Genomic DNA, 288358 nt, shown 5'->3' with positions numbered 1-288358 from the left:
CATTATTTGCATCTTATGTCATTCACATTAGCTAAAATTCTTCTCCCTTTAAAATATTATCATACGAACCAAAATATAATGATCCTTGGCTTTCTATTTGTTTAGATTGTAAGGATCAACCTAGTTTGCAATCCACAGAGGAAAGAACAAATCAGTCATCTTCTCAGACAAGAAGCACATGGATCTGAAATATTTATAACATGCAGGTCAAACATAAATGCACTTGAGGGTGATTGTAGACATGCAATTAGTACGACACACAGCTTCATGGTATATAGTAAAAGCAGCAGCTTCAAATCACATAAAGCTCTCTAACTAAATAGACACCTTCCAAAAGTTGCTGAAATGCTTCAGAATGTCTCTCACGAACAGTGATCACAGTGATGGCTTTAAAGAACTGCCATGTCCCTTCACAGAAGTGAGGGGCTGGCTCATTTTTCCCAACTGGTTGTAAGCCTCTAGTTTCCCTTTAGAAAAAATTATAGAAATCAAAAAATGTGAAAGAGAGATTACTAAGAATCCCAGGAACCTAGCTGAGCACAGTGGCTCATGTCTGTAATCCCAACACTTTTGGAGGCTGAGGTGGGAGAAAAATTGCTTCAGTCCAGGAGTTTTAGACCAGCCTGGTCAACACAGTGAAACTACATTGTCTCCAAAAAAAAAAGAAAAAGAAAAAGAATTCCAGGAATCCAATCAGAAATGTACCATTAGGATCCTTGAGCCACTAGTGATGTGAAGATATTGACAAATTGACAGATCATGTGCATTACCTCACTTTACCCCTTTGGATGACTTAACAGAGGCACTTTCTCAGAGATATTGAGAACTGACCAGGATTGCTGAATCTCTTTCCTTCACAGGGAGTTTTAAAGAACAGAACCTTCCCAGTTTTCTAACCTTCACAACCCTGCTTCCTACTCAAACGGATGATGATGAAGACCTAAATGTCTTTCAGCCAGTGCTATTACTACTATTGCTACAGAGACGGCTCAAGAAACCTTCTGTGTGGTGGGTCATATACCTTTAGCACTCTTATTCTGTTCAAGGTGTCTATTAATTTTCCTTGTATCTTTCTTATATTTTGAATAATTTATCCTGGGCTTTAGCTTTTATGTGCTCTATCTCAGATTCTTTTTGTCATGCACAGATAAAATGCTTACATTTTCCTACCCTCAGTTAATAGATCTGGCTACTTGGCTGTAAAGCACATTCAGTTTTCTATCTGGAAACATCAAGAGGTGAGACATTAATATCTCTGCAGTCTACTCAACCACCTTCTTCCCTGTGGTGGATGCCTATTATGTCGATTTAGCTCAGCTGGGACTACAGTTCCAGAATTCTCTTCCTTGCACAGCAGACCTGGATCAGAACAGAAATGTGGTTTAAGATTTAGAAGGCAGGAATGAAGCAATCATATTTTTTTATGATCTGAAGGTTGCTGCAGGCTGGGCGTGGTGCCTCACACCTGTAATCCCAGCACTTTGGGAGGCCAAGGCAGGCAGATAACTTGAGGTCGGGAGTTTGAGACCAGCCTGGCCAAAATGGCGAAACTGCATCTCTACTAAAAATAGAAAAATTAGCCGGGTGTGGTGGCGTGCGCCTGTAATCCCGGCCACTCAGGAGACTTAGGCAGGAAAATCACTTGAACCTGGGAGGCAGAGGTTGCAGTGAGCCAAGATTGTGCCACTACACTCCAGCCTGGGTGACAGAGTGAGACTGTCTCAAAAAAAAAAAAAAAAAAACAGCAACAACAAGATTGCAGCAGGCACAGTGTGCTGTTGCTGCCCACACATGTTATCACTGCTCTAGCTGCTCTACTGGCTGGCAAGGGGTAGTAGCTTGGCCCGCAGCTCCTCCAGCTCCCACCAGGTCTCCTCTGTCAGCTTCTATGATTCCAGGGTGAAGGGCATCACTCTCCAAAGGAGAGGCCGCCAGCTTCCCCTGCAAGTCACCTGCATCAGAGAAGTTGTAGGATTGCAGGGAGGTAAGAGTCCAATATGAGGCCAGCCCATCCTCATGGTTCCGCCTCACCCTCACATGCTCCAGTTTGTCTGTGCTTCCCCTGCTTCATACCTATCTTTCCTTCCTGATGACCTGCCCTGCTGACTTCAAGCTCCAGTATCAGAGGAAGAAGTAATAGCTTCACAGAGATGGGTTAGCCAGCTCCTACTTATTGCATATGGTTAAATCCCTCATTACTGAACCATCCCTAGTGATTTTGCTTCTCTGATAAAACCCTGAAGGATACACTAACTTTACTTGGTTGGGTACATTTTGGCAAATGAAGGAAAAATGATTTAGGCTACCACTGTTAAGGTCAAGATTAATTGTTCCTTAGCCTCACCGAGATGGGAAATCTCCAATCACATTCAAACATTTCTGGTTGGGTCAAACACCTGGAATTTGAACCAATAGTATCATCAGCTTCCATCCTGGTGCTCAGAGCAGTTTAAAGTTTTCTGAGCAACCTAGCTTTAGGTTCTCTGACATGAACAGCCCCAGGATGGGCTAACGGAGCACTGAGTGGCCAGGGTATAACCTTGATCTTTGGGAGTGCCCTGCTGCCAGTCTTCCACCAAAGCGGGGAAGCTCAGGAGACAGAGTCACTCTGACCTGCCCAATCAGCCTCCCCACCACGTTATAAGACATGTGAAGAGGCCTCCTCGGGGAAATAGTAATATCGCTGGGTGGACAAGCAGTGAGAATTTACTTGAATCTTCTACATGGGTGGGTCTGTTGATTTTAAAGGATATGTTTTAAATTATGAGAGTTGCCCAGAAGCCACAAAACTACATTTTCCTTACATGCAGCATATGTAGGGAGCTGATGAGGTCTCAAAAGCACTTCAGGAAGTTTTCAGTATTGTTCTGATGGCTGAACTTTCCTAAAGATAATGGCTTAAAAAAATTAGAGTTTCTTTTGGATTAAACTTAGATATACCAGTCATAACTTGTACAGGATCTTGAATAACCCCAAATCTAGACAAATAAGAGAAGTTTCCAAACACAGCTGCTTGACAATGAAGATTGCCAATGTTCTTGCTATGGGGAGAAGGAAATGATATTTTCAGAAATCTGTTTTCTTTCCTCCAGAGTTTGTTTTTCACTTAATCCAAGAATGAAGACTTAATGTTTTGTTAACTCTAAATATCCATCCCTGAAGTAATTTTGGGGCAATCTTACTGCCTTAATCATCCTTACACCTTGGCTAAATTATGCTGGACTCTGCATAAGTTCAACCAAATAGAGTAATATGAATCTAGCTGGGCCTACAGGTGATCAATGACATGGTCCTGCCAGGAAAATGTCATAGAAATGGAAACCAAAGGTAACCCAAATAAAGGAGATCACATATTTTGATATAATCTCCCACATTCAAGTTTGTCAGTATGGATCGTTAGAGCCTTGGGTTTTTCCAGGTCGCTCTAGCCTGAGGATACACATGGGCTCAGGCATGTGGGGCTGTTAGGGTGTTCACGTTATGTCACCTCTTCTTTATCCATCTGAGCTCAACAACAATTAAGAGTTAGACAGAGGTGTCAGATAAGTGAAAATCAAAATTATCATCTTTAGTACTAAGAATGGCTTAGTAATAAAGACAGATTACTTGTACAACAACAGGAGACTTATCCATATTATCCCCAGTCACAAGCACAGCTGGACAACCTCAGTTTTCACCCGTAAGGTCAAGGTCTGCCCCGCTGAGCTTCCTGTATGATCAGAAACAGATGAGTCAGAAGATCCCAAAGGAGAGGAGGGAGAAGGGGAACGAGGTTAGCATACCCAGCTCCTCCCTCCCAAATCCCCCATCAGAGAAGTCACTCCTCCTCCCATGGGGAGAAGGGAGAAAGGGGTGGGGAGAGAGGCCGCAGTGCTGCTCTAGGGTGGCTCCTCCACGTGACACTGCTCTCCTTCCTGGGCTCTGTGGCTGCCTCCTGCCAGACTCTTAACACAGCTCTGGAGCTCTAGAGCCTTTAAGGAATTAAAAGTGGCTGAATGATCTTTAGCAAAGCAGGATAGTATGTTTCTACTCTTTGGCTCCTATGTTTTCACGGCAGCATTTTGCTAACAGAACCCCAATTCTGCTCAGGCTAAATATTAAACATAAAATGTTTAGCAAAGTACCAAGCCAAATATTTTCTTTCCCAGCCTCTCTTGCACCAAGGGATGGCCATATGACACAATTTGAACAATGAGACATAAACATAAGTCTCCTGAGTTTTCCTGTGAAATATTTTGATTTCTAGATTTTAAGAAAAAGATGGTAGTGTCCTCCCTTCACACTCCCTTCTTCCTGCCTTGGTTTGGAAATGATGGAGTTATGGCAATCTTACAATCAGGAGAAGTCAAAGATGAAGGCAAAAACTGGCTCATTAAGAATAGTGCAGCAGATATATTGAAAGAGACTAGATGCCTGGTGACACTTCGCTCAGCTGAGCTAAATGAACATCAGCCTACTTTTGGGATTCCTTGTCATGTAGGACAACAAAAACAAAATAGAAAGATATTTGTATAAGACACTCTGAGATGGGTTTTCTGTTACTTACAGATATTCACCACCTGAACTGCTAACAACATTGTTTCCCCAAGCAGCTTCAGGGGAGCCCTTCCTAAAGCAGTAACGAATGAAGGAGGCTGCTTACCCTCTCTCTCCCCACAAACCCCAGCCAGCCAACTCTGGTAGTCACAAGAATGAAACATGCTGCGGACATTTCACCCCATCTTGTCATCATCTAATCACAGTGTGGAGCAGAACCTATTCCTTCAGTCTTACCACTAACTTGCTATTTAAGTTCTACTCTTACTGTGTATACTAGACTAACCATTTCATCGATAGTAACTACAGAGCCCATTCTCCTGGCTTTCTTTTTTAACCCAAGAGTCAGCTGACTTGCTACATCATCCACCATTTGGAAAAAACAGGATAAGTGAGAATTGTGTCTCTAATAAAGAGTCCATTTATAACAAGCTATTTTGTCACCAACTTCTCCAGCTTTTAGGCAATCAATTCCCCTCTCAGCAAATTCAATAACTCGTTATCATCTTCAAAACCAGATTTGTAGTAAGTAGAGACAGAGGCTGAATTGAAGAGACTCCCAATACTAAATCGATAAAGAAATCACATTCTCACCACTAAGGTAGTGCATCCTCAAATCCCAGAGAGCTCTATCTTACATAATTTAGTAGTATTCTATGTTAATGAAAGAAAGTCAGAGGATGTAGGGAAAGAGAAAAACAACTACCATATCATACCTTAATTGGCTGCTTCCTGAGACACACAAACAAATGTTTATCAGCCAAAGAAGATTACAAGCCAAAGAAGGTGTCTGGATTTTTGCTTTATTTTAATGAGAAATATTAAATACTGTTTTTTTTTTACTAAGAAACATTAACAGATCTAGGGAACTTTGCAACAAGTAACCACTAACTGGGTTATCTGTTTTTCACTTCCTTCTATAAAAATATAACATTCTTTTAAATGAATCTGTATATTTATTATAAGGTTTCCTGTCGCTTTGTGGTTTCTATATACTTGCATAACTCTGTGTGTCAATGATTCTTATTTTATCAATTAAAATGCATTAAGCTGCAAGTAACAGAAAAACCTATCAAAGGGTTCAAACCACAAGAGCTTTTTTTGTGTGTTTAGCTATCAAGAAGTCTTGAGGCAGTCTGTCCTTGAGGTTGTTTAATGACTCGGTGATGTCATAAAGTACTAAATTTCTTTCTATCATTCCACCCTGCCTTCCCCAAAGAGTTGGTGATGTTGCAAGATGATTGTCACAGCTCTCAGAAGCAATCCTCATAAGCAAAAAGGCAGAGCAAGGTTGGACATGGTGGCTTAGGCCTGTAATCGCAGCACTTTGGGAGGCTGAGATGGGAGAAGTGCTTGAGGCCAGGAGTTCAAGACCAGCCTGAGCAACATAGTGAGACCCTCCCTTCTCTATCTTTAGAAGAAAAAAAGGTAGAGCAAAAAGACAAAGACAAAATGGATTCTCTTCATGGGTCTCACTAATTTAGTGAAGAAACTTTTTTGCTGCAGCATTCCAACAGACTTCCCTTTGAATTTCACTGGCCAGGAACATATCACATGGCAACCACTGGCTGCAAACAGGGCTGGGAAATTTACTATGGCATTTTCAACCTTTCTGTAGAAAAAGGAAGGGGGCTGGGAACACTTGCTAAGTAGGCCACAAACATTGTCTGCAAGAGGATAAGCTTTCAGAGATCAGCAATTGCATATTTTTATTTGCTGTCTGTTTCCTTTTGTAGTAAAACAATATATAAAAAACAATAATAGCAGTAAATATACTCAAATAGTACTTTGAAAAAAAATCACCCATAATTTTGTCCCATTGCAATGATTTTTTGTGTTTGTATTATCTTCCATTCACTGTCCATAGTCCATATTCATAAATATTTTACCTATTTATAATTTAATTTTGTATTCTTTTTCATTTAATACTACATCATAATCATTTTTTCTGTTGTCCATAATTACAATTTTAATGAAAAATAATTTTTCACGGAGATTTTAATGTCACAGTTTACTTAGCCATTTCACTATTATTGAACTCATAGGTGATTCTCCATTTTTTGGCTAAAATAGATTATACTATAATATTACCTTTGTGTGTGCAAAGCTTTTCAGCTAGTAGATTATTTTAAGGGTAAAAAAGGTTATAAATATTTTTGTAACATAAAGTGTTATACTCTCATACAATCATAATGACTGTTGTAGTTTAAAATTTTACTAGCAACATAGATATAATACATACTTTATATATATAATAACTTACATAAATTATATATATACACACTTTTGCAAATTTAATCAGAACCTCACCAACATAATGATACTTCAGATGCTTTTTTTTCTGATTCATCAACTATAAAATGTTACTTTATATTTTATTTCTGACCTTTTCCTTTTTCCTGGTGGGAAGACCAGGTAACTAGTCCAGCCAGGGTGAATCTTATAGGACCATAGCTGGGGCAAGATAGTTTCTTACCTAAAGCTAAGTTAAACCAAAATGCTATAGTTATTATCTTTGAAGGGTATATGTAAAAGAGATTTGGGCTGATTTTTATTTTCCTCCTTGTTTTTTTCTAATCGGAAAATGAATTGGACTACTTAGGTAATGAGTATAATGCAAATGCTACTTAGGTAATGAGTATAATGCAAATGCTGCTTAGGTAATGAGTATAATGCAAATACTACTTAGGTAATGAGTATAATGCAGCATTTGCATTATACTCATTACCTAATAGCATTTGCTATTTTTCTGTTAATGAGCTGAACTCTGGTATAGGTGTGTAAGCTGAAGAGGAGGGTCCAGGCAGTTCATCCAAACATGGAGAGCCAGGGAGCTGAGCCGGAATCCAGGGAGGTAAGGCCAAGGCTCACGGTGTCCACGGAGACCAGAGCAAGGAACAGCACATCCGAGTGGGCGAGGGTTCCTGTGCGCTCCTGAAGCAAGGCAGGAGACAGACCAGACCATTAAAAGGCCCAGGGAAGAACAGATTGTTTCTTTGATTGCTGTGAAGGCATTTCCTTGCTGTTCTTATTCATCTTGAGTAAATTATCTAGACACATTCTATAACATGCCTTTGTCATTATAATATCGACTTATTCATTCATTTCACAAATATTTAGCAAGAACATCTCATGTGCCAAGTACTGCTGTAAGCACTGGGAAGCAGCATTAAAGAAAAAAGACAAAAGTCCCTAACCAGAGAGGAAGGTTACTTGTTATAAAAAAATAAAAAGGGGCCGGGCATGGTGGCTCACGCCTGTAATCCCAGCACTTTGGGAGGTTGAGGTGGGTGGATCACTTGAGGTCAGGAGTTCGAGACCAGCCTGGCCAACATGGTAAAACCCTGTCTCTACTAAAAATACAAAAATTAGGGAAAGGAAGGAAGGAAGGAAGCCAGTTCCCACAGGATCTCACAGGCCATGCTAAGAACTAGGGATTGTTACGTTCTCAGTATGAGCAAATGTAGTTGGGTTAGTAATGACTTACACTTTATTTATGTATGTATTTATTTATTTTTGAGACACAGTCTCACTCTGTCACTCTGTTGCCCAGGCTGGAGTGCAGTGGTGCGATCTCAGCTCACTGCAACCTCCATCTCCTGGGTTCAAGCGATTCTCCCGCCTCAGCCTCCCGAGTAGCTGGGATTACAGGTGCCCACCACCATGCCCGGCTAATTTTTGTATTTTTAGTACAGACAGGATTTCACCATGTTGATCAGGCTGGTCTCAAACTCCTGATCTCAAGTGATCCTCTCACCTCAGCCTCCCAAAGTGCTAGGATTACAGGTATGAGCCATTGTGCCAGGTCAATTTACCCCTTAAAGGAATCACAAGTTGCTGTTTGGAGAACAGATTCGTTGGGAGGAGGGATGTTGTGTAGGAAGCAAGAGTGAAAGCTAAGAGACCAATTGGAAGTTGCTGTAATAGCCTAAGTGAGGAATGCTAGAGGTTTGGACTAAGATGGAGGCAATGGAACTGGTGAACAATAGTCAGATTCTGAATCATTTTTAAACATAGAGATGACAGAATTTGCTGATAGATTAAGTGTGGCATGAAAGAGAACAGGAGGCAGCATGAAAGAGAACAGGAGGCAGCCACAATGAATCCTAGGTTTTTGGCCTGAACAGCTAGGTTGTGAATCAGTAATGCCTTTTACCATGTTTTAGAACACTGGAGGAGGAGGAGAAGGAGGTTTGGAGGAGAAAATCAAAAGTTCGCATATCTTAAGTTTGAGATTGATACCCAAGTGAAGATGTTGAGTTGGCAATTGAATATATTTGTTTGGAGTTGAAGAAAACCAAAATATTTCACCCCAAAATACATGGTCCAAGCCCCTATTCTTTCTGTAAACCTCAAGCTGGTATATAATCTTCTGAATCCCATAGGAGGTTCGGGAGTAATTACTCTGTGGTTCTCTCACATGTACATTAATAAATTTGTAGCCATTTATCCTATTAATCTGCCTTTTATCAGTTGATTTTTCAGCAAACCTTCAGGGAGTGAAGGGGAATTTTTTTTTTTTTTTTTGGCCCCTACAGAGTTCAGAGCAGAGACCTGGAGGGGAGATTTAATTTTAGAATCACCAACATATAAAGCCACAAGCCTGGATAAGATCACCAAGGCAGTGAGTGTAGGTGGAGAAGAGAAAAGGCTCTTCAACAAGCAGAGGTTGGGGAGGTGAGGAGAGTTCAGTAAGTAGCAGTGGCTGGAGAGATGGGAAGAGAATCAGATGAGTTTGGGGTTCCGGAAGCCCTGCCAGGAAATTGTTTCAAGAATTGCTTCAATTAACTATGTCAAATGCTGCTGAAAAGTCTAGTAAGATAAAGACTAAGAATTGATCTGTAGTTATGCTCTGGAGCTTGGTAAACTCCCAAATGCCTCAAGTAGATAAAAAGCCATGAAAAAGCAAACCCAGCAATCGTCTCTCCCTGTGCTATTCCAAAGTGATATCGACAGGATAGATTTGTCTTTATGTAAATAAGGATTCGTTGGCTGGTACCTGGAAATTCTAAAATTTGTTGTCATTCCTTGTTTGAGATGTAGGTTATTGTACTTGGGCATGCCTGAGGTTGCTTTTCAGATTAAATGGATAATAAATGCAAAGTGTAAGGCACAGGGTCCAGTGTAGTGTAGATGTTGGCGGCGTTAGCTATAATTGTAACTCGACAGTATTGAGTCTTGCTTCATTTTTAGCTCTCATTTTAGGCTGTTGCTTAGCAGTGTTCCAAAGATAAGCACTAAGTTTTCTGGAAATGATTGAAAGTAATCACAGCATCTTAGAGCTGAAAGGACTGTAGAAGTTAATTACTCTGTTCTCTTCAGTTGGCAGATAACAGAGATCCAGCAATATTAGATGACTTTCTGAAGGTTATCTACCACATTAGTGGAGGGACTCAGACTAGAGCATGGGTGTCCCAGTGCTGAGTCCTTTAAAATTAGTTGTAGTAGAGCTCACAATTGGAGAATTGGGCATTCCATGACAAGGGACTTTTTTCAGATGACTGAAGCTTATTCCTTTTAACCACCAAAACTTAATAACGACCATGATCACTTTTTTTTTTTTCCAGACAGGATCTCACTCTGTCTCCCAGGCTGGGATGCAGTGGCATGAACATAGCTCACTGCCGCCTTGACCTCCTAGGCTCAAGAAATCCTCCTGCATCAGCCTCCTGTGTAGTTGGGATCACAGGCGTGCACCAGCATGCCCAGCTAATTTTTTTATTTTTTGTTGAGACAGGGTCTCACTTTGTTGCCCAGGCTTGTCTTGAACTCCTGGGCTCAAGCAATCCTCCCACCTCTGCCTCACAAAGTGCTGGGATTACAGGCATGGCCCATTATCACTTTTGATTAAAGTCCTCTACTGCTTTTGATTAAAACATGTCTATACAATGAAGTCATTCTAATCTAGAGGGTTTGAAGTCCTCATAGTCAGTTTTTCTTGTTACTTTCTTTACCAGTTGCTTTAAGGTTTGAGTAATCCCTTTGACTTGTAAAGCAAATGACAACTTAATTTGATTGTGTTACTATATTATCAAATTGATCCTTTGATATTTTTTGAAAAGACAGAAATCCAAGAACAGCAACAAGCATGTGATTCTGCCTCTAAGAGCATCCACAATTTTAAGTATACATTTATTTATATTATACATGCATATAGAACTATAAGTGTATTATTATGGAGATCTCAGTACACAACACAGACCTGCAACTCATGAAGAAATTAATCTTAAATTAGTCAGTATTACCTTTCCTTCAGTGTGTCAGAGTACATATGGAGCTTTATATATATATATATATGTAATGAAATAATTTTTGTCTGTATAGCATTTTTTCATAGATAAATTCTGAACATCATTAAACTCCTAAATACTGCATGAGAAATGAGAGATCAGATATTATTATTCCTATTCTAGAAATACAAAACTAACGTCCCCAAATATTAGATATGCACAGGGGACCTATACAAAGAGGAACAAAGCCCCTTTCTCTCTTCTGCTTCTCATCAGTCAATCTTTGAGTCTCATCCAAGAGTCTGAATTTAGCCTTCAGTATTTTCAGCTGTTCCAGGAATAGACCCTGCCAGAAAACAAAGCCCACTGATTCCTGGTGCTCACAAATCCACCCTCGACTCTTCCCATCACTAGTGACCACAGGCTCCGCCTCTGCCTTCTCTAAGGTCATATGATCTCCGTTGCTACAACAACCGAGAATCCATCACATTTTGCTCTGGGGTAGCTCTTAAGTGTAAATTGCTAGTCACACTCTATCCAGTCTTACTAGATCAACTGAGCTGTGCACGTCCAGAGAATGGGGGAGCAAGAAACAGGCCAGAAAAAGTTTCCTTCCTTCCCTATCTTGATTTTGGTGCCTTTGATTAATGATAGATGTTGTTGGATGCTGGGTATGTGGTATGTCCTAAAGGAACAGCTGACATCTGGATGATTACAGGATGGTTGGGAGGATTAAAATTAAAGGAAGTAATTATTGTGACGTGCTTAGCAAAGGGCAAAGGATCTTACTGAAAGGAAATGTTCACTAAATGTTCGTGGTGTGATTATTAGTATTTGTAGGTTCGTTGGTAAAATTTGGGAAGAGCTAATAATCATAGTTGTGGTTTATTTAATTTATAAATAAATTAAATTTATTTATTAAATTATACTTACATCTCATGATAAGCTTACAAGGTGATTATAATTTTCCTCATTCCACACATGAGAATGTAGCAGACTTGGGATGTGACAAAGGTTTCTCTGACTTTACCAAGCTTGTTCATTCATTTATTCATTCACTCGACAAATACCCACCAAGTTCCTGTGTACTAGGCACTGAGCTAGGCAGAGGTGAAAAAGACAGACGTGGTCCCTGCTTTCATGAGATTTAGAGTCTAAGGAGGGGTACAGGCAGGTGAGACCCAAATGTCATCATGTTCCAAGGTCAGCCCCCATTCTTTTTTGTTTTTTGTTTTTTGTTTTTTTTTGAGACGGAATTTCTCTCTTGTTGCCCAGGCTAGAGTGCAATGGTGCGATCTCAGCTCACCTCAACCTCCACCTCCCGGATTCAAGCTATTCTCCTGCCTCAGCCTCCCGAGTAGCTGGGATTACAGGTATGCACCACCACGCCCGGCTAATTTTTTTTCATATTTTTAGTAGAGACGGGGTTTCTCCATGTTAGTCAGACTGGTCTCAAACTCCTGACCTCAGGTGATCCACCCGCCTTGGCCTCCCAAAGTGCTAGGATTACAGACGTGAACCACTGTGCCCAGCCTGGCCCCCATTCTTGCCCTGACACTTTGAATGCAAACCTCTTAAAATAAATCCACTCATATTAGGCAAATAAGAAAAGCTATTTCACTGAAGAATGCATAGGGAAAACCTCAGGAGGTACAGAGTTTACACTCCACAACACATAGCTCTCCTCTCCCCGTAAGCATCTTTGTCGGCTGCATCACCTCAATCCTTAAACTCCTCACCCCACCCTACTCTACCCTCAGTCTCTCAGCCCAGGTAGAGGCTACTGGCCCAGGATTGTCCCTTTCACTCCATGACTCTCCCCTCTGTATGCCAGACAACTTCAGCCTTACATCTGAACTCTCAAAAGGGACCTCCCATTAGCCAGATACCCCCTCCTTAGAAGATGACCACCGAATTATAAAGAAACTATTTTTTTCTTCTTGTTCCATAAGTAAACAGGCAGTCCTACTGTGCTGAAAAGATACAAGGAAGGACTTCAAATCTGGACGTAGGGCAACAGGGCAGGTGTCCTGGAAAAAGTGATATCTAAACTATGCTAGGGAGTATAGTTGTCTCCTCAACATCCATTGTTCAACTCTTGGTAACTATTCCAATTTGGTGGTGGAGGTAGGAGTAGGGGATATGCATACCTTCTACATGACGCCTACCTGCTTTGGGGAGAGGCAATGCCGTGGCTCTTAGCACAAGCCTAAGCTAAATGGTATCCTTTCATACCCCTAGGCATACTTATTGGGTCAGGGGTGAGTAAGGACCTAATCTGGGCAATGAGACTGAAAGAGACGTTTGTGGGAAAAGGGGAGGCAGAATGGGGGAAGGGACAGTCTAGGAAAGAAACAATTTCTTTCAATGAACACAAATAAACAAGAGTGCCAGCGTCGCTACCGCTCGCCATCTGATCACCACGTGGACCACCAGCCTCAGCAGGAAGGCTATGCTGCCCAACAGAGTAAGAAGCTGAAGAGAAACTGAACTCTTCCTGACCTGGTAGAGCTGCTGAACCAACCCTGGTAATGTGAGCCTTTCTTATCTAAGGCAATAGAGTTTCAGTTGACTGTTACTTGCAATCAAATCCAACGTAACTGATACAGGTGAGATCTGATCAACAAGTGGCCAACAACCTTGAGAAGGGCATAGGCAAGTCTCAGATCTACAACTTAAAGAAGTTGTTGATTTAAATGAAGCAGTTTGATTTTCAAGAAAATCATAAAATACAGGACAAGTCCTACATACCCTTAATTACCAGCTAGATAATACAACAAGAAAAGATACTGATTTATAGTCACACACATACACACACACACCATATCACAAATTTCCAAACTTAATTTTTAATTTTTTAATTTTTCTTCTTCTTCTTCTTCTTATTTGAGATGGAGTCTCACTCTGTCACCCAGGCTGGAGTGCAGTTGTGTGATCTCGGCTCACTGCAACCTCTGCCTCCCAGGTTTGAGTGATTCTCCTGCCTCAGCCTCCCGAGTAGCTGGGATTACAGGCACATGCCACATGCCCAGCTAATTTTTGTATTTTTAGTAAAGACGGGTTTCACCATGCTGGCCAGACTAGTCTCGAACTCCTCACCTCAGGCGATCCGCCCACCTCGACCTCTCAAAGTGCTGGGATTCCAGCTGTGAGCCACCATGCCTGGCCAGATTTCCAAACTTAAAATGGCTAGGAACTATGTGATGTGACTTTTAAAAAGAAAACCTTCAAAACTTTGTTAGAACATTTAAAAGATGATTCAGGTAAGTGGAGAAACAGAGCCAATTCCAAGATAAAAAGACTTAATAACACTAAAATGTCTATATGACCAATAGAATTAAATTTGGATTAAATTGATTTTATAGATTTAATACTATTCTGATCTAAAGCCTAGTAAGTATTTTTTTTTAATGGAGTTTTGCTCTTATCTCACAAGCTGGAGTGCAATGGCATGATCTAGGCTCACTGCAACCTCCACCTTCTGGGTTCAAGCAATTCTCCTACCTCAGCCAGTAGCTGGGATTATAGGCACTTGCCACCAGGCCCAGCTAATTTTTGTATTTTTAGTAGAGACGGGGTTTCGCCATGTTGGCCAAGCTGGTCTTGAACTCCTGACCTCAAGTGATCTGCCAGCCTTGGCCTCCCAAAGTGCTGGGATTACAGGTGTGAGCCACTGTGCCCAGCCTAAAACCTAATAAGTATTTTTAATTCCACAAAATTATCCTAAAATGTACGTATGAAAATAATAAGAATACCCTCAACAGGGAGTATAAAAAAGACACAGAAAATTTCTACCAATATCAGCTATTAAAACTTGCTATATAATAAAATAAGAATTAAAATAATGCACTAACTAGATCACAGATTAATGGAACCAAATGAAGAGACTAAAAAGGCCTAATAATTTACAATAGCATTTTTGTGAAATAAAGTTTAACTATAAATAATTAAATGTATATACACACTTAAAATATATCTATCAAAAATAGCTTTTGAAAACAGCAGGAGGGAAGGAAAGTGTGTACAGACACGCCTAGTTGTCTGACTAAATGGCCTTTCCCAAACGCCTTCTCTCCTGCTGTTTTTGTTATAGAAAGAGAAGTATGAAATACTTTCCCAGCCACCATTGCGCTAGGTGTGACCTTATAACACAGTTCTGGCTAATAAGACATAAGAGGCCTGGGCACGGTGGCTCATGCCTGTAATCCCAGCACTTCGGGAGGCCGAGACAGATGGATCACCTGAGGTCAGGAGTTCGAGACCAGCCTGGCCAACATGGTGAAACCCCGTCTCTACTAAAAATACAAAAAAAAATAATCTGGGTGTGGTGGTACATGCCTGTAATCACAACTACTTGGGAGACTGAGGTAAGAGAATTAGTTCAACCTGGGAGTCGGAGGTTACAGTGAGCTGAGCTCTCGCCACTGCACTCTAGCCTGGGCGACAGAGTAAGATTCTGTCTCAAAAAAAAAAAGAAAAAAAAAAAAAGACATAAGAGAAAGTCTGCTGGTAGGTTTGGGAGAAAATGTTTGTTTTCCTGATAAAAAGACGTGGCTCTTACTGCCCTTCCTTCCTGCTTTTAATGTAGAGGCTCAGCAGCCATCTTGGAATCACGAAGAGGTAGCATGAGAGAAGGGGCCAGAGAATTCCAGTCTCCAGCACCCACATCACAGAGACACCGAAATGCTGCCAACCCTACCAACTGTGACTTCCTATAAAGTGAGAAGAAAAGGCCCCTATTTGTTTAAGCCACTGTTAGTTGGATTTTGTACTTGCTATCAAATAATGTAACTGATACAAGTTTTATTTCATAAGAGGTTTTGGAATTTGTGATAGCAATTTAAAAAATAACTAAGTACTTAATATACCCTAAGTGGATTGAGTTAACTTTTTATGTTGAAAAAAAGAACAGAACATTGAATAAAATATTTAGCACATCTGTGAGGAAGAACTCTTTCTTGAAACTTTATAAGGAATTGTAAAGAAAGAGATAGGTACACACACGTATACATTTTAAACTTCTGTACAATGTAAAAAAGCAAAAACAGAAGAAAACAAAATATAAAATATGAAAAATATATATCAAATACGATAGACTATAGGATCATAAATAAAATATACAAGGAGCTTATTCAAATGTATTAGCTATATTTCATCATCCTGATAAATGGGCAAAGACTATGAACAAGCAATTCCCCCAAGGAGAAACAGAAACAGTAAATAAACACCTGAGAAAATGTTCAGCCCTAGTAGTAATCAAAGAAATGCAAATTAGAGCAACCTTGAAATATCATTTGACACCTATTAAATTAGCATTTTGAAAAATGATGGGTTGGCAAGGTGACAGTGATATTGGCGCACTCATCCATTTCAGGTGGCACTACAAATTGGTACCACTTTTGAGAAAGCAATATGGCAAGCATGGAGAAACATCCATGCTCTTTGGCCCAGCAATTCCAGTTCTTGCAATTGGCACTAAGGATAGTAATTCAACAGAAGCAAAGGGACAGACTCCACACTGTTCTTCAGAGCCTCAGCAATTCAATTAAATCCAATTAACATATGTTTTACACCTTCCATCTGTCAAGCAAAGGCAACAGGGAATCAGAAATTAATAAGACACCGTATCTGACCTCAGGGGGCTCACAGTCTGGCAAAGGAGCCAGGTGGGTAAATACATTACAAAACAGTGCTGTAAGTCCAGCAGTGGAAACATAGATGAAGTCAGAAGAGCTTGATTTTCATGATGAAGCAGGTAAGGTAAGTAAGCAGAGAGCTGGCAGAGTTGAGAAAAGATTATGAAGGAGACCATGTAAAACTAAGGGGAAAAAGGCACCAAGAATTAAAATAGCGAAAAATTTAACTATAGATTCACAGTAGTATGGGAATATAAATTCCAGAGAAGGTTTGTGAAAAACCAAGATTTGCGGCAGAGTGAAAAGAGAGCTCTATTGCCCTTCTTTGACATCTATAACAGCAGCAAAAAAAGGAATATTCCTAAATGACCAACATTGGAGATATCTCTTTGTGAATTGTGGTACACAGTGGACCATAATTCCACTATAAGAATGAAAATTATGAAAACATGTGACACTTAAAAATGTTTATGAAATGCAGGCATGATACCTGGGGGAGAGCAGCTGGTCCTGACAGCACTTAGCATTGCTCCAAAATTCACCATTCCTTCTTTGTTATTGTCACATTTCTTTTATTTAAATGTAATTAACACACTATAAAATTCACACATTGAAAGCACACAAGTCAGTGGTTTTAATATATTCACGAAGTTGTGAAACTATCACCTCCATCTAATTCCAGAATATTTTCATCAACCCAAAAAGAAATCCGTTAGCAGTCATTCCCCATTCCTTCCAGCCTTTGACAACTACAAACCTACCTCTTGTCTCTAGAGAACTACCTCTTCTTCCCCTTCTCTGCCCTAATCCCTGCTGTCTTCCTGAGCCTGGGTAAGCAGGGGCCATGCCCTCTCTAATGCTCTGGCCCCGCACAGGGACACTAGCCCTCCCCAGAGTACAACAGACGGAAGGCCAGTAAACACCATTCTATTAAAAGTTCAGACATACAAATGGGAATTCAACACTGTCATGCAAAACTAAGGAATCTGCCTTACAGAACACGTAGCTCACTCTGTGAGACCCACCCCTTCTAATTTAGTCCCTTCCTTCCTGAGGTGAGTACCACCTTAGCACCCACCTCCAGCTTCCCTCCCTGACATTTAGAGCCAAGACCACAGGACCAGTGGAACCGGTGTGAGGAGAGAGTGGGGCAGGGCCAGGAAGCACCCCTTCCTCTGCTAATGCACGCAAAGGAAGTCTGGTGCTGCCTTTAATTTTTCCACTAAGGAACTTGGAGGAGGCATTGTGTGGTGGCTGGGTCTCCGGCTGCTTTCACCAAGCTTATTATCTGTTTTCCTCACCAGCCTTATCTCCTGCAGGACGCTGTTTTGTTCTTTTTCCAGGGACATTCAGCTTAAGTGTAAAAGCTATGGTTCTCTGTGGAAATGAGCACAGATTATTTTCCTTGCAATTTGTATAGGCCACATTTTCCTGACCAGCTAGGGAGGACACTGCACATTTGATGGTGATGTTTGATCTTTTTGTTTTATGTGCCATGGTGCATTCTCTCTGGTAGCCTCAGAAGTTACAAGACCTTGCCTCACTCTTCAGGAACAAACTACAGCAATGATTCATCTCTCTGTATTTCCCAGCCTCCTGATAAACTGCTAAGTGAAGATGGGGAGGAGCTATCACATCGCGCTGATAGAATAGACACAGAGGGGACTTGGTGATGTGTTAGGAGAAGCACTGACCAGAAGTCAGGGTATCTGGGTTTGGGTTTAACCTCCTTGGTTCTCAGTCCTCTCATGGATAAAGTGAGAGTTGGAATAGAAAGAGGTCACAGCAGGTCCTTCTAGATTTCATTCCATAGTTTCTCTAAATTAGTAAGGTGAAAATAAGGTCTCACTATTTAGGAGATTCTGGTCTCAGGATCCTTGAGGGAAGAGAAAGAAAAGGGAGGAAAAGGAAAAGGGACAAGAGGAGATGAGAAAGCATAGAAGGGAAGGAAGGGGAGAAGAGTTGGGGACACAGGAAGAGAAGTGGGGATCCAAGGAGGGAGGGGAGGGAAATGGAGGGGATAAGAGGAGAAGAAAAAGAAGGGAAGGAGACAGGAGAGGAGGGGAATAGAGGAAAGGAAACAGAAGTAGGAGGGTCCAGGAGAAGAGACGAATGGCAAATTAGTAAGACTTCTTTAGAAAGAAGATGGGAAGTTCACAGGTTCTACAGACTGGGAAAAAAATTATAAATAAATAAATAAATAACAAAGAAAGAAGATGCGAAGAACAGAACTAACGTTTCTTTTTTTTCTTCTTTTTTTTCTTTTGAGACAGAGTCTTTCTCTGTCATCCAGGCTAAACTGCAGTGGCATGATCACAGCTCACAGCCTCAACCTCCCAGGCCCAAGCAATCCTCCTGCCTCATCCTCCCGAGTAGCTGGGACAACAGGTATGTGCCACCATGCCTGGCTAATTTTTTAAATTTTTGGTAGAGATCTTGTTATGTTGCCCAGGCTAGAACTAACATTTCTGATGTCCTACTAGATGTCAATTCTCAAAATACTTTGAAGGTAGATAACAATATTGTTCTTTTACCAACAAGGAAATGATTCCCCTTCCCTGCTTCTGAATGAACATTATGTTCTCCCTCAAGTGATTTTGGTGCAGTTGGGCAGGTTTTAACATAAGCTGGGCTAAGTGATTTGCTCCAAGTATTAACACTAGTTAATCATGATGCTGAAACTCAGACTCAGGCCTGTCTAGCCCGGAGACCTGTGTTCTTTTCACTCTACTAAGCTGAGAAAAGAAAACACAAAGAAAAGTGAGGAAGGGTTTCATAGTGGATACCTCTCCATGCATTTAATCAAAAATAGGCCAAGAAACTCTCTTAATGAAATCCACCCTCCAAAAAAAAAGAGAGAAAAGTAGTCTGAGTTAAGTAAAACCAATTCAGCTCAAGGGAACAGAGTCGAGATAGTCTCACAGGCATTTCCAGGACAGTAGACCTTTTCCATAATGAACACTGCTCCCTCTACAATGATGCAGCAGTAACTCTCACTGCCTTACTCTTTAATAGTGATCTAGATTTAACAAGAATGCCTTGCAGCTTATAGCATATTTGCAATCTTTAAAGCACTTTCACATTCGTGATTCCTTTTGACCTCTAATAACAATAATAATAATAGTATTAATAATTTAGGAACTGAAACAAAGATTTTAGAGTCAGACCTCAGTTTAATCACCACTCTTGCCACTTAGCTCTGTAACCTTAGACTGGTTAAGAAGAGCCTCAGTCTTCTCTCCTGTAAGATGGGGATAATAAAAATGCCTACCCCCTAGGGTTGTAATGAGTATCCAAAGAGATAGAACATGTTAAGTGTTGCCCAGCACATAGTCGTGTTCCAGAAATGTTAACCACTATTATTTAAATATATATAAAAAACACATATATGTCAGAAAAATTATCTGACATTTGAAAATAGGAAGAAAATATTGCTGATTATTGGGTCTTCTTTCAGTGCAGTATTGAGCTTAATTTTCTACTGACTTTACACTCCATAGGTGCAGAGGTTAACTTAAAAATTTTTGTCTAGTAAAGATGCAAATAGTTTCTGTGAAACAGAGCCAATAAGCACAAAGACTAGTTTACTGTCCTGTTGGTCACCAATCAGTTTTAACTCATCAATCTTATAACATTTTTAAATTAAATTTTACACACACATAATCTCAAATGCTTTTTGAATCAGTTTTAACATCTTAACGTTCACCTCAATAAATACAATCTTTGACATGCATTCATATTCTATTTTCCTGAGAGATATGATTTTACCCTTTTGAAAATTACACTTAATAACATGGAACCAACCTAAATGCCCTATCGGTGAAAGACTGGATAAAGAAAATGTGGTACATATACACCATGGAATAATATGCAGCCATAAGAAGGAATGAGATCATGTCCTTTGCAGGGACATGGATGAAGCTGGAAGCCATCATCCTCAGCAAACTAACACAGGAACAGGAAACCAAACACTATATGTTCTCACTCATAAGTGGGAGTTGAACATTGAGAACATATGGACACAGGGAGGGGAATAACACACACTGGGGCCTGTTGGTGGGTGGGGGGTGAGGGGAGGGAACTTAGAGGTCAATAGGTGCAGCAAACCACCATGGCACATGTATACCTATGTAACAAACCTGCACATTCTGCACGTGTATCCCTTTTTTTTAAAAAAAGAAATAAAGAAAAAAAATAAAGAAAAGAAAATTACACTTAACATTAGACAGCTAATATGGGTAGGCCTGCCCCATTTAGTAGAGGGACTGAAACACAAAGAGATTTTTGACTTGTCAAGAGCTAGAAGCAGAATTCAGTTATTTCAAATTCTAGTCCAATATCTTTGTTCTATCTTATGCCTCTGACCAAACAATACCCAAAAATACAATAACAACAATAAAGAATGTAATCCGGAAGGATATAAGGCAGTACTCTTCTGGCAGGCTTGAACAGTCTCCAGGCTGTCTTCACAGCCATCATTCAAAGAGGAATGTGAGAAACATCGTTTGAAGCTGATTTCCAAATGTTCTGCTTCTCTAAATGCATTTTTCAAACCCTTAGAGGAAAGGGGGACCCTCTTTAAAAACAGCAATGATCTAAAAAAGGGGTGAGGTAGGGAATCTGGTAGTTCACTAACCTGGTTAATAGGATATCAAAACTATTCTATGTAAAATCAATTAAATCCATTAATACATTGATTAGGTAGATGGAAACTGAGTTACATCTACCTTGGAATTTAAGCGGACCAGGGTCTCTAAAAACTTACTATTCTCTTTTCTCGGCATGAGAGGAAAGTAAGATTTCAGAATTGAAAGAGTAATTAAGAGGGAGCCCTGTGTCCAGGGACTGAACTCACTGTTACGCTCTGGATGGAACATGTGCTCAGAGCCCAGTGGCCCAAGCTGTTGTAGAAGACGGCAAAAGCAGCCAGCAGAGCTCTGAGCCCACCACGCGCATGGAGGGTGGAACCAGGGATAGTTTAAAGTAAGCAGTGCCTGAATCGTGTGAAAGGAGCCACCTTTACACTTATTATCACTGCAGGCTTATGAAAATCATAACATAAATGAAAGGTTTTTTGTATTGAAAAAATTCCACCTACATTGTGCTTTGGCCCCTCATTTTTCAAATACTTTCATCTCTAAATTCCCCGGGTTTCCTCCGGTGTCTCCAGCTGCTCCTCTGCTGATTGCTCGTCCACGATTCCTCAATGTCTGAGTGTCTGATTCAGACATTTCTTGGCCCTGTCTTTTTCCCTACTAGCTGGTTTAAATGTCATCCATATGCCGATGTTTTCTAAATTTTATCTGCAGCCTCAACCTCTTGCCTGAACTCAGAACTAATATATCCAGTTGCATATGTAAAATCTTCTCTTGAATGTCAAAGATCAACTTAAACTTAATATGTTCAAAACAGAATTTGTGATTTTGTTCCCTCCCTCCACACTCTTATCCCTGCAAAGGCCAAGTTCTACCTTAGGGTCTTTGCACAGTCTCTGGGCCTGGAACACTCTTCCGCCAGTCATTTCATGGACAGCTCCTCTTGGTCATTCAGGTCTCAGTTCAAACATCACTTCCTTCTTAGCTGTCCCTGGCCCCCATCTGAAGTGGCCCATCCCTTTCCCACGGCCACCACCAGTTATTCTGGTAATTATGCACATAAACTGGAAATTTCTCCATAACCTCAGATTTATTACAATACGGAATTCTGTGGCTTAAGTGTTTACCTATTTATTATTAACCTCCCTGCCCTTCCCCCACAGCTCTACCCCCCAATGCATAGAAAATGAGCCTCGAGGGGAACTGGGACTCATCTGTCTTAGTCATTGCTGTTTCTCCAACACACAAGCACTCAGCAGATTTTTACTGAGTGCATATTTGCATATGTGAATGCATCTCTGGGGGTCTGTTTTCCTACAAAACCTGAAGGTAATTATCACAGAAAGCATGCATGGTAACTGGGAAGGATGAATATACTAATTCCAGCATGACCTTGAATTTTTAAATTGATTTGGAGAATAGTAAATGCCATTGGTCCAGAGATTCTTCCTTCCAGTGGGTTTGCTGTCTGGGTGACTCCAGGAGTGAAGCTGCAGACCTTCCCAGTGAGTGTTACAGTTCTTAAAGGTGGCCAGTCTGGAATTGTTTGTTCCTCCTGGGGGGTTCGTGGTCTCACTGACTTCAGTAATGAAGCCGCAGACCCTCGCGGTGAGTGTTACAGCTCATAAAGGTAGTGCAAACCCAAAGAGTGAGCAGCAGCAAGATTTATTGTAAAGAACGAAAGAACAAAGCTATCACGCGGGTAGCTGCTGCTGTCTACAGGTGGCCAGCTTTTATTGCCTTATTTGGCCCCGCCCACATCCTGCTGATTGGTGCATTTTACAGAGTGCTGATTGGTCCATTTTACAGAGTGCTGATTGGTCCATTTTACAGAGTGCTGATTGGTCCATTTTACAGAGTGCTGATTGGTGCATTTTTACAGAGTGCTGATTGGTGCATTTACAATCCTTTAGCTAGACACAGAGCACTGATTGGTGCATTTTTACAGAGTGCTGATTGGTGCATTTACAATCCTCTAGCTAGACACAGAGTGCTGATTGGTGCGTCTTTGTAGAGTGCTGATTGGTGCATTTACAATCCTTTAGCTAGACACAAAAGTTCTTCAAGTCCCCACCAGACCCAGAAGCCCAGCTGGCTTCACCTCTCAAAAAGATACAAAGAACAGAGACAATTGAAAAAAAATGTTTAATCTACCGGGGAAACTAAGAAACAAAACCAAAGGAGGCAGATGATATCAAGCATTATTCACATTTACTGCTGAACCAATGTATTCAGGAATAACACCCACATGAGAGGAGAATATATATTGAAAATGGAAATGTGAATAATTTCCTTAAATGACTTACTTCATTTGCAAAGAGGAAAATCTGCTCCCAGAGAATATGCAAAATGCAAGCAACAGTGATGGTAAACAAAGTTTTAAAGGGAGGAGGAGATGAAGATTCTGGGCCATAGGGGCATTCACCAGAAAGCATCTAAAAGAAGTAGAGGTGGCTGGAACCTGTGTCACAGCCCATTAGATGCCATTTTAAGAGATTAATAATTCAGGTCCCAGGTAGCACGGGGTGACTGCAGTCATACATATAAGCAAATAACAATAAGGACTAAGTGGTCTTTCCATTGACTTATTGGTTCCTGGATGGCAGTAAACAGGGTCTTCAGTGTCTGGCTCACTAGATAAACAAGAGTAATAAGAGGAATCATACTGGTCCCAATTTGGAACTCCAGCTCTGCAGAGGGCATCCACACCCACCTCAAGTCAAAAAGTAAGAAAACTCAATTAGCAGCTGTTCTCCCTCCGCCCCCTTCTGAGGAGGGAAGGGAGTGGAGTTTTCTCCCACACACTTTCTAAGCCATGGGGGAGTCTCCCGAGCTTCTGAACAGCAGTCAGGAAACAAGGCTGTTCAGGAAGCTGGTACTGTGAACCACAAGTCCTCTGAAGAGCTTCAGTGGAAAATAATACTAGCGGATAGATTTAAATTCCTCATACAACCAGAGCTGTTCTTTGTACTTCTAATAGATGTTATAATTTTTTACATAAATACTGTACAATGTCTGCGAGTTAAAATCAGATTCAAAACCTAATCTTTTGATGCAGTAAGCAGTCAAATCTTTTCCTGGTTCTCAGGACAAGCGAAGGAAGTCAGTATGAAATTTCCCTTACCAGAGAATATCTGCTCAACATGTTCTTCCTGGAAACACCTTGAAAATAAAATGGCTCCCAGACCCTCCAGTTTCCCTTGGTTGGGGAAGTCAGAGCCGATCATGGGCTTAAATCTTGTGTGTTATTGGGGATATATCACCTAGCCGAAGAAAATAGACCTAATGACCCTGATTTCTCTGAATTTTCATAAAGAGATTGCAAAGACTTCAGACATTTTTGCCTCAAGACTCAGCTGAACTCATATTAGTCTTGCATTTATAGGGAGAACCTCTGCCAAGAGGTAAGGACAGCAGGAGAGAGGAGTTGGGAGACCTGGATTCAGTAGTGCCTGTACCAGGAGGCAGCCGCGTGCTGACTGTGATCATGCCATGTCACTTAACTTCTCTGAACTTTAATTTTCTTAGCTGGATAATTAGAATATCTATGATCTTTATAGTCTTCTATAGATCCAAAAGAGTATGATTTGATGTGTATAACTAAGTCTGGGTGGCTGGACAGAAAGTTTGAATAGGTCAATTGCCCAACAATAGACTGGTTATATCATTCAGTTGTTGAAATGACCAAAATAACCAGGTTTTTTTAAAAAGCAAAAACAAAAACAAAAAACCCTGGCTAGCTATTTTCAGCAACCTTAACTACTTACTGGCTTGACTACGAAACAGTCCTTTTGATTGCTTAAAATTAAAAATAGTTAAAATAGCTTTTAAAAAATAAGAATAACCACCCTTTGATCAATTGAACATTTCAACAACTGATCAATTGATCTCTGTCACCTAATCTGGCCTTATTTATGAGTGTCTTGAGACACATATCCCACAGGGTTACTCTACAAACTCTTCTCCCTTAGTGTCTACAGCACAACTTTTCGCTGCCTCCTGGATACTTTTTCTTGTTCTATTTACAACTCCTCTTTCTCTGTCCATTCCCTAAATATTTGTTCCTTGGCGTTCCCTCTCAGATGTTTTCCTCTCTCGCTGTATCTGCCCTCCTCGGATGATTTCACCCTCACCTACAATGGTGTGCTGGCAAATGTTTAACAAGCAGCGTTTCCAGGGTGAAGAAAAGCCCTGACTTGTAGTGTTTGCTGATTTCTGTGGTGTAAATACTCTCATTGTGGCCAATATCCGGCTCCCAGTCATTGTGGAGTTGGGAAGAGAGGCATATAACTGACCCTTAACAGCTGAATTAACTAGCTGTAGCACACCACTGCATCCCTGACTTCTAAGACCACCCACATGCTGATCCACTGACCTTTCTCTCTCTCTCTCTCCCTCACTGCAGACTCATATCCACTTGAATGTCACACTTCCACAACATCACCAAGGGTAAAATAGACACACGATCTTCCTGTAAGCTTTTCCCTGCATTCCCTGTTTACCAAGGTAACTGTGGACAAGAGTGAGTGACCCAGCTTTTGGAAAATTTTGACTTCTTTTGAGCTATTTTAGACTATTTTGTGATTGCATCTTTTGAGCGATGGAACAAGACTACCTGCTGGTAAATAGGGATGGAGTTTTTTTCTGCAGAGAAATAGATGTTTCTGCTGTCAATCATCCTGTGAAGTGGTTTCTCTGGGACAAGGAATGGGAGGTGAGAAGCGATTTCAACTGGGGGAGAGAAAGTTCTAGCGCCTAAGACCAGCTGAGTCTGAGTGACATGGAGAAGCCTAGAGTCATTCTACTGGCAGAGTAGCTACTGCTGTCCCATGAACGCAGTGAACAGTAATAGCAGGTATCTAATAGAGCAGCAACATGGAGGCCAAAAAGTCAAGGCAAAAAAAGGGGCCAATTTCTAGAGATGCCAAACTGAGACAGCACTTGTGGACCTGGTCAGTTTTTAGAGGGCATATCCTATTTCCAAGGCTGGAGTGGTGATCCACAGGTGGTGGTCACCCTCAACTGGCTGATCCTGCAGGGTAAGAATCTCAGAAGGGTTTCAACAGCAACAGCAGCACCAGCAGCAGCAAGATGAGAAAGCTAGAGAAGAAGAACCCAATGGAACTTGTCTGTAGCTCAAATGAGAGGCATTCTAAGACACTCTCAGAAATAACTGATGGGACAGTGACAGTAGCTGATTTCTAGTAGTGCAGGCTCTATAGTATAATAATTTAGTTATACCAAGGAAGAATATGTTACAGTCACAGGCTAGAGAGGCCAGAGTATTCCCTTGCATTACATTTATTTCCATCTATATTAGGTCATCTACCCAGATGCCTAAACCCCAAAACTAAGAGTCATTTTGTCTTCTCTGAGGTACCACATACAATCAGTCACAAAGGCCTGCCAGTTCTATCTCCCAACTTTTTCTTGAATCCATCAGAATGTAGGCATGAAGAGAAAAGATGCTCTCATACTTACAGTCATCCCCTCATTTCAGGCCCTTGTCTTTTCTCACTTGGATTTCTCTGAGAGCTTCCCAACTAGTCTCCCTGACTTCCATCTTGCTCCCTCCAGTCAGTCCATCAACTGCATTGCTGCAGAGGGATCTTCAAACAAAAACCTGTTCAAGTTACTCCTTTGTTAAAGTCCTTCAGGATAAAACCCAGACTCCTTGGGGTGGCCTATGAGGTCCTTCATGGTCTGCCTATCACCTTTCTTTCTAGGCTCATCCCACACTCCCCTCCTGCGTCCTGTGCATAGAGTCCTCTAGATAGGGGAGGATGCATTGACCATTTTTCCTACCTTCTTTGCCACCCTCATGACGTGGTTTTAAATGCTCATGCTTTTCTCCCATTATACACTCTCTTCTGGTTTTCCTCTGACATCTCTGGTTGTTCCTTCTCATCATCTTCTTCCTCTGCTCATACTTTAAGTGTTGATTTTCTCCAGAGTTCTCTTCTCAGCCCTCTATTCTGTCTTCCTGGAAAAGGTCAGTTGTTCCTGGGGCTTCTGTTTCCAGCTAATGCTGAGTTTTCTTAAATCTTTGCCTCTAGATCAGACTGCTCTTCTCAACACCTCCACAGAATGCTCTTAGCTATCTTAAACTCCGTATGTCTGAAGTTTATTAGACTCCTACCTCCAGATGTATTCTCCCTCCTATATCCTCTATCTCAGTTTATGTCTCTGTTTGAAAGTTGGAGCAATTACCTATTGCTGCCTGACAAACCACCCCTAATCAGTAGCTTAATACAACAGCCATTTATTATTGCTCACAAGCCTATAGGTCAATGGGGCATTTCTGCTGACCTCAGCCAGACTCAGCTGATCTTGACTGGGCTTTCTCACATGTCTGGAACCTCTGCTGGGACAACTGGGATGACTGGGTCCATATGGTCTCTTATCCTCCAACAGGCTAGCCTAGGTTTATTCACATGGCAGATGGACAGAGTTCCAAGAGAGAAAATGGAAACCATTCAAGGCCTCTTGGGGCAGAGGATCATAATTAAAACACCATATCATTTCCACTGCATCCTCTTGGCCAGAAGTCACAAAGTCTGCCCAGGTTCAAGGGATGGAGAAATATACACCACCTCTTAATGGAAGTAGATGCAAAGTCACATTTTAAGGAGTGTGGATAGAGAGAGGGGCAGAGAAATGTGATCCTTTTTGCAATCTGCCACAGAAGTAATCCTAGATATCTCCACAGTGATAATGTGGTGGTGATGGTGATGATGGTGATGGTGGCAGCTAATGTTTACCAAGTACCTAGCACATATCCTGCACTGAATAATGTCAAGGGAAAGGTAGATTCTGCATTGTGTTTACAGTTATGTATTAAAATCACTTATTTTCTTTATATTGGTTTCCGTTGAGGCCCTCTTTTGGCTTACAGACAGCTATCTTATTACTCTGTCCTCATGTGGCCCTTCCTCTGTACGTGTGCAAAAAGAGAGCGATCTCTGGTGTCTCTTCCTCTTCTTACAAGAACACCAGTCCTAGTGGATAAGAGCTCCACCCTTATGACCTCATTAACCTTAATTGCCTCTTTAAAGGCCCTGTCTCCAAATACAGTCACTTTTGGGATTAGGTCTTCGTGATTAGGGCATGGGGTGGGGATAGACACAATTCAGTCTGTAACAACTGAGTTACAAGTCCCTCCTTGTAACAAACACTAGAATGGCTAAAATGAATTTAAAAACCAACATCATATGTTGGAAACTGGAACAACTGGAATTCTCATACACTGATGCTGGGACTTTAGTCCAATCACTTTGTAAAAACTGTTGAGCTGAATCCAATAAGGCTGAATATATGCCTAGCCTTTGCGATTCTACTCGTAGATATTTTATCCAAAGGAAATGCAAACGTATACACACCAAAAGACATACACAAGAATATTCACCACAGTACGATTCATAATAGCCTTAAATAGGAAAGAATTCAAATGTTGATACATAATGGGAGGAATAAATAAGTTACAGATATCCATACAACAGGATATCATACAACCATGAGACTGAACACACTATGGTTAAAGCTCACAAACATCATGCTGACTGACAGAAGCCAGACACAAAAGAGTACATACTTTAAACTTTCACTTAAATAATATTCAATAACAGGCAAAACAAATCCATGGTGTTAGAAGTCAGGCCAGTGGTCAGCCTTGGAGAGGGAAGTGGTGGCTGGAAGGAGACAACAGGGGGCTTCCAGGATGCTGGGTGTGTTATGATCTGGCTTCTGGCTACACAGCTATGTTCAGCTCATGAAAATTTATCAAGCTGAATACTTATATGTGCATGTTTCTGCATATATTTTACACTTCAATAAAAAATTTTCTTTAAAAATTTTTCTGAAAACTCCACATCATCCTAGAATAAAGTCCCAAAACTTCAGCAAGGCCTGAGGCTTTATGACCTGGCCCCAGGCCGACCTTTCCAGTCCCATCCCTACCACTCCTGGCCTAACCTCCAGCCAAAACAAGTCATCACCCATATCCACAGTCCATCGTGCTCTTTCATGCTTTCCACTTCATTTGCTTGGTTAACTCTGTTTTCAACTTTAAAAGTCAACTCAGGCTTTATTCTCCATCAGGAAGTTTTCCTTCACCCCACCCAACCCGGGCTGAGTTACAAGTCCCTCCTACGTCCTCCCTTAACATTTTATGTGTACTTATTACCCTTAGTACGTTGCACTATCATTTTTGGTTTATGAATCCATCTTTGCTGCTGGACTGTGAGTGTGATGAGGGCAAGAATTGTGTCCTTTGTCTCTGTATATGCAGCATCTAGTGCAGTGCCTAGGACACAGCAAATGCACAATGAAAAACAGATGAATGAATAAACGGATTAATGGACTTTAGTTTACAGTCTTGATTTTGGTACACAAAATTCTTCTTCAGTCATTCTAGCAAGAAAAAGTGTTTTTTTTTTACATTGAAACTTCATCTGGCAGCACAGATTATACCATGCCCAAAATTTAGGTTGCAATGAGTGCTTTGTTCTTCATGAACATTAATACCAGAGAAACCAAATGCACATTTGTTAAAATAAGTAATAACAATATTGCCCATTCCCTAAAGACTGTCAGACTGTACAAAATAATTGCATTCCTCTGGAATACGGGTGAAGTGTTAATGTTCTTGGTTGGCTGGAGAATCAACAAATTCCTCTAACATCTAGATTGGCGATGTTTCTAGGTGTATCTGCCAGAAATTCCTCAGATATCCTCGTCTAAGATTTATGGACTGAGAGGTTTATGATATTTCAGAGGGTAGAATCGGCTATTGTTTTACATATTAGCCAAGTCAAGTAAATGCAGTGAAAGCTGTGATTGGTCTCTGGGTCTAAAAAGTGAAACAGGCTGACAATAGCCATATTCTATGCAAGATCCAAACAGGCTTCAGCCAGGCAAAATGCAAAGTAGTGATCATAACTACTTCTTGGCAATGTTTATTCTTACTTCTGATTTTGGGCTTTCAGTACGGCTCTGTAACAGAATGCCAAAAAGGTTTTAATGGTAGGAGGTAGGATGATAAAGCTATTGCCATGATGATGATTCTTGGTAAATAAGGGTGCACTATGTGCCACAGAACAAGCACAGATATGAAACTTGACCTCAGACTGCTTATCAACCAAAAAGTTAGGGCAAAGGTAAAACAGTAGCGCTATAACTTTTAAACATACGTATAATCTGGGTATTGAACTGGGTATAGTAGGCCCACCTTCAGAGCCTTTGCTCACTCCCACCTCGCTGAGGACACTTCTCACTCACTCTACCCCAAGAACAGCCCCTGCAGGCTTGTTTCTAAGGGCCCTGACTTCACCCAGCTGCTTGATCCACAGCTAATTGGACCAGACAGGGCACATGACTCAAGGTAAGCCAATCAGATTCTCTCAGTTTGGAATTGAGCCGCACATGGTCCGAAGGAGAGAACCTGCCGGGCTATCTGGGCAGCCATTTGGGGTGAAAGAGTGAAGCAGAGAAAAGTGGTCAGCAGGGAGAAAGTAGAGGCACAGGAAACCACCGTGGTGTAATAGCAGGGTGGCAGGAAGAGAGATCAGTTCCTGACAGCTTTCCTGTTTCTGATTCCAGTCCCTTTGGGGACATCTGATACGTTCTCTGGCCAGCTCTGGCCTCCTTTTTATGTTTATGCTGGTGTGGGTGGTTTTCCGAGGTCCCAGGCCTAGGACAGACATGCTCTGGTGTTCAGGTAGGAGGACTGTCTTCAATTCTTGGTGTCATGTCGTCGGAGGGGAGGGCTTAGACTACGGGAGGCCTCCTCGCACTGCAGCAACTGGCATCCACGGCCCGGGGATGGCTGGAGTTTTAGCTCTAATGCTGGGGACTTGGGAGATGTTGGTTAGTGGGGGTGTTAATTTGGTTCTTTTAAAAAGGAAGCATGACACTGTGAGTGATGACATTTGAACGTCAACAATACAACATTAAGCCTGTGGAAAGTTTTAATTATGATAGCTAACACAGGAAATTGCATTTATCTATGGAAACTAAATTTAGAAGCCTGGACAGATTGACAGGATCCCTCCTAAGTCCATGTAAACAGCCCTTGCCAGGTGCTAGGAAGTAACAGCAGTAGCAGGGGCTGGCTAGTCAGGGCGATCTTCAAAAGTCCTATCTTCCAGGTTAGGGGGGAATGAACAATTTCTGAAAGAACCCCATTTTCAAGGCTGTTCCTATTCTCTCCCTGCTTTGTGTCCATAAACAAGGAAAGGGTGCGGTCATGACTTGGATTTGTTCTGAGCGGTGTTTGTGTATCCAAGGCCAGAGGCAGGACCCAGTGGGAAAGGGAAGTGTGGGAATGAGTGAGGGGAAATCTCTAGGGCTCCTTCCCCTCCTCACCCTCCATCATCCCCCTCTAAGGGAACTCCCTTAGGGTTCCCTCCTTCCCACGGTGTTCCCTCTACCCACTTCAAATCTCAGTGACATGAAAACTGGGGGCATCAGAGGCAAGGGAGTGACAGGAACAGTGGCTTTGTATAGCAAGGACATTGGAGTTGGCCAGAGGTGGGTAAAGCCGTGGCACTATCACCAGCACCATTCTCTGACCCAGACAAGAGGGTCCTCTGCCCTGGGCTATGACATCTAAAGGCCCCTGGCCCTCCTCAAGGCTCACTCCACCTTGTGAAGTGAAGAGTCCACCAGAGCCCATATATACCCCTCAAGACCGTGTTCCAGGTCCTGAGACTCCAGAATTCCCTGTGCAAGCAGCCCTGCGCCTGTTTCCAGGGCCTGTAAGGGCCTCTTCCAGGGTCTGTCCTCTCAAGGATGTGTATGCCCTAGAGTTCAGGGTGCCCTAGGGATAGCTGTTTGCAGACAGGATGAAGAAGGGGTGGACGGCACACACTGGAGTATCCATATTTGAATTTCAAAGGTGGGAAGAGAAGGGCACCAGGTCAGGGGCTACAGTCTGATTCTCCATGGTATACTGCCTCTTTCTGGCTCAGACCAAGGAGTCTGAACATTCTAAATTTGAATCTGGGCTTCCTGGTTGTTATGAAGGTTTATTTGTCAAAGTAGGAGGAGAGAACATGTCTGTTAGCCTGATATATAAGTTTTGCATATTTATTCAAATGGAATATGAACAAATATTCCATTTATTCACAGAATTTGAACAAATAATCCATTTATTCATGGAATATTTGGGGAGCTTGGGGCAAGAGTACAAATAGGCTTTAACATTTGGGGAGCTTGGGGCAAGAGTACAAATAGAAGCTATTTGTAGCCCCAGGCTCCCCAAATGGTAGAGGCCGGCCATGCCATCACTTCAACACTGTTTGACTTTAGTTAAGTACTTTAGGCCTCTGATACTCAGTTTCCTCATCTGCAAAACAAGGACACTAACAGTAATAGTTATTGTGAGAAATTAAAGTGTAATAAGTTGTAATTATTGTTGTGTGCCCTTGGGTAAGTTACTTAATCTCCCTAGTACCTCAGTTTTCTCATCTGTCAAATGGAAGGATAGTAGTATACCTATCTCTAAGGGTTGTTATCTATTAATATATGTAAGAGCCTTTGAACAGTGTCTGGCACATAGTAAATACTATGGAAATGTTCGTTGTTGTTATTGTCCGATATCCATGGCCACTACTGCCACCTGGCTGATTGGATTAAAGGAAACAGCATATGCAGCATGTAGGTCACAGCGAGGCACACCTCTGCCACATTTCTGAGCTTATTTGAGATTTGTCTCATACTCCAGACTCATCCTGTGATTACAAAACCCCTACCAGACTTCTTAGGAAGGATAGAGTCTGTTCCTGCTTCCAACTGTGACTGTGTCTTTAGCCAAGTGTAATCTGATGAATACAAACTAAGAGTTCTGTCCTGGGTTAACCCTCATTCTTGTCTGTAAAAGGCTTTCAGATCCACTCAGAAAGGTGCAAAACAAATCTTACATCTCTGGGCAGAGACATGGTGGTGGCAGAGAGCAAGGAACGGGGGAGGGATGTTGGCCCATCTCCTGAGAGCCACTGATTGCCACTCCTCACTGTGGAAGAGCTTCTGCAGCCCTGAGCATTGGCAGGCTCTCAGGGCTGGGCTGGGTTTAGGAATTAACTTGAAGTGTTAATTTTGTAAATATCTAGACAGGGTTGATCCTCCGCAAGAGGAGAGTTGATCACACAGAAAGACCTAAAAGCCTTAGAGAGCTACAAAAGTGTTTCCCAACTGCAAGCCCCATTGATTTCTACTACACGACACAACCTCTGTGGATCAGCAGCTCTTTCCTTTGCTCAGCAACTGAACAGCCCATTCCCTATTTGTTTCAACTTTGCAGGGGATCACCAATGGGGAGCTGATATACTAAAGCTCTCCATGGGAATGAAAGTTAAGAAGGGTACCAGGGAGGCCATTGGCACACAGGTGAGCATCAAGCCCCCTGACTCCCACCTTCCATAGCATCCTCTTCTCAAGGACCCATTGCAGGCAGGTTCTCCTTGTGTCCCCGTGCCCTATGGACACATTTTATTTTAGGAATATTCTCCTCCTTATTCACATTAGGGCACCAGTAAGAGGAGCATGCAGTATTATATCTCTCTCAAATATTTTTATTTTGAAAATGCTGAAGAAAGCCCTAAGCCAAAGAAAATTAGAATCTACCTGTGCGATTTCAGACAACAGTCAGAAGCTGGAGAGGATTTTTGTCAGGGTGTGGTCCTGAGGAATGACAGGCCCTTTACAAAGTCCCTCTCATCCTAGAATCCATTTATTCCACCTAAATGTTTTCTTCCAATGCTTTCATGTATGATGTTAGGGATGTGCATGTTCATAGGCTTCACTGCGGTTTGGGGCCAGCTACATAGCCATTCCCTGGGGCCCATGACCAGTGACCACTAAATCCCTGTGCCATGGTTTCCATCAAAGTTTTTGCTTCAGAGTTCTCTTTTCCTCGTGGCCAAAGCTCCAAGGCCTTTGGACAGTCATAAAATGGCGCCCTGACCACCTTTTATTTGCATTTTGTGGTTTTGACCACATATGTGCACTCATATACCATAGGAATGGGATTATTTTTACATGTAGAAAAATGCTAGAGTGAGGAAAAGCAGCACCACAGTGTTGCCAATGAGGGTACACCTGCTTTGATTGGCTTGAGCTGTGCCTTTGTTTTTAAGGTCATATTTGATGCAGGACATAAATATATAAGTTGCTTTGTATGCTTTACTGAACAAGCCCAGAAATAAGTTATAAACATCCTTGTGACTTTTTTTTTTTTTTTTCTGAGACAAGGTCTCCGTCTGTAACCCGGGCTGGAGTGCAGTGGCGCGAACACGGCTCACTGCAGCCTCGACCTCCTGGTATGGGATCTCATCATGTTGCCCAGCCTGGTCTCCAATTCCTGGACTCCTCCCACTTTGGCCTCCCAAAGTGCTGGGATTATAGTTGTACGCCACTGCACCCACCCATGACATTTCTTAAAGAAAGTAGTTGTTATGTGTGACTGGTAACCATTTTTTCAAGAGTTAAACATCTGAGCTATCTAAATTCCACTGCAAAGTATGAAAAGCAAATTAAGTAATCATGACACAATCACTCAAATCAGAAGAATGAGGAGTGCAGTATTTTTTTTTTTTTTTAAACGGGTGTGGGTAGGGAAACATCAAACCTGATGGTCAAAATTCAGCCAAAATCTCCAGCCATTGAAAGTTTTTAGGAGATCAGTGATACCCCATAGGGATGATTGGTTGGGATGATTATCCTTGTGGTACAATCAAATTAACAGGTATTTGGTTGCCAACTGTTTGCTGGCTAGGACAGAGTGAGTACGGAAGTCTGGGGTGTGGGGAGGGCATTCTAAGTATGTGCTCTGGGTGTGTCCATGAAGCAGAACTGTTTTTCTCAACTTTCTGTTCATGAAGCCTGGTTGGTTGGACAGCTGCTGAGGGGCTGAACCAAAGGGTATGACAGTCAATATGTTTCATCTATGAGACCTAATTTCAGTGACTGTTTCAGTGGTATAAGAAGCCATATTCTATGCCAGCTCTCCTCTGCTCAGAAGAAAACAGAGATATTGTTAGTTTATTTCCCATGAAGGAAAAGTTTTGATTCCACCCTGAATGTACCTTTGTTTGTTTGTGGAGCCATTTCTCGTTTTCTCTTATCAAAATATTTCAGCTGTAGCTTAACAAATTGAGAGGGTATAGGAGCTTCTGTCCCAACCAAGTCAGATGAGCATGCTTAATCACAGCTTTGAAGCAGATCCACTATGTTAGCGAATAGAACACTTTTTTAAAAAAGGGAAAAATATTTTTATTCCATTGAGTATCTTTGATTGGAAAAAAATGCACATGGAATGAATAGCAAGGAAGAAGCAAAGTTAATATAGCTCTATTATGTAACAACCAAAACAGTTGCCATGTAACATTTCTATGTTTCCTTTTATAAATAACATACATGGTGTTTTTTCTTTGAATATGCATTTATAACTGAGTTCAGCAGCAGCCAAGCCTTAAAGCCCTAAGAGAGGTAATTGATTTCAGCCCTTTTAAAGAGATTTTACATATCTCTGCTCAGTGCCATTATGTGTTGATTTCATAGTTTAACAGTTACAGAGTGTATCTATTTCTCTAATTCCCATTTAGTGTCTGTGTGCATATATTTCTCTATTTCCTATTTCTTCGCTATGTTGGGGGCTCAGGGTGGACAGTTTACTTTTACCCTCAAGGACCACCTGTACATGTGAAATCAAATTCTGAGAAAATATATTCTAGCTTCTCCAAAGCAACATATGAAAATGTTTTATTATTGGAAACTGAATATATTCCAGTTTTCTAGCAAATATAGCTTTGGGAGCTCGAAAGTTGAGGACTTTTTTCCTCCTGTTTCTTTCTATAGAGCAGTCAATAGTATTGAACAAGAAAAAGCTGCATGACTTTTAGACCAGAGGAGTGAGGACAGTACTTAGAGGAGGTAAGAGAGTTCATCACGTGTTCTACATTGAGCTGACAGCAATGTACCTAGTGCATCCAATTAACTAATCTTTAATTTTTTTACCAGGCACACAGCCAACACGTCCAGTTAACCAGGATAAATGATTTAAAAGAGCTTTGTAAAAATGCTGAACATAATTTGCCATCACCAAATATAGGAATCTCTGAAGCCAACTGTCTTGCTCATATGAAATGCAATGACAAGATCCAAATTGTGAGAAAAGGAATCCAACTTGGTTGGAACAGGAAAGAAACAAAAACAAAGAATCTCTGGCCCAGAGTCATTTCTGTTTGGAAAAATTTCTGAAGATTAAACTTAGGCCCTGAGTGCACCTAACAGTGCAATCTGCAGGCTGCCAATGCGTAGCCGTGGAACTAAATCCAGCAGCTCAAGGTGAGAGAAAATTAAGTGGATAGAGTCTACCTCCTTAAGATACTCTTCTTATCAGAGCTTCCTGAGACCTTCCAGAGTGATGAGTTCCAAATTACGTACAGCCATAGGAAAATAAATATTTGGCCAGCTGTAGACATTGGATTTACTTATCTGTAGCCTATTTCTAGCTTCAGAACAATTTCTACTTCTACCTTATAATCCACCACAGCCCAGGAGTTTAAGGATCTTTTATTAAAGTATCTTCACGTAGTTTATTTTTTGAAAGAAAAATTACCACTAAGAAAATATTTTTAAAAAATACTCTCCAATTATACATAGTGTACATGTGTATGTGTATAAATACATAACATATATTTTACTCTCACATACAGGTTAAAATCAAGTCAGTGCCCTGGTCTACTCCCTATGTGGAAAGTTCAGAGAGAAGGGTCTGAACATGGCTTTTTCCTAAGTTTGTTATATTCCTTGGAACATGTTTCACAGGATGTTACTTAGGGCTCCAAATGGCTGGGCAAAATAATCATTACACATACAGAAAAGAAATTACTAATTTCTTTAATATAAAAATGTATCTGACAAATCAATAAGGAAAGATAACTCTATAGGAAAATAGGCAAAGGAAATATCCAGGCAGTTCAGGAAAAGGAACAAAAAGCAGGAAATCAACATATGAAAACATACTCCACCTTGCTTGTAGTTTAAAAATTCAAATTCAAATGATGATGAGATAGAAATTTTCACTTCCAGTTGGTACAGATTTTTTTTTTTTTTTTTTTTTTTAAGACAGAGTCTCCCTCAGTCACCCAGGCTGGAGTGCAGCAGTCTAGGATCTTGGTTTACTGCAACCTCCATCTCCCAGGTTCAAGCAATTCTCCTGCCTCAGCCTCCTGAGTAGCTGCGACTATAGGCACCCCCCACCATGGCCAGCTAATTTTTGTATATTTTTAGTAGAGACGGGGTTTCAGCATGTTGGCCAGGGTGGTCTGGAGCTCCTGACTTCAGGTGATCCACCCACCTGGGCCTCCCAAAGTGCTGGGATTACAGGTGTGAGCCATCACACTCAGCCAGATTTTTGAAAGAGGTAAAACCAGGATAAGATATGAGAAAACAGTCGTTTTCATACATTGTTCATAAGTGTATAAATTGATATAATGTTTTGTGTTGGCAATGTTGCAATACTTACTAAAATTGAACCCCACATTTTACTTCTACTAATGTAATCTATAGAAAACATTCCCCTAAGTACACAAAGACAAATGTACATGAATGATGTACATAGTTCCTAATAGCTAAACACTGGAAACAAATCTCTGAAAAGAATTTGGTAGATCTATATGTACTTACACAGAAAGAGTTCCAAGATACAGCAACACGTAAAAAGAGCAAGTTATAAAAATGATTTAGAAAATGATTCAATTTTTGTTATATGCAGAGGAAAAAAAATCTAGTGTCATATATACTAAAATACAAATACTAGCTATTTCTGGGGGTTGGCATTTTGGAGTACCTTCCATTTCTATCTCTTGTATTTCTGTAATATTTGATCATATACTAAGGGTAAAATAAAAACAATTTAAAAAATAACAGTATGAACATCACTTACATAGCTTTCTTGCCAACCCCCAGAAATAGCTAGATTAGATTCAGGATCATGTTAAATCTGAAGCTAAACATGAGGAAACAACAATCAGATAAATCCAGATTGTGTGAGATGCTACAAGATAACTAACCTGGACTCCTAAAATGTGTCAATGTCATGAAAAACAAAGAGTCATGGAGACTGTTCTAGATTCAAACAACTAAAGAGACCTGACAATTAAACACAATATGTGATATCTGACTGGATTCTAAATTTACACACACATGAAAAAACATTATAAAGGATCTTCATGGAACACAACTGCATGGGTGACTCTACATGACAGAATAGTATTTCTAGGATCATATTTTGGGAAATGCTGGGATAGAAAATGTCCCTTTAACTGAAGCTTATTGTGCCCCTTCATGCTAGATGTTCCTATATATATTTTTTCTTATTTAATCCTGGTAATTTACAGAAGAAGATGATGATTTTCTATCAAATTTAAACTCTAATTATTACTCTGATTTTTGAGAGATGCCAATATATTCATTTCTAGAACATCTTACCTGGCTTATAGATTTTTCAATTAGTGCTTAGATACCAACTGTAATTTATTATCAAGTTGGGGAATTTCTGAGCTGTAGGGGATCTTAGAGGAATTGTGGGATCAACCCTTATCATTTTACAGATGAGCAAAGGAACTCCGATGGGCTATGTGACTTACACACATTCAATTAGGAGAACTGGCTTTGGAAAACTAGCCTCCAAATTCAGTAGTCTTACCATAAAGCTATTATGATTTACTCAGCCCTTGCTGAATGCCAGCAGTGGACAAGGCATCATAACGGCCTGCCCTAAGACACCCTTCTGCCAGAAAGAAGCTCAACACTTGAGGAGGAATTGCATGACAATCTTCAGCGAGCAAGAGTATCCAACTCCCCGCACTTTTAATCACGCAGGCAGTCTGCCGAGTCCACGTTGCACCAAGGCATGCCCTTTGCCTGACTTTTTTGTTACATAAGAAAGCACTAGGAGTTCGAGCCAATACTCTTTTTTCTTTAAAAAGAAAAAATACAAAAGACAAAGCAAACTGACTGCTTATGGAAGATGGATCACAAAAGAGTCCTAAGTCCTTTCCTTATGCTCCTAATAAACGTTTCCCTCACAACATATTCCCAGTAGGCCTCAATCCATCTGGTAGACTGATGGGGGAGATTAAATCATTTGTTCTTTATAAAATGTGTGTAACACTTTCTCAACTACACTAAGACTCCAGATTTATACAACCCTCATTTTATATCTCCCTCTGAGAATAACCTCCTCATTTACAGGATTTAAAGAAGTCAAAAGCCCTTCTCCCTAAAACAATTTTCTTGACTGGCTTATACCCATTCTTTTTTTAGATGGAGTCTGTCTCTGTTGCCCAGGCTGGAGTGCAGTGGTGCAGTCTCAGCTCACTGCAACTTCTGCCTCCCAGGCTCAAGCAATTCTCCTGCCTCAGTCTCCTGAGCAGCTGGGACTGCAGGCAAGTGCCACCACAGCTGGCTAATTTTTGTATTTTTAGCTCTACTAAAAATTTCACTATGTTGGCCAGGCTGGTCTTGAACTCCTGACCTCAGGTAATCGGTCTGCCTCAGCCTCCCAAAACGCTGTGATTACAGGCATAAGCCACCATGCCTGGCCTTATACCCACTCTTTAGGAGGCCAATGGAATGCCCCCCCAGTGATGATGGTGAAAGGGTGACTTCCCTTGTTGAGGGGGTAGGACAGGCACAGGGCTCTTGAGAGTACAGAGAGCCACAAAGGTGACCAAGACCAAGGTTTGTAGAGGTAAGTCCAAGTCTAAATAGCTGGAAAAGCACATGCAACCTCAAATCTGGAGACTACCAAGATTGTGGTTGTGAATCAAGGATTTGGAATTGAATGGAAATGGGTTGGCTGCACAGACAGGTCAGGGCCAGGCAAGACTGTCTTGGAAAATACACCCAGATTCTAGCTGGCATGTGTTGTTTGCCATGTGTGGCTGGCAGGGTCTTGTGTCTTGAATTGGCTGGCGTGGCCAGGATCAGGTGGGACCAGAAGAGCCACTGCACGATTAGTGAACTACTGTTGAGATCTCTAGGGCCTGAGTTAGGGTCTGGAGTAAAAACTGGATCCCCACATTCAGGGGTTCAACAGGGTGCGAAGTCAAAGGTAAACCCATTGTTGGTCTAATAATCAAATTTGACAAATCAAAAGAGGAGTAAGAATCCAAGCATGAAGCCACGGAGAGCAGGCAGCCCAGGCAGCCGACCTTAGAAGTGTGTAGTGCAGGGCTGGGGTGGAGAGGGGTTGGGAGGATGCCAGGCCCAAAGAGTAGATGCTACAGCCACTTTTCATTGTGTTCCTGCTGTTCCGAATGGGGACGTATCTGTGTCATTAAAATACCACTGGACATTTGTTTACTCTGTTTCTTTGCAATTAACTGAGAGTATGAAGTAGAAAGGAGAAGTTTGCTTATGGGGAGAGTATGTTTGTGTTGATAGGAAGTCCTATGGGAGCCCTTCAATGGCAAAAAGGAGACAGTATAGGATGGGCCTTAACTGAATGCTAAGTGATATGTTACAGGCTGCAAGTGACTCAGAGTTAACAGAAAAAAAGAGATCCATTGGTTGTGGGGGATGGCAGGATATGTCAAAAAGGAAAGAAATTTCTATCAAAAAAAAAAGTGGAACTTGAGCTGAGCCTTAAAAGGAGGAGAAGATTTGAAGAAATGGGGAGGGCATCCTAAGCTTTGGGAACAGCATGAACAAAGGTATACAGACAGGAATACTTAAGGCCAGTTTAGGAAACAGTAAATTAAAAAACATATGGATGATTGACAGCATTTTCCATTTTTAAAATGACTTATTCAGACTGTATCCTGAGCAAGAACAATTTCCTGTAGTTTATAAATAGGCCCCAGTTATTTTAGTAGAACTGTAACACTGGTGATCATTCATGAAATGTTCCATGGAGACTTCAGTTTTCCAAGGGCCAGGAGAAAATGTATAAATGCATAAGAAATGGTCCAGAACATGAAACACCATCAGTAAAACCTAATACAAGGTTGCTGCAGAAACTTTTTTTTCCTAATAAGGTGCTTGTCTCCTTCTCCCTTCTTCCCTCCTAGATTTGTTCCAGATTTACTATGCAAAATGCCTAAGGTTTTTGAAAGAACTAGAATAGAAATTGGGAAATAAAGAAATAGGCACAAGAGATGATGTCATTTGTTTAAGCTCACAGGGAAGGCAGTGCCAGGGTTACAATTCAGGGTGCCCATCTCAAGTTTCCTTTAACTGATGATCTTGAACACAGAATTCTACTCGCCTTCATAAGCTAAGAAGCCATCAGCATTGTACAGAATTCCAATTCCCTCAGTTCCTATGATGAGAACCTTCTCACCAGTCTGGTATGTTTCATAGGTTGGGGATCCCAGTTGCCTATACTTGAGAAACATTCCAATGTATTTGTACATGTTATATGGTGTACAAAAGAAAGAAAATACTTACATTGGTAGTTATGTAGTTAATTAGGTTAACCTAATCAAGTTAACTTATATTTTGTTTGCAATCAACATCATTCTCAATTTTCCTGTACAATACTGGTTTTTTTTGTTTGAGATGGAGTCTCGCTCTGTCACCCAGGCTGGAGTGCAATGGTGCAATCTTGGCTCACTGCAAGCTCCGCCTCTTGGGTTCACGCCATTCTCCTGCCTCAGCCTCCCAAGTAGCTAGGACAACAGGTGCCCGCCACCATGCCTGGCTAATTTTATGTATTTTTAGTAGAGACGGGGTTTCACTGTGTTAGCCAGGATGGTCTCCATCTCCTGACCTCGTGATCCGCCCACCTTGGCCTCCCAAAGTGCCTGGATTACAGGCGTGAGCCACCGCTCCCGGCCACAATACTGTTCTATTTTCCAATCTGTCTGGTAGCATTTGCATCACAATATAGTGTTCATTTTGGCCTAAGAGAGATTATGAATGAACAAATCTATGTTATTTGTATTTTTCATTTGGGTTCCACTAACTATAGACTTAGGTCAAAAATGAACCCATGATTATCCTAACTATTCTACCTCTCAGTCTTAATTCAGTTGGTAAAAGAGGGAGCCTGAACTTTGCTCACAGCTTTGAGTGATTAAAATTAAATTTCAGTAGCAGCAGAAGCAAACTACCTTATTACAAAAACTTTCCTAGGAAAAATACCTAACAGTCAATCCTATCTTATATCTGAAGAGATCACCATTCAGTATCTCCAAAACTATGAAATAACACTACTAACTAGTGATTTTACATGTTTTGCAAGCATCTGGAGTTATATGTAAGCCTTTACCGAGATCCCAGCTCTCTAAATAAAAATGGATGTTAAGCATCACTCTCATCCTTGCAATGAAGTCATTTTATGGTGTCATAAAACCACCAACAACAGCATTTCTGACAATTCCAATAATCCTCCCAAGCACCTCAAAATTCTTAAAATACTGAAATTGAAAAGGAAACTCTACCCAACTTATCAAATGCAATAACAAATGTGCACAAAAATGTCATTTAGTAGGCAGAATTTGCAGCCAAAGAATATTATTTTCATACGGTGTTTAAGATTTGCAGAGTTCCTTTTTAGTGACAAAGGTCGTATTTGGTTCAGCCATGCCACATGTGTAAGTTTAACATTTCGTGAGGATTTTCAGAGGAAGAGTGTGAAGGTATTCTTTTTGGCCAGACTCTCTTTTATAGTGATATGATAGCAACATTGGATTGTATATTAAACCACCAGCTAATTAGAAATTAGGTACACAGCCTAAGAAACCTAAGAAAGCATGTCCTATCTATATTTTTTGGTTCTCAACATCCCAACATCTTTATCTCAGGGTATAAAAGAACTAGAATAGAAATTGGGAGATTTTTACATTAGACATAAAATTGGAGTTGAGTGCAATGTGTGCCGTATAGTCCCAGCTACTAGAAAGACTGAGGTGGGAGTATCACTCGAGGCCAGGAGTTAGTTCAAGTCCAACCTGGACAATCTAGTGAGACCTCATCTCTGAAAAAAAAAAAGGAAATCAAGTTTTTTCATTTTGATACCAAAAAAAAGAAAAGAAAAAACCCAAATGAATATGAACACACCAAGAGAAAACAAAAAATACCACTTTTCTCAGATGTGGAAGTTTAGATGCTTCCGTGCAGCCCTCAGGAAGTAAGATTCAACAGCCTTTCTGAATTTTAGCATTATGTATCTGTGAAGAGTGGCAACAGACACAGGTGATCAGGAAATACACCTTTCGCTTCTCTAGTATGGCCTCTTTAGGCCTTCCCAAACTGATAGCCCTCTCAGCACGATTTCCGTTGAATGTGACACGCAAAGGATTTGGGAGGAGTGGGAGACGAAATTTAGTTTTGGAAATGTGAGATGCTACATCAACCTCTCGGTTGATTTATGAAGCACAATAGCATATTAAAGTACCTGAAGGCCTAACTTGGTTATCTTAGCATTTCCCAAGCTGAGTTGACCACAAAACCGCATCCCCCACTAGGCTGGGCACGAGTATTCCATGGGCTACTTTGGGAAAACACTGTCTGTGCAAGAGCACCGGCTTTTGATCAGACACAGGGTACGCAACGCTTTCTTTACCACTTAAGAGCTTTGAGGCTTTCGGCAAGTTACTTACCTCCTCTGAACCCTAGTTCTCTCATCTGAATTCTGTGGGAAATAACATCTATCACACATGATCTTTTGAAAACATACTATGTACTTAATAAATGTTTATCCCCTTCTTTGTTTTTACAACTCATGGTAGGAGAAACCTTTTTGTGTCTCCACATGAATTCCAAGATCCTCTCAAATATGATCATTTTCTTTCTCCAGTCTCATCTCCCGGTAAACTGGAGAAGCGTTAATAGTATTTTAGATTCAGACTTCCTAAAATGTAACCTTACTAGCTGTGTGCCTTATGACCTAAGAAAATTCCTTCCCTCTCTGTGCCTCAGAGTCCCCACCTGTAAAATGCGGGATAATAATGGTACCTACATCGTGGGGTTGTGAAGATTAAAGAGTAACATTGAAGAAGCACTCAGAGTAACACTTGGCATTAGGTAAGTGATCAATAATCTCATTGAAGTTACTAGTATTCTTATCTTCTAATCACATATTATGTACCAATCATACTCGACTCCTTGCTTCCCAAAGATGCCTGATGTTTTCACATGTCCACGTCTTTGCTCTCGCTGGTCTCTTCATTTGGAATAATCTTCTTCCACGTTTTCTACTTGGTGAAATCCTATCCACCCTCCAAGGCCCATCTTGAATGCTACCTTCTCTACGCAGCCTTTCCAGATTTCCTCTAACCAAGCCTCTTCCCCCTTAAAAGAATCCCCTCTAGGCCTCGTGGCTCTCTCTTGACTCTTACCATATTCTACTTTGTATCTAATGAGTTTTATGCTCCTGGAGGAGCCAGTGGTATTTATATACCCTCCCCATACCCCAGCACCCAGCAATGTGATCCAGCAAGAACAATGTCAGCCTGGGAACCAGGAAGCCTGGGCTCTGGACCCAGGCCAACCACTCTGCAACTTGGGGAAGTCACTTCACAGGAGCGTTGGTTTCCTCTTATTTAAACCAGTGAGTTGGAATAGACCAGCTCTAAAGCCACTTCCATCTCTACCCTGTGAAAGTTTAATATATACTCCGTGGGCAGCCATATACATGCCTATGGAATTTTGAGCGACTGGAAGGAACAAGGTTTGAGCGCAGAAATAACTGTTCAGAAACCCTTGATTGCTCTGTTTGTGAAAGCAGAAAACTGAAACAACCCAAATAAAATGTGGCATATGATGGAATACTATGCAGCTGTAATTTAAAAAAGGAAGCATATCATGTGCTGATAAGGAAACATCCCAAGGGTGATTAAGTAAAAGGAACAAGGGGCAGATTAATATTTGTAGTACGCTGTCTGTTGTGTTAAAAAAAAAAAAAAAAAAAAAAAGGAGAGAAATGGCCAGGTGCGGTGGCTCACGCCCGTAATCCCAGCACTTTGGGAGGCGGAGGCAGGCAGATCACTTGAGATCAGGAGTTTGAGACCAGCCTGGCCAACAAGGTGAAACCCCGTCTCTAGTAAAAATACAAACATTAGGCTGGGCACGGTGGCTTACACCTGTAATGCCAGCACTTTGGGAGGCCCAGGTGGGCGGATCATGAGGTTAGGAGTTCAAGACCAGCCTGGCCAACACGGCGACACCCTGTCGCTACTAAAAATACAAAATTAGCCTGTATTTTGTATTTTGTATTGGTGGCGAGTGCCTGTAGTCCCAGCTACTTGGGAGGAGAATCGCTTGAACCCAGGAGTCGGAGGTTGCAGTGAGCTGATATTGTGCCATTGCACTCCTGTCACTCTGGCGACAAGAGCAAGAGTCCATCTCAAAATAAAAAAAATAAAAAAAATAAAACATTAGCTGGGCGTGGTGGCATGTGCCTGTAGTCCCAGCTACTCTGGGACCGAGTAGCTGGGGCTGAGGCAGGAGAATTGCTTGAGCCTGGGAGGCGGAGGTTGCAGTGAGCCGAGATTACTCCAGCTTGGGTGACAGAGTGAGACTCCGTCTCAAAAAAAAAAGAAATAACAGGAATTATATATATTTGATTTTCTTTATATATATACCTAAAGAAACATGGGCAGGCACCCTGGAAGAGAAGTACACAAGAATATTTAAAACACACTTACTTATGGGGAATGGGGGTGGGTTGTGAGATGGATGGGGACAGGGCGAGAGTGAGACTTTCAATTCATTCCTTTTAATATCATTTACATTTTAAAATAATAAGTACTGCCTATTTAAAGAAAAAAAGCTAAAATCAAAAGAGAAACCTCTGATTGCAACAATGAGTGTTTTTAACAAAACAGATGTTTATCTTACTTGTTTCTTTTCTCCTTCCAGTGGGGCTAGGGAAGAACTAAGGAATGATTTACTAATTTTTTGATGTAATTTTGTACTGGCTATGAATTCCTGTAACAAACTTGTCATTGGAAAAGTGAGACTTGGACACTTCAGGTATCTCTGGAGTTTTCTTCTCAAGCCAGCTACATTGATCTCCAGTTCATGCTACCTGATTCAGATGGCTTAGAAACTGGAGGCTTCCATCCATCCGGGATGTAGCTGGTGATCATGTGAGAGGCCGGGGTGGCAGTAGCAGCACCTCTATCCTCTCTGGAGGATCTGGGAGAATTCAGTTGGCGAGAAGGCAAGTGGAACCCAGTAAATTCTCAAATTAACAGAAGAACAACTGGAGAAGGCTCTGATTCCTCTCTTAAGTATGGCTAAAGATAGTAGGGCCTGCACTCCAATAGCTAAGAGATAATTCATAGAATGCTTCCAGATAACTTTTCTAGCCTTCCCATAGAATCTACCACTCAGAAAGCATAAGTCTGCCCACCAAATTAGTAAAATTCCAAGTTCTTCTCAAATTCAGTTAACCTGCACCATAAGAAACTTAGGACCTATAAATATTTTTATTCCTTCTGTAGTGTCCCATCACAATTTGAAATCCAGTGTATGATTTTCTCAGCCTGCTTTGGTCCAAGGTCCTCTTTGGAGAGAATCCTGAAAGTGTAAATGACTTGCAGCTGAACCAGGCCCCTACTTCCCGGGTATGTACTGCATTAAACCCCACACCCCTGCTTGGCCTTGCCTGGGAAGGCTTCAGAAGAGCTCTTCAAAGCAGACCTCATCAAAACAAACACCCCTACCTCTACCCCCATCTCCTGTGCCCTTCAGAAAACAAACAACAATACATCTCTGTTCACCAAAAACAAGGAGAATTTTCTGTTTAAAGTATTTTTTTCTTATTCCCTATTGGCAGCACTTATTAAGGAACGGATGACTTTCAAGTTGAGTGAACTCTGTTTGAAACATAAGCACATAAGAATCCAGGTGCTTAAAACTTTTTCAAACTTAGGTACATCCTTACAGCCTTCATATAAAAAAAATCTTTTTAATGTTTTATTAAAACCTCTGTCAGTTTAAAAGAAAGGATATCTTTGACCACAGATTTTGAGTAATTACGTTTACATTGAAAGCTAGTAAGCAAAATGTGTAAGATGTTACTTCCCTTTCAAACTTTTGGAAACAGCTTTGGTGTTAGATGAACCTGGGTTTGAATTCTGTTTTCCTTACTTCCTAGCTGTAAGATCTCAAGCAGCTGACCTAACCTCTCTGCGCCTCAACTTCTTCATCAGTAAAATGAGGATAAGAATAGTTCATAGTAGCCAGACATGGTGGCTCATGCCTGTAATCCCAGCATTTTGGGAGGCCGAGGTGGGCGAATCACTTGAGGTCAGGAGTTCAAGAGCAGCCTGGCCAACATGGCAAAACCCCAACTCTACTAAAAATACAAAAAAAATTAGCTGGGTGTGGTGGCGCACACCTGTAGTCCCAGCTACTTGGGAGGCTGAGGCAGAAGAACTGTTTGAACCCAGGAGGCGGAGTTGCAGTGAGCCAAGATCACATCACTGCACTCCAGCCTTGGCAACAGAACAAAAATTAAAAACAAAAACAAACAAACAAAAAAACAGAATAGTACATAGCACATATATAGTTATGAGGATTAAATGAATACATGAAACTCCTTAACAAAGTGCCTATGTATGCATATATGTAGTAAAAATAATAATGTTCAAACAATAAAAAATTATTATATCTTATTAGCTAAAATTTAGCAAATGTTTCTTCATTTTTATGAAGGTCTCCAATTTCAGACTTAAAAGGCTTTTCTTTAAAATCAAACTCTTGCTTACGCTAACTCATGAGTAAAAGAAAGAACCCAAGAGAAGAAATCAGCCTGCAATCCATGAGGAATGAGCAAGGAAAGAATTCCATGCTTCCATGACAAATGTTCAGATAGTCCTAATGTTTTTTTATTATCTCTAGTGATCCTCTGAGAGTGAGATGTCTCACTTATGCCATGTATCTATACCCACGCAGCATTTGAGGGTATAGGATGGGAAATGAGATTACCCCAATGTCAGAAGTATGGCTTAGGGGGCAAAGTGGCCAGAATGTAAGAACTCAATCCAGACAGAAGAGTTTCTCCTCAAATAAACTACATGGTAAACCTCTCTGTCTGACTTCTGTGGGGAAGTGATTTTTCTCTCTGTTTCTTACCAATAAGCCTATTGATTTCTGCAGTTTCTTGAATGAATTCTAGGTATGAACCTAACCCACTTCTGGAATTTTTTTTCTTTTTTCCAGACAGAGTTTTGCTCTTGTTGCCCAGGCTGGAGTGCAATGGCATGATCTCGGCTCACTGCAAGCTCCACCTCCCAGGTTCAAGCAATGCTCCTGCCTCAGCCTCCTGAGTAGCTGGGATTATAGGCATATGCCACCACACCCAGCTAATTTTGTATTTTTAGTAGAGATGGGGTTTCACCATGTTGTTCAGGCTGGTCTCGAACTCCTGACCTCAGGTGATCCACCCGCTTCAGCCTCCCAAAGTGCTGGAATTATAGGGGTGAGCCATCATGCCTGGCCTGGAATTCTTTACATAGGCCAGCAAATGATGTCAAATGTGTGGTAGGGGAGAAGCTGGTGATTTATCTTGAGGCAATGGCACTCTGTCATTATCAAGGATTTATTTGGACTTCCAAAAGAATACCATCAGGCATGAAAATATTAGCCATGCCTATCTTCTGTTATAAAAAAAGGCATCTTGAGTTGCCATTCACAGATACCAAGGCCACTGTGATGGGGGCACTATGGGAAGCCTGGAGGTTGAAAACTTGACCTTGTTTTGGAGTGCTTACTTTGTGGCATTTTCCAAATTCTGGTTGCCTTCAGTTTTCTTGAGTCTAAAGCATTAAGGATGCCAATTACTAAAGACCTCATTGACAAAGTCTAGAACAACATTGTGCAACAGGAATACAATGTGAGGCACATATGTAATTTAAATTTCTTTAGAGACAGGTGCAATGGTGTGCACCTGTAGTCCCTGCTACTTGGGAGGCTGAGGTGGGAGGATCATTGCTTGAGCCCAGAAGTTCAAGTCTAGTCTTGACAACATAGTGAGACTAGTTTCAAAAAAAATTTTTTCCCCAATAGCCACATTTAAAAAAAGGTAAAATAATTTTAAAAATAGATTTTATTTAACCCATTAAATAAAATACAGAAAGATTAATTGCAACATATCAATATTTTTTAAGTTGAGATATGTTGCATTTCTTTTTTTTTTTTAACTAAGCTCCTGGAATTTGGAATGTATGTAGATTTCATAAAATGTACAGTTAAAACAAGCAGATTCAAATATCCAAATTGTTCCAAACATACTTAAAAGTTTTTCAGTAACTGAAGCAATAATAAAATTTTAAATCTTAATTTTAATTAAAGTCAAGTAAAATGAAAAATTCAGTTCCTCTGTCACTCTAGCCACATTTTAAGTGATGAACAGCAACGTGTGGCTATGGAAAATAACTGGTGGAGGCTGGGCATGGTGGCTCACGCCTGTAATCCCAGCACTTTGGGAGGCTGAGGTGGGTGGATCACCTAAGGTGAGGAGTTCGAGACCAGCCTGGCCAACATGGTGAAACTCCATCTCTACTAAAAATACAAAAAATTAGCTGGGCATGGTGGCGGGTGCCTGTAATCTCAGCTACTTGGGAGGCTGAGGCAGGAGAATCGCTTGAACCCGGAAGGCAGAGGTTGCAGTGAGCCGAGACCGCACCATTGCACTCCAGCCTGAGCAACAAGAGCTAAACTCCGTCTCAAAAAAAAAAAAGAGAAAATAGCTGGTGGCTACTGTATTGCACAGGGTAGTTTGAGGCGATGAAGAAAAACTGCACATTGTCACATGGAGAGTCATCACACTCTGAGATTTTTCCCTTCATTCTTAAATGCTACTTGCCAAAGGGAGATTTCAAAAACTTTTTTTTTCTTAATTTCTAGTTGGGCTCCAACAGTAAAGGCTCAGAATCCTTCTTATATTTCTGTGGTGGGATAATTAACATCAAGCTCCTTGAAAACATGCAGGTGGAATAGTTCATATCTGAGAGATGAATTGTAATAAATCCTTTCTCAAGAGGCACATAGAGGAAAATCTTACAGAACATGCAGGAGCCCATTTACCTGATATGACTAGTACTTCATTGGTCATTGATAAATGATGGTAAATGAGAAATTAATAAAAAACAATTTTTACTTTTGAATTACATTTCTTAAAAGATTAAGGTGATAGGCACATAACATAAAATTAACCATTTTAAAGTGAACATTTCAGTGGCATTTCATGTGTACTATGTTGTGCAACCATCACCTCTAGTTCTAAAACATTTTCATTACCTCAAAAGAGAAGCCATATTGGCCAGGCGCAGTGGCTCACGCCTGTAATCCCAGCACTTTGGGAGGCTGAGGCGGGCCAATCACTTGCGGTCGTGAGTTGGAGACCAGCCTGGCCAACATGTGAAACCCTGTCTCTACTAAAGATAGAAAAATTAGCTGGGCATGGTGGCACATGCCTGTAATCCCAGCTGCTCGAATCTCGAGCAGCTGGGATTACACGAGGGGTAGCACGAGAATCTCTTGAATCTGGGAGGTGAAGGTTGCAGTGAGCCAAGATCATGCTACTGCACTCCAGCCTGGGCGACAGTGCAAGACTCTGTCTCAAAAAAAAAAAAAAAAAAAAAAAGCCATATCCATGAAGCAGTAGACCCCATTCCCCCACTCCCCACCCACCCTAGCTCCTGGCAGCCACAATCTGCTTTCTATCTCTAAGGATTTACCTATTCTGGGTAAATAAAATCATATGTGACCTTTTGAATCAGACTTCTTTCATTTAGCATAATGTTTTCAAGGTTTACCCACACTGTAACATGTATCAGTACTTCATTCCCTTTTGTGGCTGAATAATGTTCCATTGTGTAGCTGTACAACATTTTCATTATCTATTCATCAGGTGATGGACATTTGGGTTGTTTCCACCTTTTGGCTATTGTGAATAGTGCTCCTATGAACATTAGTGTACAGGTATCTATTTGAGAACCTGTTTTCCATTCTTTTGGGCATATACCTAGAAATGGAATTGCTGTGTCCCACGGTAATTCTATGTTCTTCTTTTTGACAGACTGCCAAACTTTTCTGCAGCAGCTGCACATTTTACATTCCCACCAACAATGTACAAGTCTCTCAATTTCTCCACATTCTCACCAATGCTTGCTATTTTCCATCTTTTAAATAAAATTAAAGCCATCCTAGTGAATGCGAAGTGGTATCTCAAAGTGGTTTGGATTTGCATTTTTCTAATGACTAAAAATGTTGAGCATTTGCTGTGCAGAAGAGCTAAACAGACAACCTACAGAATGGAAGAAACTATTTGCAATCTGTGCATCTGACAAAGGTCTAAAATCTAGCGTCTATCAGGAACTTAAACAAATTTACAAGAAAATAAGATAATATCTGATAAAGCCCATTAAAAAGTGGGAAAAGGACATGAACAGACACTTTTCAAAAGAAGACATACATGTGGCCAACAAGCATGTGAAAAAAAGTTCAATATCACTGATTATTAGAGAAATGCAAATCAAAACCACAATGAGATACCATCTCACACCATTCAGAATGGCTATTATTAAAAAGTCAAAAAATAACAGGTGCTGGAGAGATTGCAGAGAAAGAGGAACACTTTTACACTGTTGGTGGGGGTGTAAATTAGTTCAACCATTGTGGAAAGTAGTGTGGTGATTCCTCAAAGAGCTAAAAACAGAATGACCATTCAACCCAGCAATCCCATCACTGGGTATATAACCAAAGGAATATAAATCATTCTATCATAAAGACACATGCACATGTATGCTCACTGAAGCACTATTAATAATAGCCAAGACATGGAATCAACCTAAATGTCCATCAATGGTAGACTGGATAAAGAGAATGTAATACATATACACTATGGAATACCATGCAGCCACATAAGAACAAGATAATGTCCTTTGCAGAAACATGGATGGAGCTGGAGGCTGTCATCCTTAGCAAATTAATACAAGAACAGAAAACCAAATAGCGCATGTACTCACTTATAAGAAGGAGGTAAATGATGACAACACACAGACACAAACAGGGGAACAACAGACACTGGGGCCTACTCTAGGGTGGAGGTTGGGAGGAGGGAAGAGAATCAGAAAAAATGACTATTGAGTATTAGGCTTAGTACCTGGGTGATGAAATAATATGTATAACAAACTCCTGTGGCACAAGTTTACCTGTTTACAAACCTACATATGTACTCCAAACCCACAATAAAAGTTAAAAAAAAAAAAAACCAACAGAATTTTCTGAATGGTTAAAAAAAGTAACATGCACAACATAAAACTTACCATTTTAACCATTTTCATACAATTTAGTGGCATTATGTACATGCACATCGTTGTGCAACCATCACCACCATCCATCTCTAGAACTTTCTTCATCTTGCAAAATAGGGTTATGTTTAGTAATTCATATGCAATGTCCAGGTATGCAGCTCTGATATGCCAGCTCCTAAGATATCTCTGGCACTTAACTAGCTGTGAGAAGTTGGGCAACTCATTTGACCATTTGGTCATCCACAGAATGGGGTTAATATTTACCCCACAGAACTGGCAAAAGGACAAAATAAGATAATATTTGATAAAGCATTTTAAAAACTGGAAAACATTTTATGGTTGCTACTTATAATCATTATTATTATTAACATAGAAAATGTGAAGATCTTTTATAGAAAGCTGAGACCATTTATTGTGATCATTTTATAAATATTGTTATACATTTAGATTACCATCTATTCAGATTTATCATTACACATATCTTTTACTTTTTTATTGATTGATTATATCTAGAATAGAATACTAGATATAATCTACTAGAATGGAAGATCCATGAAAGCAATAATTTTTTAAAATTATTTTACCGATTGCTCTATTTCAGAGCCGAGAAGAATATAAGGCATATCCATCTCTTGAATAATGAAAGAATAAATTACTTTATAGAAGAGTAAATATGTTATTAGTGCTTTAAAAATATTCATTCATAATGATAGTTTACATATAAGTCTTTAGGTTTTCCCAGTGCAAAATTAATACATGTGAATTCCCAAATGAAATATATTTTAAATACAAGGAAATTTCCCAGACTAGTTCAGGGTTAAAAGGAAGCAAGTTTAGGAGTAAATAGGAATTTTAAAAATATATGCAAGTTTTCAAAATATGTTCTGATTTTAAAGTTTTGGGCTATTATCAGTACAATAAAAGATCGGTTCAATTAGGTTAATATAACCAAGGAAATACTTAGAGTATCATTCTCTTTTCTAAATAAAACAGGTTGTAGTAGACAATACTGTTTATCAGTATCTTTTTATTTTATTTTATTTTATTTTTTGAGACAGAGTCTCACTCTGTCACCCAGGCTGGAATGCAGTGGCGTGATCTCGGCTCACTGCAACCGCTGCCTTCCAGGTTCAAGCGATTCTCCTGCCTCAGCCTCCAGAGTACCTAGGACTATAGGCGCGTCTCACCATGCCTGGCTAATTTTTGTATTTTTAGTAGAGATGGGGTTTCGCCATGTTGGCCAGGCTGGTCTCGAACTCCTGACCTCAGGTGATCCACCCACTTCAGCCTCCCAAAATGCTGGGATTACAGGCATGAGCCACTGTGCCCAGCCTTCCCCTACATTCTGAATGGAAAGTTAAAATGAAAATTTTATCTGTAAAAATTTTGTAATAAAGTATTTTGATAGGAGATAAAGCCATATGCAATCACATGGTTTTAAAAATGGAGAGTAGTACGTTACAAACATGATATTGAAGACTTCTAGGTTCCTTTAAATCAACCCTGATTCTAATATGAGAAGAAACTTAAAGCCGCTTCTGAGATACGTGGGAATAATCCTTCTGAGCTGTTATCACTGACTAAGACTTTTTATCTTTTTTAGATTTTGCCTTCCATAAAGATGTCTTTCCAGTTGTACTATCTTTTCTTTGAATTGTTACTTCTTTTTGGTCGTTGGTACACTGAGTTCTCTGGGGGTGATTTTTTGCACCTAAGGGTAAGAATTCAAAATTGTGAGGCAGGTATTTACAGTAGAACTCTGAATCCTTATCTTTCACATTTTTGGAATAATTACTGGGGCTTTACTAGAGTACCTTGCTAAGGTGTGTGTGGCTTTTTTTTTTTTTAAGGAAATTAAAAAACAACGTAAGTGTGAGTGGAATGGGGTAAGGGAGGTGAATCATCCATCAAATGAAAATTTATTTAAGTACCATTGTCTGTGATAAAGGACTTATTTAAGAGTCACCATTTCAGAATAACACTGGAAGAATTAATTTAAATGGATGCACTTCCCAATATTGTTACTGTTTTCTTTGGTATTTCATTAACATAGTGGGTAGGGAGGTGCTGGGGTCCATGGTAAAAAATAAATAAGTGAAAGGCAAACAACTTTGCTTTCTAGTGGATTTCCCTTATTACCTAATGAGGGCAGCAGCTTACAAGTTGATTCTGTTCAACAAATATTTTTTTAGTACCTCCTAAGTGCCTGCTATATGTACAGAATGAAGAAAGAGCCCTACCTTTAAGAGAGTTTACGGTCTGGTTGTGTTGATTCACCTTCTGAGAAAAAATGTTATTTGCTTTCCTCAATTTTTTTCCTATCTATCAAAAGTAAACATAGGTTCAAACATTCAAACCTATGAAGGCCTAAAAGGAAGAATCATCTTCAGTTTGCTGTGACAATTTCATTGAGTTTTATTTTTAAATATTCATTTAAAAATACATACAAACATATAAACCCATCAGGCCAGGTTCTAGTGATCTGAGATATAAGCATGATCCAAACTACTTGACTGCCTTGTATTTTTGTTTTGTTTTAATCCAGGTGATCAGGGCTGTATGGGGAAAAAGCCCTGGGGCTTTTTCAAACAGGAAGGGCCCTCCTCCCTCTGAATGCCCGCAGTGCCGCCTTGTGCACCTTACAGAACAAGGAGAAAGTCAGTTTCTTCAAACTGTTTTCTAAAGATCGTTTCCATTCGTGGTCCTGGTGATTCCACCATCTTTTCTTCACAACAGTGACGGTTCTGGAATTTCTACACAGTCTGAGGGGCTGACGGGGTAGACCAGGTGACTGGGAAGGGGCAGTGGCACATGACAAAAATTCGAGGAAACGTCCAGTTTCCGTTTCAGGGAATGCGCACAGGGGAAAAAGCAAGTCCCCACGCCATCACAGGGCCCTCCACCGCGGCTGGACGACCCCTCTCTCGGGAGTGACTGGGGCAGGGCACCTGGCCTCAGGTTCGAGCGGAGCCTGCGCTGAGAGGCAGGAGTTGGATGAACCACTTGTAGGGTCTGCTCCCAGCTACCCGAAGCGAAAGGGTGGGCGAAAAAGCATTTGCAAAAGAATACATTAACCTCACCAAGGAACGACCCCCACCACCCATCCTCCAGCGCCCAAGGTTTCCCACGAAGAGGTCGCCGTCACCCTTCTCCAAGTTGGGCAGAACCTATAAGGCATCATCACCTGCATCTCAAACCAACCAAGCAAGTGACGCTCCAAAACCTCCCTAAATACCCTCTCTCCCCAGCATTCCGAACGCAACATCAAGGGCGAAAAGAGGCTGCACAAATCACGTAGAAAATTAGACCGCCTCTTTCCATGGCGATAATCGAATTAGCCTCAAATTAAACGTGAAATTGGCCCTCTCCGGCTGTGGGGACAAAGCCCCTATTGTCCTGCTCGGGTAGCGGCAGCAGCAGTGCCCACCCCGCCCAGGCCAGCCTGGTCGGTCCCCACCGCTGGGAGGATGAGGTCCGGGCTGGGCCCGGGAAGAGCCTCAGCTGGAGAGGACGTGGACGCGCCCGAGGCTCGGCTCCCCGGGCGGCTGCGGGGCTCGGGGCAGGAGGAGAGGGCGGGCGAGAGTGGGGAGGGAGGAGTGCGGAGGGCGGAGGGCTTGCGGGAGGGAGCCCGGGAGTGCGCTTGTGTGTCTGTGTGTGTGTGCGCGCGCGCCCGCCCCGCGCGCTCCTCTCCCCGCCCCTCGCCCCCTCCCTGCGAGCGCCCTCCTCTCCTCCTCCCCCCGCCCCCCGCGCTCCCGCCCAGCCCCCGGAATCAGTGCAGCTGTTGCCGTGCAGGCTGCGGATTCCTCCAGTCCCTCCCTCGGCCGCCTCTCCTCCCGGAGCGAGCGCGCAGCCCTGCGCAGCAGCGCCCACTGGTCCCGTCCTGTGAGCCCCGGCCCCAGCCGCGGACAGACCCGCGGAGTCGCCTCCCGGCCCACCCGCCCGGCCGCCGAGGAGCGGGAGGAGGACGGGACCCCGGCGCCCCCACCCCATCCCCGGGAGGTAGGTAGGGGGCCCGAGGCAGGGAGATGCCAACTCACTGGGGCTGCCTCCCGGGCGGGCTCCGCGGCGGCGGACGGGCGGGAGGAGGGGCGCGGGCCCAGGGCCGGAGGACGCCGCTGCCCGTCTGCCCTACGCCCGGGGAGCCGCGTGGGGGCAGGGAGGCTGCAGAGCCCGGGCGGGGGCGGCGTGGGGAGCCCGGGTCGCGGGTGCTCATTGGTACTCGGATGATGCGGGACGAGGGGCGGCAGGCTCTGCGGTGAGGCGGCAGCAGACCCGCCGTGCGCACAGCTGCTGTCCGGCCCCAGCCCCGGCGCGGCGCGGCGCGGCGATTCCTCCTTCCTGCCTCCGCCGCCGCCTCCCTGCAGCCGGGCGCCGCGGCCCCTGACGTGGAGGCCGCTGGCGCGGAGGTGGGTGCGGAGCGGACAGCCGGAGGGTCTATTTTCAGGTGCCCTCCCTGTGGCCCCGCGGGTGGGGAGCGGGGGCGGCGGTGACAGGGCCGGGCTCTGCGCGTAGCGGTGCAGGGGATGCGGCCAGGCGTGGTCCCGGCTGCACAGCGCTGCAGCTGAGCCGGAGGCGGCGGCCCCGCGCCCCCACCCCCGCCCCATCCCCGCGCTCGCTACCCTCCTGCGCCCGCCCCCCGCCCCCCCCGCCCTTTCTGCCGTCCCCACTCTCCCAGGGCTGGGCGTGAGCCGCCTCCGGGCGCCGAGCCGCCGCTGCGCCCGCCCTTCAGCTCCTGCCACCCTCTCTTCAACAGGTTTGTCTCAGCGCGGGGACCCTCCGGGCCTGTTTTGGGTAGGTGGGCTGGCTCGTCATCACCCCCCACACCACGCCCACGGCCCTCTTTTAGGGGGCGCCTTCTCTTTGTTTTTGTGATAGGAAAGGTGCCAACTGCTGCCATCAGATGGGGAGGGGGTGGGGATCAGAACGCAAACCTCTGTCCATTATTTTTCCAGTCGAAAGCCAGGCCAGATAGTAAGTGAGGACAGGGTGCGTGTGGAGGTGCTTCGGCGTAGGAGAAAATTGAATTCGGTGGGGTTTATTTGGGCGGGGATGTGCTTTTTTGGCAAGATGGATGGCTCACGGTGCCCTCGCCGTGATGCAGCACAATGCAGCAGTATCGCAGCTTCCTTGGTTCTCGCTGGCGGGGCTTGGCACGGCCGCTCGGCGCCTGCGGCCCCCGCCCGGCCCCACCCAGGCCCGGGGCTGCCCTTGGCCGAGGCCTGGAGTTGCTGTTACTTTGTCCTGCAGCTTCTGCTGGATGTGGCGTCAGGAGGACCAGGTCAGCTAGATGTGAGCAGGGGAGAGTCTTTTCTTTTGGGATGATCCCTCCTGCACCTCTTGTTGGGCTGCGCTCTGCCGGAGGGGCGCCCTGCAGCACCAGTGCAGGCAGAGGGGAGCCGGCCTGCGGATGCGGATCGGAATCTGATCTGCGACCAGGGGACCTGAGCCATAGGGAGGGGTTGCTGGAAGGACTGGGTCCAGTGGTGTGCGGAGGCAATGTTGCAGTGTGGGGAGTCGCAGCATTTTTCTGTGGATCATCCATAATCTGTAACCACAACCCAGCTATGCATTAATTTCTTTCTGCGTGAAAAGTTGGTGTTTATTAATTGGACCTTCACAACTGTGACATTACAGTGCCTCGTCTGTCTTTGGTTAATACTAAGTATGCATTTTTTCTGTAGGAAACCATTTTTAAATGAAATGATTAATGTATTTTAGTTTTTATGTCACTAAGACATTTATAAGTATATTAAAATTCAGTAGGTTGTTTTAAAAGGAATTTGTATGTTTTTTAATGGATAGTAAATGATTCCTTTAGCCTGTATTTGTTTTGTTTTCGTCGTTTGCTTTTTCTAAGTCAAGTACAGTTGCATTATTTGGATGCTTTATTAAGGATTATTAGGTGTATGAGTGTCATGATTGGAGGGTAAATTGGTATTCAGATTTTATTGATTTCAGATAGCCGAGTTAAGTGTCCAGGCATAACTAATGGGATTATGGCAGTAACAGACTGCATTTGTTTTTGTTTATATGTATTTTTTGTATACATATTTTTCACAGCTGTGACTGGGGAGAGGGTGGAGAAGGGCAGACCACCAAGGCCTCTTGACTGGCATCTAGTCAGAAGGAGATGGTTCCCAGTGTTCTCATGTTTAGTCTCGGCCAGGACACAGGGAATTTCCCTTCTAAATGCCATCTCTATAATTCATTTATTCAGTGTGGGATGGCAAATGGGATATATTTCAAATGTCAACCCAGGCTCTCCTAAAATGTGTAGGTGAAAAAGGAAATTTCAGTATGCTAGTTGGAAGGGAAGGTCAGTGTTTGCAAGCGAAGGGCGTGCCTGCTTGTATTTTTAAATATTTCTAATGAATCCGAGTTAGTGGCATTTGATTTCATGTGGCTCTGCAGAATAGAACTGCATGTACATTGTGTGGTGTATGTGCATTATTTTGAGTTTCTCTAATAGAGAGCCATTAAAATATGGGACTTTTTGTGCTGGTTGTATAAAATCGTGTTGCGTACAGATTTTTATGAATGTTCCCTTGGATCATCCAGACGTTTTGGATTTACTTTGTTGTAAGAAATATCCTGTGTTGATGTCACAGGAGATTTAGCTGTTCTGACTTACACACCAGGTGCAGAATTCTGTTGGGTTAAGCTCTTTGTAACTCTGTCATTGCTAGAGTGACCAAAACCTTCATCTGAGAGAAGTATTGGGCAGGGAAGGGACTGCTGTCACTAGGTCGTCTCCCACAGTTGAGGTTTTCTGTGAAGAACTTCTCTTGGGCAAGACTAGTAACAACTATCTGTGATGTTGTAGAGCAAATGAGAAGACCTCCCTCTACTTGTGACACATCCTGAGCAGAGGCTTGGCATTGGCAGAGTTTCCTGGAAGGGTTTGTAGAGTGGTTGCTTTGTCTTGATGTTTGAATGTATGACTTTACGTGTGGAAGTACTATTTTGACGTGGAAGGATTTTAGTACTGCTAAACATAGACATGGTTAGTGGAAATCATTCAGTGTGGATTTTGTCGAAATAATTTTAAGTTTTTCTTTTTAATAGCATATTCTTATAGAACATTTTAAAGCCTAATTTTTTTTACGTGCAATGACGTGATGCTCCTTTAATTATGTTGCACCGTAACTAGTATCTTCATTATAATTGGGCTTTATTTAATGGTAGCCCTAGTTTCTTTCACTGCATTATTGGGAATGCAAACCATTCTTTCATAAGGAAGGGGCTAACTACCCCTGTTAGGAGAGTGAACTTTGTAGGTCTGTGGAAGTGAGTAAAGCATCTCATGGGTTTTTCTTGTAAGTTTTCAGTCTTTGCTTTTTCTCAGGGCATCTTTTCTTTGCAAAAGACCTAGTTTAGTACTCTGATTTTTCTGGTAGCACTTGTAATTATATTTAAATTTTTATTGTGTGGGAATAACATCAATTTTTTTTCTACTCAGTGGTTAAAGGAAATTACACCAATTAGATATACCTGTGTTTCTATTTTTAAACATCTCTGGAGAAGGCATTTTCATAATGTTCTTTGCTATCATAGTGAGGTTCACAGACCTTCAACATTAGAATCGCCTGGAAGCTTGTTACAAATGCAGATTCTTAGGCTCCACTCTGAACTCAGCCAATCGGAATCAGCATTTTAACAAGACCTTTGAGTTGTATGCACATTAAATGAAGAAACTCTATTCTGTTCCTTCAGCAAAGGGACCTCAATATCAAAAGTTTCCTTCTTGAATTTTCCTTTCTTTTGCTGAAGTATCAGCACATTTTTTTTTCTTGATGGTGGTGACAAAAGTGAGGCTCTCACTGTAAATTATTTGTTTAATACAAAATTATTTTATAAAGCTGTTCTTTAATTCTTGGTGGAAGAGTCCTATATACCATGGTTTATTTAGATTAATCAGTGTTTTAGGTTGTTTTGTAAAACACCTCTAAAGTTGAAAAACAGTTTTTTTCCCCTCTGGAAGAAGAAGGCATTGGTTTTGAGACATCCGAGCTGGAGCCTAGGAAGCTAACCCCTGAGCAAAGGGTCCCCTCTGCTCCCTCTGCTCTGGCATCTTGATGTCTGTCATCTGATATAGTCGATGTCCTGCCCTCTCGTCCAGTCTTTTCTTAGAGTTCTTTTTTGAATCAACTAATTGGTAGGTACAAAATAATGTTCCTAAAATATATGTTAAAGAATCGTAAACCAGCTGGGTACAGTGGCTTATGCTTGTAATCCCAGCACTTTGGGATGCCGAGAGGGGTGGATCACTTGAGGTCAGGAGTTCAAGACCAGCCTGGCCAACATGGTGAAACCCCATCTCTACTAAAAATACAAAAATTATCTGGGCATGGTGGCAGGCACCTGTAATTCCTAGCTACTCGGGAGGCTGAGGCAACAGAATCAGTTGAACTGGGGAGGCAGAGGTTGCAGTGAGCCGAGATCGCGCCACTGCATTCCAACCTGGGTGACAGAACAAGACTCTGTCTCAAAAAAATAAAAAGAATCATAAACCAATGGACACTCAGGCAGCCACCAGCTAGTTCAGGAAGAGCCTTATACATTCAGAACCCACCTCCATCATCCCATCTGAAACAACCCCTATCCTTGATTTTGTGCTTATCATTCCCTTCTCTATGGTTTATCCTTTTTAAAAAAATCTTGATTGTATATGATTTTGAACTTTATATCAACAAAATTATACTTTATGTATTCTTCTGACTCACATATTTAGATTAACATTCTATTCCCAAGGTTTATCCATTTCATGGCTGTATTTCATTCAGTTTCACCTGCTGTATACTATTCTACCGTGATTTATTTATTCTTTGAACTCTAGATGGAGATTTGGATTGATTCCAGTTTTTTTGCTATTGTGAAAGGGTTGCTGTGAGTGGTTTTTGTACACGGCTCTTGGTACATATGTGGAGGCACACACACCCATTTGCTGTCTCTAGGGAGTGAAATTTTCTGGATCACAGGGCATGTGCATCATCAGCCTTAGTAGAGAATGTAGAACTGTTTTTTACAAAGTGATTATGTTGATCGTGTTCCCACTAGCCATAAGTGTTACATTTGTTCCACAGCCTTGCCAATGCTTCACATACCAGGCTTGAAAATCTTGTCCAGTGAAACGTTATCTCACTGTGATTTTTATTTACAATTTCTCTGATTATTGAGGTTGAATGTCTGTTTACGTTATTAACCATTTGGGTTCTTCCTTTTGTGAAGTACCTGTTCAGTCTTTTACCCATTTATCTTATTGATTTGTAGTTCTGTATGTAGATTACTACTAATCCTTTGTGGATTACATGTCTTGCGACAGTTACTTCTCAGCTTGTGTTTTTTTTCTTAACTCGAATTTGTGATTTCTTTTGATGATCAGTTATTTGTAATTTAGCAGAGTCATAATCAGTATTTTGTCCTTTAAAGTTTGTGAGGATAATTTTGTTATTGCAGAAAAGTTTTTCTTTGTTTGGAAAGAGCATTCGTTTTGGAGTCAAACAGGTTGTGGGCCCAAATCCTCATGGTGTTATATATAGCCTTATGGCTACCGCTGGGTACTGGCCTTGAGCTAGTTACTCAAGACCACAGTTTCCTCATTGGAAAAATCAAAATAATATTAGTTTCTCTTAGTTATGAGACAGCAGTGTACAGTTCCAGGCACATAGTACGTATTTAGTTGATAACAGTTCTTTCCTTTCTATTGGGACTGCCTAAGCACTATGACCCATTGATCCCTTTTGGTATACTTTGCAAAAACTACCTAAAACTTTTATATCAGGAGAGCTATTAAATGGCTTATTCTAACTTTTATTTTTTAAAAGACTGCATTACCAGTGGCATTTATATATTGATTAATACAGTCTGAAGAGACCACTTACTAGAAACCCTTATCAGTTTAGGTTCCGGTTCTTGAAAGTAATGTAATTACATTTATTTGTACACAGTTCTTTTGACCATTAAGCATTTATAGTATTAATGATCTCCCTTTGCTGCTACTCTGAGATTACTTTGTAATATTGTTTTTTATTTAATGAATAATTATTGGATACATTATCTTGCCAGGACTTGAAGTTGTTATGGTTTTGTGGACTGGTTTACAGTTGAATAAGTATTAGTTCCTGAATCAAAGGACTGTATACTCTTAGTATATGGAATATATTTTATGTACTATACACAGAAGGTAGAATACCTTTTACAGGCTGGATGTGTGACTTTGGCAAACCTTTAACCCTCTGGTCTCAGATCTAATTTTATAAAATGGAAGACTTAGATGAAATCATAGTGGGGGTTAAAACATGGCACATGGCATCACTCCCTTCTGTTCCTGGCAGACGTCGAAAATCAGTAATGGTACTCTTTTTCCACTGAGCTGAGATAGTTTCAGTCATATTCTCGACATAGTGTTCTAGGCAGTAACTACCACTCGATTAAATCTGGCATTCCGTTTTTAAGCTCCTGTACACTTCTAAATTCTGTGATTATAAGATCCGTGAGAAACTCATCACCTTGGCAGTGTTCAGAATACAGTGAGACAGGAAGAAACTAGAAGCAAGGAGACAGGAGAGAGGTGACTGGGGGTCCGGAAGTAAAGGGAGCAAGTTACAGTGGTGGCCAAGGGAACAAGGAGAGGAGAAATTGGAAAATGGTTGTGAAGGCCCAATCCTATGCCAAGCTATTTGTAGGGTGAATGGATGGCAGGATGGATGGGAGGTGGACCTAGTGGGTGAGGAGCTAAGCTAAGGTGATAAAGATTTCAAATTTGAATAATGACAATGAGCATGTTTGGTGATGATGACAAATAGACAAGTCAAGTGCATGATTGGATATTTGATTGGGAAGAGTATCAGTTTTGCTTTAAACATGTTTGAGTTTGAGGTTCCAGCACAACCTTCAGTGGAGCTGGAGAGAGGTCGTGGCTAGAGAGGCTGATGGGAGGCTTTGGATGGAGGGGCCCTGGGCCCCAAGCTTCAGGCTCTTTAGTTACATAGCCCACCCACCTCGCTCACAGGCTAAGTGACCTTGGGCAAACTGCCTAGACTTCTTTGTGTCACTCAACATCTTCATCTGTAAAATAGTCGTAATGAGAGTACCTACCACATAGGATTATTAAAGCCAAATGAGGTAATTCAGCGCTCATCACAATAAATTTTAATGATTATAAAATGTGGAATTTTTGCTTAGTTTGACTTAATATTATGCTTTCTTTCAAATAAGCAGTTTGATTTGTTTAGAAAAGGTACATTCTAGCAAGTAACAGTCATTTAGATAAATAATGCTAAGTTCCGTCTATATTAAACATGTTCCTATACATCATGTCAAAATAATAGGAAAGGAAAATCTGATTTATATATATGTATTTTTTAAACAAACAATAAAATGCTAAAGCCTTAGTAGCTAAGGAAAGGATATGAGCAGATAGTTTATAAAAGAAGAAATCAAGGAGGTTGATAACTGTTAAGTTCAAACTCACCAGTGTATGAAATACAGACTAAAATAATCAATTAATTTTTCCATTTAATGGATAGATATTATGCTCTGGGCTGCTGTGAGATGGGAGCTCTGCATCACCTGTTGAGAGCATATTTTGATTAATACAAACTTAGGGGAAAACAGTTGGGTTATATATATGTAACAGAAGCCTTAAATGCTTATACCTCTTGAACTGAAATCTCACATGTAGCTTGGTAACCTAAAAAAACAATTAAAATTAAAGACAAGTTTTTAAACAAGGATTTTCTTGGCAACATTAATAGAGAAAAGGGGAAATGTTTTTTAATGGAACATAATCAAATAAATTATGGCGCAGCTGTAGGGTGGAGTTCAATGTAGTGCTTAAAATAATGGTTTGGAAGAATATTACTGAGATGGGAAGATGCCGATAATACAGGGGTTAGTGGAAATATCTGGATGCAAAACTGTATAGTGTACTATAATCCTAGTTTTACTGTATTAAGTAAAAGACTGGAAGGAAATGCATTAAAATGTTCATGGTTTGCTTTGGATGGTAGGTTGATGGGTGATTTCCTCTCTTGTATGAAAGGAAATTCCCATGACTTAATGTTTCTCTTTTTGAGTTTTGAAATATTTCACGGTAGAGAAGAATACAGTAAATAATATAATAGATGACCATGAGGACCATTTCTTTTGGTTTGTTTGAGGAATTTTTTTTGTTTTATTTTGTTTTCTTTTGTTTTGTTTGAGACAGAGTCTTATTCTGTTGCCCAGGCTGGAGTGCAGTGGCACGAACATGGCTCACTGCAGCCTTGACCTCCTGGGTTCAAGCAGTCCTCCTGCCTCAGCCTCCCAAGTAGTTGCAGGCGTGTACCACTACACAGGGCTAATCTTTAAAACTTAAATTTTTTTATAGAGATGAGGTTTCACCGTGTTGCCCAGGCTGGTCTTGAACTCCTGAGCTCAAGTGATCTGCCTGCCTTGGCCTCCCAAAGTGTTGGGATTACAAATGTGAGCCACCGTGCCCAGCCTTGGGCGCCATTTTTTAATAATCAAAAAAGCAATCAACACTTTAAAAATTCTAATTTTTAAAAAGGAAAGAAAAAAGTAAATCTGTCCAATTGTAGATCATTATTAAGAAATAGTTTTAAATCCAGCGATTGTTATATCTGTCCTTCTTTGCAGTTTTCTAAGAGCAATGATACAATGTGTAAGTTAGCATCTTAAGGGTATAGGTGTGAGATAAATTAGTGTATTCAAATGTATTAATTCTCTACACTAACCTAGGCAGCTTAAAAAGAGCAGAGGACCAGGGTTCTTTGGTATTTCCAATCTCCACACTTGAGTGCAGAGCAGTGGAACTCCATGACGTGCATGTTCTCACTCGTGGAAAACTAAACACTGCTACTGGAGCTAGTTTGTAACCATTAGACCATCATGTTTCAGTGGAATTGCTCAGAAATGAAGATAAAATTCCAAGTGAACATTTTAAAATAAAAATCACTTCAGATTTAGATTTACTTTCAGTGAATGGTATCTCAGCATCTGGGAATATTGTAGGCTAAGATTGAGAGGAACTAATTTTAATATTCTTCCTTTTTTTGTATGAAAAATTCCTGTGCAATGTTACATTTTTGTATATATACATGTATGATGCATACATATCATGTTTATCTCATGTATATCTCACACACATGGAAGAGAGGTGTGTGTGTTTGATTGAGTAATCTCTACACGAAGGGAGACACATATTTTAAAACATTTTAAATGGGGAATTTTATAGAGACAGTATTTTGAAAATGAGTCCTATGAATGAGTCAAGTTGTCCTTAGCCAGTGGAGGAAATGTTTGGGAGGGAATAGTACTTCCTGTTTTATGGTCCAAGTCTCTAAGTGTGTTGGTACTTTGTAAAATGTAGCTTACAAAAATTAATGAATTTCCATTAATTTTGTATTTTTTCTGCCATCAGCTTTAACTGAGTGGTTGTTTGAAGAAGCTTTCAGGATTAATTGTGCTTTGACATATGAAAATAAGATGTTATCAAGATTGCTTTAAAACTGACCCTTGTTTATAGGAGTCATACTTCCATTCTTAAGAAACTCTCAACTGTGAGGGTAAACATCTGAGTGATTTTTAGAACCATTTTAATATCTCTGCTCTAGAATCGAGAATGCCCTGTTAGTTCTGATCTTTAATATACAATTTGAAGCCACAAGTTAGGCAGTAAAATATGTATTAGAACATAACTATAGATTTTTACCCAAAAGATCAATTAGTATGAAATTTAGAATGATATATAAGTAAAACAGAATTTATTCCTTTGAGGTATGTATTTGTGTAATTAAGTATGTTTATTCTTAGAAAGTTCATGAGCCTATTAACGTTGGTTATCTTGGGTAATGGAATTGCAGAAGATTTCATCTCTGTATATTTCTTTTCTCCGTATTTTCTAAGTTTTGGGAAGTAATAAATTCTTGCTCTTTATCAAAAATATCCTAACACTTCAGACCAAACCTCATTTTAGCTGGATACAAACTAATCAAATGATTAATCAGCTAAATATACTTTCTGCTGTTCAATTTTTTTCTACCAAACTTACAGAAAAGCAGTATAATAATGAAGATGTAAAGAACACTGAAATTTTTTAAAGATCTTTTCATTCCTTGTTTAAATGTTCATTTTTGTTACAGCCTTGGCAGTTCATTACTTCTGCAGAGTGTGGGAAAAGCTGTAGGAACTGGCCACGAGAGCGCCTGACAGAAACATTGTCCAGGAGCAATCAGCCACTAATGGCCACTGCCTTTGGCTCTGGGTGAAGTTTCGTTTCCCTACAGTACTCTTGGGTGGCTGTTTCAGGGATACATTTTGTTCTAGTGTGTTTGCCTCAAGGCCAAATATAAATGTTGAAGGGCTGTACATTTTTCTGGAATGTTCTTTACCAGCTGTAAAGTCTTGGGCTGGGATAGGGATAGGGCATTTTTTGAGGGGTGGTGGGGGGCTTTTTTCTCTTTATCTTATTTACTTGAATGGGAAGGAAAACCTAGATTCTTCCTTAAAACAATGTTATTTATTTTGATCTGTGATGTTTAAACATTTTCCACGGCATTTTGAAACCTGTAAACATAGGAGTGCTTTTTTGTTGTTGTTGTTGGAGACAAAGTCTTGCTCTTATCCCCCAGGCTGGAGTGCAATTGCACATTCTCGGCTCACTGCAACCTCCGCCTCCTGGGTTCAAGCGATTCTCCTGCCTCAGCCTCCCGAGTAGCTGGCGCCTGCCACCATGCCCAGCTAATTTTTGTATTTTTAGTAGAGACGGGTTTCACCATGTTGGCCAGACTGGTCTCGAACTCCTGACCTCAAGTGATCCACCCTCCTTGGCCTCCCAAAGTTCTGGGATTACAGGCGTGAGCCACCGCGCCTGGCCAGGAGTGTTTTTATGGTGATTACAATAGTTTTAAAAATTAAAATATTCTTTCTGTTTTTACCACTTTAGAATCCCTGATTTTTTTTTTACAATGTCTGCTAATACACATAGTATATGTGGTTTTTTGAATGGCTTATGAAGAATATATACCATCATAAAGGCATAAGTTAATTAAAATCATCATAACAAAAATACAAAAGTATTTTTAAGATATCTTTTTATTGCTGAAATAATAGATGTTTATTTTAGATCATATGGAAACTAAAGATGAATACAAAGAAGAAAATTAAAATCACTAGATACTACCTGACCCCAGAAACATACATTTAATATTTTAGTGTTTCTCGGCCGGGTGCGGTGGCTCACGCCTCTAATCCCAGCACTTTGGGCGGCTGAGGCAGGCAGATCATGAGGTCAGGAGTTTGAGACAAGCCTGGCCAACATAGTGAAACCTTGTCTCTACTAAAAATGCAAAAATTGGCTGGGTGTGGTGGTGGGCTCCTCTAGTCCCAGCTACTTCAGAGGCTGAGTCAGGAGAATCGCTTGAACCCAGGAGGCGGAGGTTGCAGTGAGCTGAGACCGCACCATTGCACTCCAGCCTGGGTGACAGAGTGAGACTCCGTCTCAAAAAAATATATATATATACACACACATATATATATATATACACATATATATATATTTATTTATTTTAGTGTTTCTCTTTTAAGCCTTTTTTTCCTCTGTGCATGTTTCTTCATCTCACAAATATATATTAAGGGCCAATCCTCAAATCTTAGACTGAAGATGTAGAGTTTTGACAGTCTGTATAATGACATGATGATGTTCAGCACTCTTGCAGCTTATGCATGTTGAATGGCAAAACATAAAATCTAATGACTCGTCTATAGTTAAAGCTATAGCATGAACACTGTTGCCCTGAGCTGTTTTAGGGGTGAGATGTTAAAGAAAAATGGAAAGGAAGAAAGAATTCAAAAAGTCGTTTATTATAGCTGTTTCTCTTTTCTGAATAATGTCTTTTTACAATGGAAAAATACCAGAAATTAAGTTCTCATTAGATAATGTGCTTTCTGTTTTGTTCTGAAGGGAATTCCCATCACAGTTGCATTAATTCCCCTGAGAGACATCTCCATATGCTTCGGACAGCATCTGATTTTACTTTTGTCTTCTGATTTCAGAGTCTTTGAAACAGCTATCCCATAATGTGTCGCAGTGGAATGGATGTGGTTATTATAATCTTGGTTTTAAGTGTAATAAATTTTACTGGGCTAGGTTTGGTTGTAACTGATGAAAGCATATACTAGAGCTCAGCTTTCTTGAGGTCTTTGTATTAGCTGGATTCTTTAAAATTCTATCTTGGGATTTAGGATCTGTTTCAAGAAGAAAAAGTGTTATTTATATTTGATTATGCAAGCCAGTTCTTTAAGCCTTTAGGACATCAGATGGATGGAGGTGACTTGCCGGCCTTTGTTGCCTTTAACTCTAGTATTCGGCTTCTTTCTGAGGAAGGTGCCAAAACGGCTTCCACATCTGCTGAAGGAAAAGAGGGAGTGGGAAGAGGGGAGAAATATTTCATTGGAAGATAAAAAAAGCTCTTTCCAGCAATTTCCTTTAGAAACTTGGGGGTTGCTGTTAGTCTCGTTTGGGTAATGGGCCCCAAGGAAAAGTGACAAATGGCCTTCTTCTGGGGTTTAAACACTGAAGGTCAGTGTTGGCCCTTTTCACAGTTAAGAGGGAAGAATCTGAGCTGGGCTAGATGGACTTTCTCCAATTAAGGGATTCTTCTGAAACTCCTAACCTGATGGGAATCATTTTGTTTGCAGGTGGCCAAAGCCCATCAAGGGAAATGCTTGATGGTTACTGTGCCTGAACTGCCTGAAGCCTGGTGTAGGAGTCTCAACTTGATTTTGAGGCAGCTGCAAATGTTAGGTCTTGACACTTGGGATGGCAACAAGACCAGGCAGTGCCCAGAGTGGTCCCAGTGGCCTAGGTTAGAGGAGGTTAGGGGGCTGGAATGTGGCCTTAGCCAGTCCTCTGAGCAGATGAGAATACCTGTCACTATTTTGGGAGATGAGCTGTGGTCAGAGATATCAGTCAGTGACTTCTCTGAGAGGGACCTGGTCCTTCTCACAGCAAGGTTGACAAGTCTGTGCTGCCAGTTGTCCCTAAATACCCAATTTATCTCCTGGGGTGGAGTTGGGGAAGTGCCTCTAGCCTGGAGCAAAGAGATTTGCCTGCCATTTCGGAAGGAAAGAAACCAGCACACATCCTGTGTTTCATTCTCTGTTTTAAAGGTAGGTTTTTGTCTGTTTGCTTGTTTTTAAATCAACACCCATGGCTAAAGGAAATCCCGAGTTTCCCTGATAATCAGGATGATTTCTTATTTTGAAAGGCCTATTTTGCCTTCGAAGTGTGTGTTTCTGACATAGGTTTCATCCTAGTTCTAGAAATCTTGCTTAATTCATAAAAGGTAAAAGTTTAATTAGAGAGAAGGCTGATGTATCGTCTTGTTTCAAAGGGAGACTATTCTTGTCTGTCAGTTGAATTTTTTATGTATATTTTTCTGGCTGTGAAGAAATATTTTATTGGTATATGTGTACATGCATTTTTTATTCTTAATTGTAGTATGTATTTCCACTGGACTACACTCTTGTTAGAGGAAACTTCGTTCACGTGAAATAAACCTATCTTTAGTGAGTCATACTTGAGAACCGCTTCTCAGTCTCCTCAACTTTTAAAGTCAGTGGTATTTCATGTAAAGAGTGTATTGGTAGCTGGCCTATCTCTGGAATGTTGTGCAGCTGTGCAGAGCGTGAGTCTCAAATGTGCTAATTAAATATGTTTTTTAGCAAGAATGGAATGTAGCAGCATTTGAATGGCTTCAAAAAACATTCCATTTTGTTTCTGAAGAGGGCTTTTTTCATTTTTGCCAAATATTAAAAATTAGAGAGTACACTGACTTTTAGAGGATGCGTTGCTATGTTAAATTGTTCTGTTCTCCAGAACAGGGTGGCATGTGCCTGTAATCCTAGCCACTTGAGAGGCTGACGTGGGAGGATCGCTTGAGCCCAGGGCTTCAAGACTAGCCTGGGCAGAGTAGAAAGAACCTGTCTCAAACCCCACACTGTTCTTTTCGCAGAGTTAATGGGGCTCATTAAATACTGAGATTATCCTTTAGAACAAGCTTGTCCAACCTACGGCCTTTGAATGTGGCCCAACACAAATTTGTAAACTTTCTTAAAATATTATGAGATATTTTTTGTGATATTTATAGCTCATTAGCTATCATTAGTGTTTTATTTTATGTGTAGCCCAAGACACCACTTCTTCTTCCAGTGTGGCCCAGGGAAGCCAAAAGATTAGACACCCCTGCTTTAGAATGTACTCAATTAATAATCTTCAAAATGTAGGGATTAGCTGGGGTGGCTCATGCCTATAATCCCAGTACTTTTGGAGGCCAAGGTGGGAAAATTGCATGAGCCCAGGAGTTTGAGACCAGCTTGGGCGACATGGTGAGACCTGGTCTCTACAAAAACAAACAAAAAGAACAGAATGTAGGCAGTGGTGGCATGACTAAGGTTCTAAGGTTTACCATCTTTAGTTGATCTTGATCATTTCCCTTGGTATCAGTTCTCCTTCCTTCCTTGGTGAGTGCTTAACCTTTCTTTGGGCAGTAAGGCATGACATTTCTCCCCAGGTTGGGCAGTTTTCTGATACATGTTTTTTGGCTGAGTGTGAGTTGTATCTTTTGGACTAAGCTCCATTCATTCAGATGGTGGTCTGATTTTTTTTTTTTCAGGTCAGGCATTGTGGAAAGTGACCTGATGGGAATAAATGGCAGGTTGGTTGTGTAATGCGGCAACATCTTACTTGGTTGTGTTTAGAGATAAGTAGGACGTGATTCCAGCAAGGCTGTGCATCAAATGTTGAAATGTGTTGGAGAACTGCCAAGAGGTTGGGAGCAAGCTGTGTGACAAGCACTAATGCAGCCTTGGCCTGCCTTAAAATAGCTGCAGGTTAATAAATATCTTGAAACTTGGCATTTCTTTTGAGCAAAATTGCTCCTCTGAAGGTGTTACCAAGAGATGCTTTCCTCTTCTATATTGATGTTTATTTTTTTTGCTGTTCCAACTGTCTTAAAACATCTTATGAGCATATGAAGAAGATAATTCTCTATAACATCTTATTTTGAATGATTTTACCGGACTAATTATTAGCACATTATCCGAAACTTCACTTGTAGTTCTTCTGCCCTGCTCACCCAACTCACTGCAGAATATATAGTCTTTGTAGTTTGAATAAAAACTGGGGCCCTGAAGATTTTTTTTTTTTTTTTTTTTTTGAGACTGAGTCTCGCTCTGTCACCCAGGCCAGAGTGCAGTGGTGTGATCTCAGCTCACTACAAGCTCCACCTCCCGGGTTCACACCCTTCTCCTGCCTCAGCCTCCTGAGTAGCTGGGACTACAGGCACCCACCATCATGCCCGGCTAATTTTTTGTATTTTTGGTAGAGACGGGGTTTCACCATGTTAGCCAGGATGGTCTCGATCTCTGGACCCCGTAATCCGCCTGCCTGGGCCTCCCAAAGTGCTGGGATTACAGGCATGAGCCACTGCGCCTGGCCTGAAGATTTTTTTTTAAAGTCCTATATTTTATATGTTTGATAGGCTTTTGGAAAGGAATTATTGATGTTTGAACACTAACACATTAGAGAGGCAGAGTCAGAGGCATTGGTTACTTTCCTGTGGAATCTTGTCTTAGCTGATTCACTTTTAGACTTCTTAGTAAGTTCATTGGTAGTTTGTCTGCAGTACTTAGTTCTTGTTTGTAATTAATTTACTGTCTAACTGTAGTGTCTCAATTTTTTTCAATAGAAAGGCTTGTTTTTTAAGTTAGAGTGGTAAAAACGGGGGATTGGGAGTGGTCTTTGGAATGGGTCCTATACAGGCTTGAGCCTGATGGTGATGTGATCAAGGTTGCAGGGGGTGTGGGTACCTGGGTGGGGCTGGGGCTGCCTGTGGGACTAATCTAAACAGCCAGTTAGTTTAGGTGCTCTGAAGATGACATTTTTTAAAATGCAGTATTTGGGTTAATGAGTGGAAGTAAACTAAGAATTTCCAGGATTTATATGTTAAATAGCAGATGAAAACAGTGAGTTATATGTTAAATAGTAGATGGAAACAGTGAGTTAACTTTATTTTGAGAGGCTTAAATACAAACCAAGTTTCTATACTAAAGGATTTCCTAAAAGATGATATTAACAGGTATGTTAATTATCCCATAACTTAAAGTCCTTTAGACGTTTAGATTGAGACTAATTGTGATAATTTCATAGCTCTGTAGCGTATCCTGAAAATGGCTTTGTTTCTTTTGTTTCACTGTCTTCATATGTGTAAGTCTTGAATTTTGCTTTGTCACTTTCCGTATTTTACATGTATTTTAGAGGTCCTCTCCTTGTATAGAAACATTATTTCTGGTTTTATGTAAGTGCCTTGTACAGAGATTTATAATTTTTAATTACTGTACTTTTTGGTCAATAGAATTGAGGTTATTTGGGGTATGTTTTTAGAATATATTAAAAACCATATTTTGTGTTTTTATAACATAGAAAAATATTTCTTGGAAAATGCGTGTGTGGGCAGCTTCTTTTAGATGTATTGATCTTTTCACTTTTAGATGGCAAATGAATTCTATATGGCATTGTTGACATGTTGGAAAATTTCTTTATTGAGCCTATGACTTCTAAAGTATCGAAATTCTGTTTTTGCTTTTCCCTTTTATTGGACATCTCCAGTTTTTTGTTTTGTTTTGTTTTTTAAACATACACACACACGCACACACACACATACACACACATCCTTGGATAACTGAACTGGTAAATTGACTTGAGGAGAGGTGAACTACAGGCCACCATTTCCTTTTTACTTAGCATACCATTATCTGGTCCCCTCATGTGAAAATATATTTTGGATAGTTTTCACCTCCCACCATCTATTAATTTAGAGTGTGCCTTCCTTTAACCTTGCAGGAGAATTCAGTCATTCATTATACGATAAGCAGGCAAAAAGTTAAATACTCAGATGTTCCTCTTCTGGATTATTGTCTAAATTAGAAAAACATTCATTTTAAATTTTACACATGCATATGGGATGTTATCTCTCCTCGTCTGTATGCCTTGTACTGGCACAAGCTTATAGGACTAGGAACAAATAAGCTTAGCATTTAAAATATTCCAGACATAAAAAATCTATGGAATTTGCTTATATCTACTGGGGGATGCACAGTCAGACAGACCTAGGGTTTTAATTGGCTCCTTCTGCAGTGTGAAGGCAGATGGAAACATTGGAGTCTGCTGCAGATGGCAGCGGGGTGGACAGGTGAGGCCCACATGGAAGTTCATACCACTGGTAGGTGGAGTAATGAGTTGGTGTATGAAATGCTAGCCATTTTAGATGTTTCTACAGCTGTTGTTGGCTAGCTGAAAATAAATTGAACTTGTTGAACTGTTAAGTTTTGCTGTCTGAATAGGCTTAGATAAAATAGTGCTTCAGATGCCTATAAAGATGTCTATTATAACATTACTATGATTTTTTTAAGTGGTGATAACCTAAATGTCCATCATTGGTAAGTTACAGGGTGGACTATATATTCTGGAGGCAATACAGTGTGTAGTTAAAAGTGCTGACCGTGGATCTGTGGTGCCTGGGTCTAAAACCTGATTTCACCATGGGCCCACTTTGTGACCCTGAGCAAGTCATTAACCCTTCTCAGTCTCAGTTTCCTCATCAGTAAGATCAGGATAATCATAGTACAGACCATATAGGGTTGGTTGGATTAAATAAGTTATAGGTAAAGCAGTTAGACTAGTGCCTGGAAATATGTATTATTTATTTACTATATTAATAAAAACTTCAATATTATTATGGAAAACCTTCTAATAACATGGGAAGGTTTTTAACATAGGGAGAAAAAGCAGAACACAAGATTATATAAATGGAATTACCGTAACTATGTAGAAAAATATACGAAAGAGATAAGGAAATACTACAAATATTAAGGTTTTTGTGGGAGGGGAGAGTGGATGAGATTCCTTGTGATTTTTGCTTTGTCTCAGAGCTGTTTTGTATTTTCTGCTGTTCTACAGTAAGCGTATGTTACTTCTATAATTTGAAAAAGTAAACTTTGTTTTGAAAAGTGGAGGTAGGCTGGGCGCAGTGGCTCATGCCTGTAATCCCAGCACTTTGGGAGGCCGCGGCGGGTAGATTGCCTTCAGGTCAGGAGTTCGAGACCAACCTGGCCACATGGTGAAAATACAAAAACACAAAAAATTATAAAAATACAAAATATAAAATTATAAAAATACAAAAAATTAGCTGGGCGTGGTGGCACGTGCCTATAATCCCAGCTACTCAGGAGGTCGAAGCAGGAGAACCACTTGAGCCTGGGAGGCAGAGGTTGCAGTGAGCTGAGATTGCGCCACTGCACTCCAGCCTGGGTGACAAGAGCGAAACTCCATCTCAAAACAGAAAAAGAAAAGTGGAGGTATCCTTTGCAGACAGTTAGTTTGTCAATTATAAGAACAGCTTCTTCTTTAAAAGCTTAGGGCCTTCGTTTGGCAACAGTTTGTCTCCTTTTGATTCTATAATACTTTCACATTCGTACAGAAACTAATGGGAAATGCTGGATTAGACCACATTATCTATGCTGTTGTCTATGTTTAGAAACTTTTAATGATGACAGATATGCAGTCCCTTCTCTTTGTGGTCACATGGGAGAATTACTCTTGCCTGCTCCCCTTACATTTTGGTGGCATGTTTGACTAGTTCTGAGGAATGGCCTGTGTCCAGCCTGCAGCCAGAGTCCTTGAGTGAGAATGGCAGAGCCTCCTGCTACCATGTGACAGGCATGTAACATGAGTGGTAAACATGCTTCTGTGAGTTTGAGCCACAGAAAGGCATTCTTACGGAGTGCTTTGGAGTAATGAAACTCAAAACTATTTTTTAAATTCATCGTTTGGTATTTTCCACTAATTCAAACTGATTGTGTAGTGAAAAGAATACAGCCATCGGTAAGGCACATGACTGTTATTAACAGTATGAATTTAGACAAATGATGTAATAGAGTTTTAGTTTTCTTGTGTCAAAGGCCTCACCTCCACAAACTACAAACAAAACTTCTGATGTTTCAAATTAGTCCATACCAGAGTGTTTAGTTTTAACTCACTGCTCTTTAGTGCTTGAAATGAGATTCTTTAGACCAAAGTGGCCTTCTTAAAGGTTCATTCTTGTTGTATGCTTATTCCACATTTCTCTATATATTTATTTTGTCACTTCTGGTCACTATATGTAGGTTTATTTAAGAAAAATTCGCTTCCATAGTTTATCAGGCAGGTTAGGCTGGTGCTGCAGTAACAAAGATCTCCAGAATCTCAGTGGCTCAAACTCAGAGATGCGTATTTTCCACTCATGTTACTTGTCTGTCACATAGTGGCAGGGTGCTCTGTGCCATCCTCACTCAAGGACTGTGGGCTGATGGGCTAGACACAGGCCATTGATGAGAATAATCAAATGCCCCGCCCAAATGCTAGGGTAGCAGGTAAGAGTAATCCTCACATGTAGCCACAAAGAGAAGAGACTGGGTATGTGTGATCATTAAAAGTTTCTAACTAAACATAGGTAACAGAGTAGGTAATATTGTCGAATCCAGCATTTCCCATCAGCTTCTTTGAAGCACCAGTTTTGCAGTATGTTAACATGTGCTGTTTATAAAGGGCATCTCCTGGTCAAGTAAATCTGGAGAATGCTGGGCTTAGTAACATGTACTAGGCCTCTTTAGTGAAGGACGTCTCAGAGCTGTTGTATCGTAACAGGCATTCTGGAGGTGGAGAGTAACATATGATGTTTCCCAAACTTACCTGACCTTTGAATTATTTTCTTACTTTTCATAGCCTCCCTTGGATGCAGGGTTTTGTTGAATATGCTTTGGGGTACCCTAATTTGTCTAATTTGTTCTCATACAAAGCAAGTTATTTGGAATTGCATTTTAATTAATACTAGCATTGGGAAGAAGCTTTGTTTTTATTGTTTGTTAAAAGAGTTGACTATTTGGAGAGAGATTTCTTCTATTGCAAATCAAATTGCAGGCAGTGTTTTTAAAAATTAGTTATTACTGGTTGCATGCCTGTGTTGAATCCATAGGACTTTTTCTTCATTTAGTTGCCTTTGTGTTCTAAACTTACCATTGAAAAGAGAAAGGTAAATAAACTTTGACCACATATCTTAGTGGTTATAAAAAAATTAAATTGGTTTGGACAGATGGTCCAAACACACCAAGTTTTTTTTTTTATTGGCTTCAGTGTTTTTCTTGGTTCTCTTTGACTTTCTATAACAAGTTTTCTAGAAGTTTTGAAATGAGATACTACTGAAATGAGGGCTCTGACAACAGAGAGATAACTTTTGTCAAGAGGTATGAAATATTTCTCTACCAGAAGACTTTGGATTTAAACACAGCATTTGTTGCCAGGGATTTTATGCCTGGGTGTGTAACAAATCTTAGTATGGAAGTTTACACTTAAATGTGACTGTAAACTTCATGTAATAAACTTTAGGTAAGAAGGAGCGCCCCCCCCACCCCCGTTTTGTAACTGTACATGGGTAAAACTTTATAAAGAGTAAACTCTCTAACTCCGCAGACTTTTGGATTTGTGGCATTACCTTTTTTTTTTTAATTAATGAATTCTCTTTCTATTAGAAATCATGTGAAATCCAGGCCAAGAATTCTTTTTTCATTTTCTGTTTTGTTGGCTTTTTTCCTTTGTGATTAAACAGGTGTGAAGGACAATTGCTGTTTCGTGACAGGAAACACACTTTTAAAGCTGTCAGTTACCTCACAGCCCCATCCTACCTTTTTCCTGCTGCCATTAGGGTTAAGACTGACTAGTAGGCTGGGCGCAGTGGCTCATGCCTGTAATCCCAGCACTTTGGGAGGCTGAGGTGGGCGGATCACGAGGTCAGGAGTTTGAGACCAGCCTGGCCAATATGGTGAAACCCCGTCTCTACTAAAAATACAAAAATTAGCTGGTATGGTGGCAGGTGCCTGTTATCCCAGCTACTCGGGAGGCTGAGGCAGGAGAATAGCTTGAACTCGGGAGGCAGAGGTTGCAGTGAGCCAAGATCATGCCACTGCACTCCAGCCTGGGTGACAGAGGCAGATTCCGTCTCAGAAAAAAAAAAAAGACTGGTAGTAGACTTTGCTTTTTAAAGGTGACTTGGGAGGATTTGAGGCAGAGAAAACCTTTTTCAGAGCCACAGTTCCCAGTCTTATCTTTTTTGTTGATACTAGTATCGTTGTGGAAAAAGCATTCATGACCCATCACAAAAACATAACATTAAAAAAACATTTTTCACATGGTCTGAGGCTGGCAGGAATCAGGCTTAATGTATCCAGGGATATGACAAACATGGGAACCTGCACCAATCGCCACAGAGCTGCTTGATCCTGGTCCCAGGGCCCTTGTCTGTGGCAGGTTTTCCCCGGGGAAGATATTTTACTCTCTTATGAGAACACTCATGTTTCATGTCCTCAGATGCTTGTGTCAGGTTCCAGTGATGGTAGCCTTGGAGTAAGTCTGCCTTTGAGAGAGGATTGTTTTTTTTCTCACTCTTCAAGGACCTGTAGTGGGTCCCCTGATGGGCCACCCTCTGGACCAGCTCAAATGTTGGGGAGTTTCGTGGAAGAGCAGTGTTTTCACATTACAGGGTGCAGCTCACAGTCAGAAAGATTGTAGAGGATCATAGAATTGGAAGTTTTGGGTCTGGGCTGAACCCTATAGATCTTAGTACATCCACATGATTGTATCAAAGAAGAGTCCAGAGCTCAAAGAGGCTAGATGCAGTCACACAGCTTCACACAAGAGTAAGGGCTGAAACTATCGCTGTTAACAGATATGTGGAAATACTTGGTGTCCTTGCAACTATTTCCAGTGTGCTGAACCTTGAAAGGCATCTTACTTCTGCTTATTGGAACCACTTGGGATGCATTTTAAAATTATATAAATGAAGTAAGCCTACAAGTTTATGCTCATGTTTACTGTTTTCGTGTTGTCAAACTATTAATAGCATGAATGGTTAAACGTTTGCTGGGAAAATAGAAAGTGTTCTGAAAATACACAATACCAAAGATAAAAAAAGATGTATGTATGTATATGTGAGTGTGTGTGTATATATCTGTGTGTGTGTGTATATATATATATATATATATGTTTTATTATATATGGAAAGCCCATTGTGTATGGAACTAAAAGCCAGAACCTACTGCATGTCCACCTTTGTTTTAATAAAAATAACAGACAACTGAGTGTCCTGGCTGCCTGGCCAGGCTGAAGGAAGGTAAAGGTTGTTTTAAAATAGAAAAAGATCTGGTTAAATATTTGACCAGATACTTTGATAAGTTGAAATGTTTAAACATTTTCAGGCCCATGGATGTCAGTGAAGGCTGACTGCAGAGTCTTCTCTGCCTGCAGATGACTTGTGCTATGTATAGCAATGATTTAAAGGCAAATAAAGTATAATTACAGAAAACATGACCCTTACCAACCACCTCCCCCGCCCCAGTTGGTTTGTAACCATGTAAGAAATCTAAGGTATGATTGGTAAAATTAAAAAAATAAATCCCATTGTTCCAATCCTCTTCTGTGGAAGGTAGGACTTGGGAGGGAGTATTTTACAGTGGTTAGGTTCTGTTTCTTGGAGCCACACTGCCTGGTTGGAACCTTGCCTCTGCTGGTTACTGACTGTGGTCTTTGGTAGGTGAACACATAATTTATTATCCAAACTAGGTAATTTATGAGAGTGAAAGGAGACACTTGTAATAGTTGTACCAGTACAGCAGGCAGAAACTAGGAAGGTCTGAGGCAAACCAGGTAACATGGTCACTCTAGTCTTAACCAAGTTACCTAATCTTGGTGTCTTGGTTTCTTCACATTGTGAAATGGACATGACTAACTTCCTAGGGTGTTAAGATTAAATGCAATAAAACATGTAAAGTTTTGCAATGTTGTTTGGCGCATAACTATTCAATAGTTGTAGCTATTTAAAAAATTATTTAGGATACTTAATTCATGTAATAACCATTTAAGTGTTCAGTTCGCTTTCTATTGTCTTTATATTATTTCTCCCGAGCAAATTTTGCTTTTTTTTTTTCTTCCCCAAGAGGCAAGGTCTCACTGTGTTGCCCAGGCTGGCCTCTAACTCCTACACTCAAGTAATCTTCCTGCTTCAGCCTTCCGAGCAAACTTTGCTTTTAATAACATTAATATTTACTAATGGCTTATTCCATTTATGGCACCTGCTCAAACTTAATTTCTTGCTATATCTGAGCCCTTTCCTTAGATAAAGGCTCAGAAAGTAAAATTGACTTTTACTTTTTCAGCTACCTGTATACCTGGTACTTAATTATATAATTAGCACCTGTGGCCCAGAGATGGGTGCTGGGTATTGGGGCACTCATTTATCAGGTTGTGTCTAATTAGCATCTGCACTGGAGAGCACCTTTTGAACAGCTGGCGCTGAGATATAGAATGGTTGGGAGGTTGAGTGGGTGGGGAGTGGCAAAGCCCAACCTCTTCTGCCTCTTTTAAAAGTTGGATTTTTCCCAGTGTAGTGATATGCAGGGTTGCCAGATTTAGGAAAAACAAAATCAAACAAAAAAAGAAGCCAGAATGCCTGGTTAAATTTTAATTTCAGATGAACAACACATCGTTTTTTAGTGTAAGTATGTCTTATGCAGTATTTGAGACATACTTATCCTAAAAATTCACTGTTTATCTGAAATTCAGCTTTAACTTGATGTCCAGTATTTATCTGGCAATACTAGTTTTGTAATCTGAAAGAATTTTTATTCTATCCAGTATAACCCACATTCAGATGTATATGAAACGTGTAGTCCAGATCCTTTTATAAGCATTGTGTTAATTTTTTTAAAAATCCATGTTGTCTACCCTCCACTGGAATGGATGGTTGAGAAGTCATCACTGAGTTGCTGCCGCTGGTTCCCACAAAGGCCAAGATGAAAACGAATTCAGTCTGGCTTGCCACAGCAGCAGGGATTACACTTGCTCTTTGAGAACTTATTGGCTGTGAATGTGGATGAACTTAAGCCAGCTCTTTCTCCTTGCAGGGGAGTCCATTAGTTAAGGTGACTTATTAAAGCCCTGGCCAACTCTAGGAGTTCTCGGTTTTACAATTGAATTACTTCAGTAATATTAAATAATTTGGGGAGGGGGTTAATCTTGGGTCATTTATATTTCACTTGTCAATGTAGAGGGAGCTACTTTTATTGTCATTAAGAGTGACATTCAGCCTGGTGCCATGGTGAGCACCTGTGGTCTTAGCTACTTGGGAAGCTGAGTTGGGAGGATCACTTGAGCCCAGGAGTTTGAGGCCAGCCTGGCAACAAACAAAATCCACATCTCTAAGTAATAATAATGATGATGATAATAAAATCCTAGAAATGAAGAACAGGTTTGGAAAAAAAAAGTAACCTTCAAATACTCTTCCCATTAGAATCTCTCTTGCTGTTTTTGATTTTCAGCAGTACTGCCCAGAAAGTGCTGTTGAGCTTTTTGCCCCAGCTTTGGAACTCTATGAGCAGTCAACCCTGAAGGGCATGGCATGCCTTTGGGAAATGCTGATTGGAAGATTAGAGGCTGCAGAAACCTGAGTGTCTGTCTCTGTGTGTGTGTGTGTTTTTGTTTGTTTGTTTGTTTTCCAAACTCTGGATATGATGCCTCTGTTAAACCAAGTCCCTGAGGAAAAGCTTCACCAGATTAGTGATACACCTGGTGAAATTAGTGATGGCAAGTAAAGGTTGAGATTTGTACCTGCTGGACAAGAGTGAGCCAGAGCAAATGGATTTTGGACCAATACCGGCTTTTTAATTGCTGCCATTTAAAGAGTTTAATGTCCCCAGTGAAAAAGCACAGGTTTCAGATAATCTTTTGAAGAAAAATGCGTAGTAGTAAGAGCTTAAGTAAGTTAGGCGCAGAGAGTGTGTGGATGGGTTAGCCAAGGGAAGGAATCCAATTAAAGCTGTTTGTTCAAAGTACTAGATTTGGAGGTGTATTTTATTGTTAACTGGTGACTTTCCAGAAAATGAATTATTTGTATATAAAGATTGATGCTAGCCAGGCTTTATATACTGACAGTTATTTGTAAAACCTCTTTCCTTCCTCCTTTTACCTTCTTTTCTGAGCTGTCTCTTTTCCTCCGCATGGCTTCTTTTATAAAGCAGCCCATTTTTTGGACATGGTTTTGCTATTGATGAGCCTGAGGTTTGGCATAGTGCCACAGGATTGCATGATGCGTGGAATATTTGGCCTCATTATTTACATGGCTTAGTTTTTGGTGTTTGAAGTGTCTGGTCGGATGGGGATTGACTATTAATGGTAGACATTTTCACATTTTGGAGCACTGATCCTCAATCTTGGCAGCGCATTGGCATCCCCTGAGGAGACTTAAAAAAATGCAGGTGTCAGCCGGGCATGGTGGCTCATGCCTGAAATTCCAGTGCTTTGGGAGGCTGAGGAGGGAGGATCACTTGAGTCCAGAAGTTCAAGACCAGCTTGGGCAACATAGCAAGACCTCGTCTCTACAGCAGGAAAAAAGAAAAAATTAGAAACAATTAGAAAAAAATGCAGATGTCTGGGTCCCACTTCCAGAGAATCTGATTGAATTGTCTGGGGTACAGAATGGGCACCAGGACTTGCAAGAGGTCCTCAGGTGATTGTAACATAAGCCAAGTATGCATGTTATCCTCTGGCCTCCCCTCAAAATTATGTCTCTGGCCTGTGCTGTCCAGTAGGGAGCCATGAGCACCAGGAAGTTACTTATGTTTACATGAATTAAAATGAAGTAAACGGAAACTTCATTTCCTCAGTCACACTAGCCACATTTCGAATGCTCAGTAGCCACACATGGCTCATGGCTGCCTATTGGATAGTATAGATATAGAACATTTCCATCACAGCAGACAGTTTCATTGGGCAGCCTAGATCTAGGATGTCAACAAAACATGGGAGGAGCACGAACATTTAAGAAGCCTGACACAGGAAGGGCAGGCTTGGAATAAGTAATCCCACAGGACTTGGCAGTACTGAGTTACTCCATACATTTTTAAGCAACCTTTTTCTCAATGGTCTTTTGGCACCAGAAGCCCCACAGCAGTTGGTGCAATGGATTATGTGTCACATCTTACAGAAAGGCCCCGTTTAAAGCAGGCTGGCCTGAAAGGGTGTGGTGAGGACTGGGGGCAGGCAAATATGACCCTGAGGAGGCCAGGCCAGGGAAGAGAGAATGCAGCTTTATTCTTTCAGAGCCGAGGAATGCCCTGGAAGGGAACCGAAGCCTGAGTATTGGGGTTAAACTAGGTGAGAGGAGATTTTTATCTCTTCTGCTGGAGAAAGACCTGCCTCAATAGTTTGCCTCTGCTGGCTCATCTCTAGTGTGTGGGAAACAAGGACAGTGCTAGCACATATTTCCTGTGAAATAAACTCCCATTGTGGGCCCCCATGTTCTTGGAGCGCTGGGCACCACGGGGTTGAGAATGGAATCAATTATGTTCCATGTTTGTTCAGACATAGCACATAAGATCCAAGGAAGGTAGTGTCACGGAAAAGCAAGGGTTAGAGGAAACATGAAGTATACCAAAGGATTCGGATTTTCTATCCGTTGCTTCCCTCAGCAGGACCTTTTTGGAGATTGTTCCTCCTGCAGGCGTGAGAAACCCTCACGTGGAGAGGCTGTCTGGAAGCCCGCAGTCTGGTCTGTACCATCCAGGCTCTTTGCTATGCCTTCCTGTCTCCTGCATTTTGCTGGACATTAGCACCTCCCCAGGAGCAGATTTCTGTTGCTTTCTGTGAGCCCATTATAAAGAAAATGCCAAGTGTTCCTGGGCAGGGGAAGCAGGTAGGAAGAACTCTGAGAATACATGGATCAAAGGCACTTGGGTGATTGAGGGGTGTGACCCCCAGTGGCTTCACAGGAGCTGTGAGTCATTTCAAAGAGTTTCTCCTGTTTTGACATTGTCTGCTGTTAAACCAGTGTGAAGTGTAAGTGCCTGTTGCAGACCTTATTCCCTTCTTGCTTTGTTCCGCTGGTCAGGTTAGTGTTCTTGACGGGGTTGTATCCAAATATCTGTATTGGGGCTGGGCATGGTAGCTCATGCCTGTAATCCCAGCACTTTGGGGGGCTGAGGCAGTCAGATCACCTGAGCCCAGGGGTTCGAGACCAGCCTGGGAAACGTGGTGAAACTCCGTCTCTACAAAAAATACAAAAATTGTCTGGGCATGGTGGTATGTGCCTATGCCTTGGGAGGCTGAGGTGGGAGGATTTCTTGAGCTCAGGAGGCAGAGGTTGCAGTGAGCTGTGATTGCACCACTGCACTCCATCCTGGGGGACAGAGTGAGACCCTGTCTCAAAAACAAAACAAAACCAAATATGTGTATTGGCAAGTGATAACTGCATGGTATTAACTGCCTTTCTCTGAGAAATAAATGATCGGGGCCCTCCTAGGACTTTTATATGCTTAGGAATTGTGTTTATTTTCCTCTCATTCACTTCACTCCTGCTTTTGACTGCCAGAAGAGGCCTGCTCCTTCCTTTCCCATTGTCAGTAGATTTTAGACTTTTTGTTAATACTCATCTGCTATTTTTAATTATGTTTCACACTTTTATTTTGCCATTTTCTATATTCTCTTTCCTCAAGCTCAGAGAGCAGGGTAGGAAATGTTAACTTCTCCTAAGAACAGGAATATGGGAAGCTGGAAAGCCCAAAAAGAATGCTAAGAGGAATAATAGGAAAGCCAGCGTTGATGACAAGTGTCTTCTGTAATTGCCATCCTGGTAACTCTTCAGGGTGCCACTATTCCTCTATGCTTATGGATGTTTGAGGCCTTTTATAGGATAGAATTTTAAAGGACAAATAGAGAAGTGGTAACTCCTGGGAGTAGTTCATTGGTTTTCCCTTCATGCTTTTGCCTATACCCGGCTTGGCGTGGTTGTGGTTTCGGAGACGAGCTCCCAGAAAGGCGCAATGTGGCTCATTCCAGGCCTCAAGCACCAGAATATGTTCAGCTTCAAAAATGACAAGTTTGATAAGAGTGTTCAGACCAAGAAAATTAATGCAAAACTTCCTGATATAGTATGTCAGCGCTATAAAGAAGTTCTTGAGTGTCGTGTAAAATACAAAAAATACGAACCATTATCAAGCCTAACAAATGTGTTAAATGTTTATAAAAGACAGTGAAGGATTCTTATCACACAATGTGTAGACCATGCGCCTATGAACTTGAAGTTTGCACAAAATGTGGAAGGAAATAAGACATTGTTATTCTGTTCAGTAAGGAACCAGAAAAAACAAAATATTGAAGACAATCTAAGTTCCAACCATAGAAGCTGCGGAAGAAATGAAGAAAGGGATGATAATTTAGATTTTGATGTTGATTTAGAAGACACAGGAGGAAGCCGGGTGTGGTGGCAAGAGCCTTGCGGGGGTCTTCTGATGCTTGTATTGAAAAAACTGCTTTTGCTTTGTAACAAGCAAACGTTAAGTGTCGGTACTTTTGCTCTGATTCGTTTACTTGAGATCATTTATCAAACGGCACTGAGGACCAGTTTTTGAGGCTAGCAATATAATAATGTCATCTTATTTTTATATGAGCTAGTTCTTATATAACCATCAATTCTGAATCTGGTTTACTTTGGTATTAGGTAATATATCATACACAATTTACATTGTTCATGTATAAAATTTGTCTGTTTTTCTATAGTTTTTTCTGATTTCCTCATTAGGATTTCTTTTTTTTTTTTTTTTTTTGCTGCTTTTTAACTTTTTCAAAAATCAGCACAATTTTTTCCTTTGAAATTAAATAGATTACGTGGTTTCCAACATTTAATTATGTCTATCATCAGAAAAAGTTTTCACGTAATGAAATTAAGCAATATTATATTAATGGAAAACATTATTCTCAGGACTAATTACTGCGCACCTTTGATGTGTACTTGTTTGCATTTACTGTATGCATGACATACTACTGTACAATGAATTGCAGTGCAGAGTAATGATGATCCAATAAATGTAGATCTATTTTGCATATTTGCACAACTTAAGAAATACCAACATCGTTTTCTCTGAGAAGCCTTCCCTGATTTTCAGCCTAGATCCAATTCCTCTGACATGTGTTCACAAAGCTGCATACTTTTCCTTCACAGTATTATCTAATGTCACATTTCTTCGTTAATAATTATTAATGTCAGTCGTCCCGCTAGACTAGAGTACCATTGCTTTTCTAGTGTTACAATAAATGAATAAATGAATCAGTGAAGTCATGTATCATTAGGATTTCACAGTATCTTTTATGAAATACTCAAAGTCAAAAGTTGGTCAGAACTTCACATTCTTAAATTGACTTTTAATATAGCGATATTAATTCACTTGATGGTCTCCTCCTGCGTCTTTTTTTTTTTTTTTTGAGACGGAGTCTCGCTCTGTCACCCAGGCTGGAGTGCGGTGGCACGATCTCAGCTCACTGCAAGCTCCGCCTCCCGGGTTCACGCCATTCTCCTGCCTCAGCCTCCCAAGTAGCTGGGACTATAGGCGCCTGCCACCACACCTGGCTAATTTTTTGTATTTTTGGTAGAGACGGGGTTTCACTGTGTTAGCCAGGATAGTCTTGATCTCCTGAGCTCATGATCCGCCCACCTCGGCCTCCCAAAGTGCTGGGATTACAGGTGTGAGCCACTGCGCCCGGCCTATCATATCCTTTTTGAATAAGAATTTCTAGTCACTAGGTCCAGGAGTCTGTATTTTGAAATTCCTAGGTGATTTTGGTGAGCATCCATGTTTGAGACCCACTGGCCTTACCCTCATGCCTCAATTTTCAAATGAGGAAACTGAAGACTAGGGCGGGAAAGTGATTTCCTTTCAATTAAAGGCAGCCAGTGGTAAGACGAGACCAAGGACCTTTCTAAGGTCCCTTGCACCCATGAGAGTCAGTGACTCTGTTTTCACCTTGGACTGCCGTGATGTCTGACTCATACTGTAGTCTTCTTCCTAAAATCCTCTTCTTTTTATTTTTTATTTTTGGCAGTGTTTTGAATTCTGCTCTAGTTTCATTCGGTGAGTGCTATTTCTTGCTTCATTATAAAAGGTGGTGTGTCACAGGTCCTGTGTGGTCACACAGGCTAAGTGTAAGCTTTGAGAATGATCTCTCGGACCCTTTTCCTCAGATTTAAGTGTTGTGCATTATCTCATCCTGGTGGCTTCTTTGTGATTTAGTTTCCCCTCCTCCCTTCACCATAAAAAAAGTCTTATCTCCTGATGTATTTTTGGCTGCAGAATAACTCCAGATGGTACATTTTGTGTAGGGAAAAAAAAAACAGAATTTTTCACACTCTTCTGTGAATTATTTTTTGACTTTCAATTATAATGAAGTTATTAATCTTACAAAGGCTCGCTTTGCAAAGAGACTAATCTGAATAAACTTGCTTGTATACAGTAAGTGCCATGGCAAAAATTAAGAGTACAGTTATTATCAGAGACTAAAATAACAATTTAATTTTCTAGAAATAGAAAATTAAGAAAAATAACTTCTAATGCTGGGATTTGACATTGAGAAATGAGTGACAAAAATGGGACCAAATAAAATGCTGTAATTGGCCAGACATGGTAGCTCATGCCTGTAATCCCAGCACTTGGGGAGGCTGAGGTGGGAGGATCACTTCAGCTCAGGAGTTCAAGACTAGCCTAGGCAAAACCTCGTCTGTATTTAAAAAAAAAAAAAAAAAAAAAAGCCAGGCATGGTGTCACGTGCCTACAGTCCCAGCTACTCAGGAGGTAGAGGCAGGAGGATCGCCTGAGCCCAGGAAGTTGAGGCTATAGTGAGCCATGATCATGCCACTGTGCTCCAACCTGGGCAACAGAGCAAGACCCTGTCTCAAAAAAAAGAAAATGGTATAACTGAAAGTACCTTGAAAAAATATGGCAATATGCAGATGCAAGTTGCTGATTTTTAGAATCATAATTCTAAGCCAGGTGTGGTGGCTCACACCTGTAATCCCAGCACTTTGGGAGGCTGAAGTGGGTGGATCACTTAAGGCCAGGAGTTTGAGACCAGCCTGGCCAACATGGTGAAACCCCGTCTCTAATAAAAATACAAAAATTAACCAGGCATGGTGGTGTGCATCTGTAATCTCTGTTCTTGGAAGGCTGAGGCATGAGAATCACTTGAACCTGAGAGATGGAGGTTGCAGTGAGCTGAGATCGTGCCACTGCACTCCAGCCTGGGTGACAGAAGGCACCCTGTCTCAAAAAAAAACCCAAAAATCATAATTCTGATTTGAGAGCTGATGACAGTTGCAGATGATTAAGAGCTTTTACAAAGAGCGTGCATACATTTAGCAATCTCTAATTGGGAATGTTTTGGGAAACACTCCTGAGAATGTAGGTTATTTATAGAAGATGTCCTTTACTTTGATATAATCTTCCTACTGTGGTTTTTATCAGTTGGATTTTTCTGGATCAACGAGAAGACCTATGAGCCTAAAATATTTGTAATTCTAGCTGTGTTTCCATAAGAACATGAGAGAACCTCAGCATGAGAGAACATGAGAGAACCAGCATCTTGCTGGTCTCACAGAACACCCCAAAAATCTGTTCAGTTTTGCTGGAGTGATGACAGAGAATGGAAAACAAGTTTATGAAGTGTTTTTTTTTTTTGAGGCGGAGTTTCACTTGTCACCCAGGCTGGAGTGCAATCTCAGCTCGCTGCAACCTCCACCTCCCAGGTTCAAGCGATTCTCTTCTTTCAGCCTCCTGAGTAACTGGGATTACAGCTGCGTGCCACCATGCTCTGCTAACTTTTGTATTTTTAGTAGAGACGGGGTTTCACCATGTTGGCCAGGCTGGTCCAAACTCCTGACCTCAGGTGATCCGCTCGCTTCGACCTCCCAAAGTGCTGGGAGTACAGGCAAGAGCCACAGCACCTGACCTATTTATGAAGATTTTATAAACAGATTTCTAAATTCAGAAAGCATTTAAGGGATCCCCTCTGGTGGCACTTTAATTCAGGTGGGGTCCACAAAATAGGAAAATATTTGCTAGGAAATTTGAACAATCTTGAAATCACTGAAAATGGTGATGCGATTCTCCAGAAATTTCTGATTGGGAATAAGTACTTTGAAATAATTGGCTATCTTATTAATCTGCTGTTCCTGAATTTCCCCTTAGTAGTGGACATGCTTTATTGCATTATGTTGGATAACCATCTTAGTAGCAAAGATGGGCTTGGGCTTTAGTCTGGTCAATAGGCATCTTATTAGGTAGATGCCAGATGGGAGGGATGGGGATGGCTTAGTGAAGAAGGATGAGGCTGGAGGTGACTCTTGAAGAATGATTATTGTTAGCTGGAAAGATTAAGGTGTGGGAGAGTCCCACGCAGGGGAACAGCATGCAGAAAGCCAGGGAGAGAGAAAACTGTGTGTTTTGAGGACCTCTTCTGCTGTGGCTGGAATAAAGAGGGCTGTGTTGAAGAGTGAAGGGAGCTGAGGCCAGGCAAAAACTCTTGCATGCCTTGAAAGGAGGTTTTACCCAAAAGACAAGTGAGGAGGGTGGTGAAACATTTTAGTCAAGCTTGTGTGTTCTTCAAAGCTCGTTTGAGCTCCAGCATGGAAGAGGATGGATTTCAGTTGGGCAAAATTCAGAGCAGGGAAACCAGTCAGGAAGTTTGGCAATAATTCCGTCAAGAAACTCTAAGGGACCTTACTAAGGTCAAGGTTAGACTTTGTAAATTTTTGGGTCCAGAAAAACTGTTAATAAGCTTGACTGACAGGAAGATTCCCCTGGCATCATAGCCTGTCACTCTGAGGATTTACCTTCTTTTTCACATAGTAATAGATTGTGAAAAGTCTCCAAAACCATACTCAAGGGTTGAAGGTCACCACATTTTCTCTTTCGATCATTCCACACTTAGGTAGAAAAAAATTTCATTACCAGCTAGATAATAGGATTTGAGCTGTTGTGGTTGACATTCTTGATGAAGGACTGATCAGAAATTCTTGGTCATCTTATGTAAGAATAACTTCTTGGAGTAAATATGTTCCTGAAGAGCTGCCATTTAAAGTAAACTTTTGAATATCATATCTTAAATGCTTTGTAATCATGAACATTTAAATTCTGTGGTTCAAGTAATCATTTTTAAGTAATTTACTTCTAATTTCTCTCTCTCTCTCTTTTTTTTTTTTTTTTTTTTTTTGGAGTCAAGGCTGTCACCCAGGCTGGAGTGCAGTGGTGCAAACACAATTCACTGCAGTCTCAACCTCCTGGGCTCAAGCAGTCCTGCCTCAGCCTCTTGGTGTAGCTGGGACCACAGATGCATGCTGCCATACCCAGCTAACTTTTCTTTTCTTTTTTTTTTTTTTTTTTTGGTAGAGACGAGGTCTCGCCATGTTGCCCAGGCTGGTCTTGAAGTTCTAGGCTCAGGCAGTCCTCCACCTCGCCTCCCGAAGTGCTGGGATTACACAGTCATGAGCCACTGCACCCAGTTTGTTTCTCTCTTTTTTAAATCCAGATTTTTCTGTTAGGCTTTGCAAATAGGCCCTTAAAGAAACAGACAGCATGGCTGGTAAACAAATTTTGTTCTTTAGATGTTTCCAGAGAAATAATGTGGTATTTTAAGAGCTTTTAACAAAAGACCTCAAGATAATTATTTTTAGGATATACCATAATTTAAAAAATAACTTCTGAGTATGAGAATAATACATTAAAGAATATTACTGTAATCCTAGAGCTAAGCCATGCTATAATTCTGGTCCAGTGTATGGTTTGCGCTCACATATACACTCACATTTTTATACCCTTTGTTTTTATGGGTTGTATTCATGCTAAAAAATTGTTTTGAAAACACTTTTTATGGCTGTATAAAGTAGGTGTACCCTATTTCTAAAGTAGGTGTGCCCTATTACCGGACATTTAGTTTGTCTGCAGTTTTTTTTTTTTTTTGCTACTATAGAAAAGCACAGTGATGAGCATCACTGCATTCATATTTTTATCTGAAGTTACCTTTTCCCTTAGATCCCTGAAAGTGGATTTGCTGGGTCTAAGGAGTTTTACTTAACACCTGTTTCAAAGGCTGTGTCATTCCTGTGACCTCACTGCAGGTGGTGGACCTTCTGCCCTTTGCACCGGCTGACTGACTGCTGTGGTAGATGCCTTCGAACTTAGGCAGGCTAGTAACATTTTATATGAGGTTTGGTTTTTACTGAAAAGGTTTGCTTCTGGAACATTTATGTAAGTTACAGCAGTCTTCATGCTGAGGACACATGGACATGTCTCTTATGTCTCAAGCAAAGATACCCCCAGCCTGATGTAGAAATGTAATTGACTACTGAGTGGATTTCCTTTCATGTGGAATGGAATGAGATTTATTGGCTTGTATAAACTAGAGCAGAAAAGTTAATAGAAATAATAAAAGCTGTCAGATTCTGTTTAGCTCTATTATGCTATTACACTCAGATCCTTTAAAAACTGTGTTTAGAAAATTGTTGTGCAGTTTAATATGTCTGCAGAATATTGAATACAGTGTCCATCAGAAAATCTAATCCTTTTTTAAAGTTTAGATAGAACTAAATAACATATGTGTTTTTTTTTTTTTTTTTTGAGACAGTGTCTCACTCTGTTGCCCAGACTGAAATGCAGTAGCACAATCACAGCTCACTGCAACCTCCGCTTCCTGGGTTCAAGGGATTCTCCCATCTCAGCCTGCTGCATATCTGGGACCACAGGCACACACCACCACGCCCAGCTGATTTTTGCATGTTTTGTAGAGATGGGGTTTCGCCATGTTGCCCAGGCTGGTCTCAAACTCCTGGACTTCAGTAATCCTCCCACCTCAGCCTCCGGAAGTGTTGGAATTACAGGCATGAGCCACCGCACCCGGCCTAAGGAGCATATCTTGATGTTTCTAGTTTTCTTATAATTTCCTTCTGTGTTCTGGATTGCTCTTACATATATATTCTATAAATTGTGTGTTTTGTGTTTTCTTCTTTGGGGGGTTGGGGAAGACAGAGTCTAACTCTGTCACCCAGGCTGGAGTGCAGTGGCGTGATCTCAGCTCAATGCAACCTCCCCCTCTCAGATTCAAGTGATTCTTGTGCCTCAGCAGAGTAGCTGGGACTACAGGTGTGTATCACCACGCCTGGCTGATTTTTGTATTTTTAGTAGAGACAAGGTTTTGACATGTTGGCCAGGCTAGTCTTGAACTCCTCGCCTCAAGTGATCCACCTGCCTTGGCCTCCCAAAGTGTTGGGATTACAGGCATGAGCCACCACACCTGGCCTTATTTTTATGTTTCCTGAATTTAGGTTAAAATTGAAGAAGAGGGTCCAAGACTAAGTGCCAATGTAGATATTTGCAGGTGAAATTGCTTTTCTATCTGTAGCCCATGTTGTATTACTTAATAGCCTCTTAAACAGGAGACCCCTGATACCTTACATTTAAATGTGAGTGATGATAGGGTGTCTATCAAAGACACAGAAGTTAATATAACTTCCCCAAAGTCACGTGAGTGGGTTACTGTCTTTACTTGGAGCACATGCAAAGAAAGGGTCCTCCTTCAACACTCGAAGATAATCACAGCGTCATGCTCTTTCTCATAAATGCCACTGTAGAGAGTACAGAGAAAAATGCAATTAATGGTGCTACCCAAATCCTGAAAAGAATGAGGTACGGTGTAGGAATTGGACAGCAGACAGAGTGCAAGTTTTTACATAACTGTGATTAATACAGACATGACTTACTTGAGAAGCTTCAAATGTGAATATTGTATTTTAAAAATTACAGAGGATGATTATTCACATTATAAAGTGACTCATCATCCCTTTTAAAAAGGACTTATCTTCCTTTTAAGAGGATATTCCCCTGGTGCATTTGAGTCCTTGTCTGCTCATTGTTTTAAACAACTTGCAGTTTCTTTAACAAATTACAGTATGATCTGTGATATTACCCAGACATTCAATTCCGAGGTATTTAACTAGAGGTACCTAGGAATGAAATGAAAACACATATTCATACAAAAAAAAATACACAAATGTTTATAGCAGCTTTATTTATAGTAACCCCAGACTGGAAACAACCTACATGTCCATCATGGGTGAATGGATAAACAAACTGTTGTAGCCATTTAATGGTATACTATTCAGCAATAAAAACAAACTATTGGTATATGTAGCAACATCAGGGAATCTGAGAATAATTATACTGGGTAAGTAGCCAGACAAAAAAAGGGTTCTAACTGTATGATTCCATTTATATAGAAATTACAAACTAATCTGTAGCGACAGAAAGCAGATCCATGGTCGTCTGGGGGTGGAGGATAAGGGTAAGTGAGGATGGGCCAGGAGGCATGGACTCCAAAGAGGCATGGGAAACTTTGGAGTGATGGGTATGCTCATTTTGTTGATGGCAATGATGGTTTCATAGGTATATACATAGGTCAAAACTTAAACCAAATTGTGTAATATGCACATTGTATGTCAGTTATACCTGAATAAAGCTGCTTTTCTAAAAAAAAAAAAAAAGAAAAAGAATGTCCTGAGATAAGTTCTGTCTTCCCTTGTCTGCCAATTGCACCATTCTTTATATCTCATCCAGCTTGCTTACAGTCAAGAACAGGGGCAGTAGTGGGCTGACAGGTGTAGTGCAGTGTGTGGAATGCTTGCTGTGACAGGTGTGGGCACAGAAGGTACAATGAAGACCCCCTGGAGGAGGTGAGCTTGAGGCGAGTGTAGAGAGGGCATCTCAGCGGCGAGTCTGAGAATCATAGGAGGTTGCAGGTGTGTGGCAGAGGTTGGTGTGGAGGAAAGCAGGGACCATACATTTGAAGCATTGTTTTGAAAGCGTTGGACATCACTGATGGGTGGTAAGCAGGGGACAGACAAAATCAACTTAGGGCTTTGCCCACTCTGGGAAGATGAGGAGGCAGGAATCCCAGGTTCAGAGTTCAAGGAACCCTTATGTGATGCCACCCCCTCAAATCTGTTTAAATCATATTAGGAGAACCTTGTTGTCCAAGAGGGCTCTGTCTTGCCAGACAGTTCTGCTTTGTCCAGGAAACTGCACACTACATTGGAATCCCACCTATACAAATACTTAAGATTTTTCATTTCAAAAATAAAGTGTGCTATGTAGAAACTAAGGAAAATACACTTAAGAAACATAAGAACATTTAGATTGCCTTTAATCCCACCACCCAGTGCTAAGTACTTTTAACATTTTGCTGTATATTGTTTCAGATATATGTATGTTTTAAAACAAAATTAGAATCATAATTTGCATGTGTTTTTACCTGTATTTCCTCTGAGCATTATTCCATGTTTTATGTAGACATAAAATATCATTGTTTTTATTTGATGCATGAGAGTCTACATATTATGTGTATGGTGATTTATTTAACTAATAACCTCTTTTGGGGATTTTTTTGGTTGTATAATTTTGTTTAAAAATTCTGGGAAAACCATAATTATTAAAAAGCAAGTAAATCAAAGAATGTAGTTAATTTTTTTAGTAACAGGTACAGTTTCTTAATTCATATTAAAGAAAAATAGCCTTGGTCTAGTAGACATTTTAACTAAATGAAGGGAGGATGGTCCCCTTCTAGAAGTACACATGGGCTTATACAGTAGTTCTTTGTTACCCAGTGATAATTATTTCATCTGTGCTATTCACAAAAAGTAACCATCTATGGGAACTCTGTTGTTCCCAAAGGAAGATTTACTCCCCATATCAGAAATATGTTAAAAAAGTATAAATAGGCCAGGCACGATGGCTCACGCCTGTAATCTTAGCACTTTGGGAGGCCGAGGCAGGGTGGATTGCCTAAGCTCAGGAGTTCGAGACCAGCCTGGGCAACACAGCGAAACTCCGTCTCTACTAAAATACAAAAAATTAGCCAGGCATGTTGGCGGGCGCCTATAATCCCAGCTACTCGGGAGGCTGAGGCTGGAGAATTGCTAGAACCCGGGAGGCGGAGGTTGCAGTGAGCCGAGATTGCGCCACTGCACTCCAGCCTGGGCGACAGAGTGAGACTCCGTGTCTTTAAAAAAAAAAAAAAAAAAAAAAAAAAGTATGAATAACAGTAACAGCTAACTTTTTTTTGGAATGCTTTTATCTTCATATTATTAGAAGCATTTCACATGTATTAACCTATTTAATCATCAAAACAGTTCTAGATGTAAGTTCAGTTATTTTTCTGTTTAACAGATACATAGAAGCACAGAATGTTAGTAACTTACCCAAATAAATGATCAACTTACATGAAAACATATCCATCATCACTAGTAAGCAGACTTGCAAATGATAATAACAAGCTATCGCTTTAGAGACCTGCAGTGATCTTAGAAACTTAATACTTGACGCTGATTAAGGTAGAAGGAAACAGGCCCTCTGTACAAGGTTGATGGGAGGGTCCACTTCTGTAGGGCAGTTGGTTTCCTTCTAGAAAATTTATCCTATGAAGATAATTGGACAAGGTTATAATGATATTACTGTGCTCGTGGAAGTATTGAGAATAGTGAACAACTATGTGTCCTGTAATAGGGACTTGGTTAAATAAATTTTGGTACATCCATATGGTAGAACACCATGCAGCTATTACATATGATGATATGGGCATATGTTGATGGAAGTCGTTGCTCAGGAAATTGTAAATGGAGATAAACAGACAGCATGGAACATGAAGATCCGAAATCTGCTTCTGGCTGTTGGTCTGGGGCCCCCACCAGGAAACCAGCACACCTGGCTTCCTTTTTTTTTTTTTTACCATAAGACCAGAGAAACCCTAGAGTTGCAGTGAGGAACTGTCTTGGGTTCTCTGAAAATGAGCATCATGAAAAATACCTAGCTTAAAAGAAGAGAAGGAATTAATACATTTTGTTACAGGTATTATATTGGCTTCATTTAACAAATGCAGAAACAATTTTATAACTGGAACATTTAGCCACTGCAAAAACTATGAATTAGTTTTTTGGTTTTTTTCAAGTTTTCCACTAAGCTCACTTGAGTACTTTCTTCCTTCTTCCTTTGAGACTCTAACCACCAGGGAGTCACCTCTTTATTGATCTACCACTTGATGCCAGGAATTTCCTTTCTTCTACCATACTTTACCTATGTTTGATGAAACATTTGAATTCAGATGTTACTGTGAACAGTGACTTGGGTGTGTTAACCTTCTTAGGTTTTTAAACTTTGAACAACTGCCTTTCCTCAAAGGCGAAACTAACTTGTTTGGGAATTGCAGAAATCATAACTCCCCAAGGACAGCTCACCCTCAGTCCTCCAAGCCATAGAATTTAAAGGCTGCCTTGATGCCACCAAAAACCTCTGCTCCTTTTGTTACAGAAAGAACATTGTGTGGTGTACTTCCTACGTTTTGAAAAATATCTGCAAATATTTTGGGAACTGAATTTTGGGAAGGGCTACCCTCTGGCTGAACTCTGCTTACAAAATCCATGAAAACAGGGTTCCAGCTTTGCACAGCAGGACAGGTGCAAGTGTGCGCCAATAACCTCACAGCCAGAGACCATCTCTACAAACATCCTGCCAGGAGAAGAGTAGAGAATAACAAAGGAAAAAAACAAGCCCTCCAGTTGGCATTCTTGTTGAGGAAGTCCATCAAGAATCAAGTTCCTGTCAACTTGTTTCTGTATTCTTTTGCTTAAAGAATCACATTAGAAAGTCCCAATCTGAAAAAAACTTTCTGTTATATTTCTTAGGTTGGGGATACATACAGCATGGAGTTGGAACTTCAGTCTCTGGAGCCAAACCCAGATTGAAAGGCAGCAAGAGAGTAGCAGCTAAGAGCTTAGACTAAGTGCTTCCACTGGGTGGAGCATGACCAGTGCATTCACAGGACGAGAATGTTTGGTAGACTGGCTGCTGGCCATGTGTGTGGCTTCTGAGCACATGTGGCTGGTGTGAATTTTAAATTTTATTTAATTTAAATTAAATTTAAATAGCTACACATGGCTTGTGATGACTGTGTTAGACAGCATGGGATAGACTTAGAAGCTAGACTACTTGGGTCCAAATTCCAACTTCACTATCATTTACCTCTGTGATCTTGGACAATGTTCCAAACCTGAGCGCTTTGTGCCACAGTTTCCTCATTTGTAAAGTGATAAAAGGATAATAGTGCCTACCTCAAAAAAGGTTATTTTGAGGATTAAATGAGTTAATATTTGTAAAGGGCTTAGACTTGGGCCCATAGTAAAAGCTATATCAGTGTTTCCTAAATAACGCAACTATATATACATCCCTAAAGTGAAAAATTGAAGCTAGATCCATACTATATTTTCTTTCAAGAAGCTCCCATGCATCCATTGTCAATGCATTTTTCTTAAAGACCTCTTAAATATTGGGGAAAGCAGAAAAGTCATTTATTTGATAAATATGTCTGGAGCCCGTACTTTATGCCAAGTGCTGTGTTGGGTGCTGGAGATACATGTGGTGGTGCATAGAGACTTGGTTCATCCTAATAAAAGGGTAACAGTCCCGCAGTGTTTTCACCTAGTGGTTAAGGAACTTTAGAATACGAAGGGACTTTAAAAGTAGGGTAAAGGTGTAGATGTAGACGGAGAAACCCGGAGAGACTTTGCATTTGCACCTAGTCAGCTGGCTGGGACTTCGCCCTTCACCTCCTGTTGGCTCATGCTTTTCCCTTTGCACCTGTGGAGCACAGGTGTGTCCTGAGGCCCTCACCACCCATGCAGAAGCCTTCAGGTAGGGTTAACATTTGCCCACTTCTGGAAGGGATCGATCTTTTAGTTCTCAGATGACAGTGATAATTCTTGGCCTATTTTGACTCAATAGTGGCAATATTAGTAGTTTTTTTGTATTTGTTTTAATTTTTTTCTCCTTATTTAAGGAAAAGTTGGAAACTAATGTTGGTTCCTCCATTTTTTTGTTTGTTTAAACTTTGCTGGTTCATGAGATTGAAAAGTCTGTGCTTAGACCGTACCACCCGATGCAGTTTGTGTAAGCCTTAAAAAATAAATATTTCTGCCCCAACATTCATGTAGTACTAAAAGTGAGAGACTTTTGAACCATAACTGATTTGACAAGAAATGGACATAATGGAGGAAGGTGACTGGTTGTTTGCCTGTTGATTTGCTTTCAGCACTTGCTAAAACGTGGAGCCAAGGGGAGAGAATCCACCAGGTTGCTTTACATATGAAAAATATTAAAATGTCAGCACGGCCCAGCCACTGACATAAGAAAAACCGTTTCACAGTTAAGTCTCTAAATAATGTCCTAAAAACACAACATTTGTAATTATCTAATTAATAAAGGATAGAGGTAATAGAAGTAATATGGAAGGCATTTTCTGGTAGATAAAGCTTCAGAAACCTTCACATCTGCACATGATTACGAAGCCCCTGTTATTACTTTGCTTTCCCCCTTCCTTTAGCCCATGTTTCTCACTGTGAACTAATAGTACATAATAATAAAACCCTGGATGTCAGCCAACACAGAGTTTTGGCTAACTTTTCCAGTGTTTGTTAAAGTTGAAAAAGCATTGCAGCTGTTATGCTGGGTACTTTCCAATGGAGGATGTTTTTTTCCAGATGAAGGCGCAAATGGTAATTGAAATGTAATCAGTATTTTTGGCATCTTGGAATTATAATTCTTTTTACTTTTGTAATGTTAATTGTTCATTTCTTAGGATTTGTTTTGTGTTTTTCTCTGATCTGTAATCTACTAAAAGTGAGAGAATGAACAAATGTTTTAGGCTGTTTTTCATTCTTTGAAAGAAAAATGGCAAGTAGTCACATTTGTTAGGTGATGGCTTATTTTAAATAACCACAAAATTTATGTTTGAGATATTTTATTGTAAGACTCATGTTTCAGGCAACAGAAAACAGAAAATCTAAATCTCAAATACAAAAAAATTTTAGAGATGAATGGAAACTTCTAGATCACTTGGATAGGCTGAAGAAGACTCAGTGGGCTTCAGGTGTTCCCAGGACCAGGCTGCTGGAGATGTCCCTTTCTTTGAGAGATTTGTTCTGTTTTTTTTTTTCATCTTGCTCCACCGCGCTAAGGAGGGGTGGGGTGTGGCTGCTGATGGTTTTATTGGTATTTGAGGTTTCTAACGTTTTTTGTTTAAGCTAGAAAGAGCTCTAGCTCATTAGTAGTTCTCAATCCTTGGCTGGATATTTTATTTTTTGTTTTGTTCTGTTTTGAGACAGGGTCTGGCTCTGTTGCCCAGGCTGGAGTGCAGTGGCGCAATCATGGCTCACTGTAACCTCTGCCTCCCAGGCTCAAGGGATCCACCTACCTCAGCCTCCTGTAGTAGCTGCGACTACAGATAGATGCCACCACGCCCAGCTAATTTTTGTATAAATGGGGTTTTGCCATGTTACCCAAGGTGGTCTCAAACTCCTAGGCTCAAGGGATCTGCCTGCCTTGGCTTCCCAAAGTGTTGGGATTATAGGTGTGAGTCACTGCATTTGGCCGGCTGCACATTTTAAAGATCTTGATGCTCACTCATACCTGAGCCAGCGTAATTAAATCACAGTATCCACACAGGTGACAGTGATGTGCAGCCAAGAACACTGTTCCTGTCCAGTCGTCTCTTTATAGATGGGGAAATTGAGGCCCTGAGTAGCCAGATGACTTGTCCACAGTCCTCTGCTGGGACTGACCCAAATAAGGAATGGCTGATTTCTGGAAGGAATGTCAGATTCTCTGATTACAGATCTCTCATGATCTTCTCTCGGGGCTTGTGGACTGTCCTGTCAACAGTCAGGCTAGGCAGCTGCAGAGAGCAGGACTCTGGGGTCCCCAGTGAAGAGGAAGCAAGGAGTCCTCATCTTCCTGTCCCCTTTACCCAAGTAGAAATTGCCCTTCCTTATCCCACATGAGCTACCAGAGGCATGATAAACTGCCTCCGGGGCTTTTTGGCTCTTTGGCTCTTTTTTTTCTTTTTCTTTTTTTAAATTCCTTTAGAAACAAATAGGTTTGTAATTAGTTAAATGAGAATGGCAAATTTCAGACCAGTTGCTATATATTACAAAGGAACTTCTTGAATAGCTGGTCACCTCTGCATATTGTAGAAACCTTCCTTCTCCCTTTTAGGGAACACTACACATTATTTAGGTACAGTGTTAGGGATAACTGATCATTTCTAATGCTGTGTATATCCATTAAGGATAATTTAAACCAATTAAATGCTAACCTGGCTGGATAGCCAGGTGTAGGTTTGTGGCATCCAGAAAGAGGAGGAGATGGAGTTGGTGGATTCTGAATTGGTCAGTTCCAGCTCTTCGTGTTTTGGAGGCTTTGTCTCGTTACTTGCTCACCTTTCTGCTCAGTGCTCCTTGACATGGCGGGTCAGGTTGATGGGAGGTGGTACCTGGATGCCCTTTGCTGGCACTGGGCACTACACCGGAGAGTTACCACCCCTGCCTGGGGATGGAGCCTCTCTGGGGAGAGGACAGCGCAAAGGTGGGGGACCGGGGAGTTGTGAGAAGTGGAAGCTAGAGTATGGAGCAACTAGTGTGTGTAGAGACTTTGTGAGAAAAGCTTGATCACGTTTTGGTAAGTATTTGCAGCTCCCTGAAAATTTTTGTTGGGAGGTGATCATTAGCATCTTCTAGAATATTTGGTAGGAAAATATTTGCACTACACTAAAGCCAAGACTAGATTAAGGAGCTTCGGTTCATTTCCAGACCTGTCCTGACAGCATCACTCTACAAATGTTAATCTCTGAGAGAGAGAGTATGTGTATTTTTCTTTTCTGGATGTCAGTCATATAATTCACTCACTCCTTCCCCAAACACACTGGCCTTTGAAATGACACCCTACCCCTGCCAAGAGTGAGACTGTGGTTCTGATCGGGGAGCTGGTGAGTTTCTGCTTTCTAGCCCCAAAGGCCTCACCCTTGCTCTCATCTGGAAGCTGATGGGAAGGTTTGTTAGTCTTCTCAGGAGCCAGTCACAGGACCTCAGGAATGTAGTCTGTAGTGGGCAGCTGGCATCAATTTAGTGCTGTGGGGATGGCCAGGCTGTCAGAGTGGTCGCACTTTACCTGCACCCCCCCAACCCCACCCTCTGTGAAGGGTTGGTTTACGTCGGGGATGGCTGCTCCTCACATAACTGTGTATTTCTGGCAACAGAGGAAGATACCTTATGCCATTTAGAGGAAGAGAAATAAATATTCACTTCAGAGAATACACTTTGAAGCGGGGCTGTGTGTGCATGGGTGACAGCTCCCTGCCTACTTTTCCTGCCAGGTTCTTGTACATCAGGAAAGATTAATGGGCTTCCCTTGAAGTCAGACAGAGATGTGTTCATGGAAAATCTAAGTGCCGAACCAAGGGCAAACTCTGGCCTTCCTGGGGGTTTTTTTGTTGTTGTTTCTCCTTTTAGAATGGACAGTGAAAGCAAGGTGAAGGGCTTCGTCATTCTTCTTTTGTAAAGCCTGTTGAGCAGGAACCTTCTGGAGCTTCTAGATGGAGGTTCCTGGGGATTGTGTGAGTGGTGAGCAGTCTGGTTGAAGAGGGCCAGTGTTTGTTGGCTTTGCCCTCATTAAGTGTCAGGAATGAGCTCTGCACGGACTCAGAGAGCTAACAGATCAGCTAGGGTACCTCAGAGAAGAACGCACTCAAGGCTACTGCCATGTTCCCTCTGTGGTTATGAGGAAAGGAGAGCTGCCTGTGTGGCCTGGGAGCTTCCCTGGCATAGTAGTCACATTGGATTTTACAACTGGGTACATTCTTAGCCTTCAGTTTGGTGATCCCTGTATTTAAAAAGAAAATCATTTTGTTGCGTGGAGCTTAATCTGCTGAGCTTATTTTTGGTCATCCATTCTCACCTGCCCCATGACACTGGTCACTGGTGTCTCCATGCGGATATATTATGCTTAGCTTTTTTGCATGCTCCACATGGAGATATGAACACAATTCTCATGGGAACTTGGCCCATCTTTCAGCACACTATGTAAGCCAGTGGCTGCCTTCCTGTTCATGGAGGACTAAGCATAGTGTGGGGATCTCATTGCTCATCTGGTTAGTGGCTTTGCAGTCAGAGCAAGCTGAGGGAACAGTGCCCCCTACCTGTCTGTCCTCCTGCAGGCCCAGTGTGGGAACAAGATGCTCTTCAGAGAAATCTCTTTGACACTGGCTGTCTCACCCAGCACCTACACTCTTGAGAATCTGAGGGCCTTAGCAGAATTTAAAAGTGTCCAAGGATTAGAAATGAGAAGTCTCCATGAGCATGAAAGCCACCATCCTTGTAGGTCATTATTTTGATCCATGTTCTCATCACTGGTTTCACAAACAGGCCTTTCCTTTCTAGTCTTTGAACACATCAACTCTTCTCGAGTAACACAGCAATATTAAAAACATAAACCCATTGCCAAAAAGCAAAACCAACCCACTTCTGGCTGAGAAACTGCTAAATACATAACTATTCATCCCTCAGTAGCTGAGTGTGGTTGCAATGAATGGCTTTCCCATATTTTCTTGGTGCTTCTAAATGTATTAGTTCACTTCTGGGGGGAATATTTTGGTGCTGTCATAATCTATATATAGAAAATGTTAAGGACATTTCCAGGAACTGCATTAAAACAGCCATGACAAACCATATTCTGCAGCCTTCAGGTGTAGTATTTTGATTGCTTGGTTTGGTTTATCACCAACTCCTCTTCTGAGTATCCCCCACACTATATTAGGGATTTGTTACAATACGACTAATGCTGAATATGTGTGCATTGATTTTTAAGTGCACTAGGTGGGACTGACTTGTTCAAATCTCCTCCATTAAAGCAAATGTCTGATTAGGAGAAAAGTAAGGGAGTAATTTATTAGGAAAACTACTTTCTGAGGTGCTGCCACCTCCCCTCCTTCCAACTTGAAGAGGCAGAGAGGTTTGTGTAAACAAAGGTCTTGCAAGGCACATCTGTTTTACATTCTGATGTTCTATGACTTTCTTAAATAAAAACCTTTTGGATTTTCATATCTATTTAGGTAGTGAGGAATATTTCCTCCTTTTTCGGTGAATAAAATCCTAGACTTAATGATATTCCTCGGGTGACTGAGAAGTCATACCAGCATAAGCAGTACAGCTGGTCCCCTGTATCCATGGGTTCTGCATCTGTGAATTCAACCAACCATGAATAGAAAATATTTGGGAAAAAAAAATCCACAAAGTTCCAAAAAGCAGAAGCTTGATTTGCTGCTTACTGAGAACTGCATTGAATCCATGTGAATAAGGTGATGTGTAGGCATTGTATTGGGAATTATAAGTAATCTCTAGGTGATTTAAAGTATTTGAGAGGATGTGTGTAGGTTATATACAAATACTACACCATTTTATATAAGGGACCTGAGCATCCATGGATTTTGGTATTCATAAGAGGTCCTGGAACCAATTGCCCATGGGTAGTGAGGGATGACTGTATTTTCTAATTAAAAGGTTTTTTTTTAAATAAGCAAATGTTTTACTTGGTACTTTATAATATTGTAAAAAGCGTAAAATTCCCAAACAAAATAATTGGTTTAGTGATAAATATTTCCAGAGGTGTACTTAAAATGAATGTTTTCATCAGAATGCAGAAGCTGTTTTGAGAACTTTTTGCTCATTATTTTCAATGGGGTTGTGAAATCCAGTGAAAACGTGTATAAATGTTTGTAGAAGAATACTTTATTTATAAAGAGAGTGCAAATATTTTGTTAATATGACAACACCCCAAACAAAGAATGGTTACAATTAAAGTAATAGTGATTCAGTTAAACATAGGGATGGAAAAGCCATTATTTTGAAATATGTTCTGAGCTTCATTGAAGAGAGAGTGTCTTACACACCTTGGGAACCAAGTTTTGCATATTATAGTATTACTGCATTGTATTTGATCACAAGAATGGTGTGAATACTTGGTGGTTAAACAAATTTTAGATGCCTGTTAGTTGGATGAGATCTTGGAATACATGCATCCCAGCTTCCCACACAGTACTCAGTTCTTTCTGTAGCTATCCTGTTGAATATATGGAGAGTACAGTATACTTTCAGGCAAGATAGTCATTTAACGGGTCATTATTTAAACATTGTTTCAGTGTGTGCTGTGAAACAACAACAAGAAATCAAATACCTCTCTGCTCTCTGTGTTTTTGGAGCACTCTAGTTGTTAGAAAGTACTTCCTAACCCCTAGCCACTGTGAAGTTGTTGCTCCCCGCCTGCTGGGAAATCTCTGCCAGCTCTACCAGGAGGGCTCCTGAAGCTGCCTGCAGATACCTGCCAGGTTTCTCTCCTGGACTTTTCCCCAGGGGTCCTAGCTCCTAGGCTGGGTCTCCTAGGTGTCTTACAGCCTGGCTGCCCCTTCTGGACACTCTTGGCTTGGTCAGTACCTGGGGTGATTTAACCTGGCGTCTAACAATGAAGCTTCCTTTAGTTGTATCTTCTGCTGTTGCTTCACATTGAGCTTGCCACATTTTCCTTGAATTGCTGTCAGTTTTTATCTCTTCTAACCTTGGGAACTTTATTTTTAAAAATCTGGGCCAGGCGCGGTGGCTCACGCCTGTGATCCCAGCACTTTGGGAGACTGAGGCAGGCGGATCTCGAGGTCAGGAGATCGAGACCATCCTGGCAAACACTGTGAAACCCCATCTCTACTAAAAAAACAAAAAATTAGCTGGGCGAGGTGACGGGTGCCTGTAGTCCCAGCTACTTGGGAGGCTGAGGCAGGAGAATGGCGTGAACCCAGCAGGGGGAGCTTGCAGTGAGCCAAGATTGCGCCACTGCCCTCCAGCCTGGGCGACAGAGTGAGACTCCGTCTCAAAATAAATAAATAAATAAATTAATTAATTAATTAATAAAATCTGAATGCAAGACTGTATGTGTGCTTGAACAATTTGAATCCTCTCTCGGCCCTGGGACCTTCCCCGTGCTACATGTGCTTTCGGAGGGAGTGAGGAAAGGGCTGACCAGGCCACGGACCTGTCGCAGAGCCGGCACCCTTGAGCATGGCTGCTCACACAGCAATGAAAATTTGTCTTAGAAATTTGAAGTTGCTTTTGAAGCTTTTTGGTCAGTGAGAGAACTTAAAAATTCTCATGTAAATATAATTTTAAAAATATAGATGACTCAGTCTACAAGAGCTTATCTGTTTGTTTTTTTTTTCTACTTACAGTTTACATTTGGAAAAATTTACCACTTGATGAACTGACTGATTTTTTCTTCTTGATAGTAGCGGAATTGGTAGGGAAAGTGCTTCTAATCCTCTTCGAAGCTGAGAAAATTTTAAGTATAAACTTTATTCATTAAACATTTGTATATTGTCCTCTGTGAGCTAGACACTATATTTAGGGATACATTGATGAAAAACAGAGAAATACCCAATAGTTCTTGGAGAGTACAGTATACTTTCAGGCAAGATAGTCATTTGATAAATAATTACACAGGGAATTATTTAAACACCATCGTAGTGCATGCTGTGAAAAAAAACAACAACAAACCAGTAGGAACATAGAACAGGAGAGGCCCTGGGCTGGGACTAGGGGTTTCAGAAGTCTCTCCAGAGAAAGTAAAGTTTAGGTTGATCTGGTTCTTTTTTTTTTTTTTTTTTTTTTTTTGAGCAACAAGGCTGTTTATTTCACCTGGGTGCAGGCGGGTTGAGTCCGAAAAACGAGTCAGCAAAGGGTGGTGGGATTATCATTAGTTCTTATAGGTTTTGGGATAGGCGGTGGAGTTGAGAGCAATGTTTTGGGGACAGGGGGTGGATCTCACAAAGTACATTCTCAAGGGTAGGGAGATTATAAAGAACCTTCTTAAGGGTGGCGGAGATTACAAAGTACATTAATCAGTTAGGGTGGGGCAGAAACAAATCACAATGGTGGAATGTTATCAGTTAAGGCTATTTTCACTTCTTTTGTGGATCTTCAGTTGCTTCAGGCCATCTGGATGTATACGTGCAGGTCACTGGGGATACGATGGCTTAGCTTGGGCTCAGAGGCCTGACATTCCTGTCTTCTTATATTAATAAGAAAAATAAAATAGTGGTAAAGTGTTGGGGTGGCGAAAATTTTTGGGGGTGGTATGGATAGATAATGGGCAATGTTTCTCAGGGCTGATTTGAGGAGGATTGGGTGACGTGGAAACCTAGAGTGGGAGAGATGAAGCTGAAGGAAGATTTTGTGGTAAGGGGTGATAATTGTGGGGTTGTTAGAAGAACCGTTTGTCATGCACCAGCATGGCACATGTATACATATGTAACTTACCTGCACATTGCGCACATGTACCATAAAATCTAAAGTATAATAATAATAATAATAATAATAATAATAAAAGAAAAAAAAAAGAAAATACTGAGCTATTACTGAAAAAAAAAAAAAAAAAGAAGAACCATTTGTCGTATAGAATGATTGATGATGGCCTGGATATGGTTTTGGATTAATTGAGAAACTAAATGGAAGACACAAGGTCTGAATAAGAGAAGGAGAAAAACAGGTATTAAAGGACTAAGAATTGGGAGGACCCAGGACATCTAATTAGAGTGTCCAAGGGGGTCCAAGGGGGGTTAGTGTAATTACTTGCTTGGTTGGCAAGCTTTTAGGCTCTATCTTTGAGTTTTTTTTTAATGTTGTCATATACCAGGCCAGATTGATTTGGGTTAAAAACAGCACTCTTCATTTAAAAATATAGATTCCCCCTTTTTTTTTTAGCAGTAAGTCGAGACCTTTGTGATTTTGGAGGAGAGAGAAATGCAAAGCCAGCAATTGTTTGTTAAAGAAGGATTAGAAACGGCTAGGAGAGAGTAACTGAGATTGATAGTGTGGTAGAGATAGCTGGGGAGAGGTAGAGGGTGGCATAAGAACGGGAACGAGAATAAGAGTAAGTATAAAAGTAAAGAATAGGACTTCATCAGGGTGAAAGTATTGGAGCGTACTTTGCCACTGAAGATCTTCTGTCCACTTAAAGAGAGACTTAAGGGTTGCAGTTTGAGGTAAAACCAGGTGCCACTGAATACCAACAGCCTGAGAAACTCCTTGGGTGATTTGACTAGTAAAGGCCGGTCCGTTACCGGACTGTATAGAGGTAGGAAGGCCAAACCGAGGAATTATGTCTGACAGAAGGGAATAAATGACCACGGTGGCCTTCTTAGACCGTGTGGGAAAGGCCTCTACCCATCCAGTGAAAGTGTCTACCCAGACCAAGAGGTATTTTAGTTTCCTGACACGAGGCATGTGAGTAAAGTCAATTTGCCAGTCCTGGGAGGGGCAAATCCCCGAGCTTGATGTGTGGGGAAGGGAGGGGGCCTGAGAAATTCTTGAGGAGTAGTAGAATAGCAGATGGAACACTGAGAAATGATTTCCTTAAGGATAGATTTCCACGATGGAAAGGAAATGAGAGGTTCTAAGAGGTGGGCTAGTGGCTTGTAACCTACATGGAAGAGCTTATGAAATGACAAATAGAATGAGCCTGTGAGACTGGAAGGAGATATTTTCTTTGGTCCAAGAACCATTTGCTTTGTGTAGGAAGAGATGGGTGGAAGTTTCAGTGAGGGAGCAGGTGGGAGTGGCCAGATGAGAAGGAGAAAAACTGCCGTGAGGGATAGAAGTTGGAACGCTAGCTGCTTTTTTAGCTATCTTATCAGCATACAGTTGTCCGGAGCAATGGGATCTGAAGCCTTTTGATGGCCTTTGCAGGGAATGACTCCGGCTTTCTTTGGAAGTAAAGAGGCCTTGAGAAGAGTTCTTATTAAAGTGGCATTATTGATGGAGGACTCTTGCATAGTGAGGAAACTTCTTTCTGCCTATATAATAGCATGGTGGTGCAGGATAAGGAAGGCATGTTTAGAGTCAGTATAAATATTGATGCGTAGTCCCTTTGCAAGAGTGAGGGCTCAAGTTAAGGCAATGAGTTCAGCTTGCTGAGAGGTAATGGAGGAGGGCAGAGCGGTAGCCTCAATGATAGATGTGGAAGATACTGTAGCATAGCCTGCCTTTGCTGGTGAGTGGCAATTAGACCTGGTGGAACTGCCATCAATAAACCAAGTGTGATAAGGTTGAGGAACAGGAAAGAAGGAAACATGGAGAAATGGAGTGAATGTCATGTGGATCCGAGAGATACAATCATGGGGGTCAGATGTGGTATCCGGAATAATGTGGGAGGCCAGATTGAAGTCCAGGCCAGGAACAATGGTAACTGTGGGAGACTCAACGAAGAGTGAGTACAGCTGAAGGAGCCGGGAAGCAGAAAGTATATGCGTCAGGTGTGAGGAAGAAAATAGATTTTGGAAGTTATGAAAACTGTAGAGAGTGAGTTGAGCATAGTTTGTGATTTTGAGGGCCTTTATAACTGTTAGGGCAGCGGCAGCTGCTGCACGGGGACATGATGGCCAGCCTAAAACAGTAAGGTGAAGTTGTTGATCTGGTTCTCATTTATCCATTGTCCTTATCTTTAAAATCACAAGATATTGAGAGTTAGCAGTGCCATTGCTAATGAGATTAGAAAGCCTTCATTAATTACGGGATCCTTGGATTGAGATTGGAGTTTAATGGCACAGAAGGCAGCTTTAGGGTTCACTTGGTGAATTAATCTGCTCAGGCTGCCATAACAGAATGCCACAGACTATATGGATTAAACAACAGAAATCTATTTTCTCACTGTTCTGCAGGGTAGAAGTCCAAGATCAAGGATCTGTCAGTTGATTTCTGATGAGGCTTCTCTTCCTGGCTTGCAGATGGCTGCCGCCTCACTGTGTCCCCACCTGGCCTTTTCTTTGTGCAAATGGGTGGGTGCAGGGGAACCGCAGTGTCTCTTTGTTCCTTTCTTTCTTTCTTTTTTTTTTTTTTTTTAAATGATAAGGGTTCTCACTCTGTCACCCAGGCTAGAGTGCAGTGGCATGGTCTCTGCTCACTGCAGCCTCCGCCTCCGAGGCTCAAGTGATTCTCCTGCCTCAGCCTCCCAAGTAGCTGGGATTACAGGCACCCACCACTGCGCCCGGCTAATTTTTGTATTTTTATTTGAGAAAGGGTTTCACCATGTTGGCCAGGCTGGTCTCAACCTCGTGACCTCAGGTGATCCGCCCACCTCAGCCTCCCAAAGTGCTGGGATTATAGGCATGAGCCACTGTGCCTGGCCATTCTTTGTTCCTTTTCTAATAACTACACCAGTCCTATTGGATTAGGGCCCTACCATTATGACCGCACTTAACCTAAATTACCTCCCTACAGGCTCTGTCTCCGAATACAATCACATTAGGGGTTACTCCTACAACATGTGAATTTGGAAGGTGAGCACAATTTGGTCCATAACACTCAGGCTCCACTAAAAATCCAGTTACTGCTGGTGCCCAGCCGCTGATACTTCTCTCTGTGCAGAGTCATAGAATACTAACAGAATTTAGTTCCCTCCAAATGTTCCAAATTGCCCTGACATCCGGTTCATTCTTCTGTGGTGCTGGTTTTGACAACAGAAGCAACTGCTTTGAAAGCATTTTGAGATAGGAAAAACAAAGTGCATATTATGTTGCAGATATTTTGGGAAATAGAAAACTTGTTTATTAGTAACATATTTCAAGGAGATGAAGTTATGGACTTGATTTTGGTCAAGTAAGTAGTTGTAAAGTGCACTTTCAAAAGTCACATCACTAGGGAGATTTTAAAGAAATTCAGAGTGGTCTGGATGCCCTGATCTTTCTTCTAAGTTTTTTCCCCCTACTGGGAGAATGCAGAAACTTGCTGATTCCTTTTGCTCTTATACCTGATTGAAGACTTCACCAGCTAAGATCTTATTTTCATTTTGCAGTCATTTGAGCAATAGTAGGAGCCAGATAAGTTTGAATTACAAGCCCATGCAGCTTTGGACAGGCTATGCATTTATCCTGTGACTTTCTGGAAAGTGTGGTGAGGTATCCCCAGCCTGGGTGTTGGGCTGATTGGCTCAGTTGGATTAGGGTCTGGCCCCACAGTAGACATACTTAACATACTTAACTTATGGCTGTCACCTATGATAAATGCACTGTAAATCAGAGATCTCCTTTGTGGTTCTAAACTTATGGCAATATTATAGGCACCATGGCTCATTTTTCTTGTATACTCATGAGGAGAGCCAAAGTGAATCCACATTTACTTTAACTGACTTTTGTTACCAAGCTTGATATTGAGTACCTTTGAAAATAAGCTTTTAAGCAGTCATGTGTAGGCCTCTAATGGATTCCAGACTGTGTAGACTGTATTGTTAAACAATATTTTGTTTTTTAAAAATTTTTTTTTCAGATTGATCAGGTTTAAACACATTTTAGTAATAGAGCAGTGGTCTCCAACCTTTTTGGCACCAGGGACTGATTTCGTGGAAGACAGTTTTTCCACTGACGGGTTGTGGGGATGGTTTCAGGATGATTGAAGCACATTACTTTTATTGTGCACTTTATTATTATTACATTGTAATATATAATGAAATAATTCTGGCCAGACATGGTGGCTCACCCTTGTAATCTCAGCACTTAGGGAGGCCAAAGTGGGCGAATCACCTGAGGTCAGGAGTTCGAGACCAGCCTGACCAACATGGTGAAACCCCGTCTCTACTAAAAATACAAAAATTAGCCAGGTGTGGTGGTGGTGCATGTCTGCAATCCCAGCTAGGGATTGCAGAGGCTGAGGCAGGAGAACCTCTTGAACCCAAGAGGTGGAGGTTGCAGTGAGTCAAGATCATGCCACTGCACTCCAGCCTGGGCGACAGAGCTAGACTCCATCTCAAAAAATAATAATAGTAATAATAATAATTCTACAACTCACCATGATATAGAATCAGTGGGAGCCCTGAGCTTGTTTTCCTCCAATTAGATGGTCCCATCGGCAGGGGTGATAGGAGACACTGAGAGATCATCTGGCATTAGATTCTTATAAGGAGAGCACAATCCTGATCCCTCTCATGTGCAGTTCACAGTAGGGTTTGCGCTCCTATGAGGCTGTAATGCCACCATGAATCTGACAGGAGGCAGAGCTCAGATGGTAGGTATATGCAAACTATGGGGAACAGCTGTACCTCACTTGCTTGTCTGCTGCTCACCTTCTGCTGTGTGGCCTGGGGGTTGGGGACCCCTCTAACAGAGGTTTGATCATGTTAAAATGATAATTATTTGAATGTTTTTTCTAGGATTGATGTTCTCTTCCTTTCAAGTATCATAGGCCAATCTTTACTCATTTTGTTTATTTGAAAGGTTATGGATCTCTGAGTAAGTCTGGGAAATATTTACCAAGCATACAAAGGGGAAAGGCTTGTTGCTGCAGTGTTAATGCAAGTGATGGTAGTTATTTGAACAGCTCTTTGAGAACATTTAATAAAGTGTAAATCTCTGGAAATCTGGGTCACCATGACAGGGTAGGATTTAGGGTATTTTACAAAGAGAAATGATCTTAAAATCGTGTGTATTTAAAATAAATATGTTAAAAGGCAAATACTGGTGAGATTGTGAAATTAGTGATTACTGCAATCCTATCCAAATATGACCCCTCATGTTTTGTGACAGTTGAAAATAAATTTATAATTTTATAACTTACAAATTTATAACCTTCTCTGAATAAATCTGAGTAAAGAGAAGGTTGTTCCTGTGTAACAATGAGAATTTTACTGGGATCCAAAGTACATACTATTTAGGTAGGAAGAAGCACTGTGTTTTAGAGTTAGATTACTCTGCTGCAACACAGCTCCTACCATCTGTGTAGCATTTCACAATTGTTTTTGAGCACCTGCTATGGCTTAGGTGCCATGCTGGTAACTAATGGTTTAAAGATGAACAGAATAGGCTGGGCGCGGTGGCTTATGCATGTAATCCCAGACTTTGGGAGACTGAGACGGGCAGATCACTTGAGCGCAGGAGACTAGCCTAGGCAACATGGTGAAACCCTGGCTCTACAGAAGATACAAAAATTAGCCAGGCGTGGTGGTGTGTGCCAGTGGTCCCAGCTACTGGGGAGGCTGAGGCCCTGGAGGCAGAGGTTGCAGTGAGCCAACACTGCACCACTGCACTCCAGCCTGGGCAACAGAGTGAATCCCTGTCTCAAAACAAGCAAGCAAACAAAGAAACCACACTAGAACAGAACAGAGAGGATTGCTGGCCCTTGCAGAGCTCGTGGTGGTGGGGGGAGGTATATGTGTCTCACATATCGCTTAGTATAGTGTTGCTTTTCAGTGCAGTTTTACATATTTGTTTCATTTCATTCTCTTCCAGGTTATTGAGATAATGCATTTCCACTTGATAGATTTGCAGAGGATTTTGGCATTGGGTTGCTCTAGGAGAAGTCAGATTACAAATAAAAAGTGCTTTATTGCTCCTGTGTTGTTCAGGCACGTATGATGCTAACTTAGGAAATTTCACAACGAATAAGGCAGTGAAATGCCAAACTCACTGAAATTCAGGATTGGTATTTTGGCAGCAGCACCATTAGAACTATACTCTAATGTAATTTAAAACTATTTGGAAGTGAATGTAAGACCAAACTGTTATTTTTGGTGGCTTAGAAACCCCACATTAGCCATAAGACCATGGTGCTAGGTCTGTATTGAGTTAATAGTTTCTATTTTTAAAAATAATTTAGTCAACCAGAAGACATCAGTTAATTTCAATTTTAATAGCTCTTCTCTGCATGTGGAACAGAAACAAGGATGGCTGTGAACTGCCATGTATATGAGAATAGCTGTGTATTTATTTGGTAGGACTCAAAAAATATTTTAGTTGGTTCAAGTTAGGTGATTTCGAGGTTTGTAAATGAACATTGGAAAAATTAACCTTTCTCTGTAGATCTATCTACTTTCAACATTCAGCTGATTTTTCAAAATATTAGGACTTACAAAATTATATTTAGATTTTAGAGAGTATTATATGTAAGCGGAGAAGAAGTAAGTTACTTTAAAATTTTAATGTACGAGTAGTAAAGAAGGATAAATTTCTGTGCAGCAGATAAAGAATTTTCTTATCAGGGACTCACATAATAAATCCATTTGTAATATCACTGTTCCTTGTGCAGTTTGCTCTGTAAAATGGAGGAAGGTGGGGGGGGGGTGCCATGTTTCTGTCTCATACTGTTGTTTGTTATAGAGTGTATTCATGGTTATACTGTATAATAATGATAATAAGTTCTTAAACCATGGTGATGAGATCTTTTTGGCAGAATGTTTTAAAATAAACAGTGTATTTCCCATGAGTGAAATCTTTAAAAACAATTAATTTCCATTATAGTAAGGGTGAATTTTGCTCCTTCGAAGAGTATAGAGCCTGGTTGAATTTGCCCATTAAGAAAAAAAAAATGTGTCTATTGGACTGTGTTGTTTATAAAGCTAGAATCACCTTCCAGTGGTGTCTTCCATCCTTGTAGGAAAGAGGTTTATCTCTGAATTTTGAGAATGGAGGTTCATAATGGGCATTTTAGCATTTGAATGTTGTAGGAAGAAGATGGCTAAATCTTCACTGCTCCCCTGAAGTACACACATTAGTTCTGGTGGGGAGTAGCCACTCTGAGATTTTATATCAGAGACATAATGAATGGGATCCATGATATGTGAAATTCTAATTCTTTAGTACAGAGAAATGTGCTCTTCATCTTTCTGTCTTCTGAGGCTTTTTTCAAGTGTTTGAAACCGCCATTGCAAAACTCTAACTGAGACAGTGAAAGAGATCTGTACTAACCAATTCCATCTTGCTTCTAACCTCCAAGCAGTCCTTGCTCTTTCCTGGGCTTAGGCCAAACTAACTTTGAGAGGAAATTAGTTTGTAGTTTAAAACAAAGATGATAACAAAACCCCCTTCTTGCCTGGGGACTAGATTGCCTTTGCAGGACTAACAAATTAACCACAACATTAGAAAATATGGTTTAGGAGTCATGCTGCGGGAGGCTGCAAGATTCTAACCTCCCCAAATGGCTCCTGGGAATAACATCACTGTTGCAAAACCTAAGATGAGCACCTGTGACATTTTGCAGACCCTGTCCTCGATGGATCATTTGGCACCACCCAGATGGATAAACTGGCTTATCTGGTCTTGTGGCCCCCACCCAGGACTGACTCAATGCAAGAGGACAGCTTCAACTCCGTATTCATCTCCACCCCTACCAATCAGAACTGCCAACTCAGTGGCCCCCTCCCCACCAAATTATCCTTAAAAACTCCAGTCCCCAAATTTTTGGGGAGACTGTTTTAAGTAATAACAAAACTCTGGTCTGCTGCACAGCCAGCTCTGTGTGAATAACTTTATTCAATTCCCCTGTCTTGATAAATAGGCTCTGTCTAGACAGTGGGTGAGGTGAAACTGTTGGGTGGTTACTTCTTCATTAAAGGAGATAAGCATTTTTTTCTTTAGCTTGGATAGTGTTTTTCATCATTTTTTTCATTATTCCCATCCCTTAATAGGAATTTTTAGATTATTTATTTATTTATTTATTTTTGTGACAGGGTCTTGCTCTGTCCCCCAGGCTGTAGTGCTTTGGCATGATCACAGCTTACTGCAGCCTTGGCCTCCCAGGCTCAAGTGATCCTCCCATTTGAAGATGAGTGGCTGGGACTACAGGCATGTGTTACCACACTTGACTAATTTTTAATTTTTTTGTAGAGACGGGCTCACTTTGTTGCCCGGGCTGGTCTCCAACTCATGGCCTCAAATGATCCTCCTGCCTGGGCCTCCCAAAGCGCTGGGATTGCAGATGTGAGCCCCCTCGCCCAGTGTGACATTTTTTTTCTCCTAATTGCCCACCCATGAAATTTTCATGCCATACATACATTATGTATCTATGCTTATATGAAAAAGAATACAATTTTTTGCCTCATCCCCAAAATGAATTTTCATTCCTTGTGGGGGCAATATCACCCCCATTGTGTATGTACAAGGAGACCTGGCTGGGTGGGTAACTGGCCTAGGCGTAATTAGACTTTGGAGGTCATTCATTTCCTTATTTATTTAAGAACCTTGAGTCTTTTTGATATTTTTCTGACATAGACCACTATTAAAGGGTTCTTGCCTTAGAGGGTAGGCCAATTTGTTCATTTAAAGCATGGGCTTTGGAGTCATACCCACTTGGTTCAAGTCCTCTTGGTTTCTTCATTTTTTTGCTGTGCCACCACCAGCAAAACTTTAGTTTATTCACCTCTAAAATAGGGCTAATAATAGTATCTACTTCAAAAGGTTGCTGAGGAGGATGGAATGAGAAAGCAAATAAAGCACTGCGCCCCAGAAAGAGTAAGCCATCCTCCCAAAATGTAATTTTTAGCTGTGTTAGGGTTTAGAGTCATCACCTCTGCATTTTAAAGATTAGATTGTGTTCTTATGGTACAAGATTCAATTTTGATAACGATATTATGATAAAAGCATCATAGCTGTGTGACTTGATTGAGTTGTTTAACGCTTGGGGCCCCAGTTTGCATATTTTTGTTAATTATGATGGAAAATACAAAATAAGTGGACTAAAATGTCAAATATGGTAGTAATCCTAATAAATGCAAATGGATTATGCATGCTGACTAAATGACAGACGCTCTTGGGTTAGATTGAAACAAAGAGAGGCATACCTAAGACAAAGTGACTCTAGAAGTGTGAACTCAAAATGTCTGAGACAGGTCTCAGTCAATTTAGAAAGTTTATTTTGTCAAGGTTAGGGACATACCAGTGACATAACCTCAGGAGGTCCTGATAACATGTGCCCAAGGTGGTCAGGGTACAGCTTGCTTTTATACATTTTAGGGAGACACAATACATCAATCAGTACATGTAAGATTTACATTGGTTTGACCTGGAAGGGCAGGATAGGGGCAGCCTTCCAGGTCATAGGTAGATTTAAATTTTTTCTGATGGCAATTGGTCGAAAGAGTCATTATCAGTAGAAAGGAATGTCTGGCTTATGATAAGGGGTTGTGGAGACCTAGGTTTTATCATGCAGTTGAGGCCTCCAAGTAGCAGGCTTCAGAGAGAATAGAGTTTGAGTATTTCTTATCCCACTTAAGGTCTGAGTTGATGTTAATGCTGGAGGGGGGATAGTGAGGCATGTCCGACCTCCCCTCTTCCATCATGGCCTGAAAGAGATTTTCAGGCAACTCCAGGATGCCCTTGGCCAAGAGGGCCCATTCAGATGGTTGGGGGCCTTAGAATTTTATTTTTAGTTTACAGAAGGTTTGAAATAATGGATACCAGGCAAATATTACTGTCAATCAAAATAGAGTTCATATGTTAATAGGGATAAAACAATATTTCATAATGTTAACAGCTCATCTAGAAGATAAAATAATTATGATCTTGTAACATACTCAGGGAATGAGAAAGAAAATCTGATAATCATAGTGGGAAATATTACTATACTCTGTCATTGATAAACAAAAGTTAGTACAGCTATAGATTATTTGAAGTCCAAAATACTTTATTAACAAGAGTTTAGTAATTTAATAATTATTAATAGGTCTCAGAGAACCTTTCCCTCTCAGGATGATCTGATTTTGTGAATTTTGGCTGAACTGTATACAGCTCTATCGTGCTTTTTTTTTTTTTTTCTTTTGAGACAGAGTCTCGCTCTGCCACCCAGGCTGGAGTGTAGTAGCGCTATCTCAGCTCACTGCAACCTCCATCTCCCAGGTTCAAGCAATTCTCCTGCCTCAGCCTCCTGAGTAGCTGGGTTTATAGGCGCCCTCCACCACGCCCGGCTAATTTTTGTATTTTTAGTAGAGACAGGGTTTCACCATGTTAGCCAGGCTGGTCTCAAACTCCTGACCTCATGATCTGCCCGCCTCGGCCTCCCAAAGTGCTGGGATTACAGGCGTGAGCCACTGCGCCTGGCATTGTTTTTTTTTTTAAACAGTGGATGTGTTCCTATAAAGCTGCAGTACACTGGCTTGTTTTAAAAGTGAAGGCTACTTTAATAACGGACATTATATGCTTGTGACTTTTCTTGTGTTGTTAATTATCATGCTGTGACTTTTCATGTGTGTCTTTGTATTTATGAGCAGAGAACTCTGAATGTTTGGGATGCAATCTCGGTCCTTTTTTGGCATTAGCCCCATGTACCTGAGTAATAATAGGTCAGACAGGTTATTAAGAAACAGTGGTTTCTTGCATGTTCTCACTCATAGGTGGGAATTGAACAATGAGGACACTTGGACACAGGGTGGGGAACATCACACACCGGGACCTGTCATGGGGTGGGGAGATGGGGGAGGGATAGCATTAGGAGAAATGCCTAAAGTAAATGACGAGGTAATGGGTGCAGCAAACCAACACGGCACGTGTATACATATGTAACAAACCTGCACATTGTGCACATGTCCACTAGAACCTAAAGTATAATTAAAAAAAAAAAAAAAAGAAACAGTGGTTTCTTGTAGATACTCCTTTTTGGCAACTGAACAGTTGAGATAGTTGAAGCAAAATTCTCAGACACGCAATTTGCAGTTTGGTGCCTTCAGAGTCCTTAGAAGGCCTTTTTAAAGATAGCATACCAGCATCCGGTGTACAGTTTTTCAAGTCTTTTTTGAATAAAGTGGGAGTGTTTTAAGTGTTTGCAGAACATTTGGGTCTGTGAATTCTGCCAAAGTAATTGTTACATAGTTTTCTTCCTCGAAAAGGACTGGCAAACATTGGTCACCTTCTTCATTTTATTTAATTTATTTGAGCCTTTAATTAAGATTGGGTATTAAGAAAGTGTGTGTATATGGGTGTGTGCATATGTGTAGTGCCAATGAAAATTCCATGTATTCTGTTTGTTGCTTTACTCTCTGAAATCTGAGTAGTTCAGACAAAAAATAATTTTTTTACAAGGGTAAAAACTAAATTAAAAAGGGAAATCTAAATTTTATTATGTGTATGGAGAGGCACCTTATTAAATATTCACTCGTTCATTAGCAGCCTATTTTAAAAAATGTGACTTCCTTGAAAGCAGAGTGTCTACCAGATCTATGTAAGTCAGAAGAGTATATGTTTCAGGCGTTGTGACTGATGGAGATAGTACCAGAGTGGCAGCTCCAATTGACTTTGCCCCTGTGCTCTCACCTCCCAATCCTCCCTCTGCCACCCGTCCAGGCAGCCCATTTAGAAACAAATAATTAGCAAGCACTTAATGTTACCAGGCACCCTGCTAGGAGTTATAAAGACAGAATGATGGGATCATGACCTCAAGAGGCCATGGCTTATTGATGGTAAGTAAACAGAAGGTTTGTAATTATGAAGCAGTCTTTTAATGATAGGTCAGCGGTGCATAAGGTGTCGGAGGGAGTGCATGTGGGCACTATCTAAGGTTGTCTAAATCAGACCAGGTGGTGGTGGTGGTGAGTGATTTGAGGAGGTTCCTGGCTGTAGTGATACCTGAGCTAGAATTTGCAGGAAGAGTAAAGAGCTGTTCCAGGTGATGGGTTTGGAACTGAGACAAGAACATGATTCTTCTCTCTCAGGAGTTGCAAGAGCTTAGGACACGGATAGTGGGACCAGGCTAGAGAGATGGGCAAGATCCTCATAGAGAATCTCATTTTCTCTCCTAAGGCTTCTTGGCATTATTCTGAAGGCATTGGGAGCCACTTGGTAGATTTTAGTTTTTAGGGGCATGAAATGACTGGAGTTACATTTTAGCACGGTCCCTCTGGTAGCATTGTAGGGGAATGGATTAGGGATTACAATGAGAGATGAGGAGCTGAAATGAGAAACTCCTGCTGGAACTAACTCATGAGATTTTCAGGAGGTACAAGTTACCTTAGGGCCACCCTGTGGAGGGAGAGGGAGAAATGAAAGGTGACTGCGAAGGTTTCTGATTGGGGCGGCTGGGAGAAGTGGGGATGCCATTCAGCGAGGGAGTGGTGGAGGAGATGCAGGGCATAGAGGTCGGGGCTGTGAGTTCGGTGTTCGACAGGCGGAGTTAGTGATTGTTAGGAGACACCTGCACCTTGCTGTCCAGGGAGCAGCTGTCAGCACCGGGTAACCAGAAAAGACAGAGAAGTGGATGATGTCACCAAGAAAGATTTTGTAGAGTAACAGAAGAGGATGGTGGAAAGTAGCCTGGGGATTATTGTTTCTTCATAAAACAAAAACCTGCAAGTTTATCTGATAACCTGTGCGACTTAGAAAATAAATGTGGTATCTTGGAAAGTAAGAGAACAGGTAAAGTATTTTCCCTCTGGGCTGTTCCAGGTACTGACTTTACAAATTTTAATCAATATAGAGGAGAACTAACAGAATACTTTCAAAGCCTGGCATGGTAACATTCCAGTTTCTTTCCTAATGGTTATGACCTGTGGTAGCTCATGCTAGAGTTGTAGAAACCTCTTTACCTCAAAGGTTCAGGATAATAATTTCCACATCCATTTCTGCCTTGGTCCACCTGTTTGAAGAAATGAATTTAGTGTCTGCTTATTGAAGCAGAAAATAATAAAGCATCTGGAATTTCTATGCATCTTATGGAAAATTCCAGTTTATAGGATGTAGGATTAAAGAAGAGTAATTTGAGGGGGAGGATCTTGGCTTTTCTACATATTACTTTTTATACACACACACCCCCCCACACCCTACCCCATCCCTCCCCCACCCACAATGGAGAAGAGCGGGGAAAGCAGATAGGCACTTTCCTATCTTTTCAAAACCTAGTCACAAAGAACATGGACATTACCCTTGTCACACGCAGGGTATTACTGTTCTTATTCATTCAAAAGTTGTTTAACGAGCTCCTACGTGGTGATCAAGTCCAGCGGAATCCAGGCCCTCGCTCTGCTATTAGAGGGATGAGGGCCTTTCTCTTCAAGGGGAGATTCCCTTTCCTTGTGTCAGCCTTACATAGTCCTTTCCGGGTTTCCTAATGGTGGAACCACCAGGCAGAGTTCCAAGATGGCCAAGCCTTCCTCCCTTCTCTTCCTAACCTTCCCACAGCTATTTAAGAAGTACAGAGGACTTCACAGCCCATGGGAGGCATGGCCAATAGCACCTTGAGAAAACCCAGCCCTTTTTAGATAACCTGCTGGGACACCTGTACGTGTGATATAAACTGTCCTCACAGCTGGCCCAGTCCCATATGGAAGTGGGTTAGAGGATAATGATGTTTGTAGCATGCTGGAGTTCGGAGTCTCCATGCCATGGGCACACTCTTCCATACTGTTGCCCTGACTCTGACTTCTTCACCCTCACGTCACTCCCTTGCTGCTGTTGAGTGCCTAGAAGGGACCTTTCCATGATGGCTATGGTGGGAGCGAGGGATGTTTTGCCTTGAAATTGCCTTGAAAATAAAATAATGGGTTCTATCACTGTAAATACTCAGCTTTCTTTGGACAAAGGACATTGTCTTTGGACAAATGGAGAATGTTGAAGAAAAAAGATGTCTCAACTATCAAATTCTGGACACTTGAGTGAAACGGTTGAATAAAAAGAACTCAGAGCATTGCTTTTTTTTTTTTTTTTGAGACGAGTCTCACTCTGTTGTTTGGGCTGGAGTGCGGTGGCGCGTTCATGGCTCACTGCAGCCTTGACCTCTTGGGCTCAAGTGATCCTCCCACCTCAGCCTCCCAAGTAGCTGGGACTACAGGCACGTGCCACCATGCCCGGCTAATTTTTGTAGAGACAGTGAAGAGGGTGGGGAGGGTGTCTCACCATCTTACCCAGGCTGGTCTCAAACTCCTGGGCTCAAGTGATCTGGCCACTGTGGCCTCCCAAATTGTTGCGATTACAGGTGTGAGCCACTGTGCTTGGCATTTATTTATTTATTTATTTTGTACACAGACTAGTGGATAATTTGGATACTTTGACTTCCCATTCACCTGTTTTTTGTTTTTTTCTTTTGAGACAGTCTGGCTCTGTCACCCAGGGTGGAGAGCAGTGGCACAATTATGGTTCACTGCAACCTCCACCTCCCTGGCTTGAGTGGTCCTCCTACCTCAGCCTCCCAAGTAGCTGGAACCGCAGGGGCATGCCACCACAGCTGGCTATTTTTTTTTTTTATTTTTGTGGAGATGGGGTTCTCACTGTGTTGTCCAGTCTGGTCTTCAACGCCTGGGCTCAAGTGATCTGCCTGCCTTGGCCTCCCAAAGTGCTGGGATTACAGGCATGAGCCACCACTCCTGGCCTAACCTTTCCGTTTTAAGGAACAATAACAGTGTTTTTAAGGAACACCATTAAGAAAGAACATTAGGGAAAAAAGTGCTTTAGTTCTCTGAGTGACTTATTTTAAGCTTAAGACAAGAATTATCACTTACTTATTAAGTAATCTGTGGGCTGGGTAAGGTAGGCTCACACCTGTAATCCCAGGACTTTGTGAGGCCAAGGCAAGCAGGTCACCCAAGTTCAGGAGTTTGAGACTAGCCTGGCCAACATGGTGAAGCCCTATTTCTAAAAATACAAAAATTAGCCAGGCATGGTGGTGCACACCTGTAATTCCAGCTAATCAGGAGGGTGAGGCAGGAGAATTGCTTGAACCTGGGAGGTGGAGGTTGTAGTAAGCTGAGATTGTGCCACTGCACTCCAGCCTGGGCGACAGAGCGAGACTCTGTCTCAAAAAAAAAAAAAAAAAAAAAGAAATCTGTGGAAAGCAGTTGTTGGTTCAGTGATAGAAAGAGAGATTCGCAGGTGGGGGCAGGGCAGGGGCCAGGCTGTGCTTCTGCAGGAGTAGGGTGCGGTGGATGTTGCAGCGCAGGTATAGCTGTCCTGGAGGTTTCTTCTCTTTGGTCAGCAGGTGGCACCAAACAGCTAAAACTTATCTGGGTAGAGGCATGCCTTGCTTGGGTTTCACCTTGGGTTGGGTTGGATTAAATTTTACTTTCTTTACTTTCAGAATTTCGGATTAATAGCACTTTCACATTTTCTCCCTAGTGATAGAATCCTCCAAGGTTGAACTTTATAAAAGTCTTTGATATTGATAATAGTCATGAAAGTTAACTATATTCAAGGTCAGATGATTGCATGACAATATTAATTTTCATTTTCTGGAAGGGTTTATGACTTTGAATGTTAAATGCCACTGTAAGATCATTCAATGGAATATACTTACTGGATTAGGTTTCTGAAGTTTTTGTGTTTTTATGAAATCCCATAAATAAATTGCTAATGTAGGTGTGAAAATTAATATACCCGTGAATATACTTAATTGAGACTGAGTATGTCTATCTGATGAGAATCCAGGATTTTACTGCCATTCAGGATTTTTCTATTAGAGCAGAGATTGGTGACAGTTTGAGTCACAGATGTTGTGGCTCAGTTGTAATGTGGATTCAGTGCTTCTTCCTCAGAAACATGTGGGGTGTGTTGGCGGTGCTCTTGGATAGCATGTGAGAAAACAGCCATGACAAAAGAGCAGGCAGTTGTGTGCTGGTACCACCCAAGAGCCTACTGTTTATTTAAGGTGCAGTTAATTTGTTTCAGCTTATTTACTATAGAAACTTGGTTGCATGTGGCATGTGTGGTTATGTGCTGGAACTTTTAAAAAGCTGCATTTCAAGCACGATAAATGTTTCTTTTCTGCATATATGGGTTTGTTTATTTTTTGTGTGGTGGCATATGTGAGGGGGAAGAATCATCTCTTGAATGATCCTTCTGTGTTGCTGAGTGGTGTCTGGTTTGGTTAGCACGCAGGCTGTCGTGAGGAGGCCTGCTGACTCTGGCCTAGGTGGACATCTTGGTGCACATTAAACAAGGCTTTCACTAAATGAGCATCCAGCTACAAAAACCTGACAATAAATTTGTGAGTTTTAAGATGTTGATAATGGCCAGGCATGGTGGCTCACGCCTGTAATCCCAGCACTTTGGGAGGCCAAGGTGGGCGGATCACAAGGTCTAGGAGTTCGAGACCAGCCGCGCCAATATGGTGAAACCCCATCTCTACCAAAAATAAAAAAATTAGCTGGGCATGGTGGCTCGCGCCTGTAGTCCCAGCTACTCGGGAGGCTGAGGCAGAAGAATTGCTTGAACCCAGGAGGCGGAGGTTGCAGTGAGCCAAGATGGTGCCACTGCACTCCAGCCTGGGTGACACAGCAAAACTCCATCTCAAAAAAAAAAAAAATGTTGATAATTTATCTTTTTTCTTGGGATATCTTCATAGCACTTTAAAAGGGGAGTTGTCTTTTCCCTCCTTTCTTCTTACATTTGCAGATTAACAACTTTCTTAGTAGATAGCTTCATATGCCTGACTGAGCCTGTTTCCCAACAGTGAAATTTAAAATATGCAGGAATTTAACCACATTTAACCACACCCATAGGCATCAGGCATAGCACTAGCTCAGTTTCGCAATGTTTCGTGTCTAGTCAGTCCTTCACCAGGTCCTGTCAGTTTTCCCTCCAAAGCACATCCACCTCTAAGCACATCCACCTCTTAACCATCCCCGCTTCTCCACCCAGAGCTGCACCGCCATCATTTCTGGAGTAACCTCCCAAGTGGCCCCTGCTTCCATTATTGCTGCCTAGAATCTGTTTTCCACACAGCCCTGGGAAGAATATTTTACAAGTGCACTCAAGGGTGGTGTCGGTTATTAGCTTAGAATCCTGCAGTTGCTTCCCGCCACACTTGGGCTTGCCCACCTCCCTCCCCAACCTTGTCTCCGAGTCTCTCCCGCTGCCCACTAGACTCAGCCACACTGAACTTGCCGTTCCTCCCGCATGCTATGCTGCTTCCTTTGCCTGAAACACTATTCTTCTTGATCTGTGCATGACTCATTCCTCTTGACATTGAGTTCTCAGTTTCAGGACCCACTCGAGAGGCCTTCCCTGATCACCAGATCTAAAAATAGTCACTCCCTCTATCACATGACTGTGCTGTCATTTTTTTCTTTAAACTATCTTGCCTTTTCTTTTGTGCCTTTTGTCCAGCTCCTACCACTAGAATATAAGCTTCCCTAGAGCCAGCTCCTTATTGTGTTCGTTTTTATCCCTAGCATCTGGTCCAGCGCAGAGTACATAGTAAGTCTTCATTGTATTTTGGTTCAATGAGTGAATAATAGCTATATTGAAGGGAGAAGCTATGTTTAAAGCTCATCAGTTCAGGATAAAGAATAGCAAGCGTATATTGAGCATCTACTGTGCACTGGTACTGTCCTTGGTTGCCATACACTTACATCTTAATTTTTTTTTCTTATTGGAGTTTTGCTCTTGTTGCCCAGGTTAGAGTGCAATGGCATGATGTCGGCTCAACCAAAACCTCCGGCTCCTGGGTTCAAGCAATTTTCCTGCCTCGGCCTCCCAAGTAACTGGGATTATAGGCACGCGCCACCACGCCTGGCTAATTTTTTATTTTTAGTATTGATGGGGATTCTCCATGTTGGTCAGGCTGGACTGGAACTCCCGACCTCAGGTGATCCGCCCACCTCAGCCTCCCAAAGTGCTGGGATTAGAGGCGTGAGCCACTGTGCCTGGCCTTACATCTTAATCTTCAGCATCAGTTTTCTAATATGTAAGTGAGATGTTTAGATAAAATGATCTGCTAGTTCTTTTATATAACATTTTATGAATTTCCAGGAGAAGCTTAAAGATTATAATTTATAGTGATACACAATAGGAATAAATGAGTTCATTCAGAAGCCCCACGTAGGTGTTGATCTACCTCCGATAACATTTCTTTTTTTTTTCTTTTTGAGACGGAGTCTCGCTCTGTTGCCCAGGCAGGAGTTCAGTGGCACGATCTCGGCTCACTACAACCTCTGCCTCCCAGATTCAAGCAATTCTCCCTGCCTCAGCCACCCAAGTAGCTGGGATTACAGGCATGTGCCACCACACCCAGCTAATTTTTGTATTTTTAGTAGAGACGGGTTTTCACCTTGTTGTCCAGGCTGGTCTCGAACTCCTGACCTCAGGTGATCTGCCCACCTCGGCCTCCTAAAGTGCTGGAATTACAGGCGTGAGCCACTGCACCTGGTCCTCCGATAACATTTTTAAATTGCAGAGTTTAAACTTTAGAAAGAAGGAATAAACCCACCATTTTGGGGGTATCCATCATCTCATTCAGTCCTCTCAACAACCTCTGAAGTATCTTCCCTCTTTAATGGTTGGGGAAACTGAGGCTTAGAGATAGTAAGTAACTTGGCTAAGGTCACACACCTATTATGAGACAGTGCTAAAACCTGAAACCAGCATTGCTGCAGAAGACCTATTCTTGGCAAGCACTGTTTTATTTTCTACTCACTCTTATCCCAGTTGGTTCCGTGGGGACTGTATACACTTTAGACGTCTAAATGTTTTTCCTTTTCTTTCTCATAGAACTCTAAGAAGGAGCTGATGTGGAGGAGCAGCTGAGACAGTTCAAGATGACGACCACAGTAGCCACAGACTATGACAACATTGAGATCCAGCAGCAGTACAGTGATGTCAACAACCGCTGGGATGTCGATGACTGGGACAATGAGAACAGCTCTGCGCGGCTTTTTGAGCGGTCCCGCATCAAGGCTCTGGCAGGTGAGTCCTTCACGCCTGTCACAGAGGCCCAGGATGCCTAAAATCAGGATGCCCCTTAAAATCATCCACCCTGTTCCCATGACGCTATCGTGTTCGAAGGTTGTCTCACTTCTCTTTAAATGTGTCCTTGAGAGCCAGCTGACCATTTTGTAAGGTAGTCAGTTCCATATTTGGAGAGCTGTCAACTCGAATGGCCAAAATCATTCAGAGCACAGAGTGTTATTTATAGCAATTCAAGAACAGCTGCCCTAAGTTTGTAAGAATTCTTTTATTTTTGACAACTCTTACATTTCAAAATATCAAAGCATACTATTCCTTATACTCAAAAATATACAAATTAACCTGTGTACTTAGTGCCTGTGATACATTAACTGGCCTGACCTGTACCAAGATGGGTTAGTATCACACGCAAGGATTTTACATCTGAAAAGCAATAGCTCAATCTGGTGAAGGCACATTTAATACAGTAACAGGTAAGTTTGCCATTGGTCCATCAGTTCGTGGAACATGTCCTTACTTTGTGATTTCTCATTCCCTTGTTGCTGGTGAACACCTAGAGCACACTTTCTCCATGGCCCCAGTGAGGGTGAGGAGTGTTTTACCCTAAAATTGCCCTGAAAATCAGGAAAGTGTTCTGTGGCTCTGAAAACTCAGCTGTACTGAATATATGTAAACCAAGTATCAAAACAGAGTTTATTCAAGGTCCTGTGTCTGTGCTTTGAGATTTCAAATGAAATTTCAGATGAAATTTATTCCAAATGATTTTTTTCTAATATCTTTAATTGTGATAAGTAAATCAAAGTCATGACTTGAGAAGTTAAGTTTACTGTTAATTCTAACTATATAACTCATGTTTTTGTTGCCTTTATAGTGGAATCTGATTATGAAGCATGCATCATTTAGAGTCGTCTTGATTGTGGACAAAGGAAACCTAACCCAGAGTGGTTTAAGTGACAAAGAGGATTTATTGGTCACACAGCAGGCAAATTCAGTCTTTAAGCAAGACTTACTCCTGGACTTAAATGGTGTGACCAGGATCTAGTTTCTTTCTCTCTACTCTGGCTTTATTTTCCAGGGCAAGCTCTGTTCACAAGCAGGCTCCATCCTGTAGTCCCAAGATGGCTGCCCCAGGTCCCAGGCCCCCTTGGACTATGGACATCCAGCAGAAAAGAGGATGCTTTTCTGCTTACCATGGCCCGGATATATCAGTCTCACTGGCGTGATTGATCATGACTTGGATCATGTGCTTCTCCCGCTGGAGGTGGAGAATCTCATGTGCTGTTAACTTCTAAACAGGATGCACCCCTTAGAGGGAAAGTTTGGTCAGTCTCAACCAAACAAGTTGGCTAGAAAAATTGGAATATAACAGAAAAGAGGAAAAGGAGAGTGGATGTTGGAGGTACAGCTAACAATGTGCTACAGAAAAACTGTTCAGCTGCTTTAGGATAATTTGTCTCTTGAGTGGTGTTGATTTAAAGATCTTTCTTGAGCTGGCCTGAATGAATGATTAATCAGTCCCTCTAGAATTGGGGCTTCATTATCATTCATTAACATGGAACTCTATGGAAATCATGACCCTGGCTCGTGCTAGTAAAGTGATTTATATTTTAATCTCTCACCTCTTTTTCTTGAATTTTCATTTGAGTCTTTAGGCCAGTATGCTAGTGATGGCCAGTTACCTTTGATCATGAGTGTTTTACTTTCTGATTCCAGGCTATGTATTATCTCCTTTCTAAAGGACCATTTTGTTTGCAAACTACAGAACAGTTCCTTGTTCTTTGCATGTGGTCTTTCCTACAGTTTGAGAGGAGAGCCTCCAGCTGTTCTTAGTATCCATCATTTGTCTTAACCTTTCTAGGATGTTTATCTAGAAAGTTATTGAGTTTATCCCTCAATAACTGTAGTCATAATAATAGCAAGCACTCAATATGGTACTTATACTGTGTGCCAGGCACTGTGGGTAATGCCTGCATATATTAACAGTTAATCCCATAACAATCATATGAGAGAGATTATTACTGTCTACATTGTATAGATGACAAAACAGGTTCCAGAGAGATGAAGAAGCTTGCCCAAGGTCATACTGCTGCTAAGTGGCTGAAGGCATACTAACTCTGCAGTGTATACTCTTTCAATATTCAGTAAAGTAAAAAAAAAAAAGATGTAAAGCTCATTGGCAGAGAGCATTGCTAGTGAGGTAATTCAAACATGTTAAAAAGATCTTTGGAATTCTCAGGAATGCAACCTGTGGTCTGGAAGAAACCATGAGGAACCATGGCTAGTTATTGAAAAGGAAAGATGCTGCTTCCAGGTTAAATGATATTGGGTGGGGGGGTGGGAATTGCATTCAGTGAATTTACAAGATACCAGGAAACCCATCTGTTGGAGGAAGGTAATGAAGGAAATTATCTTATCCTACTTATTCTTTTACTTCCTTATTCTGTGGGACAGAAAAATCTCTTGAGTCCTCTAAAAAACTATATGCTGATAGCAGGAGTTACAGAACAATCCAGTAGTGTCTGGAATAGAATAATGGTTTGAAAAGTAGAGGGCTTGTTAAAGCACGGGATGCTGGGCCCACCCCCAAAGTTTCTGATTCAGTAGGCCTTGAGTGGGGATGATAATTTACGTATCCAACAGGCCAGATGATGCTCTGGCTTGGTGATCACATTTTGTGACTGATGCAGAGTACTCATGGTCATCCGGTCCCCTTCCTTCAGTGTTTAAGACCACTTCATCTGGACCAAGCTAAAGTCTAGGAAGAAATAAAGTTTCAAACCCAACAGAGTTACCTCAAAGATACACTTGAGACCCTTTTCAGAAGATGGCACCGAAAGTGAAGAAGGAAACTCCTGGCCCGCCTAAAAGCCGAAGCCAAAGCGAAGGCTTTAAAGGCCTAGAAGGCAGTGTTGAAAGGTGTCCACAGCCACAAAAAAAAGAAGATCCACATGTGACCCACCTTCCAGCGGCCCAAGACACTGAGACTCTGGAGGCAGCCCAGATATCCTCGGAAGACCACCCCCAGGAGAAACAAGCTTAACCACTATGCTATCATCAAGTTTCTACTGACCACTGAGTTTGCCATGAAGAAGATAGAAGACAACAACACACTTGTGTTCATTGTGGATGTTAAAGCCAACAAGCACCAGACCCAACAGGCTGTGAAGAAGCTCTGTGACATTGATATGGCCAAGGTCAACACCCTGATTCGGCCTGATGGAGAGAAGAAGGCATATGTTCCACTGGCTCCTGATTATGATGCTTTGGATGTTGCCAACAAAATTGGGATCATCCAAACTGAGTCCAGCTGGCTAATTCTAAATATACATACCTCTTTTCACCAAAAAAAAAAAAAAAAAAAAAAAAAAAAAAAAAAGATCTGCTTGATGTGGAAGTGGTGTGGAAGGCTAACCACTTGACTTTGAGGAAAGGGAGATCTCTTCCTGTCCCTTATAGGGGAGTGATACAGTGATACGCCCAACAGGAGGGAGTGCTGTTTTGGGGTTTCTGCTGAACATGCATGTTCTAAAGCAAGACATTTTGCTTAGAGCCATAAAAATGTACATATCACATTTCCTGTGTCCCTCTAGGGCTTTCGGTAGATAACAATCTAATCTAGGCTTCAGTCTGAATTCTGAGGCAGATCTACAAAAGATGCAGGAATTCATCTTTTAATGGTGCGGTTCATCTTGTACTGATAGTGGAACCACCACCTGTGCCCTTTACTAAGCTGCTTTCAAGGTTTATGTATCTAAAGAAATAGGGTGAGGTAAACTACTTGTTACTAATTCTCACCCAGTTGACAAATACTTCCTTTTATTAGGTTGTTATCTGTGAATTGTAAAAAACTTTTTTTTTTTCTGAGATGGAGTCTGGCTCTGTCGCCTAGGCTGGAGTGCAGTGGCGCGATCTCGGCTCACTGCAAGCTCTGCCTCCCGGGTTCACGCCATTCTCCTGCCTCAGCCTCCCAAGTAGCTGGGACTACAGGTGCCTGCCACCACCTCAGCTAATTTTTTATATTTTTAGTAGAGACGGGGTTTCACCGTGTTGTCCAGGATGGTCTTGATCTCCTGACCCTCATGATCCACCTGCCTCGGCCTCCCAAAGTGCTGAGATTACAGGCATGAGCCACTGTGCCCGGCCTAAAAAACATTTTAAAAATAACTTTTACTTTACGTGTCTTCATCTTATTCACCCTCAGGAATTGCTTTTAATTCAATGCAGTATAATAAGAAATATATTTGGTCTTTGTTCTGGGTTCCTGGCATAGAGCTCCTAAAACCAATGGAGTCTGCTGAGTGATGGGAGTGTCTTTTGTTATCCATAAGGTGTCCCTTTTCTGACACCTGAGTTTGTGCTAATTCCATGACTTTGGGTGGGGATAGTCTCCCATCCCTAGCTAGCCTCAGGATGATGCTGTGCACCCAAGACTGAGCGATTGGAGAATTGGAACCTTCAGCATCATCCACTCATCTGTGGGGAGGTTGTGTGGGTAAGGTGGGGTGCCCTGAGAGGACATGGAAGCCCCACCTCACCCCAGTACCTTGCCCTGTGCACTTTTCCATTTGGCCGTTCCTGAGTTGTAACCTTTATAATAAATTGGTAAACATAAAGGGGAAAGTGTTTTCCTGAGTTCTGTGAGTTGTTCTAGCATATTGTTGAACCTCAGGGGGTTCTTGGGAACCCCTGAATTTATAGCCTGCAGCCTGGGACTTGGAACTGGCATCTGATATGGGGGCAGTCTTGTGGGACCAAGCCCTTTATCCTATGGGATTTAACAATAATGACAGGTAGAGGTGTCAGAATTGAATTGAATTGTAGCATACCCAGTTGGTACTGGGGAATCAGACTACTAAGATATTTCACAGGGGAGATAGCATCTCTGGTATAGTATGCAGCATTGTCAGCTGGTTTTCTTGTTTGTTTAGAGATGGGGTCTTTCTGTGTTGCTCAGGCTAGAGTACAGTGGTAGAATCATAGCTCACTACATCCTTGAATTTCTGATCTCCAGTGATCCTCCTGCCTCAGCCTCTCGAGTAGCTGGGACTATAAGTGTGTGCCACAAAGCCTGGCTATATCAGTTTTTTTTGTTTTTTTGTTTTTTAATGTAGAAATCAGGCCTGTGATCACTTGTCGAGTACCAGCTTATCATTACAAAAATGAGTCGGCCTGCAATCAGTCATTTCCACTGCCTAGTTCTTTCGTTTTCCTTAAACTCTGCTGCTTGAAAGTCAGTCTGATTCATATCTTAGTCACTCATCGCCACCCCCAGCTCCTTAGTAGCCAGAAACATCAGCCTGATGATCAGGAGGAAATACAGAGAACTTGACCCGGAGCACCTGGCAGGATTGAAAGCAACAGCTTTTTCTCTAAGTAGAGAAAAGCTTCATCTGAAAGCTTCCCCCTCATGCAAGTTGAGTGATAAGAAACCTCAACTCTTCAGCTTGTAAAAATTTAAGACTTAGATGTGTTTTAAGAAAATAATTAGAATTGCTGGGCACAGTGGCTCACGTTTGTAATCTCAACACTTTGGGAGGCCGAGGCTGGTGGATCATGAGGTCAGGCATTCAAAACCAGCCTGGCCAACGTAGTGGCCATCTCTGCTAAAAATACAAAAAATTAGCCGGGCGTGGTGGCGGGCGCCTATAACCCCAGCTAGTTGGGAGGCTGAGACAGGAGAAACGGTTGAACCTGGGAGGCGGAGGTTGCAGTGAGCCGAGATCGCACCACTGCACTCCAGCCCAGGCGACAGTACGAGACTCCGTCTCAAAAATAATAATAATAATAATAATTAGAATTAACATTGACTATTGTCATATACTCCAAAATTTTGTTTATATCCAAAAATATTTATAGATACCCAAAATATATTAACATGCAATCCTCATGAAAAGTTATTAATGAGACGCTTTACATTTTTTATACTACGTCTTTGAAATATACTTCTTTTGTATATGTAACAGACTGGCAAGATATATACTTATTCCTAAAGTGGAATGTGGAGTGAAAACATGGTAGATGGTACTTCCCCACTTCTGAGGTGTTACTGTTTACAGTTTGGAAGGAAGCTGAGGAGAGCATTGGTCAATCCTGTTAACTAGCACAGTGAAGTGGTTTTTATGTTTTCTGTAAATGATTGCCTGCATCCCGTGATTGCAGGCCCACTTTCCTGACCTCTGACCAGTTGCCTTGGTATCATGGAACATGCGGTGATTCAAACTAAGCTGGACTTTTTGGAAACCAGCATTTTATTTGAAGTAAAAAGAATACAGTTACACAATTTTTTAAAGACTATGTCTTCCCCTAATTTGTGTTGATTGTACTGTGAGACAAGAAAAGTGCATTTCTGCTTGAGGTGCAGAAACAAAACTAGCACAGATTTCTTTCCTTCTTAACTATCTCTCGGATAGAAGATTCATTCTTAACATAGACCTTATCATTATAGGATTTTTTTTTTTCTTTTCTTGTTGAAACTTTTACTTTTTCACTTAAAGGAAGCATTTGACAGTCGCTTCTTTTTAGCATATCTGAATTGCCAGCCCAGGGCCATTATTAAGTCAAATAAGGGTTACCTGACAGTCAATCTGATAACCAAGACGGCTGCTAAGTGACTAACAGGGAGCCTCTGCAGTGTGTATCCGCTGGACAAAGGGATGATTCACATACCAGGCGGGATGGAGCGAGATGGCGCAAGATTTCATCACAGTGCTCAGGATGGCATGCAATTTAAAACGTATGAATTGCCTATTTCTGCAGTTTTTCATTTCATATTTCCAGACCATGGTTGACTGAAGGTAACTGAACCATGGAAAGTGAAATCCAGGCTAAAGGGGACTAGTGTGTGTGTGTGTGTGTGTGTAAACCATTTGACTTCTAGTGAACGAACAGAGCCAACCTCTTGCTGAATATGTAAAGAAATCTATAAAACATGGCCTAGAATGATCTAATTAGGAGGAGGAAACCTATTTACATGAGACTATGTATGTATACAAGTGCCGGGAAGTTAGTATAGGCAATGATTGCTGTAGTAAGATGGAGTTTCGCTCTTGTCAACCAGGCTGTAGTGCAATGGCGCGATCTTGGCTCACTGCAACTTCCGCCTCCTGGGTCCAAATGATTCTCCTGCCTCAGCCTCCCGAGTAGCCGGGACTACAGGCGCCCGCCACCACACCTGGCTAATTTTTGTAATTTTAGTAAAGACGGGGTTTCACCATGTTGGCCAGGCTGGTCTCAAACTCCTGACCCCCTAGGCCTCCCAAAGTGCTGGGATTACAGGCGTGAGCCTCCACGCCCGGCCTGCTATAGTAATTTAGAGGGAAAGGATCTCTCTCTCTCTCACACACACACACACACACACACACACACACACACACACACCAGTCATTTTAAGGGGTAGGGTCTAGTAACCTAAAGAGCACTGGAACTTGGAGAGAGGAGTCTGGGACCTGAGCCTTGTCGTGGCTGCTTCATTTTCCACTGCAGCAAAATTGAAGAGGCTAGGCTGCAGGGTCTCTGAGGACACCTTTCCTTTAAACAGAAAGTCTGCTTTGGGCTGCTCAAGATAGTATATGCCATCTCACGCCTGGACTCATTGTCTAAATCATGTTAGGGCTCTTCTTTTTCACACACCTAACATTCTGTTCAGAGGTGACACTTTCCTGCCCCAAGGGATAGAGAACAGCTTCTTGCATGGTGGAATGGGCTTTTACAGAGAGGATTAACAGGGATTTAATAGCTACCCATTATTTTTCTCATCTACTCTTCGGGCTGTATCCCTAAATTATGCATTATTTGGGACTGTTTGTGAAAGAGGTGTGGTCCCTAGCACACAGTAACTATACTACCATTGTTTGTGAAATCTGAATCTGAAAGAGCATTTTATATCCAAGTTGTTCATGAAAGCTATTGAGAGAAAGTCTGTTGAGGACTTTGCACATAGTCCTAGATTATACCCTCAATTTATTTTTCACATATAAATGGCTTCCATAGTTTTCTCACATAGGGGTGGAAGAGTCTTTGCTTTACTTTTTTAGGTGTAGTTTTCCTCTGGTTCCTTCTCCCTCCTCTGTCTCTTCACCACTATAGACCCAGTTTCTCCCCTGCTTCTGAAATCAGCTTGGATTCCTGCTCCTGTTGTACCTCAGACTCTCTTCTCACCTCAGCAATGGCTGAAATCTCACAGTCGCTGAGGTGAGTGATCCAGGCATGAGAGAACACGCAGATGGAAGCCTCGTGCTCCCAGAGTTTCTGACTATTCACCATGTACTCATCCCCCTTCCTGGCCCAGCCCCTATTCCTGCCCCTCACTCTTTGAGAGCCCAGGTTCTCCTTCCTCAGTCACCTCAGAGAACCTCTCTTGATCCTCATTCCCCTTTTTGTCTCCTGTTCCACCCCTAGCCTTTGTCTGAACTCCTCATTCTCTTGCACTCCACCAGAATTCTTTCCCTAAGTCAGTCACTTACTTTTGAGGCGCTCCGTTCTTCTGTGAAAAATCTCATAGAACTGAGAGTTGATTTATGACTGAATTTAAGGAATACAATTGCTCTTTATCTGGGGACTGCGTGTGTAAGCAAAAGGGGAAAAATGTATGTGACCTTTCTGCCTTCTTGTCCTTTTCCTGGCTCTGTCTGCATACATGTTCTCTTTCACACACACATATCAGCTTTATTGCAGTACAATGTACATAACATAACATATACCCCCTTTAAAGTACACCATTCAGCAGTTTTTAAAATATACTCAGTTATGTGACAATTACCACTAATTCCAGAGTATTTTTATTACTTCCCAAAGAAATCCCATGTACATTAGCAGTTACTTCCCATTTTCCTTTCCCCCAGCCCCAGGCAACTACTAGTCTACATTCAGACCCTATGGATTTGCCTGTTCTGGACATTTCCTAAAAATTGAGTCATGTAATCTGTGGCGTTTTTGTGTCTAACTTCTTTCACTTAACAAAACATTTTCAAGTTTCATCCATGCTGTAGCATGTATCGGTACCTTATTTCTGTGTCTGTTCTCTTAGATAAGTAATAGTGGTAGATGAGAGAGAAAGAGCGGAAAATACTCTGTAAAAGCTACCAGTACCATAGCGCTGTGATTTTTATTTGGTGGTTGCCTGGAAACAGATGGCAGATCTGTTGTAGGCATCAGAAACTACTGTAGCCCAGATGCAGTGGCTCACACCTGTAATCCCAGCCGAGGCAAGTGGATCACCTGAGATCAGGAGTTCAAGACCAGCCTGGCCAACATGGTAAAAACCCATCTCTACTAAAAATACAAAATTAGCCGGATGAGGTGGTGCACACCTGTTACATGTGAGTAACCACCTACTCAGGAGGCTGAGACAGGAGAATCACTTGAACCCGGAAGGCGGAAGTTGCAGTGAACCGAGATTGCACCATTGCACTCCAGCCTGGCTGGGTGACAAGAGCAAGACTCAGTCTCAAAAATAGAGTAAGTACTGTAGACTTAGGAAGTTTTTCATTTCCCCAAATGTGGTCATCATAAAGGCCTATTGGTGGGTGTTTGGTGTCTCAGATGGTTCTATTTGTTGCCGTTATTAAATTCACTTACACAGTTAACCCCTTTGCCAGTTTTCTACCAAAGTGGACCTGTGAGAAAGTACTATCATAGGATGATAAAAGGTAGAAATTTAATTTATATATAAGGCACTTGTAAAGTTCTGTGTACTTTAAAAATAAAACATGTCCCATGATAAAAGCAAACTCAAAATGACACAAAGTATATTTTTAAATTTAACAATGCAACGCAGCTCTCTAGAATTTTATTTAATCTCCATCTTCAGTGATACCATTCAATTTAATTTTCTAATTAGGAGAGAAAATTGGTGCTAGGTAGATGTTAAATAGTTTCTTAAGTTGCATTTGATTTTTGATACCAAGTCAATTAAAGAAGATAGTTTTGATTATTAAGCCGTAAATTCACCAGTAGTTTGACATGATCATATTCAATAGTAGTCCACTGGAGAGGGGTCCAGGTAACAGCAGAGCTAAATATTTGGTCTGTGTCTAATGATTGACTTCTCTGAAAAAAATCATGCTTAGAAAATTATTTTTGGTTAGGTCCTTCTGGTTGTAAGGAATACAGATTCACTTGAGTTCTCTGAACAACAAAGATGTGTGTGGTGGATATGGGGTAAAAGAAGGAGAGTCCGGGAGCTGTGGTTCATGCCTATTATCCCAGCACTTTGGGAGGCTGAGGTGGGAGGATTGTTTCAGTCCAGGAGTTCAAGACCAGCCTGGCCAACATAGTGAGACCTTATGTCTCTGAAAAGTAAAAAAAAATTAGCTGAACGCAGTGGCGCACACCTGTAGTCCCAGCTACTTGTGAGGCTGAGGTGAGAGGATTGCTTCAGCCCAGGAGGCTGAGGCTACAGTGAGCCGTGATTGTGCCACTGCACTTCAGACTGGGTGACAGAACAAGACCCTGTCTTTAAAAAATAAATACATACATACAAGAGAGTTATTACAAAGTTTCATGCAAACGAGCCCTGAAAAATCTATGTGACAGTGGCTGCTGTGGACCTGGAGGCATTATTTATATTTCCGATGGGCCATGCGCCTCATTCATTGGAACCCTCTACTTAGTATCTGCTCCTCCTTGACTCAGCTCACATGTGGCTTTGGCATACTGTCATTCCAACCCCAGCTCTTGCCTATCCTTTGTCTTTTGTCCTCATTGCTAAATGACTGAATATCCTTGTTTCCTGTAGTTCAAATGTCTGTAAGGTTGGGTACAGAGATGGGGTTTTGATTGACCCGGAAGATCCTTTTATACCAGATCATGGCCAACCGGATACTTAGAATGGATACCTTCAGAAGAGGTGTCCCCAGACATTGGTGAGGAGCTGGAAGCCATATGTACAGAACACATCAGCTCCATCCATCCATAGCTTAGAGGCATCTGACTGGCAGTTGGAGGATACTGTTCGCATGCCTAATGCAGAAGAATTGTGGCGGGGTGGAGGAAGGCATTTTATATTAGGACTTTTGGGGAAAGAGACTGGAGTATCTTGGATGATCAAGGGAAGGGCTAAATAGCCAATCTGAAGAAAGGGTGAAGGGCCCCTAGGACAACAGAAATTAAGGCTTTTCATCTCTCCATCTCTTGTTGTTAGTGACCTTGTGTAAGTGGGCTTCTGTCTCTGCCCCTTGTAGGTAGTCTTCTAGATGACAGGAAACATGGCTGCCATCTGCTCCTGGGCTTCACTCTCTACCACCTTCCATTTTTTCTGGTTCCAGTTGGAAATACTAGGGGTGTTTGGGAGAAAGGCTGTACTTTACCAGGCTTTACTCAGATGTCTAGAGCAGTGAACTGGAGTATGGAGTGTGGAGGGACATAAGAGCATGGCAGCTCTCCCTGGAACCACATGGAGCTGTTTCCCCCAAAGGGGAAAGGTTGCTGGGAAGATGACAATAAGTAACAATGAATGTTTACAACACATTTTCAGATAGACTGATGTTCTTGATTCAGAGATAAAGACATTTTATAAAATGCAAGGTGATGTTTACCATTGGTTGGTTACTTAAAAAAAAAGGAGCCCAATAATGGACAGTTTCATTTAAGATTTTTGAATAAATAAAATTAACAAAGAGAAACAAACATTAGCGTCTCAGTCTTAGGATATGCCTTTAACGTGGTGTTTCATTTGCATTGAAGTTATTGTCTTGTGAATATGTGTGGTTGATAAGTTGGAAACAGTCTATCCCAAGCTTGCATCTTTAGATTCTCAAGAACCAAGCATCACTCTTAGAGCATGACAGGTGCTTAGTACTAGAGTGCCATTCTAGATTCTTTAGCAGTACAGTGACATAAGTACTCTATTAACACGTTCCTTACTCACATGTAACCTCTTTTGGGGAAATAGACAATGTGTATAAAACAAGCAATGAATTAATATGAAAGTGTTGTGATACTTCCTGAAAACCTGAATCTTCGCCTTTTCATCCTCTGGTTGAGAAATACATCTGTTTTCTACAATTCTTATTTCTTCTGTATTTTTATTAGTTAATCTTCAAGGGAATTTGCAGAGCTCTGAATTTTGACCTTTTTGCTGCAAGCCTGTGCATTTTCAGAACTCTCAGATAGTGACATCATTGACTGATGGGTACCTGTTATTGGGTGAGGCTGATAAGATTTTTGCCATTCGGGTTTAAATTTCTGCAGACACCTTAGACTTTTTGAACATGTATGTGAAGTCGCCTTATTAGTCACAAGATTGTGTCTTTAGGCATCCTAAGAAACAGATGGACTGAAGTCGGAGATGCTGGGCCATTTGCAGGGTCTCAGCCCTTCCCTGTGTTACATGTTTACCTATTGGTTCACTCTAAGTTTGCAGGAAACCCAAGCTCTCCCCACTGCCTCCACTCTGAGCTCCAGCCCTGGCCGGGAGCCCTCTTGCCTGTATGGTTCACAGTAACCTTTCCTCTTCAAGAAACTTCCTTGGCCCTTGCTATTCTGTACCCCATGTTCTCTGTGTCTTATTAGTGTCGTGTGTACTCAGGTGGGTGTATCCATAGTCTCCCTCCAGCTGATGACTAAATTCCTTGAAGACAGTGACAATGGTACCATTTGTTTCCACATTCCCTGCAGCACCTCACCTAAGTCTGAATGCACCTCTGCTTTTTATTGAGTGCTTGTCAGACTGAAGAACTCATTCATGGTCAGAGCTATTAATTATCACTTTCATCTGGGGAAAATTTCCTCCTAATTTTTGTGACACCTATTAAAGAGTTCTTTGTGTTTAATAATTTTACACTAAAATGCATTATAAAATAATGTATTACATTGTACATTACAATGCATGCATTGCAAAAAAAAGTTCAAACACTACAGAAGTGGACAATAAATGTTTCTCTTTCCCCAAAGCCTTTCCCATCTTTCTCCCTAAAGATAATTCCTTTTAAAAGTTTGATGTGTATCTTTTGAGATATTTTCTGGGTACTTTTTTTTTGAGACAGGGTCTTGCTCTGTCACCCAGACTGGAGTGCAGTGGTGCGATTTTGGCTCATTGCAACCTCCACCTTCCGTACTCAAGTCATCCTCCCACCTCAGCCTCACAAGTAGCTGGGACTACAGGCACACACCACCATGCCCAGCTAATTTTTATATATGTTTGGTGGAGACGAATTTTGGCCATGTTGTCCAGGCTGGTCTTGAACTCCTGGGCTCAAGAAATCAGCCCACCTCAGCTTTCCAGAGTGCTGGGATGATAGGTGTGAGCCACTGTGCGTGGACTCTGTGTACATTATTGAAAACATTATTATGAGCTGAATGTTTGTGCCCTCCCACTCAAATTCATATGGTGAAATCTTAACCCACAACATGAGGGTGTTAGGAGGTGGGGTCTTTGGCGGGTAATTAGGTCATGAAAGTGGATCCCTCATGAATGGGATTCGTGTCCATATAAAGTAGACATGGGAAATGATCTTTCTCTCTACGATGTGAGAATCTGAGAGGATGGCTGTCTGTAAACCAGGAAGAGGTCCTTCACCAAGAACCCAACCATGCTGGCACCCTGACTTCCAGCCTCCAGAACTGTGAGAGAGAAATGGTTGTTTAATCTCCCAGTCTGTGGTATTCTGTTTTAGCAGTCTGAACTAAGACAAATTTTTCTTTTCTAGTAATAAACAGAAGTAAGACCAGCTGATTGATGGAATCCTGGAGTTTAGTCTTTCTCCTACCAGAATATTTGTCTTAGATTTTCATTCTGGCAGTGTCTGTATGATGTTAACGTGCTGCAATGTTAACTTGGTAGAGATGGTTTGGGAAATTTAAGGCATTGTTTGCTAGCTTAGTAGAAGCCATTACACAATGACTCAGACGTCCTTTACTGTGGGTTTGGCCCCTGCCTCCTTTTGTGCTCCAGGTATCTCACCCTAGGGTTTTTACCCTTTTTGGTTAAAAGAACTAAAGCTAAAGATTTCTTTAGTTTTCTCTTCCTTCCTTAGGTCACTGGAATGTTTCTGGAGCTCTTCCACCTTTGCCTCTTTACCTTCCATGTTCCTTGGATATCAGGGGCGCTCAGTAGAGGGCATCTCTAAAGAAACTGTCTCCCCAAGGTTGGCCTGCAGTTTGCCTGTGTTTTTCTCTGTCATCATTAGCCTGGAGTAGATGTTAGCAGTTGAAGTTTGAGAATTTCATGGTTAATTTTTCCAAATGTTGGCCACAGTTTTCCTGGAGAACTGTATTGTGACAAGGACATATAGAGTATTAGGTGACTATAGTGACCAAGCAAGATAGGGAATGGAATGTTAAAATTGTAGTAGTTTACATGTAGATTACCTCTATTTTGCTGCAACAGGCCAAAGGCCATTGATATGCCCCTCACTGTAGAGCACAAGTGGAGGAGAATGTTATCGTCGTTTTAACTGATGTGTAATTTAAGCCTTTTTTCCTGTGGTTAATAACAACAAAAACAATCTAGTAACTTCCTAAATCCACGGCACCAGCAGCATGTTATTTAGCCAGTGTGGCTCTCTGGTTAGCTTTTACCTTTTTCTCTAGCCAGGGACGTGTATTTGACAGTTCCATGGATTGACAGTCCCATAGCTGTTTTATATGCTGATTTTGGAGAAGTAAGCCTACAGACCAAATCTATTAGCCCCATTATATGTCTCTACTATGAACATACACACTTTCATACCTAGGACTGCAGAGGATTAGTGTGTGCTTCCAGCGTTTGCCCTGGGCCCCTATACACACTGTCCATGGAATTATACTCATTGTCTCCAAGCATTTGAAGGAAGGCCAGTGTTAGTATGGATGCTTGTAAATAATGTAGAGGCATTCAAGACTACCTTGAGAAATACAGGATGGAGAAGAGGCGAGGCTGGAGGATGCACTTGATACTAATGCGAAACCTAAAACCCCTCACACTGAATTAACAGGTGTTCCCGTGCAGCTTTGTTTGTGCATTCATTTAATCAGTCGTAATCTTCAGGCATCCCCACATGTGGATTTTCTTTTTAACTCCCTCACATTCAGGGAGGCATTTTAATTGACACATGCAACACAATTATTGTCCAAACTGAATTTTATGATGGGGGATGATGTTTCTATGTTTTAAAAAACTCAATGGATGACTTCAGAGTACTCATGGAGATGTAACCTATAACTGACTTGTGATTTTGAAAGAAATAATTTTCAACCATTTCAGTAAGGAATATATTTTATATGGCAATATAGTACACATAAATGTATGTATATCTGAGAATATATACGTATGTATGTATATGTATACATGTGTAAATGTATGTTTATGGGTGTATTTGTGTGTATCCACACACATTTAAATTTCACAAAGTAATGTTTACGTGTACCACATGAGATGCTCTGATACTTTCTATTCTATTCCATTTTTTAAAATGCTAGCATTGATCTATTAATTCAATTGTATTACATGGTGTTGGAATATCCTGTGGTAGTTAGGTACATTTCAAAGTACACCTAAGTGATCTCTTTATTTTTAAGCTTTATTAGAATGAGTGCTTATTGATTTTGTTTCATTCATTTATTAGTGAATGAATGAGTAAAATATTTGAGTACTTACTATGTGCCAGGCACTGTGATCAGTGGTAGAAATACAGTTAGGTGATTAAGTGAAAACAAGTCTGTGGTCAGCGGAAAAGATTTTCAGTTTTCACAGAGGAGAGTTGTTGTCAGTAGATGAAAGGGATTTCAGACCAAGCAAGCAGTGCCATGAATGGCCTGAACATGCCTGGCTGTGTCGAGATGCCACGAGAAAAGCTGCAGAAGGAGCTCAAGGTAGGACTATAGGAGTGGACAAGGAGTGCCATGGTGCCAAAGAGTTTAGCCTTTATCCTGTAGGCCAGTGGTTTCCAGAATCTAGCTCAGGAGAATTTTTATTTTCAAATAGAAAACGGTTTGTTAATCTCAATATGTAAGACTACCAACTTGGAGTTACGCTAGAAGCGGCAGAGGACCCTCCCCTAGATTTCCACCCCCGGGGGCTCGAGGCCCTTGTGACTGCCCCTGAGAACCACTGACATGGAATTTGTCTCAGAAGGATCCCTCTGGGGACACTGTGAAGGAAGGCACAGGGAGAAGGGAAATTGGAGGGAGGAACGCCATTTTAGGGGACTGTTGTGTTCTTCCAGGGAAGAAACAAGGCCCTGAAGCTGAGATTGTGGCTGAGGGCTTGAGAAAGCAGGGCCTTTTCAACTGTTGAATTAGACTTCCTAGGACATGCTCTCCAAGGGGATGGGAAAGGGAAGAGGAAGGAAGAGGAATTTGGTTTGGGTTCTATGAAGCCTCTGGATATTGGATGCTTGGGATAGATGAGGGTCGTGAGGTATTTTGGTCACAAATCTGCAGGGTTTCCCCCCTCTATCGTGTGGCCTCTAGTTTTTAGGATTATGTTTTTCTTAGCTCATATTTGTCTGTATTCTGTCCGGCCTTTGGAAACTGTATGGGCCCTGAGGCTCTCTCAGTCTGCTTGTCTGAATACACTTTGGAGGTCCTCCCACAGCTGGAGCACCTGAATGTTCCTGGGTTTAGATTCAGCTATCCAGGACTGTCCATCTCGGGGCTGATGCTGAGGAAGGAAGGATGGCTTCAGAGGCCTGGAGTCCCACATGAGGTCCCTGCTCTGTCGCCTACTAGCTATGCGATGGTAGGCAAGTGACTCCTTTAGGATGAGGATAATATCCACCTTATGGGATTGTTGCAGGAACTTAAAATAATGTGGAAGATTCCTAGCTCGGTGTCTGCACACAGTGGGCATGCATGTGAAGTGTTAATTATAACATTTCATTATGGAAATAAATCTTTTGAAGGGCGGGCTCCTATTTCCTCCCTGCAAAGGGGCCTTCCATATTGAGAAATATTGCATTCGTGCAAGGGAAGATGAGGAGAAGCCAAGGAGGCGGCAGGAACTTTCAAAGGGCACGTGTTCTGATGGCCTGACGACACTGGGGACCTGTGGCTTTGTTTGCTGTGAAGTTTAGAGGGCATTTGTGACTCTCAGTCCTTCTCCTGGGAAGCAGGAAAAGCACTGAAAAACACTTTTTTTTTTAATTTAAAAAATTAATATGGTCTTTGCATTTGTATCTTCTCTCACTGTACTTTCCTGTTTCAGATTTGCACTCAATGCACATTAAAATGATCCTGCATAATCCTAAATATTTATTGAGAGAATGATTTAATGGAAAAATACAATAAAAATATTTTAAACTTTTGAGAAATTGGTCCCCCCTCCCACCCCCCAAAAAATGACTGAGGATGGAGGGAGAGACAGATGGGAGTGGGAGATGCATGTTCTTTGGAGGGAGAGAGACATGGTCAGTGTAGAACAATCCAAGTCAGACAGGCTGGCTCTTACCGGAAGAGGGTGTCCTTCGTGGGGGTTATTTAGCTTTAGTGCTCTGTTGCTCTTTGTTGAGACAGCTGTAGTTTGGTATAAGGGGATAATAAAGAAGAAATATTACTAAATTTCCAGGAGGATTATTTATAATACTTAAAATGTGTGTATCACTTTCATCTTGGAGAACATTATAGAACATTACTATAATACTAATAGAAGTCTTTGGAAAGCATTATATCCCGTGTTACAGATTTCCGTCTGAGATTTTGTGAATCAGGTTGTTGTTTACCCCAGCTTGCTCTAGTGGTAATATAAATCAGAGGCTTCTGGGTTCCAGGCAGTAATTGAAAGCTTCTGATGCCTATCTTTGACCTGCCTTTTCCAACCTTCTTGGAAATTGCCTTCCTTCACATAAGTATTTGTAGGGCTCTGAATACTCTTTAATTAATGGGGGGAAGATCTTGTACCTCTCCCTACAATTACTCCATATTAGAAAATTATGAGTAAGACTTTGAGATACCTCAGGTATCTCATTTGTGACATCAGAGTGGTTATTGAACTTATTAAACCTTTCCCCGAAGAGCCAGACCTTGCCTAAACTTAACAAAAAGGTTTAGAGTTGAAAATCAGATACTTTTACAGGGTCATTTTTGTCTGTTTGTTTCTGACTGTCAAGCACAAGAGATACACATGACCAATTTAAAACAGGAGGCCTAAGTGACCTATTAAAAAATGTCAAACATTTATTTGTACTAAATACTACATCAAAAAGATATGGCAATATGAATAAGATACAGAGATATAAAATATATCCTAGATAGGATTTTTGGTAGGCTATACAAACAAACTTGAACAAAGTTTTAAAAAGGAGTAAACTTTTTTTTTTAATTTTTATTTTTTATTATACTTTAAGTTCTAGGGTACATATGTACAACATGCAGGTTTGTTACATAGGTATACATGTGCCATATTGGTTTGCTGCACCCACCAACTCATCATTTACATTAGATATTTCTCCTAATACTATCCATCCACCAGCCCCCGACTCCCCAGTAGGCCCCGGGGTGTGAGGTTCCCCGCCCTGTGTCCATGTGTTCTCATTGTTCAACTCCCACCTATGAGTGAGAACATGCGGTGTTTGGTTTTCTGTCCTTGTGATAGTTTGCTTAGAATGATGGTTTCCAGCTTCATCCATGTTCCTGCAAAGGACATGAACTCATCCTTTTTTATGGCTGCATAGTATTCCATGGTGTATATGTGCCGCATTTTCTTTATCCAGTCTATCATTAATGGGCATTTGGGTTGGTTCCAAGTCTTTGCTATTGTGAACAGTCACACAATAAACATACGTGTGCATGTGTCTTTATAGTAGAATGATTTATAATCCTTTGGGTATATACCCAGTATACCGTTGGTGGGAGTGTAAATTAGTTCAAGCATTGTGGAAGACAGTGTGGCAATTCCTCAAGGATCTAGAACTAGAAATACCATTTGACCCAGCAATCCCATTACTGGGTATATACAAAAAGGAGTAAACTTTTATTTAAGGAAGGATGAAGTTAAATAAGCAAAGGTACCCGGAGACCCCACTAAGTGATAGATACTAGCTGAATGCTTTATTTAACATGCCTACTATTCTATTGCTAACCTACCATTAGAAAAAGCTGGCAGATGGACATTAAAATCCAGCAAAACTATTTTTAGGTAACAAAGCTTTTTGATGGCATGTACAAAAATGGATTCAGATGGTGGTGAGTGGGGGGCATTGTCAGTACCGTTACGCAATCAGGAGCTCTGGGAGTCCACTGGGCTTCTCTAGCTCGACTTTAGAGAACTCCATCCAGCCTCTCTGTCTCAGTGTCCTTATCTGAAAAACAAGGGGGTGGGCTGGATGGATTCTGAGGGCCCTCAGACCTCTAAGATTATGTATATGCTCTTAGGGAGTTAGCATGCTAACGGGCTGTTGCTACCAAGGTAAGTTTTGGCATTTTTTTCCTGGTGGTTTCTGTGTACACAGTGAGACACAGAGTGTGTATTGGTACAGGGATGATAGCAACCTTTGTCCTTCTCCAGGAAATAATGCCCTGTGACTCTGACTCAAGACCTAGTCTCTTGTTAATTTTTGTTAATGTTTTATGCTTGATGAGTCAGAAATGCAGGCTCTTGGAGAGTGTTATTAACAAGAACTAGTGTAACTTTGATTATAATCACTACAAATTACAGACCTCTTTTCTGTGTAATGATTTTTGCCATTTGCCCTTCCGTGATCTCTAATAGGCCAACTACAAGGACAATTTTTTGATCAGTAAAAACCTTGGTCTGTTGCTTCATAAGCCCTTATTATGGCAAAATTATTCATAACAGCAAACTATGTATGTACCCACATTGACAGAATATCAGTGTTCTTTAGCTGGCTGGGCAAGTCTAAGTGTTTCAGGATAGTTGATGATGGGGGCATCACAAAACCTTCCAAGTAAGAAAAAGTTATCTGATATATGTTAAAGTGATCTGTATACATGTAGGCATTCTCCTGTATATGTGCATACACACACTCCTAAGTTGTGTAAATGTGTACCTGCCTGCTTGAATATGATGCATTGCTACTATTTCTAAACTACCAATTTATTTCCCCTGTGTTTCGAGGACTCAATCTCAACGATGCTGACTGAAAAATAGTTTTTGAACAATTTCATGAAGGTTGGGTTTGTCGAGATCATGAGGTCCGACTCTAGTGACAGCTCTGTGGGAAATGGATAAACTCTGATAAACTCTATCGCACTGCACACAAATGTGAGGCTGGGAGGCAGTAAGTAATTTATGAGGCCTTTTGTTGTAAAAATGAGAGTTGGCAGGATTCCGAGTAAATATCTTTTTTCCTAAAGGTGGAAGATAGGACTTGGAGAGATCAATGTGTTGGTTGACAGCATTTGAGAATGTTTGGTTTGAGCTTCAGCGTCATAGGTGGGGAACATGTGGCTTTAGATCTGCTGTTTCTTCCCCTGCCCAGTGGTGCATTCCTTGTCTTTACTGAAGTATGTTTTTAAATTCATTTTTAACTGTGGTAAAAAAAAAAAAAACACATAACGTAAGGTTTACCACGTTAACCATTTTTAAATGTAACTTCAGTAGAGTTAACTATGTTCATATTGTTGTGCAGTCAGATCTCTAGACCCTTTTCATTTTGAAAAACTGAAACTCTACACCCATTAAACAATAACTCACCACGTTCCCCTTCCCCCAGCTCCTGGCAACCACCATTCTACTTTCTCTTTCCATGAGTTTAACTACTCAACATACTGCATGTAAGTGGAATCATGTAATATTTGTTTTTTTCTAACTGGCTTATTTCATTTAACATGATGTCCTCAAGCTTCATCCATGTTATAGCATATGGCAGAATTTTCTTCTTTTTAAGTAATATTCAATTATATGTATATGCCACATTTTGTTTATCCATTCATCCATTGATGGACATTAGAGTTGCTTTCACCTCTTGCTATTGCGAATGATACTGCAATGAACATAGGAATGCAAGTGTCTCTTTGAGATCCTGCTTTCAATTCTTTTGGATATATATCCAGAAGGGGAATGGCTGGACCATATGGTAGTTATATTTTTAATTTTTTGCAGAACCTCCATACTATTTCCCACAGCAGTTGCACCGTTTACATTCCTACCAACAGCGTACAAGGGTTCCAATTTCTCCATATCCTTTACTAAAGCTTTTAGAATGTTATTCAAAATACGGTATAATGGAAAAAAGGCACCAACATGGTCTCAAATTGTGTTTTTCTTGGTAGATGGTAATTAAAAAGCGTAATGGTGATTAAGGTATTGGTGATAAAAATAGTAATGAAAAGAGGTGAGTGGAGAGGTAGTTATAGGTGAGCTTGGCAGGTATTAGAAAAGAGCTTAGTCTTTCTCTTCTTTCTCTTCATTCTTCACCTGTCATTAAAATTCTAGTTGTGGCCAGGCGCGGTGGCTCACACCTGTAATCCCAGCACTTTCGGAGGCCGAGGCGGGCAGATCACGAGGTCAGGAGATCGAGACCATCCTAGCTAACACGGTGAAACCCCATCTCTACTAAAAATACAATTAGCCAGGTGTGGTGGTGGGCGCCTATAGTTCCAGCTACTTGGGAGGCTGAGGCAGGAGAATGGAGTGAACCCAGGAGGCGGAGCTTGCAGTGAGCCAAGATCATGCCGCTGCACTCCAGCCAGGGCAACAGAGCGAGACTCCATCTCAAAATAAATAAAATAATTCTGGTTGTGATGAATAAACCCATTTGTCATGTATTTTTTTTTAAATGCCTCCCGAGTAGGCTATTCCTCAGGACACCATAAGAATAATAAAGGAAAGATCAATGTATAAAACTGAGAAAAAGGATTTTTAAGCAACAAAGTTTGCTGAGGCCAACTTTGTGTATGGTTCTACACTGAGCTGGAACAATGAGATGGAAGCTGTGCTTGTACCACATCCTGGGCTGTCATTCTCTCTGAGCTGGTGCAAGTTGGACATCAGAGAACATAAAAAAATATCACTCATCTAGCCCTCAGGACAGGCCTTTTGGCTCCATCTTTGTGTTGGATGCTGGAAGGCAGTGGGGAAAGGACATTAAGGTGAGTTTTCCCTGATTCCAAGCCTTGGGCCCACTTCATTGACTGGCATGAGAAATGCACGCTACTTCCTTTGTGCTTAGCTTCCTCTTCCTTAAGGTTTGCTCTAGAAATGGCAGCAGGAATTCAGAAGGCCTGCTTTCTAATCTCCAGCATGCCAGTAGCTTGCTTTGTAACTGTGGGCACACGGCTCTGTGCCTCATTTCTCATTTTTCTTACTATAAATGAGATGGGTTGGCTTAGATAGAGGAATTTTTAAAAGGAACTTCTGACACCTGTTAGGGACTTTCAGCTATCATCTTCTGACTGTGAAAGATTAAGGTATGGATGAGGGGGTGTTACCTAGGCTGGCATAGGCTCTGTGATTCACCATATGGTGCTACCTCCCTCACAGAGTCCTTCTTTTCATCAGTGTTCAGCTTTCAAAAATGGCTAAATGATTTTTAACTGTTCATTAAAGATACTGGGCTGGGGGTATAGGGTGAAGGTTCTGTAAGACTTGCATTTGGCCGGGCACAGTGGCTCACGCCTGTAATACCAGCACTTTGGGAGGCCAAGAAGGGTGGATCACTTGAGGTCAGAAGCCTGGCCAATGTGGTGAAACCCCATCTGTACTAAAAATACAAAATTAGCTGGTGTGGTGGTGCGCGCCTGTAATCCCAGCTACTCGAAAAGCTGAGGCAGGAGAATTGCTTGAACCCTGGAAGCAGAGGTTGCAGTGAGCCAAGATTGTGCCATTGCACTCCAGCCTGGGCAATAAGAGTGAAACTCTGTCTCAAAAAAAAAAAAAAAAGACTTGTATCTGTCCTAAAACAGTTTATATTTTCCAAGAGCATTATGTCCTCCATGCTGCAGCATATGACAGGATTTCCTTGCTTTTAAGTAAGATTTTTTGTATGTATATACCAGTTTTTAGAGATTTTCTATTTCAGATCCTTTGGTTTTAGGGAAAACATTGGAAAAGCCAAGCTAATGGCTCATGGTCACATAGCCAGTCAGTGTTAAAAGCTGAGAATGGAGTGTTCCCTTCACTTCTCTTGAGTCTGTGTCTGGTGCACTTTCCATTATTTTAATTAAGCAGATAAGACTGGTACACAAGAAGAGATAAGCAGTGCTCTCATAGAGTGTATGATATGTGCTGGACGAGGGAGGCTGACAGTGCTGGTGTAGAGTTTCTAAGAAGGAGCCATCATCCCAGCTGGGTAACCTGGGAAGCCTTCCTAGAGGAGGGAAGGCTTTGAGCTGAGCTTGAAGGATGAATGGACTTGGGACTAAAAGGTGAGGGGAGGGCCAAGAGCAGAGGCATGGAAAGCCCAAGACAGGTGGGGCACTGATCAGTTTGGGTGTAGCAGAGGGGACAGTTAGGAGGAAGAGATGGGGACAGACATTTATTGAGCATCTGTCTTGTGTCGGGCACAGTATCTGGTCTTTGTCCGTGCCATCTCAGTAGCCTGAGCATGGGAATGCCATCCTGGTCGTGGCACTTGTTTGAGGACATCACTTTCTCCCTACCCCTTGGGACTTATCTTCCTTACAGTAAAAGTCAGGTGTACTTTGATCCTGCCAGAAATTACCTGGTTTAAAATGGGGAGATAAAGAAAAGAGGGAAGGGTGTTTTATGGTGTCTGTAAAGAAGGTCTCAGAGGTAGCTATAGTATTTATTTTACAGTAAGTCTGGAGCCTGCCTCCTACTTACGAGGCAGCTGGCAGGCCTTGGCACTCCTGAGTGACTGGGCTGTCCATGAATTATTCAGGGCCTGTGCCCAGTGAGTGGCTGCCTAGCAAAGTCCTATGGCAGGGAGGCTGTGCTATCTCAGTGAGAGACTAGCAGAAGCTCAGGTGCTGAGGAGGAAGAAATGACTGCACCCTTAAAATATTTCACATTTTAACACACCAGGGCTGCACATGTTGTTCCATATCCCTGCAACTGGGTAATCGGTACCTATTTTTCAAAGAGCAAGAAACACACCCCACACCCCCAGTTACGCTACCTACACTCTCATGTTAGAATGGCACATGTCAGCAGGGATTTGGTTAGAAGCAACATTAAAATTGCACAGATAAGATGGAATAGGAACAGAGAGTGTTTGTGTGGAAGAAGTCCTGCTCTGATATTTTGTCAGCCAAGTAGAAAAATGTAGTTGTTGCTTAATTTAGAATGGTACTTACTGTAACTATCAATAGCTGTTACTGTCACTAACCTGTCATTTGTTACATATTACACCCTTGTGTTTATGTATGCATGTGTCCTAGTGTGTCTGATTTCCTCAGCTAGGTTGAAAGTCCCTGCAGAGAAGAAATCACTTCTCACCATGTCATGGGTCCCTCCAATAGTCTATGCCCATGGATGGGGCTGAGAACGTGTCAGATGAGTTGACTTGGGCTCTCTGTAGGGGGAGGAGTATGTCTTGACAATGAAATTTGCATGCCCCCCACTTTTCTCTTTTCTCTTCCCTCTCCAAGTCCCTGCCCTACCTGCCCTTTTCACCTTTTCTTTTCACAGCTCCTGGAAAAGGTAATATGGGTGTGAATATACTTGAGGGCAGGACCCGGAGACCTATTTTCACAAAGAATAGATTTTTATTTATTCCTTACCCATTTCTTTTTCATGAGCTTTGCTACCCAGGGAACAGTATCTTCTCACTGCCCCATATCACTCTTGTAAAACTCTGGCCTGGATGGCTCTGAACACCTGTGTGTGTCAGCTGTTTCCCTCGATGTTGGAGGTGAAAAGCAGAACCAAGAACTCTGGGCAAGAGCAGGCCTGGCCCCAACTGCATTCCTCAGATGTTCTTTTCCTTTAAACCACTCTACCTGCAACAGAGGAGCCCAGCCCTGGCTCTGGCTGCTGTTACATTCACAGGCATAGCACCACCTGTTTGCCAAAGCCAGGGCCTCTGGACCGGGGCATTCTTTTGTCTGTGCAGGGAAGCTTTGCATGTGTAGATAACAGACACGGTAAGAATGCAGGGATAAGGTTTGGCTGGGGTAGAAGATTCAGTAAACTACATCACTTCCCCAGGACCTTGGCTGCTTGTTTCCAGTGTAACTTGCTGTTTTTCCCCCTCAGCAGTGATCTCAGGTGTTTTGTATTCAGCTCTGATATGACCAGTTAGGCAAGAAACAGGGAAAGGGTATAAATGGAAACCAGCTTTGCCGTGGTATTTCAGATTCGGTTGTATACTTAGATGGTTTTATGGGTGTGGCGGGAATGGGGGGAAGGTGTAAAGAGAGGGAGAAAGAACCATCCATATCTTTCACAGAACAGAGATAGTAATTGCTATGGATAGAAAAATATCTTTTGTCCTCTCTTTAATTGTTTTTTCTAGTTATTTTGAGTCCTGAAGTATCAAATCTGATAGCCCCACCTCAAATAAACATTGGCTTTTCTAAAATATAGGACTTCTGTAACTTGTTTCATAGTAAGTATTGTGTTCTGGTTATCTCTGAGGTGTCACTGCTATAAAATGTGATACTGAGTATGCCTTTCCCAGTGCATAATGGGCTGAGTTAAAGAGAAGGGAAGGGAGGGTGTCAGTATATCCCAGAGGGAGGACTGGTCCTGCCAGTGAGAAATGCCCTTCGCCAAAAATCCAGAGGGGTGGTCACCCTTGTTCCCAGCCTAAGGTCTGTGATTCCACATGAAACGCAAGATCGTGCAGCTGATAGCTTCCTTGGTGAAGAGATAGCCAAAAGTGGGATAGAATTCATTTTTGAAATTTCTTCTGTGAGGAAATAAAGCCTAGCAATTATAGCCATGAGGACTGTACTATAATAGTATCTTTGTAGACATGTATCTCACTTAATTTATAAATTAATTGAGATAATTTATAAATTATCTCAACCTCTGTGAGGTTGGTCCCATTATTATGCCAACTTTTTAGGCACAGAGAACAGAACCAAGGTTAAAAAGTGGCAGAGCCAGCTTCTTAGGTCCCAGTTCTGCTTTTTTTTTTTTTTTTGAGATGGAGTCTCGCTGTCACCCAGGCTGGAGTGCAGTGGTGCGATCTCAGCTCACTGCACCCTCAACCTCCCAGATTCAAGCTATTCTCCTGCCTCAGCCTCCTGAGCAGCTGGGATTACAGGCGCCCGCCACCACACCTGGCTAATTTTTGTATTTTCAATAGAGACTGGATTTCACCATGTTGGTCAGGCTGGTCTCCACCTCCTGACCTTGTGATCCGCCTGCCTTGGCCTCCCAAAGTGCTGGGATTACAGGCGTGAGCCACCACGCCTGGCCCGAGGTCTGCTTTTAACCACCTTTTCTCCTGTAGCTTCACATGTCCAAGCCCTGATTCAAATGCTTACATGGGCGGTACTCTGTAAGTTGAGAAGTGGTCTCACCCATGGTTTTCTAAGAGTAGTGTGAGTTGTGAGGGGAGGGGAAGTGCTCCTGACTGCTTCCAGCTGCCCAGGCCATGGGTCTTGAGTGGGAGGTGCCATTGGGGAGAAAGGAGATGTTCTAAAGAGGTGGCAGGCAGGTAGCAATGGCATAGAAATACCAGTGTCAAATGTGCTATGCCAGTAGGGCTTTTGAAAATTGTTCTTTTGGTGGGAAAATTATTCTTTTTTGCTGGATTTCATTGTGGTATGCTTGGTTAGTTGGTTGAGTTTTCTGGTAAGTGGGGAAATTTCCATTGAAAAAGGGCTAGGTTTTTAACAGAGGCAGATTTTAGGGAGAAAAGAAGGTGGCAACTAGTAGTTAGGGAGTGGGAGGCTCTTTGGGCGTTAGTGGAAAGAAAAGAATGATCTCAGTTAAGGATTCAAGAGTGGGAGAGGTGGGCAAGAGGTTCCTAGGAAGGGAGTGGGTGGGCCAGAGAGGTAAGACAGAAAGAGAACTAGAGAGATGAGACAGAAACATAATATAGACCAGTGCCTAGTGCAGCATAAATGCAGTGGCATGGTTTGGAGCCGCTTCTCTATCTGGCCACGCTAATGGAAGAGGATTATTTTAGCATTATTTTGGTTTCCTATAAAGAAATGCTTAGGAGAAATTGGCTGTGGTCATCCAGTGCCAAGGGACTTGACACCGATGAAGAATGAAAGACAGATGTGGAGATGGCAGTAGAAAGCAGCAGAGAATTTGGCAAAACACATCCTGTATGAAACTTTGTTGTTTTCTGTCCCTCCCTGTTCCCATCACTTCTTTCCCAGCTCTCGGATTGGTTTTTCAAATCCCAAGGTTGAATGTGTACAAATCCCATCACATTCTGTCATTTTGGACATCCTCTCCCAGACATACTGAGTCTTAATAGTGTCTGGATGTTCAGGAAATGAACATCTAAAGTTTACCCACTCAAGCTTGCTGTAATGCAGGAAAAGCATTCATCTTTCTTTCCCCTCAAGACTGTGTAAAGCCTCTTAGAACAAACAGAGGCTTAGTCTTACCTTGCCACATGCTAAGTCATACAGAATCTTAGTGTACAGGTCCACCAAGTATGAGAAGAGGAACAAAACCAAACAAGACCTAATAAAACCCACTCAGAACCACAGAACCCTCCAAGCAGCAAGCTCTAGGTGAACTAGCAGAGCATGTGCCTAATCCTGACTCAAAACTAAATGTTGTAGAGGTTCATGTAGAGACCTGCTTGGGTTTTAGGTTAATCTTGATACCACTTATCGAGTTCTGTGATTTTTCAGAAAACCTTAGAAACCTATAGTAAGCTGGATATACTCTGAGCATATGGGAGAAACAGCAGAGGTGGGGAGATGGGGAGCACACTGACTTGGTGGATCTGGGGTCCCTGTGTTGGTTGTGCCACTCACCAGCTGGGGCCCTGGGCAAGGCACTGTATTTCTGTGAGCCTCAGTTACCTTGGTTGCAAAATGGTGACCACACCTGCCTCACAGGGTTAGTCACTTGAGAAAATATATGTGGAAGCATTCTGTAAGCTACCAAGTGTGATGGTTCTGGTTATTACAGCCATTCAGTTTATGTGGAGATTGATGATAACTGGGACTGCAGTTAGAAGTGGGACCTAAGCAGGGTGAACCCAAATCACTAATACATTTAATACTAAACATTCCAGAAGGAATTTTTTATGACCATAGATTCTAAGCTGTTTGGTTTATAGACAAAGATTGAGAGGCCCAGAGAACATCAGAAACATGCTCAAGATTACATAGCTCCTTGGTACTCAGAAATTAGGGTAAGCCTGAGTCCCTGACTCTGGGCTTGAGTCTTTCCACCAGACCACAGCACTTTTGATTTGTTCCATCCATACCTTTGAGCCATCTTCCCACTGGCCTTTTCCTACCTATGCCAACTTAGGGCTGAAACCTGCGCACAGAGGACATACTCAGTTGGGCCCTGCCTTGGAACATCGTCCCCTGAGTCTGATAACCCTCATTCACTAGTCTCATCTTCATAGCTTCTTCCTCATTCTCCTCCTCCTCCTTCTCCTTCTCCTTTCTCCTTATTTTCTAACTCCCTGTAACCTAGCTTTTGCTTTTATTAACCCAATTGACCTGCTAATTGGCACACCGAATGCCTTTTCTCTAAGTTTTATTTTTTAGTTTGTTTGTTTTGCAACACTTAAGACCATCTACCCTCTTTCCTCTTTGAGTCTCTCTCCTTAGATTTTCATTCTGCAACTCCCTGGCATCTCCACTGGTTTTTCTTCTTCCTTCCAAACCCAGGCCTTCCCCAGGGCTCCATGCTTAGCCCCTTGCCTCTTACCTCCTTTCCTAGATTTAACCCCACAACTATCTCAAATCCCACCTCTGCACTCAGGACTGTATCTTCAGTTTTGAGCTCTAGTTCCACATCCCTGACTGCTCCAGACATGTCACCCTGAGTATTGCAGGTAACTCAGATTCCACCTGTCTAGAAGGAAATGTGCACTTGTCCCCTGCACCCCTCTAGCCGGATCTAAAACCCTGAGAGAGTCTTCTTTGTCCCTTTCCTTTGATCCTCCCACATACAGTTAGTTACCAAAGTCCTTTGGATTAATTTTTACGTCAGCCCATTCTTTTTCATTTGATTGCTCCTTTGACCTGGACTATTGCACTAACCACCCAGTTGACCTTGCTGCCTTCATTTCCTCTCCTTTCTGCCCATTCTTACATATAGCACGTCCAGATTAATCATCTCTAGAGTCCAGCCCACACCCTCTACTCCCCTGGCTCAAAAGCCTCCAGTGGCTCCAGACCAGGCTTAGTTCTAACTTGCTTTTCGGGGCTTTCCTCCCAGCTTGACGGTTCCTTATCCTCCAGCCAAACTGCAGCACTTGCTGGTGCTGTTTCCTGGGCATCCATGCTTTTACTGTGCCGCTTGAGAGCAGGCTTCTCCCGTGTTCCAGCCTGTTGATGTCTACCTGTGTTTCAAGGTTTGATCAAAATGCCAGTCCCTCCTAGAGTTCTTCCCACCTACCTTCCTCCAAAAGGCAGATGTGTCCTCCTTGTCCTCTGAATTCTTACAGCTGTCCTCCCCTGGCCCTTACTGTATTCTTTTGGTACTTTACTGTTTGCACATTTGTCCCATTTCCTTTGGCTAGCAACATTCCTGGTCACTTTTGAATCTTCTAAAACACCTGGCAGTGTGCCTTGCACACATTAAATACTGTAAATACAGACCAGTAAACACTGAAGAAATAAAGAATGAATACCTCTGGCCTTCCTTTACCTCCTCCCCACTGCTGAACTGGAGGAGGTCAGATGGGCTATCAGGGATCTGTCTTATTCTTCCCTGGTCCCATCACACCAAATGGATTCCCATTTCTTACTTCTTATCCTTGTGGGGTTATTAAACCCTTCCCCAGTGTCCAAACCTTTCCAATACTTACATGTGTTCACTCTGCCTGGTTCTTTCAGTGTTGGCTTCGCAGGATTGAGTGTGGCTACGTTCATCCCAGCTCTACTGCCATCATATTATGTGCAACCTGGTTAATTAAAAAGTATTTCATGTACTACCCCATACTAGAGGGAGCTGAAAGGGAGATACTGAGTGGTGGTGACTCCCTTTCTTCCTTAAGTGGCCCAATGATTAAAACGTTATAAGTTGGCAAAGCACTTTGTAATCTCATTTTCAGTGCCATAGCTGGACACTTAGAGACTTACCGTTTCACCAGTATACTTAGTTGTGAAGAAGGGCTTGTTAAAAAGATCTTCATTGAGACGGTTCCCAATTCAACTTCTCTTTTGTAGTCTTGATGTGGTATGTGTGTGTGTGGGGGCAGGAGGTGATGAAAGGAGGGGTGCATTTTGAAGAATATACTCTTAATTTTGAAAGTATGATAATTTTTAGAACATTTCCACATCATCTCCTCAGTGACCCTGTGGAGGTGGGCATTAATTATTACTCAGTCTGACAGCTGAGGTTTAGAAAGAATCCAGGGTTTCTTCTAAGGTCATAGGGTAATTAGGAGGCTTGGCCAGGACTAGCAACTCAGGTCTTAGGAATCCTAGTCAAGTGCTTTTTACAAGACCAAGTGTTTTGTAATGCCCTGCCTAGGCTCCCATCAGCATTGTGAATTGGCAGCACTTAGGGGCTTTAAAAAATGTTCTACATCTTAGATGATAAGAAATGTTGTCTTCTCCTTCAGGTTGGGCCTGGCTTTCAAAAGCCAAAAGTTGACATGTGGAAGTATTAAAAACCTAGTTATGTGGCTGGAAGGAGTTGGGGGTTGTTCAGCGTTGAGCAGTTAGCGAGGCTCTGGGTTTAATTCTAAGCCTGGACAGGATGCAGTTACTTCAATTACAAGTGCCCTGGGGACTGAGGTGAACCTGGGGTGGGGGACCACGTCTTTACTACAGATTGGAATCCCTGAGGAATGAAATTACCTTCTTCAGTGAGTATTGCTGTAGGGCTCCAAACTGGAAATGCCAAAAGTGTAATTTGTTGTCTGCCTGTTTAGGTAGTGAGGAAAAAGGGGGGACAGGAGGGTGGAGAGAGGGGGGAGATCTAGAGTCAATTTCCCAAGAATAAATTTTGATCATTCTCTTTTCTGTGTGGAAGATTTCATTTTTGGTTGAGATTGGTGGGAGAAGAAGCTGGGAAGGAGAGATTTAAAATTTTGGAGAACCACAAGTTTAGAGGCCTTGTTTTACAAATCAGAGTAGGAATTTAAGGGTAGTTTCGGTTCCCTCATCTCCCCACCGGATCATAAACAACTCCAGGTCAGGGATCTCGGCGGTGTTTACCTGTGTACCTTTTTCCCACAATGCCTTGCAAATCGGTGCTCCCATAAATCTTCCTTGCGTCGAATTCCTATCATAGGCCAGTGTTACTCCAGGAAACCACCGCCTTCATATCGCCTGATGGCAGCGTAAGTCAGCCGAGATTCTTCACTGAGCCCGAACTTACACCTCCCCTGGCTGTGGCGCTGCACAGCGCCCTGAGAGTGACTTTGTCTGACTTCTTCCCGGTGGCTCGCCGGGCCGCCGCCGCCGCGTGGTTGGCGCCAGCGCACTGGGGCAGTCGCGCGTGCCCAGGTGCGGGCCGCGTTACCTCCGCAGACGCTGGAGAGTGAATGAGCCGCGCGGGCCCGGGACCCTTGGGGCTCTTCACTCTCCCGGCCGTCCCGTGGGCGCGCTCGCCTTTTCAAGTGATAGTAATCGGAGACTTTTCCGTTACATGAGGCTCAACAAAAGATTGTAATTCCAGCAGCTCTGTTTGGGAAGGCACCACCGCGGCTCGGGCCGGCGGCGAGTCCAGGGCGCGGCCCGGGGTCGGCGGCTGCCGGGCGGCTGGGGCGACCGCGGACCGTGCGGGACCGGTAGGGGGCCGCGGGCCGGCCGGGCTCCCCCGCGCCCCTCCTCGTGGTACAGCCTGCGTTTCTTCTACAATGCTGTTATGCTAATCAGGTGACATCACCGCCCAGCACACGGCGAGTGGCTCCTGATAAAATTACAAACCGGAGGCCGCCGCGGGCAGCCGGGAGGAGGTGTGCGCTCTGCGCCCGCGAGCTCCCGGGCTCGGCAACCGTGGCATGCTTAGGATTGGCCATATTTAAAAGTTCTGAAGTAGAACCTGCGCCTTCTCGCTGCTTCTCCCTCCTTCTCAGTAATTTATTTCGAGCTTCCACGCAAGGGCCACGGAAGGAGGGAAAGCAAGAAATTAGATGCCTGTGTGGTAACTCCTCGCGGAGCTAAGGTGGACTCTCCTGCAGCCAACTTCCCATCAGATCACCCTGCTGGACTTGCAGACCGGAATGGGGCTCGCCTAAGGAGCCGAGCGCTGCGGAGGCTGCTGCGTGTTGGATGGGCGTGGGAGGGGGCTGGAGCGGGATTTCCAGGGCGCAGTCCGCCGGGGCTTTACGCCGGGCATAATGGAATTGCAGAGGACGTCTAGTATCTCCGGGCCGCTGTCGCCGGCGTACACGGGGCAGGTGCCTTACAACTATAACCAGCTGGAAGGCAGATTCAAGCAGCTGCAAGGTAAGCCCCCTCCCAAAGGCCGGGCCTGTCCTGGGGCCGTGCCAACGGGGGTTCTTGGAGGCTTTATTTGTGTAATATGGTACGAGACCCTAATGAAGACGGGCGGCTTCACAGCTCGACCCCAGACCCTGTGGTTGGCTGCGGGCACCCCATTCACGACTTAGGGAAGGCAGTTGCTCATACTCCACTCCAGAAGAGCTACCATTTGGAGTCCCTCTCTCTCCAGCACCCTTTTGGCTTTCTAGGTTGTCAGATAACTGCTGCACACACATTTTCTTTACTTTTAGCTAACTTTACATCCTAGTAGATCAGTGCTTATAGACTTACTAGTATGCAGGTATTTGATTCCGGGTCGCCTCTGGCTCCCAGCCCCCAGCCTCTTACCTCTGGGAAGCTTTAAAGGTGTAAAGTGCCGTACTCAGACCCAGTCCTGCAGAACAATAGCAAAGGGGAGGAGGGAGTGGTCTTTTTGTTCCTAAGCCTTAGGTAAATTACGGTTTTTTATTTAGAAGCTTAATTTTAATTTTTCTGATGTGTTGGGAAGAGCCTTCCCATCTATTTAGTGGGCTATATAATTTCTAATGAAAGCCAGTTATTGTCATTTCAACGCTATGGGTTGGATTAGTTGGATCAATTACAGGTTTCTTGGAGTCTGTTTAAGGCTCAAACAATTGAATGAGTCCAATATTTTACTGAACATATTTTTAGGGAGAGCAGGAGCCTGTGTGTGCACCAGTGTGCTGTTTTCCCTGCGGCCCCTGCAGCCCTCAGCTGTCCCTGCCCAGCCAGCAGGCCCTGGCCAGCAGTGTCTCAGGGCTTATACGTGAAAAAAGGTTCCTAACTGAAAACAGAACTCCTTCCGTTTGGAAGCCCCTGGAGTCAGTAGTAGGCTAGGAATGGCTCTAGCACTGTAAAAAAAGTAGTATTTGAGGACTGTGTGTTTCTTATTTTAACCTCAGTGCTGCAAATGTGGTTCCTGTGAGGAGGAGGAAGGAAGGAAGCCGCTCAGCCCTAGAATGTTTTCATTGGGAAGAGGGGGGAGGATGTCTTTCATTCATTGGTTTATTTGTCTTGTGAAATAGTTGACAGTAATGACACTTTTCTGGAAAACGAGGCAGAACAGGACGTGATTTTAAACACTTGCTGGGCTGTGCCGCATTCCTCTGGCAGTTAGCTCAGAGGAAGCTCCCTTCGCTCTGGGGAACGGCTCTGTGTCTCTTCGGTTCATTTCTTTTGAGCTGTTCGGCAGTCAAATTTGCTTTTTTGAAAACTTAAGCTGGGGGCGCTTGCAAGTAGTAAATAGAGGAATTGGGGTGGGGGGGCGTTCATTATCTAGGTCTGTTAGGGGCCTCACGGTTTTCGGGTCGGAGAATCCACTGCGTGCTCCTCCTCTTCCCCTGGCCCGGACTCCCAGCTTCATTGTGTCATCCCGCCTAGGGGAAAGCACCCACCGGGATCGTCAGCCCACTCCCCCGCCAGCCCAGCCTGGAAGTCTCAGAAAAAAAGCAAAACTAGGAGAAAATAGAAGGTGTGAGGGAGGAGTGCACCCCTAGGCCCACCCATAACAAAAGGCTGTTATTCTGAAAGGGCTGAGGAAGGTTGTAAAACTGCTCGCAGAGAAGGGTGGAGCCTACACACAGGAAATGTCTTAACTGTCCTCTCTGGACAACGTAAAGTTTAAATTTAAAAAAAATCATGTGCCCCTGATATTTTACCTCATACGCTGTTTCTCAAGGAAATCCCTTCGAAAGGGGTAAGCTTCGTGTTTTGTGTGGTAGCTTTAAAAATAATTTTTTTTAGTGTGACCCTTGTCTCCTAATTTAGCTCCAGTGACTTTCTTATTTTTAAATATTGTGGTTTAGGAGTTGCACAAGTTTAGTGTTGGTATTTCTGTAACAGAAAACCACCCATGTTGAGGAATTGAGAAAGGGTGAATTAACTTTCAGGTATGGTGGACCTCAGGAGAATTACACATATTTGTCAGCATCCTTCAGAACACATGAACCGATTGCATTTTAAACAATCCTAGGAGAATTTTGATTAAACACACACACACACAAAACCTTTCTGTAATTCCCATCCCTGGTTTTGTATTTTGTTTGGTATTTGTAGTTCTGATTATCACATATTTTTGATAACATATAATTTCTATCTGCTGATTTAATTTTGTACATTCCTGCAAGGGTGCCTTTTTTTACTCTTCTGGGTATAATCTTTCCTAGCACAGAATCTCTGAATGTTGGCACAATGCTCCTCTGAAGCTGTATTGGGTTTTTTGTTTTTGTTTTAAGAGACACGGTCTCACTCTGTTGCCCAGGCTATAGTGCAGTGGCACAATCACGACTCACAGCAGCCTTGAAGTCCTGGCTCAAGCCATCCTCCCACCTCAGCCTCCCAAGTAGCTGGGACTATACCATGTCTGGCTAATTTTTAAATTTTTTGTAGAGACAGAGTCTCATGTTGCTCAGGCTGGTGTTGAACTCCTGGCCTCAAATGATCCTCCCACCTTCACTTCCCCAAGTGTTGGGATCACAGATGTGAGCTACCTTGCCAGTCATGTATTGGGTTTTTAATGCCTCTGAAATGAATTTATTTATGTATTGTCTGTGCCTGATAGTGCTATGATTTTTCTGGAGTTGTTTCTGCATTTTGGCTGGTTTCAAGTTACTTTCCACATTGGGTCCTAAAAATTTCAGGAGGTGTGCCATAGAATGAGATTTGGAGTTCTGGCTAAGGAGAATATAATTTTAAAATGAGTCTGGTCTATTTAGATAAAATGGTTTGTAGCGATTTATAGCTTATAAATTTATAGAGATATTATAAATTTATAGTTTAAATATCGTTATATATTTATATATAAATGTAAATCGAGTTATATATTTATATATAAATATAAATAGTTATATATAGTTTAAAATAAAAAGGATAGTCATAAATGTATAGTTTATAGAGATTTATGGTTTGTAGAGATTTATGGTTCAGTAAATAAGTGTGATTAAAAAAAAAACCTCATTGAGATACAAGAGCGATGGCTTTATCACACGAAGGCTCCTGGCATAAGAAGACAAGCACTTCAACCTCTGATGGCTTTAGCATTCACCACCAACACTCAACACACACACACACACACCCACACCCCTTCCTCTTTTTCTTTTTCAGATTTTCACCTGCAAAATTACCACTTTCCTCAGAATCAGTTCATGTATCATATAAAGTTGTATTTGATGTTTTTTCTCTATTAAATAAAAGAGGAATGTTGAAATACAGCAAAACCCAATCTCCCATATTTAGAGAATTGTGTAGTAACAGAGGTGCAGGTTCATGATAACCATCTCTCCACTTCACATCAGCCAGCTTAACTCCTCATGAGAGAAGACTCATCATGCCACTTTCCCCCTCAGAAAAACAGTTGCTTGTGCCATTGTGTAAATGAAGTTCCAGACTGTAGCTTGGCCTTCAAAGATTCTCCTTAAAATGGCCCCACTCCACTTACTTCTTATTCTAACATATTCCATTCAAACCTGGTAGGCAGGCCTACAGCTTTTTATAAAACCCATCCCTGGGTTTCACGCTTATCTTCTACGTTTTGCGTCAAATGCCTACTCTTCCATTTAATCTATAGAAATGCTTACTTTTCTTTTTTCTTTTTTCTTTTTTTTTGAGGCAAGGTCTGCCTCTGTTGCTCAGGCTGGAGTGCAGTGGTGTCATCTTGGCTTACTGCAACCTCTGCCTCCCAGGCTCAAGTGATCTTCCCACCTCAGTCTCCCCAGTAGCTGGGACTACAGGCACTTGCCACCAAACCCTGCTTTGTGTGTGTGTGTGTGTGTGTATGTGTGTGTTTTGTAGAGACAGGGTTTCACCATGTTGCCCAAACTGGTCTTGAACTCATGAGCTCAAGTGTTGGTCTGCCTCGGCCTCCCAAAATGCTGGGATCACAGGTGTGAGCCACTGCGCCCGGCCTAGAAATGCTTACCATTTTTAAAGATTATGCCTGCATTCCAGTTATTCCATAAAGTTTCTTCTTTCTTGTCAGAGTTACTGGGAAAAAAGATTTTGTTGAGTGCTTACCATGTACCAGTCAGAACTTTCTATATGGAATTTTGTCTGGTCTTTATAACATACCTGTGAAGTTTTACAGGTGAGAAGATAGAAGCAAATAACTTGTCCAAGTTCACAGGCATTGTTGAGTTTAGGCTGCAAGCTGTTCTGTAACTTTCTCCTTTCAGACTTCTAGATGTTCATATTTATATATATATTTTCTTTTAAATGAAAGAGTGACAATGTGAAATGCCCACCCTAACCTGGTTCCGTCTCCTGCCTACCTGTCCCCTAGAGGATTGATTCTATTGGCTCTGGCTGTGAGGTTGTAATGAAGACAGGATCTAGTTAAAAAGCATCAAAATGAACTTTTTCTGTCTGCTTTGCAGCCAGATGCTGACACTCCACATCTGATCCTTCTGGAGAAGGTGCATTCTCTAGCTATTCTGGCTCAGTGCGTTTGCACCAGGAGAGGTATAAAGTGCTCTGTCTTCCTTGGGACATAGAGATTAAAGAATTTCAGGTCATGAAATGCATTACTGCCAAGTTTATTACGTATTGAGAATTGTCTCGTTGAATTTCTTAATTTTTTAAATTTCTTAACTCTTAGAAAAAGTGAAGTGCTGATTTTATACCTTTGAATCATGAAGAAAATTTATTCTTTTTTTTTTTTTTTGAGACGGGGTCTCGCCCTGTTGCTCAGGCTGGAGTACAGTGGCGTGATCTCCGCTCACTGCAACCTCTGTCTCACGGGTTCAAGCGATTCTCCTGCCTCAGCCTCCTGAGTAGCTGGGATTACAGGCATGCACCACCACACCCCGGCTAATTTTTTTGTATTTTTAGTAGAGACGGGGTTTCAGCATGTTGGTCAGGCTGGTCTCGAACTCCTGACCGCCTGATCTGCCCACCTCAGCCTCCCAAAGTGCTGGGATTACAGGCGTGAGCCACCGTGCCCGGCCATTTTGTTCTAAAGTTTTTAGTAACTCTAGTTTGTTATGCTACCTAAATGTTTGTCTTACTTTCTTAAACCGAGAGAAAGAAGATTGCTGGGCTTACAACCATTTGTCATGAAGAAAATTTGCTCTTAAGTTCTTAAATTTAAAGTAATATCTTTCAAGTATTTCCCATTGTGTCACTGAAAAGAATTAATGACATATGGTTATTTGTGGGGAAGGGGAATAAGAGGAGACAGGATTTATATAAGAACATTTTGGGGTCTGATGAAAGCATAAAAGATTGGCTTTTTGGTCTGGATACCTGCCAATACTGCAGTTTTTATAAACTCAGACAACTTGGTTGAATGTCTTCCCCCAAAAGAAATAAAAATTCCTTTTACCAGTTTACTAGACTTTCAGCTCAAAATTTAAGTTTCCTACAGATTTGTGAATTAGAATCCCTTTTGGATGGTCTAGTAATAATAATTGTTAATGACCATAGCACTTAACTTTGATATAGATCATCTTGTTTAATTAATTAAATGAGATTATTCACAGTACACAGTATGGGATCTAATACTTAGTAAATTATAAATAAACGTGTTTCCTTAGTAATAATAATCCTGTGAGGGTAGATATCCTTTTTTTTTTTTTAAGACAGAGTCTCACTCTGTTGCCCAGGCTGGAGTGCAGCAGCATGATCTCGACTCACTGCAACCTCTGCCTCCCGGGTTCAAGCGATTCTCCTGCCTCAGTCTCCTGAGTAGCTGGGATTACAGCCACCTGCCACCATGCCCAGCTAATTTTTGCGTTTTTAGTAGAGATGGGGTTTCGCCATATTGGCCAGGCTGGTGTCGAACTCCTGACCTTGTGATCCGCCTGCCTCGGCCTCCCCAAGTGCTGACCACGCCTGGCAAGGGTAGCTATTCTCGTACTTTTTGTAGATAAAGAAATAGATCATTGGATTATTATCCATCTGTATGAGGCTAGCTTTCCAGAATTCAGGTTTTCTGACTCCAAATTTGATGCTCTTCCCGTAGTACCACAAAGTGTGGGTTAGATGTGGATCATGGCACCCAGATAACTTGAATACATACTGCTGGCATGGAAGATTAATGTGTTAAGGGAGCTGCCCAGATTTCTGGACATGGGCTGCTCTCAGTTTTTGTTGCGTTAGGAATATTGACAGTCAAGGGAATATCAACTCTTTCTTAAATCTAATATTTTACTAGGAAGAACATTAAAAGGATTCTTGGAGGCTAGTTATATACAAGAGGAGGGTGATAGATAACTCCTTTTGAGGAAAAGATAGCACTTTTCTTAGGAGAGTCAGCCTAAAATCTCCCTGGCTGCTGAGAAAGCTTTCTGGATGATGGTTCCATGTCATCACCTCTCCTCACTCCTCATTGTTGGAAAAAGGGGTCTGCACAGCCTCACTGCTGCTTTGTCTGCTTTAGTCTCTTTTCATGGCTTCCTAAAGTGTCCCCATGCAGTTGTCCCAGTCTCCCCACAGCAGGGCCCTGAGAAGAGTGCTTCATGCAGACATGTCTGGGATTCATCTTTGCTGGGATTTGACTCCAGTCCCAGCTCCAGCTCCTGCCACACCTCTACCCCACAGAAGTTGTGATTCCTTAAACCTGCCCTGCATTTTCGCACCCTTGACACCCTGCCCTCTTGGTTTCTTCTGCTGGGAATCATTTCATGTGTCAGGATCAGTCTTTTGAGGTTCAGTTCAGATGCCACTTATTCTAGGCACTCCAGGAGGTTGGGGAGGTCAACATCCCTGCTTGGACTCCCTTCCTTTTAAGATTTGAAGTTTCAGCGCTTCATCATTCATCTGTGATTTTCCATTACTGCCTTTTGTTACAGTTCCAGCCTTTGTCTTTTTGTTTTCCCTATATTTCGTGAAGTCTGGGAGCCTAAAGACCAAAGTCTGAATAGTCTGTCTTATACATAGAAGCCACTAAATATTTGCTAAAGAGCAAAATAAGTGAAGTCAGTGTTACAGACTCCCTTATTGCTGTGGTTCCCAAATTTGAGGTTCTCAAAATGAGGTCCCCAGGTCAGCATCAGCATCATCTGGGAATTTGCTAGAAATGTAAAATCTCAGATCTCCACTTCTCACGTACTGAATAAGAAATTCTAGGGTGGGGCCTACCAATAAGTGTTTCCAGCTACTCTGCCAGGTGGTTCTGGTGCACACTAAAATTTGAGAAATAGTCCCTTGTTGGATCATTTGTACAATCTTTGCAAAATTTTGTGGTGGGGATGGAGAAGCAGACTCCTTAAGTTGCTCCCAAACAGGAGCAGGTATTATACCTGATTTCTTATAGAAGAATGAAGAGTTGGGGGAAGATATGTTTTTTAGAACAAAATTGTGTAACAGTGGGAAAAACATTAGCTAGTCAGGAATGGACTCTGTCCTGCTTAAATTAGAGAAGCCGTTGAACATCTGTCGCAGTCACCTCTTCTGCCTCCGATGACCCTCAGGTGGGGTCAGTTACCTGCCTCAGTTCTCCCACAGAGATGGCTCAAGAGCCACTCTAGAAAGAGATATAAGTTTAGAAAAAATAGAGATAAACCTAATAGTGTGTGTAGGCTCTAAGGATAGTTCAGTAAGGCATCAAGTTTAGTTTCACTTATATTCTTAATAAATAATCTATTGAATTTAACCTTAAAAAACAAAAATCCCAGCAACTTGGCATCTGTAAGGGGGACAGATCAATATCTAGGCCGCTTTCCTTATTTGAATAACTGCCAGGTCTGCTTCACAAGATTGTGTTGACCAGCAAATGATATGATCTATATGAAGTTTCCCTGGAAACATCCATATACCATTAAAATGTGAAGGATGGCTCTTGTTTCCATGACTGTATTCCTTTTAAAGAAAACTTCTACATATAAATGAACACTGACAATTCCAATATTCTTGATTACTAGTAAATATAGTACAGCAATTCAAATAAGGACTTCAGGGTTTGTTTTTTCTTTTAACCTTCTGGAAAATAATGTGGACAGTGACAGAGCATTAAGTTTTTAGTTAATGATAGCTCCACCTCTTGTGCACATAATCAAAACAGACCAGGTGGGGTTTAGCCACTTGTAGATCCTAGTGCCTTTTCTCTCTTGACAACTTTCTATCAACTCTGAAGCCCAGCTATGAAAAACAAATGAAAGGGGGAAATAAAGGATAAGGGCATTGTACGCATTTTTCTTTTTTCCTTTTTTTTTTTTTTTTTGTTTGTTGAGATGGAGTCTCACTGTGTCGCCCAGACTGGAGTGCAGTGGCATGATCTCGGCTCACCACAACCTCCGCCTCCAGGTTCAAGCAATTCTCTTGCCTCAGCCTACCGAGTAGCTGGGATTACAGGCACCCACCACCACGCCCAGCTAATTTTTGTATTTTTAGTAGATATGAGGTTTCGCCATGTTGGCCAGGCTGGTCTCCAACTCCTGACCTCAGGTAATCCACCCCCCATTGGCCTCCCAAAGTCCTGGAATTATAAGCGTGAGCCGCTGCGCCTGGCCCCTGTAAGCATTTTTTTCAAATGTTTAATATTCTGTGCTGCATTGACTTAAAAGTTTGACAGGCCAAGCACAGTGGCTCATGTTTTTAATACCATCACTTTGGGAGGTCGAGGCAGGCGGATCACCTGAGGGCAGGAGTTCAAGACCAGCCTGGTCAACATGGTGAAACCCTGTCTCTACTAAAAATACAAAAATTAGCTGGGCATGGTGGTACACGCCTGTAGTCCCAGCTACTCGGGAGGCTGAGGCAGGAGAATTGCTTGAACCTGGGAGGCAGCGGTTGCAGTGAGCCAAGATTGCGCCACTGCACTCCAGCCTGGGCGTCAGAGTGAGACTCCATCTCAAAAAAAAAAAAAAGTTTGATGGTTGTTAAATCATTTTGTTGGTGCACAGAACCTGCTATTTAAAATGGCAATTGTTGGCACTAACTTAGACTACTTTAAAAGCAGGAAGGATCCTAGGAAATAAAATACTAAAATAAAACTTTAAAAAATACAGGGCATGCTCTTTTGGTATTCTACTTACTTATTAACAAATATTTATTGATTACCTGCTTTCCAGTGAGCAGCTGTCATCTGGTTAAAAAGTGCATGGGTGTGTTTCAGCTGTGCTGGAAATGCTGGCTAAGCCAACTGATTAATAGAAGCAAGTGGAGAAATAAACTTGATCTAGGTAAGAAGTGAGGAACTGAGGTAGGGGAATCTGTGCAGGTTCAGGATTACTGGAGCTTAAAGTACAGAGTGAGGATGGGGTGGTAGGAAGGATTCTAGAAGGATAATAAAGGATGCAAGGCCCTGTTAGGTTAAGGAGTTTGGACGTAAGGCAGTGGGAAGCTACTGGACGATTTTTATTTTACTTATTTTCTTTTATTTTTTGGAAACAGGGTCTCTGTCACCCAGGCTGGAGTGCAGTGGCACAATCTTGGCTCACTGCAACCCTCTACCTCTTGGGCTCAAGCCATCCTTCCACCTCAGCCTCCCAAGTAGCTGGGACTACAGACATGCACCACCATGCCCAGCTATACTGAAGGATTTTAAATAGGAAAGGATTTTAAATCTGGATTTTTAATTTAATTTTATTATTTTTATTTGTTTATATTCACGGATTGCAAGTGCAATTTGCTACATTCATGTATTGCATTGTGGTGAAGTCAAGGCCTTGAGTGTATCTATTACTGGAGCAATGCACATGATACCCACCAGGCAGCCTCTCATACACTTTATAAATATAAATATACATATTTACATTTATATATAAATTTCTTAACTCTGGTCACTGAGGCATGCTTTATTCTCTTTCTGTATATATAGAAAGGCTAGTCTGACTGCTGGTATGATGATCATTTCGGAGGGTGCTGGTCAAGGAAGGAGACAGAAGACCAGTGTTTTATTTGCTGGAGTGAGAAACTTAGAAATGACATAACCTCCTAGAATTTTGAAAGTGAAATAGGGGACTTAGAACCTTGTTATTCAGTATAGATAGATGACTTGGGGTTTGTTGGAAATACAGCATCTCAGGCTGACCTCCCCACAGACCTACTAAGTCAGAATCTCATTTTTAAAAAATCCCCAAGTACTTTGTATGCCTGTTCCAGTTTAAGAAGCACTGCTGGCAGTGCGTGGTGGCTCACGCCTTAATCCCAGCACTTTAGGAGGCTGAGGCGGATGGATCACCTGAGGTCGGGAGTTCGAGACCAGCCTGGCCAAGATGGTGAAACCCCATCTCTACTAAAAATACAAAAATTAGCCAGTTGTGGTGGCGCACATCTGTAATCCCAGCTACTCTGGGAGGCAGAAGTTGCAGTGAGTCGAGATTGTGCCACTGCATTCTAGCCTGGGCAACAGAGCAAGACTCTGTCTCAAAAAAAAAAAAAAAAAAAAGCACTGCCTTGGAAGTAATGATGTCTGCCTTCTAACTCCTATGAACAGACAAGGAAATAGTTTCATTAAATGGAGGAGGTTTTGGTTTTTGGTTTTTTTGAATAAACTGGATTATTTTAACTAAATATAAAAATAATCTTGAGTATAATAGTTAATTAAAGGAAGTTTAGTATTGCTCTAGGAGATTACAGGGCTTTAAAACATAGTTAACTAATTCTGAGCTTTAGAAGTCTTTTATAGAATTTGGCTGGGATTTTCCTATTTGCTAGTCCTGCAGTTTTAGAAATTTGTGAGGTTAAAAAAACAGTTTCTTTTCATATTTACCCATTGATATTAATGGAGAATCACAAAAATACCCTGGGCCAGTTTCTCTAAATTATTCCAGAATTTCAGCATGGTGTCCTGGGAAGTAGAGATTTATGAGTCCATATCTGTTTTATGACTTAAACCTTTTAAATACTTTAAAACTATTTTTTTCAGAAACAAAGCACAAATAGTCTTCTTCAGCCACACTTCATCTTAGTAGAATGATCCTATATTAAATGAATGTTCCTTTTCTTGCGGTTGGTTAGACTTCAGTCTAGTTTCATGCACATCAAACTTACCTAGTGGTGCCTTCAGGTTTTAACGCTAATAGTGGATTTGAAGTATGTGAAATATCTGTTACATGATAAGTGCTCATTTCCTCTGAGTTTGCAGGTGAAACTTTAAAATTACTGGTTATTGATTGGGTAGGGGAGAAAAAACACCTGCTGAAACTTGTTGGCCGGAAGTTTTTGCCCCTGGGAAGAAGAAAGAAACAGGGTGGGGGAGATAAGGGAATTCAGTTCTTGGCTGGCAGCACTCCAGAACCATCCTGATGGAAGGGATGTGGCCAGTTGAAAGCAGCAGTACTGAAGAGGAGACTGGGGGATATTCTTTCAAAGGCAGGGTTGAAGGTTATTAATGGACTAAGTTAAATTTCTAGCTCTTCCTTCCTATTACTCTAGATACTTTTTATATATTTATTATGTCACAGCAGTATTGACGCCCTGAAAAGAAATAAAAGTGAAAGAATAGTTCATGTAAGATCCCACAAGTCCTACAAATTTTAACTTTCCAATAGTTAATATATATAAGCACACACATATACACACCCATGCAGTTTAAAAGTGTTATATAGATCAGTTTTGTCTTGGCTTTTTATTTTTTACTTAACATCATCTTAAGCTTTTCATATGTGGTTATTTCTGTGCCTCTTACCAAATATTGGCAATTCACTTCCCAAATCAGACAATTACTTACCAGTCTGAGAGCCTGCTTCTTATCTATGGGATGAAGGTCATACAAATTCTGTGTAATGAGATTGTTGTAAGAATTAGGTGAGATTCTCTGTGGAAACTGTGTTTGGCACAGTCCCTGGTACATAATAAGGGCTCATAGGATTATTACAGATCCTAGTTAAATGGCAAGGCAGGGCCCAGCAGGGTGAGCCTTGTAAACTTGAGTGCCTCAACTCCCACTGCCACCCCCAAACCTGTTCTGGGTGTGGTTTCCTTTAGCATGTTAGAAGAGTGTTTAGTTTGCCTGAAAATGCACCCAACTGAAACCATCCCCCCAGCTTTAGAAAGATTACAAGGTTCAGTCACTTGGGCTTGGTGACTTTTGATGTAGTTTGAAGGTCACAGTGGTGGTTCCTCTCCCAAGTTCATAAAAGCCTCTGGAGCAGCTACTGCTGCAGGCAGAGAGCATCCAGCACTTGGTCAGAGAGCCGCCTTTGTCAGAGAGCGCTCCTGTAGCCAGACTCATATTAACTGCCCCCCATGGGTGTGTTGAATGCCTCTACTGTGTTTGCTTTTGAAAGGCCCTTCTTAGCCTTTCTCTCTCCCCCAACCCCATTTTCAAGAGGCACAAGACCTTTAAGTAGCAAATACAGTAATCACAGTAGCATGGAGACACAGGCTGGCCTATATTTGGTTTCACAAAGGCCTTGTGAAAGATCTGGCCTTAAAGTCCCTTTTTAATGCTGAAATTATGCAAGTGGAAAGTTAATTTGAGGATCACTGAGGCACGCTTTATTCATGAAGAATGTGAGCAAAACATAAATACAAAGTCTGGAGGCTCTGTTCTACTCTGGTGGCAAGGAAATTACATAGGCTATATCTTTATTTGGCTGAATCCCCCTCCCTCCACCAAGAGTGCAACTGTGATAGAATTTTGGAGTGAGAGCTATTGTTTTAAGCACTGACTGGTTGCAGGTGTGTGTGTGTGCATGTTGCCTGAAACTCTCTACAAACCATAGACATGATTTTGGTGGAATTGGCGTGCCAACGGTGATTACAGCTAAGATTGTAGAAGACCAAACATTCTGTTGGACTGTGACCTTAGCATTTTGAGTTATGTTTCTTAAGTAAGAGAAATTTCGAAGGTCTATTTTATTTTTATCTTTATTCTTTGAAGGACTGCTTTAAAGTTCACCGTGTCTTTGAAAGTCTATGTAGTCTGTTGAACTCTTAAATCACAGTGAGTTCCTATAGATTGCTAGCTTGAGTGTATGGTATTTGAGATGTGAATAAAGTCTAGTGCAAAGTGTGTTTCTTGTGCTTGAAAATGGTGCCCTGATTTCTATTGAGGGAGACATTTATTCCTATAAAGATTTAAACGACTTGCTGTACAATTCAGTCTTGCAGTGACAGAGAGATTACATGCTATCTGCAAATAACTGCCAAGCAGATGAAATCCCGGCTGTGCGAAGTCTGCGGTGAAGAGTGGTGGGGGTGGCCAGGAGAGCAGTGGAAGGGAAGTGGCTCAGAACCTTGTAGTGGTGGTTTGGCGTGCCTGTCAAGGGCTGTCGGACGTTTTCTCTCTCATTTCAGGAACAAGGGGGGTGGGAAACACATGGGCCATGGATTTGCATAAACCAACAGTCAAATCCTAGCTCTACCAGTGACTTCACTGAGCCTCATTTTCTTCATGGGGAAAGAATAAATAGCCCTTAGGGTGGTTGTGAAGCCTAATTAGGTATGTTATAATTGTATTAAGAGGATGACCAGTTCATTGTTTGTCAGGGAGTTTTCTGGTTTTAGTGCCAAACATTCCACATCCAGGGAATCTTCTTCAGTCCCAGGCACACTGGGTGGTGGGTCCCCCAGTTATATATGAAGATACCTACTACTGTTCCCTAATTGTGTGTATACACACACACACACAAACACACACACATACATACATATACATATATAAAGGGTTTCTGGAAGCTGGCTGCCTATTACTGTGTACCTGATACTCAGTGGGTATTTGTGAACTCCCAGGAGGGTAGTGTGTGTGTGTGTATCTCTGTATTCCTTCTTAGGGATGGCATATAAATAAATGTTTCATGAATAAAGGGATGAATGAGTAGGTAAAGTAATGTAAGCAGTAATGCATATGTTTTAAAGTGACTTAGCTGGGTTTCCTTCCAGGGGCCTCTTCCCTGAGAAAAGAGCCACTTAATAAATGATGTCTTGAATGAAAGAATACATCATGAAAATAATTTTGTCCATGATATGGCTAAACTAAAACTTCAGGAAGGGCTTAGGCTGGGCCTGTCTACTTTTTTTGATAAAACGAAATTTAATATGACCCTAGTGACAACCTCCCCTCATCCCCTTAAAGCTCAGATTTAGGGAACTCTTGTGGTTGGATTCTCACATACTCCCTAGGACTCTGCTGGGTGCTGGGGAATTTACTAATAAACTTTGGTGAGGAGAAGAGGAGAGGAGAGGGAAGCCATGGTACTAAGGTACTTAGACAGACAGAAACAGTTCCCTAGAAATTAGACATCGCATTGTCTTTTTTCCCCCCTTTCTTTTGAATGGGATGGGGCAAGAATATTTGGACCAGGATAAAGTTTTAAGATGCATTTACACTAATGTAATCAGGTTACACAGCAAAAAATGTAAAAAATGTACCCTGGGAAATTGAAATCTATCCATTCTTCTAGGTGTGGCAGCTTATTCACATTTTTATGTTGTATGACCATAAAATGAACACAGCTTTTCTAACTGCGAGTGTCTTTGCTTACAGAGATAACAGTGTGAGTAATACTTTGCTAGAAGCCAGGCAGTTAAATCACACTCTGAGTAAATAGAGGCTGGGCTTCAGAAACTTAGATAACACATGAATGTGCAAACTTGGTCTTTTAAACTGAAGACATATCTGAAAGAAAACTGCTTTTGGCCCATGAACTACTTTCCCAACCCTTTGTGCCTCCCAATCTCTGCCCCCCTTTACAAAAAATCTTTGTTTTTCCTCTACAAATATACATATATGATTTCAATTTTGAGACGGGATGTTATTTTTTTCACTTGAAACACAAGGAAGCAATTTTTAAAAGTCATACTCGTTCAGCAGTGGGCTTGACTGTAGCCAGTTTGACTAGGAGTTCTTGGCCACAGAACCGTACACTGCAGTCTTTATCAGGGTAGTAAATTCAGATGGGTTTTTGGAAAGGGAGAGGGCTGGAGTTGAGGGAAGGGCCCTAGAGCAGTGTGACCCACGGGCCCAGGAGCAGTGTGAGTGGGAAGGGGCTCTGGAAGCTGACTGCCTTTGTGTTTGCCACAATGTGCTGGGAATCAGATGGGAAGGCGGGCCCAGACCCCACCAGATACTCATCTCAGCCATTGTTGTCATTAAATGACTCCAAAATGACCTTTCTTACCTCAGTTTCCTGTGAGCTCATAGTTGTCTGCAGATGTGAATTATGTCATTGATCTTTGCTCCCTCTTTGCTTATAAGGAGTAGCTGTTCTGCTCCATGTTTCTGGAAGAGGAAAGTGATGCACAGGTCACTTAGTAAAGCAGTCCCCAGCCTTTTTGGCACCAGGGACTGGTTTTGTAGAAGACAGTTTTTCCACAGACAGGGTGGAGGAAATGGGGAGTTGGTTTCGTGATGAAACTCTTCCACCTCAGATCATCAGGCATTAGATTTTCATTAAGGAGTGGTAACCTAGATCCTTTGCATGCACAGTTCATGATAGGGTTTGGCTCCTATGAGAATGCCGCTGCTGATCAGACAGGAGGCAGAGCTCAGGCAGTAATGCTTCCCATCCACCACTCACCTCCTGCTGTGTGGCCGGTTCCTAACAGGCCACGGGCCAGGACCAATACCGGTCTGTGACCTGGGGGCTGGGGACCCCTGACTCAGTGATTCAGCAGTTGATTTGGGTGCCGTCTTTGTTCCTCCTCCCTCAGTGGGAATTCACAGTGTAACTCATTTGCTAAGGTTTTCTACGTTAGAAACAGAACTCCTATTGGACTACTAGGAGACGTGGTCATTAGAATAATTATGATTCTTAGTATGACTCAACCCCTTTTTAATATTCAGCCTTATGGAGGGCCTCTGCCTGCAGCTCTTTGCTCAGGCACTAGGGCCACAGGGGTGTAATTTCTATCTCTGCCCTCAGGAAGCTCACAAACAAGTCAAGAGACAGGAAAACGGATCCTATTTTTTTAATGGGATTTGAATGGATGTATTTATGGGAGGGGGGTGCTTTGTACACCTGCAAAACGGAGAACACCTGCCCTCCCTTCTCCTCTGGGGTTGCTGTGAGAATCAGTTAGAACAATGTGCATGAACCCTGTATGGAAAATACAAACTCATAATCAAATCTAAGAAATTTTTGTGGGAGGACACAAATGTTGGGGTTGTCTTTGTTCTCAGGTCCCCTCAACTGGTCTAATGAAGGAAACAGACACCTTTCCAGTAACAATAGCCAACATTTATTGGACACTTGTGTACCAGTCTGTGCTATTTATGACATACATTATCTAATTTTGCAATCAGAAGAATGCTAGAGATAGGGTCAGGTGTTATCTCTGTTTACAGATGAGGAAAGCAAGGCTTGGAGAGAATGCCATACAGTTATTAGTGTGGTGGAGCCGGCCTTTGCACCTGGCTGTTGACCACGCCCTAGCATTAAACCATTACCTCACACTGCCTCTCCGAGATAGTTATCTTCTTGGGATCATTTAGGTGTGGCAGGATCTGGAGGGAGCAGTTGGACCCAAGTCTCCTAGCAGCAACCTGCACATTTCTTGAGTCTGTTTTGAAACAACTTCCTCAGCCCTAGCTGCGCAGAAAGCATCCTCAGAGTGATGATTTTTATCATGTGGTTTCCTTCCTCCAGCCTTTGGAGGTCAGGTCTTCTCACCCAGGGTCAGAAAGCCCATCAGTTGCTGATAAGCTGCAGCACTTGAGTCACAGGGTGCAGGCCTGTGTTTAGAATGGGTCATGCTAATGTCGGACACGTGGGGAATCAGTGATCCCGTGAGAGCTCGATCAGTGCAGTCTGGTTTGGAATTGCAGGTCACACCCTTCCACCACTTTGCTCATGTGTCTACTGATGCCTGTGATGTAGTTAGTTAAACCACTGACTTCTTTCTCCTGCATCAAACATGACTTTTTGAAAAAGTGTATGGGGGCTTTCCAGCATGAACCAGACATAAACCTGGTACCTTCATGAACATATTATTTATCCGTTCAGTCACCCTGTGTGCTAGGTGGTATCATAACTGCTTTGTGGATTGAGGAACCTGAGGACCAGAAAAATGACTTGAGGTGGCAGCCTCATTTAGCCAGCAAGTAAGAAAATGGGTGATGGTGAACTTCTGCAGCAAGAGGGGGCCGTTTTCAACATTTCTGTGAACTCAAGGTGTGTGCTTCGTCTAAATAGGTGGAGACACGTAGGAAGGCATAGTGTGTACATCCATCAGCACATGGATAGATCTTGAGTTTTTTTTGTTTTGTTTTAAATCCAGAGCATTGTGTATTTGATCATTCTCAGAGATTCAGCCTTATTCACAGGTGTTAAGTGTCACACCTAACCTAGCAATACAATACACAGCTGAAAGAAACCAGTCAGGTTTTCCCAATATCAATTTCTTTTTGTTTTCTTTCCTGCAACTCCAGAGGATTCAATAATGTCAATTTCTGATAAAGCTTTTGCTATTGATGAGTAAATTCTTCCATGAAAAAGATAACAGTCTGCTAATTTGCTTATCATTGATGTTGCAAGAGCATAACATTGGAGGGGTGACTAATGCATCTGCATATCTTGAAGGACAAAACTGACGTCCACCCACTTGTGGATACGACATTTGGTAAAAGTAACTAAGGTAAAATTGCCTAAGGGCCTCTAACTTGAGCCATAGCTTAAATTCAGGTGATATTGAATGTTGACATATCAGGATTCTTTTGTACACAGAGACGTGGATATAGACCCACTGGTAGCTATTGCAAAGGCTCTGGATTTTTAGCTGCTGGATGAAATACCTGCAGCTGAACATCTGTTACGATGCCATTAAGCAGTGACTCAGTGGCATGAAGGCTCAGTTTCGAGGTATCAGGGACTCCTTTGAATCTGTCCACAAACTTCTCAACCAAAAGGAGAGGAGAAATGTGTACAGACATTTGAGAGGCTGGGTCCCAACATGCCTCTGCCTAGGCAGTCATGGGAACCTGGTCCTTTCTTCTGACTGAGACAGGAATTAACCTGTAGTACGAGAAACATGGTTGGATGGGTGGTTAAAGCAGGGCCTAGACTTTGGTACAGTTTAGGTTATGGTAGCAGGGATAGGGAGAGAGGTGGATGATGGTAATGGTCTGTGTTTTTTTCCTTTTGTCACTCAGATCCAGCTTTTTTTTTTTTTTTTTTTTTATTGAGACAGTCTGGCTGTGTCTCCTAGGCTGGAGTGCAGTGGTGCAATCTTGGCTCACTGCAACCTCTGCCTCCTGGGTTCAAGCATTTCTCCTGCCTCAGCCTCCCCAGTAGCTGGGATTACAGGTGCCTGCCACCATGCCCGGCTAATGTTTGTATTTTAGTAGAGACAGGGTTTTACCATGTTGGCCAGGCTAGTCTTAAACTCCTAACCTCAGGTGATCCGCCCACCTCGGCCTCCCAAAGTGCTGGGATTACAGGTGTGAGCCACCGCGCCCGGCCTTCAGCTCTTCTTTCTGCTATTGCTTCGGCCCAATTAATAACTTAAAGCTGGAACGTTGATGTCAGGTATGTGTAGGTCCAGGAAAACAGCTGTTGGCTCTGTTACTTCCATTTTTTTTACTCTATACTTTGAAGAAGTAGTACTTTCTAGAACTTGTACTCAAAACTCAGCTGACAAATCCTAGAAGGCCGTTGCTTATACGCTCTAGTTGATGCATCACAGCTGCCTGGCTGTGAGAATGGAGTAGCGTGTACCTCTTAATTAGCCAAGAATAAGTGCTTTGGAAGAAGGCAGGATGACTTTTTAGAACCCATTTTTAGCTCGAAGATCACTGAGGGAGCCATCAGATCCATCCACCTGTTCAATCAATATTCAGCCAGCAAGTGGGTGTCAAGGTGAGCAGCTTACAGTGCTGAGCACACTGGAAACACAGGTGTGTAAGGGACAGCCATGGTTTCAAATTACGTTCTGAAAGGGAATACTAGGTAAGTGATCCCAAACATGCAAATAACATTCCTTGGTCCTGGGATGTGGGGGAAGCATTTTGGTGGAATTGACATTGATTGCAAGTTTTTAAGTATGACCTGGATTAGATTATGAGATGATGGGTGTTTGGGGGTAGGAGTGTACAGAGGGAGTCATGAAACTATGGGGGATGTTGGGGAATGGCTAGAAGTCTACTTGGGACATCATGCAAGTTTTTTTTACCCTTCCATTTCATTTGTTAATGCTTATTATTAGTTGGGGGTTTTGCCTCCTTTTTGTCAGCCAACAGCCAGCTAATCTTGGCACAGGTCCAGGGAATCAGGTGCTGCTTAGCAGCTGATGTTGGTTAAATGACCTTGGACAAGTGACTTGCATTTCAGTTCTCTTACCTGTTAGAAAGGGTTGTAGATCGTCTGATACAGATTTGAAGGCCCCTGCAAATAAATGCATGGCCGTTTACCCTGGTCACTTTCATTTTACCGAATGTGCTCCCCCAAGGCTCTTCGGGGTAGATGCCCACTGCTAAAACACTAAGCATTTTTGGCTTCTCATGCTTTGGGCTCACAAAATCAGTCCTGTGGGAAACCTAACAAGCTACCAAGGAGAGGGAAAGCAAAAGAAAAGGTATATGGATTCTCATGCAAAGAGAAAAGGAAAGTAGGTCCCTACCTGAACTCTAACCCTGTATTGGTGGTGGTAGTGATAATGGTAATAGCAGGCAAAACTTCTTGATACTCCCCTTGTGCATGCACTGTCCTAAGTACTTTGCAGTATTGATTCATATGCTCCTCATAGCGTCCTTGTGTGATAAGTGTTATTTCCATTTTGAAGATGAGGAAACTGAGGCACAAAGGAAGCTGTGCCCAAGGACACTTAGCTAGTAAATGGAGCCAGGATTCCAACCCAGGCAATGCGCTTTGGGACTCAATTTTTAACCATCTTGCTGTGCTGCCTGTTGAGCATTTTTCACCTGGTGCTTTTGTAGATCCCACATTAGGATTTTGTTAGGACCCCGAGCAACCTTGATTTAGTGAAAGCAGTTGTTGAGAGGTAGAAATTCCTGATCCTTTTTCAATCTTAAAGGATTTGCTGAGACTCTCACTGTTCACTGGTGCTGGTAACAAGGGGCAGCATGGTGGATGCCATGTAAAATTCAAGTCTTGCCTGATCTTGGAGGACTTTATTCCCTTTTCTTTGGTGGTACTTTGGAGATTCCAGACTATAAAGGACTCAGCTGACAGTACAGGCTCTCTTGATCTGTATTTTCCCAGTATATGAAATTATTTGTAATGTACCCTTGAGAACCTGGAATAAAGTGTACTGGCACTGAAGTAGAATCTTGGATTTAAAAGTAGTGTTCACTGCTGCGTCGTTGAGCATTTGCTACACAGAGAATAACCTTGGAGCAATGTTCAAACGTGATGGCATTACCTAGGAACATGGAGTTAGGCCAGAAAACCACATCTTAAGTTCAGATTATTGGAGATTGCTGATTTTTCTTGACTTTAAATATTTTCGACTGGTTGAGTTGTTTGTTGGTGTTTTTGGGCTAAGTGTTAGCCTTTTGTTGTGTGATGTCCCTGTGTGAATAAAATGGATAATCCCTGTTTCCGGTTAGCTGCTGCTGCTGCCGCCAAGTATAAGTGAAGACTTCCAGCTGCGATTTGCATTGTGTTTTCAGGCCACCTTTTGAGTTTCCCCATAGCAGATGTAAAAACTGTTTCTAAGAGTTCATCCTTACGTGTTCAGCCTTACTTGTTGTATCCTAAAACCACAAACTTGATTTTGTTCCCATTCATTATGCTCTATATTTGGCATCAGTGAGGCAAGTTATTTATATTTATTGTTTATACCTTGCCCACTTCCAGAAATGATTTAATTTGGCCTAGGCAAGTGTCTCCTGATGGGGTATGTGTGTGTATGTGTCTGCGTGTGTGAGAGAGAGAGAGAGCGAGAGAGAGAGATAGTAATTCTGATGTGTGTGTGTATGATGCTACTTCTGCCACTTCAAGAGTCCAGAATCATAAGATTCCTAACAGGATTGTTGGGTTGGTGAATGCTGGGTTTGTTCTCTTCTTTGCCCTCCCTGTCCAGGAAAAATCTGAGTATCTTTCTTAGGAATGCCTAACACTGCTAGACTGAAAGGTGCCATGTCTCTGTTTTTCACAAGAAATTTTCTTTTGAGGATGCTATAGAGAAGCCCTCTGGTGTGAATGTATTAGGCTGGTGCAAAAGTAATCGCGGCTTTTGCAATTAATGACAAAACTACAATTACTTCTGTACCAACCTAATATATGTTATATATTCCCATTTTGTTCTTTTCAGAATAAAGCTTCCTAGGAGTTTCTCTACCTCATGACCTCTTTTACCTTTACTTTTGAGTTGCAGTGTTCTTAGCTCATAGAAGGAGCTTTGACGGCACATAGAATAAAGTATAACAGCTTCCGTTTGAGCTGAGGCATCCCTCGGGTATAAGAATGTCACCCAGAGATCGAATACAGTGCCAGGTTATCAACTACCAGTTTTTGGGACTGATTCTCTGCTCATGTGTGACCATTATTTGGGGAAATCATATAGTACCACAAACCAGAAGTTTCTGAAAACACCTAAACTCCCCATCTTTCACACTCACCCATAGGGACCATGGCCCCCAGTGAGGGGCAGTTCGTCTCTGTATTGGTAGCATTAGCGCACGTACTCACTATAGCTCTCTTAATACCTGAACTGTGGACAGACCAGATCCTCACTGAGCTGAAGCACGTTGGCATATTAAGGGAGCCCAGCATTGCTGTTTGGCCCTGCTTTTGAACTGGGAAGATATATTGCTGCATGGAGTTCTGAAAAGTACCTTTGTTAAGTCCTGGGAACTCCTGTTGACCTTTGGATTTAGGTAAAATGTAAGTCTTAGGAGAATTGATGAGAATGTAGGAACCAGTTTTAGCCAATGCATTAAGACTAAAATGCCTCTATTGTTTGTCAGGCTTTGCCAGAAAGTATAGTGAGAGAGAGAGAGATCCTAAAACTCTGAAAGCAGATAGCCCACAGCAGTTAACTGTATTGACTTTGGAAACAGGTTATAAACCCAAACCTCTGCTGAACTTGAATGGGTGTTTCTTTTCTCCTTTCTGAGGGTAAAAGCTGCTGGTGAGAACGGCTCTCTGGTGTTGCTAGGACAAACCTGTATGACCTTCTTTATGTAAATAATTAACCGGGGAATATTTTCATTTACGTTAAAGCCATATATGAGAGAGATTTCCAGGCTGGTTCTGACAGCCTCTGCCCCACTGGAGAAGGAAGCCAGCACTGAAAAAATTCAAGCTTCCAGTCACACAGAACCTGAGAATATTCTCGGACAGCAGTGGCTGTGAAGCTGTTTCTTTAAAGTAAAACCCCATTTGCAGGTTAGTCTGGGGTGACTTTACTGTTACATAGGGAGTAGATTTGTTTCTTGATGGTTCATTGAGTGGTAGAGAGGTTAAAGGTAGAACTAACATGTGGAACTAAAAAGCATCTGAAACTTTTAGCAAACCAGTAATATTTAGAGGCTTCTGCCCACTCCGGGTAGGCATTTTTATTTTGTATACCCATACCAGCTTTTCACATCCTGTTTCTTGAGAATACATAAAAAGCAGACTTCTCCACATTGTCAGGAAAACAATTCGAAGCCCAGGTCTTGTGAATTGGGAAGACCACTAGCATTGCCATTAGCTGCTTATTTGTGTGTGTGTTGGAGGGTGGATTATAATCCAAATATATTCATATTCTCACACTTTAACCAAAAAAAAAAAAAAAACTCCAAAATCTTCTCTCTTGCATTGTTTATTGATAGAATGGGAAACTTACTGCCAGTAACTAGTTAATTCTGAAAGGGTTAGGGTTTGTACTGTATGCTTCCAAAAGTACAGGCCTGGGGGAGCCAATATGAGAGACACACATAACCAAAAATTTGTAAAAACTTTATTTTTAAATAAAAATTATAGGCTGGGTGCACTAGCTCATCCCTGTAATCCCAGCATTTTGGGAGGCTGAGGCAGACTGATCACTTGAGGTCAGGAGTTTGAAACCAGCCTGGGCAACATGTTGAAACCCTGTCTCTACTAAAAATACAAAAATTAGCCGGGCATGGTGGCACACACCTGTAATCCCAGCTACGTGGGTGGCTGCGGCACGAGAATCGCTTGAGTCCGGGTGGTGGAGGTTGCAGTGAGCCGCGATCACGTCACTACACTCCAGCCTGGGCAAAAGAGCAAGACTTGGTCTTAAAAAAAAGAAAAAAATATATAAATATATATACACACACTTTATATATTTTTGTATATAATCTCATACAACATGTTTTGAAATACGCATGCATTGTGTAATGGCTAAATTGAAAGTTAATACATAACAAATTTAATGATAATACAAGTGTAGAATGGACAACAAAGGGGTTGTGCATAATCGTCAAGTACTTCTCATTAGTAAAAACCCTTTTCATTTGCTTAGAATTGAGGAGGAGGGGATGCTCTAAATTCAGGATTCTCCACAGGAGCGTCCGTGAGACACACGATGCTGACTGTCCCACTTGCCCAGGACATGGGTATCCTTTGGTGCTGACAGCATTTGCTGCTGCTTTCCAGGGAATCATGGCTGACCTTGAACTTCCACTGCCTTTGGCCTGCTTTGCTCACTCCTCCTAGGCAGGCAGGCCGACCCTTGGGAAGCTCAACATTTGGCCTTCATGCTTTGGTTTCTTTGCCCCTTTTTTTTGAAACTTTTATTTGCTCTGGGACCACTTTGAGGTTGAAGGTACAGCCCACAGTTTAAGAAAACTGTCCCAAACCTGAGCTAATAAACAAGAGTAAAAGCCTTTTTCTCTTGTCATTACTACTTCCTCCTCACTGACTAATTAGCCAGCTGCTGCAGGTCTCATTAAACTTCATTAATCCTAAGCATCTGTCTGTAGGAACTGCCTCAAGATAAAAAGAGGAAGCTCCACTAAACATTTTTGTTGCTGCTGCTAATTACCACAAGCTATGCTTTTTATTAATTAATGGCTCTACTTGCCTCCAGATCCTATTGAAGAACTTTGCCAGACAACAGGCACTTCATTCTTCTGTAGCTGCAGACATGCTGCTCTGTGGTTTGGTGCATGGGGTACCTGTAAATTATCAGGGCCGAGAATAGGGTAGCTCTGGAAACCAAGGTAGAGAAAAAAAATACATCTGGAAGTCTAGTTATGTGTAACTTGAACTTGCTCAAAGCCTTCAGTTGACACTGATGCTTTTTAAAAACATGCAGTGATAAATTATTTCATCACTTTGCTCAAATACATGATGGCAAAACAATCACAAAGCTAGTTTTCTTGACTCACAGCTTCCAGGGTCTTAGAAAGCATTTTATTGGGGGGTTGTGATGCCAGAGCGTAAGGGATGTTAAAGGTGACACTTGAAGATGTCGATCTTGGTTCTGGTCTGGTGGTTCCTGAGAGCAGGGACTCCTTGAAGGTGCAAGATGAATTACACTCCTCCCAGGTGTCAGGCAGGGGAGAGAAGCACCCTCCATTTAGAAATATGGAGGATTAGCCGGGCATGGTGGCGGGCGCCTGTAGTCCCAGCTACTCGGGAGGCTGAGGCAGGAGAATGGCGTGAATCCGGGAGGTGGAGCTTGCAGTGAGCCGAGATCCCACCCCTGCACTCCAGCCTGGGTGACAGAGTGAGACTCCGTCTCAAAAAAAAAGAAATATGGAGGATTCTTTCTGATGAGGGCTTCTGCACTGAATTATGTAAAACTCCCATTTTGGAATTGTCAGGAATTAAGGTTGTAGGATACCTTAAGAGATTTAATTCAGTGTGTTCCATTTAGGTTGGGGGGAAACTTACTGAGCATTAAGGCTTGAACCCCATTTCATATCAGTTGGAGCCAAAGGTCCTTGCTAATGTAGAACTCTCTGTAGAGTGGTGGGGGCTATCAAGTCAAACTGCTGGGACTGTGCTTGCTTCGTGACTGTGGGCAAATAACTGAATTTTTCTAGGCTTGAATTTGCTCTTATACAAAATATGTTTGGTGGTAAGAGTACCTATTTCACAGAGTAGTTGTGAGAATTGAGTTTTAATGAAGTGCTTAGAAGAGTACCTGGCCCTAGTAAACACTCAGTAAACCCTGACTATAGGGGTGGACATGGAAGAAGATAATTTAATTCCTCCGTCATCTAGGACCATGCTGGAGCCCTTCCACTTGTATAGCTGAAGCACTGGTGGATCAGCCCCCATTCGCCTCTCATCTTATTCCTGCAGCTGCTTGGTGATGTCCCCTGGACTCAGTTGTCAGCTCTGAAGCTTTGACCCCTTGACTCACCTCTGGTCAGTTGGTCCCACAGTGCTTTGCTTGATCCTCTCTGTTGCCATCTGTTCCCATGCAGTATAATTACCTGTTAATGAGGCTGGTGTCAGTAAACTGTAAACTCTTTCTGTGTGTATCCTTATTTCCTACTGCTTAGTAGAGCAATTTAAAACCTTTTTAAGAACGGATTTGCTTTTCCTGTAGATATAACCTGAGGTGGAACCCCAGTAAATCAAGGGTATGAAATGTGAGCTTTTCTGACCAAAGTGTAGGTGAGAAGATACCTGGAGGCTGACCCTGGGCTTTGCTCTTTCTGCATCCCTTGCTAGGAACATGGTTTGAAAACTACTCCCCTGGCATCCTGTAGACCTCAGTGTTTCTTCAGTGAATGTCACTTTTTAAAAATTAATATCCTCAGTGTCTCCATCTATTACGAGGAAGTATTAATGTTTGTTTGCCATATTATGCTTACAAATGTTATATAAAGTTAACTACCAATTTAGTATGCCCCAGAAGAAAGACATGAAAATTCAGGGTGGCATTTTATTTTAGCGTATTCATTGAAGGCAGCAGTACACATAGGACCTTTCGTGATGCCCCAGAAGGGTATGTTTTCCTCCAGTAAGTGCTCTTTTTATTCCTACTCATCAGTCCCAGACCCATCGGGTGAACCTCAATTCTCTTATCAAATAAAAAATCATTTCATATTTTCCCCTTAAATGGGAATGCTCTTTAAATTTTTCAAAATTAATATGTGCTCCTAAAAAAACAGAAACAGAAAACCAGCAGTGTATTAATAGAAATACAGAAGTGGAAATGCCTCCTGTTTTTGCTTCTACTCCCTTGAGAGAAGACGGTTAATAGTTTGGAAGATATCCTTCGATATCTTTTTATGCAGTTACTTACATTTAAACATATATATTCATAGGATCATACTGAATATTATACACTGTTCTATAAGGGACTCTTGCATTCAGTAATATTATATGGCCACTTTCCCAAGCCTGTATGCTGTAGGTTTTCCTTACTCTTTTTAATGCATACATATTATTCTTTTATAAGGATGTCCCATATTTTAATTATTCAACCTATTGATGTATATTTAGTTTCTAGTCTTTTCTGTTTTGCTGTTGCTATTCTGACAATTATTTTTTAAATCTGTAGTGCACATTCTGTACATCTTCTTGCACAAGTATTTCTAGAAAACAAATATCTATAGATGTGATTAGTAGATGGGGGAAATACATACTATAAATTTTGATATCACTACTTACCTTCTCACCAACCACATGTGAGTGTCGTAGTTTCTCCACACCTTCAGTAGGTGAAAGGATTTGTCTTTCAAATGTTGTATAGAATAGGGTTATAGTTTATTTTCACCTACTTCCGCCTAGTCCTGAAAGTGGATCCTCTGCTATCTGCCACCCCAGCAGAACATCTATAAGTTTCCAGTCCTTCCCACCCAGATCCAAGATTATTATCTTTATGGAGGCTGTTGAGAAGCAGCCAAGGTCATTATTAAACAATAAAATGCCCCTGAAGAACAAATCAGCTAGAGCAAGAAGCTTCCTAGGCTATGTTAAGGTAGCTGAACAATAAGACTACTCCTAAGACAATATTGGCTTACTGTCTCCCTCTTTACACCCAAACTGACAAAACTACAAACAGCCAGGTCCCCACACCCGTTGGAAGCACCTGACTTTTTGGAGTGGGAGATAAAGCCTTGCGTGTAGGGACAAGGGAGAGGTGGGGTGGGAGGTTTGCAAGTGGAAGCGTTCATGGATGTTATAAAGATCTGTATTCTGTTTTATGGGAAGAGATTTGCATTTAAGTTTAGCAACACTCTGCAAGAGGTTTACATTTCCAAAATAAATAGAACAACAGAAAAACACATCTCCCCATTTATGCCCTCTTGTTCAAAACTTTCCTTTTTCATTTGAAGAAAATTAAATTTAGACAGATGACAAGTTTTAAGCTTAGGAGATTCAATATGACCAAGGCCATACATTGTCTTGTATAAAAGTGTGTTTAAAGCTTTGGTTAGTGTTCCTATAATGCAAAATAGGTTTTGATTTAAAGTAACAACACAGAACACTCTTGTGTTCTATGAACTGTCAACTGCCCTGCCCTCTTCTGATCAGTGTGAGGGATCTTATGGTGCTACCTTGCCTGTTGGCTAGTCATCTTGGGGTTGAATCTGAGGTCATTTTCTCCTCCAGTTTTTCTGTCCTCCTTTATTAAAACAAGGCGATGTACATTGGGTACTTACAGGATTTGTCCACCAAAACTCTGTAGTATTTGGCTTTGAAAGAAATCTTGTATAAGCACTTTATGTGTGAGGTTGAGGAAAGCCACAAAGGAAATTAGCAGAAGTGTTTTTCAGTGTTTCACCCTATGTGTAATAACTTTCTCTTTTACATGTTAAGATATCTTTAATTGAATGGTAGCTGAGTATCAATTGTCTAATGCTGTGAACTCTCATGGAGTCAGAAATTACTCCTTACATTTTTAAAGAGAGAACTCTTAATGCTTTTAGATGTCCTTCCTAGTGTCCTTATATTAGTTACTTAATAAATGGTTGCTGTGGAGTAACCCAAGATGAAAAAATGAGAGGCAACCTTTATGGCTGAATGTTGGGTACTAGTGTTCTGCCTGGAATAATTTTTCAGGCAGTGGAATAGTTGGCTGAGTTGAAAATATAACCGTGGATTGGGTCAGCCTATCATTCAGTAAATTACTTCCTGAATGAACAATACTCTGTGAGAAGTGAAATTTTGGGTTACACATTGGGATATGATACCACTTAGAAAATAGTGCTAAACTTTAAAATTCTTTAGTTTCAGAATTTTCTAAATCAGGGAGTGGCTTGTCAGTATAAAATTATACATTTTGTTTTTTTAATCTTGTCACAGTTGTTCGTTACTTCTGAAATCCAAGTGTGGTTTGGAGACGACTTTACCCCACTCCTCCCGAAACACACATTGGTAGTCCGTGGCTTACTTGCATAGACAACTGTGATTGTGGAGTTTGGCACTGGAATTGAGACAGTCGTATTTAATTTATCAATCTGTCGTTTCAACCTTGAACGTTTCTACAATGGGTTATGGTCACTGGCCAAAAAGGGTTTAGGTGATTCATGTGTAATGTTCTTCAGAACAGAAGCCAATTTTTAAATCCTTTTGTATTTATGTTCATTTATTTTTAAATATAATTCCTCTTCTCATTAAGTGGAATCTTGTCATAATTCTATAGTTTCAAGTGATAACTTGGCATTGCTGTGGCTTTCTTTATTCCAAAATGCTAATCCTTTGCAGATAAATTTATACATGCTGTATAGCCTTATTTGGAGGACTTCTGTATCTTAGCTTATCTTAGATGGGAGCTTCCATAATTCATTCAGGGATTGATTATTTTAGTCAGTGCTATACTGTCCATGCACAGTAGACAGCTCTGTGTGGTGGCTTTAAGTCTTTGACGCCCCCTCTTTCTGGTCTTTGTGTCTTTCTGGTTTAAAAGAAAAAATATCCCTCAGACCTTAGCTTTTTGGATTCAATGAATTACTGTTAATTTTTACATCCTCATTAAATAGGAGAGCTGTCGGCAACTGTCACGAACGGCTGGAATTGGTACTGTTATCTTGCTGGCGACGTCAGCTTCTCTGGGCATCTGTGCAAAAACATTGAGGTAGAGCAGAATCCTCTTCTATCTTGAATGTCTGAAAATAATGTGACTGGTGTGTTTGAAAGAGTTCTATTTTTCCCTATTTGCCCTTAATTATTTTGGCCTTAAGAATTCCGGAAACCTGGAGTAGATTGAAAACCATAATAAGCAAGGGCCAGGGAGCATGTTATTTGATTTTTTAGTAAACTACCTCTGACTAGCTTACATGCCCCATAGAACATTAAGGCTGCTTTTTGTGTGTATTGCATGAAATAAGAAACATCACAAATTTGAATTCCCTCTCAATACCTCTGCTTAATCCAAGGCTCCTACAACAAAAGCCTACCTTTAGCCCTTGAAAATGAAGTAGAGGATTTTATCTTTACTGGTGAATTTGTGTGCCACATGGGAGACTGGTATAGAATGTAATATTTACTGCTTCTTTAATGTTGCTTAGGAAAAATATCACACAGACATCTCCCTCTTCCATATGTTGCAATTATACTACTTTCATAAAGTCTTGAGTGCGCCTGTTACGGTTGGTGCCCTTTAAAACATTCTTTTCTACTTAGTCTGTATTCGTGTTAACGTTCTGCCATTCTGTGTTAAGTTCTGCCGTTCTGTGTTAAGTTTAATAATTAAGTGTGTGGTATCTATTTAGTTCTAAGTTTTTCCTGACTTTTAAGGGCATTGCAAGTTACCCTCAGCCCACCTTGGATTGAAGTCCCCTTCCATGGAGGACTGGAGGAGAAGAGGTGATGGTGTATGAAGTGTCCATCAAAGTAAGAGCTGAAGAGCGTTCAGCTTGTGGGGAGGGCTGGGAAGTTGGAAGATCACGCCTCAAGCTGTTCCACCCTTCTCATCCTTTGAAGGTGAGGGTGCAGCCTTGAGGTCTAGCCTGTGGTGATTACCATAGTTTGTCCCTCCTGACAAATGGGGTGGCACACTGTCCATCCCGTAAGTGAAGGTAGCCAGATAAATAACCCCCTCCGCTGGGGAGTGGAAGGGGCCCCGAGTTCACCCTTTGACTGACCTGACATGTGGATATCACTTACCAGAAAATGCATGTGGCTACTGAGCATTAACCTGGCAACATATTCAATAGCAAAATTTAAAATAGTACCCAGTGTGGTGCCTTGTTCATAGCAAGCACTTAGTACCTATTTGCTAAGCTGATTTTGATTTGAAATGGAGTCTAACAAATGGGATGTGGGATCAACAGTATTATTATATTGAAATGTTTTAAACCAGGACATGCCAAACTTTTTCTATAAAGGACCAGATAATAACTGTTAGGCTTTGTGGGCCACATGGAGTCTCTATGGGGTATCATTAGCATCCTCCCCTTCCTCTTCCTCCTCCTTTTAGCCACCCTCTTAAAATGTAAAACCTGTGTATCTTCCAGGCAACATAAAAAGAGGCTACTGGCTGAAGTTTGCTGACTCCTATTTTAAATTAATCTTTTAACTCAATGTGAAGGAACTGACCAGACATGAATGGTTATAAGTTTTTTCTTCTTGTTTTGGGGAGGTAATGTCTTGTTTTCCTCAGGCAGTGTGGGATGGTGGTTGGAACTAAATAGATACCATCCCACACTCCCTGTATGGGATGGAGTGCCTCAGGTACTTGGGGGTTCTGTAGGGTTCAGATAAATGTGGGCTCTAATTCTGGGTGTTTATTTGCTAGCAGCATGCCCTCGGGGGGATCCCAAAACCAGTCTGTGCCTCAGCCACCTCAGTTAGTTAGAAATAACAGGCTGTAATGAAGGAGGGAAAGTGAGTGAAGATCCTAACACAGCATCACTAGCGCACAGCTGGGCTTATTTCAGCCTTTGCCCTAACTGATCAGTCACCCTGGCTGCAGTTCCCATCCTGTAGAGACGGAGAGTAGCAGGTTAACGGGCTGAGGATACGACTTCCTGTATGTGAAAGCAATTTGGAAGCATGCTACCCATTTTTAGTCAAACACAGTGAACAGTTACTGAGAATTTTATCACAAGGTCCTAATTCTGTTTTTTTACATTTGCTTTTTCCTCCTGGTTTTGGCACCTTACACTATTGGTTTTTTTTGTTTTGTTTTTTAAAAAATATTTTTAACTTTTGTGGATACATAGTAGATGTATATATTTATGGGGTATGTAATATAGGTATGGGGTTTTAATATAGGTGTGCAGTGCTTCATAATCACATCATGGAGAATGAGATATCCATCCCCTCAAGCATTTATCTTTTGTATTACAAACAATCCAGTTATACTCTTAGTTATCTTTAAATGTACCATTAACTTATTATTGATTAGCGCTCATCTTAGAAGAGGTAGTTGTGTTACTTTGCCTCTTATTTTTGGAGAAAGCCCCCATCATAACCTCAGCTCCCTCCAGAGTCTTGGCTTCTTATGGATTGTGACTTTATGCAGCTCACGTTGACATACGACTGTGACAGAGGCAGGACCCTGGTGACAGAGCCTCATTTCTCAGTTATTGTGGGTCTCCTCTCAGAAGTTGTCCCTGCAGTGCCTTGGTCTCCACATTGGCAAACTGGGGTTGTGCCGCTCAGAAGAAAGGCCCTCTGGAAGCTGCAGGAGGGACTGCCCAGCGGATGCAACCTGTAGGTGCCAGGTCATAGAGAGCTCATGGTGGGTTTTGTAGTCGGCCCATCGGACAATTACTAGCAGACAATTGCATATTTGCTTCACGTGCGTTTAGAGCAAATATTTACATGTGTTTTGTCCATGAAGCAAGTTAAACAGTTAAGGAAACTATTTTAACTCAAATTCTATTTTTATACACATCAGCAAACATGAATTTAAAGCCTTCAGACTAGTCCGTCACAGGGAGGACTTCAGTCAAAAGATTAGTTTCCTTCCTCTTGCTGCCTCAAGATAACAGTTGGATTCTCTGTTATCAGTACAGCCAGCTGCCTGTTTCCGGCTTCCTGCTCTGTGTATTTTGCATGTTACTCATGGGAAATGATTTATTTATTTTTTCAAGCTAAGGCATATAGGGGGACTCCACCCTACCACTATTCATTTGTTTTGAGTTAGGATCCTTTTTTATTCTTTATTTTAAAACAGTTCAAGAATTGAACTTTAATATACAAATTGTTAAAGTTGCAATAAATTAAGTCTTGTGACAATTGACCTGATTGGGTCATGTTTAAATAATGTTGTAATATGTTACAATAATGTCCTAATCACACTGTTGTGTATTTTGCAACTTCACTTTACCGTACAGGTATGTGGTGGCAATTGCCCAGAGATAAAACAAGCAAACAAAAAACAGAATTTGTCAAACATTTTAAGTTGGCTCTGGACCCATTTTAGTCTGAATGACAGCACCACAAAATTGCATTTTTATCCGTATTTCAGACATTGAGGAAAAATTGCAAGAAGCAATTCACCTGTCAAATATTTTTAGTGCTATACAATGACAACATTTAACTGCTTAGGGCCTGTCTTTGTGATTTGAAATTTCCCTCCTCAACAATTTCAGTGAGACCACCACCAACAATAAGATTTATTGAGAACCTAGTTGTTGGACACTGGAGGTTTGCTGCCTCATTCAACAAATGTTTATTGTACACCTGCTTTATGTCAGGTATGTGCTAAAGCTCTAAACAGGAATAGGATTGGGCCTTTGCCTCTGAGCCAACTGCAAGTTAATTGAAGAGATAGGACACAAGATGTATAGTAAAAAGATGAGAGACCACATCCCATCAAGTGATGACTGCTGACATCTGATAGGAGAAGGCCTCTTGGTAGAACTAATCTTGGCTGGATCTTAAAGGAAGGGTAAAAGAAAACTGCCTTCCAGGTTAGAAGAATGATAGAAGCCAAGATGGGAAAAAGCAGTGTGCAAGGTGAGAGTTCAGAGCATGAGAGTAAGACCTGTTAGGTTGGAACAAAAGACGGCGTGTCAGGGAAGTTCCCAGATGAAGCTGATGCCTTAGGAGAGCCTGTTTGGGACCTTTCAATGCCAGGTTCAGAGATTTGGACTGTCTTCTGGATAGCTGGAGTCCGTTGAAGGTTTTGGTGCAGTGCTGCAACTTTGAAAAACTGCTGTTTGAGGAAGATGGCTATGGTAGTGATGTTTAAGGTGGATTAGAATGCGGAGAGAGGCCCAAGGCAGGGGAGTTCAGTTGGGGTCTGAAACCACCCAAATTGTGGTGAGCTTTGTTCAAAACACGCAAAAATAGATTGTCAAAATTATTCTCTTAGCAACTGATCTTGTACTTCTTTGTAATGTCTTTTTGTTATTTTTTAACTTTTTATTTTGTATCCCCAGCTAGATTTCTAGTTCATTGAGGGTAAGAGACTTTATCTTAGACACAGAGTTTTAGGTGTACAGTATGCACTTTGTAATATTGGAGCTCACTAATACTCTCAATTTCAGATTAGTCAGCTAACACAGTATTATCGATTTAAATAGTGGGGATATGTTCATGGGATGATTGCTTCCTCCCCTTTTGATTTCTTTTTAGCTTCCATCCCTGTAATTCCTTTCTTTGTTACTTTGAACCCAAGTCTACACCTAACTTAACTATATGTCTGTGCAAAGCAAAAACTACACGATTGCTGTCTCTTACTTAGGGGGTAGGCCATTATCTTAGCACAATTGAAGAGCCTGATAGAAAATATTACTGGGTTATACCTGCAGGTTCAGACTACTTGAAAAGTAAAAGAAAGATTCCTTCTCCTAAGCCAGGTATAAATTCAGTCTTTAGGGGAACAATGAATAGGGTCTTTTGACAGTTCCTGATTCTATATTTCCCTTTTTTTCCATCTGGAGATGTTCCATGCCTTCAGGCTTTCCTTCATTCCTGGCTCCCATCCCTTTCCATAGCCAGAACTGTGGCATATGGTGAATATAGTTGTGTTTAGCACTCTGTGCTGAGGGTATTGCAGAAAGATGCCGTACAATCATTTCCATCATGCAATGCCCTTCTGCTCATCAAAGCTATTTCTGTATCCTCTAACTTGACTCACGCTGACACAGTGTTCATTTTTTCAGTTATAGCAAATTCTCCAGAGTAAATAAATATGGGGCTGGGTGCAGTGGCCCACACCTATAATTCACTTTGGGAGGCTAAGTTGGGAGGATCAGTTGAGACCAGGAGTTTGAGGTCAGCCTGGGCAATCTAATGAGACCCTATTTCTACAAAAAAAAAAATGAAAAAGCCAGGTGTGATGGTGCATGCCTGTAATCCTAGTTACTCTGGAGGTTGAGGTGGGAAGATTGCTTCAGCCCAGGAGTCCAAAGTTACAGTGAGCTGTGATCACACCACTGTACTCTAGCTGGGGTGACAGACTCCTTCTCTAATAAATTCATTGGTTAATTAATTTAAAAATATAAATTAAAAATTTATATAGACTCATTACAGCCTTTCAATATTTATCACAGTCATTCCCTAAAAAGAAAAGAAGTAGATGTTATGCTTCTAGAAGAGGATGATGGTGGAGAGGATATTCACAGCCCTTTTTTTTTTTAACCATTAAGCAAATGTGTTTCTCAGTTCTAAATACTTCATACTTTTTTTTTCTTTTTTCTTTTTTTTTTCTGAGACAGAGTTTCACTCCTGTTGCCCAGGCTGGAGTGCAATGGCGCCATCTTGGCTCACCGCAACCTCTGCCTCCCGGGTTCAAACGATTCTCCTGCCTCAGCCTCCCGAGTAGCTGGGATTACAGACATGCGCCACCACACCCAGCTAATTTTGTATTTTTAGTAGAGATGAAGGTTTCTCCATGTTAGTCAGGCTGGTCTCGAACTACTCCTGACCTCAGGTATTCTACCTGCCTTGGCCTCCCAAAGTGCTGGGGATTACAGGTGTGACCCAATGTGCCCAGCTACCTCATCCTTTTTTTCTAATACATCTTCTGAGAATTTCAAGTTGTTCATCAGAAACGAAACAACAAAAGATAGTGAATCTCAGTATATGACAGGAGAAGGTGTAGCTATGCATTTTAATCCCCCTTGCCTGACTGGAGTGGGAGAGAAAGAGCCGAGGACCTCACCACTACTGGCTGGTGACACTTAGCGGCCCTTAACCTCACTCAGCCTTGGGCTTTGCTAGAGATAACTCTAGCATCCCACCTACCTGATAGTTTGCTGTGAAGATCTAGTGAGCTTAGAGAAAGTATGAAGTGCCATTCAGATGCATGGCAATGCGGACACACCATCTTATAAAATTCCGTCTGGAGGAAGGAGCACCATACTAGGATTTCCCTTATAATTTACTCCTTCTGGGAATCAGAATCTGATGTAAATGTTGCCACTCACTTGAGGGTGGGTTTCTTGTCTCAGTAGTTCTCATTGACAGTAGTTAGCTAATTTACTTATATCTGAGCCTGTGGAACGAAAGGCTGAGCTGGTTGGGTCTTCACACTCAGAACCATTTCTGGTTCCTAGGTTCTCAGGGCTCCAAGATCATTTTGGTAGAATTTGTGGTCCTGAGAAGCTTATTTTGAGACCATTGTTAGGAGCCCTTCTTTGTGTCTCCCACCCCTGTCATGTCACAGAGACGGCCTCACCACGTTCCTCCCACGGAGGGCTGCTGATTCTTTTTGTCCTTTTTTCACTTTGTTTTCCACTTTCCTCCCTGGACTGCCAGAGCTGCAGCTGCCTCGAGTCCTGGGTTGTGTTGGTAGGTAAGTGATGTCCAGGCTGCCTAGAGGTGGGGTCCTCAGGCATGATCTTGAATCCCACTTGTACCACATTGAACAGCATTGCAAAGAGGGGATGGTGAGAAGTGTTTGAACCTGAAGGCCTTTACATGGAGAAGTGAGGAGACCTATTCTGCGTACTCTGAAGGTGGTGCAAGCCTTAGTGGGCCACAGAGACAGGTCTAATCTTGATGGAGACAGCATCCCAACAGATGGAGACTTAACCCAATAATGCAGCAGACCCTTTACAAAATAAGGACTTGCGTTAGTTAGGATGGTGAGATGGTGGGTGATTCTAAGTCTTGTATCATGGAAACACTTTTTTTTTTTTTTTTCGGAGACAGAGTCTTACACTGTCACCCAGGCTGGAGTGCAGTGGCATGATCTTGGCTCACTGCAACCTCCGCCTCCCAGGTTCAAGTAGTTCTCCTGCCTCAGCCTCCTGAGTAGCTGGGATTACAGGCGCGCGCCACCATGCCCGGCTAATTTTTGTATTTTTAGTAGAGACAGGGTTTCACCATGTTGGTCAGGCTGGTCTTGAACTCCTAACCTCATGATCCGCCCACCTCGGCCTCCCAAAGCTGGGATTATAGGCGTGAGCCACTGTGTCTGGCAGAAACACTTTTTTAAATGTTGTGCATGAGGCATTATTGCATAGTGAATGAGAACCCGGGCTCTGGAGCCAGCCTGCCTGGAGAGTTGCTAGCTCCTGCCTCATGGGGCAGTTGTGGGTATTATAAGTACAGTTAGCCCTCTGTATCTGCAGGTTCCTCATTTGTGGATTCAGCTGACAACAGAACGAAAATATTTGAAAAAAAAATTAAGAATACAATAGAATATAATACAAATAAGATGCAATATAGCAACTATTTACACAGTATTTACATTGTATTAGTTATAAATAATCTAGAGATGATCTAAAGTATACAGGAAGATGTATAGGCAAAGGTTATAGGCAAATACTATATACCATGTTATATAAGGGACTTGAGCATAAGGAGTTTGGTTTCTGAGGGAGGTCCTGGAACAAATTCCCCGTAGATAGTGGGATTAGATACTGAAGGACGACTGTGCCTGGGACATAATAAGTGCTCAGTGAATGCTATAATTATATTTTAATAAAAAAGAAAAAAACAAGTCATTTTCTTTCCATACAACTATTAAACAACCTTCTGCCACACACATAATTTCCTCTTATTCTGGGATTTTTAAATAGCTGGCCCAGGTGTTGAAGAAGGGATTTTTTGAAAGAAAAGTGACTTATGTAACTTCTAAGTCTTGTTCAGTCCTGAGATTTTACGATTCCATGACCCTCTGGTAAGTTTCTTTTTTTTTTTTTTTTTTTGAGACAGAGTTTTGCTCTTGTTGCCAAGGCTGGAGTGCAATGGCACAATCTCGGCTCACTGCAACCTTTTTCTCCTGGGTTCAAGTGATTCTCCTGCCTCAGTCTCACAAGTAGCTGGGATTAGAGGCATGTGTCACCACACCTGGCTAATTTTGTATTTTTAGTAGAGACGGAGTTTCACCATGTTGGTCAGGCTGGTCTCAAACTCCTGACCTCAGGAGATCCACGTCTCAGCCTCCCAAAGTGCTGGGATTACAGGCGTGAGCCACTGCACCTGGCCAATTTCTTAAATGATTTGAATTAATGAGACTATTTCTTTGCTGGAGAAAAGAAGGAACTAATTTAGAGCAGTTACAACACTCTGGGCACTTTGATGTGCACTTTACCTCCTCTTGTTTGGTGCTGGGCAGTCTTTAGATGAGTCCTTATAATATGTAAGCTTAGTAAACTGCGGGAGGGTAGGGGGCAAATATAGCTAAGAGATACCCCCAGAGGGCAGGGACACAGAAATGCTTGTTCCTTGGAGGCACCACTTACCAAGTTTGGGGCAGGGCTGGTTGGGAACCTCCTCAAAGGTTAAGCTGTATCAGCTTCTTGGGGAGAACTTGATAACAGCAATACAAGGCCCAGAAAAGGTAAATGGAGAATGGAAATGGTGTGAGGCGCAGAAGTGCCCACCTCACATCGCCCAGACCCAGCCCGCCCCGGCTCCCTGCTGCTGGTACTGCTGCTCCTCTGCCTTGCAAAGGGCGTGCCCTTGGTGGCGTGAGTGGGCCTGAAGGCAGGGCATTTCTGCTGCCTTCGAGCTGACCTGCAGGTCATCAAAGAGAATGATGAAAGAATAGCAACCCACCTTGGAGGGGTGCTCTCTGGGGAGTGTCTTCCAAGATTTCTCAACCTAGCACTGCTGATATTTTGGGCCGGATAATTCTTTGTTGTGGGAGCCATCCTGTGTACTGTAGGATGTTAAGCAGCATCCTGGGCCTCTACCCTCTAAATGCCAGTAGCGTCTACCCGTGAATCGTGACCATCAACACTGTATGTAGACATTGCCAAACTGCTGAATGTGCCGAGGAATCAAAATTGCCCCTGCTGGAGAACCTTGGGTCTAAATAACCAAACCAGTATGGAGCTTGTAAGTGCTACCTTTTTGTATCACCACTGTTGCTTCATGCTCATAGGGCTGGAAGTCGGCTCACTGCCCTCTGCTGCCTCAACACCTTCTCACGCAGCTAGCCCCAGTCGCAGCAGCTTGAGCTTGGAAGCACTCCTGGATTGCCTTTCATCGTCCGTGCCAAGGGCCTCCTGCTCCTCCTCAGACTGTCTGGCCCATCTCCCCAAGCCTTGCTGGGTGGGGAGTGCAGGGGTGATGTCATTGTGCCTTCCCAACATGGGTGGAACAAAGGAGGGAGTCCCCAAGGACCCACAGCCTGATCCTCTACTGAGCCACCGAATAGATTTCTTTTCCCTTCTGTCTCCCTCCTTTCCGGCTTCATAAGCATTTGCTGTTCACCAAGTGCTCCATTGTAAGAGGACACGCTAGTTGACTGGGGCTTTGTGTGTCTCTGTTGTGTCTGTTTCCTGCCCCTCGTGTATTATGAGGGTGTTGATTCTGGTCTGGTCCCTGGATGGAATCTTCTGTGTCTTTTCCAATGTGAGGGTGTGAACCGGAGGAACTTAGACCCTGCGTGATTTTTCCAGCACTCTTGCACTTCCTGGAGCCTGCTCCTGACTCTGTGAGGAGAGTTAGAAGGGAGGGGAACAGGAAGAGAGGGCAGGAACACAAGAGCTTGTTTTTTTATTTTTGACATCTCTTCCTCCTCTTCTTTCCTCCCACCTACTTTGAGTTTCTAAGAACCATGGTAGCCCTGGGGAGCCCTCCCGGCACAGATCTCAGTCTGTTTCAGCTCTTTTCTCTGCACCCACCCATGACCTCTCCATTTGCCTCTCTGTAGGGAGGAGGGTTGGGATTGGGCTGTAACTCTTTAGGACAGGGCACTAAGGAAGTGTATTGACTGTTGTTTCTGGGAAATCCTCAGAGTTTCCTTGTAAAAGAACCTGTTAATTCAAAACCTGAAAGAAGTCTGGGTGCTCCTTTAGTGAGAGATTCACCCAAAAGAGTGACAATTGGCTGAGGAACACATTGTGTGCTTGTTTATTTAGAAATATTTTAATCCAAGCAGGTTTTCATTTTGATCTTGCTCCCTTGCTTCATTAAAGACATTTTCTGACTTCAGTATAACGCATAAAGGATTTTATAATTCACAAAAAAAATTGTTAACCCTAAATACATATAAACTAGGAGTTACTTGCCTCCTTGATAAGAGGCCATCTGTGAAATGCACCTTACATATTCTGCTCTAGACCTGCTCTTTCAGAACGGCCAAGCTTAGCCCCAGAATTACAGCTCCTGAGTCACTGTAGTAAAGTTGCCATCCATCACAATGATTGCGTGATCAATAAGCATGTGGTCTTTTCTGTGGGACCTGTCATGATGTTATTGGTGCAGGTCCTTCTCCACTGCAGCCTGCCCCTTACTGTCTTTTTCTCCTTCCCCTAATCCTGTCCTTTTTGATCCTGTGTTTCTGGTTGGCCTTTGTCCCTGGGGAAGGGCCCTCCTTCTGTCTGGATGGGTAGTTCCTTTTTGGGAAAGGCAGGACCTCAAGGAGCCGCTGACTGTAGCAGGTGGCCGGGGATCTTGGCAGGTGCCCCAGCTGACTCTCCTGCCAGGTCGGCAGCTGTAAAACCTCAACCAATGTCATCTCTGCCTCATTCCCTCCCTGTGGTGGGTGGTGGAGTGAGTTCAGCAAAGCCTTCAGACAGACCTTCCCAGGGTGTTGGGCTGTTTGCTGTCCTTCTGGCCAACCTGAGAACCCAGTACTCTCAGGCCACTGGGCACATGCCTTATTAGCAAGGGTGGCTTTTTAGTTGTTACCCCCACCCAGTGGTTTTGAAATACATACCAAATTGTTGAGCTATCTGCTTTTTTTTTTTTTTTTTTGTAGATTCATGTGTAATTATTTTTGTGTTTTGGGTTTGCACTAGGAGTAGGTCTTAGATTCTTGGCATAAATTCATGCTGGTGGAACTGGATATAGGGTATGTAACATAGAGAACAGAGTCAGGGAGTAAGAGTGGGTGGGTCCAGGGTACATTCTGTGGATGTCTGTCGAAGGTCTTCAGCAACCTATGTTTAGAACATTCTGCAGAGGCAAGAAGTTTGAAAGCCTATTTGCATGGTATGTGAAGGCCAGTTCTGTCTAGAGTTTTATACCTTAAATTGGACAGAATTTGATTACTGAGCTTTGAAAAACCTTTAACACTGTTTCGTGGATGACTTTAATATACAGCAATCACGCTTTAGACCATAAATCAGCAGTTGCCTTTTCAGCGAAGGATCACAGTATGGAGATTATATTTTTCTTCTCCTTTTATAGAAGAGAACATTGAATCCTGTGTTGAATCACATTTTTGTTGAAACCTTGGGCCCAGACCCTGCTTTCCCGATGCTTGCAATGTCGTTGCACTCTACCATGTTGCTTGCCATTTTCTTTGTTGTTCGTGGTGTGTGTGACTGAGCAGGTGAAGGGGGTCATTGCAAATCAAGGTCATGAGTTAATTTATCTTGTCCAGTGTTGCCCAATCTTTTGTAGATGAGGGAAGCAGTTTTCTGCTGTCTCATGAGATTTCCTACCCTACACCCTTTAATATACTCACCTTTTGGAGGAATAATAGCTGTAACATGTACGTAGGAAGCTTTACCAGTCAAGTATTATGGTACAGGGGAGGACTGCAAAGGACACTGTTGTCATCTGCATCCTGCTGCCTCTTCAGCAGGGATGGGAGAAAAGAAAGGGGAGCAAAGGATGTTCTGCTGGCAGTGTGCCTGGGCGCTCACATGTTTAAGGACTGGACAGTTCCTACACAGATGCTCCTTGACTTATGAGATTATATCCCAATAAACCCATCGTAAAGTCAAAAAATTGTAAGTTGAACCATCAGTAATCAGTGTTCTTTCTCAAAGACATGACTGCAGTTAAGGGGCGCTAAGTAGAGGTGTCCTTGGAGGTCAGTTTTGCTGACCTTCCTCTGGCTGGGGTCTTGTGGCCCTACTAGCATGTGCCTGCTCCTGCCAGTGCTGTGGTCAATGGTAAAACAAGTTCTTCTCTGCTTGCAGATGAGCGTGAAGCCGTGCAGAAGAAGACCTTCACCAAGTGGGTCAATTCCCACCTTGCCCGAGTGTCCTGCCGGATCACAGACCTGTACACTGACCTTCGAGATGGACGGATGCTCATCAAGCTGCTGGAGGTCCTCTCTGGAGAGAGGCTGGTGAGTAGGGACCTTAGGAAGTGCCGTGCATTGTAGGTGGGAAAATGTTTTTGAAAAATCAAGTGTGACTTGTCTCCTGTTGAATTCTGCAGTTAATGATTGATAGTTTTGAGGAGAATCTTGAGAAGTGAGTTGAGCGCTTCAGGGAAAGCCTTAGTGTCACATTCTGAGCGTGGATGATGTTCTTGAGCTGTAATAAAGCCGCTTTGTTCTGGTAATTTGCAAGGTTGCCACCTTTGGTCAGAAAGAACTTGGCTGGGGTTCCTGTTAAACAGGGCATGGTGCTGGAATTTGAAGGGCGAGGCTTGGGCACTGGCTTCTGGATGAACCTGTGTCCCACATGGGATGATGGAATGTTTTCTAAATTTGCGTCTTTCTGGTTGTCTAGAAAATCTGAGCTGCCATCTTAAGGTGGCAAGCATTGAATTCAGTGGCCACTGATGTTTTCTTCCCTGCACGCTTTTTGTTTTGGGAGTGGAGGGAGAAGCTGGTGTTTTGTCATCTCCTTGGGAAAGGAGCTTCTGATGAATTCACCCTGCCTTTTCAGACAGGAAAGTTGTCAGCCTGCAGTGAAAATTGTATCCCCAGTCTGTTTCCCAGAGCTGCTGCGGCCCTCTCTGATGTGACTCTTGTTTATGCACCTTATACCAAAGAAGCTTAAAGCAGTCGCTGTGACTGATCCAACAGGTTTTGTCTCGCCTTGGTTTGAAAATAGTTGCTGTATCCTCCCAGAGCACATGTAGTGCCATAGGTGGAGGTGGGGCCGAGCCAGAAGCCAACGCCCAGGATGGAGACCACATCTGCACTGACATCACCAGGAAAATATGATGCTGGCGGTTGGCAGGGCTGCCAGAAAGCCTTATTTTTAGCTTGATGTCCACCCTGTAGCTTGCCAGCCGCAGTGGGCCTGTGTGCAGACCAGCCCCACACCTCTGACCGCAGGCAGGGCTCTAAGGTTGGCCCTTGTCCTATTTGTTATCAGCCCAGAGACAGACTGCCTCTTTGAGTCTGGGTTAAAATGGAGCCAGAAAAGTATTCTCTTCCCTGCCCTTCAGTTCAAGAACAGGGATCTCCAGAAGATAGTGAAGCCCTGTCTTCTCTGTAGTGAGTTTCATCCATGCCCTTTGTTCCAGAGCATGTAGGTCTTGTGGCCTCATTTTCTGTGAGGGTTTGTCGGTCACACTAGACAAACTAGACAAATAAAGGAGACCCCTGCTCAAAACCATGACGGCTATAAGAAGGCAGTTGATTTGTGGTGTGGGGGTGAGGGAGTGGACCCACATGGGGAGTTTGAACAGGCCATTTATTGCATTTTGATTTGTTTTTCCAAAGTGAGTCTTCTTTGAGAGCCTAGACTAGAATCATTGTGATATGCAGCTTTAAATATAATTTTTATAACCAGACTTCCTTTCTCTACCTCTCAACCTTTTTTTGTTTCTTAGTGTTTAACCTAGTATGATTATTTATTGATTTTTTTTTTTTTTTTTTTTTTGGTGGAGTGGGGGAATGGTGTTTTGAAAGTAGCTTAAAAAAAAAATCATTAAAGGTCACATGGATAGGAATTAGTCTGAACATTTATTTTTGTGTTTTTTTTTTTAATTTATTTTTGTTCCAATAGGGTCCAATCTTCTAGGCTGTAGGAAGTAAATTTTTCGCCTTTAAAGACCCATAATTATTTTATACCAAGAAGATTGTGTCCTTGATAATGTCCACATAATAAATGGGATCAGGCCCATTGCCGTTTATTCTGAACAGGGCAAGAAAATTATAAGTAGGGAGAAAAACCAGTAAAGCATAATTCTTAGATGTGTGTGAATATCTCCCACTCCTCTCCTTATTTGTTAGCAATAAGTTTTTTTGTGGCAACCCAGAGACCTAGGAGAGTAAGGATGAAGAAGATGGTACAGTGGCTACCATCTCCAACCTCTTAGGCAGTCGGTATCAGTAGTTTTACAGAACTTTGTAAAGCCCCTAGTGCCTTCATTTGTATTACCCATTCTTCACAGCCGTCCTGGATTATATAGGTTGGCCAGTCTAATTTTCTTATTCCAAAAATAAAGATACCATAGATAGAGTGCTCTAAAGCTCTTGTTCATCTGGGCTGGAGATTTTAAGTCTCTTTGGCCTCGTAGTCTGTTTGGTTCATGGAACTTCCTGGAAAGGAAACACACCACACACTGCCTTTGGCTGTGGAGGTTGCCAAGGCCTCAAGTTAAAGATCCTCCCTGCAGAAGACCTCCATGAGAGCTTGCCCCAAAGGTTCCTTGCATATTCGGATTCCAGAACTAATGAGGTGGTTAGAGCTTCCAGGCCTGGGTAAATGAATGTCCCCAGCTAAGTGTGTCATCAGATAACATTAGCTGGGCTTTCTGCACCAGTGGTCCAAAACCCTGGGTAACATAAACATTTGCACTCTGTCTAGAGCCCAGTCTTTGTCAGCCAGCATTTTAGCCCCAGCACTTAACCACCAGCTTGGCAATAGCTAGCAGATAAATGTTTGAGGGACTAGGTGATTCAATTTACTTTATTAATAGATTCTTAGAGCCAGTTCCTTTACAGAGGAGGAAATTTGTGAATGTGTGCATGTGTGTTTTCTGAGTAAAGTTCAAAGAAACATTAGTTTAATGACCCAGACAATTCCACCCTCCACCCCACCCTGGATTTTGGCTCAATAATATTTGAGTTAAATATGAGCAAGTTTCATGCAGGCATTTGGGAACTTGATTTTGAACTACTCAGCAACATCACAAGGCAGAGATCTCTGGTCCTGGCCTGGTTATGATCTGTGTCCAGAAGTGTCTGCTCCCTCTCGGCCTCAGGTGTATCAGCTCATAGAGCAGTGAGAAGGCTGAGAGGTGGGCCAGGAAGCTTCTGCTAGTCAGGATTAGATTGATTAGAAATAAAACTATTATTTTCTCATTTCTTATTCTGAATTCACTGTAGTCTATAACTCTCCGTAAAGGTCTCACTTGAAAAATCCCTTAAAAATACAGACCCACCCTTTACTTTAGCATTGGATTGGCAGATAAAAGTGTGAGCACAGAACCTGTGCTGGCCACTAGTAATTAGACCTAGATCTCAGGACCAGGCTAGAATGAGGCTTGAGGGGTGATGGTTTGTCCTGTAGCAGCGTTGACATGTGGAGAGAGAGGAGCCCCTGGCATATGATAGGCCTGCACTTCGGTGGTAATCTTCTGCCCACAGCTCATAATCCACTTTAGACGCTCCCCATTGCCTGCCATCTCCCTTCATGGGCGTCTGCAGTGAAGAATGGTTCTCACTATGGTGGCCAGTTTTTTGCCTTGCTCCTGGCCACACTAAGCCCTCGCCTCTGACCGAGATAGAGTGAGGCTTTCCAAACACCTCTGCCCTCCCCCAAACCCCACCAAGTCAGTTATCACTGGTTTTTGCTTCCCTGTTGTTTCCTGATGTTGTGTATTCTGTCTTCTTACTCCATCAATCAGTCTCTGAGAAAGCAACAGAAAAGAGTGTGCGTGTGCATGTGTGTGTGTGTGTGTGTGTGTGTGTGTGTTGCCACCATTAATTTCAAAACAGGCTGAGCTAGGTGGAGACGATAGATTTAACATGAGATTTGTTAAGCCTTAAATCCCACGTTGAACTGCTCTGAGTTTTTTCGTAAAGCCTTTGTTAAGAGAACCATACTGGTACATATTGTTTATTGAAACAGTGTTTGTGGACTGGCCATGGAACCTCACTGGGGTTTTTTAAAAACGTCATTTGTATGGGAGAATTTACTTTTTGTTTTAAACAACCAGCCACAGAACTCCTCCATTAAATGTGGGTCTAATCACATAAACTTGAAAAATGAACTAAGAGTCCTAAGTGCCACATGACAAAGTGCCGGATGAATGGCCCCAGAGCCCTAGAGTTCAGAAGGGGAAATGAGCCCTCTGGACGGGATGTCAAGAAACCTTAGTAGGGGGGTAGGGTGTGTGTAGGGTTCCAGCTGGGTCCAGGAGAAGAGCTTCACAGGCCGGGCAGCCAGAGTGTGAAAGCTCATAGCTTGGACTAAGTGAAGAGAGCATTTGGAGGTAGCAGGCATCAGGGACTGGTGCAGGGCAAGTTTCCCAGCTAAACTGGAGGGGTTTTTTTGAAAGGAGTGGTGATGGTAACTTCCCTATCACTTGTGTTTACAGAGTACTCTCCTACTCTTTTCTCATTCAGTTCTTACAGTCTAATAAAGTGGGCAACCTCTGCTTTACAGAAAACAGTTACCAGTGACTTGCCAAGGCCAGTGCCGCTAGTAGGCGATATGGTGTGGACTGCAGCCCACCCTGCTGATTCTTGAGCGCCTCCTTTCCCACGGAGCCCTGAGGAGTGGGTCCCAGCTGGGAACAAGACAGGCAGGAAGTCATGGGACACAGTGCGGTGTTCCCCGATTAATTCTAATTGGGCCAAAATAACTAATACTCCTCTGAAAGCTCAAGTTTCATGTGTTGGGAGGAGTTTGGGGACTAGTGTGAAGTGAGTTTGGCTTTGTAGCATATTAGAAGAAATTTTGGAATTAGTGCTTCCCATCCTACCCTGTGTATTCAGTAGAGGCCTTTGTTTGTGAATGTGTATAGCAAAAATCTATGGTCAATTAAAAGAAAAAAAACATAAGCAAGTGCCTGTCACACTGATTTGCTGAGATCAGTGTCTTCTATATTTCCTCTTCACCTGAACAAGAGATCGGCAGGCACTGTAGACTTCAGCTTTGGTGCTAGTGAGTCCTCTGTCCTGCAACACCCTGTAGATTGTTATCATACAGCTGTAAGTGACTTTAGTGACCACCAAGTTAAATCCCCTCACTTGGTAGATAAACGGTAAATCAGGGAAAATAAGTGACCAGCAAGGCCACCCAGCTGGGTTATGGCAGATCTCGGCCTCATTGGCCTCTTTCAATGCCTGGGGCTGTGCTCTGCCCAGCACCACAACCCTTGATAGTTGTCACTCCAGGTAGCTGCAGGGTTTCTTTGGACACTTATAGAGAAAGAAGGGGTGGGGAGTACAGGGTGGGACAGGGCATCACAGCACCCCAGAGACCTCCCAAAACACCCTGCCAGAAACCTTCCCTTGTATCTTCCTCTCCTATTAAAAAAAGAGGCCAAATCAGCTCTCAGAAGCTTTTTTTTTTTTTCTTTCTTTCTTTTCCTCTCCATCTCTGGAGTGACAAAACCTTTGCCATTGTAATTACTCCATAGTTCTGCAAATCCTGATGCCTTGCAGAGTGTAAATGACCCAAACTCAAGGCTGGGCGGGCAGGTGGGGCAGAGCCAGTGCCCCAGAAGGGATCACCCAGCAACCTTCCTCTCTAAGGGTTTTTGGTCCATGCGGAGGCATTTGCCCAAGGCCATACTGCTTCTTAAGCAGGGCCTGGACTGGACTCTAATAAGCAATTAGAATTATGTTGTCAGATCCTAGAGATGTTTATGTAGCCCCTTAAGTTTCTTCTCCTCTTTTAGAGCGAGAAAGAAGATGGGCCTGGGATGGAGATATGGCTGGTAAAGGTTTGGGACTAGACGGGACCTTGGCAGGGGGAAACAGGAAAAGTGCCTGTGAAAAAACACAGGAATCCACGGACTGTAGTGTAAGGGGAAGGGAAGCTTCTTAAAATGATTTAAAGGAGGATCAGTAAAAATAGGCATTTCCTAAGAGGAACTGCTCTCTGCCTGTGCAGCCCCCGATAGTCACAGGAGTCTGGTATCGACCCTCATCCCCACGTTAAGGGCGTTTCAGACTTTCCTGTCAGAAGTGACACAGGACAGAAGTGCACATGTTGCTGTAGGGACGGAAGCATGCCGCACTAGAGAATCCGATGGCCAATAATGGAGGCAAGACAGAGGACGCTCCTTTCCTTTGCAGAATTAGCCACTCTTGGGGCAGGCTTCAGAAAGTGTTTACTGCTGAAAGGCGCACCCTCCCTCTGCTCCATTGTGTTTAATTCTCTATTGTTACCTCTTCTTCCTTTTGAGAAGATGAAGTTGGGCAATATAAAAATAGCTCTTTAAAAAAATGAAAACCAGCCACCAGATGGGAACCGAGTTCCTCACTTCCTTTCACATGGAAGCATGTACCCCTCTCCCTGTATTCTGGGTTTTTCCTGTAGTGTAAAGAGGACGAGCTTTAAGTCCTGGTTCACCACCTCCTAACTAGCTGGTAGATTGCTTCATCTCTCTGAGCCACTGTGTCTTCATGTATAAAATGACAGGAATAGTAATTATTATAATGCAGAGTTACTGTGAGGATTAGATGTGATCACAGCTGTCAACTACCTGGCAGGGAGAGGTGAACACACAGTAGTTGCTCAATAAATGGCAGCTAAGAATTTTTAGATCTTGGGAACTTTGAAGTTTGTATGACCAACATTGTTTCTATGGAGAGCTCTGTGAGATCATGATCACCTGTTGAAATTAATTTCTTGTAATTACTGCTTCCTAAACTTGCTCAGGTATTGTGCCTTAAAACATGTGAGAAGCCCACTCTGAAGCAGATAGAACACACGTTGTGGGAGTATGTGGTGTACTTGAGTTTTAGTCTCAATTCCCACTCCCCTCGTATTGTACCACCAGGGGGTCATCTCACCTTGCTGTATCTTGTTTATTCTTGTTACTCTGTGGCTTGCTGGTTTTTGAGTTGTATCCAGGTCTGGAATGAACCATCCCTTAGTTCATCTGGCACAGCCATTTGCCATCAGCATGGGATCCCTGTAATGTGGCATTGAACTTCTTCAACCTGCGTGAATGTGTTTCGGCCCCATCACCACCCTCCCCCTCCCACACCCTGGACCCCATGTTCATGTGGAAGCACACACACATTCCATTGAGATTTTGTAGAGAGAGAATAGAGTTGTGGAATGTCTCATACATGTTTCCTGTTTGTGGAGAGGAGATTCTGAGAGGACCACTTTTTCTACTGCATTCATTTGAATGTAAGTCAGACAAGTGATTATTTGAGATCAAGCTTTCAGGATAAAGTCTGAAAGAACATTGGTTATGTCCTGCTGGTTGGAGCCTGGGAAGGTACCGACAGTCCCCATCTATTCATTATTCTCTTCCTTAACTTCTCATAATTCCATCCACACTGTCACCTCCCCCCTCTTGGAGGGGGACTTATGAGAATGGCTCCTGCAGTTAGAAGTTTCTGTCCCCCTTGATCTGCAGTTCCCATCATGAAGACACTTTCTTTGTGATGGAAACAGCACATGTAGGTGGACCACTCACTATCTCACTGCTCAGGTGCACGAACTGACAAGAAATGAGAGGAAAAGGCCCCTGAACAGCAAAAATGTCAGAAGCCCCTGCACCTTTCTTAGAGGCAGTTAATCCCCATCCCTCAAATTTGAACGGTTTTGAACCAGGGGCTTCGTTCAATCCAGAAACCACCTGGATATGAGAAGAAAAGGGGCTGCTGTGAATAGTCATGTTTCAGCATGAGAAATGACAGCTGATCCAAGAGACAAAAGGAAAAACTTAAAGAGCACACGTGAGAGCCATATGCAGAGTTCTGTGACTCCCGGCGGGGAGAGCTGCTCCACCCACCTCTTCTAGGGCGGCACTGATTACACAGGCATCCCTTTCTCGGATAGGAGCGTAATGGTGTCTGGGCCAGCTTTAGGAGGCTGACGGGTGTACCGTGGAAAGAGAGAGCACCAGTGTCACCTCAAACAGCACTTGCAGAATCAGAGTTACAGAATTTTAGATTAAGCCCACCCCTTTCTATTTTATATCTATTTTTTCCTACCTCATTAGACTGCTTGATTTTGATGCAACCTGGCATTGCACAAATAGCAAATTCTAGCATTTCCCACATACCCGAATTAAAATCATTTTGAAGTTTCTGAAGGCAAAATCCACCTCTTGTTTCTTTTTTTGGGGTAAGGAGGATATCACAATAATGTGAAAAGCTTAATGTTTGAAGACATTTCTTTTTCCATTGCTATTATGGTCAGGTTCTGCATCTGCAGATTTAACTGACCACAGGTAGAAAATATTGAAGGGGAAGAACAATGAAAAATAACAATACAGAAATAAACAATTATACAATTTTTTAAAAATACAGTATAACAACTATTTACATAGCATTTACATTGTATTAGTTACAAATAATATAGCCATGATTTAAAATATATGGGAGGCCAGGGGGGCTGGCTCATGCCTGTAATCCCAGCACTTTGGGAGGCCAAGGTGGGTGGATCATTTGAGATCAGGAGTTCAAGACCAGCTTGGCCAACATGGTGAAACGCCATCTCTACTAAAAATACAAAAATTAGCCAGGCATGGTGACTGGTGCCTATAACCCAGCTACTCGGGAGGCTGAGGCAGGAGAATCTCTTGAACCCAGGAGGCAGAGATTGCAGTGAGCCGAGATCGTGCCATCGCACTCCAGCCTGGGTGACAGAGCGAGACTCTGTCTCAAAAAAAAAAAAACTAAAGTATATGGGAGGATGTGCATAGGTTATATCAAATACTGTGCCGTTTTATATAAGCGACTTGAGCATCTGTGGATTTTGGTATCCTTGGGGGTCCTGGAATCAGTCCCCTGTGGATACCAGGGGACAATTATATTTGAAAGTAAAATTTTTCTACTTGTGGTAGGCCTCTGCAGATAATCTTATTTCCTCAAGGTCAACCACATTCTTCTGTTTTTACTTGTCCTTTTTTATAGGAGAAAAGAAAGTAAAAAATAATAATCTGAGACTGGACAGACTTAAAATGGCCTCTTGTTACCCAAGTAACCTTCCTTTCAGACGTTTTCCATACAGCACATAGCTGAGGATCTTAACTACCCAAGGGAAAAGCAGGGAATGGACAAGATACTAAGGTAGGGCTGGCTGCTGCCCTTAACTGTGTGTACCTGGGTTGCTGCAGCCTGGCTCCCTTTCCCCGTGAGGTCCGCTCAGCACACACCAAGCCCAGTCTGTCTGCTGGCATTCAGTTCACTCTGCACATAACTCTGTGCTCAGAACTGGACCAAAAGCCCATGAGAATATAGAAGTATAAAGCCTCTTCCTTGCTCTTAGGAAGCGAACAGTCTAGTTGGAAGTAATAAGAGCAATAAATGAAACAACAGCAAAATTATAATGATGAGTTCCTGGGCTCTGTGGTCCAGACTGTTAGTTGTAGAGTTGTGAGGAAAAGAAGAGCTGTGAGAACCAGAATGATTGGAAATGGGAATGTCTCCGGGAAGGAAAGATGGGCCTTGGCCTGAGCCTTGGAAGGTAGGTAGTGTGATGAGGTGAAGAGACTGGGGAGTCAAGACGATGGGTCACAGGCTAAGTGCGTTCTTCTGCATGTGGATGTGTGCATCCTGCTGGCATCTTTATGAGATGGTGACATCAGCTCCAGGTGCAGCCTCTACTAGAAGGGGGTGATGGGAAATAGGAAGGAGAGAAGGATGGAGCCAGATGGGCGAGGGCATGAGCTTGGTTTTGGTACAACAGATAATAGAAACCCATTTTGTGTGCGTGTGTGTGCATGCGTGCACACGTGCGCACACACACACAGTGGACCCTTGAACAAAGCAGGGGGTTTAGGGGCACCAACCCCATGCCACTGAAAATCTTCCTATACATTTGATTCCCCCAAAACTTTTAATAGCCTACTGTTGTCTTATCAATAATATAAACAGTCAATTAACATATTTTGCATGTTATATGTATTACATTACTGTAGTCTTTAAGCTAGGGAAAAGAAAATGTTAGAAAAGGAAGAGAAAATATATTTGCAGATTCATTAAGTGGACGTGGATCATCATAAATGTCTTCATCCTTGTCTTCACGTTAAGTAGGCTGAGGAGGAAGGTGGGGGGGTTGGTCTTGCCGTCTTGGTGTAGTAGAAGTGGAAGAGGTAGAAGGGGAGGCAGAAGAGGCAGGGACACTTGGTGTAACTTTACGGAAATAACACAAGCAGTCTTGAATAATTGGAACCCTTGGAACAAATTCAATTTGTTTTCTGGTACTGCTTTTACATCCTCTTCCTCATCATTTGTCATCTTTTTGGAGACACTCATTTTCATCAAGTGGTCTTCCGTTAATTCTTCTGATGTGGTGTCTGATAGCTCTTGAATTTCTCCAAGATCCATATCATGGAAACCTTCACCCCTCTACCTTTTTGCCATATCCACAACCTCTTTCGTAATTTCCTTCATTGGCTCTGTCATAAATTCTGTGAAGTCCTGTATAACATCTGGACATCGTTTTCTTCAGCAGGAATGTATTGTTTCAGGCTTGATGGCTTTCACAGCTTTTTCTATAACAATGATGGCATCTTCAGTGGTGTAGTCCTGCCAGACTTTCATGATGTTTTCTCTGTTGGGGATTCTATTCCATAGCATCAACAAATCTTTTCATAGAGTTTTGTGTAGTGAGCCTTACAAGTCCTTATGACCCCTTGATCTAGAGGCCACATTAGGGATGTTGTGTTTAGGGGCCAGTAGACCATGTCAGTGCCTTCAGTGTTGAACTCATGGGGTTCTGGGTGGGGGCATTGTCCAATACCAAAAGAACTTTAAAAGGCAGCCTCTTATTGGCAAGGTACTTTGAGACTTCAGGAACCAAAACATCAGTAGAACCAATTCAGAAAACCGATTGTCATTGTCCAGGCCTTCTTTTTGTACAACCAAAAGACTGGCAGCTGGTATTTATTTTTTCCCTTCAAGGCTCAAAGGTTAGCAACTTTATGAATAAGGGCAGTCCTGATTATAAACCCAACTGCATTTGCACAGAACAGTAGAGTTAGGCTATCCCTTTATGCCTTAAGTCCTGGTGCTCACCTCTCTTTCTCTTACTGGGCTTTTGTGGCTTTTTTTTTTTTTTCCAGAACAGGGCACTTTCATCTGCATTAAAAACTTGTTGAGGCAAGATACACTTTTTCTTCAGTGATTTTCTTAATGGTGCCTGGGAACTCATCTGCTGCCTCTTGGTCAGCAAAAGCTGCTTCTCCCTACTCCTTGACATTTTTTAAGCCAAACCTCTTTCTGAAATTATCAGACTGGGAGCTCTATGAACGTTTCCTGGTTCTGAGGGCTACCCAATTAAAAATTGGTAGTCCTGCCATCCTTTGCTGGTGTTACGTTCTCCAGCCTTAGATCCTTCACCTTCCTGTGCCTTTAAATTGTCATATGATGACTTCACTTTTTCTCAAATCATATTACTCTTTAGGTATGCCTCTCTTACGGCAATCCTGCACTCACATAAAAGATGCATTTTTAATTAATTCATTATTTATTTATTTATTTTGTAGAGATGGGGTTTTGCCATGTTGTCCAGGCTGGTCTCAAACTCCTGGGCACAAGCAGTCTGCCCGCCTCAGCCTCCCAAAGTGCTGGGATTACAGGCATGAGCTGCACCCAGCCAAAAGCTGCGTTTTCAATATGAGATGAAAAGATATTTCACAAAAAAGTGCAAGGTCTTTGCATCTGCTGGTGTAGCTTCAGGGATGGCTTCACAAATTTCCTTTTCTTTTTTTAGTCTTCAAATGGTGGGCCACCACAACTGTAGACCTCAATCTACAATACATAGCGAGCAGTTCATCCTTTTCTTGTAATGTCATGACTTTTCTCTGCTTCTTGGGAGTACTTCCAGCATCACTAGTGGCACTTTGGGTCTCATGATATTAGTCAAGGTTTACAGTATTGCACTAGACACTGTGAAAAATACACAAGAACTGTGAGAGATGGCTTTTTACTGTGATACCCAGTTTACTAGAGAGACCATGTGGAGATGATTAGCGTCATAGGCATTTTAAGTAGGCACTCAACAATACTTGAGCTCATAGCAGTAGGAGTTAGAGATGGCTCTGAAATTACTATAGTAGTACAGTACACACCAAGATTTAATACTGCACAAATGGTGCCATTACAATCTGTGTTTGTGTGTATGAGTTTTGATAATTTTTAATTTTATGACAGATTTGTATATATTTTGTGGTAGTAAATAATAAAATAGACTAACATCTACATGGTAATTTTATGCATTCATGACATACCTTTTTCTTAATTTTTCTGGTATTTCTAGGCTAGGCCATTCATCTGAATCTTTTCAAATTGTCACAAATCTCTAAAAAGTTTTCCAGTTTATTTATTGAAAAAAATCCATGTATAAGTGCATTTGAATAGTTGAGGCCCGACTAAAGGTCAACTGTGTATATTTACTTTATTTTTATAGTAGATGTGTATGTACTTTTACAGTAGATGTATATATACTTTTATAATAGTATATTTTATAGTAGATGTATATATACACATACGCATTATCTACTCTCTCTATATATATATATTTTTTGTTTTATTTAAAATGTTCACCTTCCAAGGACCTCTTTTACATTTTGATAAAACTGGGTAAAGGGAAGAAACATTTGGGATATTTAAATTGCACTACACTCTTTTTTCCCTTTTCCCCTTGTTTTCAGTAAGTTAAACCTTTTTACTTAACCTTCACCCCATCCCTCTGCACACAACCACCACTTGGAAATTCTTCTGATTTGATGGTTGTGTTCCCTGTTTTCATTTTGAGCCAACCTTAAGGGTTGCCAGCAGGTGGCAAACCTAATTTTACATTCCAAGTAATCAGAAAATCCTCACAGGTGTTTTGTCATGCAGCTGCAAAAAAAAAATTGTATGGATGGCAGCAGTAGCGCTGAAATTCTCCATGAAAATTGGATTCTCTCCTCCCTGAAGAGAGAATAAACAAATGCTCATTTGTAAACTATATAGCTCCACAACTAATCTCTAAAGAGGAATCAGTTACCATCCCCTTAAGTAAACTTTTCTTCTGTGGCTGTTAGGTAAATACCGTCCTTGGACTTAATGAGTACATGACATGTGTTTGTTAATGTTCTGCTCCGAGCGGGAGAGCATTGCATGAATGGGCACATGTGACTAGGCAGTAACTCGGGGTTCATCTCTACTCTGTTGGGTGATGTGTCTCCACCTCTGCTCTCCTGTTTCTAGCCTAAACCCACCAAGGGACGAATGCGCATCCACTGCTTAGAGAATGTGGACAAGGCCCTTCAGTTCCTGAAGGAGCAGAGAGTCCATCTTGAGAACATGGGGTCCCATGACATCGTGGATGGAAACCACCGGCTGACCCTTGGCCTCATCTGGACCATCATCCTGCGCTTCCAGGTAAGGGTCTCTGCCCGGAGTTGCTCAGAACTTAGGCCGACCTCTCAGGTATGAACATCGTTGTAGAGCTGTCCTCCCTGTGTCAGAGGGATCAGGAAGACCAGGTTGAAAGCATGTCTCAGAGTCATGTGTGTCATATCCAGCCCTCAGAATTGAATGCTGCCTCGTAGGCATGTGGAAGCTACTACATCCTCCTGCAATTGTACTAGCCCTGATAATCTTAGCTCTCCTGTCAGACACATCTCAGTGGCCCAGAGGCTTCTAGGCTGCATCCCAGCCCACCACTTTGCTGCCACCTGCTCTAAACACCTGGTCTCTGCTGCTTGGCTCTCAGGAACACAAGTATAAGGATGTGGCCAATGCTAGGTTATTAGCTTAGACTGCCTCAACTTCACTCAACTATGACGTGTTACAGAACATTTTTTGGCAAAGCTGTTGAGGGTTATGGCATGTGTGTGGGCTCCATTTTCACCTTCTCATTCTTTTTGGATGTGAGGAAGCAGTTTGCAGGAGGAAAGTACAAAACTCTTGTGTTTCTTTGAATTGATGATGATTTTATGGGTTTTGTTATACTTGAGGAGGAAGGCTCTAAGTATAGAAGTATTTTAAGCCGGAGGGTACTCTCAAGGTCATTTTGTCCACTTCTTTCACTTTATGAAGAAATCGGGGACCCACAGAAATTTGAAACCTTGCCTCTGATGACACAGCCAGCCAGGGCTATAGTGGGTGCCTCTGACCCTTTAAGAGAGAGCACTCAGCCTTTTGGGACTGTGCAGCACCACGGGCCTGATTATTGGTTCTTTCTCCAGGCGCATGCTTCGTACTCATGCGTTCCAATTAAAATTGGAAAGGCAGGAACAACTTTGTACCATAGTGTCAGGTTTCTCTGCAAACAAATATTCTAACAGTCCTGTCCCCTCAGTGACTGTGTTCTTTTGCCATTCCTTCCTGTTCTGCCCCTTTAATAAAGATCTGTTTGATTTTTCTGGGTAAACCAAAACCTCACACAAAAAGGAAAAACGAAAAATCAAATTATAACTTGCTTTGTTTTCTTATTGAAACTCTGAAATCAGCCTGTGAACAATCCCTTTTCCTTCTCACTTGCCCTAGGATTGGACTTCAGATAGTGTCGTGATTATTTAAGTGGGAGGAAGGGGTAGGGGACTAGAATGAGTTACAGAAAGAAACAGCTTCCTGACTGGCTGGTTCCCAAGCTGGCTAATCATCTGATGCCATTGGGAAACCCTCTTAATAATTCAGGTTCCCAGGGCCCAGCCCTAGTAATTCTAATTAAGTAGGTCTGAAGAGAGAACCACTGTTGAAGATGGTACAACTTCATTAAAGGAGTGAATTACAGCAATCAAGGACATTTTTTCCCCAGACAGAACTCTTACATTTCTGTCATTTAGTTCCTGAATGATTTGAAAATGGAGTAGCCATTGAATCCACTAATTACTGCTCTTGTGTCTTATGGCAACAGAGGGGAAATTATTAGCAGGACAGTCCTCAAGCTTCACCCCAGTTTTATGGAGTAAAATGTTGTATTTCTCTTACCTTTGGCCTGCAATAATCAGAGCGTGGAAGGCCATCCTGACTGTGGACTGTCTTGACAGCGGGTCAACACCCAGGTCAGGGAGCTGGCGCACACAGCCCTTTTCAGGATTCTCAGCATGAATTTCTTTGAGTCATTGACTAATTCACTTCCTGCCAGTTTGCCTGTTCCTATAATTCAACTTATAAATGCTGATGTGTATTTTCTCCCTTTCTGTTGAGGTGAGAGGCATAGGCTGCTGATGTTACTGCGTGGCCTGCAGTGTTGGTGTCTGACATGACTCAGCTTTCTCCAGCAGCTTTATTAAAACATTACCTATTCTACAAAAATAATATGATTATTAATCAGTGAAGGCCCAGCTGTAGATATCCAGCATATCTATAAAGATACTTGACGTATCCTTGTAGATACATAGGGTCAAGCTTCCCTGTGTATCTACAATGGTCTCTCCTTCCCCCAGCTCCTGAATATACGGTTTTACAAGTTCCCAGTGTATGTGTGTGTGTGTGCGTGTGCGTGTGCTGTCACTGCTACCAGGATATGGCCTGCCCTATATGTGCATAGAGATGTCCATTAAATACTGATGATGACACAGATTTTATGATGCCACCCCTTTAAAAGAGAGTATAAGGGCCAGGTGCGGTGGCTCACGCCTGTAATCTCAGCGCTTTGGGAGGCCAAGGCGGGTGGATCACTTCAGATTAGGAGTTTGGGACCAACCTGGCCAACATGACGATACCCTGCCTCTACTAAAAATACAAAAATTATCCGGGTGTGATGGCAAGCCCCTATGATCCCAGTTACTTGAGAAGCTGAGGCAGGAAAATCACTTGAATCTGAGAGGCAGAGATTGCAGTGAGCCGAGATCACACCACTGCACTCCAGCCTGGGCGACAGAGACTGTCTCAAAAAAAAGAGTAAAAGATGGTGAGAAACTGGAGTGGAAATCTCTAAGTTTGCCTAGTTTAAATAGGGAGCTGTCTTCATTTCAGAAGGGTAGACTTTGTTTCCATATGGGCAAATCTGGAAACAAATACCCTTCTTCACACAGAAGCATAAGAAAGCCAATGGGTTACTGTGTGTAAAGTTGCAGCCTGACTTTCTTGGTGAGCCTGTCTCTCACCCCTTGAGTGAGAGTTGTTCTTCCATATTCCCTTTCTGCACTTGAGTTAATGATCCTAATATTAGAGACTAGGGTTTATACAGACTCAGGCTTCACCTTCTTAACACAATTAAAAATAGAGAATTTTTTTTTTTTAATGTAGTTGTTTCAATTCCCAGGTGTTTTTCCTAGTTGAAAGTCTCTAACTTTTTAATCCTGTATTTATATATTTTGTCTTCATTTTCTCTCTTTTTCAAAAAGAATTCTGGGAAGTGTTTGTAGAGTGAATGGAGTGAAGGTAGTGGGGAGCATGACAGAGCAGAGAAGCTTAAAATGGCTACAGCTGGAGGCGATGGATGGACTCCTGGCCAGCACCATCCGCTCCTGACTCCATTCCACATTTTACTATACAAGAGGAAACTTTCATGTAATAGACAAAAGTGTATTTGGAGCATTTGTCTAAAATTACATAGCTGGCAGTTGGCGCCTAATCTAAGAACTAACATTCACGGACCCTTATTATGAGCTCTGCACTTCATTATATCGTTTAAGTGCATAACAGTGCTGTGAGATTAGCCACTGTCATTATTTCCATTCCTCAGATGGGGAAGCTGGGGAACCTGCCCAAGGGCACATGGTAGGTGATGGAGCCTGGATTCACATCCACGCAGTCTGACTTTGGTGCCAGCCGACCAGGCTTTGTGTATAATGTTGCAAATATGCTGCCTCTGAGCGGCTTATGAACGCACACCATGGAAGCACAGCGTTTAAGCCCACAGTTGCTCTAATAGTTTGGAAATGGTGCACACTGTACCCTCATCAATGAAGGTTGCACCTGGTGTGAAAAATGTTTACTTAGAAAAAAACCAAAGTCAGTATTTTTCTGGGGGTCTGGTGAGATTCCAGATGCACTGTATGAGCCACTGTGCTAGATTCTCACTGGAAAGATGGGTTGTCTCAGGGGTAAAAATGACCTCTGATAGGTGCTGGGAAGTCCCGTCAGCCTTCTGTCTGTGCGACATAGAAAACGTAGTTCTGGTTGTGTTTCTGAAGTGAGCCTGGACTTCAGGAAGCAGTTTTCATTGACAGGGTAGATCGTCTGCAGGGCAAGGCTTTGATCTACAGTTTATTCTTTATGTATATGCAGACCTGTTCTTCAGTGGCTCTTTGAGGCAGCTGACCCATCTGTTTGTCTAATATTTCTTTGTTAATCTTAGATCCAGGATATCAGTGTGGAAACTGAAGACAACAAAGAGAAGAAATCTGCCAAGGATGCATTGCTGTTGTGGTGCCAGATGAAGACAGCTGGGTGAGTGTGAATGCAGAGGGTATTGGGGCTGCTTCTTCCAGGACTGAATTCCACTGCAGTCATCACTTAGAAGGTGTTGACAGGTATCTTTTCCACTGCTTCCACTGGGAAGTCTTGTTAACTCGTAAGCAGTTGATATGACTTTTCAATTAGCTCTCAGAATGAAAGGAGTTCTAATTTATATTTTAGACCTGTCATGTCTTCATAATCAGTTTCCTTCTCTTTATTAAGGAGGCTCCAGAGAGCGTTATATTTTGAATTTGAAAACCCTGGAAGCATGCTTAGAAATCATATCCATGATATTTTAAGAATACACTCATAGGTTTTCTTCACCCTTTAATTTCTGTTTTGGGGAGCTTTCTTTGCACAGTAAACAATAGCGTAACCTTTTAATATTATTTGTGTCAGTTTCCCTTTTATTTTTTCATTGACATTTCAGTGAAGCTGTTTTTAGAGAACCACATCTTTTTTGTTGCTTACTATTGTTAGGACTCAACTGATGCTAAGCCTTTGAGTTCTTAGCAAATTGGTTTAAGGTCATAGGTACTTACTGAGACCCAATTTTAGGTTAATTAGATTTACTGTCAGAACTACTTCAGGTATAGATGTAACTCTAATGAACATGAATTCAGAATATGAAAATCAGAACTCCATTCTGAGAGCTAGCTGAAAAGTCATCATGTCTATAAAGAGCTTATGGCCTAATAAAAAGTTCAAGTCAGGTATGAACCTTTAATCAGCCAATCAGCCACTGATATAAAGTTATTAATAGTCAATATGGTATAGAATAGCTGATTCATTATGGGTAAGTTTCACACATAAATTTTTCAGGGAGGTACTGCTTTTACAAACTTCATCCAGTTAAGTGGCATATGGAAGAAAGAAAGCTGAGTGTCACATGAACAGATAGTCCAACCACTTCTTGTCCAAAAGTAATGTGTGACAAGGGACTGCAGGTCTTGGTGTCTTTGTAGGTAGAGTAGAAAGCCAGTGGAAGCAGAGGCCTCAGAGGTGTCTAGGTTGTTGTCACTTTTTGCTAAGTAAGAGTAGTGTTTTAAATCTACGACACAGTTCACATCTTTTGTGAGACTGAATTGCCAAGCAAGAAAAGCCACATGGATGCATGGTTTATTTTTATTTTATGGCAAGCTCTAGTTGACGGGTTATTTGTTCTGACTTGATTGTCCTTAGTGATATTCACTGCTTTAGGTTTTACAATGCTTACAGACTTTTTATTAACAAAGCACTTGGCAAAAGTATAAACCTCCATGTGGTAATTGTGTTGCTTTTCCCTTCTGCTTTGTCCTTGGCAGGTACCCCAATGTCAACATTCACAATTTCACCACTAGCTGGAGGGACGGCATGGCCTTCAATGCACTGATACACAAACACCGGTAAGTCCATACAGATCATCCTAGCAATCATGGGGTAAAAGGTTGCTGTCCTTCCATAGCCGGTTTGGGTGACTTTTCCATATCTGTTGCCTTAATTGTTGCACCATGGTGGAAATTTCTGCATTCCATGTGAGGAAAATATGGGAGAATATATAAATTCTTCCAAACAAAATAAACAGATTCACCCTTAATCTTTTTTTTTCTTAATAAACTTTGAAGTGTTTATTCAAAAATCAGGTTTCATTGTTTGATGATTCCATAATAGTATATTTTAGAGTTTTACTCCACTAAGTGGTGATTTTAACCTTTTTGGAGTAACAGTCATGTTTCATTGGTCATATTTCTTTTCAAGCCATGATTTTTGTTGTGTTCCACTGTTGTTCTGCACAGGCCTGACCTGATAGATTTTGACAAACTAAAGAAATCCAATGCACACTACAACTTGCAGAATGCATTTAATCTGGCAGAGCAGCACCTCGGCCTCACTAAACTGTTGGACCCCGAAGGTAGGGACTCAAGGGATTACAGGTGGGATTTTTAGCATCTGTACCATCCAGGTGTTAATGTAAAATCTGTTTTGTGTCAGTATGTTTCATTTGTACAACATGCTTTGGGAATTATTAAAGGAAGAGCTTAATTTTGGTTATGGGAATTTTTTGAGGATTTGTGGGAAGGATGACACGCAAAAAGGCCTTGAAAGGTGAATACAATTTAAACAGAGTCTGAAGGAGAGCGTGTGCGGGCAGAGCCACTAGCATGAGCAAAGGTGCAGAACCAGGAAAGAGGAAAGTATGTTTGAGGACTCACAATTCAATGGGAATGGTGTTTAGGGTAATAGTAGGGAATACCACTCTTCCCTACTGTTAGTGGATGGGATCCCTATAGGGGCAACAGGGAGTCATTGAAGGTTCTTAGCAGCTGTGCTCGAAGTAGAAAACCTGGCATAGGCTCTCAATGAATGCTTGTTGGCTGACATTTATCTGAAGGTGGCAAGCAGGTTCGATGGGGATGGGTGGAGATTGCAGGCAGGGGCCTTGTTAACGACGCTGTGCTTTGCTTATAAGCAAGTAAGGGTTTAAATGAGGAAGGCACATTTGGGAAAGGGGAGTGTAGGGGTAGAAGGAGCAGCAAGTCATAGTCCTTTCTTACAGCTGCATCCCATTCTCTGCACGGAACTAATCCCTCTTTACTCTGTGAGTCCCTGTGTAACTTGGAGCTGACCTGTTTGGAGCAGTACCCCAGGTTGTACCTCCCTTGCTTAACAAAATCCTAGTTCCGGGTTTCATTTCAATGTGAGCTCTCATAGGAACTTTTTCTAATTTTAAGAAGCATTTAAAATATCAGGATTTGTTTGTAGTGCTGGAGATTTATAGATCCTTTCAGCTGTGAACAAATATTAGAGAGGAAAAAAACCGTGTGTATGTGAGTGAAAGTTTAAAGTTCTTTCAAATATAGAACAGGAAGTTTAACTCCCCAAAGGCAGATCAAGGTCATGAGACTGCCAGGCAGGATTCTTGCTATTTTCCAATGCATCAGATTCACTGATATGTTGGCTACAGGATGCTGAGATAAAATTATCTTTGTACTAACCCATTAAATGATTTCTCAATATAAACAGAAAACTAAAATTCCTTGGGTTTCGACAAATCTTCATGCTTAACCCCTATCTTACTATGGGAAGGAATTTTTCCTTAGCCCTAGTTCTTTGTGCTTTGATAAAGAACCTTTTTTTCCCTGTCTCAGTGACAACATTTTTTAATAACTTGCTCATTAGTTAATCTTTCAATCACCACCCAGTATGAAAAGGGGGATTGATGTTCCCCAGATCACAAGACAAGGAGCTAAAAATGGCAGCTGATTTCACTTTTGTCCTGTGGGTTTGATCTTGATTATTAGTTGTCCAGGGCTCCAAAGAGCATCAGTTAAAATCTACTTGTAGACAAGTTAAATAAAAAGTTTTACCTTTTCACTTCTTTGAGTTTTGTTGACATTTTGTGTTGATTAAATTGGATACCTACACTGGCATTTTTTTCTGGCTGTCCTCCAGTTCACTCTCCTTTGTGCACACTTTGACGGGTTGAGCAGACACAGGAGCCCTGGGGTAGGGAACAGTAGCTGTGATTCTCACCCTCACCACCACTGGCTGCCTTAGTGACCCTGGGCAGGGAGTGTCCCAGCAGTATGTCCTAATGTTCTCTTGTTTAAATTAAGAGAAACAATTTTGCTCCATACAAGGCTGTCAGGGGCGGCGATAGGAATGGGGGTGTATGTATGAATGTATACTGAAAAAGAGCCTGATAATATCTGTTAAGAGCTGTCATTTGTGTTCTCTTCACAACCTATCCCAGGTTGAGTGCTTTACTCAATATTGCCAAACTTCAAAGACTTGCCATTTTAAGTGTTTGTTCCTTCTCTCAGTACCTATTTATTGACCACCTTCTTTGTGCAGGACAGCACAGCAGGAATGTGGTAGGTGGAGTGGCGTAGGGGCTTGCCCGGACAGGCTTCTAGCCTTGGGGACTGAATTTTGTAAGGCAAACAAAACAAGCATAAAAAATCATAACCTGGCAAAAAGTGGACTATGTGTCCATACAAAGCCCCAAGGGCATAGAGGAGGGAGACAATAATGTCAGCTGTAGGGATCATAAATGGTTGTATTGGGTGGTAACTTTTGAAATGGACCTTGATGGATAGTAAGAAAGTTATGGGGTCATGAAGGCCATTTCAGACAAAGGGAAGTCATAAGTTAAGGAAGGCATATTGGAAATTATGTGGTGTGTATAGGGAATGGTGAATGGTCAAGTTTGATTCAGAGATACAGTGCTAGGTGCAGTGGCTCTCATCTGCAATTTCAGCTACTTAGGAGGCTGAGGTGGGAGGATTGCTTGAGCCCAGGAGTTTGAGGCTGCAGTGAGCTATAATCATGTCACGGCATTCTAGCCTGACATGACATGACAGAGTGAGACCCTGTCTCAAAAAATTTAATAAGGAATACAGTGTCTGAGAGGTAGTAGGCTGTAGAATTTAGAAATGTCTAGAACAGTGCTTGACACTTAAAAGAAGCCTGGTGAATATTTGACAAACTGATGGAAAAAAGGGAAGGAAAGTTATAGCCAGATTCTAGAGGACTGAAGCGCTTATAGTTTATTCTTCAGACTGAGTAATTTTGAGCTAGGAGGAACTGTGTTCACAGCCGTGCTTCTGGAAGATCAGTCTGGGTGCACTATGTGAAGGAAATCGAGTAGTAGGGAAAGCTGGTGGAGGGAGCCATTGTTTCGGGGCTGGTTATGTGACAGGATGGGTCTGAAACATGAGTGACAATAAGGATTCCATAAATAAGGGTCATCCCAACTCAGACTCAGTGACTAGCTGCTGGATACTGGTAACAAGGAGATAAAGATATCCAAAGACTGAGTGACAGGGGGCGGTGCTGGTCCTGTAGGCAGCAATGAGGACTCAAGCAGAGCTAACCCAGTATGGTAGTAGGGCAAGGAGAGGAACTATGTGTCAGTGGAAGGCGTTTCATGAATATTCACATAATGGGGAATCAGTGAGATGGTTTCACCCTCATTATCCTTGTAATTAATGCACTGATGGCAGAACGCTCAAGTACAAACATGAAGACGCTGCACTGTTCCATGTTGACCAGCAGTCGTTGCATTTGTTCCTTCTGCCTGGGTGGGGCACAGTAGCATGCAACACACTGAACAGAGTCTTCTCTGGGTTACAGACATCAGCGTGGACCATCCTGATGAGAAGTCCATAATCACTTATGTGGTGACTTATTACCACTACTTCTCTAAGATGAAGGCCTTGGCTGTTGAAGGAAAACGAATTGGAAAGGTGAGCTGGTGCCAATGTTGTGAGTTGTGAGACATAATTAAGGTTGAGCCCTCATTCTCCCATGCACACATAAAGTTTGCCAATAGCAATTTGTAGTGGACTCTCCGGATGGTAGGGAAATCGGCGGAAGCCTCTTCATCCTGAAGGGTAACAAGAGGTGGGAGAGATGGCCACCATATTTAGGAAAGGATCTGGGGGCTATCTCAAACCAGCAACATCTTTCTCCTCAACCGCTCCAGGAAATTGGATATTGGAAATCTGATCAAGTTGCCTAATGTCATGGGCGTGACATCCTACTTAACCACAGTTGAAAAGGCCCCAGCATTGTGCTTTTTACTTCTCATTTGGCTGATGTTCACCTGCCGTGTTTTCAAAACACCTCAGACCAGATGACATTGTCCTCTCAATGCAGTGAAGTCAAAAATTAATGGGCATTTATGGCACAGGATCAAGCTAAATTGAGCCCTTTTTGTTTCTCTAGGAATTTCAGATGTGAGGCTACAGAAATCATTCAGAATCTCTTTGCTTGGGGGTTGGGAAATTACAGAACCAATTACAGTTAAGCTTTCATTGCTCACAAATAATAATCACAGTCTGGGCCCCTCTTAGCAGATGGTTCCTTGAGTTAAAGTGCTTGTGCCCAGGTGCAGCTGAACTGTTTCAAAGCTGGTCAACTGTTTCAGAGCCAGCCAAACCGTTTCAAAGCCGGTCGTTTTATGTGCGTGCACTCGTATACGGTTGCAATCGTATTTAACTTGCGGAGCGACATGATCTTTTCAATTTTTCTATCCCTTGTTTACAGGTGCTTGACAATGCTATTGAAACAGAAAAAATGATTGAAAAGTATGAATCACTTGCCTCTGACCTTCTGGAATGGATTGAACAAACCATCATCATTCTGAACAATCGCAAATTTGCCAATTCACTGGTCGGGGTTCAACAGCAGCTTCAGGCGTTCAACACTTACCGCACTGTGGAGAAACCACCCAAGTAAGATGCATATTGTAGTGTGATCGTTAATATGGAAAGACACATCACTGTAGCCAACAGACCCCTATGTTCTGATTTCTGTAATCTCATCTCTTAACTGAATGCCTCTCAGTAGCGTGTCCTACTCCTTTTCATCTGATTCCGTGTTGCTGAGATTTATGATAGATCATGCTCTCTCTGAGCCCTTCCCAATAGAAATGTGCCACTGACATACAGGATATATGAGAATTCTAAGAAATGGTACAAGTCCCCAACCCCTTATCCAAAACCATTGTACCTAGTGTGTTATAGGATTCCATAATTTTTGGATTTTAAAAAAACAGCACAGCTCATATGTTGTATATTGTAAGACTCCAGATGGGACTAAGGCAATAGCCCATAAGCCCAGTAAGTATCTGTAGCAAAATGTGTAAATATTCACATTGCATTAGATAAAGAAAGACAATAAATAATTTCATAACAGTTCAGATCAGGTTTTGCAACCCAAAAAAAGTTTGATCTTTTTTCATATCTTTTATAAGTTCATAATTGTTGAATAAGGATTGCAGACCTTATCTATTGCTTAGCATAGTTCCAAAGTCATTTTTTCTTTTCTGAAAACTCAGTTGCATATATCTTAGTAAGGTCTCTAAAACCCATTGAAAATTACATTAGGTAGACATTTGAAATAATCCGTGTTGAATGCATTCAGCTACACTGAATGAATGAAGTAAGTCCATTGTCCAGGATGTGGAGTTTAAACCTTGATTGAAGTGAATACAAAAGAGTATTGCATGCCGTTGACACCCTCAAATATAAATGTCAGCAACAACAAACAACCACAAAGAAATTCCACGGTTTGGTATGTTTCAAGGTTTTTAATAGCCAATAAGCAACCTACTGATGTCTCTTTGACATGCATTTCATGTAAGTCAGACCAGAGTTAAATGGTTTTTAAAATGCATGACAGTGTGAAATTTTTTTTTTCTCCAGTACCAAATGAATGTTTTCCCCTGTGTTTAGATTTACTGAGAAGGGGAACTTGGAAGTGCTGCTCTTCACCATTCAGAGCAAGATGAGGGCCAACAACCAGAAGGTCTACATGCCCCGGGAAGGGAAGCTCATCTCTGACATCAACAAGGTAAAGCGGATCTAGACTCTGCATGGGCCCTGACCTCCTGGAGGCTTCAGGTTCTATCACTAGGTCTCGACTGCTAAGAGGACAAGAGACTGGAAGGGGCTGTCCCCACCTGCCGAATTGACAATTGGCAGCTGGTGCTCAGGTGTGGCAAAGGCCCAAGCAAACAATGGTACCGGGTTAGGCTGCTGGAGGCTTCAGGGGGCAGTGTTAGATTTTATCAAACCAGCTTTGGCGTAGGCTATGCTCCTTGCTACTCAGATACATATCACTTTACTTCTCATCTGAGGCAATTGTTTCAAACATCTTTAAATTACAGAAAGGAGAAATTGAAACCTTATTTCATGTGTTTGGAATCATAGTAGTTGTGGGGCTTAGGATGTTGGCTTCTTGCATTAGAGATGCTGTCAAATAAACAATTTTAATCATCGTGCCTATTATGCCTGCAGTTATAGAAATTCACAGCAGGCATTATTTCCAACTAGAAGGAAATTTGAAAAAATCTTGAACTCTGGTCACTTGTACAGAACTACATTCCTTTATGCTGCTCATTAACATTTTTTTTTAATGGAGACAGGGTCTCACTATATAGCCCAGGCTAGTCTTGAACTCCTGGCCTCAAACAGTCCTCCCACCTCGGCTTTCAAAGTGCTGGAATTATAGGCGTGAGGCACTGCGTCTGGCCCCACTTAGATTCCTTTGAGTGGAATGTTGATTTTTTTTTTTTAGGTGAAGAAATACATTTCATAGGAATGAATTTAATATGGACAATAGGTCAGGATTTTGAAAGAAATTTCAGATGTGTAAATTTTTTTAAAGTGGCCCAGGGTGGAATGAACGAGAAATTCGTATGAATTCTTAGAAAAATCATTTATCTTTTTTATATGATCAAAGCTATTTAAGATAATTTATTTCATCTTAAAGTAAGAGATTTATAATTTACTTATATTGCTTCATATCTACAGTTTTGTTTTCCAAGTACAACACAGAATCTTTAGATTTAGATGACAGAAGAGTGTTCCCATGAGGATACACTGAGAGAAAAACCGTTTTTTTCCTCAAGGCTTGAGAGTCAATGAGGGTGGGAATGGGATTTCCCATTCAAGTTGTCAGGTCCTTTTGAGAAATACTAGCTGTTGACTGTAGCCACAGAAGTTTCCTTGAACACTGCAGGAAACTGTGTTTGTGTGTGTGTATTTTCATTTTTGTAGGCCTGGGAAAGACTGGAAAAAGCGGAACACGAAAGAGAACTGGCTTTGCGGAATGAGCTCATAAGACAGGAGAAACTGGAACAGCTCGCCCGCAGATTTGATCGCAAGGCAGCTATGAGGGAGACTTGGCTGAGCGAAAACCAGCGTCTGGTGTCTCAGGTTCTGCTCTTGACATTATTAAAAGGACTGTTCCTATGGTAATCTAGAAACACAGACCATCCCCAGGGGCACAGGGCCAGAGGACAGCTGCTTATCGACATTCTTTATTTTGGAGGAACTGTCAGGTCACCTTGGCCACTTCCCATGAAGAGGATGTTTATAATTTCTAATATACACTTCTATTTATCTAACTTTTCATAGATTTGGAAGCAGCTCAAGCAGAGTTTGTTTAGAGCTATTGAGTGTGTGTGAACTGTTCACATTTATGATAAGTTCTAACAGTTTCTCTCTTTTCTTTAATCTTTGACCAACTAATCCTATGAGGCAGTTAGACTGGTTGTGAAATAAACAAAAATGGCTTGCTTTTCCACCTGGCTTGACATAAGCTATCACCTGGTCTAGATTTTCAGTCAGGTACTAGATATGAGCTGGGCCCTTCTGCAAAATGAGCAGTTACTAGTTTGCTTTGAGGAGGGCATCTAAGCTCAAGGCAGAGACCAGTGGGGTGGGGGACTCAGGAGTCAGATTTGACTTTAAGACCACCAGGGATTAATGTGTGCTCAAGATTTCATGTCTGTTCTGTTTCCTTTTTTGGGGGGGGTGGGGAATGGGTTTTTTTTGTTGTTTTTTTTGTTGTTTTTTTTTTGAGGCAGAGTTTCACTCTTGTCATTCAGGCTGGAGTGCAGTGGCGTAATCTCGGCTCACTGCAACCTCTGCTTCCCAGGTTCAAGCGATTTTCCTGCCTCAGCCTACCAAGTAGCTGGCATTACAGGCACATGCCACCACGCCCAGCTAATTTTTGTATTTTTAGTAGAGACAGGGTTTCACAGTGTTGGCCAGGCTAGTCTCGAACTCCTGACCTCAGGTTATCTGCCCGCCTCGGCCTCCCAAAGTGCTGGGATTACAAGCATGAGCCACTGTGCCCAGGTGGATTTTTTATTTTCCTTCTTTTCATTCCATTTCTCTGTAGGACAACTTTGGGTTTGACCTTCCTGCAGTTGAGGCCGCCACAAAAAAGCACGAGGCCATTGAGACAGACATTGCCGCATACGAGGAGCGTGTGCAGGCTGTGGTAGCCGTGGCCAGGGAGCTCGAGGCCGAGAATTACCATGACATCAAGCGCATCACAGCGAGGAAGGACAATGTCATCCGGCTCTGGGAATACCTACTGGAACTGCTCAAGGCCCGGAGACAGCGGCTCGAGATGAACCTGGGGCTGCAGAAGATATTCCAGGAAATGCTCTACATTATGGACTGGATGGATGAAATGAAGGTAACACCTGACCGAAAGGAAGGACGACAGAACTGATCCAACCAGGGCTGTCTTCTGTGACTCATTCACTAAACCCCTACATACAGCTGTGTGCCTTGTCTAACTGCCCACCTGTACAGCTAGAGAGGAGCCACATCACCTATGGGAAGATTGCTAGCTCAGGAATTAAATGAGACGTGAAGTGTGAAAAAGTTGTGAAGAACAGTTCAGTAGCTAGAGCTCTGTTTCTGCGATTTAGATCTAACTTAGATATATTCCATTGTGGGGAATCAATCACATTGTGGTTTTCTTTATTTTTAAGTTTTCAGGGTTAAACTAAGTTACCCGTTTCATTGATCTGTGAGTGAGTGGTACTACTTTGGGCAGGGGTCCCGGAGAGGTGGTATGGGGAGAAGAGAGGAGTGGTAGGTGCCATGGACAGAGGAGAGGTCAGGAACCAGGCAGCCAGAGTTCTGATTGTGAGCGCCTGAGTTGCCTAATGCTCTTTGAGCCCTCTTTCTTGGTCTTTAAATGGAGATTGTACTTACTATCTACCTCATCCAGTTATTGCAAGGATGGAATGTGGTAGTATGTGCACAGATCATAGGATGGGCTGGATGGCTAGTAGTAGCTGGTCATGCCATTTATTGACTGCTCTTAGCATAGAGTTCCAACCTTTTCCCCCTTCCCAGGAAGAGACCTGCTATCATGCCATGGCCCTGTACCTGTTCATGTCCTCCAGTGCAGGCCATAGGATGCTCAGCCATGTCAAGCAGTTCTCCAGCTAGGAGGCCTTTAGCCTTGTAGATAGAAGAAAATAGGACAGTTTTCAGACAGTCCCATGAAGCTTCCTTTGTCTCAGCACACTGTGTTCCCAAGCTTGACCTTATGCAAGAGATTCCCTTCCCAGAATATAAGCTCTCATCTGTTGCCTACCTCTTGGACTGTTCCTGGCAGAGGGGCAAAGTCATCTGATACCATCAGTTTTCCCTCCTATTGTTCCAGATTTACAGTGTTCTTAGGTCTGGTCTCTCTTGACCTCTCAAAATAGAAATGTTCATAAAATGTAGCAGAGAGGGACTTTTCATTTTATAAATCATGATGCACGTTGTAACTCAGTTGGTCCAGAGACTTCCTCAGAAGTAAGAGTGAAGTAGAAATCTCATCTGGCAAGGATGTAGAATGAGGCCCCCAAATTTCGCTGGTTGATGGAAGAAACAGGAAAATATCAGTGGGTTCAAACTTAAATGCTAGAAGTTGCTTGGGGTCTACTAAGCAAGACAGCCACCTGACCCTGCTCTCCTTATTGGTTTAAAGATGTGGCTTGTAAGCTTTTCAAGTAGATTCTTTTCCCATTGATTGTGTAAGTACAGTAGAGGCATACCAATAAGCTCTTAACAGAGGAAAAACATTCACTTACAGGCTCAGCAACTTCTAAAAGATTTCCTTCAACTTTGAAGTGACCAAGTCTATCACCTTTATTTATTTTTGAGTACTTGTTGCAGCGGTTTCTTCTTGAAGCTCTAGTTTATATTTTGGAATCTTTCATACAGCACCCCCGCCCTCCCCCACTACCCCCACCCCCGCTGGCCCTCACCATCTTTTTCTTCTATTCTGCACTTTTTAGTGTAGATTTGACTTGCTTATTCCAAGTTTGGTGATGCTTAGTTTGTGATAGTTCTCCTGACTCAGGCCTTCAGGTTTGATTTGTTTTGTTCTGGTTTGTTGGCCATCATCTTCCCCTGAAGGTGTGGGGTCCATGGCAGACTAGAGGGAAGGCACAGCTTCATTGCTGGCTCTCTGCTTGTCCAAAGATGATGTGATGCTGAAGTCAAGGCTATAGTCACAGATGTCCTTTTGGTTGCTTCTTGTGCACAGGTGCTAGTATTGTCTCAAGACTATGGCAAACACTTACTTGGTGTGGAAGACCTGTTACAGAAGCACACCCTGGTTGAAGCAGACATTGGCATCCAGGCAGAGCGGGTGAGAGGTGTCAATGCCTCCGCCCAGAAGTTCGCAACAGATGGAGAAGGTAAGGATGGCCCATTCCAAGCATTACCTCCAGGTCACCAGAGATTCATATTTATAGAAACACAGTGGGGCTTTTGAAGTTACTGTGCCACTATATGTTCCTGGTGAGTTTGTCATGGGAGCATGAGATACAGTGGAGTGGCCTTCTGAACACTAACTCCATCTTGTTTTTCTGGAATTGATATGTCCTTTCCTTAAATACACAAATGCTGCCTTGCTTTGAGTGGCTTGGTGTTTGGCAGTGAGACTTTGCCATACCTCAGTCTCTCTGGCCATGCACCAACACCCTGATGTGGCTGTTCCAGCAGCTCCTGGCTTTCCCAGCTGGTTGCACATACCTCTCTTTGGAGGATGTTTAGAGTGATTTGGTTGTGCTTCGTATATTTCTAGAAACAATTATATGCAAGTGCCTTTTTCATATGATTCAAGTGCTTTCTTGCAGGAGGATGATCACTTTGTCTGCGGTTTGGCCAAAAAAAAAAATAATGTTTATCATTGCCCTCACTCCTGTTCTAGTCAAGTTATTAGAAGGTGCTCCATTGCCTTATCACATGGCCCTGCATTTAGATTTAGCAGTGAGCTGGTAATCATAAGAATATGGGGTGTAGCTTACTGCCTGCCAGTGAGCCTGCACCCATGCTGAGCTCCCTCACACAGCTACATTCCTTCCTTGATGTTAAACAGGTTACAAGCCCTGCGACCCCCAGGTGATCCGAGACCGCGTGGCCCACATGGAGTTCTGTTATCAAGAGCTTTGCCAGCTGGCGGCTGAGCGCAGGGCCCGTCTGGAAGAGTCCCGCCGCCTCTGGAAGTTCTTCTGGGAGATGGCAGAAGAGGAAGGCTGGATACGGGAGAAGGAGAAGATCCTGTCCTCGGACGATTACGGGAAAGACCTGACCAGCGTCATGCGCCTGCTCAGCAAGCACCGGGCGTTCGAGGACGAGATGAGCGGCCGCAGTGGCCACTTCGAACAGGCCATCAAGGAAGGCGAAGACATGATCACGGAGGAGCACTTCGGGTCGGAGAAGATCCGTGAGAGGATTATTTACATCCGGGAGCAGTGGGCCAACCTAGAGCAGCTCTCGGCCATTCGGAAGAAGCGCCTGGAGGAGGCCTCCCTGCTGCACCAGTTCCAGGCAGATGCTGATGACATTGACGCCTGGATGCTGGACATCCTCAAGATTGTCTCCAGCAGCGACGTGGGCCACGATGAGTATTCCACACAGTCTCTGGTCAAGAAACACAAGGACGTGGCGGAAGAGATCGCCAATTACAGGCCCACCCTTGACACGCTGCACGAGCAAGCCAGCGCCCTCCCCCAGGAGCATGCCGAGTCTCCAGACGTGAGGGGCAGGCTGTCAGGCATCGAGGAGCGGTATAAGGAGGTGGCAGAGCTGACGCGGCTGAGGAAGCAGGCACTCCAGGACACTCTGGCCCTGTACAAGATGTTCAGCGAGGCTGATGCCTGTGAGCTCTGGATCGACGAGAAGGAGCAGTGGCTCAACAACATGCAGATCCCAGAGAAGCTGGAGGATCTGGAGGTCATCCAGCACAGGTGAGCGGGGCGTTGGCCAGCCACTGGCCTGTTCCTTGTGACCACCAGTGGCCCAGGAGGTGACCACCCTGTCAAATTGCCGTTTCAGATTTGAGAGCCTAGAACCAGAAATGAACAACCAGGCTTCCCGGGTCGCAGTGGTGAACCAGATTGCACGCCAGCTGATGCACAGCGGCCACCCAAGTGAGAAAGAAATCAAAGCCCAGCAGGACAAACTCAACACGAGGTGAGCACGCGGCCAGCAGCGTGCCAGCCTCCCGCGTGTGGGGCTGGGAAGGGTGAGGTCACTCATCGAACTTTGCTGTTGGGAATTTCCCACATGGGGTCATTGACACTGCAACACTGATGTCATGGCATTGGCACCTGCCTTTTGACATGTCCTGGTTTTGTAAGAAGTGTCTCTGAGGGCAACATCATTGGTTGCAGGAGGATTATCTGAGCCAGCCCAGCATCTGCCCCTCTCCACACCAAAGTTAGGGCCTTGGTGTGACCTGTGTCCAGTGTAGAAGGTATTAATATGACACCTGTGCTATCCATTTTATAGTAACTTCAGGAACAGGACTCTAGTATGTTTAACACTTAATTTGCCAATGAAAGTCCTGATTGTCAGGGCAGACCTTTGTTCCAGTCTTATCTTTCTGTTGAGTAAACATGTTTGAGTAGGTTGTGGCAGCTGGCCCCAGTTTTGAAGGTTACCATCAGTCTTAGATTTGGAAAACGTTCATTAGGTAGAGTTCAGAGATGTGTAAAACGTGTGTTGCAGACATGAATTAATTGACTCTGGGAATGGATGTGTTGTAATTGCTCACATTGGAGCTCTGTAACACATTCCTCTTCGTGACAGGCTTTTTCCAGATTACATTGCATCCCTGAGCTATTTCCATTATATTTGGTGTTCACAGTTTGAGTGAGATGATTTTCCAAAAAAGCATGTAGTCAAATCACAGATGGAGAAAACAGATAAGCAGCATTAACCCGTCACTGTTCCTTTTGCAATCCAGCCGTGGTCAGTCTTCCCTTTTTCACACTCCCTGTCTGCCCCTGCACTCACAGGTGGAGCCAGTTCAGAGAACTGGTTGACAGGAAGAAGGATGCCCTCCTGTCTGCCCTGAGCATCCAGAACTACCACCTCGAGTGCAACGAAACCAAATCCTGGATTCGGGAAAAGACCAAGGTCATCGAGTCCACCCAGGACCTGGGCAATGACCTGGCTGGTGTCATGGCCCTGCAGCGCAAGCTGACCGGCATGGAGCGGGACTTGGTGGCCATTGAGGCAAAGCTGAGTGACCTGCAGAAGGAGGCGGAGAAGCTGGAGTCCGAGCACCCTGACCAGGCCCAGGCCATCCTGTCTCGGCTGGCCGAGATCAGCGACGTGTGGGAGGAGATGAAGACCACCCTGAAAAACCGAGAGGCCTCCCTGGGAGAGGCCAGCAAGCTGCAGCAGTTCCTACGGGACTTGGACGACTTCCAGTCCTGGCTCTCTAGGACCCAGACGGCGATCGCCTCGGAAGACATGCCGAACACCCTGACCGAGGCTGAGAAGCTGCTCACGCAGCACGAGAACATCAAGAACGAGATCGACAACTACGAGGAGGACTACCAGAAGATGAGGGACATGGGCGAGATGGTCACCCAGGGGCAGACCGATGCCCAGTACATGTTTCTGCGGCAGCGACTGCAGGCCCTGGACACTGGATGGAACGAGCTCCACAAGATGTGGGAGAACAGACAAAATCTCCTATCCCAGTCACATGCCTACCAGCAGTTCCTCAGAGACACGAAGCAAGCCGAAGCCTTTCTTAACAACCAGGTAAGGTTTGTTCCTGCCTTTGCTTCCTTTCCGTGAAAGCAGCCCTGGCTGCCTTTTGAAATGTTTTGGCTGGGGCAGCTGGTTTAAACCACACCTGTATGGAATTATATGGATAATTTAGAGACTGATTTTTTTTTCCCCATACTCTTAAGGCGTTGAAATCCATCACATTGTAGGAGACAGGAATTGAAGGTTGCCATAGGAGCTGCTTTGCCTTACAAAGTACTGTTTGATTTCAGCTGCCATTGAGGATCTCTTATGTGTTCATAGTATGTCTTCATAATTGAGGTATTGATCCACTTTAAAAGATACAGTGAGGGCCAGGCATGATGACTCACTCCTGTAATCCCAGCTCTTGGGGAGGCTGGGACAGGAGAATCACTTGAGCCCAGGAGGTCAAGGGTGAAGTGAGCCGTGATCGTGCCACTGCACTCCAGCCTGGGTGGCAGGGTGAGACCCTGTCTCTTAAAAAAAAAAAGTACAGTGAGGATTTTTTTTTCTTGAGACCAGTCTGTCTGCTTGCTCTAGAAGGGTCAGGGACTTCACCTGAGGACACAAGGCAGAGATTAGAGAAATAAAAACAGCTGAGGATAGTCACCAACTTCAGGGCTGTTACTGTCTCAAAGAGAGAGTATGAAGGGTACGTTGCTGTTGCCTTGATAGGCACGTGAGAGGACCCTTGAGGCTGATACACAAAGCTTTGGTTCCTTTCCTCACTCACTTTGGAAAAAAAAAATTTAGAGCATTTAACCCCTGAGGGAAATTCGGTCAGTTACAGTGTCCCACTGGGTTTTTTTCCTCCTAACTTTTAATTTGATGTGATTTAATTATTTCATGTAAGTGTAATGAAGAAAGTGTTGTGAAGTATGTTGCATGGAAATGTAGAATACAGGAAAATGAGATCCTTCATTGATCTGCTATGATTTGTTCCTCTTTTTAAATAAGGAGTATGTTCTGGCTCACACTGAAATGCCTACCACCTTGGAAGGAGCTGAAGCAGCAATTAAAAAGCAAGAGGACTTCATGACCACCATGGACGCCAATGAGGAGAAGATCAACGCTGTGGTGGAGACTGGCCGGAGGCTGGTGAGCGATGGGAACATCAACTCAGATCGCATCCAGGAGAAGGTGGACTCTATTGATGACAGGTACAGTTTCCTGAGGTTCTTAAGGGAGCCTTGCACCTTGGGGCTCTCAAACTTCTGAATCATTGGCCAGAAGCCCTTGGGAGTTTGGGTATAAATTTCCCAGTGGGCAGAATATGGGCGCCCAGCAGAATTTCATCTACCCATACAGAAAATTAGTGAGCTATGCATGACTGCCTGAGAATGTGGGTCTGTTGAGAAATGTACAAGTGTCCACAAAAGGAAAGAAAGCCTGAGAAGCCAAGCTAATTCTTAACCAAGGACCTGTAAGAGCCGCAGTGCTGCATAGCGATCGGGTATAAGCCACGCCCTTTGAGGATTGACACACGCTTGTGTCACCTGATAGGACCCCTGGCGCCGGGTATTCCCAGCCAAGCCCATGTTCCCCTTCATCCATGAGAAAGAAGCCTGTCAGGAGAATGGGAAGGGAGGGTGAAGCTTGCTTATTCTGAGTACCTGGCAAAGCCACAAAGGAATATTACCTGGACTTTTTTAGAAAATTGGCTTGGATAGTGCTGTAATAGGATCTTTTTCATGATGAGAGGTAAATAAGAGCAAAGGTTATTTTCCTCTTCTGCCAGGGCATCTCCAGGATTGGATACACTTTCTTCATTTCTTGTGTAAAATTATTTTTTTATTTACGTGTGTGTGTGTGTGTGTGTGTGTGTGTGTGTGTGTGTGTCTGTCTGTCTGTCTGTCTGTCTGTCTGTCTGTCTGAAAGATTTCCTCCCTGGCTGGAGGCCAGTGGACTCCGTTTGACCCTAACTCTTTGACTTACTCCTTACTCTTCCTTACTCTTGCCTTGCCCCGGTTACTTAAGTTGGAGGTTGGGGCAGATCGGGGTTGGATGCACTAGCACAGGCCAGTCTGGGCCAGCCACTGGATCAATCACTATAGCCCCTGTTCCAGTTTGGGTTGAATTTAAGGGCTTGCTGTGAGACTGATGTTATCAAAAAACAAGCCCTTCCTTTCTGCCTCTCTTCTGGCCTTCAAGTGTGTTGGAAAGGAAGAATATTCCTTTGCTTACCACATCTGAGAGGGTTTCCTGGGACCCCTGGTCAGGTTGACTTAAAATAAGATGGGTGGAGAGGGGATTACTCTGTTTCCAATAAAGATTGAGCTCCTGTCTTTATACCACTTCCAATCTTTTTTTCTGAGCTGATTCCCAGGCTGAACCATAAGTTCTAGGGTGGTATTGTGGAATAGAGAATAACTTATATTAATTATAATTTTGTATCTGTTGCTTTTAAAACAGCTGCAAAAAAGAAAAATAAATCCACCAAGTCCTCCTTAAATGAGCATGAGAAACAGCAATTGGGCAAAGCATTCTTAACCTAGGGAAAAAGAATTTCCTTTTTTTGTAATATTAACTCTGAGTATTTTGTAAATAAGATATGCTATGTACTTCCATGTTAGATGCACACAGCTGGTTTCCTGCATGCGGGCTTGGCTGTTAGGGATGTGTGCATTCAGGCAGGCATGCACCTGCCTTGCTGCTTCCTCGGTTTCTTTTTATGTCCCCAGTGCTGCAACTGCACAAAGCTATTGGAAGCAGATGATGCTGTCAAGACTCCTGGATATGATAAAACATTTCAGCAGCAGCAGCCCTCAGTTGTGGCTTAACCTTCCTTTTGCCCTTGACCAAAAGCCTGTGCTACTGGTGTTCCAGAGCTTCCTTAGGATGCCTCAGTTTTAAAAATGAAACATAAAGATAACCCTGTACTATCAATAAGCATAATAAAGATGGAAGGAGGGAGCTTCCCGATGACCTGCCATCAGGAGAACTACATTTTCTTATTTTTCTCCATTGATGTTAACTTAATTCTGATTTCACTTTAATATCCCCAGAGTCCCACAGAACTGAAACTGACTCTAGAGGGTACTTGTCTGTTATGAAAACACACACATCTGTGAGTTCCAGGTGTTGTAGGAGCACAAACTAAGTAAACATCTAAACCTTCAGATCTAATCCCCGCTCCTCGAAACATCCTGACACGGTGGTGAAGCGATTCTCCTAGAATGTAAAGTCATCATAATGTGCTTACGTTCAGGAAGTCTCCTGAGTTGTTGAAAGGAAAGAGTACCAGAACAAAGACACTGACTCTAACAGATGTGGGTGGGGCATGAGTGGCCTTCAAAGTGCCTGTGAGGGGGAAGAGACTGTCCTCAGCCTGCCCCAGGGGATGTGAACAGGGAGGGAGGGAGCTCCTGGCCAAAAGGGAAATTCCAGCCACAGCACAGTTCATGGGGAGCAAGGAACAGTATCCAGCTTCGTAAAGCAAGACCCTGTCTCACACTGGAAAACAGGCTCAGAAGTTACCCAGCTGTTTCACTCAGGCACCTGGGGTTCTTGACTATTCACAGAAACCAGAACACCCACATCTGCTTCATGTGATGAGGGAGCTTTTTTGAGTCTTATTACAGGGAGAGAAAGTGAGAGATGGAAAAGCACTCTTAAGACTGTGGAAACTACAGCCTAGTTTTAGAAGGTCCTTCTCAGGCCCTTCCCTGTAATTGAATCCGTGATCCAACGTGGAGAGAATTTCCTGAGTTTCACTTCCCACGAATGATGTCCGTTGCATTAGTAAACCATTAAGCCACACTCACTTCCTTTAAGTGTTTTCTGAGTCAGCGGCAGTCCCAGATGCCTGCGCGGCTGTGTTTCACATCACACAAAGGCCGTTGTCACACCTGCGCATAGATCGGTGTCATTTGGACATGTGACTCTAAATCCTTGCCTCCTTCTTTCCATCTTGATGGTCCCACTATAAGAGAAAGGCTGCTTGGGCAGGTATCTGCCGGGCATGCATGAGAGTTGATTATATAAGAGATACATTCAGGATTCTGTCTGGTCATATTTCTCCCTTAATGAATCTTTCCAGTGTTTGAAGTTGCTTTCATTTCTGTTATTTCCGTGAGAGGCAAGGATGTGTGTCCTGTTGTTAATTTCCAGTATCTGGGATTCTTCCCTGCCACTGTAGGACTTCAATGAGATGCCATGCCAAAGGGAATGGAATCCTTTATCCCTTTGACTACCGACAGGACTCCTGCATTTGTCACTAACTCCAACTCATATTACCTCCTTTCTAAAGATTTGCGTTCTTGAACTCCCCTAGAAATAGAACTGGAATTTGAGGGAAGGGAATTTCCTTTTGACATTCCTAACCCATCCACATTCTTAGATGACTAATTCTTTTTAGCCCAATTCACTAACAATCTTTTATTTTTTTTAATTTAATTTTGGTTTCTGATGATAGATGGCAATGACATAAAATGTCTCTGGCCTTTATTATTTTTTGTTGTTATAAAAGCAGTAAATGTCTGACATTTTCAAGGAGAGAACTACTGCCCTTAATCCCATCTGTAGCATATGCCATTTAAGTGTTTGCTTTCTAACCCATGCCTTGGAGTTTTATATCATTTAATATGTATAAACTCTTTTCATTTAGCATTATAGTATAACTATTTTTCTACGTTTGCATTTTGCCTATGTGGGATAAGCATATTAAGATCCCTTTTCCTGATGCTATGGAACTCCCTTCAACTTAAAAAAATTAAAAAGGCATTATTTGTATCTAACATATGCCTAATAATATTTTTATTTACAATAATTGTGTGTAATACTGTAGTTTACATAATATAAATTATGTGTGATGTTATAACATGTAAATATGTGTAATTTCTACTGTTCTGTAGCCACTGGTACCTGCAGGAGCTATAGGGGCAGAGGGCTTTTCCCTTTGATTCTCCAGGCAGACAACGGCTATGACACTGCATTGTCAGCAGCCACTGAGGGCCCGCATGGTGCATGCATCTCGACTCTAAGATCTTTCTTTCTCCTGGGGAAGTTTCTTCAGATACCAGTCAGCAGCACGTGTTCACCAAGCTGCTCTTACTCAGCGTGGTGGAGAATCCAAGGCTGTGTGTTCTTCCTCATCCCTGCCTCAGGGTTTGGTGGATAGAGGAGAGACCTTGTGCAGGCACAGGCAGTGAGAAATTGCTCTAAGAATCAGAATGAAAACCCAGCTCTCCTCGGTTGCACTCTGCCTTTATCCATCTTAATACCCTGAATATAGACTGGCTTTCTTGTTTAGGCAACTCAGGAATATCAAGGAAGTGTATGTGTGGCAGTGCTTTTGAATCCTCAGTGGGTCCTCCCCTATTGGAAATGAAGCTCTCTGCTATTGTAGTGGAGCCACTGGAAGGCAATCCTTTGCTAGGCATTCACGCTGCTATTTCTCAGTTTCCAGTCTCTAAGCCACTGGGTGCATGAAGGAAGTTTGCCAAAGAGTGCTGGCACCTTCACAGCAGATGGGGAAGGAGCCAAGTAGGGAGCGAGCACCCCCTTTGCCTTAGCATTTACCAAATTCAGCAGCTCTTTCCACTTCTTACAAGTTATTGATTTAAGGTTTTGTGTTTTAACTTCTTTGAGCTTTAATTACCCTTATCAATTGATTAAAAGTGGGATTGAGTTAGTATATAGTCTTATAGGTCTAAAAATTTTTATTCCTTTTTGTTTTATTTTTGGTGAGTTTTTTTCAACGTGAGAAACTGTCTTTCAGGAAACATTTGTTTAAAGCCAGTTACGTGATTATATATATTTTCTTAGCCTTGTATGTGTCACCCAGTTATGAGCTTCTTGAAAATAAGTTTCCACTTCTCCCCTGGTGCCTAAAATAAGGACTTGTACAAAGCGTGTGCTCATATTTTTTTCTTAACACCAGATTAGGAAGCACCAAATTTGTATAGATCATTTGACAGTATGTTCGGCCTGTTGTGTAGTTTGGGCAGATGTTTGGGTCTCTCTGGGACCATGGCTTACTCCTTTGGAGGATGCTAAAATCTCTTTATCTTGTCTCCTTCACATTATTGAGAACTGCAAGCAAACTCTTTTTAGCATAGTTAGAAATTCAGGAAATAAATTGATTTGTATTCTGTATTTCAAGATTCTCTACTTCCTTTTTTAAAAATTATTTTTGTTACCATTCTAATAGACATAGGAAGAATCGTGAGACAGCCAGTGAACTTTTGATGAGGTTGAAGGACAACAGGGATCTACAGAAATTCCTGCAAGATTGTCAAGAGGTATGTTATTCTTTAATCCCTCTATTCCTGGGTTCCAGTAATAGCAATTGCCAACCAGCATTTAGCACAAGAGCCTTTTTGAATTATAAAATTAATGAAACCAGAAATCCATAGCACCCATTTGACTCGCAGGCAGGGATATGTGGCACTTCATCGGTTTTCCAGCCTACAAGCTACAGCTTAATTAGATCATTATAATCTAGACTATTATATTAATAGTATAGTACTGCCCTGTTCATTACAGTAGACACCAGCTACAGTGTCTTTATGGTTGGTTGGCTATTTCATTTTAAGTTAACTACAATTACATAAAACTAAGAGTGTAGTTCTTCCATCACTAGCTGTATTTTAAGTGCTCAGTAGCCAACTTTGACTAATGGCTACCATGTTGAACAACACAGATATAGAACATTTCTGTCGTCAAAGGAAGTTCTGTTGGATATTGATGTCCTAGAATATTGTGCAACCTAGAAGTATTTAGTGTCATGCTTTCACTCTTTAAAGCAATGTGCATTTCAATGATATGGAAGGAAAGAACTAAAGGGAACTGAAACTGGCTACCAAGTAAGAAGCAGAGATTTTCAAAATACAAATTAGTTTCTTATTCACTTAAGACCTTCATCTGTCCATCTTTCAAGCTCTTCCCATGTGTATCTAACATGCAAAGAGCGATAATGCTGATTCCAAACACCAAGTTTTAATGTGGTATTAATCTGATGATCATTGTACTATTTCATGCTCTTCTGATACATGCAGAAACTTTGAAAACTAAAGTTGGCCAGAAAAAAGTAGTTTCTCTGCACACTAGTTGGAAAATAGCATCTAGCTTATTTCACATGTGAGTTCGTGAGCACACCATATTTCTCTGTCTGCCAGAGAACAACAGACTCAGCCCTCTCTGGTTTATTAAAATAAAAATGCTCAGGCAAGAATGGGGTGAGGAATATCCACACAAAGCTGCAGGAACTTTGATGGGGCTAAGAGTATGGGGGTAGAATCAGGTCATACACTGAGAATACAACTCCAGTCATCACAGACACCCTGCATGCAAACGTGTGACTGTGCATTTAAAGAAATACAGCTCCAATGACAGCTGCGTTAGATCACGTATGACAGAAGCAATCCTTTGCATCCGTTAAACTGCTGTCTTACTGTGAATCTTGCAATATGCTCTTGCAGCAAGACCTTAAGAAGGAAAGCCCCTAAACTATGAAGCTTAGGGTCTGTCAGCTTTAAGCACCACATTGATGAATCTAGGTCTCTGGGGGATTTGCCCGGAGCCAGACAGGCTGAAGACAGGAGTGCCTCTTGTAAGTGACACGCAAGCATTAGTAACCCATTTGAATAGGATACTCACTTACAGAGGCATTCATGTCCCAAGACAGGGCATAGAAGAGAGTAATGGGATCTAAAGTTAGCTATGTGGAGTTGCCTAGTGTGCTGCAGTAATACCAGTTGCCATTTTTCACTGGAGGGAGTAAAGGGGATGAAGAGGTGTTTGTAGCTTGGGCTGTGCCTTCCACAGATTGGTAGTCCCTGTTTCACCTTGAGAAACCATCGGTGACTCCCTGTAACCTCAGTCCATATTCCTGGGGATAGGGGGATCAATGGGATCCCACACTCTTGCTTTTAAAGGGCAAGTTAATAAGATGAAATTCATTTACCTAACCATGGTAAAGCTCAGTTTAAATCTAAGAAAAAGAAGACCAGGGTGTGAGCACATGAGTGGCCAGGGGAACCCTTGAGAGAAACTCATTTGTATTTGAAATTTCCAGTCTCTTATTTTCCACTGACATACGTAGATTTCATAAGTAGACATCTATGGGAAAAGTAAGTAGATAAAGTTATAGTTCTTCCCGATGGAATCACAGGAAATGATCAGTCTTAATAGGTCTTTAGATCTTTGTTTCCACTTGCTCTAAATTAGCATCCCTGGTTATGAGGAGTTCTCTCCTCCACACACACCTTGGCTGAGTTCCAGTGATTATGAGGCATGCCCAGGGGCTCTGTCTTCTGTGACTTCTCCTCAAAGAACACAGGAAAGTTTGGGTGGAGCTTTTTATGTCCAGGAGATGATTTGCAGATCTCCATGTGACTGCTCTGCGAACTCATCCTGGTTTATCCTGTCTTCCCTTGTCCTGCCTGTCTCTCCTTGAGCCACATTAGAAGTTAGTACAGCCATAGTGTCTGTGGGAGGTGTCGGGTGTCCCACACCAGCATGTATAGTCTCTGCATGGTTGGTGGAATTTAGGTCAAGCTTGGGGGCTCTAAAACACTTGGTATAGTACTATAATCAAAAGGGTGATACACTCGTTGGCTACAAACTTTTCCATCATTCAGCCTTATTAAAATACACCCCTTTTAAGCCAGAATCTTTTGAGAATGGCGTTTGTGTGTGGACCAGCCCTACATTTGATAATCTACCTGTCATTCTGGTAGATATTTACGGAGCACTCAGAGGTCAAATTTAATACTATTACAGGATGTTGGTATTGTTCAAGGTATGGGGAATCCAGGGGTTTGTCTTTTTGTTCAGCTTCCTTCCTTGTTGGGTGCCTTGGTTAGAGAAGGTGTGGATTGTAAGATCCGCCCCGTTACCATCCCCGTAAACACCGCCTAGATGAGGACAACTATTGTACCAGCAATACAATCTGCTGGCATATACAGTATGCTGGAATGAGCAGGGACCCTCCTATTCCCAGTTACAGTGGAAAGATAGAGACCATCATCATCTTTGTAGTGGTTTGGTTTGGTTTGGTTTGGTTTGGTTTGGTTTGGTTTGTTTGAGACAGAGTCTTGCTCTGTTGCCCAGGCTGGAGTACAGTGGTGGGATCTCGGCTCACTACAGCCCCCACCTCCCGGGTTCAAGCAAGTCTCCTACCTCAGCCTTCCAAATAGCTGGGATTCCAGGCATGCGCCACCACACCCAGCTAGTTTTTGTATTTTTAGTAGAGACGAGGTTTCACCCTGTTGGCCAGGCTGGTCTTGAACTCCTGGCCTCAAGTGACCCACCCGCCTTGGCCTCCCAAAGTGCTGGGATTACAGGTGTGGGCCACCACGCCTGGCCTGTAGTGTTATTTTAATGTGATGTCCTGAAAAATGAATGAATGATTTTAAAGGTATTCCTTTTGTGTTGTGTGTCCTCACACTACACCACCTATTTTCTGGAACTGATTTTTATTTTTCCAGGAAGGCATTATATCTACATGTGTCTGGTACAGGGATGTGAGTTAGTCCTTTACTGTTAGCTTAATTCAACAATCAAAGCATTTTTTCCTTATCTTTTTCCAGTCTGCACAGTGTTCTTTTCTGCAGAGAATGAGTAAATTCTTAAATGACCTTTGTAAATGCCCACAAATAATAACTGTAGCTTTGGTTGCAGAATGCTGATGAACTAGCAAGTTCCATAGATCCATTTCATTGTGCTGTATTGCATGATGCTTTATCTGTAGGATGATGTGTTCAGCAAAGAGCAGATTTGTTTATAAGCCTCTGATTTTTATGTAGCGCTGTCTCTCTCTCTTTTTAATCTCTTGGGTAGGTGGTTATGAATAGTGAAAATATGTGAATGTCCTTGGCACTTTGAATCAATAAATGCCTTCTGTTTTGTGTGTATGTACAGAATACTGGAAAAAATTTTGTCATTAAGTTTTACTTTAACTTGTTTTCCCCTAAGATTGAATGGCCATAGTCTTTCAGATTTTAGCTGCCCAGGTAACTGGAACATAGATAATTATTTCCAAGTAGGAAGTGCATGCCTTTATTGTGTAATAGATCCGTGGTCTTTGATGACAAAGGGCTTTATGAGATTTACTAGTTTTTCCCTCAACAAAGAGTGACATCAAAAATCTCACTACCTTTTGCTTTTAACCCCCTCCTGCCCCTGCCCCCTGCCCCATTCCCTGCGTGGTGAATAGCCTGAGAAAGATAGGGACAGTGCCCAAGAGTTCACCCGCTTTCAGAGCCAGGGGGCTCCTGTGACCCACGTCACTCTCCTTGACATCATTTCCAAAAAACAAATCTCGGGGAGCCTTGCCTGGCAGCAGCCCACAGCGGGAGTGGAAGGGCCTTGGAAATGTTAATTCTGTAAGTACTTCTACTGGTTTTATGTGTCACTTCTAGATCTTTGTTGGTAGAACCATGAAGGATTTAAGGTGCCAGTTTGTTGTGACAATAACTGGTGTAAAAGTGGGCTTCTCACGGTCACTCAGGAGAAGGGACATGGTCCCTTCAGTTGGTTGCTTCTGATTCCGGGCTGGCTCTGCATTCTTTTATGTATCTTCAGCCTGGGCAAACAAAAAGCTCTTCCTAGGTTAGCAAAGCAAATGGGGTGGGAATCAGGACTCCGGCATGGCCCTTACAGGCAGGCAGTAATGAGCCAGGGCCGATTCGGGATGGAAGCCAGCAAAAGTGGGTCTGGGCCTGGCGTTTGGCTGACCCTGGTAAGAGAGCTCCTTTCTCAGGTCTGTCAGCGGCCGGCAGCCTTTGTGTGGCTCTCCAGAGTTCAGATCCAAGCAGACATGTTGGGTCTCAAAATCAAGTCCTGTGAAGTGTTCTTGGTGTGAATGAAAGGTTCTTTAGAGAACTAGAGGCTATAGAAAAAGAGGTGAAGGTGACTCAAACTTGAAGGAAACATTGAAAGGGCATCATTGTTGCCTTAGCCCTACAGTGAGCAAGTTATTTATGCCTTTTTGCATTCCCTTCAATGCTCCCACAAAAAGGGGGAGGTAATAAATAAGTAGTTTTTTTTTTTTTTTTTTTTAATAAAAAGAACTAAGAGAGTAATAAGGATTGCCAAATGGAGTAAAAGTCAATCATGATTAACATGGTATAGCTGACACAGGTATTTGGAAGAGAAAAAGAGTCGTGTCTTGGACTGGTTAGGGCAGAATTACGGGCCTTTTGTGGGGAAAGCCAGTTATGAGTGCCAAACAGTTTGAAAACTGGCTTATAGAGCTTTTGTACTTCTGGAATGAATGTTAGATATAGTTTGGAGCAGAGCTGAGGTACAAGCTCCATCTAATGGACACCTGTCATGATGGGTCAGAGTTGTGAAGTTAAATATTTGGTTGTCTGTCACCATGAAAACGTGTGTAGTATGCATAATATGACATAAACACAACCCTTTCCAGGTGGAAAAAAGGCTGATGTCTAGGATCACAATCTCTGAATCCTTCTGATCTTTCCCTAGCTGTCTCTCTGGATCAATGAGAAGATGCTCACAGCCCAGGACATGTCTTACGATGAAGCCAGAAATCTGCACAGTAAATGGTTGAAGCATCAAGCATTTATGGCAGAACTTGCATCCAACAAAGAATGGCTTGACAAAATCGAGAAGGTGAGTTAAAACATTTGATGTGGCCATGGTGAGAAAACAAACAGGGTAGTAATAAACTCCTTTTTATTTAGCACGTTTTGCAGCACATCTGATCTTATCTGTACATTTGCGTAAGTTACACAGCCAGTAATAGCTCCCTTTGCACGTACCGGTTCCTGACTTCAACCCATCAAAAGGGAAAAAGCAGAAACTCAACCAGATAGTAGAAAATGCTTGATTTATCTTAGAACGAATACTAGGCACTTAGTTTCTGTTGTGCCTCTCGTCTGCTGTTGCTGATGGAATGTGAGCTCTCATGCAGGGATTCCACTATCTTGATCATGTTATTTGTGTTGCACTGTGACAGATTGCACATAATTTTAAATATATACATATTTTTTAAAATTGCTTTTTTCTATGAGACTACTGTATACCAGGTGCTATAATAATTATTATGATGTGTTATTCTGGCACAGAGAGATTCTGGGCAGCATAACTGAAGATGAATGTGGAGTTTCCCACCCCTCCCTTCTCTCCTTTTAGACTTTTCATAGTGTTTCAGATTCTTCATGGTTAAAATAATGTATTGGCAGGGCACGGTGGCTCATGCCTGTAATCCCAGCACTTTGGGAGGCCAAGGCGGATGGATCACTTGAGGCCAGGAGTTTCAGACCAGCTTGGCCAACATGGTGAAACCCCATCTCTATGAAGCATACAAAAATAGCCAGGCCTGGTGGTGTGTACCTGTAATCACAGCTATTGGGGAGGCTGAGGCATGAGCCCAGGAGGCAGAGGTTGCAGTGAGCTGAGATAGCGCCACTGTACTTCAGCCTGGGTGATAGAACGAGACCCTGTCTCAATATAATAACAATAATAATAATAATAATAATGTGTTGTATATCATCTTTGGTCATGGAGTGGAGGAGATGAAGTCAGGTTATTAGCATTCAGTATTCCATTGCCCCAGTTGAAACTATTTCAGCATGTAACATTTATTGCTTAATTCCCATGAAACCCATGTAATGTACACAACCTAGGTCAGTCGATTTTATTGAGCAGTAACTTCATGTGTAAAGACTGTGTGTATTGAATGAATGGGTAAATCACAGATCAAATGTCCTAGGTTTGTTTTTCACAGTGACATTTTTTCTGTAGCAAACTGTTTATTTACAACCATGTTGGTTTTGTTTTCCAGGAAGGAATGCAGCTCATTTCAGAAAAGCCTGAGACGGAAGCTGTGGTGAAGGAGAAACTCACTGGTTTACATAAAATGTGGGAAGTCCTTGAATCCACTACTCAGACAAAGGCCCAGCGGCTCTTTGATGCAAACAAGGCCGAACTTTTCACCCAGAGCTGTGCAGATCTAGACAAATGGCTGCATGGCCTGGAGAGTCAGATTCAGTCTGATGACTATGGCAAAGACCTGACCAGTGTCAATATCCTGCTGAAAAAGCAACAGGCAAGTGGACAAGCCATCATGGACGTGAATGTATTTGTGTTTTACAGCCATAGTCCTTAGAGTCTTTTCTCACCCACTGCGTTATCAGGAGTCCACCTTCCATGGGAAGGCATTTTTAACCCAGAAGAGTACTTGCTCTAACAGCATCATAGAACATTTCCAGAATAGAAAGACACTTGTCCAGACTAGAAAGACACAGTATTAGGAGTATTGGGTGTTGGCTGTCTGTGTATGGGATTGAAAATTTTCTTAGTTAATGGGTATTATCACCGTTTAACAGTTAAATAAATATTCATCTCGTTCAATTCTGCATTTTACACGAAAGAAATATTCACATATTGTTGTTTAACATCTTAATTTGTGACAGTTATCTGAGTTGTTCAAGGCACTTTATAGATAATAAAAATAACTGTTTATATTACATCATCATAGAGGGCTTTAAGGGCAAATGAATTTACCTCAGATTTACTTGAAAACAGTTCCATTGATGTTGAAAAGCAAGTCAGTGGCAAAATGTTCGAGTGGCTCCCATGGCTGGCTTTGCAGTGTGGCCAAGTCCCAGGCCCAGCAGTTCTGCTTAGAGCCAGTCACTGCAAAAGATGGTCTGTGCTGAGCGCTGAGGCTGCTTTTCTGCCCTCAGATGCTGGAGAATCAGATGGAAGTGCGGAAGAAGGAGATCGAAGAGCTCCAAAGCCAAGCCCAGGCCCTGAGTCAGGAAGGGAAGAGCACCGACGAGGTGGACAGCAAGCGCCTCACTGTGCAGACCAAGTTCATGGAGTTGCTGGAGCCCTTGAACGAGAGGAAGCATAACCTGCTGGCCTCCAAAGAGATCCATCAGTTCAACAGGGATGTGGAGGACGAGATCGTGAGTCGACCCCTGCTGCACACATGGCTTTTCCATGAGTCCCCTTGCCTGTGCTAAAGCCCACATTCTCACTTCTCAGTCAACCTCACCTTGGGCCACGTTGGCAAGCTGAGCTGCCAAAGTCCACGCTCTGGATGGTCTAAAGTTTCTTTCCTTTTTCACCCTAAATGCAACTCCATTGCTCCTCTCATGTTATCTAGGGATACTCTAGGATTTTAATGGCCCTAAAACAGACTTTTTAAAAGTAATGAGGACTCACAGTGAGTTTGACCTTGAGGATGAGGTAAAGTTGGAAAGACTCTCCCTAGCCCTGTCTCGGAGAACAAGGGTGTGCTTCCCCAGACAGCCCTCCCGAGGGGGCTGAGCACTCTCTGAAGCTCACCCTTGCTGTCCCTCACTGCCCCTCACTGCTCTTGTTTGTGTCGTATATTTGTTCCTCTGAGTGGATCTGACCACTTATTTACAATTCTTCCCAGTTGTGGGTTGGAGAGAGGATGCCTTTGGCAACTTCCACGGATCATGGCCACAACCTCCAGACTGTGCAGCTGTTAATAAAGAAAAATCAGGTAAGTCTTTCTGCTCGAGCTAGTTCTGTCTGATAAATAATTGCTCTAAATTATGAGACTGAGAATGGCAGAGAGCTTTGAAGCCTTGCGATTTCTTTTTGGCCCTAACAGCTTGACATAAGCAGCAGACGGCTGCCATTTAGCAAGCCTTTGTGTGTATTTTCCGCTCCCTCCAGACCCTCCAGAAAGAAATCCAGGGGCACCAGCCTCGCATTGACGACATCTTTGAGAGGAGCCAAAACATCGTCACTGACAGCAGCAGCCTCAACGCTGAGGCCATCAGACAGAGGCTTGCCGACCTGAAGCAGCTGTGGGGTCTCCTCATTGAGGAGACAGAGAAACGCCACAGGCGGCTGGAGGAGGCGCACAGGGCCCAGCAGTACTACTTTGATGCTGCTGAGGCCGAAGCCTGGATGAGCGAGCAGGAGCTGTACATGATGTCAGAGGAGAAGGCCAAGGTGAGGAGGCGGGAAGCATCCGTGTCCCAGGAGAGCCTCAGATTCAAACCCTGAGCTTACTTTCTGCTGGCGGCTCTGTCTTTATAAAAACTTCCCTTGTAGCCTTTGAGTGTTAAGGGGACACCATGTGCATGAAGGTGTCTGAAATCCAGCTGCTGGTTTCCCTTTGGTGCAGCATTTCCTTATCTGAATCCTAGTGTGCCATTAAGAACAGGTTCATCCTTTCATCTTTGAAATATGCCAGAGTCCTTCCTGCTGTCTATTTATAGGTTCCCTAAACTTTACAAAATATAGGATTGCTTGGAGACAATTTGAAAGTATTGCAAGGTTCCAGGAATGCTGTCATTTACATACTTGATGGACCATGAGGGATTCCAGTGAACCAAGCACACTTGGCCTGCCCAAGCTTTCCTCTGAGAGGGGCCCTGCTCATTCTGCATTCTCCTTGTGTTTATCTTCTGCACAGGCTTCTGTGGTCCAGTCCATATGGAAGCTCTTGGAACACTTCTGTGTTCCACTGTCCATACTGCACCTCTGGAGTTTTTTTTCTACTGATCCTTCCTCCTACCCTGCTGAGCAGCTGGTCTGTTGCTCCTTAAGGTGGTGTAGGACCAGAGGGGACAGCTATGGTTGTGATGTTCTACTGTCTTTGCAGGATGAGCAGAGTGCTGTCTCCATGTTAAAGAAGCACCAGATCCTAGAACAAGCTGTGGAGGACTATGCAGAGACCGTGCATCAGCTCTCCAAGACCAGCCGGGCCCTGGTGGCCGACAGCCATCCTGAAAGGTGAGTGCTGCTTCATGAGTGTGAGACCCGGCTCTCGATTCCTCTCAGTGAGGGTCTCTTGCTAATCCCCACCAAAAGAAAATGTCAGCATTCATCATGACTTGCTGGTAAGGCAAATCTTTGAGAAGCATTTTTAAAACAGACCCATCATTTAAAACATCCTATCATGATTAGGGTGGGTGAACAGTTATATTAGGAAATTGCTCTTGTGGGTTAAATATCTCCTGTTGGCCAAGGCTCTCCTGAAAGAATATTGGTGTCGTGAGTCAGAAGTACAGGTTGAGTAGGCTGGGTAGTCAGCGTAAGCTGGCTTACACTTGTAATCCCAGCACTTTACCAAGCCAAGGTGGGAGGATTGCTTGAGCCCAGGGGGCCAAAGACCAGTCTCGGCAATGTGGTGAAACCTCATCTCTACAAAAAATACAAAAATCATCTGGGTGTGGTGGCACATGTCTGTACTACTCAGCTACTCAGGAGGCTGAGGTTGGGAGGATGGTTTGAGTCCAGGAGTTTGAGGCCACAGTGAACCATGTTCACACTGCTGCACTCCAGCCTGGGCGACAGAGTGAGACCTTGTCTCAAAAAAATAAAAATGATCAGAAGTACAGGTTGACTTGCATGGTGGATACAGATAGTCATAGCACTTACGCTTGGGTTGAAAAAGTCATCCAGTTTAGTAAAGTAATTACTAGTTTTAAGAGGAGCATTAGACAAGAATGCATGGACCTGTAAAATGAAGGGGCTCCCAGGAAGAACAAAGTGATAACACCTCCTAACTCTTAGATATCAAGTGATTAGAACACCTTCGAGGAAAAAAAAGAGGTGAGTGTGTGGTACTCATCAGGCCCCTGTGTTAACTTCCAAAGCAGTCATTTTAGGCATTTTGTGTAAATGCCTTTTATGACTTGGAAAGGAATTGGCCTTGTGCATTTAACCAGGGCAGGTTAGGGGAGATGAGGTCAGTGGCTCTGTTGGTGTAGGAGGTTCTTAAATGTTCGTGATCAGGATTCCCAGGAAAGTGGCCTTCCTAGTCTCCAGGTATAGGCACCAACATGTCTTTGTCTCTGGTATTCTGGTTTGTAGACCATCATTCTGGGGAGAAGTTGGAGGGAGGGGGATTCAGTCTCCTGACTGCACACCTGGGACTCATGAGATGGAGCAGCCGGTCCAGCCCTCCTAACAAGGATGGGCACTCAGCCCAGAGAAGGTAGAGGGCCGTGCGTGCCACACTGGCTGTGTCATTTGTCCCTCTGGCAGCATGGTACCAGAGAATGCAAGACCACTCTGGATTTTGCATTAACTTATTTTTTGTCTTGCCACCTTCCTCACTGGGAATATTTTGCATTAACTTTTAACATCAAAGGAAATCCTGATTTGCAGAGCCAGAGGTGCACAGAGAATTTCCCCCTTTCCCCACTAAATTCGCCTACCCCCACTATTGACTGCAGCAGAGTGAGGCACTACTCATCCCTAGTGTAATAGTAGGGGTAGGCGAATTTAGTTTACATATTGGCTCTTTTGTTTACATATTGACTCTTCATGACTTCAAATTGTGGCCAATTTCAGAGGTGTTTTTTTTTCATGCTAAGTAGGTTAACCAGAGTTTCCTTTGAGAAATATGATGTAATATGCTCTCCCATTATCTCCACCTCATTTGTTTTTCCCCTGAAGAAAACTGACATTTAAGATCCTTTTTCTCCCCATTGCTCCTTTTCTTTTTCAGTGAGCGCATTAGCATGCGGCAATCCAAAGTGGATAAACTGTACGCTGGTCTGAAAGACCTTGCTGAAGAGAGAAGAGGCAAGCTGGATGAGAGACACAGGTTATTCCAGCTCAACCGGGAGGTGGACGACCTGGAGCAGTGGATCGCTGAGAGGGAGGTGGTCGCAGGGTCCCACGAACTGGGACAGGACTATGAGCATGTCACGGCAAGTACTTGAGGCAGTGCATGAGTTGGTTGTGCAGTAAGCGATGGTGTGGAAGGCCATTTGTATTCCTTATCTGTGAGCAGATAAAATGTCCTGGACTCCAATCAGAGGTCTTAGGGTTTAGTTTTAAGGTGGTGTTTCTTTTATAAGCAGGTGACTTGCATTTAGGTTGGCTAACCTCTCTGTGTACCTCTTCCTCCGGTAGTAAAAGGAGGTGGAGGTAGGGCCTCACTCTGCTGCAGTGAGCAAGAAGGAAACCCAGTTGCTGAGAGGTTCTCGAGCTAAGATCTGTTGTTCTTAAGTCATGAGTATTATTGGCTACATCTTGCTTAGAGGCAGTTTCCTTCCAAAGGGTATTCATGTGATCAAGAAATACAGAGTTCACAGTGATTTCCGTACCCATCTCCGTTTCAGATGTTACAAGAACGATTCCGGGAGTTTGCCCGAGACACCGGGAACATTGGGCAGGAGCGCGTGGACACGGTCAATCACATGGCAGATGAGCTCATCAACTCTGGACATTCAGATGCCGCCACCATTGCTGAATGGAAGGACGGCCTCAATGAAGCCTGGGCCGACCTCCTGGAGCTCATTGACACAAGAACACAGATTCTTGCCGCTTCCTATGAACTGCACAAGTTTTACCATGATGCCAAGGAGATCTTTGGGCGTATACAGGACAAACACAAGAAACTCCCTGAGGAGCTTGGGAGAGATCAGAACACAGTGGAGACCTTACAGAGAATGCATACTACATTTGAGCATGACATCCAGGCTCTGGGCACACAGGTGGGTAGGGCAGCCACCCAGGGGTGCTGGGGAGGCTTTTTCTCCATAGAACATCTTTGGGCATCTGTAAGTATCTCCCTGTTCCTTGGCTCTTCAAAAGAATTGCCCCAATTAAGCACATACATGTACCCACTTTGTAATAGTGCTCCATTTGGGAGAACTTATCAGTCCATAAAGGTCTACATTTGCCACATTTGTGAACATTAGATGAGTGCCCCCATGATTAAAATAAATAAACCAGATGCATACACAGATGTTTGCAAGTTATAGGCCTCAGCAAGTGTTTTTATTATGTTAGCATATCCACCCAGAACAATTTCCAAAATAATATCTTACTATTTTTCATCAACCAGGTTCTAAGTTATATGTCTGGAAAAAGAAAAAAACAGGATTCTGACATTTTATCATGCCTTGTCCCCAGTATAAAATGACTACCACTAAGACTTTGTTTAAAAGATGTTTGACAAAGTAGTAACAATACAACAGAATCTCGTGTAATCGCTCTCTAGTTTCCTTTCTGATCTCTGCACAGTTTCTTGTTTAGTCTTATGCCTTTTAGTTGAAAAACAGATTGTATTTTTTTTTTCTTCTAAGTTTCATGGCCCTAGAGAAGAAGCCAATTTTATTAAAGATGTTATCCCTGATTATGTCAAGGGTTCTTGTTGTTAAGAGTATATTGAGTATCTAAATTATCTCAGCTTTTTCTGTTAAAAGCCAATAGTGTTTTCCGCTTTATGAGATACATACTCTGTTGCAGCTCTGCCCTCTGTCATTGTAGAATAAAGCAGCCATAGACAGTGAGAAGATGAATGAGCGTAGCTGTGTTCCAATAAATCTTTATTTACAGAAACAGGCCACTCAGATATGGCCTTGGGCTGACCCAGTCTAGTGCCTCAGCCTCTAAATAGCTTTGGTATACTTTGGGATTTGTTCTATGAAGGGCCCACCTTGATAATTGTTCTCTCTCACTTCCCCTTAACTCTTAATTCCTGTCACTATGACGGCAAGTTTAATTTACCTCTCTAAGCTTTGGTTCCCTAATAGTTTAAGGATTGAGGTGCAAAACATATGACATAGTGAGATCTCTAGAAAAGTTTTCTAATTATTGTTATATAACAAAAGTTTAGGGAAACATGGGATACCTAGAGATAGAATTAGAAAACACCTTAACAACGTAGGTCTTTCCTCTGCACCTCTAAAGTCATTTATTTTTAGAACTGCAAGACGCTTGAGAGACAGTGGAGTTGCTCTCATTTTTTAATCAAATCCCTTCGCCTCATTAGACTTAGAGATGAGGAAGCCCAAGAAGGGTCTCGGAACATCCAGGGTGGGAATCTAGTCCCTCGAGACTGATAGTCTGCACCTCACCATACCCACTGGGCTATGATGTTTATAGCAGTGAAAAGGATGTGTGTCCTACTGCAGGTATTGACCTGATCTGGGTTTCTTTTCACAGAATAACAGAGCAGAAGGGAAGGCTCATGGTACAGGCTCCCAGGAGCACGTGGTGCTTCCTCTTTGGTTGTTTCCTTTTGTGCCAACTTGATCTGCCACTGTCTCCATTCTGCATGGGAGCTGTGGGAATGACACATAGCACTGATGGAGGTCTTGAGTGGTTATGCAAAGCAGTAGTTCATATTTATGGAAATTTTCACTTTTGCTGTCCTCTTGTACCTTACATTTTATTGTGAGCAAATTGAAAACAGCCAGAGACACGGAAACAGGTGTTTTGAAAAATGTGGTTCATTGTGTAGGAAAATTAGCTTTTCAAATAATTTCCTAGGAATTTGCTCATTGTAATTTGAGTTAAACCTGAGCCATAATCAAAGAATATTTCCAAAAATCCTTTAGGGTATGGAAATCAAATCACACTGGAAACCAAAGCCTGTTGGTTCTTCTTTGCATCTTTTGCAGAAACTGCTTTTTTTTTTTTTTTAACCTGTCATCACCTAAAGTGCTTCTGTGCAATCAGGGGTCAGTAATCCACCTCTCCACAAGCCCTACTGCTGTCCGTCCCCACCCCCTTTTACCCCACTTAGCATTTCTCCATATTCTACTCATAGACATCTAAAAGCTCTCATAATCCAGGATAGTTGTCTGCAGACTTCTTTGATCATGCAGCTTTATCAATACATGATGATTGTGTGTCCATTCCCCTATATGTGTATGCCTTTAATTAGGCATTGCACACAAGTATGGCACTACTAATGTTACATACTTTATATAAGACATGTAAGAGGAGAAAATTTAACTATAAAATTAGCTGCAGTTATTAGCTTCGGTTTTAAAGACATATACCGCTCCCCAAAAAAAGGTAAGAGTGTAATCTTATTTTTGTTTTTACAGAGGAAAAATATTATGCACGTTGTCTGCACTGTTTATTCCACTTAGTTGTCATCTTGGTGTGCTTTTTGTGTGACTACACAGAAGCCCTTCCTCATTCTTTTTCACGGCTGCACAGGAGTCTCCTGCTGGATGCACCATCATTAATTTAACCAGTCCTTCACTGATAGTCACTTTATTTTCAGTCTTTTGCTTTTACAGACACTGCTGCAGTAAATAATCTATGCATATTTCATTTCCTAAATATGCAAGAATGTATATGTAGGATCAATTCCCCAAAGTAGGATCATAAAATCAGAAGGTATCACATTTATAATTTTCATGGGTACTGCCCATTTACCTTCTGTAGGAGCTGTAGTCTGTTACACTCCTGTCTATAGAGAATGAGCTCACTGACAAATATATCATCACACTTGGATTTTTGCCAACTAATAGATGACACATTACAGTATCTCCATGAAGCATCTTTTCATGTTTAAGACCTATTTGCATTTCCTGCTTTCTGAATGTTTTCTTCATGCCAGTTTCTGTGTTGGTTTGTTGGTTTTTTCTTTTCTTTCTTTCTTTTTCTTTTAATGACTGTCATAGCTGAAAAAGATAACTCAACCAAAATATGTAGATGTAAGTAGAAGTGTACCATTGGCTCCATTTACCAAATCACAATTCTCAATGTATGTTTTTAGTTTTGCAAGATTTTTGTTGAAATTTGGCTATTTCAAGTTTCACCTTCTTTAACACTAATTAGTTATTTTAACCACATAGGATGCCACGTTTTTATACTTTTTGAGTGTAAATGTCACACGGTGAGAACTCTTACAGGCGATACATACATTGTATTCACATAGCAGTGAGAAGTCATTTTCAAAATGTGCTCTTCATGGCAGTTTCCCATTCATCATAAAAACATTTATCTTTACCCTGAGATAGCTTTTTGAACTATATCTGAATATGTCCCACTCAGATATCCCAGGCTGCCTCCAGGGGACTTTCCCTGACTAAACTCTCCTGCCTGTCTTCCTGTAGCATTTCATTTGTTTTATCATTCATAAAGAACTTAATAATGTAGTTGAACAGATTTATAGAAAACAGGTTTTTGTGACTTGGATCTCCCCAGTGAAATTGAGGGCTCCTTAAGGGGCATGGGCCATGTTTTGACTCTGTGCTCCCTTTAGTGTATGAGCAGAACAGAAGAGGGGTTAGGGTGATGGTGGGAACGCCGCCATGGGCTGACCTGGCTCATCCCCCACATGCTTCACAGGTGAGGCAGCTGCAGGAAGATGCAGCCCGCCTCCAGGCGGCCTACGCGGGTGACAAGGCCGACGACATCCAGAAGCGCGAGAACGAGGTCCTGGAAGCCTGGAAGTCCCTCTTGGACGCCTGTGAGAGCCGCAGGGTGCGGCTGGTGGACACGGGGGACAAGTTCCGCTTCTTCAGCATGGTGCGCGACCTCATGCTCTGGATGGAGGATGTCATCCGGCAGATCGAGGCCCAGGAGAAGCCAAGGTAACGCTTTCATCCCAAAGGAGATTGGACTCATTGGCCCTTGGTTAAAACATAGGAGTCTTCCAGAGAGAAGCAAGAGCCTTGAAAGCAGTTCCTGCCTGAGAACTTCAAGGCCAGAGCAGGGGTGGGGAGGTGCTTGGAGTGCGGCACCACTGCTTGCCTCGTGCACACCATCACCAGGGAATGGGGGAGCCTGGGGTTATCAAAGCCTGTCCCATTCTCCCTACTCCTGGCTCCCTTGTCCCACAGCCACTCAGGCCCTGTTGCCCACAACTGTGCTTGAAGTAGGACCTTGGGCTTCAAGTAGCCACGTACCTTAGACATGACTAACTGCCCCGTCTTTGCAATGAGATGACTTTTCTGAGTTACTTTTCTGTGCCCTTTTTGGATTAAAAACCACTCTGTCCCTTTCCGTGCACATTACTAAAGGTGTCACCCTCAACATCTGCTTTAATATGGTGTCCTTGGGTTATTATTTAATATTTGTCCTATATCTTTGGCTTCGTTTCATGCAAATTAGTGAAGAGAAGTTAATAGAGGAACACACAGGTACATATTTAACCTCCAGTTCACCCCTCTGCCGGCTCCAGCACCCACTGTAATTGAGAAACTACGCCACAATAAAAGGGATTTTTTATGATATATATATTTTTGAAGCAGTTGTACTTCCTGGATCAGGATCAGTAGGTTTTGATCCATGCTGGTCACTGCTGTCTAGGCTAGTTCCCATCCTATGTATCTTTTTGTGTCTGAATAAGGAGACCGTATTAGCTGCTCTTTGATATGCACATCCTGAATCTTTGACAGCTAACTCATCAAGGTGCGATTGCGGCACCTCTTGCTGCTTCTCTACTTTCTAGAAGAGAGTCTTTCTGACCTGCATTTCAAAGTAAAAGTTTGAACAGAAAACCATTGCTTTTTCTGGCACCCACCTAGCAACCATTTTGAATTATTCAGGCACACACACAAAAACAAAAGCAGCCATATTCTAAAGTTTGGTTGCCTGGCTGGTACTGAACTGTGCTGTCACTGTGCTTTGGCTCCAGTGGCCCAGCTGAAGCTCAGGGAGTGATTCAGACCTGAAAGACCATCAGTTTCTTTCAAAATAATTGTGTGTTTTAAAACCTACACATTTTTTGAAAAGCTTGATCTTCTAACGGAGGCATCGTTTGTCTAATCTTAGGGATGTATCATCTGTTGAACTCTTAATGAATAATCATCAAGGCATCAAAGCTGAAATTGATGCACGTAATGACAGTTTCACAACCTGCATTGAACTTGGGAAATCCCTGTTGGCGAGAAAACACTATGCATCTGAGGAGGTAGGTTGCTACTTTGCTTTGGAGCTGCAGCTGGTATCAAGATGTAAAATGACTTTGTTTTGTATGTATGTGTGTGTCAGAGATACCGTGTTTACATTCTTATACACACACACATATGTTTTAAAACTCCTTTCCTGTGCGTCTAGAATAATGCAATTATGCAAGACTCTAGGCCCAGGCTGGTAAATCTGTAGCACAGAAGACAATTTTTGAGGGCTACGAAATGGACTCCCCATCCTCCCCGATCAGTACTCTTTCTAGGTGACGCCAATGTCCATTGACTATGTCCTAGATCAGTTTGCTGTTGAGTGCATGGTTGGTGATTCTGGTTAGGATGGTGGTAATCAAGAGGTAAATTACTAGTTGCATGTGTGGCCCCCTGCATGGGAATGGGCATCCTCTCCAAGAGGTCAGGGCTTTGTCCATCTTGCTGTCCCTCTCCTGAACGTGTTTGCTGCAGGGAGCCTCCTCCCAACAAAACAGCTTTGGCAGGGCTTCCGCGCCTTCCTCCAGCCCCTTCTGGAAGGAGCAGTGCTATGCTTTTCTTTCCTCTCCCAGTCCTCAGACAGCCTGAGCAGTCCTTAGATATCTCCCAGCTTAATGGTGGTCTTTGCAGAAAATGTATTTTTCTAGTATAAAATGACCTCATCAAGAGGATGTGGTGCATTCCATTAAGATGTCCCGGGGGTTCTCTTTTTCATACAGATCAAGGAAAAATTACTGCAGTTGACAGAAAAGAGGAAAGAAATGATCGACAAGTGGGAAGACCGATGGGAATGGTTAAGACTGAGTAAGGATGTACTTTATCTTTCTGCTCTTTTGGGTATCTATAGAAAGCATGCACGTTTATTTTCTTGCTTTAATTCATTAATGTTATCATTTAAAGATTGTTTGAGTTGTAGATGCCTTTTTAGTGCCCCGTTTCACCATTTCATGGTAAATATTATTTTTAAGAAGCTTCCTATGGCATAGTCATTTTTCACCCCTTGATTGAGCTCAGTGTCATAGGTGGGATTTGGATGTTCTTTAGGGATGACAGAGGGCACCTCCCTGGGAGAATACAGATAGAAGCCCTCTCCCCCATTTGTCTTCAAGAATTCTTACTTCAGAGTCAAGGTGGAAAGTTGATCTCATTAAGTCTTATATTTGGTGCTCTTAGTGGAATGTTGATAACTTAATAAAATAAAAACTAACATCTATTAAAATTTTGCTGTGAATGAGGCATTGTTCTAAGTGGTTTTTTAATGTATTTCTGTGTTTATTCCCCAAAGTGGCCCTGTGAATTAGATTCTATTTTTAATTCTCATTTTATAAGGGAATATGTGAGCTGATACAGGGTTTATAATGTACAGTATTAGGAATAGCATTTCATAATTGGTATGAGCACTAACCGCAATTCTAGCATTGCTTACCATGCTTTGCCATTCTGTGTTGGAGTTCTGGGCTCTGTCCTTATGTTCTAACTCCATCTATGCATGTTATGGGGGTTTACTAGAAACCAAATGCAAGGGCCTTTTCTGAGAGGTTTGACGGCACACTCTGTTGGGCCCAGAGCCCTCAGAAATCCCACTTTTTGACCATTCTTTGCAGGAGGATTTGGTCTGTATGTTTTGAGAATTGTGGGGCAGTTTCATTCAGCTCAGCAAAACCCACATTACACACTGAACCGGGCACCAGCTTGTACACCAGGGACACAGTAATGACATGCACAGTCCCTGCCTTGAAAAGCCAACAAGTCCCTAGTGCAGAGGTGGCATCTTCTTCATGTAGTCATGTTTGGGGCTACCGAGGTGCTGGAAGCAGATAGCTAGCCAGCTCCTTGGGACACCAGCGCTGCCCACAGTCTATTTTTTTACCTCAATGACCCCAGGCTTTGCTGCATGAAATGAAGTGAAAATCAATGTTAACTATAGCACAAAGCCTGGTTCTAACCTATCTTCTCATAACTATGGTGGAACTAGCGTCCCATTTCCTCACAGGTGGAAGAACAGAATGAAACAGAGCGAAAGCCTTGGTCCCCACCATCTGTAGTGTTCTCATATCCTTCCCTCCCTCTAAACCCCCCAAAATAAAACACACAACTACCGCCCAAAAGAGGGCGAGTTAAGAATGCCTGCCCATCTGGCTACGTGTAGATTGTGAATTTCTGCAGGTCTCTGAAGGCTTAGCTCATGAAGTGGGGCCGAGTGAACAAAGCGTTCACTGTAGACCTGTGCCAGGCAGTATGATAGCTGCTGTCCCACGTGTGGCTCTTGAGAACTTGAAATGTCTCAAATTGAGATGTGCAGTGAATGTGTGCCGTAAAATGCACATCAGATTTAGATTTAGAAGAAAAAAGATTGTAACAGATCTCAATAGTTTTTTTCATATTGATTACATGTTGTAATAATTTTATACATATTTTGTGAAATACACTATTAAAGTTAATTTTACCTATTTATTTTTACTCTTTTTAATGTGGCACTGGAAAAGTCAAAGTTGCATGTGTGGCTCACATTACATTTACATTGGACAGGGCTAATTTAGAGTAGACAATAGACTGGTTATACAGGTAGCCATCACCAGAGGGCAGCAGTGCCAAGAGGTAAGGCCATATGACTGCCCCGTCACCTCCTGATCAACGTGTACTAACTCATGGTACCCTGTGCAGTTCTGGAGGTCCATCAGTTCTCAAGAGACGCCAGTGTGGCCGAGGCCTGGCTTCTTGGACAGGAGCCGTACCTATCCAGCCGAGAGATAGGCCAGAGCGTGGACGAGGTGGAGAAGCTCATCAAGCGCCACGAGGCATTTGAAAAGTCTGCAGCAACCTGGGATGAGAGGTTCTCTGCCCTGGAAAGGCTGACTACAGTAAGTGGCCGCTGGGCCCTTTGCCTGTTGGTGCCATGGGCAGCCTTTTCTTCCTGCTTTCCTCTTACACCAGGGAATTCACAAGATTGCTTGTTTTTGTTTTTTGTTTTTTTTTCAAGTGGTGAAGATCTTCTTAAAATGGATGGCTCCTGTGGAGCAGGACCTAGGGAGAGGGTCAGGACTGTTACCTCCTCAGTCGCATCCTGGGCACCTGGATTTATGATCCCTTATAATAGCTTCCTGCGTGGGGGTTGATTGGTGGTGTTTGCTTTTTCTTCGAATCTTTCATTCTCCCCTATCTCATAAAAGCTTTGTTCTCAAGGGGGCATGGCCTCAAAATTTTCTTCAGAATTTCAGAATTAGAATTCCCATCAAATAGAAGCTTAATCCTAGCCTGTTGTTAAGTCCCCATTCCTGATCCCCTCTTCTGTCAACATAAAGGCCTTAGAATAGGATTTGTGCACTGGTGTTTCCTCTCCCAAGACTTTTGCATTCCTGGTAGAAAGCTGATCCTTCGCAGTGTACAAAAATGGTGTTTCTGATGTCCAGTTCTGGGCATTTAAAATGTAGCTGCATACATTTGTGTTAAAACAGAGTACTTCTGGTACATCCATATAACTCATGAAATGGCTTTGTTTCAGTTAGACTATTCTGTGGCTTTTTAATATGTTGTTTGGGTTTTGGCTGAACACAGATCCCCACCACAGCACAAGCGGCTTCCTTGAGAATTATTGCAGCTCTGTCCCTGGTGTTTGTCTGAGCTCTCCTGAGGAGTCCAGCATGAACCCTCAGGCTCAGGTACTTTCTTCCTCAGCAGAGTTGAGAGTTGCATAGTTAATTTAGAAATTAAACCCAAGCTCCCAGGGGTCCTACAAACAACTCACAGGAATTTTGCCAGCCCATGGAATAGACCATTTCCTGTAGTTTTAGGTTGTAGCTGCAGTTCCTGTGAACCTAATTCCATTTGGCTCAGGATGTTAGAGCTTCTTCTTGTCCAGTGTGGTCCAGTTTAGCAAACTAGACAGGAGGACTTCCTGGGTTCCTAGAACCTTTTCTGAAAAGAGGCAGAGTTTGGGACTCTACCAGACATCACTCTATTTTCTCTTAGTTGGAGTTACTGGAAGTGCGCAGACAGCAAGAGGAAGAGGAGAGGAAGAGGCGGCCGCCTTCTCCCGAGCCGAGCACGAAGGTTTCAGAGGAAGCCGAGTCCCAGCAGCAGTGGTGAGTCCCAGCAGCTCCAGAGGCTGGTCCCTTAGCCTCAGTGGCCAATGAGGTTTATGGGGCATCTTTCTGAATCCTTGCATTGCTAGGCCTAACCACATGCCCTGCCTACTGATTGCTTCTATAGACTGTTTAAAGTCTGTACAGTTATCCCTAAATAACCTTGGAGGACATTGATTTGTCCACAGTCACATAGGTATGTATGTGGCAGAAGTAGAATGTAGACAGTTCCCTTTCTCATCCTGTGTGCACACACACAGGATGCTCAGAACTTCCGTATGATTAAATGCATGGAGTGAACTGCCCAGATTTTAGGCCAGTGATTTTGTGGTGATGCGTTTTTTGAGAGTTCTAAGTAACTTCACACAGAGGGCAGCAATTATTCTCTACTTCCAAAGGGCTAATTATTTTGCTATGGTAAGAGCTCCATGGCAACCTCTAATGCTGCCTTTATTTGGTGGGGCGGGGCATAGGGCATTCCTGTAGTCGTATTTTTCTATCTAGAGTCTATTTAAAACACTTGGAAGTTTCAGATTTAAAGAGAATTAAATTATTTGAAAGGGTTGCACGTAATAAAATTGAGTGATGATGTTCTCCCACTCTTACTGTTTCCTCTTTCTCCTCTTCTTCCTTTCCCTTCCTCCTCCTTTTCCCCTCTTCCCTAACAGGGATACTTCAAAAGGAGAACAAGTTTCCCAAAACGGTTTGCCAGCTGAACAGGGATCTCCACGGGTTAGTTACCGCTCTCAAACCTACCAAAACTACAAAAACTTTAATAGCAGACGGACAGCCAGTGACCAGCCATGGTCTGGACTGTGAAGTTCACTACCATTTGTCAAGAATCACCCTTTCCAAATCCTCTGGGTTTTGACTTTTTGGCTTCCACTTCACCCAAAATGTTAAAATTTTTACTTAATTCATAGCCTTCCTTGGTTTCATATTTGTTTGCATTTAATTCATGTTTGAGTCTCTTAACTGATGGATGCCCAGTTGCCTTAAAGCAGCATACTTATTTTTTGTTTATTTATTGTGAGCTTTTTACTTTATTAAGATTTTACAGCGAAACCCTTACATGAGTAATTGAAATGAAATTAAATGAGATTACAGCATAATGAAGAAGAAAACTAGAATCTAACAGGTATGACACATTCAGTTATTCTAACAGGGCACAGTACTGTGCTATATGTAGCCCCCTTTACAGATGTTATTAACCTATAATAGTTTACTTTTAACTAGGAAGACTGGTGTATGAGGAGGGAGACATTCTATAATAAGATTAAAACCTAAAGTCAGCTGTGTAACATTCCATGAAAGATGCATTCATTTATTGACGATGACAAAAAAGAGAGTCAGATATATTCTGGAAGCTATTTTAATTTTAGGCACACAATCTCATACATTTTGAGACCCTTGGATCATTTATTACTTTTTACAAACTAGTTCCTCTCTTTTTTTCTGCCAAGTCCTGAATTGAAAACTGTAGGCTTCCTTGCACAGATGTTGCAGCCAGCCTCAGGAGTAAAGTGCCCACTGACTGCTGCCGCCACCTCTGTCTCGCTCCCTGTCAGTGTTGCTGTCACGTGGGACGCGGCAGGTGACAGCCGTTCTCAGCATGTTTTAGAAGCTTGCCTTACAGACTTCCATGCCTCTCCATTCAGCCGATGACTTCAGGGTGTCAAACTGTTTTAATTTTTCAAACAAATGGAACAGAAGCCATTGTGGTTCATCCTGATTACTTGAACACTGCACTTGGTGGACCGTGCCTGGGAGCGCTCGCATGCCCCCTGGCTTCAGAAGTCATGTCAGTGTCTCTGTAGACAAACTCCACTGTACATCTTGGATTAATCTTCTGATTCATTGTTCATTTTCTCAAGACTTTTTGTGGAATTCTCTGATAAAGGAAGCTTTTAGGATGGTATCTATCAGGCCACCAGCAGGAATTGAAAATGTTTTCACAAAAATCCATTTCCTTAGAAATAAAAGCTGGTGACAGAGATGGTTTCCTTGTGCAAAACCAAATCCATAATATACATCAAAACCTTGTGAGACATTCACTTGCTCTTTTGCCATATTTAGATGTGTTAGTGGAATCAGAAACCTGTTTTGATATGTGTTCTCCATGAGTTAAGTCTGATTTGTCTTTTTATTTCATGATGCATGTCTTTTTTTTTCTTTTGTCAGGATAACGTCATATAGCATCTTGTTTGTTTTTTCTTATCTCTATGTACATATCTATCTACTTCTGACTGTAGATGGGTATATAGATAGATGCCAAGCTTCTTATGTTCTGGGGGTAGTATGCATCATTATTGGGTCTCTGCCTTAAAACACATCAAAATTCATTTTAGAAAAAAAAACTTCTGCTTTGTTTTTGGTCATTAGGGAGCTCTAATGTGTGTTTCTGGCTCCAAGTTACATTTTGTGTTTCATTGATCTATATGTATATATGTGATGTTTTCATATATATATGTGTGTGTTTAAATTTTGTATCATCAGGACTGACACCCAATTTGACACTTTTTGTATCTAGAAGACCCTCCAAAAAAGGAACCACATAAGCACACAAGAAAGGAGTGCTATGATGTTTTTAGCATTTGCTATCATGCCTATTTTAATCTAGATTTTTAAATGTAGCTTGTCATAACAAAATTTTAATTACAATTGGATTGTATTAGAAGAAGAAAAAGTATTGTTTTGAGTGATGATGCAGAGACTCAATGAACTTGAAAATAGCATTGCTTCATGCACTTTGAAAACCAATCGGGTGTTTTCTGTGCTACTAGTTGTCACATTGCATTTATGTTCACCTCCTGATTTAAGTATCTCGGGTGTGCCCAGCCACTAAAGCACTCTGGACTAATCGCTAAAGAGAAGCAACGTGGGGGGTGGGGTTGCGGGGGATGTGTTCACATGTACCCATCATTTGATCATAGCACTGTGATTGCTTTTGATGTGTGTCTCTAGTGGTGTGTTGTCTGTTGGCATGCTTAAAGCACATGTCCATTAAAATTCATTTTGTTCCTTTTATTTTCCTTGTTTTCTTGGTTAGTGATTCATTTGCATAAACATTAATGATCTCTGCATACTGGTTTGGGGTTTTCTCTTTCCTTCTAACTCTAAAGAAAAAATTTTTGCTGCAGAATTATCCTCAGAAGAGGCTTCCCTGGCCTTCATCTACCTTGCAGTCTGACCAAGTATGATAAATTTTAGCCATTTTCAAGGAAACATCTCTCTACCCAGGTCATTGCTGTCACTAGCAGCTTTCAAGTCAAACCTGCAGCACTAAATTTTTTTTTAACCTGGTTTCTCTACATACTAACCCCATGTCTCTCTGGACTCACACCTGGCTCAGGCCTTCCAGACCAAACTCATATTTCCTCCTCACCAGAAGTCTCTTGAAATCTCACACTAGAGAAGATTTGTCACCTTTAAAGTCCACTCACATTATTTTGACTCAGGGTTTTGTTTTTTGGCTATTTCCCCTCCTGCAACTCTCCTTTAAAAGTGAAAAGAGAGAGAATGGTTTAAATAGTCTGTTGCTCATAAGCACGTGTCTGCAGTCTGTCACTTGCAAGGCCTGGGTGATCACCATGCAGCACTTGTGCGCACACACACCCCCACAAGTCTTTTTTTCCTAATAATCCATTTTCCACATTGCCATGAGGGCAAAGGGTTCCAATCAAAACCACCCTTAAACTGCATAGTTTCTAGTCCTCCCTCAGCCTTGATGCTAATTATGATAGTTTGCATAGACATAACTTAAACTTGTGATTCTCCCTCCTTCCAGAGCTTTTTTTAGCCCTTTTCCCCCAAAAATTAGTTTCGTTCAAAATCAAGTATTGGGCCCAGCCATCTAGATAAGACCTAATAAGTGAGAGATACAGTTCCCAAAAGTTTATAGATCCAGGTGTTCACATGGTGGTGGCCAGTCTACTGTTTATCCTGTCAAGGTTGTTACTGCTAATTTGGTGTCACTTTGGTCCTGGGCAGCAGTGGTGGGCGACGTATCTAATGAGCGTGCCATTGACTTCTCCGTGTTTGTCTGTGTACGAGGGGTGCAGGTTGTCTGTAATCCACTAAAGTGTCAGCCACACCCAGCTTTAGTAACTCGCTAATCGCACACCCTGGGTGTATCAGCCAGGGGCTGCTACAGTTAATGGTACACAGTTGATGGTACACAGGCTGAAAATGATAATGAATCAAGACCCTACTACATTTCCAAAGCCGAAAAGCCATGAGGGTTACAATTTAAATGAGCTTGGGAAGGAACGCTCCCGAAGACGTCTCCAGCCTGAAGGGTCAGAGCCGCTGGAAGCCTGGCTGTCTCTGGGCTTTCTCGTCTCAGTGCAGCAAGGCACCGTGATCAACCAACCCGTGATGGGGAAGGCCCTGGTTCTGTCTTTGTTTGGGGGTAAATAGCTGTGTGGTGTTGAGTGACTGTGATTGGCTTTTCCAGCTCCTTTAACACAAACTACAACCCACTCACGATACAACTTCGGCAGATGTGGTCAAATTGATGTTTGTTGACTTGCCTCATTTCCTTCCAGCTCTTAAGTTCCAAAGTCTAACTGGGATGGTAGATGTGAAATGCATGATTGTCGTCCTAATTTCTGCATGTGTTTATGACAATGTGTTGAGGGGAGGGGGAGGAGAGCCAGAGAGCATTTTCAGGAACCAAAGGTCTTTCCTTGTCTTACTCTGGGGGAATGCCATGTAGCTCTGATAGAGTTGTCTATCGGTCTGTTTGTGAATGCCCTTTCGCTTAAACTTCCAGCCCTTCTGGTGGCATCCTTGGTTGTAAGGTGGCTGCTGTATAACGTCCACTCTTTTTCATATTTAATATGTGTGATTGTTACTGTTGTCTTTTTGTTTTAAAGTAACCATAAGAGCAGATGATCTGAGTTATATTTATTGATCAGAGGAATAGAGTGCAGTAAAACTCATACTGGCATTTTGCTTTTCTCATTTCCCTGTAAACGGGCGGGTATTAATCCATTCCCACCTTCTAATGTCCTTGGTGTCCAGCTGGCTTTGTGGGTGTGCAATGGTTTTACTGTACTGCCTCGATCTGTGCCAGGCATTTATACACAGCCACATGTGCGAGTCAGGTAGAGCGTATGTGGTCACCCCCATGGTTCACGGAGTTAGCTGAATGGCCTCTCCGCTGTCCCTAGATGGCAGAAACGGTGGACACAAGCGAAATGGTCAACGGCGCTACAGAACAAAGGACGAGCTCTAAAGAGTCCAGCCCCATCCCCTCTCCGACCTCTGATCGCAAAGCCAAGACTGCCCTCCCAGCCCAGAGTGCCGCCACCTTACCAGCCAGAACCCAGGAGACACCTTCGGCCCAGATGGAAGGCTTCCTCAATCGGAAACACGAGTGGGAGGCCCACAATAAGAAAGCCTCAAGCAGGTAACAGCAGCAGAGGCTGCCACAGTAAGATGAGAAGTCAGCCTGTGAAGGGATAAGGCGGGCCACTCTTGAATTGGAAGAGAAGTATGTGCTCATGTAGTTTTATTCCTTTGATAGCTTCCTGGACATTGCATTCTTCTTGGGCTGATGCTGGAAAGCAGGAGTAGAATGCTGGTTATTCACTGAGAGAAGAAGAGTCGAGTTTGGATGGGAGTAGCTAGAAGGGGCTTTAGTAGTTCATCTGGAGAAGGAATTTGCTAGATTGAGACTGAAGAGTCTTCTTTACCTTAAGTGAATGATTTCATTTAGGACTCCTTGTGGGTTTTTTGTAAAAAGCCATTAACCATTTCCCCTGCCCTGATCTCCCTGTCAGCCTTTGTATATATTCATTGTCTCTCAACAGCCCAAATTTTTTTATTTAACAGATGGGGAACAGAGGCTCTGAGCGGTTAACAAAGCTTTCTTTCTGTGGAAACCTAGTAAATGGCAAAGTTGGAATATGAAACTGCAAAGCCTATGTGCTTAACCAGTAAACCCAACCACCTGGGACCACCATATCTTACTGTGCAGTTTGTTGCTGTGTGAGGGTATCAGAACATCTAAGAACTGCCATTCACGTTGAGGACAACGTAGGGATTTATATATTAATACATGCTGGTGTAATACAGGCCGGTGTTCTGTTAAAATTAGTATATTAGGACAGTTTGCCATACCATAGGGGAAAAGCCACTTTATTCTAATTCACCCAAAGGTACTGTAAGTGCTGATGGCTCTGGGTCTGTCTTTCTGTCAAGTTGCCAAGTCACATAAGTAATGAACCCGCAGCTGGAGGAGCTGCTGCTGGAGGACAGGCATGTTTCAGACAAGGAGCATGGCCTTTAGTCCATGACCATAAGAGGGCGCTACAGCAAAGAGTACTAAACACCAATCAAAGTGAGCTCAGAGTACAAGAGGGTAACTTGCTTTTCTCCAAAGTAAAAGAGAAGACTTGGCCTCAAACACTTGCCCTGTCCCTGAACTCTCCATGGAGGAATCTTTTCTGCTGTTTAGTGTTAGCAGAATTTAGGAAGGGCTTGTAATAAGGAAGGTTGAGGGTTGGGTGGGGTCACACTGTGTTGTGTGAGGATCATTTTCATGTTAATGAAATGTTTAGTTCTTTAAGGGGAATGTGGTAGAGGCTTTATCTCCCCCTGCCCTTTTTTTAAAACTGCGCAGGTCCTGGCACAATGTTTATTGTGTCATAAATAACCAAGAAATGGGTTTCTACAAAGATGCAAAGACTGCTGCTTCTGGAATTCCCTACCACAGCGAGGTCCCTGTGAGTTTGAAAGAAGCTGTCTGCGAAGTGGCCCTTGATTACAAAAAGAAGAAACACGTATTCAAGCTAAGGTGAGAGTCGCCATGCTTCATGGCTGCCAGAGTGGGTTTGCATTTACTTCCACTCTGGGGGTTGGTTTTCTTAGACAGCTACTATGATTAGTTGGTTCTCTCTTCTGCCATTTTAAATCCCCAATAAAGTGAAAAACCAGTTTGGCACGTGTCTCGGTTAGGCTGAATTCTTTGGCAATTGTGGCCATCCACCAGCTCCCTGTGGTTAACAGTACATCCAAGCATTGAAGGATAAGGAGCTTTTGATTTTATAACCAGGCACTTACTGTTCCCTAAGACTTAAAGAGAGCTAGTCACATTTCACAGTTTAAGGGAGGCTTTGAAAAATAGTTTCCCCATCTTTTCAGCTTATCCCGACCCAGGAGATGCTATTCTTTGCTCATGAGTTATCTGGAGAGATGGGTCAAATGAGTCATCCTGGAGCTGGATGGAGACAAACAGGAAATGTTTGGGTGGGGCCTGGGACCCTGTCCTCCCCTGACTCTCCCAGCAGATGCTCCAGCTGCCTCAGAACCATCTAGCTCCAGATGTCTCTACCCTGTGGGATACATGTACCTCCCTACAGAGTGGAGCTAAGCTCAGAATTTCTCCTCACACTTGGAAGTAGGCAGAAAAATTATTTTATCTTTTAAAAAGTGGTTAGGATGCTTGTTTACTGATTTGTGCTGTTGCTTTGGGATCTGAAAAGCTTTGGTCTTCCATTTATTTGTATGTTTTGTGCCAGTTGGACTAGGCCAAGGGCTCCAGAGGAGAGAGTGTCAAATGGTTTGATTTATTAAGCTCTGCTACTGCGTGCGCAGTGCAGGCAGGCTCTTTGGGTCCTGGAACACTTTACATTTTGTAGGACAATGCACCGGCAGCTTGGCTCCTTGGCTGCTTTCCCCTTTGTACTCCCTTCATGCAGCTTCAGAGAGCTGGGATATTAGCGAATGGCCCCTACCCTCTGCTACACAACAGTACCCTCTTCCTCTCCGCGGCCACAGAGTGAACCTGTGACCCTTTCAAGCCTGGGGACCTCCCAGTGTCACACTAATAGGGCTTCTTAATTCTGAGACATACAGTAGAAGAAAAGTTGAAGAGACATTTTCTGTTTGCCTGTTCTGAAACTCTGGAACATGTGAATGTAGGGGATACAAGCTCAGTAGCAGAATTTCAAAAGGGCTTATTGTGTTCAAAAGCTTTCTCCTGAACTCAGTTTAGACCAGTAAGTGATCAGGCATGCACAAGTGATTTTTGCCACAATAAAGCCAAATGTTATGTTTGGAGCTTTTTAAAATCCTTCCATTGGATTGAAGCACAGGCTCCCTGTGTGTATCACTGGCGCGATTATAAGGCTTCTTGATCTCCAGGGGTCCGTTGCTGGGCGTGGGCGGGTCCCCAGGCTTGGTGGTGACATATGTAGGTTGACGCTTCTGTTGTGACTCCTGTGGTCTGCTTCTGTCCTGCGTGGGATATGGTAGTTGGGGGATTTTTATTTCTCTATAATGAAGTGGTGACTAACTTTCTTCCTTGAAATTACAGACTAAATGATGGCAATGAGTACCTCTTCCAAGCCAAAGACGATGTAAGTTTCTAAATGTTATTTCTCTCCAGTACTCAGGAGTTTGCAAGTGTTTGTGGAATGATGGGCTTTATTCAGAATGTTCTTCATGTAAATGATGATCAGTGATGGTTTCTATCACTGGGCTGCAGTCAACAGCACTAGAAGGTGTTTGGTTCTGTCTGTAGAAGTCAGTGAATATGATCTCGCTGTCCCTTTGCCAAGGCAGGATCCCTTGAAGTCGATGGAGGGAATCTTTGCCCGTCCCCTCCCAGGGATGAGGCGCACAGTGAGGTGGTCCCAGGACTGGTTGTGGATCATGATGGGACCCCCGCTGCACCCTCCGCCCGCAGCCAGCTGTTTAATGGGTGTGTACCTCACTTCAGGGAAAGAGAGGGTCCATTGATGGAAAAACAACACCTGTAATGCTTTAAATGTGAAAAAGCACCTTCTAGGGTGGGATCTGACCACCTCACGGACTGAAACCAGTCTTCCAGCTCTTACAAGTTTGAAGGGCCACATACTAGGGTGATGAGTAGAACTGAATTCTCATGGGAAGCTGAACCAGGTTCCCTCTCCTGTACTGATAAGGCAGAGGTGCATTTGGGGACAGTGCCCAGAAGTGACTCTGCTTACCCCTCAGTTGGCCAGATGTGCCATTCCCAAGCCTTGGAGCCAGAACCCCTCATGCCTACTCCTCTTAGTTGAGTCTCACCTGTGTCCCTTCCTCTGTCTAGGAGGAAATGAACACATGGATCCAGGCTATCTCTTCTGCCATCTCCTCTGATAAACACGAGGTGTCTGCCAGCACCCAGAGCACGCCAGCATCCAGCCGAGCGCAGACCCTCCCCACCAGCGTCGTCACCATCACCAGCGAGTCCAGTCCCGGCAAGCGGGAAAAGGACAAAGAGAAAGACAAAGAGAAGCGGTTCAGCCTTTTTGGCAAAAAGAAATGAACTCCTTTCCTTCACCTCCTGCCCTTCTCTTACCTTTTCAGTGAAATTCCAGCATGCAAGCTCAGAACCAACACATTACTCTCTGTGCCTAATGTTCCTCAATGTGGTTGATTTTTTTTTTTTTTAATTTATAGAGCATTTCTGGGGGGTGGGGGAATCACACCTAAACACTTTATCTCCAAGTTACAAAAGTTTGAGGTGCAGAGGGAAGGCCAGATTTTTTTTTAAATGAAATTATATAGATTAGATCTCAGTATTTAAACTGTTCCTCAATTTTGTGAGGCTGTGTTGGAAATAACCCGCCTCTAGTGCTGTTGGTATGCAAGGCAGTGGTGCTTAATCAATATTTCCTGTGCTCACCAGAGACAAAATGTACCAATATCCTGACACCATTCTCTTTCCATTTACTTCCGGTGGTTACCCTGAGTCTTGACTCTTAGAAGTGCCCGAGATGGGGCTAACCTTTATTAAACAGATCGCATATTATGATCTTGCTGCAGCCACAGTGCAGCTCCACATTAACTCTACAGACCAAACCATTTGTATCTGGCATCACTTACTAACACACGACATGCGGCTTTTCTGCATCAACTGCTATGACGGTTAAGAATGTCAGTATACAAGAAGGAATAGAAAACTGATACTGTTTTAAATAATCTGTAATTTCAATTTTTTTTTTTTTTTTGCTGAAATACATTATATTGTATGTTTGAGATAATTCTAGTACAAAGTATAATAAAACTAGATGTATAATAAACCCTTTAAATCATTGGTAAGTGTACAAGTGGTGGAACTGAAGCATTTACTGGACAAAGTAATGTTACTCTAATGGTTACTTGCTCGTGCGTTGCCACACTGTGTTATAATTTGCTTCATTTCCTTGCTATTTGATACATAGTGTGCATTTCTCTGTCACTGTAACTATTGTAATGACAAATTTTCATCTTACTGCACAATCAAAATGACATTGATAGGAATGAACTCCAGAGGCTGGGCCTGAACAGGGAGGTGGTCGCTCAGGCCTGGTGCTCAGTCGTACGACCTGTACCTCTCAACTTTTGCCCTATCTGTTAAATATATGCTATGTCATTAAATGCTTTTAAATCTAGCACGGTGACTAATTGTTGTTCTTCCTCTGCTGCGTGTGCATGCCCAGTAGGGAAACTGCAAAGGGAGAAATGACAAACAAGAAACATTTTACAACCAGTCTGGGCTCACTTTTCGCATTTTTTATGCATGTCTGGTGCACAAGCTTTGAAAACCACAGCAAACAGTAATAAATGTGACTGTTTTGTAGTTACACATTCAGGCTTTATCTTTTATTTATGAAAAAGTTACCAGAGCGCTTGTGAAACCTGAGCTCTGAGATACGGATTGGCAAATTTGTTCTGTAAAGGGACAGAGAGAGTAAATATTTTAGGCTTTGTAGGCCATAACTGTCTCTGTTGCTCAACTCTGCTGTTGTGTAATACAAAGGCAGCCATTGACAGTATGTGAATGCCTGGGCATGGCTGTGTTCCAGTAAAACTATTTAGGGACACAAATTTGAATTTCATATAATTTTCACATGCCATACAGTATTTTGATTTTTTTAATGATTTCAAAATGTGAAGTCTATTTTATAGAACTCAGACCAAAAAAAAAATAGGCAACAGGTCAGGTTTGGCCCATGGGCCATAGTTTGCTGACTTCAGCATAGAGTTGTGGGTTATTTACAAGTGACATACTTTTCCTGAGTTATCTGGGTATGTTGACTCCATGCCACTTACCTAAAGCAGCAATGGGTATTAGTATTATGGATGTCCAGTAAGTTATTCCACAAAGACAATGCCTAAGGTGGCGTCAGCCCTGGGCTCCACAGCTGAGTGGCATCAAAGCTTTCTCTTAACTCTCTTACCTCTAGGCAAACTGAGACCTCACCATCGTCTCCCCTGCTTCCCACGACAGGCCTTTGCCCTGGCCATGCTCAGGGTTGGAATCAAGTTGTTCCATTCTCAACAGACCAAAATGTTTAGTTAAGGCAAAGTATCTTGGAAACAATTGTGGTTAATTACAGTCTTGTACTCTTGACAAAGCTGTGCAGATGGCAAAAAGTTCATACCAGCAATCCTGGAGTCCTGTAAGAAATACATACATGTGGAACATCGTGCACATAATTTCAACAGTTCGCAGATCTCTAGTTACGAAGCCAGGGTTTGGTGGTATTTGCTCTCTCTGGCCGCATTTGATAAGGATCCACTGAGGCCTGAATGTGGAAGATGATGGGCAGTGAGAGGAGCATCAGAAGACCCCAGTCAAGATGTGTTCGCCATCAGAAGTTATAGGCCACCCAGGGTGATGAGCTTCAAGCCTGGCAGGGTAAATAATAGTTTTTGGGGTTTTTTTTTTTTTTTCATTCTTCCACTATCATATTTTTTGAGGATTTTGCACATTTCTTATTGCCATAATGCTGTGCTATTTTACCCTGATTTTCAGTGATACAGTATGGGTGATAATACTGGCTTCTCCATAAATCTGAAGAGTAAGAAGTAGTGAAAATAAGGCTTAGGATATGAAATGGCATTGTCACTTGAATCAAGGCCACTTTTTGTCCTACTTGAGCATTTCAAGTTGGGATGCATCTTCTGATGGCACTGCAGGATTGTGCTCTGCTTGAACTGGCTGTGGTTTTCTTGGGTGTACCGAGAGTGCCAGTGACTGCTTCTTACAATTCCTGGCATCTTGAGTAGATGAAACAATGTATCAGGCTGGGTCATGGGCGCATTGTCATCTCACCAAGTTCCTGGAACTGTTAGAATTGCTTGTGTATGGGGATCCTATGTTAGTTCCCCTGGATACATTGTTTTATCAGTTGGAATTCTTATATAAAGACGCACTTCCATTCATGTAGTGGTACAATCCATAGAGAAAAGGCAGGATCAATGCTGGAGTCTTTCCCATTATTTGCACTACTTTCCTATAGTCAGCATTATTTGTGAGTTGGTTCCTATCCTCTAAAGATGAACAATTTTTTAAATATTATGAATTTATGGGCTTAAATATATTTGAGTTTTGTTCGGGTGAAATCCTCTGTTTTTTGGTGACTATATTTTATAATTTTGAATTGACCTTTCTAAACGTGGCCCATAACACAAAAACATATTTTAAGAAAGAAGAAAAAAGACTTCTTTCCATCAAAGCTCAATAGAGATTTCTCTCTATTGAAGATCATGGTGAAATATTTCATTTTCCACTAGAATATTTTAAAATTATTCATTTGCTTTATCCCATGTTATAAAAACTCAGAATAGCAATACTAATACTACCACCACCAATAACTGAGAACAGTTTTTTTTTTTTTTAACTATTTTGCAATACTTGTATACTGACATGCAGTTGTAAGAAATAATACAGTGCTGTTTACGCACTTTCCCCCAGTGGTAGCTCGCAACACTATATAGTGTGGTATCACATACAGAATACTGACATTCAGTCAAGATACAGAACATTTCTGCCACCACAAGGATACCTCCTGTTGCCCTTTTATAACCACACCCACTTCCCACCTCTGCTCCCTCCCCATCCTCTGGCAGCCACCAGTCTGTTCTGTATTGCTGGAAACCTGTCGTTTTCTTCCCCTAACAAATATTTATTGAGCACCTACAATGTGCTGAGTTTTGGGGATCCATTGAAATTTGTTATTTCAAGAATGTTGTATAAAAGGAATAATACAGAATGTAACCTTTCAGGCTTGACTTTTTTCTCTGAAGATTTATATATATAAATATATTTATATATATATTTATATTTATACATATAAATATATTTATATTTAACATATATTTATATTTAATTCTCTGAAGATTTATCCAAGTAATATTGTGTATATCAATAGTGCATTCCTGGTTGTTGAATATATGGTATGGATGTACCACAGTTTTTTAGCCATTCACTTATTCAAGGACATCTGGGTTGTTTCCAGTTTGGGCTATTGGGAGTAGAACTATATATTAAACATTTATGTTTGGGGTTTCTTATGAACATAAATCTTTATTTCTCTGGGATAAAGAAATACCCAGGAGTGCTGAGAACAATTTTGAAAAACATTTATTCTACATGGTCTTTCCATGCTCCCCTTCAGCCCCATTTTTAGGTAGTTTCACCACATCTGCAGTGTCTGAGCAAGTAACTCTTACTTTCTGCCTCTGAGTCCTCATTCAGTCTTCTACAAATCTTCATATATTTAACCAGCCTTATGTCAATGTCTCCCATTCTGGTTGAAGCTCGTTCCCTTGGTGTGCAGTGTGTGTGTTTCTTTCTTGAACCTGCCTCCCAGTTCTCCGGATCAAGCACTTAAAGTGAAGTGCTCTTTTTTATTTTTCAGAACTGAATAAAGATTTCCCTCGGGGAGAAATAAACGTGAGCTTCAAAGTTTTTCAAGGTTTAGACCCAACTTAAAGAACACAGGCCATCCTAGAAAAACGAGTTTTTCAACTTGTAGAAGGAAAATTCAACTGGCCTGCCTGTGAGAAAGAATGTTATATCCTATTTGAGCTTTGAATGTTTTTTTGTTTTTTGTTTTTTGTTGTTTGTTGTTTGTTTGTTTGTGAAAGTGAAAGGTCAGCCTTAAAAGCAGCATTTCAGAAAACAGAAGTGAAAGGTCCTGCTTGTTCTCTTTCATGTAAATTAGGGATCACGATGTGTGAGTAGCTGACGCTTCTCTTCCATGCGGTTCAGGGCATTTTCACTCAAGTTTTGAAGAAGCTTCACCAACCCCTCATACTCGCGAACTGGGCTGATTTGGGAGAGTGAGAGAGAGTGGGTAGAATTACTTAGTAGAATTCAAGTTTTTCCAAGGTAGTACCTCATTCTGACTCCTCTGCAGGGGAGCTTGGAAGACCTGCTTCCTCAGGGATGCCCGGGTTTTCTACGGCCCCTGGCAACTCCTGGCGTTAATTGCCTGACCTGTGTTTTCAGTGTTCCTTTCAACCTGGTGTAACCTAGCAGGGTTTGTTTTTCTTACGATCAGGGCCAAGTCACAGCAGGAAGAGGACACATAGGCATAGGACTCTGTAACTGAAACTCAGAGAAGCTGGCAGGAGCTCCCTTCACTCCCTTACCCGGCACCCACAAGGCCTGTGGCTTTCCCGTGGTGAGCCCGGGCTCTGTGCGTTCTTGCCCCAGCACAGACATCCCGGAGGGCGGCCATGCTGGGGCCCCCAGGGGCGTGTGGCTTGCGCAAGTGTCCATTTGGCCTTGACTTGTCTTTTCGGATATTTATCACACGGTGGAGACCCATTGTGTCCGGCAGTGGAAATCAGGGAGGCAGGACGTTAGTGGTGTTTCCTGAAACCGGTTCTTTAAAGGGAAGGGGAATTTCCCTTACATAAGCCCGCAGCAACTTTCTCCACAGGGTGGGGCATCCTGTGTTCTGGAGTCTGGGCGTTGGGCGGGAACCTGGGAGCTTTCCCCGGTGGAGCTGAGGCCAAGTCTTGGCTCACAACATTTCTCCCGGGGAATCGGCTCCATTTTCGGTCGTCATTTAAGTTTCTCTGTCATAGTGAATTATTTCCAATGTTCCTGTTCCTCAAGTTTTGTTTTTTTCCGAAGGAAACAGTCGCTCAAGGTTTTAATCTTCCATCTTAGGGGAATGTCCACAGCCCTAATTAAAATGGCCGTGGCCGGGCGCTGTGGCTCACGCCTGTAATCCCAACACTTTGGGAGGCCGAGGCCTGCGGATCACAAGGTCAGGAGTTTGAGACCAGCCTGGCCAATATGGCGAAACCCCATCTCTACTAAAAATACAACAAAATTAGCTGGGCGTGGTGGCGGACGCCTGTACTCCCAGCTTCTCTGGAGGCTGAGGCAGGAGAATTGCTTGAACTTGGGAGGCGAAGGTTGTAGTGATCCGAGATCACACCACTGCACTCCAGCCTGGGCGACAGAGTTAGACTCCATCTCAAAAATAATAATAATAATGGCCGTAAGGAGCGTGCGTTTCTGAACCAGTGCTTGCAGGCATGCATACGGGGCCTTCTCCTGCTGCCATCTGTTACACAAGTCTGTCATCTCCCCACTTGGATTTGAGGACTCTTGTCTTTCCTGGGGACACGTGATTGGATTACTTCATCCAGCTTGCTCAGCCTCTGTTCTTCTGAGGAAAGAAGGTAGGCTCTGAGGCCAGACTGAATGGTGGCTCCTTCACCTTCCAGCCCCGTGACAAGTAAAAAAAGACTCCCTTATCCCCTCTGCAAAGCACCCACCACGCACCAGCCATGCTGGGAAGCAGCCCTTGTGGCGCTTACAAATGTTAGACTCCTCTTTGTCTGCTTCATCTGAGCCTTGGTCTCTAGAAGAGATTAAATGAGCTGATGAACGCCACACTCCATAAATCGGTTCCTTTTCTCCAATGGTAGTCTGTCAGGCAGGAGCCTCTTTTATTTTAAAGCATATTTGCTCATGTGTTCAAGTCTGCCCCTGACTGCAGGTGTTGACAACCCCCCACCCCACCCCCCAACACCACCTCCGTGTTTTCCCTCCGAGGTGCTTCAGTTGGGGCACACCTGGCTTCAGAGAGCAAATGTAGGTTAACAAGCAGGAAGAACCTCTAGGGGTCTAGTTCCCCTTGCTACCACCTCCCGAGCTCCCTTCTCCAGCAGGCATTGGGGGGTTACTTCAGACACTGGCACAGCTCATCAGCAACAGGAGCTGATATGGGAATGCCGTAAATTTACAAATTAACCAAATGTCAGTCTAAGAAAGTATTTTCTTTTGAAATAAGGCCCTCCAAAAGGCACTATTTCTGTTTCTTTCAGGAGTCAGAACATCATTTGGCTTGGAAACAATCTGTGTGGTGCACACCATCCCTGCTGCCTGGCCCTGTGGTGGGGGTGCAGCTCCCTCATCGCTCAGCACCCTATTATTTACAAAGTCTCCAGCTCTGACAGGGGGTAAAATTACCCAGAGAACTGATGACCCAAAAGCCAAGGGTGTCCCATGTGCCTGAGAGCTTCGCTGTAGATAGGAGGGTGACTGGGCTGGGGACACTGAGCCCGGGTCCCGGGGAAGCCATTTACTCGGGCATGAGGGTTTAAAGGAAGAGGGTGCCACTGGTGTTTGGAAAAGGTGAGAAGGCAGAATGTCTGACTTTCCTCAGGTGGGGAAAGAATTTAAATTCCACAGGAGAACAGTTTGCAAAGATGAACCCATCCTTATGTTCTCTTTTCAGTTGTGACACAAAATTTCCATCATTTCTCTATCACAGTTGCCTCAGGAATCGGGGAAGGAGGGGGAGCAGCGCTGTAGCTGGAACATAACGCGATGGCCCCCTCCTGTCTCAGATCGTCTGGCACCGGGACTAGTGGAGGCTGTCCTTGTAGCACTTGGTGCAGAACCAAGAGGAATACCATTTCTGCACTGGCTCTGACACAGCCAGCATTTGGCCAGGCACCTACTGTATGCATCAGGTGCTGCCCTTAGCACTTTCCCCATGTTAACTCATTCCAACCTTCACAATGACCCCGTGAGGTAGAGACTTATTACTGAGGTGTTGTTAGACCCACAACCTGAACTGTCACCCCAGAGAAAAGAAGACTGAGCTAAGCCAGAGCTGGTAGAACCAAGACCACAGTGCTCTGAAGCTTTTAACATGGTCTGGCTGACCCCAGGACTGACCTTCCCCCTGCCTCATCTCCATTCAGCTGCCTTGATATCTTGAGCTGAAAAGGAGGTGTGCATTCAGGATCTCAGTGGCATCCTGCACTGTGTAACAAGTGGATGTGTGAGTGTGAACACACCGCATAGGAAAAGGGAGAGAAGCCAGGAGCTCACACTGGATCTGAACATGTCAGGACAACTGATTGAAAAAAAATCAGTCAGTGATTTAGGTATGGGACTCTGAACCACTGGTTTTGTTTCCACCATTTGTTCTCCTCCAAATAGAATGATTTTATCTTGCTAATATTAATAGGTAACCAGCTATAATGTTGTCCAGGCAGTGTGCTAAGTTTTCAAGTTGCGTTCTCATGAAATCCTTGCAGCAGTTCTAACAGGCAATGTCTTCATTGTACAAAGGAGAAAACAAAGGCTTAAAGAGTTAAGTACTTGTACAAATCGCAGCTGGATATTTGAATTCTGACACATCTCTCCAGAGGCCACACTCTCAGACTACACTAAATGTCCCCCACCTAGATTATTTTCTTGCACTTCTCTGTGGGCTGAGAAATGATGGTCATGGAACCAGTGCCAGCTGAGAGGGCATCTCATGTGTGTAAGCCGTTGCCCCAGTGGTGGGCTTTCAGAGAAAGGACTGGATACCCAGTGTCGTGTCCACTCAACAGCCATGCAAGACTGGGTTCTTGAAGCCACAGCTCTTCACTGACTCCTTGAGCATCCATGTGACTCTAGAGTTTAGCTATGCAAGTACAAGCTTTGCTCTCAAATACATGTGCAACGTAATTAGAAGATAGCTGATGCCTGATTCACTGGCCTTACAAATCTGTAGCTGCCTGGATTTCAACTGTCAATACATGCTGAAGTCCTTTTCGGATAAAATTTAAGTTCAGATAAAGAGTGTGTGGTGGGGACACAATAAATATTTGGAAGGAAGAAAAGATGGAAGGAAAGAAGTGAGGAAGGAGGAAAGGTAGGGCAGAAGGATCCTCCAAACAGCTGGGTACTCTGTAGCCTCAGAAGGTTGGCAAGATAAATCACAGCTCAGCATAAAGCCTATGTCAGTGTTGGGTGTTTAAAAAGTGGGGAGGAGAGGCTCAGCCCACAGCCTCTGTGGATAGGTGTTCTTTCATCTGCTTTCTAGCCAAAGGATGTGAAAACAAGCTACAGGAACTGATGGGCTGCAGCTGAGATAGGTCAGATTTTCACTCTAGCTCCCTGAACTGGCCACAGAGCCTCTTCGTTCCCTGACTTCCATCATTCCTCTTTCCTGTGATGTCTGACTCTCCCCAGTGTCTCTGCATCTGGCTCTTACTGCCTCCTCAGCACCTGCGGCCCCATCTCCTCCAAGTTCTGAACTGCACAGGCATCTTCTGAGGTACAGCCATATTTGGGTGCCCAGCCGGCTCTTCCTGCAGGTCTTCCTGCTTCCCTGATGTCCCTCAGCTCACAACCTCTGTTTTCTAGCAGAGCATAGAAAGACAGGAGCTGATTTCTGGGTGCCTGGTCATCATTTCCTTCCTTAGTTCCATTTTACAAGCCCAGGTGCTGTATGAAAAACAGAGCATGCTAACCCTGTCTTCCATCCACTAGGGCGGAGCTGATGGTTAAAACAAGGCTCTTTCCCATGCCAGCAATTAGACCTCCATTTCTCAGAAGAGGAAAGAGGGGAAGCGTGAACACACAGAAGGGCTCATTTTCTATTTGTCAAAGGAATAAATGGATTAAGGATCCTTGCATTTCAAGATGCATTTCAAGATTTCAGAGATGGAGTCTTGATAAGACAGTGAGAACTGACTGAGAGGGAGCTGCACCCAATCACAGGGCCACGCACCCAGGGACAGTGTGCACCTATATGGATTGTTTCCCAGCCAAATGATGTTCTGACCATTAACTCAGGCATCTGGGATTCCCCAAAGAAACAGATGAGTAGCATCACTTGGGGGACTTTATTTTTAAAAATAAAAATTCAATTCCTTAAATAGGCATTTGGTGAGTTCATTTTTTTTTTAGTGAAACATGTTGGTAAGAGATGCAATAGTTTAAACTGGAAGGACAGTATGATAAAAGCATTCTTGGGCCAGGTGCGGTGGCTCATGCCTGTAATCCCAACACTTTGGGAGGCCGAGGCGGACAGACCACTTGAGGTCAGCAGTTCAAGACCAGCCTGGCCAAAATGGCACAACACCATCTCTACTAAAAAAAAAAAAAATTAGCTAGGCGTGGTGGCGCACGCCTGTAATCCCAACTACTTGGGTGGCTGAGGCATGAGAATCACTTGAACTTGGGAGGTGGAGGTTGCAGTGAGCTGAGATCACGCCCCTGCACTCCTGCCTGGGCAACAGAGAGAGACTCTGTCTCAAAAAAAAAAAAAAGCATTCTTACTTTTTTTTTTTTAACTCTAACAACCCACTGGCCCACATGCGTCAAATCCTACATAGTTAAACATCACAAGTACCTATTCTGCATACAATTTTTACTTACATATGCATCATAAACATTTTGCTATGTTGCTACAAAGACTTTGTGATGCTTATTTCAAGGACTATTGGTAGTTTTCCGCTAGGTTGATGCAGCATCAGGCATTAAAATGCTCCCCAGATGCTGGGTATTTAGCAATAACACCACTCTCCACCAAAGAGGCTTGTGTTCCCAAAATTACAGCTCTTGGTTCTTTCTGAGAGCAGTTTTCTGGGGGCATAAACTGCCCCCTGGTATGGCTACTGCACAGACCATATTCCCCTTTAATCATGTGCCTTGGTGCAGGGTACACATCTACTAACCACTTTCCCCTTGTGGAAATGTTCTCCCAGGGGAGTCATTCCTCTGCCCAGCCTCAGAGAGAGCCTTGATCTCAGCCGCTCTGACAGCTTCAGTCACTTTACATTTCAGGAAACTGAATATAGGTTCTAATCTCTTTGCTCTCTAAAAGCTTCTGGAGTCGTAATGCAAATTTTATCACCCCTAGTTTAACACATTGTAAGCCCACATCAATAATTTTCAAACACAAGCACACAGATTATTTTTATTTTACCAAACACCCTCCCAAGCTTCTTGGGAATTGCCAGGTCAGACGCTAAGGACACGTTTACAGATTTTTGCTAAATATTCCTATTACTGCTTTCCAAATTACTTTCCAAACAGTGTATCCATTTAGTTACTAGCTATAAACAAAGGTCCAGTCAGTCCTCACTTAAGGTTGTCAATATGTTCTTGCAATCTGAAACTAAGTGACACCAATTTTACCGCAAGCGAATTAATATTCCTATGGTTTATTTCTAGTCACAAACACATCAAACTTCTAAATAAAAATGAAAGGCTGGGCGCGGTGGCTCATGCCTGTTATCCCAGCACTTTGGGATGCCGAGGCGGGTGGATCATAAGGTCAGGAGTTCGAGACAACAGAGCGAGACTCTGTCTGAAAAAAAAAAAAAAAACCCAAAACACCTCTGATATTAACCATTGAAATAAATATGAGCTATACATACATTTAAGAAAGATAAATAAAAGCAAATAAGAAAACTTACTCAATAATAACAGTTTTCCAGGTTGCCAGAGTCTCCAGTCTCCGGTTGCTGTAGCTCATTCCAGCAGCTCAGGGCTTAAGGTAAGAACGAGCCCTGAACAGGACACTGTCACATCGCAGGGCGCACTCACACACACCCCACACTCACACCAGGACCATGTAGACACGCCGGTGAACTCAACATGCACATCTTTGAGGGGTGGGAGAAAACCAGAGCATCCAGAGCAAAACCCCTGTGGACGTGGGGAGAGCATGCAAATCACACAGACAGTGACCCTGGCAGAGAATCAATTTTTTTCTCATCATTTAAAAAAAAAAAAGTTGAATGAAATTACATTATTTGAGGACCTGTTGTCATTGTCATGCTACACAAACAATTGTTTTTGTTTTTAGTAACTATCATATGGCATCTCAAGCTTTGAGATTCTTTGACTGCTAGCTAGGGTCAACTTTTTCTCCTGTGTTTGTCATCTTTTTCCTTTCTTTCTTTCTTTCTTTCCTTACTTCCTTCTTTCCTCCCTTTCTTTCTTTCTTTTCTTCTTTCTTCTTTCTTTTTTTTTCCTTTTTGTTGAGATGGGGTCTTATCTGTCACCCAGCCTGGGGTATAGTGGCTTGATCACGGCTCACAGCAGCCTCGACCTCCTGGGCTCAATCGATCCTCCCAAGAGCTGGGACTACAGAGATGTGTCACCACTTTCTTTTTGAGTGAATCGAATTGTTCATTCATATCTGATTCACTGAGGGTTCTGAATCACAAGCCACAAAAACCAATTCTGGCTAATTTAGCGGAAAAGGAACTTATTAAGGTTCCCAGAATCTCCAGGAGGACAAGAGCACCAGGCTTAGGGCTTATACAGCCAGGAAAAATGTCCAAAGTCCAGCCTAGGGCAGTCTCCTGGAACTCGTCACTGGACTCTGACACTGCCAGGTGCCCACTATGACACCATACTGTGTGCAAACTCTGCTGTGGGAATTGCTGTCTTTGACAGCAACACGCTGCTGCAGTGACAGCTGTCCCCGCCACTGCCATTGCAGAACAGATTCTGCCAGGCTCCCCTCCTGCACATGACCAGCCTCTAATTCAAAATCGTGTGGGTGTACAATTGACAGATACTGGCCATGGATCTGTGCCCTTGCTGCACAGATGGGATCTGTGCCAGTGCAGCTGGGAAAAGACCTCCTCATATTCTGCAGAAGGAAGGTTCTACCCCATGAGGTGACAGATTCTGCAAACACAGGAACAGCGTTTAAAAAGTAGCTGGCTGTGTGAATTTCCCTTTGCTGCTACACCAAGTTACCACAAACTTAGTGGCTTAAAACAACATAAATTTATTGTCTTACAGTTCTTCCATAAGTGAGAAGTCTGACACAAAAACTCACTGCATTAAAATCAAGGTGTTGGCAGGGCTCTTTTCCTTTTGGGACGCTCTAGAGGAAATTTCAATTCCTTGCTGTTTGGAACATTTAGAAGCTGCCCACATTCCTTGGCTCATGCCCTTTTCCCCATCTTCAAAGCCAGCAATAGTGATCAAGTCTTTCTCACATTGCATCACTGTTGCCATCCTCTGCCTCCTTCATCTGCTTTTAAGGACCCTTGTGATTATATTGGGCCCACCTGCATAATCTAGGATACTCTCCCTGATATGGTTTGCCTCTGTGTCCCCACTCAAATCTCGTCTCGATTTGTAATCCCCACACGTCGAGGGAGGGAGACCGTTGGACCATGGGGGCGGTTTCCCCCATGCTGTAGTTGCGAGTTCTCAGGAAATCTGATGGTTTTGTAAGTGTTTGGAAGTTCCTCCTTGCTCCACTCTCCTGCTGCCTTGTGAAAAATGTGCCTGCTTCCCCTTCCGCCATGACTGTAAGTTTCCTGAGGCCTCACCAGCCATGCAGAACTGTGAGTCAATTAAACCTCTTTCCTTTATGAATAACCCAGTCTCGAGTAGCATCTTTATAGCAGTGTGAAAGCAGACTAATACAATCCCTATTTTAAGGTCAGCTGATTAGCAACTTTAATCCCCCTTTGCCATGTAATGTTAAACATATTTGTAGTTTCTGGGGATTAGGGTGTGGACATCTTTGGGAGACCATTATTCTGCCTACCACAGTTGCCAAAAACAAAAAAACAATGAAGCGATCCACTGCATCATCCTTAGTCTACTTATTTATTGGCATCACTATGATTTGCTTATAAATTGAAATGTTTTCTCCAGATTTTTACCTTTTATCAATTACACCAGATGAAATATTTCCCTCAGTCTGCTGTTTTGTTTTTGTATGAAATTTATGTTTCAGTATTAAGGTCTGTTCATTTCCTTGTGGTTTTATTTTTTCAAAACTGAGGACATGAATCTTCTTTCACAGATCTGATAACACATTTATTTTGTGCTTTTTAATACAACGTTTAAATTTAAATAAATTCTTCTGAAATTTGTTTTGATGTCCTTTATAAGGGGTACCTCTACCAATTGTTTTCCCTGATCTCTAGCCAGTTATCCTAATACTATTTACCTAATACTATTTAGTAAACAGTCTCCATTTGACCTCTTTTCCTTTTTTTTTTTTTTTTTTTTTTGAGATGGAGTCTCGCTCTGTCACCCAGGCTGGAGTGCAATGGCACGATCTCAGCTTACTGCAACCTCCGCCTCCCAAGTTCAAGCAATTCTTCTGTCTCAGCCTCCTGAGTAACTGGGACTACAGGTGCACACCACCACACCCAACTAATTTTTGTATTTTTAGTAGAGATGGGGTTTCATCATATTGGCCAGGCTGGTCTCAAACTCCTGACCTCAGGTGAGCCACCTGCCTTGGCCTCCCAAAGTGCTGTGATTACAGCCATGAAGCCACTGTGCCCGGCCCTCTTTTCCTATATTAAAATATTAATAACTGATTTTCATTGAGCATCTAATATTTACTAAACACCAGCATTGGTACAGTTAGCATTATTTTATTTATGTCTGTTAACGAAAATACAAGGTAAACTTATGTCTATTTTGTTCCCATTGAACTGCCTTTACCTAGTGCACAGAGTACCTAAACCTGATACACAGCAGGTACTCAATAGGCATTTATTGAATGAATAAACAGCTAAAGTAAATTTGTATTTGAATCAGTCCTTGTTGATTTCACTAATTCACTCTATCATCCTCTTCTGTATTTGGGTCCCATTTCTAGTTTCTTAACATTTTTCTATTTTTTTTCCACTAGCACCACACATTATATTATTGCCATTTTTTAACTCCAAGGGTTTTTAGCTGTTGCTGTTGTTTTTCAAAGTTTTATTTCATTTACATAGAATTCAGTCCAGTATAAATATCTGCGTTCAGATGTAGGTGCTGGTGGCAGAGGGGATGGGATGGGATCGGTGGTAGTGGGGCATATGTTTGGTAGAGTTTGTAAACTGGGTGGACAGAGCTTTTAATTCTGAAGATTGCAATGGTTACTATTGTGAAAGAGAATCTTGTGAAAAGTCCACTGAGTGATGCAGCTCTTAATAAGTTCCTTATCATCGACCATTCAAAATGTAATTCATTTGGACTTTTCTGTCTTTATACCTTACTGTGCAAGTAGATATAATCTTTAAACTTTCATTTCTCCCTGAGTATTTGTAACAGAATAGGGTTTGTATTCACACCTGGAGCCTTTTTATAATGTTTTCATTTTATTTTTGGAGCATTGTATTGTTATCATTTGCTCTCATGTTCTGAACCGACTGAGAAGTAAGAGGTATGTGGATGAAGGCCAAAATATCAACTTTATTACTGGTGAAGGTTAGGTTGTGGGAGGTAGCTTTGTGCTTATATCTGAAGCTGAGCATGCAATAGACATACCTGCCCAGTTATGGAAGGTACTGGACCATCTCAGGCCTCCTCTGATGAGGGCAGGACATTTGTTATTAAGCCTATAGCTTGGCCAAGAGCAGAGAACATGAGCTCCATGCAGGCAAGCTGGGTTTCCATGAGCAAAATGGGAAGGGGCTGAGCTGGGCTTGCCCTTTCCCATCAGATAAACCACTCTATTGCCTCAGGGTGGAGTGAATAAGTGGCGACAGGAAGTGGAAACCATAATTTAGCTCCAAGTGGGGGTACATTTTGTCTTATCATTACCCAACTTTTTCTTCTGTTGACCTATCATGTTTAACCACTTAAGTTATGTGTTCTATAATTTACATGTACTTTAAATTCTTCAGCCTAGGTACTGTGATATAAATACGTGTGTTTGCTTTAATCTACACTCTTTGAGTATTCAATTTACCTAATTCCAGGTTCTCTTTAACCCTGATTAGCAAGAGAGGCTCTGTTAATTAGCCTAACAGGAGTTTTCAGTCCAAATGAGTGCCATCAAGATGTGGGTTGAAAATTACAGGCAATCCTACTCACTAAATAAGGTTTAACATTTTGGTGGTAGTGGATTATAACCCATTGAATAAAACGAAGTTCCATGAGTTCATACAGATACAAATAAATGAATAAATAAACAAAAAAGGAAAAGCTCTTTCCTTATATTGTGATAGAAATTCAACAATAAAACATAGAAGAAATGATGAAATTAGAAAATCATCAATGTTGCCCAAAATAGGGGGTGAGAGTTTCATGACAAACTGTATATTTACACACTCTAAAAGCATCTTCCCAGGTATTGATTATTAATGACAAAGGCGAAAGTAGTAACTTTATTCTGAAGAATATTGGAGTGCCCCACCTTAACCAATCACCAAGATTAGCGTCACCACTATAGGGGCAAACGAATTTCTTGTGCTTCCTGATATGATACACCTAGAGGGACACATTTTCATTTGTGATATCTTTGCCAAAAATGCATGGCCTTAATCTAATCAAGAGAAAGTATCAGATACAGTCAAATAAAGACTATCCTCTAAACTAACTGGTCTTTATTCTTCAAAAATATCAAGGTCAGGAAAGGCAAAAACTGATGGAGGAACTCTTCCAGATGAAAGGAGGCATAACTAAATGCAACGTGTGATCCTGGCATGGATCCTGGGCCAAGAAAAAGAAATAGCCCTAAAGGACATTACTGAGACAATGACAAATTTTGACTATGGACTGTAGATTACGTAATAGGTTTGTATTAATGTTAAATTTTCTGATTTTGATATTAAAAATGTTCTTATGGAGGGGAATGTCCATTTTAGAAAAAGGCGCTTATATTTAGTGGCAAAAGGGCATGATATCTCCAATGTACTGTCAAATGATCTGGAATAAATATTAATAAAAAGAATGATAAAGCAAATAAGAAAAAATGTGAATAATTGTCAAATAGGGATGAAGGATACACAGGAGTTCCATGTACTAGTCTAAGTTTAAAATTACATCAACATAAAAAGTTACCCAAAACCGTTGTGCAATAAAAAACACAAAATCAATATTAACAATTTTTAAAAGCTTCTCAACAGTTGACTCCCTTTAGAATGGCTCTGAGGCTTGACTGATTTCAAAACTGCCCTGTGTTCAATTGGCTTGGAGGGTCCTTGTGCCTGAATCTGACTATATCCTGCCACCAGGAGACTGTCACGTTTCCATCTAGTTAACTCCTTCCTTTCTTTCTTCCTTTCCTTCTTCCTTTCTTTCTTTCTTTTTCTTTCTCTTTCTTTCTCTAGCTTTCTTTTTTCTTTCTCTCTCTCTCCCCCTTCCTTCCTTCCTTTCTTCCTTTCTCTTTCTTTCTTTCCTTCCTTCCTTTCTCTTTCTTTATTTCTCTCTCTTTCTTCTTTCTTTCTTTCACTCTTTCTTTCTGTCTTGCTCTCTCCCTTCCTTCCTTCCTTTCTCTCTCTCTCTTTCTTTCTTTCTTCTTCCTTCCTTTCTTCTTTCCTTCCTTCCTTCCTTCTCTCTCTTTCTCTTTCCTTCTTTCTTTCTTTCTTTCCTTCCTTCTTTCGATGGCGTTTCATTTTTATTGCCAAGGCTGAAGTGCAATGGCATGGTCTCGGCTCACTGCAACCTCCGTCTCCCAAGTTCAAGCGATTCTCCTGCCTCAGCCTCCCAAGTAGCTGGGATTACAGGTGCCCACCACCACGCCAGCTAATTTTTTTTTTATTTTTAGTAGAAACAGGGTTTTACCATGTTGGCCAGGCTGGTTTCAAACTCCTGACCTCAGGTGATCCACCCGCCTTGGCCTCCCAAAGTGCTGGGATTACAGGCATGGCCACCGTTGCCCCGCCCCATCTAGTTAACTTTCTACGCACAGAATGGAGCTGAGACTTCACTGAGTTTTCAGAACAAGTTGTAGAACTGTTTTATGCCTCCCTGTTAATAAATATTTCTATGTGTGGCAGAATTCAACATAGGACTTACTTTCATTATAACCTGATAGTGAGGTTATAACCTGATAGTGAGGTTATAACATAAGGCATAGACATTCACCAAAGAAGTCTCTTTTGAATAACCAAATCATCTTAGGTGAGCTTGCAACAACTCACCCTTGGTCATCCAGGGATGTGGCTCTCCTGGGAGACAAGATCTGCAGCCCACGTGAAGGAGGATTGTGCTCCTGTCTGTGTGGACTAGCTAGCCACTGTCTCTTTGGGTATCCCTTAGACTGCTGCTGGCCAGCAGAGGTGGATTTATCACAAAATGGAAGCTTCAGGACGCTTCACTTGTTCAGGCTCCTTCCAAGGCCCTATACCTAATTTTGTATTCATCATTTTATGTTCTTTTTTTTTTTCTTAAACCATTCCCTCTCTGCAAATTGTATAAGCTTCAGGCCCCACAGAATCTGCTGGGTAGCTTAAATTTTGTCTCCAGAAGGTTCTGACGTGGGTCAGAACAGTACATTAAGCTCCAAGGTCACAAAGCTTAAATTACACAAAGCTGAAAATGTACTCCCTCTCCCGTTTCTGATCCCCGTTTAGGTCCAATCCCATTGTCTATCACTAGGAGTTCTGCAATAAGAGGAAATAATAACATTAAGATACTCCAAAAAACAAAATGCAAACATTTTATACATGTATTTATTCATTTTTTTGAGACAGAGTCTCACTCTGTCACCCAGGCTGGAGTGCAGTGGCGCAATCTCGGCTCACTGCAAGCTCTGCCTCCCAGGTTCACGCTGTTCTCCTGCCTCAGCCTCCCGAGTAGCTGGGACTACAGGCGCCCGCCACCACGCCCAGCTAATTTTTTGTATTTTGTTTAGCACAGACGGGGTTTCACCATGTTAGCCAGGATGGTCTCGATCTCCTGACCTCGTGATCCGCCCACCTCGGCCTCCCAAAGTGCTGGGATTACAGGCGTGAGCCACTGCGCCTGGTCCCAGATGCCATTTCTAGACACATCCTGGGCCAGAAGAGAACCTGCTGCCTTGAAGGAAAGGAACCAGTCCTGGCAGGACCCATCACCTGCTGACTAAAGAGCCCTTGGGTCTTGAATAATCAGAAGCGATAACCAGATAGTATGCCCTGGGCCTTGGGTGAGACTCTGAGTCTTACTGACTTCAGGTGAGACTCAGCATATTCCCAGCTGTGGTGACTGTGGGGCAGGACTCCTTCTGTTTGAGAAAAGTGAAGGGAAAAGCAAAGGGAACTTTGTCTCGCACCTTAGGTAGCAGCTTGGCCACAGCGGGGTAGAGCAGAAAGTGGGCTCTTGTGGTTCTCGATTCTAGGACTTGGCAATTGGACAGCATTTCAGGACCTGCCCTGGGCTAGAGGGGAGCCCACTCCCCTGAAGGGTGTATCTCAGGCCAGGCAGCATTCACCACAAGCTGACTGAAGAGCACTTGGGCCTAAAGGGAACTTCAGCAGTAGTCTGGCAGCACTCCCCTCTGGGCTTAAGGTGGCAGTAGCCACAGGATGAGAACTCCTCTGCCTTTGGAAAGGGGAGGGAAGAGTGGGAAAACCTGCATCTCCTGGTTTGAGTGCCAGCTCAACCACAGTACAATAGAACACCAGGTAGACATCTAAGGTTTTTGACTCTAGTTCCCTGATTCCAGGATAAAACCTTTGGACCTACTCTGGGCCTGGGGGAACTTGCCACCCCAAAGGGAAGTACGTAAGTCTGGCTGGCTTTGCCTCCTACTGAATGTAGAGCTCCAGGGCTTTGAGTGAACATAGGCAGTAGTCAGGGAGTGGTTACAGCAGGCCTTGGGTGAGACAGACCCAGTGCTGTGCTGGCTTCAGGTCTGACCCAGCACAGTCCCAGTGGTGGTGGCCACAGGAGTGTTTGTGTCACCCCATCCCAAGCTCCAGGCAGCTCACAACAGAGAGAGACTTTATTTGTTTGGGAGAAAATAAGGGGAGAAAACAAGGGTCTTTGCCTGATAATCTAGAGAATTCTTCTGGATCATATCCAAGACCATCAAGGTGGTACCTCTATGTGTCTGTAAGAATCAGACCATTTCTAGGCTAGGGGTGCCCCCTAATGCAGATACGGCTTAGATCACAACACCCAAGTCTTTTTGAATATCCGGAAAGCCTTTCCAAGAAGAACTGGTACAAGCAAGCCCAGGCTATTAAGACTACAATAAATACCTAACTCTTCAGTGCCCAGACACAGACAAACATCCACAAGCATCAAGACTATCCAGTAAAACTAAATAAGGCACCAGGGACAAATCCTGGAGAAACAGAGATACGTGACCTTTCAGACAGAGAATTCCAAATAAATGTGTTAAGGAAACTCAAAGAAATTCAAGATAGCGCAGAGAAGGGATTCAGAAAGTTATCAGATAAATTTAACAAAGAGATTAGTAATTTTAAAAAAATAAAGCAGAAGGCCAGGCGCGGCAGCTCACGCCTGTAATCCCAGCATGTTGGGAGGCCGAGGGGGGTGGATCAAGAGGTCAAGAGATTGAGACCATCCTGGCCAACATAGTGAAACCCTGTCTCTACTAAAAACATAAAAATTAGCTGGGCATGGTGGCGGCCGCCTGTAGTCCCAAGCTACTCAGGAGGCTGAGACAGGAGAATCACTTGAACCCGGGAGGCAGAGGTTGCAGTGAGCTGAGATCGCACTGCACTCCAGCCTGGCAACAGAGCGAGACTCCATCTGAAAAAAAAAATAAAAAGAAAATAAAATAAACAATAAAGCAGAAATTCTACAGCTGGAAAATGCAATTGCCATACTGAAGAATGCATCAGAGTCTTTTAATAGCAGATTGATCAAGCAGAAGAAAGAATTAGTGAGCTTGACAGACTATTTGAAAGAAGATTTTGTCACAGGAGACAAAAGAAAAAAGAATAAAAAGCAAAGAAGCCCACCTACAGGATCTAGAAAACAGCCTCAAAAGGGCAAATCTAAAAGTTTCTCCTTTACAGAGGAGGTAGAGAAAGAGAGAGATGGGGTAGAAAGTTTATTCAAAGGGATAATAACAGAGAACTTCCCAAACCTAGAGAAAGATATCAATATCCAACTATAAGATGGTTATAGAACACCAAGCAGATTTAATCCAAAGAAGACTATCTCAAGGGGTTTAATAATCAAACTTCCAAAGGTCAAGGATAAAGAAAGGATCCTAAAAGCAGCAAGAGAAAAGAGACAAATAATATATGGAGCTCCAACACGTATGGCAGTAGACTTTTCAGTGAAAACTTTACAGACCAGGAGAGAGTAGCATGACATATTTAAAGTGCTGAACGAAAAAAGCTTTTACCCTAGAATAGTATATCCAGTGCAAATATCCTTCAAACATGAGAGTCAAACAAAGACTTTCCCAGACAAAAGCTGAGGGATTTCATCAACACCAGCTCTGTCCTACAAGAAATTTTAAATGGAGTACTTCAATCAGAAAGAAAAGAATATTAATAA

The 288358-nt window shown here is 42.3% G+C and overlaps 2 protein-coding genes, 3 long non-coding RNA genes and 1 pseudogene across 14 annotated transcripts; 3 read left to right on the top strand and 3 right to left on the bottom strand.

Annotated features, from left to right (window-relative positions):
* Positions 1 to 18601: 18601 nt before the first annotated feature.
* Positions 18602 to 36339, top strand: LOC129030717 (uncharacterized). The gene is made up of 4 exons (XR_008500737.1): positions 18602 to 18790; positions 33296 to 33381; positions 35851 to 35925; positions 36013 to 36339. It is a non-coding gene; the product is annotated as an uncharacterized LOC129030717 (long non-coding RNA).
* Positions 36340 to 54667: 18328 nt separating this feature from the next.
* LOC134737829 (basic proline-rich protein-like) lies at positions 54668 to 57816 on the bottom strand. Its single transcript, XM_063649027.1, has 3 exons — positions 57355 to 57816; positions 56312 to 56727; positions 54668 to 55296 (listed from the first exon to the last, which is right to left on the bottom strand). Exons 1-3 carry the CDS (start codon positions 57814 to 57816, stop codon positions 55002 to 55004), a joined length of 1173 nt encoding a protein of 390 aa, XP_063505097.1. The 3' UTR covers positions 54668 to 55001.
* Positions 55922 to 268541, top strand: SPTBN1 (spectrin beta, non-erythrocytic 1). Of its 10 annotated transcripts, none has more exons than XM_063648736.1 (37): positions 56419 to 56680; positions 57028 to 57065; positions 124381 to 124575; positions 197900 to 198051; positions 211003 to 211176; positions 215048 to 215139; positions 216453 to 216533; positions 216924 to 217039; positions 220264 to 220376; positions 221179 to 221366; positions 222369 to 222486; positions 223695 to 223853; positions 224824 to 225126; positions 226984 to 227137; positions 227821 to 228691; positions 228780 to 228917; positions 229745 to 230501; positions 231447 to 231649; positions 236641 to 236731; positions 241923 to 242069; positions 243244 to 243507; positions 244148 to 244372; positions 244849 to 244938; positions 245115 to 245396; positions 246052 to 246182; positions 247906 to 248110; positions 248525 to 248899; positions 252501 to 252745; positions 253929 to 254067; positions 254773 to 254857; positions 256718 to 256914; positions 258023 to 258135; positions 258804 to 258867; positions 263310 to 263548; positions 264764 to 264937; positions 266459 to 266501; positions 267215 to 268541. In XM_063648736.1, exons 3-37 carry the CDS (start codon positions 124428 to 124430, stop codon positions 267431 to 267433), a joined length of 7095 nt encoding a protein of 2364 aa, XP_063504806.1. In that variant the 5' UTR covers positions 56419 to 56680; positions 57028 to 57065; positions 124381 to 124427; the 3' UTR covers positions 267434 to 268541. The 10 variants fall into 10 exon arrangements, with proteins under 10 accessions (XP_054332572.1, XP_063504806.1, XP_054332574.1 ...); XM_063648734.1 differs by lacking the exons at positions 56419 to 56680; positions 57028 to 57065 and adding exons at positions 57007 to 57027; positions 123288 to 123577; XM_054476597.2 differs by lacking the exons at positions 56419 to 56680; positions 57028 to 57065 and adding an exon at positions 55922 to 56273.
* LOC129030843 (large ribosomal subunit protein uL23-like) lies at positions 126910 to 130072 on the top strand (annotated as a pseudogene).
* On the bottom strand, positions 142641 to 155809 carry LOC129030844 (uncharacterized). Its single transcript, XR_008500780.2, has 3 exons — positions 155680 to 155809; positions 154323 to 154418; positions 142641 to 144978 (listed from the first exon to the last, which is right to left on the bottom strand). It is a non-coding gene; the product is annotated as an uncharacterized LOC129030844 (long non-coding RNA).
* On the bottom strand, positions 263192 to 278832 carry LOC134737801 (uncharacterized). The gene is made up of 3 exons (XR_010123103.1): positions 278611 to 278832; positions 263455 to 263698; positions 263192 to 263305 (listed from the first exon to the last, which is right to left on the bottom strand). It is a non-coding gene; the product is annotated as an uncharacterized LOC134737801 (long non-coding RNA).
* Positions 278833 to 288358: the final 9526 nt, after the last annotated feature.

Source organism: Pongo pygmaeus, chromosome 12, assembly GCF_028885625.2.
Source record: "Pongo pygmaeus isolate AG05252 chromosome 12, NHGRI_mPonPyg2-v2.0_pri, whole genome shotgun sequence".
In the NCBI taxonomy this organism is placed as follows: Eukaryota; Metazoa; Chordata; class Mammalia; order Primates; family Hominidae; genus Pongo; species Pongo pygmaeus.
The sequence above is the reverse complement of the archived record's forward strand: the minus strand, read 5'-3'. Positions and strand labels throughout refer to the sequence as shown.

Bases quoted from the DNA above. Each gene is read 5' to 3' on its own strand.
- LOC134737829 (XM_063649027.1), bottom strand. From the start codon at position 57,816: ATGGATGATCCACAGAAAAATGCTGCGACTCCCCACACTGCAACATTG. The intron at 56,728-57,354 runs GTGAGCCATCCA...GCGGGGCCACAG, and splicing joins TGCATCACGGCGAGGGCACC to GGAGGGCACCTGAAAATAGA. The intron at 55,297-56,311 runs GTGAGTTGGCAT...CGCTTCGGGTAG, and splicing joins CCGCCCGGGAGGCAGCCCCA to CTGGGAGCAGACCCTACAAG.
- SPTBN1 (XM_054476597.2), top strand. From the start codon at position 124,428: ATGACGACCACAGTAGCCACAGACTATGACAACATTGAGATCCAGCAG. The intron at 215,140-216,452 runs GTGAGTGTGAAT...TGTCCTTGGCAG, and splicing joins TGCCAGATGAAGACAGCTGG to GTACCCCAATGTCAACATTC. The intron at 258,868-263,309 runs GTTAGTTACCGC...CGCTGTCCCTAG, and splicing joins CTGAACAGGGATCTCCACGG to ATGGCAGAAACGGTGGACAC.